This window comes from Cavia porcellus, unplaced genomic scaffold (assembly GCF_034190915.1).
Source record: "Cavia porcellus strain 051 isolate PalLab524CR breed Dunkin Hartley unplaced genomic scaffold, mCavPor4.1 scaffold_2, whole genome shotgun sequence".
Lineage (NCBI taxonomy): Eukaryota > Metazoa > Chordata > Mammalia > Rodentia > Caviidae > Cavia > Cavia porcellus.
Window position 1 is genome coordinate 109626427 of NW_026947485.1, and position 234518 is coordinate 109860944.

At 44.3% G+C, this 234518-nt stretch overlaps 11 protein-coding genes, 1 non-coding gene and 1 pseudogene across 35 annotated transcripts; 5 read left to right on the forward strand and 8 right to left on the reverse strand.

Moving 5' to 3' along the window:
• Positions 1-7883: 7883 nt before the first annotated feature.
• On the forward strand, positions 7884-16818 carry Avpi1 (arginine vasopressin induced 1). 2 transcript variants are annotated; one of them, XM_005008054.4, is made up of 3 exons: positions 7884-8221; positions 15055-15350; positions 16244-16818. In XM_005008054.4, the coding sequence occupies exons 2-3, from the start codon at positions 15064-15066 to the stop codon at positions 16401-16403; spliced, it is 447 nt and encodes a 148-aa protein (XP_005008111.1). In that variant the 5' UTR covers positions 7884-8221; positions 15055-15063; the 3' UTR covers positions 16404-16818. The 2 variants fall into 2 exon arrangements, with proteins under 2 accessions (XP_005008111.1, XP_003479825.1); XM_003479777.5 differs by having other exon boundaries at positions 7905-8221; positions 16247-16818.
• A 987-nt stretch (positions 16819-17805) lies between these two features.
• On the reverse strand, positions 17806-58571 carry Pi4k2a (phosphatidylinositol 4-kinase type 2 alpha). Of its 3 annotated transcripts, XR_010046309.1 has the most exons (10): positions 58041-58570; positions 48958-49158; positions 43703-43834; positions 43349-43502; positions 35167-35228; positions 30181-30280; positions 29018-29151; positions 28343-28402; positions 24116-26039; positions 20185-20410 (listed from the first exon to the last, which is right to left on the reverse strand). XR_010046309.1 is itself a non-coding variant. In XM_003479776.5 (9 exons), exons 1-9 carry the CDS (start codon positions 58473-58475, stop codon positions 20249-20251), a joined length of 1440 nt encoding a protein of 479 aa, XP_003479824.1. In that variant the 5' UTR covers positions 58476-58568; the 3' UTR covers positions 17806-20248. The 3 variants fall into 3 exon arrangements, 2 of the variants coding, with proteins under 2 accessions (XP_003479824.1, XP_063101172.1); XM_003479776.5 differs by lacking the exon at positions 24116-26039 and having other exon boundaries at positions 17806-20410; positions 58041-58568; XM_063245102.1 differs by lacking the exon at positions 24116-26039 and having other exon boundaries at positions 28282-28402; positions 58041-58571.
• A 4779-nt stretch (positions 58572-63350) lies between these two features.
• Positions 63351-75787, forward strand: Morn4 (MORN repeat containing 4). 4 transcript variants are annotated; one of them, XM_005008052.4, is made up of 6 exons: positions 63351-63512; positions 65069-65231; positions 71560-71657; positions 73487-73601; positions 74141-74250; positions 74485-75787. In XM_005008052.4, exons 3-6 carry the CDS (start codon positions 71591-71593, stop codon positions 74631-74633), a joined length of 441 nt encoding a protein of 146 aa, XP_005008109.1. In that variant the 5' UTR covers positions 63351-63512; positions 65069-65231; positions 71560-71590; the 3' UTR covers positions 74634-75787. The 4 variants fall into 4 exon arrangements, with proteins under 4 accessions (XP_005008109.1, XP_003479823.1, XP_005008108.1 ...); XM_005008051.4 differs by having other exon boundaries at positions 63356-63562; XM_003479775.5 differs by lacking the exon at positions 65069-65231 and having other exon boundaries at positions 63353-63512.
• Positions 75788-77352: 1565 nt separating this feature from the next.
• On the reverse strand, positions 77353-101880 carry Hoga1 (4-hydroxy-2-oxoglutarate aldolase 1). Of its 2 annotated transcripts, XM_013143601.3 has the most exons (8): positions 101355-101880; positions 96474-96552; positions 90458-90586; positions 90156-90283; positions 89630-89764; positions 89276-89372; positions 86833-86966; positions 77353-78215 (listed from the first exon to the last, which is right to left on the reverse strand). In XM_013143601.3, the coding sequence occupies exons 1-8, from the start codon at positions 101403-101405 to the stop codon at positions 78066-78068; spliced, it is 903 nt and encodes a 300-aa protein (XP_012999055.1). In that variant the 5' UTR covers positions 101406-101880; the 3' UTR covers positions 77353-78065. The 2 variants fall into 2 exon arrangements, with proteins under 2 accessions (XP_012999055.1, XP_003479822.1); XM_003479774.5 differs by lacking the exon at positions 96474-96552 and having other exon boundaries at positions 101355-101875.
• Positions 83899-84023, forward strand: LOC111754508 (small nucleolar RNA SNORA2/SNORA34 family; annotated as a pseudogene).
• Positions 96044-96146, reverse strand: LOC111754542 (U6 spliceosomal RNA). The gene has a single exon (XR_002789219.1). It is a non-coding gene; the product is annotated as a U6 spliceosomal RNA (small nuclear RNA).
• Positions 96567-101335, reverse strand: CUNH10orf62 (chromosome unknown C10orf62 homolog). The gene has a single exon (XM_023561534.2). It carries the CDS (start codon positions 97834-97836, stop codon positions 97069-97071), a length of 768 nt encoding a protein of 255 aa, XP_023417302.1. The 5' UTR covers positions 97837-101335; the 3' UTR covers positions 96567-97068.
• Positions 101881-102353: 473 nt separating the features above from the next.
• Ankrd2 (ankyrin repeat domain 2) lies at positions 102354-111427 on the reverse strand. 2 transcript variants are annotated; one of them, XM_005008049.4, is made up of 9 exons: positions 111275-111427; positions 107861-107962; positions 107426-107584; positions 107230-107337; positions 105532-105630; positions 105106-105204; positions 103787-103885; positions 103484-103582; positions 102354-102648 (listed from the first exon to the last, which is right to left on the reverse strand). In XM_005008049.4, exons 1-9 carry the CDS (start codon positions 111425-111427, stop codon positions 102502-102504), a joined length of 1065 nt encoding a protein of 354 aa, XP_005008106.3. In that variant the 3' UTR covers positions 102354-102501. The 2 variants fall into 2 exon arrangements, with proteins under 2 accessions (XP_005008106.3, XP_012999053.2); XM_013143599.3 differs by lacking the exon at positions 103484-103582.
• A 1390-nt stretch (positions 111428-112817) lies between these two features.
• Positions 112818-165300, reverse strand: Ubtd1 (ubiquitin domain containing 1). Of its 3 annotated transcripts, XM_063245112.1 has the most exons (4): positions 164567-165111; positions 118261-118316; positions 115166-115393; positions 112818-113876 (listed from the first exon to the last, which is right to left on the reverse strand). In XM_063245112.1, the coding sequence occupies exons 3-4, from the start codon at positions 115338-115340 to the stop codon at positions 113491-113493; spliced, it is 561 nt and encodes a 186-aa protein (XP_063101182.1). In that variant the 5' UTR covers positions 115341-115393; positions 118261-118316; positions 164567-165111; the 3' UTR covers positions 112818-113490. The 3 variants fall into 3 exon arrangements, with proteins under 3 accessions (XP_063101182.1, XP_063101183.1, XP_003479821.1); XM_063245113.1 differs by lacking the exons at positions 118261-118316; positions 164567-165111 and adding an exon at positions 165186-165300; XM_003479773.5 differs by lacking the exon at positions 118261-118316 and having other exon boundaries at positions 164567-165110.
• A 95-nt stretch (positions 165301-165395) lies between these two features.
• On the forward strand, positions 165396-193755 carry Mms19 (MMS19 homolog, cytosolic iron-sulfur assembly component). Of its 4 annotated transcripts, none has more exons than XM_003479772.5 (31): positions 165398-165560; positions 173904-173952; positions 176120-176220; positions 177252-177337; positions 177685-177759; positions 178168-178237; positions 178594-178722; positions 178853-178914; positions 182627-182713; positions 183152-183226; positions 183605-183682; positions 184404-184542; positions 184762-184916; positions 185177-185252; positions 185647-185772; positions 185925-186006; positions 186328-186428; positions 186536-186685; positions 187412-187567; positions 188754-188853; positions 189330-189432; positions 189571-189639; positions 189826-189952; positions 190383-190483; positions 190634-190690; positions 190810-190996; positions 191444-191526; positions 191632-191796; positions 191876-191935; positions 192354-192454; positions 192534-192912. In XM_003479772.5, the coding sequence occupies exons 1-31, from the start codon at positions 165452-165454 to the stop codon at positions 192559-192561; spliced, it is 3087 nt and encodes a 1028-aa protein (XP_003479820.1). In that variant the 5' UTR covers positions 165398-165451; the 3' UTR covers positions 192562-192912. The 4 variants fall into 4 exon arrangements, with proteins under 4 accessions (XP_005008103.1, XP_003479820.1, XP_005008102.1 ...); XM_005008045.3 differs by having other exon boundaries at positions 186331-186428; XM_005008046.4 differs by lacking the exon at positions 192534-192912 and having other exon boundaries at positions 165396-165560; positions 192277-192396.
• On the reverse strand, positions 193100-203767 carry Zdhhc16 (zinc finger DHHC-type palmitoyltransferase 16). Of its 11 annotated transcripts, XM_063245107.1 has the most exons (13): positions 203535-203725; positions 203330-203418; positions 198576-198823; positions 198219-198413; positions 197983-198071; positions 197369-197397; positions 196961-196976; positions 196653-196698; positions 196469-196516; positions 195574-195659; positions 194786-194909; positions 194520-194590; positions 193100-193606 (listed from the first exon to the last, which is right to left on the reverse strand). In XM_063245107.1, the coding sequence occupies exons 3-13, from the start codon at positions 198816-198818 to the stop codon at positions 193492-193494; spliced, it is 1062 nt and encodes a 353-aa protein (XP_063101177.1). In that variant the 5' UTR covers positions 198819-198823; positions 203330-203418; positions 203535-203725; the 3' UTR covers positions 193100-193491. The 11 variants fall into 11 exon arrangements, with proteins under 11 accessions (XP_063101177.1, XP_012998846.1, XP_063101178.1 ...); XM_013143392.2 differs by lacking the exon at positions 196961-196976 and having other exon boundaries at positions 196653-196786; positions 203330-203488; positions 203642-203767; XM_063245108.1 differs by lacking the exon at positions 196961-196976 and having other exon boundaries at positions 196653-196786; positions 198219-198251; positions 203535-203726.
• Positions 203768-203816: 49 nt separating this feature from the next.
• Positions 203817-211371, forward strand: Exosc1 (exosome component 1). The gene is made up of 8 exons (XM_003479767.4): positions 203817-203951; positions 204060-204175; positions 206059-206133; positions 207768-207856; positions 209172-209205; positions 209789-209839; positions 209971-210055; positions 210492-211371. The coding sequence occupies exons 1-8, from the start codon at positions 203873-203875 to the stop codon at positions 210596-210598; spliced, it is 636 nt and encodes a 211-aa protein (XP_003479815.2). The 5' UTR covers positions 203817-203872; the 3' UTR covers positions 210599-211371.
• Positions 211372-213433: 2062 nt separating this feature from the next.
• Positions 213434-221897, reverse strand: Pgam1 (phosphoglycerate mutase 1). The gene is made up of 4 exons (XM_003479766.5): positions 221651-221897; positions 217122-217396; positions 215711-215891; positions 213434-214539 (listed from the first exon to the last, which is right to left on the reverse strand). The coding sequence occupies exons 1-4, from the start codon at positions 221787-221789 to the stop codon at positions 214370-214372; spliced, it is 765 nt and encodes a 254-aa protein (XP_003479814.1). The 5' UTR covers positions 221790-221897; the 3' UTR covers positions 213434-214369.
• Positions 221898-234518: the final 12621 nt, after the last annotated feature.

Here is a 234518-nt window from a genome sequence, read left to right on the forward strand (position 1 = left end):
CCACTACCCTTTCTAGCCAAAACAATTTGTTTGATACTCATCACACTTTCCAGAACCAATTAAGGGTGATAGCACTGAGGTGCCTGCCACCGGACAATGAATAACTTGGCCACAGATGGCTGGCTGGTTCCCTTAGGAAATGGGGAAGCCATATGAGGGGGAAGAATCTTTCAGCGGGTGAAAACAAAGCTGAGAGCGCCTTCAGCTAGCAAAAAATACCCTAGCCACTGGTAGCATAGGCACTCAACAGTAGTGGTGACCAGGTCAGTTTTGGTAAGAGAAGGACAGGTGGTAAAACCCATGTGCACCTTTCATCCCTGTCGCCATAGCACTTTGCTCATGGGTCCACTGAGCAAGAACTCGAGAGACTCAAGAAAGAGACTGACTTTCTTTTTTTGTTTGTTTGTTTTTTGTCTTTTTCCTTTTTTATCGGTACCGGGGATCGAACTCATGACTGCCTGCTTGCAAGGCAGGTGCTTATGCCACTGAGCTAAATCCCCAGCCCCCAAGACTGGGGCTATGTTGTCTATTCTTTAGTCCTCGGTTACAGACAGAGCGAGATCATCTTGACAGTCCATAAAACAGGTTGATCAATTACGTTACTAGTATTATTCTCAGTTGCTCTGATAATCAGAAAATAACAAATACTTTAGATGCCTTCATAAAACTTATGTGGTATAAAAGATAGGAGAAAACCACACAAAAACAGAGGCCAGTTTGGTGAAGTATCTGCAGCATTCACTAGCTTGAACAAACTCAGAACAGGCCTCCCGTAATGCAAGATAGCTTATAGTTCACACCCTGCTGAGACTGCCAGTGTTGAAACAGGACCAGAGAAATAAAAGACTGCAGAGTGTTCAGACCGACACTCTACCACTCAGATTATAACCCTGCAGGTTCGGTGATACTCAGTTGCCATGGAAAATAGCAATTGTATATCTATCAGCCATATCCTCTTGACCCTATTATAAACAAGTTTGTTCAGGTATCAGATGGCAGTAGGCTCCGAAAGAAATGAACCATGATTAATTTCAGGAAATCAGTGATCTAATTTCACTTCCTCAATATTTGGTTTAAGATTGAATATCTGACTCAGTTCCATCCAATAAAATGCAAGGATAAATTTAATAGAAAAGGAAAAGAAAATGTCACCGGCACATGATTATAATCCCAGCACTTTGAGAAGCTAAGACAAGGTCAAGCCCAGTTTGAGCAATTTAGTGACTTAACAACACCTTGTCTTAAAATGAAAAATAAGTGGTTTCAATCGACAGTACTAAAAAATAAACGAACAAACAAAAAAACCTCTTGTTCTCACTGATTAAAAGGACTCATGGAAACTGGGTGTGGTGGCACATGTTTGTAATCCCAGCATTTGGGAGGCTGAGGCAGGAGGATTGCTGCAAATTCAGTGAGTTCAAGACCAGCCTGAACTACATAGCAAGACCTTGTCTCAAAAAACAAAGAAACAAAAACAAAAAAATCTGACTCATGGACACTTTCAATAGAAAAGCCACAGACTAGGAAAAATATTTGAAAAAGATATAGCCAACAAAGGACTGGGATCCAATATACACAAATAACTCTTCAAAAACTTAACAGTAAGAAAACAAGCAATCCATTTTTTTTTATTTTAAAGCGATTAGGACAAAAGAGGACAGAACAAAGCAGATTAGAACAGAACAATGTAAGCAATACAGCACTTTCAGATATTAACAGTAGCTGCCATAATGTTCTCTTTCTTTGAAATAGTTGAGCATACCTTCACATACAATAGTATCAAACATAACAAAATAGTATAAAACCATTCAAGAGAATGAAAATATTACAGGGCATTCAGAACCAAATAACAGAAATTGAACATGGCTATTATATTATCTCATTTTCCATAAAAATTTTGTTTCTACTATCACACATATTAACATCCAATAAGATACAACATAATAGAACCAGTGGAAACAGAAGAACAAAAGCATGGTAGGACTTCAAAGCAAGATGATATTAAATCAGCAATGGCTGCCATAAAAGCAATCCAATTTTAAAATGGGTGGAAGATCTAAAAAGTCACTTCGCCAAAGATACATGTATAACAAGCGTATAAAGGGATGGTCAATATTATACATTCTTAGGGAATTAAAAACTAAAACAACAGTGTGATACCACTATGCACCTAATAGGATTAGTGCGATCCAGAGTGCTGATAGCACTAAATGTTAGCAATGATACGGAGTGACAGGAACTCTCCTTCATTGCTGGTGGGAACGCAAAATGTTGCGGCCACTAGGGAAGACAGTTTGGCAGTTTCTTATAACATTAAGCATGATTTTACTATACAGTGAACCAGCAATTGTCCTTAGTATTTACCTAAATAATTTGAAAACTTAACATACAAAAACCTACACAACGTTGTTTATAATGACTATTTGTAGTTATCAAATGACAGAAATCAAGATGTTATTAAGTAGGTGAATGGATAAAGTGGGACACACACAGACAATGGAATATTATTCAGTGCTAACAATAAATTAACTAGTAAGTCAAAACAAGACAGGGAGGAAACCTAAGGATCTGTTACTCAGTGAAAAATGTCAGCGTATGGTTTCAAATACATGACACTCTGGACAGGTGAAATGAGGGTATGGTAAAATTATAGCATCAGAGTTGAGGAGGAAGAAAGGGATGAATAGGGACAGCAAAAGATTTGGGGAACAATGAAACTGTTTTCTATAAAACGACAATGGTGGACTCATGCCACCACACATTCGTTACAGGTTATGTGGCCCAAGGGTGATGTGTCACTGTAGGCTCACTGATTGGAACAAATACACGCACCTGCTATAGGTTGAATCTAGACTGTCTCTCAAAGGCCCAGGTTTTAATGATTTTTGTACCCAACCGTGGTGCCCCGGGAAATGGTAGACCCTTTAGGTAGGTGGAGCTCAATGGAAATAAGTTAGTTCACTGGAGACGTGTCTTTGAAGGGACCTAGACCCTTCCTGTATTTGCTTCCCAGCTGCTATAAAGTGAACAGATTTCCTCCACCGTGTGCTCCTGCCATGATGGGCCACAACAAGCCCAAAGCCAAGTGACCATAGACCGAAACTTGTGCAACTATGACCCAAAATAAACCTTTCCTACTTTAAGTTGATTTGTCTCAGGTATTTTGTCACAGCAGCATAAAGCTTCTTAAAATACTACCATTCTGGTGGATGATATTAGTAATGGGGGCAAGCCATGCAGGTGTGGGGCGTGAGGTATATGGGAATTCATTATACTTTCAGTTCAACTTTGTTCTGAGCCTAAAATGGGTCTAAAAAAAGAGTCTATTTTAAAAACTTGATGCACAGGAAGGAATATGATCCTTGTTATATTTTACTCAGAGAACTGCTGCACCAGCTCTGGCTTGTGGGCAGAGATACTGCCAATGTGCTGAGGGTGACAGAACACAATACTGAGTGACATCATTGCTCTGCTGGGTAAGTCATTCCGGGAGCAGCCCTGCCTCTGAAGTTGTCGTGATGTGAGAAAACAGGCTTCTCCTTGTTAGTTTAGTTGACATGATACAAGTCTTCTTCACCATTTCTTGCTCTGCGCTTCCCCTAGTCTGCTTTAACTACCTCTGGAGTTTCTCTTTTATGCTAGCTCTTAACTATATTCAGGAAATATATTCGTTAGAAAAAGAAAGGCAACCAAAAAGTTAAGAAATGTGTCCTCCAGAACCTTAACTGAGGATCCTGGGTCTTCTGTTTCTAAAGTCAAAAAGCATTTTAATGATGTGTGCTCTCTATCTTCAAGGAGCTGATTCACTTATTTACTTTCCCAGCTTTATTGAGGGCTGATTGACAAATAAAAATTATACTTATTTAAGGCATATACAAACAGGGCTTTCTGATAATCTTGTAAGTTATGTATTCCCTAAAGTTTACATGTTGGAAACTTCATTCCCAAAGCAACAGGGTAAACAGGTGGTGTCTAATAAGAGGTGATTTAAGTCATGAGGGTTAAGTCCTCACAATGCATAAATGTATCATTGGAGTAGACTATTGTCTTGTTATCAGGATGGTGAGTTCCGCTCCCTCTTGAGCACTTGCAATTGCTTCCTCTCCTCTCCTCTTTTTTCTCTCCCCTCCTTTCCCTTTCCTTCCCCTCCTCTTCTCTTCTCCTTTTCTGCTCTCTCTCTCTCTCTCTCTCTCTCTCTCTCTCTCTCTCTCTCTCTCTCAATACTCATACACATTAGAAGTAATCAAGACAGGAAGAGATATATATCCCTCACCAGAATGGAATTGGCTGGCATCTTAATCTTAGATTCTCAGCCTCCAGAATTATGAGAAAATAAATTTCTCAAGTGGAAGTCACTCAATGTTTGAGACATTTTTTTTAGTAGCAGCTTAAGCATATGATGTTTTAAATGTAATCTGCATGAATGGTGGGTTTGTGAGGGATTTTTTTTTAGTGTTTTTATAAGATAGTATTTGTCTGTGAGACTTTGATATTTTCTGCCTGTCCAGACTGTAAATTCCAAAAAGAGGGCTGCCATCTAAATTGCTTTGTGTAATGTCATAAGGAGGCTTTTTAAAAAGAGTTTAGAATGATCATTATCATTTCTCAAAAAAAGCCAGAGTTCACTCCCATATCATAATGTGCCTTGTCAGTAGAGTATGAAAGTCCTTTCCTCTCTCTCTACAACAGGACACATGCCAATTAGAAATTCACATGAACAAGTCTCAGTATCACTGGGTGACCGGAACTGTCCAGCAGCCTGAACAACTGCAGGATGTGAAGCAAGAGGAGTCAAGGCGTCTAGGACCTCTGTGGATGCTCAAGTCTCTGACACAAAACGAAGTAGTATTTGTATAGAACCTAAACACATCCTCAGATATTTTGAAGCATCTCTAAATTACTTATAAAACCTGATACATCGTAAATGCTACATAGATTGCTCTTTATATTGCATAGTGTAGGGAAAGAAAAAGTCTGTACCTGTTCAGTACAGTTGCATTATTTTTCAAATACTTCTTTGTTTGGTCTCCCTTTTTATTATATTTATTTTCAAATATTTTCAATCCAGGGTTAGCTGAAGCAGTCATGCATATTAAGCACTCTTCCTATAGTATCTCACTTCATCCTCACAGCAACACTGTTATTTATCAAGATAAATAACATCTTAATGACATATTTTTATTTTATTTTATTTTATTTTATTTTAAAGATAGGAAAGTCCAACAAAACAAAACAAAGCCAATCAAAACAAAGCAACAAAATTGGTGCAGAACATCAAAGCAGGATACTAGGAAAACAATAGCTACCATAGTATATCTTATCGTCACAATAGTTGTCCATTCCATCAAGTATAGCAGAATCAAACCAAAAACAAAACAGAATAAAATAAATCAAAACAGAACATTGAATAAAGCAAAACAATTAGATCAAAGCAAAACAGTGAGCACAATATTGGATTTCAAAGACAGACAGAAGGAAATCCCTCATATTTGCTACACTGCACACTGTCATCCTCCCAAGAAATGCTCAGACCGCTGGCCCCAGGCTTGCAAATCAACCAGACAATACAAGCATTTAGATGCTTTATATACCTTAGTTGCTATCAATTCATCCGTCCTCCTAACCCTAACTGGTTGCCCATGGGGAGGGGCGGTGTTTATTCTCAGCCTCTGCTCATGGGAGGTGCTATCAGACTTTTCTCTTCCTGGAACCTGCGCAGCTTGTGCAGCTTACCAGAAAGCCTGGCTAGGTGGCTTTTGAATGAAGTATTTTTAAAAATTAAAATTATGAGCAACTATTTTGCAGATAACAATATGCAATATAACAACTATTGTTAAATTCCTATCACTTTGTTTTGAAATCTAATGTTGCTATTGTTTTTTGTAATTGCTATTGTCATTTTGCTTTTGTTGGTTTTGTTTCCTTTTTTACTTTTCTGGGTTTTTTTCCCCTTTAAAGTAAAATTTAACAAATTAATGCAGAGGTAGGTATGATTAGTCTGACTTCATTCATTCATTTCTTCATTCATTCTTCGGACCTGGGAATTGAACGCAGGGACTCACACATGCTAAGTATACAGTCTACTGAGTGCTGCTCTATAGCTCCAGTTCTGAGCATTCCCACTTTAAAAATAAGAGAGTTGAAAGACAGGAAGGTTAAATCACTTGCTTAAGGCTGAACGTTTTTCCTAGACTTTATTTCCTCTAAGGGTAAAAACAGCACTGAGTTTAAACATATTGGAGTCTGAGACAAAAGGTAAAATATACCCCCTAATAGGTATGCACTTATCCAACACCCTTCCATGACCGGCGCAGCCCCCCAATGAGACAGGAGACGCTTCAGGTGGTAACAGGAACTGCCCCTTTATTTACGCGGGCTCTGGTTTATATATTCCGCCGTGACCAATCACAGGCTGCCACGAGGAAGCAGGGCAGGAATGGGACGCAGGCTCTGGCTAATATATCCAGCTGTGGCCAATCAGGGGTTGCCACAGAGTCCGCACGCGAATATGGAGTGAGCACGAGGTGCGCACGGGGGTGGCTAGTTTAGAGAGGGACGTAACACATCGCGGAAGCTGACGTGGTCTTATCGTCCAGGGCGGGGTGTGTTGAGCGCCTGCGCCCGACACTCCCATATTCAAACTCAAATGGAAAAGGTAGGTAAAAGTACTACAAACAAATAAACACACATGGCTACATTCAAATCCCCACATTCACATGCCATTGTCATCTTCATAAAACCACTGCAATGGCCTCTGCCTGAGAACTGTTAGTTCATTAGGGAAACTTAAAGGGGAGCTTGGAACCCAGACCCTTCCTTTCTTTGCTCCCAGCCGCTATGTGTGTAAGCAGGTTTTTCCCACCATGTGCTCCCACCATGATGTGCCACTACAGATTCAAAGTTATAGAGCCAAGAAACCACGGACTGAAACCTGCAACACCATGACCCAAAACCAGTTGATTGGAAATGGCTTGTTTCATTTTTTTTAAAATGTAGAGTCATAAACAAAAAATAGCCTGTCATTTTCAAACTTTTTGGTATTTTTTCATTATGGACATTTGCATTAATTTTAATTTTAAAAAATATTGCAGTAAAGAAATAAAAATAAATTTTAAAAATATTGCAGTAAGATGGTATTAATCTTAATTATTCAGTTTCTGGAGCCCTTTCAAATTCTATGCTTGAAAAGAATGGTTACTCTAATCCACTCTAGCCTTCTACAAGCTGCAGTTTCAAGCTGCAGTAGGAGTGACCTGCTAAAACACCAATTTGTCACTAGAATAAAATGAGCTAGTATTCTTAAAGTGCTGACTGGCATTACTGGCACATATTAAGTGCTGTAGAATGCTGTTCAGTAAGTACGTATCATGCTATTCCTTGTTAAAACCCCTGTTAGGATCAAACGAAAACCAAGAGAAAGGGCCCTCTGGTTACCTACTGTTAAGGAACCTTGACAGGGTAGGACCCTAATGAATGGTTTTGAATAAGTAGGAAACTTAAATACTGTCTCGCCTAAGTTACCGGCCCGAGTTCGCACGGGTGAACAAGGTTAGAATTTATATGACATTTTGGCTTTGAATCCATTTCATCGCACTGACTGCCCCTCCTCTCCCTGAGGCCAGTCACTGAAGGGCTGGGAGGTGAGAAGAGCGTTTCAGGAGCTGGAGAGCAGAGTCACACAGAGACACGCAAAGCAAAGAACCCGTGTCGCACGCGCTGGCCTCGGCCCAGAAGGGGCATTTGTCACGTGTATCCTGTCTGGCCAACCGCAGCCGCACCCGGTGGCAGGAATGCGGCCCCGCCCGACTCCCGCGCCGGCAAAACCGCCCTGGCCCTGGGTACTGACGTCAAAGATTGAGGCGCCTCGGGGCCAGACGCTAGGGTGGCTGGGCCCAGGCACTGGCCTGCAAGGACACGCCCCCTTGCCGCTGCCCTGCGCTGATTGGGCCCGGGGAGTCTCTGCACTGGTTTTCGGAGGCCGGCGGAGGGCGGTCTCGACACGCCTCCTTCCCTCTGCCGCAGCTGATTGGTCCGCGGAGTCTCCGCGTTTGACTTTTTGGAGGCTCACCGGCGCTCTCGGTACGGCTGGGGCCAAGGATTGGCTGGCTGTTCCGGGTCTCCGAGCGCTTTCTCTGGGGAACCGCGGCTACTGTCGAAGCGGCTGCGATCGACGTGGTTTAGGCTGGCTCGCGGCTGCGTGTGGCCCGCCTTGGGCAACCAGGTAAGCAGGTCTGCTGCGGAAGCTGGCCAGTGAACAGCTAGAGTCCGGGTATCCCTGGAGTACACAGGACAGATCTACTTAGGGGCAGTCGTTCTGCAGAACGGCCTCATCTGAGCCCAGAAGACCGACCAGTACTGGCCATGCCCATGTTTCCTCAGCCGAGGTATCCTCTCGCAATCCTGGCACCTTTTCGGTCGGATACCTGAGCTGCGTCTGCCCTCTCAAAGGCCCTGGAAAGGTTGAGGTGGCAGCATTTTAGCTTGATCCATCCCGATTTGAGGTCTGTCAGAGCTGCCCGTTAGCCTGGTGCGTTACCACTGTAACTACCTCCGGTGGAGTGTAGAGAATCCTGAGGCAGTATTGTGACGCCTGACTTTGGATCCCCGAGACTTCCAAAATCTGCAGAAGACGACAGAGGGTTCTGAGAGGTTTCAGGACCTTCTGGGACCCTCTTTTCCCTGAAGACCTCCTTAGCTATCTGATAGTAACAAAAACAGTAGTGACTGAGAGCATGGACATTGGGGTCAGATCACCTGGATTCATATCTCAGTATTCATCATCTACTTTCCTATGACTTTGGGCAAGTTACTTAAACTTTCTGGGCTCAGCTTTCTGGTCTCTAAAGTGGGCTTACTAGCGTCCTCTCACACCAGAGGTGCAATGATCCTGCTACCTTGTATGAGGACTAAAATACCCTTTTGAAAGTGCTCTTGTACTTTCTGCGCTTGACATGCCAAACCGCCTCAGACTAATCCTAAAGCTTTGATTTAAATGTATGCTGATGAATTTGTCTCCCTTTGCCTTTTCCCAAGACCGAAAGCCCCTCTTGGAGTTTGCTGATGACAGTGATAATGAAAATGATCATAATTTTATAGTCCCCTTAGCTAACAGCCTTCCCCTTATATCATTCATTCATTCAACCAATATTCAATATATAAAATGTCTGTTCTATGACAGGTAGTAGGATGAATGCTCCTATTATATACTTCAGCTTCCTTATTCCATGAAGTATTTTTCTTCCACTCAATTTTGATGATGAGCAAATAGAGGCAGGAGAAAACAAGACTTGTTTAAAATCATCCAGTTAGCAGAGGCACTGCCAGAATTCAAGGTTCTTGAACTACTGATAAAAGTTATTCCTATAGCCGGGTGTGGTGGCTCACGCCTGTTATCCTGGCACTGGGGAGGCTGAGGCAGGAGGATCATTGTGAGTTTGAGACCAGCCTAGGCTACAAAGTGAACTCAAGGCCAGCCTAAACTGCATAGTGAGACCCTGTCTCAAAAAAAAAAATTATTCTTAGATCTTCTAATTTATTTCCTGATCATGTCTGAGAATTGGTCTGAGGAAAAGACCCAGTTTATTTATTTGTTGTTTTTTTTTTTTCACCTCCTGGAGCATGGATTTTGAGATCCAGTGGCATCTGGAGCCCACCTGCTCATTTGAACTGGGCTCTCAGTTGAGAAGCAACAGATTTTGGCTGCTGTCCAGTGGCAAGTCTGTGCAGAGTAGAAGGCCAGGCCACAACTGTTGATTTGGGCCTTGGGCCAGAGCCTCCAGTTATTTTTCTAAGAGGCCCTTGGCCTCTGATTACAGAGATTGTTGCCATCACTGAGGTTACTCAAAGGGATACACTGAGTGGAAACAGGAGTTGTCTAGCTGATCCAAGTACTCTGCTTCTTATGGTGGTTGCATTTCTGAGACTCCAGTGATATATTACCTAGAATGGCTGTTCAAACTCACTTCGTATGTTGCAAAGAATGGTTAATTGTACCATATTTATATATTGAAAATTCATTGCTGCTTGAGTCACTTTTTAAATATATTTTATGCGTATTATACGTTTCTTCACTTGCCTAATTCAAAGCAAGTTGAACTTTGTCATTTTTAACATTTGATGCTTACTTCAAGTGTTCATTTTTAACCTAGCCAGTCTCATATTGAAGAATTTTGCAATTAGTCTTTATTCATTTGTGTACAGACCCATACTTACTTTGTTATACGTCAGCACTAAAATGAAAGACCCACTTGTAATGGTTCCTGTGTTATACTTTCCATTGTTCAAGTATACACTGACCTTCCTGGATTAAGGTCTTGACCAGGAAAGTTGAAGGGGAAGTAACTATTGAACATACTAAATGAGACAGGAGATGTTTCTTTTGATAATAAAAATGTTTGATTCATTACTTCAGTTTTCTAAAAATTTACCATCTACTCCTACATATAATCCACCTATTTTTATTCCCAGCTTCACTCTACTGCCTGGATTTCAGGGTAGGATACAGAGCCAAGAGTGAGGGGCACTGAAATTGGGAAGTGCCGAGCCCTAGGGACTGTTTGCAGAGGCTGGGTATGATTCTTCTGGATTTTCTCTCCCTCACCCCCTACCCCAGTACTGGGAATTAAACCCAGATCCCTCATGCATGCCTGGCAAGCACACTACCAACGAGCTATTTCCCCATTCCGTTTTATTATGAGATAAAGTGTCACTGGGCTGGCCTTGAACTTGTGAGCCTCCTCAGACTCAGGACTAACTGGGAGACTGTACCCAGCCCACAGAGGTTTGTTGGTACTTTGTACTGCGGTTATCTGTAAACTGTCCAGTTAAGGACTTGTGGCCCTGGCAGAGGTTGCTAGGACTTTTCTATCTGGAAAGACAGCCCTAAGCTAAACTATTTGTTCCTTCAGGACAGCTGCTGCTATATCTTTGTTGACATTCTTTCTCTGGGTGAGAGGGTTTACTTGAGTCTAAGAGGAGGTACATCATCCCTTCTCCTGCTACCTGGCCAGCCTAGAAGTCTACTCTGGGCTTGATCAATAGGATACTTTAGAGAAGAGTTTCCTGACCTAGTTTCCAGGGAAGATAGAGGAGAAAGGAGAATGGGCGCTACCTTTTGGGAGTTTCCTAGTACCTAACTAGCCAGACCTGGACCCACTTACTGTTCCTAGGGCCAGATAGACAAGTGACATCACCCTCCCTCTGTACAAACCTAGCCTCATCATGGAATCACTGGCTCTCAGCACCACTGCAAGCCCTCGGAAACTGTCAGCATTCACCTGTTCTGGAGCAGTAAGAGGAAAACCAGCCACCACGGTGCCTGAGGCCTGTCCTCAGGGAAGTGGCAGAACCAGGACAGGACCCAGCTTCTGACTTAGAGAGCATTGCTTTGTGCTGGGTTGGGGTGCAGTTCTAGATTTCCTTTGGGGAAGCTGGCGATTTTTCTCCAGAGTGCTACTAGTTCCTGACGGGCACAGTCACTCAGTCAGCAGCCTTGATACTGGTGAATGGACATATTCCCTTACTCCTCCCTCACCATCATTTCTACTGGCAGAGTACGAGGTAGGAAGAGTGAAGCATTCTTCATGGAAACATGAAGAAATGTGCTCGAGCTTCTTGGCTGTAAAGACAGCTCAGCACATTAGCTATTGGGCACAGTCACAGAACAGCCTGTGCTCAGCTGCTAGTCCTCATATCTGCATCTCAGCTTCCTTTTGTACCTTCGTTCAGGGAACCCAGGACCTTAGCACTGAGCGATACTTTTTTTCCAAATCCATTTTATTTCAAAGAGAATAAAATAAAATTTCACTGAGCAATATTTTGACACAAGGTCTTACTAAGTATCCCAGATCGGGCTCAAATTTGTTGATCTTTCTAACTCAGCTTCCCATAATGCTGGGGTTACAGGCATATTCCACATATCTGACAAGAAAACAGTGGGGCTCCTATGCTACAAACTGGGGCAGGATGAGTGCAGAAATTACTGGAATTAAAGGGTGGTTTTTGAAGTGAGATACAGGGACAATGGAAGGAGTAATAGTTCTGGGAGTTGGAATAGGGTGGAGAGATGATTCACTCTCCAGAAAACAACAAACTACAGCAAGGGTAAGGGTTGCTTTTGCAAGTGGATTGTGGAAAGGAAACTGGAAATACTTTTATCTGTGCTGATCGCCTCTTTTACAGCAAGTGTGTAAAACATGCTTATTTGAATATATTTTGACTCTCCTTGGCCCCCTTTTGCATCCATCTCTGGCTGGAAGGAGGGCTGGCTGAGGCTCCAGGGAAGAGCAGAACCTGCCTCTTCCTGTTGTTTGGGTGGGATGGGAGGAAAGGAAGGCAGGAGCACAGGCTGTTTTCAGCTGGCCATGGCCCACTGCTTGCAGGAAATGGAGAGTCTACATCACATCCCTGACCAAAGTACAAGGGTCAGGAAGGCCAAAAAAGACAGGCATGTGGCTGGGGATTTAGCTCAGTGGCATAAGCACCTGCCTTGCAAGCAGGCGGTCGTGAGTTCGATCCCTGGTACCGATAAAAAAAAAAAGTCATGTGCATTTGTTTAGCTCTTATTGGGTGCCCAACACCACACTAGGCTCTTTGAATTGCTCCTACATTACAGAATCCCCATTTTACATTTAAGGAACCAGATTCAGAGAGGTGGGTAACTTGCCTAGGATCACAAAGCCAGGAAAGTGGCAGAACTGGGATTCAACCCCAGCTTTGTACTAATACCAAAGTCCTTGGTCTTCCCAGTCTTTGGGCTCTTTTTCCAAACTGTAGCTTCTGGAGATAATGATAAGGTGGGAGCTTCTTATGCCTTTAGCATTCAACAGAAAAATATCCAGAATTAAAGGAGATAATTTCCATCTGTTGGAATGACAAGAGACATTGACCCAGGGGCCTAACTGCTCCTGAATTTCCTTACATCAGCCTTTGTCCGTGATAAGATATTCTGACCTTTGTAGCCTTCCTTTCTGCCCATCAATGGGATCTAGACCTCCTGCCCCAGTCCCTTGGACTGTGGTTAGATAGGATTGCTCTGTTTCACAGCTTGCTATGGATTTGATTTATCCTTGAGGTCTTAAAGATAGGAGGTAGGAGACCCTTCAATTGAGAAACAGAACACAGCTTGAACATCCCTAATCTGAAAACCTAAAATGCTCCAGAACTGAAACTTTTTGAGTGCTGACATAAATCAAGTAAAAATTTTTCCACCATGAAACTTTGTTTAAATAAGAGACTGAAATGAAAATATAGCATAAAGTTACCATTGGGCTGTATGTATAATGCATATATAATACAGCAATCCATGTTGTGTTCAGACATGGGTCCCATCTCCAAGATATCTCATTATGTGTATATAAAATTCCCAAATCTGAAAAATTCAGAATCCCAAACATTTTGGATGACAAATTACTGAAACAGCATATGGTTAAATGCTGAACATTATGTCTTATTACTTTTCTTGCTGAGACAAAATGCCCTGTACTTACACATTCCAGGAGGGAAGGTGTATTTAGCTCACAGTTTGTAGAGGTTTCAGTCCATAGGCCCTGGCTCTGAGGCAGGGCGGTGTGGCAGAGGGCATTACAGAGGAGAAATAGTTCATGGTGTGGCAGGCCAAAGGCAGCAAAGCACCAAGCCACAGAAGTGACACTGCCTTCTTTGTCTCTTTATATTCTATCCAGACTACAAGTCTACTGATTGGCGCTGCTCGCACTCAGGGTGGGCTTCTGTTACCTATACGTGGAACTATGCTAAACCAAGGTAGTCATCACACACCCATAACTTTAGCGTCACACACAGTGGATCCAGCCACTTCCAAAAAGCCCCACTATGAGCACATGAGGCTTTGGAGGGAAAAACATCTAGATACAAGGAGTAACGCTTCTAAACACTGTCTTCCCAGCACCCCTATGAAGTGAGTGCTAGCACTCAGCACGCAGCAGAAGTGGGTTTCCAACCCAAGGCAGCCCACGCCATACCCCAACTCTTACCTCTGTGTGAAGAACCTATGTCTTCACATCAGAAGTGTCTGATTCTAGTTCAGTTGCACAACCATGTGTGGCAGATTGGAAAGTAAAAATACCACCTCAAAGAGCTGTTGTGCTGATGACACTTCATTGATGGAATCTGAATAAAGCTCTTGCCCTCACCAAATCTGAGCTGTTACTGTGCTTCCTGGTATAGTATCTGCTTGAACTGTAGAGCACTTTGTTGGTACTCCTGGTTCTGTGCTTACACCTGGGTTGGTAACCATGAAGTCATTTAACCTTTCCAAGTTGGACTTCATCTGTAAAATGGGGTAAAATGATGATTTTTACAGTTGTTGTGAATCAAATAATACTGATGTCCAACACATAAGCATTGTATTATCAGCTTTCCTGATGCTGTGACACAGTACCCAATACTCAAAGGAAGAGAAGTTTATTTGGACTCAGTTTTTAGTGGATTCAGTTCATGGCAGAGTGGAGGAAAGGTGTCATTTAGGGGAGGAGAAGGGAGGAGGGAGATGCTGTACGCCCTCTAAAGGTCCCCATCAGCCTGCCCACTCCAACCAAGCCCCACCTCCTGACAGCACATTCAGCAGCAGAGCTCATCAGTGGATGAGTAGAGTGCCATGTCTAGCTCCTTCCAAACAAAACTTTTAGGGGATATGTTACTGACTTAATTAACTTGAGGGGGACAAGGTTTCACTGTGCAGTTCAGGCTGGCCTTAAACTCACTCTTTAGCCCAGGCTAGCCTCAAGTTCATAGTGATCTTCCTGCCTTAGCCTCTCCAGTGCTGGGATTAAAGGCACATGCCACTATTCTTGGTTTAAGGTACATTTTAGAGCTAAACAATTTTTTTTTAAACTAAAAATTTTTTTTAGAACTAAACAGTTTTAAAAAGCACTTAATGAAGATTTGTGGTAATAATTTAATTTCTCCAAGGTGTCCTGGGAAATTAGTCATTTTAAAAATGAGACACCCCAGTTTGAACACCAGAGGCCCTGTTAGCCAGAAACCCCAGCTTTTGGAGGGCCTGTTCAGCACTGACATCTCTGTTTCTGTCCTCAGAGCACTACAATGGGCACCCCAGCCTCTGTGGTGAGTGAACCACCCCTCTGGCAGGCTCCTGCTGAGGCCCGGGGCCGCAAGCAAGCCTCAGCCAACATCTTCCAGGACGCTGAGCTGTTGCAGATCCAGGGCCTGTTTCAGCGTAGTGGTGACCAGCTGGCCGAGGAGCGGGCCCAGATCATTTGGGAGTGTGCAGGGGACCCTCACGTGGCAGAGGCCCTGAGGAGGCTGCGCAGGAAAAGGCCCCCAAGGCAGAGGCCCCCGGCACCATCACTGCATCACCGCAGTCCACTCAGGTGGGTGCCTGGGGCGTGGGGGCTAAGTGCTGGGACACAAGCGTGCCTGCTCTGCCACTTCCTGGCTGTGTGACCTGGGGCCGCATCCTGGTCTTATTGTAAAGTGCCACCTGTTGAGGTGCTATGACATCCACAGTGCCACCACGCGTTTGGCACCTAGGACTGCTCTTACTATTGGGATAGTACAATCCTGTGAACTCCCTGGGAAGAGATGCCACAGTCTTAGCAGCATCTTCTTATTTTGCAGTGATTCTTGATCAGATGGGAGTACTGTTTGGGAGAAGAAAAATTCTGTTTATTTGTAGAATAGGTAACATTCAAAAGTAAGCCTAGTCTTGGCTGCGGAAGCAGAGAATAGGACACAGGAATGTGCCTACTACAGAGGTCTCATGAGTTACAACTGTACCTTTACAGAGCATCTCTGCCTGCTCTCTCTCATCATCCAGCGTTGCTTAGGTCACTGCCAGACCAGGCCAGGAACCCAGCTAACTATGAAATCCATCTCCACAGGTTACTCTCGGGCCTCCATTCCTCCACTGTCTTCTCTGGGCTTCAGAGTCAGAACATCAACCTGAATAGGTCATCAGGTCTGGGGTGGCAAATCTGCTCAACTGCTTGTATTAACTCCAAGCTGATTAGAAAGAAGTCTGCTTAAAACACTGGTTTCATACATGACCAGTGGTATCTGCCATGAGTACAAGAAGGTGAAGACATGCTGAGTGTCACATGCCCTCATTTAGTGCAGCCCGTCTTAGTCAAGATACCAGAAAGTTTTGCCTCATCACACAGAGACAAGCCCTGGTCTCATTTCACCCCAATAGCATGTTTTATAGTTCACCATAAGAAGCTGTCCTGGTCCCCTTGACGTCAGCTTGTCGTATTCTTGTTTCCAGCAGAATCCCGGTGCCTTGCTCTCCACCTGCCAGCCCACAGAGCAGTGCCACAGAGACAGCCTCCAGTGAGGAACTGCAGAACTCCAGGACAGGTGTCAGGACCCGGCGAAGCTGGAGAAAGCCCAGCCCCACAGCCTACCTTCACCAGATCAGACACTGACCCAGGGAAGGGGCCAGGAGTGGCAGAATCTTCCCTCAGAATCGTGGGACTTTTGCTGAAGGGTCTGGGGAGGGGAAGAAGGGAACTCGGAAGCAGCGGCCCTACCCAGGTAAAGGAAGAGGCCAGCTCAGGACTGTACTTTCCACTGAGCCATGCACTACATGGGACTCTGTCACCAGAGTAAGGAGACACCGTTGACTGCTCCTGGCTTAGACTCTCTTGACCCAATACTATATGAGCTGCATATTTCCCTGGGAGTCACGGACACTCAGTATCTCACCACTTCAGTCACTCACTAATCCACTGGCTACTGTTGTCACGCACAATCCAGCAGCCTGTCCCACATGCCCATGCCATCAGGCCAGCATGGAGAAACCACAGTTTAAGTGGAAAATAAAAGTATTTGATTCAAGAACCCTGTAAATCTGTCACAGAAGGGAAAAATGCAAACAAAGGCTGGAGGCAGAAGCGGATAGTTCCCTGGGAAGGGGAAATGGGACTCGTCACCCTGTGGCCTGTGCACAGCCTCCTCCTGCAGATTGCTGGCTCAGGAAGGGAGAAAAGGGAAGCAGCTGTGTCCAACCTGTCTTTATGGGCCAAACATCCCAAGGTAGGGCAAGAATGGACCAATCATTCTTAAATACCAATACTAGCCTAGATTCTCCATAGCCTGGAAACCTTGAGGGGAAGGTTTTTTTCCTACAATTTTGGCTACACCTCAAAAGCTAGTTAGCATTCCTTTTCCCCACCCCTGCCCCAGCCCTCCTACCTGCTTGATTATCCCAGTACATTTCAAAACAAGCCAAGGTTCTGTGGGCCTGTGCAGCACTGGCCATAGCTGCCCTCTGGCGGCCAAGAAGAAAAGTCACTCCTACCCAAGAAAAGTCACTCCTACCACATCTAACCCTGAACTCCTGGACCCCTAAACCCATGGAGTCAGGGCAAATACGAGTACCTAGTAGGGAAACATTTCATAAAAAGAAATTAGTATTTCTTCCATAAATATTCATACTAAGAGGATACATATGAGTAAAAAATAATACCATGTCAGTACAGGCTCAGTTCAGATTTTGAAGTTAACTGTAAAAACACTGAAGTTTTCAGAGGACTGGCTCTTGGGAAAGAGGACCTGAGTGTTTTTATACATGGTAAGTGACCTCAGGAGCCATGTCTCTGCAACTTTATGGGAACAGATTTCTTTGTACTTAAAACTGCATTCTAAGCTGAGCATGCTGAGGCAGGAGAATTACAAGTTCGAGACAAGCCTGGGCTACCAAATGAGTAAAGGCCAGCATGAACTGCACAGCAAGACCCTGTCTCAAAAAGACAAACGACAAAACCAACAAACGAAAAAACCTGCATAGTACTCTCTTTGTATTCCCCCAAAAAGAACTGGACAGAATGTCAGAATTCGATTTATTATTCATACATTTGCATTGATTTAAATACATTACATACAGTTTCTACAGTGCATTAGAAGAACGATAAGGGGCAGCAGCACTCAGCCCAGCCTCCACTCCCTGATGAGGGGGACAGGCCTATGGCTGGCACAATGACGGCAGTTCTGGGAATGCTACCAGAAGCCTGTCCCGGCACATAGGGTCCTTGGGTCCTCCAATATCCAGATTCAAGGCAACCTGAGTACAGGTTTCAAGGGAGAGAGGAGACGGGCCGGGAAAGGATCCCCAGGCTCTGGATGGGCTCCCTCTTACATTGGACCCCATGTCCTCCGGATCACAGAGCTGATCTGGAGCAGGACAGGACAGACACAGCTGGTGAGACACCAAGGGTCTCTTCAGGCAGGGAGGTTTGCCCACAGGTCTCACAAGCCTGTCTTAGGGAGATACACACGCCCGGCAACCTACTGACTCCTGCATTCAGAAGGCAAGATTCCCTTACACACGGTGCCCCAGGCCAGAGCCTAGGGAGGCTGGATGGGATTGTCAGGGCAGGGCACAGGGGAAACAGTGACTGTCCACAGCTACACACATCCAGTGCTCAGGAACTTCATGTCAGCTGGGGGAAGCCCAGGCCAAGCCAGCTCCTGGTAGCTGGAATGATGGGAAGAGCCCTGGCCCAGGGGTTGGGAAGGCTGTAAGTCTCTGCTCTTGTCTCCTGGATAGAGGAAGCCAGGAAATTAGGGGACTCAGCCACAGTCCTCATTCCCTTTCTTTGGTTGTTTTTTAAACCTTCAAAATACTTTCTTTTCAAGGCTGATTGACCAGTCACAGGGTAACAAAAATGCCAAGTGTCCGTAGCATATGAATGCCTCAGCTACAGGGGCACCCCTTTCACTCCCTCCTGAGGCCGCTCTTTGCTTTGGTGTCGAAAGGACTCAAACACCTGGCAAGAGGGGCAGGTGAGGGAAAAGACACATGGAAGCAAGATGTACACTGAGCTGGACAGGCACTATGGGACAGAAGGCCTCTCTCCTTTGGGCCCTGAAATTCTCAAGAAGCCATGAAAAAACCAGCCCTGGGCAAGAAGCCGGGGAACAGAGGAACAGGAGGCAGAATACAAGTTCTGTTGCTTCCAGGCAGCAGTGATAGCACATAAAGAAGTGCAAGGGTCGGATATCCAGGCCCCTCATAGAGACCTACTCCAGAGCGCACACATACCTAACTCAAAAAAAGCTGGGGAAAGCCAGGCATGGTGGCACATGCCTGTAATCCCAGCACTTGGAAGGCTCAGGCAGGGGGATCACTCGAAGTTCGAGACCAGCCTGGGCTATAAAGTGAGCTCAAGGCCAGCCTGAACTGCATAGTGAGACCTTGTCTTAAAAAAAAAAAGGTTGGGGAAAAAGTACTTAGAATAGAAACAAATTAGAGAACTATAGCTAAGGACTCAAGAAGCAAGCCTGGGATAAAATCTTCTATAGATTACTTATAGCTCCCAGCATACACTAGGCCATGTGATTCTCCTTCACATCCTGGATTTTGACCACCTATTAAAACAGAACAGTGGAGCATCCCTGTAATCCTAGCACTAAGGGAAGCTGAGGAAGGAGCATCACAAGTTCAACTTGCAACTCAGCGAGACGGTATCTTAAAAAATAAAAAGGGCTGAGGATATAGTTCAGTGTAGAGTGCCCCTGGTTTCGAGAGTTTTGAGCCTCAGTACCAGAGGGAAAAAAACCAAAAACAGAACCGGTAAGATTAGCCCCTCCCACCTATGCTTGAGTGGCAGGTAAACTTCAACAGCGAGGAGGTCCTGCAGATGTAGGCTCTGGGGACTGCAGTGCAAAAGCTGCCTGCCTTGGGAAGCCCACCACCACACCAATGGGAAGAGTAGGGGAAGATGTGGCAAAAGCCCAAAGGAAGTGTGGTTTCTGTCTGCCCCAGCACGGTGAGCCACCAAGTAGTCCTCTGACACATCTGTTCCTGGCAGTGTGCAACTCCTCTGTACCCAAATGTGTGGTCTAAGAAAATTTAGGTCTGGATTAAAGGTTTCTGATACAAGAGGCTCTGGCTTCTGCTACAAGCATTTAAATCTGTGGCTTTTTTTTTCCTGATGCAGAACGTAACAGGGAATTGCAATGGATAGGGTGTCAGGGATGGAGGGACTTTCCCAGCCTGCCATTGAGAGGTACCAGAAGGGAGTTGCTCCTCCTTAGCCACCAAGCCTCCTTATCTGTAACTGCTGCATCCCCAGCACCTGGCAGGGCTCAGGAGCTCACCCAGCCGCTGGCTGTGCTTCTCCCTGTAGGTGGGAAAGCCCTGAAGGAGATGGCGAGCAGAGAGGGAGGGCTCCAGGACTGGCACAGGCGCTGCCCGCCAGCTCCTTTGGCTTCCCGCACCTAGGTGCCTGTGCACACCTCACAGAGGCTCGCTTAGCTGCCTCCAGGGCTACCACCACGAAAAGAAGGGCTTCCGACTCTGAAAGCTCTGGGTGTAGGACTCGCTGGCAGCCCGCTGGTGGGAACGGGCCGTCTCGACGATCACAGGCGGCATTTGGACAAGGTGCAGGGGACTCTTGTTGTCTTTCAGCGCTTGTGTCAGATTTAGAATCTGCAGTAGAAAGAAGATGGATGAGAGAAAGGCAAAACCAACAAAAATAAACACATCAATGGAAAATCAAGAGAAAAATCAAACAAGTAGGTATTTACAACAGTAGAAATATAAACGGGCATGAAGCAGAGGAAACCTGTCTAGTTATTTTAAAAATACAAATAAAGCTGGGCACATGGCACATGCCCGCAGTCTCGGCTACTCAGGAGGCTGAGGAAAGACGGTCACTTGAGCCCAGATGTTTCAGACCAGACCAGTCTGGCCAACATGGCAAGTCCCCATCTCAAAAAAAAAGAAAAAAGAAAAGCAGGGCATGGTATACACATGTATAATTCTATCACTCTGGGAGGCTGAGGCAGAAAGATCACAAGTTCAAGCCCAGTCTGGGCAACAGCAAGAGCCTGTCTCAAAAGCAAAAAGAAAAAAGGGCTGTGGATGTAATTTACCATGATGGTCCTGGGTTCAGACCCCAGTATCACCAAAAAAACTCCAACCAAAAAAACAGGAAGAAAAGGAGGAGGTGAGGAAGAAGAGAAGATGGAGCAGGGGTAGGCAGGCCTCCTAGTTATTTGCCTTTCCAGTGAGTAAAGATAAAGACTGCAACCACTCAGAGGTCAAGAGAACTCAAAGAAACAGGCATTCATTCTCCTTGGCTATGGAGCTGGAATACGGCACAATCTTTCAGATAGGGAAGCTCACAATAAAGCTTAAAAATGAGCAGACTCTGACTCCGCAATTCATCTTGGAGAAGTAGGAAAGTAATCACAGATATGCATAAAATATTTAACTTTTAAAAATACAGTATTATTTGTAACAGTGAAAATGATTTGTTAAGGGATCAGAAACAAAAAGAAAGAAAAAATCAAAATATATAGAAATAAATGTACTGGCATAGAAAGCTGATCACAATGTTGTCAGCTGGAGAGGAAAAAAGGAACCAGTATTAGATTGTGCCCTTACCTTTTTATCTTATCTGCTTAGACAAAAAAAAATCTGCACATTGGCAGTGGTCAAACATAAGACTTTAGGAATTATAAATGAGTTTAAGTGTTTATAGTTAGCTAGATTTATTTTCTGATTTTTCCATAAAGATGGATTTCCTGGGTTTTGCTGGTTTTGGGGAGCTGCGATCAAACCCAGGGCCTCACACATGTAGGCAAATACTGTACTGCTGAGCTATAGCTTCAGCCCAAGATGATGTATTTTTTTAAAATTTTATTTAAGGAGAAAAAGAAAAAAAAACAGAAAAAAGGTACAAGTTATACAGAATTTCAAAAAAAAAAATAAACAGTAGGAAACCACCAGTTAATTGATTACTTATTGTCATCTTAGAAATAGTTGTTCAAGTTACAAAATTAAAGTATATAAAGTAAACATTCAAACAGTGAGACTGAAAACAGTTCTGTTCAATGATCCAACAAAAACTCAGTAATATGGTATCTATCTTATACGCTTAAATATACATGCAGTTATATCCTTTAGAGCACTTTTTTTTCCTCTTTTTTACAATGACAATTATACATTTTGGGTTTTATTACTCCCACAGTTCTTATTACTTTTTTTTTGAAGAGAATAAAACCAAATGTGACATAACAGAGTGAGTCAAATCAAAAGGATGGACATAGTACATGATGTAAAAACAGAATATAAGATGAACAACAATGGTTACCATAATGCCTCTTGCTATCTTAAAAAGAATTGCCTAGGTGCTGGGAATTTAGCTCAGCTGCATAAACACCTGCCTTGCAAGCAGGTGGTCGTGAGTTCGATCCCCAGTACCGATAAAAAAGAAAAAGGAAAAAAAAAAAAAAAGAATTGCCTATATCATCAGTTATAATAAAATTGAACTTCGTGTACTGTAGCATCAATCATATCAAGACAATGTAAAACCATTCAAGAGAATGACGTACTACAGGGTATTTAGAACAAACAGAAAATGAACAATGGTTTCTATCTTATCTCCTAAAGTTTTTGTTAATATTACCACATATAATAAAATCCAGTAGATACATCATGTTAAGACCGATGGAGACAGAAGAACAAAAGCTTGTTGGGACTTCAAAACAAGATGACATTAAATCAGCACTAGCTATTATGATGTCTTGTTTTCTCCAAAATAGCTGTTCCTACCACCCAACTGTCTCTGCCTCATTTCTGTTAAGCTCTTTTTCTGTCATTAGTTGTCAGTTTGTCTTCATTTCGGTTTCTGCTTCATTCATTGTGGCCTCTCTGCCACTATTTCTGGAATCTTGGTATTTTTCTCTTTTAGAATGTTCTGCAGTATTCTCTGTAGAGTTGAATTGGTGGTTGTAAATTCCCCTAGTTCCTCTTTATCCTGGAAGCACCCTGTTTCTCCATTAATTTCTAGGGACAGTTGTGCAGGATATATCAATCTTGGCTGGAGGTTATTGTCTTTCAAAGCTTGAATTATTTCACCCCACGCTCTTCATGATTTAATGGTTTGTGCGAGAAGTCTGCTGTAATTCTAATGAGTGTTCCCTTGTAAGTGATCTGTTTCTTGTCTCTGACAGCTTTTAATATTCTGTTCTTATATTGGATTTCTGGAATTTTATTATATGCCTGGGTGTAGTTCTGTTTGGGTTGTAGGTGGCTGGGGTCCTGTATGCCTCATAGATCTGAGTATCTTTACCTTTTCCCATATTATGGAAGTTCTCCTTGATTATTTCTGTGAATAGCCTTTGCAGTTCATTTGTTTGTATCCCTGCTTCTTCCTTTACCTTTTTTTAATTTTTATTATTTTTTCCTTTACATTCTTAATTCTTAAGTTAGAGATCCTCTTATCATCTTCTAGCCTTTGTGTTGTTACTGCTTGTTTCCTTGTTATTTTTAAGTTTTTCCTTTCATGCTCCCACATTACAAATCTGTCCTCCAGTTCAGATAATCTATCTCTAGTTTCTTTCAAGCTGTTATGCCAGCTTTCAATAGAGTTTTTAGTTTCCTGGTAATCTCTTTGAACTTGCTTCATGTATTCTACATTTTCTCTATTTTCTCCATCAAACAATTGTCTTTTTTTCTGTTCTTCCATTCCACCATTTGTTTTTTCTTGGGAGGTGCTTAGCATTTCTTTAACTATTCTCCTTATATCTTGCTTTACTTGGTTAAATACTTCACTTTTGAACTCGTCTATGAGGTCCCAGAGATATCACTTTATGTCTATTGGTGCCATGCCTGATATTGCAGGTTTTCTGTCCTCATTCTCCTTTGCACTGATCTTTCTGGATCAGTGTTCTCAAGATTGGGGACTGAGGACCCTTTCTTGTTGCTCGCTTTTCCCATACTTTTTGTTCCTTCCATGCAAGTGTGTATATGAGGTCCAGTTTCTTTCTTTGTTGGTTACCGTTTGTTTGAATTGTGCCGGCTAGGTGTTCCCACCCACTGCAGTGTACTAGGGAGACACAGACCTGGGCAGCCAATGCTGGGCCCGCCCCTCCAGCTCAGTCAACCTGCTGAAGGCTTCACTGCGTTAGGGTGCACTGCCAGGCACAAGGACCTGCTTTGGGCTTGCCTACTGGGTCTTTGTCCACAGCGTCACCCAGGTCAAGCGCTCCCCACCAATCCTGCTTGAGAGAGGAATATGTGACTGAAGTCACTGCAGTATCCTGTTCCGGCTAGTCTGCCCGGTCCCAGAATGTCCTCTGTTGGAGCTTCCTAGTCTATAGAAGGGTCCCCGTTCCTCTCACTCACCGCAGGTTGATGCAGCTCTGCTCCCTGCCAGCTCTGCTCTCAATTTGGCTTGCCGATTCCTGCTCTCAGAGCTTTCTCGTCTCTATCCCTGCTGTGCTGATTCAGATGCAGCAGCGACAGCAGGAAATTCAAGCTGTGGTTTCCAGCTTCGGCACTGAGACTAGCTGTTTCAGTCGTAGCACCGAGATTGCATTTCCAGTTGGTTTCTCTCAGCTTAGTTCATTCCTGGGTCGGCAGGGTATATCTCCCCCTGCTTAAGACTCCCCACACCACACCATTCCTGGAATCTAAGCTGGCTATCTTAGAGAGCCTCCATAGCTGCTGTTATCTATCCACCATGTTCTCCCGGAAGTCTCAAGATGATGTATTTTTTAAAAAGCCAACATTTCAGTTGAATTCTCTCTCAGAGGTTATCTATCAATTTTTCTATCAATAAAAATTTTTTAGCATGTGCTACCCCTGGGGATTGAATCTAGGGCATACTAGGTGAGTACTCTACCACTAGTCTATACCCAAGCCCAAGAATTTTTTGTTTTTGTTGTTTTTGCATACAAAGTCCTACACAAAGCTGCCCAGGCTGGTCTCCAATTTCTCATTTTCAGCCTCTTAAGTAGCCGTTAGGAATATAGGTATGTGCCATTGTGCCTGGCTTCAGTAAAATTTTTAATTTGGGTTTTTTTCTTCCTGTACTGGGGTTTGAACTCAGGATCTTAGCACAGAGCTATATTCCCAGCCCTAAATAGGAAGGAAGGAAGGATGGAAGGAAGGATGGAAGGAAGGAAGGAAGGAAGGAAGGAAGGAAGGAAGGAAGGAAAAGAAAGAAAAGGAAAAGAAAGAAAGAAAAGAAGGAGAAAAAAGGAAAGGGAGAGAGAATGAAAGGGAGAAAGGAAGAAAAATATTAGGGGGTGGGGCACAAGTTCTAGGTCTCTAAGTTGTCCAGGCTGGGCTCCAAATTGGGAGCTCTCTTGTGTCATCCTCCCAGAATGCTGAGACTACAGGTGTGTACCACCATGCTTGGTTTAAATTAGATAATTTTACAGAAAAGTTGCAAAGATAGGCTACTGGCTCAGCTAAGCAAATAGGATCATGATTTTTTTTCTGTTTCATGTCAGGTTTTTTTTCAGGACAATGTGTCATTTTGCTCTGGGGTATGAAAGCAGTAGACAAGGCAAATATGTGAATGGTAAATTACACACTGGGAAGAAATGGATGTTATGGAACAGTAAAATATAGGCAGCAGACTCTCTGAGGTATGTGAAACTTGCTTCAAACTAAACAGGTTCAGGCCAGGCATGGTGGCGCATGCCTGTCATCCCAGCACACGGGAGGCAGAGGCAGGAGGATCACTGTGGGTTTGAGGTCAGCCGGGATACATAGTGAATTCAAGCCCAGCCTGTGCTACATAGTGAGATCCTGTCTCAAAAAACAAAAACAAAATAAAACAACAGCAACCAAAACTATACAGGTTCCACCCCGTGTGTTTGTCATTTTTTTTAAGTGTGGCAGTAGGGAGTGAACCCATAACTTTGGGCGTGCCCAGCACAAGCTTCACCACTGAGTCACACACACGGCCCTGGATGTTTTGAAAGATGAACAGCTAAACGTGCATGATTAAGCAAACTTACTGATTCTCTGAGAAGCCACCTGCCTGGCTGTGCAACCCCACCTGCAATCTGCCACCTGCACTCCCTAGCACCAGTTAAATAGGTTTTCAAACAGGTGATGTCTCCCCACAATGAAGTAACATCAGATTATCTTTTGGGTTGATTCCTTAGAAGTTCTCCTTCCCTTACTCCTGGCCAGAACACACATTAGGTCTGCCCTTGGTTGTGTTCTCAAACTGCAAGTTCGATTTCAAGTGTTTCCTTTGCTTCTGTTACAGGCTGATGTATCCTTGGCTGAAAATTGAAGATGCCTAAAGCCCCTGTGAAGACAGTAAGAGGAAGGGTAGAGAAAAAGGTGAAAATGCACTACTCTCAACCTCCCCTACACCTTTTGCCACAGTGGATTTCCACTCTAACAGAGTATAAAAGCAGGGCTGTTGGGGCTGGAGATTTAGCTCAGCGGCATAAGCGCCTGCCTTACAAGCAGGCAGTCGTGAGTTCGATCCCGGGTACCGATAAAAAGGAAAAAGACAAAAAAAAAAAAAAAAAAAAAAAAAAAAGCAGGGCTGTTAAGGTGTTGGCCAGGGACTGAGTTGAGACTGGAAAAGATGGTTCAATGTGGGTATGTAAAGCTGGGGTGCAAGTTTATTCTTTTATACTGAATTCTATAATATCAGATAATGCCAAGCACCTTGTAAGGTTTTCAAAAATCCTGCCAACCTAATGGGGTCCATACTTTACTTGGGAAAGGTAGGAAGATCATGTTATGGGCATCCAGGCAGCTGCAGTTACAGCAGCTCTTAGAACCTCTGACGGCTAGATGTAGTGCACATGCCTGCAACCCCAGCCCTTGAGACTCTGAGGCAGGAGGACTGTCATGAGTGAGGCCCATGTAGCCTGCTTAGTGAGTTCAAGGCCAGCCTCAAACTTAGAGATCTTGCTTGAAAACAAAACAATAAACTTCTAACCACCTTATTTCCAAGAAACATGACCTCTGCAAGCCCAAGAGGTGCTCTCACCATTTATTTAAATGGTAACTATGGCTAGGAAGACTCATTTTTTAAAGATTTGAGAAGCTGACTTTTCTGCATGTAAAATCAGCAGCTTAATAACTGACACATACTGATTCAGTACACTGATAGTAAATGCTAATCTAACTGCTTTGAATAATTTATCTTATAATAACCCTATGAAGCTGGTACTATTATTAATCCCATGATACAAATGGAGAAAGAGTTTAAGTAATTTACCTAAGACCTTTTAAGGCAGAGCCAGATTTCAAATTCAGGGACTCTGACCAGTTTGTGCCCTGATCTGCTGAGCCATGCAGCTCTCTTTAGGAAGACTTCAAAATGATAAGCATGATGCCAGTACCCTACATTCTCCAAACATATTCTTCACTATTCTTTGAAAGACAGAAAATACCCTGAGTTTCTGCGGCTCCCTTTGAAAGTGAGATAGAGAAAGAATATATATATAATTTATAACTCGAACAACAAAATTATAACCACAATCAATATCTGAGTATCTACCATGTGCCGGGCATTCTTTTTACTTAATACTAGGCATACATTATTCCATGCAATCCTCCCATCAATTGTGCAAAGTATTATTGAAAGTCTCTCCCCCACTGAAACTCAGTTCTCAGAAGTTTCTCTTTGATTCTGCCCACTCTACCTACCTCTTAAGTAAGTTGCCCACTGAAGCCTATTAATTATAGATTAACTGCACACTAAAGGTAGCTAGGAATGCACAAACCCTCCTTCCAAAGCACTCCCCAGTTCCAAGTTATAGGAAGTCATCCTTGGAGTGGGTACTTTGGTCAGACACACTGACCAAAGTAAAAAACAGACATAATCACTTCAGTCAATACAGAAACCATGATCATTTAGGTTTTCTTTAGATCTCTGGACTGCAACTGTTGCTGACCTGTGTGAAGGAATTAAGATATACACAGCCCACACTGCAGCAGAGGCTACTTTCTGAAACACTGGACAACTGAAGTACCCACTTATTTCAGACACACATACCTCCCTTAAGAACCATATAAAATTCTCCCTTAGAGCAAGAGGTGAGATGGTCGTAAGAGGAAAGAGCGTACCATGTTCCAATATGCCAGCTGGTTTTTAAGAAAGTTCTTTCTTTCTCCATCACTCAGCCTCTCCATTCAACTCCATCACACAGTAACTAACTGAAGTTTACGTGGCAACGTCATTATTATCCTATCTCTATCCTAAGCCAGAAAACAGGCTCTTCCCCAAAGCCACAGAGTTTCTAAGTGGTACAGTGGTCTGATGCCAGAGCCCAGTTCTTAACTACCAACAATATACGGCCTGCCTTGAGCAACTTAAGGACAGAGTATTTACCTACAACTTACCCAGCACCTGGCACAGTAAGTGTTTCACCAAGCACTGGATCCCATGGAAGAGGTAGGGATTAAGAAGGGCTACCTTTCCTCTCCCATGTGTTAGGGTAGAGTTAAAACATGTATGGTACAGACTATACATATTTGAACAGACTATACATGGTATGAACAGGATTTAAAACTCAAGCTTTACACACCAGCAACATGAGCATCTCAGCGATATTCCCAAAAGACACTGGAAGACGTCCCAGACTTTACCTGTCCCCGCATGACCGCAATCTGCTTATGGAACTGGCCCCTGTCAAAACCAGGATCTTTCTGCAAAACAAGGGCAAAAGATCAGACCTGTGTGAATACCTCATAGAAATCCATTTTCTCCTCTAGTCAGAAATCTTGTAACAAAGAAAACCTACATAAGGCTTACGGGACTTGTTGAAGTCAACTAGCATCCTAAGAAAGCCCACTTTTACAGATGAGAAAACAGAGACCAAGAAGGCATCTTGTTTTCCAACTCAAACTCAGAGCTCTGTGAACACTGCAGTCAGGTGATGCACCCTCAGTATGATCATCACAGCTGCCCACGTTCTTCAAAGGCATTCATATCAATGCTGCTGTCCATGTGTGAGAACCCTGCCCTATACTCAGGTCAGACGGGTCAGCCACTTCCTCTTGGTTTGTGTCAGCAACTAGAACCATTAGGAGCCAGGTATGGGGATGTAAGCCTATGATCCCAGCACTCTGGGAGGTTGATGCAGGATGACTGCAAGTTTGAGCCCAATCTGGGCAACTTATTTAGTGAGACCCCGCCCTAACATAAAACAGGCTGAGGATGTAGTCCAGTGCAAAGGCTCTAGGTTCAATCTCTAGTACTGAGGGGAGAGTTAGGGATGATTTCTTCCATACAGTAATCAGTTGAAGGTTCCCAGGCCTAACCTTAAATAGTTCATACAGGTCCTCCTCCAAGTCCTTCACAAAGTTAGGGTCCGATATCTTCGGAAGAATCAGATCTTTGATCTCCTGGGAGAATGGCACTTTGGCCTGGGGCAACCAGGCCCAGTAGAAAGGATCTGAAAAGAGGAAAGGGCAAAAACAAAATGTGTTGGAAAAGTCCCTCCTCGTTTTTGTCTTCCGTCTACCAGGAATTTTCAAAGGGAGAATCTCCCTCATAGACATACACAAAAAACTAACAAGTGTTGTTAACCATAAAAGTTACATGACTAGTCAGTACAAGCACCAGGATTCAACCCGTGTTTACCTAATCCTGCAGCTGTTTCCTAGATGTTATGTGACCTTCTGAGATACAAGCTTACCCCAAAGCAACTGCTTGCCACTGAGACACTGAGAAGACCCATCTGAAAACAAGGACCAGTGTTGTAAAGGGGGCTAGTGACTTCTACTTACATCTTTCTCCCTTTCCGAAAGCTGCTCATTGTAGGGGTAGGGGATATCAACAAGGAAGACAGGGCACTGACAGCAGCTTATCTCAGGTAAGAGACTGAGATACAATGAATCATGAAAAGACAGGTTTCAAAACAAGTAAGACTAAAAAGTAGAGATGACAAAAACTCATGTTTGCATCTCTCTCTCTCTCTCTTTTTTTTCCCCCCTTGGGTTTTTGAGACTTGGTCTCATACGTAGTTCAGACTGGCCTTGAACTCACTATGTAGCCCAGGCTGGCCTTAAACGTGCAGCATTCCTCCTGCCTCAAGTCTCCTTGAGTGCTGAGGTTACATGTGAGCACCAAAACCCAGCTTCTTTATGCTTCTGATTTCATTTTGTTTGGTTTTTATAGTGCTGGAGTTGAACCTTGCACATGCTGGCCCTGAGATATACCTCTAGCCTCCTATGCTCCTAATTTCTTTTCTTTTTTTTAAATGCTCCTAATTTCTAATAACTCATATGCCTCTAGTGACAATACAAGGAAAAAATTATGACAATAGTTTACATTACAGAATAACTGCCATGTATTAACCATTGTGTTAAAGGTCTGAGCTGCACTATTTCACTGATTTTTAGAATAATGCTATGTTGAAGATATTTCAATGACAAGACAGAGACTGCAAGAGCACAGCCAAACCAGTGGTCTTGAAACTTACAAGCCCTCCAGGAGTCCGGATGCTTCAGTGGGAATGCCAGCCCATTGTCAATGGCAGCCACCTTGATGACAGGCTCCTTCACCACCACCCAGTCTGTATCCTGCAGAGCAAGGAGAGACTGATTACTGAAGGAGCCCCTCGGCCTCAGGCAAAGCAATACATCCCTTCCTCTTCAGATACCTGTCCCCTGCAACTTATCACCAGGAGCTACCCTCCAAACTGGTTTCTGTGTTAGCAAAACCCGGCACACTGATGGCACCTCTAACCTAGCTTATTCAAGGTTCTCAGGGTCCCCTTCTTATTTGTGGGAAAGAAGCAGTACCCTAGAACTGGTCACAGCCATTGGTAAGGATAATGACAAACAAAGACAATTATAAGCCATTCCTCCTGCTGAAAGGCTATGAGACTCCCAGAGCAGAAAAAAAGAAAGAAAAATCTGTATTAGTTGGCCAAGGTCCTTTGGTGTGGACCTTGTCTCAGACATCATTTCATCGGTAATGACATTTTCCAGGGAGAAAACAAACAACAGTTGGCTATTCTTGCACAAGGCAGTTTTGTTTTCCTGCATCAGTGATTCATGAAAGAGGAAAAGACACAAGCTGAACAAAATGAGTGGGCAAGCCACCTAGGACAGGGACACCCATGGATACTACAAGGCTTTAGGTTTTAGGTTCACTGATGTCATCATGGAACAGGGATTGTAGTTCTAGCACATGTATATTGGAATCTCCCTGAACTACTTTTAAATAATGTGGGATCCTGGCCCCCATGATGCCACATACCTATAATCCCAGCATTTAGGAGGCTGAGGCAGGAAGATCCCCATGAGTTTGGATTACAAGGCCAGACTTAACTACTAGTGAAATTCTGTCCCCAAAACAAACCCTAATTAATTAATTAATTAATTAAAATAAAATAATGCCAGTCATGATGGGACATGCTTGTATTCCCAGGAATCAGGGGGCTGAGGCAGGAAGATTGCTACAAGTTCAAGGCCAGCCTGGATTCCATAGTGAATTCAAGACAAGTCTGGGCTACATAGCAAGACCCTGGCTCACATTTAAAAAAAAAAAAAAAAACAAAACACCTCTAGATGATGATGACTCTCTTTCCATGGGAAAGATCTAAAGAATCTGTACATGTAGATGGTACTAAAGACTGAACTCAGGGTCTCACCTTGTTGGGTAAACACTCTGCTGGTAAGCATAGCTCTTCCACTGAAGAATGCAACATCTAATAGCCAGTATTATAGAAGAAAGCAAACTCCTCTAAATACTTAACCCTGGGCCACAGGCGTAGCTCTGTAGGGAGTGGTGGAGCCTAACATGTGCAAAGGGCTGGATCCCATCCCCAGCACTACAAAACAAAAATAAAATCCAACCTCACTCTCCTCCAGGTAGCCTTCCTGCTACTTTTAAAAGACATGCCGATAGGGGCTGGGGATTTAGCTCAGCAGCAAAAGCACCTGCCTTGCAAGTAGGCGGTCGTGAGCTCCATCCCAGGTACCGATAAAAAGAAAAAAAAAAAAAAAAAAAAAGACATGCAGATGGAGCAGCAATGGAAAAAGGTGGTAGAAGATGAGAGAAACCAACGCAAGCAAGTTGCAGGAGAAGCATTCTCTAAATCTATATTCCATGAAATTGTGGTCTATTGCGAAGAAAGTACCCCACTGTTTAAAATCACTAGGCCAAAAGAAACTAGATAGGCTCATCTCATATAGTATTTCTCAAACTTTTCTATACTTCTGTGCCATGTGACGCTCAAAGGAACACAGTACATAAAATGTTCCAATTTTACTAGACCTTTTCCTCATGCTATTCCTATCAACCTCCGTCACTAGGATGTTCTTTAAAAATACAAACTAAGGAAAACTATATCAATTAATTTTCAACACTGTGCTTCCCTGATTCTTCTGAACTTATGTCACCTAACTATAAACTTACAGGGCCATTTATCTGTCTGGTTTGCTCTTTTTTTTCCCCTTATTTTTGGCAGTACTGGGAGTTGAACCCAGGGGCTTCTATGTCCCCAGACCTTTTTATTTTTTATTTTGAGACAGAGACTCACTAAGTTACTAAATGGCCCGAGACGGGCTCTGTTGGGAGCCGCCGACACCGGTCGCCTTACTTGGCGGACGTAGGGCCTGTGGGTGGGAGCGGAGCCTGAGCTAGATTGCCCCTCCCATCGAGTGAGTCAAGTTGGCGCCTGCTTCCTGCCCCCTGATTGCGCTGGCGACTTAAACAACCCGCTCTGTAAGATAGTCTGCCTAGCAACAACTGATGTTAGCCAATCAGCCCGCATCGCGCGCTTTGAACTGATTGGCCACTGTCACCCTATAAAAGTGAATGCCTCTCCCGCCACGAGACAGGAAGCACAGAGAAAGCACAGAGAGAGATAGAGAAAGTCCACCGGCGAGAAAGGGCTGGTGGCAGAGTGGAGGCCTCGCGGGGCCCACGCGGAGATAAATAAAGGCAAGGTTGCACACCGCCAGACTTTGTCGTGTGTCTTTCCTGCCGGCCGGGAGCGACCCCGACATTTGGTGACCCGCACGGGGACTGATCAACCCCGAGACACGGCGGTGGTGTGCAACGCTCCAGCGTGGTGCTGCCGGACAGGTGAGTTGGGGATAAGCCTGGGCTCTGGGTGGCGCGCACCTACAGGGCTTTTAGACTCCCCTCAGGCTCACGCGTAGGTGACGGGTTCTTTAAGTCACACGCGGTGAGTAACAGCCCTTAGAGGTTGAGAATGGGTAATTTACCGAGCGCAGAGGCGCGGCCCTTGGTAAAGGCCCTTAGGAAGCTTTTAAAAGCTAGAGACCTCAGGGTAGGTCAAAAAACACTGGAACTATTCATAGTAGAGATAGATAGGGTGGCTCCCTGGTTTTTACCCATGGGGCATTTAAACCTGCCGTCATGGGAGAAGTTAGGCGGGGACCTCGCCTCGGCGGAATTGGGAGGCGATATTTCGCCGGCTATTCGCCCCCTGTGGGAAATGATACATGCGTGCCTTGACTCCTATGCCGAGTTGCGCCGTGAATTGTGTGCGTGCGCCGCTCGAAAAAAGCAGAGAGAGGAGAAAGGGCCCCCGAGCGCTCTCTGGCGGGGAGGAGATAGAGAGCCATCCGCTCCGCCCTGGAGCTCTTCTCCAGAAGCGGCTCCCCGCCGAGAGGCCGCTACAGGGAACCCTCCCTTCTCTCAGCCGGCACAGGAAGTGACGCCCCGTTCCACTCTGTCGCGACCGCAGTCCTATGACGTTGCGCTGCGGGGCGGACGGTATTTTTATGGGCGGCTACTCTGCCGAGCAGGCTGAGAAAAACGCCGGTCGAGGAAACGGGGGCTGGGGATTTAGCTCAGCGGCATAAGCGCCTGCCTTGTAAGCAGGCAATCGCGAGTTCGATCCCTGGCACCGATAAAAAAAAAAAAAAAAAAAAAAAACGAAAAAGACCAAAAATAAAAAAAAAATAAAAAATAAAAAATAAAAAACAAAAAGGGGGAGTAAGCCAAGGCCTGCCTCCAAAGGCGCGGTTATCTATGGCATGACAATGGATGGGCCCGGATCCAGTGGTTAGCTGGAACCGAGGCGCGGTTTGTGTTTTTCTGCAGGAATTGGGACGAAAACCACTGTGGGTCCCAGAGAGGTTGACGCGACAAGTCCCTCGACTGAAGATCAGGCCTGTTCCACCAGAGGCCAACCGCAGACCCAACAACAAGATGAGCCCTAAAAGAACTGCAGGACAATCCCTTTTTGGGGAGCCTGGAATGGCTTGCTCCCCTATGTTTTACCATTGTTAGGTCCCCTGTGCTCCTTGCTTCTGTTCTTACTTGTAGGACCATTCTTGCTCCGATGGGTTACATCATTTATTAATGGGCGCCTTGCGGCGGCCTGGCGTCAAGTACGCCTGGTTGCCCATGCGGCCCTGGCAGGAGCCCGTGATGGGCACAATGACCCCCAGGCTTACGCATGGCTCGCTCGACTGGCCTACGACTGGGTCTAGGTGTGGCGGGTCTTCCGCATTCCTTCCCTAATGACACCACACAGCAGGGTAGGTGAGTCAATGACGGGTAAGAGCGTGCCTCCCCAGCATGACTCGACCTAAGCCAGGCCCTACCCCATGGCGCACAAAAGCCGCTGGATTACTAGAATCTGCCCAGATCTAGATGCCTCTCCGAGGGGATCACACGGAGGGGCATGAGTGCATGCCTATGTGCATCCAGGTTCCGTCCAGTTCACTCCTGGCCCTGGAAAAAGGACGAGGGTCTCAAGGCCTTGGCAGACCCGGGGGCGGCCGACCAGGGTCCAAGCCAAGGGCCTACGGTGGGCCTCAACACAGGGCATAAGCCTCTGCACTCGATCCAGGGCGGGCTGCGATGCATACATTCATTCAAAGTAAATAAAATAGGGGGAGATGTTGGGAGCCGCCGACACCGGTCGCCTTACTTGGCGGATGTAGGGCCTGTGGGTGGGAGCGGAGCCTGAGCTAGATTGCCCCTCCCATCGAGTGAGTCAAGTTGGCGCCTGCTTCCTGCCCCCTGATTGCGCTGGCGACTTAAACAACCCGCTCTGTAAGATAGTCTGCCTAGCAACAACTGATGTTAGCCAATCAGCCCGCATCGCGCGCTTTGAACTGATTGGCCACTGTCACCCTATAAAAGTGAATGCCTCTCCCGCCACGAGACAGGAAGCACAGAGAAAGCACAGAGAGAGATAGAGAAAGTCCACCGGCGAGAAAGGGCTGGTGGCAGAGTGGAGGCCTCGCGGGGCCCACGCGGAGATAAATAAAGGCAAGGTTGCACACCGCCAGACTTTGTCGTGTGTCTTTCCTGCCGGCCGGGAGCGACCCCGACAGGGCTCAAACTTGCAATCCTCCTGCCTCAGCCTCAGAGAGGTGGTGGGATGAAAGGCACACACCCCTATTCTTGGCTTGTGTGTTTCCATAATAAGTATATTCTTCTCTATCCTCTTATCTGAAACACAGAAATCTCTTACCCGAGAGCTAGAACTATCCATTGGACAGTCATATTTAATCAGCCAATTGTCGTTGCCTCGATCTGTGAACAGAAATACAAAGTTAGAAAAACGTAAAAGTGACCTTTAATTTTAGTAATGATAGACTAGGCACCGTGGACAAATGAACCAATCTTCTACTGAGAACAACTATAAAAACTGTATAAAATATTTTTAAATATTTGAAAGACACTGTTGATTTTAATAAAACCATAAGAATTTACGAGTCAAGAACTGGTAATTACGCATAATGAAACGAACAACTACTTTGAAGAAAAAGAGACACTACAGTACCCAGTGCTGATTCCGTAGCGTCATGATGTGAAATCCAGTAATACTATTATTCTTTGTTCAGAGTGACGTTAGTCTGTTTTGTTTTGTTTAATTTCAACATATGTGAAGGTATGGACAGCTATTTTGAAGAGAATGAGAGACACGAAGACACACTGTGACTTCCTTATTGTCTGGTCTTGAAGACCTAAAATGCCTTCATCATCCTGTTTGGATCAGTTGAAAACAAGAGACAATATGATAGTGAAGATCTTTGGTTGTCTTGCTTTGAAATCTATGTCTCTTACGTTGTTTTCTTATGTTCTGATTTGTTCTGTTTTGTGGTGATTAATTTTACCCTTTTTTATTTTTTTTTTTTTTGTCTTTTTCTTTTTTAATCAGTACCGGGGATCAAACTCACGACCACACACTTGCAAGGCAAGCTAAATCCCCAGCCCCAATTTTACCCTCTTTAAGTAAAATTTAAAAAACAAAAGAAGAACTGGGAAAGAAACTCCAGAAAGATGGTCCAAGAGTTTGGGGTTTCTTTTTTTTTCCCTTTCTTTTTTCTCTTTAAATTAAAAAAAAAAAAAGAGTTTCTGATTTCTTCTCCTCTAAAGTATCTGCTGATTCGGGAAGATGTAGCTAGAAACTGAGAAAAACACTGTAGAGTTAGAAAGACAAAAATTCTACTCCAATCACTGATTAGGGGTGGGAAGACTGCTAAATCATTCATGCTTTGAGATGAGATCTAAATGGATATACCTTGACTCCCCTTTAAAACCTGAAATTAAATTGACCCTGTGCTGCTAGTACCCTAGCTGCTTGCCAAAAGCAAACTTCATCCTTTTGGCATAATTTATACCCTAGACTGTCAAATATTTCTACAATTTCTGATAGAAATTATTTGACAATCAAAACTAACCAGGTATAGAAAGGTACAAGATGACATAAGCAAAAACAGAGACAAGAGAAAATTAAAACAGTCACTATAATTTCCCATACAAGGAAATCTCTTACTTAGACTTTAAAATGTTCAAGATAAAAATAATTACATTTAAGAAGATAAAAGGCAGAGAAGAGGAAAACGCCAGAGTGGTCATTGGTAGTGAAATTAAGCCTCTGCAAGATTCAGAATCCAGACACAGCCACCATAACAACTTGGTGAAGTGAGAAAAGTACTGGGAATCAGGAAGAAACAGATAGAAATATTAGAAGCTACAGAAAAATTGGAGAGATGGTCCACAATGCTGAGGGGCAAAAATGGAACAATGTGGACTCTGATTCATGGCTTGTGGGGAGGTGAATCTGTTTCCCCAGAAGCTAGGTAAGCTCCCACGGCTCGGAGATGCAGGGAGACCCAGTGGCAGAGCACACAGTTGTTGTGAGCTGCAAACTTAGCAAAGGTTTTACTCCAAAGGGATTCCTTGCCATGAAAGGTAAGAGCCGGAGAGGAATTTCAGGGTGGGCACCCCCATATCACCAGGAAATAATTAATCAGGTGCTATTTCAGGAAGGGGCTAATTATTTAAATCTGGAACTCAGAACAACAACAAAACTTTATTTCAGGGCTCCCAGAACGGCTCTCCCACAGTGACTGGATGAAAGAAAGCCGTAAGAGACAGCCTTGGACAGAGACTGAGCAGTGATATAGAAAGAAAGAGATTCATGGAAAAATTGAACACAGGAAATCATAGGCCCCCCCACTCCAGTTGTGCTCCAAAACAGCTGGATTTGAAAGTGCCAGCACAATATGTCTTCAAACCCTTTCCTGATCCCTACATGCAGCACAGATCTGAGGTCTGACTGCCTTCTGTGTCTACAAATCAGCAAGAACATGTCTCAGGTGGGCACTACCACAGCCTGGGGTAGAGAGAGAGGCCTCTGAAATAGTGGGGCACCTCATGCAGGTTGTTAGGCTAAGCCAAAAAAAGCTGTGTCTTGCTGGACTCCAAAACTGTGGCTCCCAGAAGGAAAACACTCATTCAAAACTACAGAGATATTTTTTCTGTTTTTAGACTTTTTATTTTTTCTCTCTCATACTTCTTTCTTCTTCACCAGTTTACAGGCATTTGGGGATTTTCCTTTGTTCTTTCTTTCTTTCCCTTACTCCTATTTTTTTCTTTCTCCTTTTAATTTTTTTCTATTTTTATTCTCTATATCATTTTTCTTTTTTCTCTTACCTTCTTTTCTCATTTTTTCTTGTTACCACTGTCTAACTCTACAGTTACTCTTTTACTCCACTGTAGGATTCTTTGACTCATTCTTCTCTCCTCCTTCTGTTTAATTTCTCTTCTTGCATTCTCCCAGTCCCAATCCTCTGTATTTTTAATAGTACAGACATTAAGCTTTATTTATCTGCATTAGTTAATTCTGTTACTACTATTAGATTCTTCGCTATCACTAGTGGAGGTATAGTTATCAAGCTTAGTAGACATCTGCTGTCTGTAATACCTGGTTTATATTAGTGTGTGTACTATAACTACAGATTTCTGTTATAAGGTTAAGGGTGGCACCTTACTGGTTCTAACAGTATGTAAATATACAGTTTGCCTTGGACAGTATTAATGTTTCTGACTTAGTACTGCCAGAGTTGCACAGTTATTGCTATTAATAATTTTCTCTATATGCCAAAACCTGGATTGCTTTTGTGGGATTAACAATGCTAAAGTCCATTCTTGGAGAACACACTGCATCTACCCTACCAAAGGAACAGAAGTGGTCAGACGCTGGGACACAAGCACAGGGTTACAGTTAGGCATTCCCTTCCTGAGTGCATCACTGAAAAGCAGACTAATTAAACAGATCTCCTTCCTAATAACAAAACCTTTCCATTACACACCAATGCAAACCTAGGTACAAAACAAAAGCCAATAGAAATATGAGAAGTCAACAAAATGTCTCTTAACAAAATGTCTCTTAAAACTCTCAGTTCTTCCAAAGTTGACCCAAAGGGTATTGAGAGACAAAAAGCAGAGCAAAAGGTATAAATTATTTGAGAGGATAATAGAACACCTTAAAAATCAAGTCAATAAGGTACTCTCTGGGCTCACAGAAGATACAACTGATCAGTTAATGGAGATATATTAAACAAAACAACCAACAAGCTTACAACAGACATGAATAAAAAGCTAACTGGGCTAAACAAAATGATACAAGACATGAATGATTCGTTTAGCAAAGAGCAGAGTCCATGAAAAGGTTCTAAACAGAAACCCAGGGAATTAGGTTATAATGAAAGTAAGCACAGCAGTAGTGACCACGGTGAGGTCGAAATATCAGAATTAGAAGAAGAATACTTTCAAAGACCGGTTACAGTACTCACTTTTCTCTCTCCCTTCTCATCTCCCATTATTTAATTTTTCTATCTGCATTCCCTCACTCACAACCTTCTATAATCTTTTTTAAAATTTTTTATTTAAAGAGAAAAAAAAAACAGAAAAAGGGTACAATACAGAATTTCAAAAAAATAAACAGTAAGAAATCACTAGCTAATAGATTGCATATTGTCATCTTGGAAATAGTTGTTCAAGTTACAAAATTAAAGCATGCAAAGTGAACATTCAAACAGTGAGACTGCAAACAGTTGTGTTCAATGATCCAACAAAAACTTAGTAATATGGTTATCTATCTTACACACTTAAATATATATGCATTTATTTCCTTTAGAGCACTTTCTTTTCCTCTCTTTTTTACAATAACAATTAGACATTTTGGGTTTTATTACGCCCACAGTTCTTATTACTTTTTTTTGAAGAGAATAAAACCAAATGTGACAAAACAAAACAGAGTCAGTCAAAACAAAGGACGGACATAGTACATGATATAAAAACAGAATACAAGGTGTTCAACAATGGTTACCATAATGTCTCTTGCTATCTTAAAAAGAACTGTCTGTATCATCAGGTATAATAAAATTGAACAAAACAGTACAGAACAAAACCAATAAAACTGAAACATTGGAGACATTACAAGACTTCAAAAGAAGATAATAGTCAAACCAGAATGAGCATCATAGTGAATCTTATTGTCTTCAAAGTAGTTGCCTATACCCTCAAACTTGATACTATCAAACAAAACAGAATAGAGTAAAATCAGTCAAAACAAGATGGTGAGAGCAATTTAGGGCTTCAAATCAAGTTAACAGGAAATCAAAATGGTTACTATAATATATCCTATATTTTATTTATTTTTCCCTTAATTAAAAAATAAAACAAACAAACAAACAAATAAATAAGTAAATAAAAAGGAGATTGAGATAAAAGAGGACATAACAACACAACAGCACAGGTCAGGACAGAACAATTTAAGCAACATAGTGTTTCACCACAAGATAACCTGACATAACAGTAGTTACCACAGTGTCTCTTTCCTTGAAATTTAGATTTTATAAAATGATTTATGTCAAATATGGTGATCATGTGGTATTTAAAATTGATTTTTGTATGCTTAATTTTTTGCATTACATGAATAAATCAATTTTTTTGGTAAAATGTAGCTTTTGTTGACGATTTTAACATCATTGTTCATGGGGATATTAGTCTATAATTTTCTTGTAGTGTTTCTGTCTGGCTTTATTTTTAGGGTACTCTGGCCTCATAGAATGCTTTTTTCCAGGTTCCTATGGCATGGAATATTGTTTTCTGTCAGCTGATTTCTAATGTGTATACTTTTTTTTGGATAAAATGTGTTTCTTTAATATTACATATTGTTGGGTTTGTTTCTTGCATCATTCTGCTAATTTGTGTCCTTTGGGGAATTGAGACCTTTCACATTGAGGGGGCTGGGGATGTAACTCAGTGGTATACTGCTTGCCTAACACCATACCCAAGGCCTTGGGTTCAGTCACAACAAAACAATAACAATAAAAAGCCATTATCAAAAAAGTAAAAAGGCAACAGAATGGAGGGAGATATTTGCAGATCATGCATCTGATAAGTGATTAATATCCATAACATATAAGGGTCTTAAAAATCTCAACAACAACAACAACAAAATAGGCTGGACATAGTGGCACACATCTGTAATCCCAGCACTAGGGGATTAAGCTCAGAGGATCAGCTGAAGCCAGAAAATCACAAGTTCAAGGCCAGCATACATTATGAACCGAGTGTCTCAAAAATAAAATAAAATCAAACACCAGAATAAACAAATAAATTTAAAAAACTGACTCAGAAATCACTAAAGGCTGTGTGTGGTGATGCATGCCTGTAATCCTAGCACTTTGGGAGGCTGAGGCAAGAGGATCACTATGAGTTCAAGTCCAGTTTGATGGGCAAAGTAAGTTCAAGGTCAGCTTGAACTGCATAGTGAAACTATGTTTCAAAAAAAAAAAAAAAAAGAAGAAGAAGAAAAGAAAGAAAGAAAAAAGAGAAAGAAATGAGCAAAAGACTTTAAGAGACATTTTTCGGGGGTTGGGGGTTTAGCTCAGCGGCATAAGCGCCTGCCTTGAAAGCAGGCAGTCATGAGTTCGATCTCCGGTACTGATAAAAAGGAAAAAGACGAGAAAAAAAAAAGACACATTTTTCCAAGGAAGATACACAACTGGCCCAATAAACATGGAAAGACCTTTAATAGTACTATTCATTAAGGAACTGAAAGTCAAAACTATAATAAAATATATCAACTGATACTGATCAGAAAGGCTCCTATCTAAAAACAAAGCAAAACAAAAAACTGGGGCCACAGGGTTGCTTTGTGGTTAGGAGTACATGTTTAACATGTGCAAGGTCCTACACCATCACCAACACCTCTTCCAAAAAACCCAGGGAACAGAGTTTGGGCAAGGAAGTGGATTATGCACCACTGGTAGGACCATAAAATAGAAGAGCCACTGAGGAAAACAATATAGTTGTTCCTCAAAAAATCACAAATAGATGGCTGGAGTTTTGTTTTGGTTTTTTTTTTTTTTGTCTTTTTTCCTTTTTATCGGTACCGGGGATCGAACTCACAACTGCCTGCTTTCAAGGCAGGCGCTTCTGCCGCTGAGCTAAATCCCCAGCCCCAATGGCTGGAGTTTTAGCTCACTGGTATAAGTACCTGCTTGGCAAGCATGAGGTCATGAGTTCCATCCCCAGCACAAATAACAAAAAAATTACAAATAGAATTACCACATGGTTCAGCAAATCCACTCTGGATATGTATTCAAAAGAACTGCAAGACAAATCCTGAAGAGATATTTGTCCTATCCATAGCAGCATAGCAGCATATTATTCACAACTAAAACGATAAACAACCCAAATGTCTACTGATGGATGAATGAACACTCAAAAAATGGTACACACATAAAATGGAACATTTCTTAAACAGGAAGGAAATTCTGATATACACTACAACAGGTGACTGTTGGAAACACTATACTAGGTGAAATGAGAAAGGCTATACAATTTCATTGAAGTACTTGAGAGTAATAAAAAATCAGAGACAAAAAATAGAATTAGCTAGTTTCCAGAGTCTAAGGGAAGAGAAAAATGAAGAGTTATTATTCAGTAAGTATTGAATTTCGGCTTTTTAAGATCAAGAGAGTTCTGGAGTTGGATGGTGGTGACAGTTACACAATAATATGAATGCACATAAGACTTATGAACTGTACCATTTAAGAATGTTTAAGACAGTAAACTTAATGTAAGGTATATTATACTACAAAATATTAGAAAAATATAGCTCCAATAAAGCATGAATTTGTTCCTGATATATGTAGATTCAGTCAGGTTAGATAAATTAATGTTTTTCCTAACTTATAGAAACTGCTGACAGAAACAGACTGGTGATAAAAACAGACTTTAATCAAATTAATAAAAATTAATAAAAGGTCTATAATAAATGGACTAAATCAAGTTAGTTGTTTAAATTTGAATAATTACTGCTCAAATTAAATATTATTACTATTCTACCAATTAATAAATATAATAATCAACAAACATAGCTGAGCATGATGGTATATATCTATAATCCCAGCACTTGAGAGGCTAAGGCAGGACAATCACCCCAAATTCAAGGCCAACCTAGGCTACACAGTGAGCCAAGGCCACTATGAGAGTGAGACTGTCTCAAAAAATAAAAAGGAAAAACAAAAATCAATGAATTTATTTATTTCATTAAATTAAAAGAAATTTTATTTGTGAATATTTTATCAATAATAAATTCCCTAAATTTTAACATGGAAATCTTACAGATGCCCCATTGCCTGTATATATAATATAGTATGCATTTATAACTGATATACCACAAATTAGTTATATTACAATTTTTTAATATTATTTTATTGTTTTCCTTAAGGAATTGTAATACGATGACATTTGGACTGCTAAATCAGTGCCTTTCTTTGTACTATTTTAATCAAAGGCCCCCGAGAAGGGACATAAGCTGCCCAATGAGACAATCATGATGTGCCACTGGTAGTTTAAGCTGCAGGAATAATCAAATTCAAGCCAGAGCTGCCCACCAACAAAACACACAAGTTATGTTGTGAACAGATTAAAATTGTACCAGAGAATTTTTTTAATCAATGATCTACATATCTACCTCAAGAAGTTAAAAATAGACAAAATGATCTGTGATAGACCATGATGCTGTACAAATGACTAGCAAGTAAGGTAAGCAAGTTCTTCGTGATGTTTTGGAAGAGCCAGGTGTCTCCCATCTGTGACCAGCAAAGAGACGAAAATAAAATGTCAGAGCTGCTCTAGGCCTCACTACCACTGCTAACTATCCCTGAGTATCTGGACAGAGCTTATCCTGGAGCTTTGTGCTCTCTGACACTCTCCCTAAATGTGACTAACAGTCCAATATAAGAAAACATTCTTCCTGACGACAGTGCATCTGACTCCCAATTCCTGTATGCCTGCCTCAGCACAGTGCGGCGCAGCACACAGAACCATCCACAGCTACTCACCAGTGTTGCGGATAATGTAATCCAGCACTACCAATCGCTCAAACTGCAGCAGTAGCTGTCTGTTGGTGTTCTCAGGGAGAGGCTCTGCTTCAAAACGCCGCAGCCAATAGTCTGCATCTTTATAGCCCTCCACAAAGAGCTGGAATGAACCGACCTGCAACCAAGAAGGAATAAAAGCATTTCCCTACAGTCCAAGTCCAAAGACCATATGGGTTAGGAAGGGACCCAGTGAAAGGACCACACGACAGACTGTGCATGTGCCTATCTTCAAGTCTGTGCGCAGCTTGTTTTCCTACTTAAATGACTGTCATTGTCTATCAGCATCTTGATAAACGACCCATGCACAGTAAATACCTTTGGAGGTAGTCCAATGCGGTTAAAGCGCTGCCCAACTTTTGGCACCTTCTCCAGTGCAAGCCGCTTGCCCCTGGACTTCACTCGGTCAATGGCACTATAATTGAAGGTTTCACTGGCCAGGTATACTACCTACAGTGAAAGAGAAGAGATACTCAGGTTAAAGTTTAAGGAAACAGATCACTATGGGACAGAACAGACAGAAATTCACCAACACTGTTCCTTTTCCAGGACACAGAGAAAGAATATACTCAGTTTTCCTAGCAACTAGATTAGGGACTGTGGATAGTTGGACCAATGGAATGCTGATACAGTGAGGTATGTACATCCCTTCCAGACCTGGGCCCTAAGATCTCCATGATCTTTAGTTCATATTTCTAAAAATACACTGCTAGAAATGAAGAGCTTTGAGACAAAAAAAAGTCATACCATGAAACAATTTCAGATCCCTTGTCAATGCGTGAGCTGCTACACAGACATAAGCAAAAAAAAAAAAAAAAAAATCCTACTAAATATACTAAGCCACTGAGATTCAGAGATCACAGCAGCTAGTGTGAACTACCTAGACTAACAGTCACCTCCTGCGTTAGAAAAAGAGGTCAAGGGCCTATTTTCTTTCCAGATAGAAAAAAATTGCAATTTACTCTATAATATTTTGTTTCTTTTAAATTTTGTACTTAGTAAAATTATTCATACTAAAAATACTGTAAAACAACCACACATCGTGGTTCACATCTGTAATCCCAGCACTTGGGAGGCTGAGGCAGGAGGACTGCTTCAAGTTCCAGGCTGACCTGGGCTACAGAGTGAGTTTAAGGCCAGCCTGAACTGCAGAGTGAGATCCAGTCTTAAAAAGACAAAAGAAAACAAAACTGTTAACATTAAAATTGTTTTTTGAAAAAAAAAATTGTTTTTTGTTCTTCAGGGACTTCTATATTCATGCAAAAACTAAACCCGAATATTACACAAGAAACTAATAATGCCAATAGCATATAGGAGTGAACAGAGCCTGAATGACTTTTTTCTGTTGACTGCTTTGTGCCTTCTGATTTTTATACTAAATATATGCACTGTCCATTTTTTAAAAATGTAGTGGCCATCAACGTTACTTCAGTGTCAAACTGTGGTGACATCAGGTAAACCGTATGGGCATTCTTTTTTTTTTTTTTTTTTTTAATTTCAAAGCAAGTCAATCAGAGGCAACAATGGTGTACACATTGTGCACTGCCAACCCCAAATCCTTCACCCAGAGCACAGAACAGCTGCATTCAACTGTCCCAACAATACCGGCACAGATTTTTCTTTTCAGCCAACTCAAAGAAATCAGTAGTACAACTATCTTAATTATTTTTATATACATATACAGACACATGTACATGTTTTTTCTTTCAGCTTGTCACTCTAATGAAACAATACGATGTTTATACACATGTCTCTTTTTATTTCACTAATGAGTATGGTCTCAAGGTGCATCTACTTACCTATAAAAATGTCCAGCTTGTCATTCTTTGTTGCTAAATAGTACTCCACTATATAAAAATACCACATCTTTTTTTTGGGGGGGGGGGGTACCCAGGATCAAACTCACAACTTTGCGCTTACCAGGCAGGCACTTATGCCTCTGAGCTAAATCCCCAGCCCACTGAAAATACCACATCTTTTTTTATCTATTCCTCAGTTAATGAGCAGGTTAGGTTGTTTATAATAAAATCTGGTTATTATAAACTGTGCTGCTATAAACATGGGTGCACCATATGTGCATTCAAATCATACTTACCACTTTGTCTTCCAATGATCCATCCCTATATCTGTATTCTCTCTTAAAACTAATGAGATTTGGGAGATAGAGAATATCTTAATCACATTAGCATCCCCAGCACCTAACAAATACCTGGCACATACCCACTAAATATTAAGTGAATAAATGAGAGAATAAATGAACGAGTTATGAGCATTTCTTGGAGTTGACAGCAAGTGGGTTTTAGCATGTAACTCCCTTACATTAAATTTATAAGAAAATTATTTTCCTAAGCCTTGCAAAATTCATTAGAAATAACTACTTATTTCATGGACCTTAGAGGTGAAATAATTCCCTTCCATCTCTCCTTTCCTTCTTCTATTTATCCAGTGTTTCTGGGTTTCTAAAGTAAATGTGCAAGGTTCCATGGGAAGCACTCCTAACTTACAAATCAGGACACTCAGGCCTAGGAATTAAGGGACAGGGTCTTTCCTAAGGTCATTCCGTCAATTCTAACATGAAAACTCAAGCCATAAACCATCCTTTTCCTCCTGTTGGATTAATCTGTGATCGCTCTTCCCAACCGCCCACTTTTTCCCTACATCTAATGAAACTATCGCAACCTGAAGCCTCACAGGAACAGAGGGAAGCAAACATCAGTGAATGAGAATTAGAAGCTTACTATGTGAAACTCCACTGAAAAGTGAGCCTTGTTTCCATAGTGGCAGATGGTCAGAGCAACTGGATAGAATCCTGTATAAGGAAGGGCTGGAGACAGACAGAAGGAGAGACTTCCCTTACTATTCTCCAACAGCAAAGTTCTGCCTCATCTCAGTCTCATGGAAGACAGTGTTTTTGCTGTTGCTGATTTTCTGATGCAAAAGATCTCCTAGCCTCATTAAGATTCTCTAACAGGGAAAGAAGACCAGAGATGAGGAAGACAGGGACATGGGGGTGACACTCAGACCAGAACAGCCCAGAATACCACGTGTTAACATGTGTGCCGCGTTTACAATGAGCCAGGCACAAAGCTACATGCTTTACAAGGATTGCCCTGTATCATCTTAGCAATCACCCAACGAAGTAGTAGCTATTCAGATCCCAACTTTTACAGGGAGGAAACTGAGTGAGGAGGGGTTAACTGACTTGCCCAAGAGTCACACAAATAAAAAGCTGCAAGCTGGGTGTGGGTCACATGCCTATAATCCCAGCATTCTGGAAGGCTGATGCAAGAAGATCACAAGTTTGAACCTAGCCTAAGACACTAGCAAGATCTTGTTTCAAAATTAAAAATAAAAAGTAGCTCAGTGCAAAGGCCTTGGGTTCAATCCCTAGAACAGCCCCCCACACACACACACAAAAAAAAAAAAAAAAAAAAAAAGAAAGAAAGAAAGAAAGAAAGAAAAGAAAAAAGAAAACTACAGGCTGGCCATGGTGGTGCACAACTGTAATCACAGCACTCAGGAGGCAGAGGCAGGAGGACTGCTGCAAGTTTGAGGCCTATCAGAGTTACATAGTGAGTTCAAGAACAGCCAAGGCTACATCATGAGACCTTGTCTCAGAAAATCAAAAAGAAGATGGCAGAAACAGAATTTAAACTTACTTTTTGATTTTTAGTCATTAAACTCCAAAAACACCCATAGCAAGCAAAGCGCCAGGGGCAGTCTGCTATGTGCCTTGTAAAGGAAGGAAATTACAGAAGGATGAGTAAGGAACATTTAAAAGAGCTTCTAGGAAAGGCCCAGTGGGAGAACTTCAGGTTAGACAGGAGACTTGGGATCAGTAAGTATAGCATAAGAGAGTGAAAGTATGCTGTTTATCTACACACACAGATAAAAAGTGTAAAAGAAAGGAAAAAGCTGAACAAAGTCACACAGTGACTTAAGTGTCAGATGGGAACCATAAACTTGGTCAAACATTTTCTCCACAGACCTAAAGTTGGAGGATCTTTGGTACCATTTCTCCTAACATGGCATGCATCCACTAAGTCATCTGGTACTTAATGAGTTAAGTGATTATAAATAGAGTACTTCACTAGGTACTGAATCTCAGGAAGCAGTCTCTCTGACTTGTAGAAACTTACCAACTATTGTTTACAGCTGAGTGACGACCACACAAACAAAGTCAAACAATAGTCACATTTTCTTCTAAAATACTCTAAGAAAATCAAATCAAGTTTGAAGGGACATCCCTGTCTGCTGATCAGCCTCTGTCTTCAGAGTCCACCAAATGAACCTGTGAGGTAGAAAACCTCAAATGGAGGGTTTCATTGAGAGGAAACTATCAATAGATGGGACTTCAGTTGGTCTAAGAACACTGCTCCAGAAACTGTATGCAAAATACTGATTACAAATATGGCTATTTTCCTGAGAACAACACCTAAAGCTTTTACTGGACTCTCAAAGAGGGTTAAGACTTACACACTTCTGCAGTCCTAGGAAATCAGATCAAAGTTCTCTGTAAGCTGTCTCTAAACTTCAGGTAGTTGGACACTCAATGTCTGATGATATGTCCCCAAGTATTTATGTGCTGATTGGCATGGTCTTCCCTTCATAACTCTTGGAGAGTTTCATGAAGCATCCTGTTGCACAAGGATTCTTAAATTGGTATCAGTAAACTTGAAATTATATGCAATCAATTTTGTATATTCAAGTATGTTTTGTATACGAGTGGTCCACATCTTTCATCAGACCTTAACTAAAGCTGCAGCATATATAAGATATGTACAAATCCATTCTATGTGTGAATTTGCCTGGATTTGGGACCTGTGTGTGTATATTGCTTGGGATTAAACCCCAGGTCTTGCACATCTGAGGCAAGCACATTACTACATCTATATCCCCAGCCCAGACCTCTATTCTGGTATGTTCAATTTACAAGTTCCAGGATTCCACAGAATAAAGACAGGTGATGAAAATTTCATTTTATTCTACCACTCAACCCATCCTAAAGTCTTCCTCATCAGACTTTGTATAAGCACTTAGAAGATGTTAACTAATCCATTCAAGCTTATATTGAAGGCCAGGCATGGGGCACACTCCCATAGTCCTTGCTACTCTACCACTTAAAAAGGTTTCAGCATAATTCATATCTACTCTAGGCAACATAGTAAGCTCTTGTCTCTTTAAAAAAAAGTAACAATCATTTTTTTTAAGGCTATATTTAAATTCTGGAATGGCTCAGAAGTCTAAGAGAATGAACTGCAGAACTAGTTAAGTTTCTAACTAGTTTGGGGTTACCATAAATAAAGACCAAGAAAACTCATAAATGTACACTGGACATCTGTGAAACTTCTGAATTTTTGTGTAAAATCTGTATGTGTGTCTTTCTCAGGATAAATTTCATCAGATGACCAAATTATAAGTCTAATCCTATGACCACTACCACCACCACCACCCCGCAAAGGACTGAGAACTTTAACTATCCCCCACTTAACCCAAAAAGTCCCAGTAATAGGTCTTAGGCCTCAGGAAAACTTGGGTGAGGCATTAAGGGTCCCTGGAAAAGGGTCACTGACCTTTGTACGGGGTACAATGTTGAGTTCTAGTTTTTGGTCCACCAGGCTGGCTCCTGCCTCTGAGAGATAGCCCTGGTTGAGGACAAGGCAGTCACGGCCAAAACAGCAGGGACAGCACAACTTCTGCAGCCACTTGGTCCACTTCGGATTAAGTTGCCCATATGGCTCTTCATTCTTGGGTTTGAAGACAGCAATGATCCTCTAAACACATGAAAAAGAAAATATTAGAGGTGAGTTGAGGGATCAAAAATGTAGCTTTGTGATAGACCATATGCATAGACGATGCAAGGCCCTTGGTTCAATCCCCAGTACCAAAAGCTTTTAAGAAGGTGAGTTGATTAAAGTGGTCACAGACCAAGTCAGCAGAAATCTAGAAGGAAATGAGAGTACAGGTCAACAACTTCTACATACAGTCAGACAAAGACTTTTCCTTAGCATATAAATACCAGCTCTGGCAAGCAACTAAAACCCAAAGGGCTGTGGCCTGACAAGATTCTATGCCTCATCATTCTTTCCTGGTGCTATGTTCTTCTTCCTTATCTCTCATCCTCAAGTAAGTATCTACTTCTAACTCTGTGCTTCAGACAAACAAGGCATACAGATTTGTGCATTTCTAAGAGCAAGATCCAAAAGTCAACTCAGTGGTACACCTTGAGGCCTGGGCAGCAATCTTAGGCCAACACAGTATTGCTTCTTGACCTCTCAAAAAGGTTATAAACATCATACTGTGTATCCAGGGCTCCAAAGTCATCTTTACCCTACAAAGTGAGAAATTAACTTATCACAGATTTTTACATGTATTCCTGTCCATTTAGTCTGTCTTTAAATGGTCTGCCAAAAAGTTGAATCACTAAATTCTAACTTCCAAGATTTACATATACATGCTGTTGCTCTAAAAAACATATGTAAATTTAGCACACCTATAATCCCAGCACTCTCAGAAGCTAAATCAGGAAAAGCATTGAGTCACGCCTGACTTAGCAAGTCCCCGTCTCAAAATAAAAAATAAAAGATGGGAGATGCTGCTCCTCAGTGTAAAGACCCTTTGGTTAATGCCCAGTACAGGGAGAGGAAAGCTTAAAAAAAGTATCACTTGAAAAGAAACAAACATAATAGTATGGAATGACAGAATAAAGTTAAGAACTTTATTCAAAAATAAATCATCAATGGGTGATAGCCTTTATTATTCTTCACTCCTATTTCCTGGTATTAACAAGGCATTGAAATAAAAAGTTTAGGAATGAACTGGGAAACAACCAGAAAAAAAAAAAAAATAACAAAAGGAAAAAGAATCTACTTTTGACTAAAATAGGGTTAAGTAATTCCGATAGGCAGAAAGCAGGACATGAGAGACCATAAAGATTAAATCCTTCTTTTCTTGCTGATGGTGACAATCTCCAGTGGTTCTTGAAAATATGGAATGACTAGAAATTACACTCTCCTTTCCTAAATGTTTTCTTCCACAATCCAGTCAGCCCACTAAGGCTGTTTTACATACATCTCATTTCCTCCAGTCCTCACACTGATATTTCAAAGGAAGCAAAACAAATATGCTATCTGAATGATTCATCTTCGTACCATATGATCATCCTTCTCCCTTCACTCTATTGCCAACTCAAGCTCATCTGAGTCATAAGATGTTTCCCTGAGGGTATCACTTCTTAAGCGGCAGGGTCACAACAGATAATATGTACCCACCTGCCTCCATTAGGCATATACTTATAGAAAGAATTGGCTAGGTCCAGTCTCAATTGGTCAATCTTCAGGCCCATTCCTTTAAAAAGTCCTACAAAGATTTGAGAGGGCAAGAAAAATACAGAACTTTCCTCCATGCTACGCAAAGAAGCAATTTATTCTTAAAGACAAACTTGTTTATTGGCAAAAGAACATATTCATATCCTAAGTCTTCATAATTACTTTCTTATCCAAAGTGGTTAGTAAGAGGCCTCAGTTGGTAGTCTCCTTTTTTAATTTTGCTTTGTTTTGATTTGGTTTTTGGGTTTTTGAGACAGGCTCTCACCATATAATTTAGACTGGTGTTGAACTCACGATGTAGCCCAGGCAGGCCTCAAACTTACAGAAATTTTCCTGCCTTAACCTCCCTAGCACTGTAATTACAGGTATATGCCACCAAGCTCAGCAGTTTTCTTTTTCTGTGTCCACTCATCCGAAACTCCAGCCTCTGAACAACAAAGCAGCAGCACCAGCAACAGGCTCATGACTCACAGGATAACTGGAGAGTCCACTGCAATTCTCGGGGTCCCCTATCAGGAAGCCACAGGACAGCCAGAAGCATGTCTCAGAACTCAACAGTTCAACTGGTGCATATTATGGAATTCAGCAAGCTGGTATGCCAAAAAGGGAGACCAAGACATTTCTGCTACAGTAAGCAGGGGCTAAAAAATATCAGGGCCGTGGCTCAAATAGTTCCACTTCAGGAAAGCAGATCTTGAAGGCCAAGATTGCAGTCAAACATCATTTATAGACTGACCTCCTGTACTTCTCAATTTCTTTACATTACAAGGAGAATCATCATTTCATCGACTCCCTAAAGGCATTAGAAATGATGGTTATCTCAGTCACATTAAAGAATACTGCATGAACTAGATAAATGAACTAGATAAATGAATAGGAATGTCGGAAGGATGGAGAAACAGAAGGACATTCAGAGAAACAGGCAGACCCATCAATGCCTTTTATGACTAAGTGTAGGACTCAGCTCAACCCAGTTCTGTTAATATTTGCTCAGGACGAAGTTTGCACAAGACAGTGTGCACGCATGCAGTGGGTTTCCCCACCAGAGACATAAAACAGCCTCTGGCCAAATTTTAGAAGTTAATATTCACTTTATGTAAACAACTATGTTATTGAATAATCAAGAATATTCTCCTTATTCATAAAAACCAAACTCAAAACCACTCAAGTTAGAAAGACACCTACCAGTATCCAGCTGAGAAAGAAAATGATGACCTAATTTTTCTCATTCTCTCTTTAAATTGACTGGCAATTCTTTTATTAAATCTAGGAGAACATTTTGGTTTGGTGCCAATATTTTAAAAACATTTCCCTTAACACCCACTTGCTAATCTTCCTGTTTCAAAAAAAGGGCCAAAGATGCCATGTGTGGTGGCACGTGCCTGTTAATCTCAGCATTAGGGAGGCTGAGGTAGGAGGACTGTTGCAAATTCCAGACCAATCTGGGCTACAAAATGAGCTCAAGGTCATCCTAAACTGCACAGCCTTGTCTCAAAAAGACAAAAAAAAAAAAAAGGCTAAAGCATAACAACTTTAGTAGTAGCAGTCCACAGTGTTGGAGATGAAAACAACAGCACAAGGCTACCCACTGGCTGGTGTCAGGATTTACAATCAATTACTGATTCTTAAGCATTTCTCCTGTCTAGTACTGATAAGGAGGAGGGGATTATGCTATGAAAAAAGGGTCCTCAAACTGGGGCGCAGTGGCATACTTGTAACCTCAGCTACCAGTTCAGGTCAGCTCTGAAGTTCGAGGCCAGCCTGGACAACACAGCAAGACCCTATTTTAAAGAAGAGAGGTGGTTTCTCCAGGAATCTATAATTTAAGAGACTGCAAGTATATCACTCATATTGCAAAGTGAAATATACAGAAGTGACCTTTAATAAATCTTTTTAAAGTTTCATAAAAGAAGTGGATGGTTCTCACACTTTTGATCTCAAGATTCCCTTAAAGTCTTAAAAATTATTAAGATTCCAAAAGAACTTTTGTTTCTGTGGGTAAAACCTATATTTGCTATATTCAAAATTAAAAGTGAAATGTTAAAACTACGTAATTCACTTAACAATACAAATAAATCTACTATATGTTAATATAAATCAAATATTCTAATCAAATTCTTTTATGAAAACTTTTCAGGAACATTTTATAAAAATTCACATTTTTATAAGTTGCTTTGATATCAGATTTCCTAAAGGACAAGAGAATTCTAGGTAGGCTCTTCGGCAGCTGAGCTAAACCCCCGGCCCCAGAACAAGAAAATTCTCACATCTTCCTTAGTATTCAGTCTGTTTCAAAATCACGTATCTATCATGTGATCTCTGGAAACCTCCACTCTATTAATAAGGAAATGAAAGTGAAATAAGCAAACAGACTCTTAAAGTTATCATGAAAATAATGTTTACTCGTAGACCCCCCAAAAGGAACTCCTAGAGGTCCCTGGGTCACCCTACAAGAAATGCTGCATCCTATGTTAGAGAATGGTGGGAAACAGCAGTCTCTGGTTAGCTACATGGATAGAGAACCCTTATTTACATGTTAACGCTTACAAAAAGGAATGTACTACCCCACATACATTAAACTCTGAGAGAAGATGGGGCCCGAATACTCAGAATACAGTGAAAGAGATTTTGACACTATTTATTTCCCCATCCCACTGCCACCCATCCAATCTCCTTACCCTTTATAACACGCAGCTCAACTGTTGGTGGATAAAGTATATTTAAAAGATTAAAAAATCACTGAGAAGAGGACAAGTTCATAGAATATGCGGGCCTTCTCCCCTCTAGTCCTGGAATTACAGAGCCTGGACACTCAGTTACACTCTTCAACTCCCCACCATCACGGCCTTTTTTTTTTTTTTTACAATTTGAGACAGAGTCTGGCTAAATCACTAAGTCACCCGGCTGGGCTCAAACTTGTAATTTTCCCTTCTCCCAAAGTTCTAGGATCACAGAACTATGTATAACCATGCCAGCCATGGGCAGTGTCCTTATAAACACTGCAATTGATATTATGATCCAAACAATTAGCGCTACTGAATGAAGTGCTGTTCTCCAAGATTATGAAAGAATCTTCTGAAAACTATACTACTTTTGCCTTGTTCAATGTCATATATCCAGGAAAGCCTAATCTAGAGGTCAACAGGAACATAATTTAAAAACAGAGCTAAACAAAAAACTGCAATTGAACTTTCACTAAGTGCCAGAACAATACCAGAGGCTTTCATATATGATTGATCCTATGGAAAATAGTTTATATAATTAGCTTATGAGTAAGGCTGCTAGCTAGGGAAAGGACTTGAGACAGAGTTAAGTGACTAGCCATATGGATAAGAATTAAAATAAAAATGGACAGTGAAGCAGGACTTATCCTCAAACAGTACAGAATACAGCCCCCACTCTCTTCTAGAGGGAGTTGCAGCCTCTCTCTGCTAAGCTCCTGAGTTATGAGAAAATTAAAACGCAAAAACCAGTATTTCTTTCAAAATCTGTTTCTGCAGTTAAAGGAAGTATTCAAATTGGTCATTTTAAATCTACAGAGCTACCAGTCATAGGTGGTCCCTAAACAATTCAGCAATTCCTATTCCTATGCTTCTCTATACAATATTTAGCTTTGGATTGGAGGCTATGTCGCCACCAATTCAAAACTCTTCCTGGAAACCAAGGAGCTATTCTTCTTATTTCCAATACCCCTAACCTATTTCCAAAATCCCCTAACCTCCTCTCTTGGTTCATGATTTCATTCCTCAAGTTTATGGAACCATGAGCTTGGTTCATACAGAAACATCATCTCATTTAATCCTCTTAAAACTAGTAGGTCACATGCTGTTGTATGATTCCTGCCAATATGAACAAGTGGTATTATTGACCACTTGACAGAGAAAATCCTAAAAAGAAAGAGAGAGACAGACAGAGAGAGAGAGAGAGAGAGAGAGAGAGAGAGAGAGAGAATCTGTAATCTGAACACAAAACGAATACAAAGATGGACATGAACAGGGGAAATGTGAGTGCATTTCACCATGACTTTTTTTTAAAGGTACTGAGGGACCTGGGCCAAGGGCTTCTGCACTGAACCACACATCCCGCCCTTTTTAATTTTATATTGTAAGACAACCTCACTAACCAGGCTGGTCTCGAACTATACACTTTTCTGCCTCAACCTCCCCAATAGTTGTGATTACAGTGTTGCACCACCATGCCTGGATTCTGCCATGACTTCTAATCTGACATTTTCCAGTTCCAGGTCTTCACTTGCTCATCCTGTGGCAGACACCATCATAAACTGGAAAATGGAATCAAGAATCTTTTGAACTAAGTTTCAGAAGTAGCTATCCCAGAGGGTGCCAGTTCTCCCAATCTGTTTCCCCCTCTTCTTTGGACACCAGATGTCTGACTTTTAGCAGGGCCAAATAACAGTTACGGTTCCCAAACTCTACTGCAGCTAACTTTTGGACATTGTGATACAGGTGGAAAAGTCTGGTGCAACATCTAGGAAAGGTCGTAAGGATGTAAACATAGTCTTCCTCTCCTTTCCTTCTTCTAACTGACTGAAAAACAGACAAGATGTCTATAGTTTGAGCAGCCATGTTGGAGAGCATGAAGTAGAAGCCACATATTAATGATGGCCAATAGTGGGTGAAAAGAGCTTGCATCCAAGAAAAACAAAAACACCACACCAGTCCTAAACAGACTTTTGACTTCCTTTACACGAAAGACAAACAAACCGTTTTCCAAGTCATTATTGTTTAAAAATATCTGATACATACAGTCAATTTTATTTCATTTTTATTTATTTATTTTTGTGCCAGGGATCGAACTCACGACCACAGGCTTGCCAGGCAGGCATTTATGCCATGCAGCTAAATTCCCAGCCTCCCGTTTTATTTTATTTTTGAGACAGGGCCTCACTATGTATAGTTCAGGCTGACCTCGAACTCTCTATACAAGACAGGTTGTCCTCCAACTCATGGTAGTATTCCTGCCTCAGTCTCCCAAGTGCTGAGATTACAGGCATCCACCACCACAACCAATATAGTAGCTAAAAACAGAACCCAGAAATTCAGATGACTGACAAACTCTGAAACAGCATAGTGCTGTGGTTAGGACCATAACCTCCAGAACCAATACACCTGGTTCTGTCACTGACTACCTGAAAGAGCCTGGACAAATGAGTCATATTGTGTGCATCAGTGTTGTCATCTATGAAGACAGTAGTAGTACCCACTTCTGAAAGTGGTTAAAAGGATTGAGTTACTATATGTAAAGCACTTGGCATATAGGAAGTGCTATGTAAGTATCTATTAAACAAACACATTTAAAACGCGTCAAAAAGAACAATACCAACTACAGAGTAAGTGTGTGGGCCATACTAATCCACACAGTTAGGACTGTGCTCGGTGGAAACAGAAATAAGTTTTGTTGCATTATCCATGTTTCAACTTCCCTCCTAACAAACAATGGGGAAAGTAAAATTTAGAGACCCGAATATTGAATATTACCAAAAACTGACATTCTCTGGGCATGTATTGAAGTGGTAGCACTTTAACCACCAGGGAGACTGAGAGATCTTGTTACTCTCACCCATGAGAGCACTGGCTCACTTCTCAACTGACCTGACACACTTCTAAGGCAGCCATAACAAAGTCATGAAAAACAAAGACAAAACCTCCCTCCTCCTCCTAAACCTATCAAAGATAATCTTAGTCCATTCTTATACTGGCCAACAAGCTAACTCACATCTTGATTAAATCTCATTCTGTTCTCAAAAAATATGAAAGCATCTGACTGACACTTAAGGTATAATACCTTTCACTACTTCTAGAAGTAAAGGTTCCCATTTGCACTTTAACTCCCTTAACAGTCTTGAAAAGAATAATTACCCTCGAACCTTTCTCTAACCCAAACTTAAACTCAAACTTCTCCAACTCAAACAGAGTTGACAGCAGAAATGCCCTCTGAGGCAAGAGTGGTGGTGCACACCTGTGATCCCAGCACTTGGAGGCTGAGGCAGGAGAATTAGTTCAACGCCAGCCTGGGTTACATGGTGAGTTCAATGACTGCCTAAAGTACATGGCAAGACACTGTTTCAAAAAACTAAAAAAAAAAAAAAAAAAAAAAAAAAAAAAAAAAAGAAAGAAAGAAAATGCTCTCTGGTTGTGTTTGGTTGATTTTTGCAGTACTGGGGCGTAAGCACTGGACCTTCTCACTGTGGTACATCTCCAGCCACACTTTGGTGACACCCATCGTTATAGTCTGCCGATAATACATTTTTCCTATGAATCTTTTCCACCACATCGGAAAACTCAATGAAGACTTCACCTTTAACTTGTTTTTGTTTTTTGAGTTAGGGTCTCGCAGTTCAGGCTGGCTTTGAACTCACTATGTAGCCTAAGAGTTGCCTCGAACTTGCTGCAATCCTCCTGCTTCAGCTTCCTGAGTGCTGGGACTTCAGGCAGGTGCCACCATGGCCGGCCAAGACCTCCTATTTGTATGAGCATTTGACCCACTGCTCTTACAATCATATCTCTAGTCTAACCTGGGTCAAATATCTTAAATCTGCATTTCTCAAAATCGGTCACTTCTCAGTTGCTTTTGTCATTCCATATCCCATCTTATCTTTATCTCCCTATATACACATTCAAGGGACAAAATAAATGTCCGCAAAACTCCACTTTAAGTGAAAAACAAAATGCTGATAGTGGGGGAGGTGGGTAAATGTAAGACAACGACAGCCTGAGCTTCCAAAATTCTGCGTTCTAGAGAACCACTGAAAATGCTTTGAACCTTTTCCCAGAAGCGAGCAATAAGCAGGACAGATGAAACTGTGAGCCCAACCTAAGCTATCACCAGGGTCTGTCAATAAAAGGCCAACACCTTGGCAGGAGACACCCCCCACAGGGGGCTGTAAATGAATCCACAGATGGGTCACCCACCCTCCTGAACAGTGATGCATGGCTTGGGTCTAAAAAGAGAAAACAGGCCAAAAGCCCCAAATCTGTAGGCCAATGACCAAAGGGTAATTCCAGTAGTTTAAAACTGAGATCTACCAGAAAGAAAGCAGCATGTGCCCGCGCCTCTCTGTCCGGAGGCAGACAGCCTTACCACACTGCTGGCCCCTGGCCTGTATCTAGTGAATTTCCTCTTTTCATTTTCCGTTTAAGACTACCCCACCAAAAAGGTTCTGATTTATTTCTTCACTTCGCAGAGCTTCCCCATCCCCAAATCCTGCTAGAGACCAGCCCTGTGAAGTTTCTCTCTTCTGCACCATGCAGTCCCTCTTCTCCCCATCCCGCGCCGGCTAGGCGCCCTGATCCCGTGCCCGCGCTCACCCCCTGAGGGTCCTTGACGAAGTAGCTTCCGCTGGAGCCTTGGTAGATGCGCTCCGGGAAGATGGAGCGCTCGATGGCCAGCTCTGCTTGCCGCACCATCGACTCGAACTCCGGATCCTCTGGAAACTCGTTCCGCTCGCGAGAGGCCTGTGCGGCGTGCACTGCTGCCGCGGCCTGGGCGGCCAGCGCTTGGGCCTGCGCCGCCACAGTGTGAGTCTGGCCCTGGGCCGCCGCGCCCCTGGCCCGGTCCAGCAGGGGCTGCCGCTCGCGGTCGTGGCCTGGAGAGCCCGGCGGAGAGGGGCCGCAGCCGGCCGCCACCGCCACGCGGACCGCGCCCCCCGGAACCTGCGGGAAGTGAGCGCCGGAACCCGACGGGAAGGTGTACTCCGGGGGTTGGGCCCGCTCGGGGGACACTAGTGGGCTAGTCTCGTCCATCCCTCAGGCCGCCGGCTCGCGGACCCGGCGAGCCACACAGCTGAGCTGGTGGCCGGAACCAATCCGCGGCTCCCCCCTCATCTTCTGCCCGGCCAATCAGGCCGCACGTCTCCTTGTCTCCGCCCCTAACCTGTCCTGTTTACTTGGCGACGAGTAGGCTCGGCCCCTCGCGAGCGAACAGTAGCCAATCAGAACCCTCTCTACACCTCCGCGTTTTTCTCCCGTCACCTTCTTTGAAGACTGCGCGTGCTCTAGAACTAACCCCGGGTCAGGCACGCCCTCTGCCTCTGACCGTCTCCGCTCCGCTCCGCCCCTAACTTCCAATTGGCTGACAGGGTTTGGGACTTCTGCAAAAGAGCATCATAACGATTAGTCTGTTAATTGAGCGCCTAATATGAGCTGGCTATGAAGCTGGAACAAAGCGCATCATTGTATCATTAACCTACTATGTTCTAAGTGTTGGAAAGACTGCAGTGAAGCAAAGAAACAACCTTCTGGATTGAAAAAAAAAAAAGCCCTCATGCAACATACATAGTAGCTGGCCCAACTGTTTAATGTTTGTTAATTGAGGAAACAGTCCCATGAGATGCAAAGTATCACCCAAGACTTTCATTCACCACTGTAAAAATTCAATATCTAAACACAGTAGGTGCTTAGTATATTTTCAATAATGGAGAAGAGTACAAAGATATAACTCTTCTCTCAAGCCGAGGACACAGCTTGCTGAGGCAGAATGGGAGAAAGTCAACAATGCTAGCTAAAAACTCCCTTATAGGGGCTCACCACTTTGGGGTAGGCAGGAGTGTCAACGAAGGCAGTGGGTGATACCTGTGCAATGAGTTGAGGTGTAAGTGAAACGTGTAAAGCATTGAGGAAAGGGGATGAAGAAATGTACATGAAGCAGAAGAGGATGCCAGGAAAAAGGAAGGTTAGAACTTGAGAATACTGACAACAACCTGCTTGACTGAGAAGCCAGGCACCTTAAAGAAATACTGGAATAAATAAGAATGGGTGGCATCTGAAGGAGGGTGCATAACTAGTCCAGATAATGAAAATGTGTGAAAATTTCTTTCTTTCTTTCTTTTTTGTTTTTTTGTAGATCTGAAGATGATTTCAGGGCCTCATACATGTGCTCCAACTAACACGACCTTCTAAAATGTAGGGCATAATAGTTAGAAACATGGGCTTGGAAATCAGAAACATTTGAGTTTGAATTTCAGCTCTACAATTGTTAAGAGTTACTTAATCTCTGTGAGCTATAAAATAGGAAGAACCCCTAACTCACTTGATTAAATAAAAATCTATATATAAAGCAACGTAAAGCAGGTAGCATAACACTTAATGCATAAAAAAATTCAACAAATGTTAGCATTTTATCATTGTCAAGGATTTTGTTTTGTTTTGTGAGACAGGCTCTCCCTATGTAGTCCAGGCTGGGCCTTGAAATCACTATGTAGTCTAGCCTAGCCTTAAACTTTTGGAGATCCTCCTGCCTCAGCCTCCTGAGTGCTGGGATTACAGGAATGCACCACCACTTCCAGCTAGGTTATTGTTAATTTTGTTGGTTTTGTGCGTAAAGTAACAAGAAGACTAGACGTGTGGGTTTTCACAAAAGATGACCAGCCACATGGTCAACAGTATTTCACAGTCACTTTTTCTGAAATCAAAATTATTGCCACAAATGGGAATATAAAACTGAAAGAAATGTTGTTTAGTTGCTTGTCTGGGGATGTCAAACTTTCTAACCAAATAAAGAATTTTAGGAAGAAGTCCACACTGCCTTTGTCTGAGATAGGGTCTCGCCGCTTAACCAGGTCAGTCTTCTGAGTGCTGGGATCACAGGTGTGCAGCACAATGCTGCTTTAGTTGTCCCTTTCAGTTACAATTCATGTATTCCTTTTTCCTATCTAATCATCAAGTAACTAAGTGGTGCCTTGCCTCTTCTGCCCTACAGGTCACAGCCACAGAGATGATATCTTTGATATCCTTCATAGTATGTATATTTAGCCTGTGAATTTCAAATTATGATCAATGAAAGATCCTAGATTTGGAATTCACCCTGAAATTCAGGGTTTTTTCTCTATTGGGAATTCTCTCAGAATTTAAGTCTGTATCTACACCTTAGAACTTTTATTTTCCTTTTACTGGAAAGAGCATCAATACATTGCCTATTACATGTGAAGAGGCAGAAACTACTAAATACTAAACGTGGCAGGTATAGTTTTCAGTGGATTAACTCATGTAACTGGCAGTATAATGGAAATTAAGGCCAAGAGATGTAAAATAACTTAACCAATAGTCATTCAACTGGTAACTGGTGGCGGTGTACTCAAGGCTTGGCAGATTGGTTTCAGGCTTTCAAAACTATAGTACAACTAGGCGTGGTAGTGCACACCTGTAATCTCAACACTCGGGAGACTGAGGCAGGAAGATCATTGTGAGTTAGAGGTTGACTTGGGCTACAAAGTAAGCTCAAGGCCAGCCTGAACTGAATAGCCAGATCCGGTCTCTAAAAGACAAAAAAAAACACTATAGTATATTTCTTCTTGTTAAATATTCCTATGAATGGGTCTCACAATCACCCCATTTCCCCAACCCCACTGATGACGTACTAAGTTTTTCTATTTCCAGACTCTCTAAACATCTGTCAGTATCAGTGCCAGATTAATGTTCCAAAATATTGTTTTCATAATAGCATTCCTTCAGCCACGCAACTATGTGTAGGTGCGTACACATGTATGGTGCTGGGGATTGAACCCCAGGGCCTTGCACATGCTAGGCAAGCTCTACCACTGATCTATATCTCCAGCCTTATTTATTTATTTAAAGATAGTCTTACTAAGTTACCTAGGCTCATCTCATACTTATCACCCTCCTACCTCAGCCTCCTGAATAGCTGGGATTATCCATATGCACAGCAAGGATTATATTTTATTGTTGTAAAACATACATAATTTGTCATTTTAGCTATTCATAAGTGTACAATTCACTAAGTATATCTATAATGTTGTAGAGCCACTCTATTCAAAACATTTTCATTATTCCCAAGCAATTTGTATCCATTAAGCATTAATTTCTTCCTCTTCTCTGTCCTCAGCCTCTGGTAGCCTCTCTTCCACTTTCTATCATGATCAATTTACCTATCCAAGAACTGCTTTTTTTTTTTGTCTTTTTAAGACAAGATTTCACTATGCAGTTGAGGTTGGCCAAGAACTCACTTTGTAAACCAGGCTGGCCTCAAACTCACAGTGATCCTTCTACTCCAGCTTCCTGGGTGCAGGGATACACCAGGAGTGCTGGTGCACGCCTGACTAGAAATTACATTTTGTATACCATATCATCTCCCTAATTTTCAGATCTCTCCAAAATTTGGCCTCATCAAATCTATTTGACCTATTTTTTCCATTCTAATATGATCTATTTCCTTGTCTGGCAAGCATGAGGTCCTGAGTTCAATTTTTTTTTTTTTTGTCTTTTTCGTTTTCCGTTTTTATCGGTACCAGGGATCGAACTCACGACTGCCTGCTTGCAAGGCAGGCGCTTATGCCGCTGAGCTAAATCCCCAGCCCCCTGAGTTCAATTTTTAAAAATCTATTTCCTTGACACCCCATTCTCTCAATGACTGCAATTATATCTGTGGTCAATACCAGACTGTTTAACATATCATCCCCACTGAGCACCAGATTTAATCTTACAGGTCTTCTGGTCCAATCTTATTTCACAGGCTAGAAAACTCAATAACTTGCTTTAAATCACACACAACTAGTGGCAAAGATGGGATTTGAGAACAGAATTCCTGTGTTTTAAAATAATTTGAGGGATGGAAATTTAGCTCAGTGGTATAGTGCCTGCCTGGCAAGTGTGAGGTCTTGAGTTTGATTCCTGGTACCCAAAAATAAATAAGATAAAGTAAAATTAAATTAAATAATTTGAGCCAGATGTGATGGCACATGCTTGTAATCTCAGCACTTGGGAGGCTGAGGTAAGAGGACTGTACTGAATTCAAGGCCGATGTGGAGAAATCCTAACTCAAAAAAAGACAAACAAACAAACAAACAAACAAAACCCTTTAAACTATCATTTATTTTACACTGAATTCTTAGACAAGAGAGCCTTAATCTCATCATCATCATCACTTCTACTTTTCAGATGAAGAAATCTAAATTCAGAAAAGCAATTTGCTTTGCTCGACACACTTATCTTAATAATAGAGCCTTAGATTATTCCACGTATATGGAGTAAGACAGTAAATCGCAGAAAATCAGCGAGCATGGGTTGTCAAACCTGACAGAACTAGCATCATGCTGCACCTATATAGTTCAGTAAACAAGCACGGATACATGGACCGGAAAACACAGCATCTGGAAAGATTTGTTTTAATTTTGGGACTGTATTTTAAACACAGATTATCTGGCTGGTGACAACACAAATCCCTATAATGAATACAAAAGTGTCTATCACCACAGTGCTTGGCCCAAGATTATGAAAGAGCAACTGCCCTTTATGTTGCCCATTATATATAACAAAACTGCACATTTAAAGCAGGATTTAAATTCTGTCGTAAAACTCAGCGGCGGGGCCAACTAACAACGGTAAGCCTCTTGAGCAAATAGGCACGGAGGCTTAAGAAGCAAGTTTGGTTTCGTTTGGGGTTAACTTTGCTGCTACGCAGCCTCTAGGTAGGTAAGACCTGCGTGGCCCCCTCTTTGGGGTTTGCACAGGTGGGGCCTCAGACTCAGACCCACCCGGCGCTCAGCTATTCAGCCAGGGCTCTGGAAACACTTAGCCCCGCGCAAAGATGGCGCATAGGCGGACTGACCCAATGGGGAATGGCGTTGCTCCCGGTTGCCTAGGTAACAGCCAATGAGAAGCGAGAACTGTGCCCTGTGAGGCCGTCCGAGATGGCTGCTTCCAGTGGGGCAAGTACTACTGGAGGTAGCCGAAGGAAGGTGGCAGGGAGAGCCGGGCGGAATAAAGGTCTCAGCCACTGGAGCTGCGAGTCTGGGCGTGACGACCGTCCCAAAAGGCGGAGCCCAGGTTGGCTAGCGGCGCGGATGGGAGGGGGCCGCGAGAGTTTGGTCAGCCAGGTAGGAACCGAGGAGCGGAGCAGATTACTTGGGAGATTGCGCCGACCCTGGGGCGGCCGGCCGTGGAGTCCTAAATCCTGGCCTTGAGCTCCCACCTGCGGGGTCAAGACCCAGGAGAGCCCAAGGCACCTGGGAATGGCAGTCGTATATGAGCCCAGAGTCTTTGGGGGCTGAAGAGCAGACACAGCAAAGAGAAGGAAATAGAGCTGGAATGCAAGAATCCCGTGAGATCGTGTTGTTTAGCAGAGGTCTAGGGCTTTGTCTGCTCTAAGGCCCGTCTGTACCACACTCGTGGTGGAGAGATGAGCCATGTACCGAGACTTGGGACTGGGATGCTTCAATTATTTGATGGGTGGCAGACCAGCAGTTTAGCATCTCTGAGCTGCTTAGGTACCAATAAGAATAACTCACTGTCTTAGAAGCCAGCTCAAGCATACTGCTTTTCTTGAACTAGAATTGTATTTGGACACTGTTACGCCCTACTTCCCATCCCTCCCAAGTCATTGTTTGTTTGTTTTTTTTTTAACCCGAGTTTCTGGTACCAGTGTTTTCTTCCCATTTTCTTCAATTTGACCTTTTCACTCTTATGAAACATGACCTTTATGTATTAACTATACATTTCTTTATTTTTCACATGAGAGAAAGGGTGAGGGTTAGATTTATAATTTTGTTTATTTATTTTGGTTTTTTGAGATTAGAGTATTGCAATGTAGCTCAGACTGGACTTGAACTTACTGTATACATTTATAATGTTTACTTTTTTTTTTTTTTTGGACCAGAGATCAAACTCGCAACTTCACACTTGCCAGGCAAGCACTTGCACCGCTGAGCTAAATCCTCAGCCCCTACATTTATAATTTTAAAGCCAGTTATATCCAGTTTGTTTGAACTCACTTTTATTTTTGTTTTGTTTTGTTTTTGAGATAGGGTCCCTCTGTTTAGCTCAGACTGGCCTTGAACTCGCAGCAATTCTCCTGCCACAGCCTCCAGGTGTTGGGACTACAGGCACGTGCTACCACGCCCTGCAAAACTGCTTTCTTTCTAATTGAAAGAACTTTAGCAAGAGAGTCATACCCTGGGAAGGGTACTTTAGGTAACAGTTTGAAGGCATATGTGAGGATTTAGGTGGCTACTTCTAAACAATAGTCTCTAACTGAAAATCTGTTACCCTTTATGTTTTTTTTTAATCCCCCTAATTTGGACATGTTACTGTGAATAAATAATAATTATAATAATAATTTTGATTTGTCAAAATTTTAAAAAGAGAAATGGAGTGAAAAAAATTCTCATTACTAGGCCAGAGATGTAGCTCAGTGGCACAAGCACCTGCCTGGCAAGTGCAAGGTCTGAGTTCAATTCACAATGTCAAAAAAGAAAAAGAAAAAAAATTCTCATTACTTTCCTGGAGTTCTATCTGGAACAGTCTGAGGCAGGGAAAGGGTCTGGTGTGCTGTGAAATAGTACATTGGCTTATATATAGACTAAATATTAGTTTTCCTTTTGCAGCTTATCTATCAAAAGTGCTGCAAGGGTGAATGTTTATTGAGAAGAATGAATCATCCTGGCTTGTGACTAGAATCCTTATGTATCTGTGTAACCTTAACAAGGCTACAGTTGCAGCTGCTTAATTGAGAAGTCTGGGTTTGCAATAAAAGCATCTAACACCAAGGTAAAAATAATCAAAGTTTAATAAACTGTTGATTTGCACACATACATATACACACATGATTACACAGAAAAAAGCAGAAGTACGAAAAAAATGTTACATCACCAAATTGGAAGAAGCACAAACTCCTGAAATCCAGTGCTGCGGAGTCCTGGGCATACGTTTCGGGGTCCCAGTGATTCTAGGCGGAGTGTCCACTCCACAGATGAAACTCCAAAATCCCCCTGCTAGTGAGACTCCTAAATAGCAGCAGAAACAAAAGTGACAGGGTCCCAACTGTGTGTGACCAGGGGCAGAATCTGCAGCCTCTAGCTGGCCAAGTACGTAAAGGCTGCAGACATTTTACCAATTAGGTAAGTAGAGAGAGAATGTCCTTGAGAGAGGGCCAGACTGTGAAGGGGTTCTGCTCATCTCAATATGTGCTGCCAGATATCCTGACAGTTAATCTTTAGAACAAAATCGTGGCACTGCTGTGAACAAGGCAGATCTTTTATACTTAACTTTAACCCTTGGGTCTGGAGCCTAACCTGTAGGCCATCTATTCTCTTTAAGATTATTTAAATACCTAGCACACACACCTGTCTGCATCCCCCTGTTAAACTGTTGAGATTGTCAGTGTTCCTCAGCACTGGCTATTCTTTATTAAAGTGGGTTTGTCTCAGTGACCATGGTTACAGATGGAATTCTATTTTGCACAGTGGATGTGTAGCAATTAACTACACATTCCTGTAATCCCAGCACTCTGGGAAGCTGAGGCAGGAGAATGGAAAATTAAAGAGTCCAGCCCCAGCTACTTAGTAAGACCCTGTCCCAAAGTAAATTTTAGAAGAGGGCTGATTATGCAGCTCAGTAGTAGAACACTTGCCTGTCATGAATGAGGACTTCAATCCCCAGTTCAATCTCCAGCACCACTAAAAAAGAAAGAAAGAAAGAAAGATAAAAAGGAATGGAAATTTGTATTATGACCTTTGAAAACAAATAGGAAAGAGTGGTGGCAGCGTTAGATTGAGAAATGGTGTTCCAATTAACTGTTGCTGTATAACAAGTTATCCCAAACTTTACATTTGTTCATTCGTTGTTCTGTTTTGTTTGTTGTTGGTTTTTTCTCAGTATTGGGAATTGAACCCAGGGCCTTCAGCTGAGTTATATCATCTGCTCCTTTTGTTTATTTTTTTGAGAGAGAGAATACTGCATAATTGTCCAGGCTGGACTTCAATTTATGACCCTGCTGTCTCAGCTTCACAAAGCATTGCAGTTACAGGCATACACCACCAGGCCAAGCTTTTATCACCTTTTATCATCTGACCTCAGAACACACACCATTTCTATCATGTTCTGTGGTGGAAGCAACCACAAGCCTGCTCACATTCAAGGGACAGGAATTAGGCAGTGGCATGGTCAGATAGTAGGACATGTATAGCCAGAGATACTGTTGCAAACATTTTTGGAAATATAATACTCTACATTTGATCATAGGAGGATAACTCTTCAAGTTTCATTAGCTTCTTTAAAACTTTTAGAGTACAGACCCCATAAGCTGATGATATACCAAAAAGATGACTAAGTCCACAGCTTGACGGCCTGGTTAGCACTTTGCCCATAGATAATCCTCAAATTAGAAAAACACTGTCTTATCTATGGTGATGCCACCCTGAATGTGCCTGATCTCGTCTGATCTTGGAAGCTAAGCAGGGTTGGTCATGGTTAGTACTTGGATGGTAGAAACATTGTCTTTTATGTACCTCCTACTGATGTTTCCAGCGTGAGATGAGATGCCACTCTCAAAGTTTTATGTAGTCTTCAGAAAAATTTGTAATCTTCCTGTGTAAAGAATAACTTTGTGTTTTGGAATGATTGTCAATCTAAGATTGGTAGAAGATACAGGCTTTTCAGTTCCAACAGACATATGTCAAAGGGATGAAATATTTTCGATTTTTACCTCTTTGTGCTGTCACTGGTTTCTAAGAGCTAAAGATGATCTATAGGTATCAAAATGCTTAGCTGGACTGGAAAGAGTTTTCTTCTGCAGCTCTGATGGAAAACTTTCTCTCCTCTCATTAATGTTGTATTGGCACTGGAGTCGTGTTGACCTCTACCCCAGCACATTCTACTGCTGAGCCTATGATAAGAGGGTTGTAAACCTGAAACTGAAAGCTGACTTTCTGGGACACTGATGGAACATAGAGGGTGTAGCAGGTACCTACATCATCTCTCTGAGAAAATATTCCCCAGAAGTTAGAGGGGCTTATCGTACAACAAGCATATGGTTTCTATCTAGGAATATCGTATATGATATGAAGGGTCCTAGACATGGAGCTGCTGACTAATAATTAGAAAAACGAAAAAGTCCCATAGGAATGACCCCTAAAGGTGTCTCAAAGAGCCTCCCTACAGTTGACCTTTATTATAAGACTAGAAGTTAATGTTTATCTATGTTGGAATGAGAATGCAAGAATTCTCCAGATTCAGCTGTCCTCACGTCTGAAATGAGAGCTTTTAGAGTCAGGACCAGGGCTGAGGGGACGTGACTGACCCTGCTTCAGGTCAGGCTGTTTCACATCAGGTCATTTGCAGGCATCATGTCAAAAATGGCCAATGTTAGAACTTTCTGTAGGGTATTGGTAAACAACAGAAATGTGGTGACTAAACTTTGTTTTTCCTCTACTACTTAGTATGTACCTCATTAGTCAAAATTGCTGAATAGTTGTTTCAAAATGTTATTGGAATTGTGGTGATATCATTTTTACACTGAGCAAAGACTTGAGAAGTTTCCAGTGAAGTAAGTAATATATGAGTTTAGGTGTCTCTTTTTGAAAAAAGGAAACATTTTTCTTCTGTCTTTTTGAGACAGGGTTCATTATGCAGTTCAGACTGGCCTTGAACTCACTTTGTAGCCCAGGGCATCTTCAAACTTGCAGCAATCCTCTTGCCTCAGCCTATCAAGTGCTAGGATTATAGCCATGTGCCACCAATCTCGGCAAGAAACCCACATTTAGTGGACAGAGCGTGGTGACATTCTTGATACATTCCTGTATGTTATTTAGCCCACCTGCTGTCTCTGAAATAGGTTATTACTTCTGCTTTACAGACGTGGAGACAGTGCTCACTTCAGCAGCACATATGCTATAGATGAAGAAATGGCTTTAGGGACATTAGGTGACTTGCCCATGGTTACACCATGAACCAGGATTTGAACTGGAGTTTTTCAGCTGTCAGGCTCCACAACTCCACTCTGTTGTATGAGGAGTCAGCAGAGGATAAGATAAGCTAGAGTTTAAAGAGCTTGGGCTATGGAGGCTGGCTGCCGGCCTTCTGATAAGAGCAGAGTTAGCAAGTTTGTTTATCCTCTTTGTACTTCAGTGTCCTCACCTATAAAGAAATGACAGTGCCCACTTCATCACGAGATGAAATTAGATAGATGTACACAATCAGAGCCTGTACCTGTTAATAGTGGTATTTGGGATCACTTCTCTGAGTAGGCTCAGTTGATTGTAGAGGATTGTGTCATCTGAATTGGGGTATAAACACTCGGCGCTGTCTGCAACCACAGGTGTTTGGTTTGGTTTGGTTTGGTTTGGTTTGGTTTGGTTTGGTTTGGTTTGGTTTGGTTTGAGACAGGGTCTCACTATGCAGTTCAGGCTGGCCTTGAACTCACTGTGTAGCTCAGGCTGACCTCGAACTCATTCATGGCAGTCCTGCCTCAACCTCCCAGGTGCTGAGATTACAGGTGTGTGCCACCATGTCCGGCCCAGCACCACAGTTTAGAGAAAACAAATATAATGCATGTGTTGTTTTAGCTGAACACTTGTTTTAGAGCATCATGTTTGTATGAGATATGCCAGATCCTCCTTGTCCTATGAGGCCAGGAAGCTTGGTATTTAGGTCTTTGTCTCGTGCACCAGCTCTGGCCCCTGGGCCCTGAAGAAAAGGTGCATTTGTTACATTGGACTTGGTCAGGGGCCTGCAGCTCTAGGGTAATTATTAATCATGAGGAAACTTTCAATGGTGATTTGTCACACAGAGTTTTCACACAGTATTTCTATTTAGCAAAACTGTAGTTCATAGACATTCAGATGGGAATCTAATAGTGTCATATAAACTGCAGATTCCCTGGCTCCAACTGTACAAGAGCCGATGGAGTAACTGTGAATTCAGCCCCAGGAATCTGCATAATCATCTTTCAAGAAAATGGTGTATTACTTAGATCTGGAAAAAGATGAAGGGGTGAATGAAAAGATATTTGTAGATTTGTTTTTAAATGGGATTATATTTTTTAGCCTGTCAAGTGATTATCTCTGTTAATATTTGATTACATTTTAATTATCTTTGCTCCTTTCTTATACGGTTTTGTTTTATTGGTTTGGTTTGGTTTGATTGCGATCAGGTCTCACTATGTAATTCGGACTGGCCTTCAAGCAACTATGTAGACCAGGTTGCCCTCGAACTCACAGAGCAATCCTCCTGCCTCAGCCTCCCCAAGTGCTAGGATTACAGGAGTGCACCACCATGCCCTCCCTTCCTATAGGATATTCTCAAATATATTCTTTTACCATCTAGCCAGTTCCCAAATGTTATTGCTATGTTTTTCCTATGATACATTTGTCATAAGCATTCCTTCTGCTCCTATTGCACAGTCCCGAGATTGCCTCCTCATATGCGCATATCTCAGTTAGCTTTTGTTAGGTAGTGACACACCACTTTAACACATAGTGGCTTTAAACAAACACCATTTATTTATCCTGCAAGGCTGTGAGGTGTTAGTTTGGTACCAGGGATCAAAACTCATGACTTCGCACTTGTCAGGCATGCGCTTGGACTGTTGAGCTGAATCCCCAGCTCTTGTGAGGTATTGGTTTGGCACTGGGCACGGAAGGACAGTTCTCCTGCCTGAGTTCATTTCATCTGCAGCCAGCTGGGTAGCTGCTCCATCTGGCCTCTCATCATCCCGCAAGCGAGGCTGGGCTCATTCACGTGGGGCACAGGAAGCCCAAGTGTAGCAAACCTCTCTTCTTATCACCTTTGCTAACAGTGACTTCCATGGCCAGCCCTGATCCAGTGGGTAAAGGAATAAACTGCCTTTCAGGGAGAGGATCTACCATGTCACATTGCAAGGGTGTGACCAGAGGGAGAATAACTACCTCTATTACAGAATTATCACATCTCCTCCTGTGAGCTTCGCTGACCAGGTTCCTACTGCTCCAGCCACTTCTGCTTCCTGTTGCCCCCTTTATTTTCCTTAAACAATATTCCCTAAACATCATGTTGTTCCCTTTTCACAACACCCAAAGGCTTCCTTCCCCTAGCCCATCCCTTAGCCAAAAGAAACTCCTAGGTGTCAGAGACTTCTGTGGCTGGCTGGACCTAACAGTAGAGGCTATAGTACAGGAGAACAGAAGTAGCCATAGATGAGGAGGCTTGTTTGCTAACCCCAGCTTGGTCACCAACAGAATGGGGGGGGGTTGTAGTACTAGGGATTGAACCCACAGCCTTCACACTGAGCCTTATATATCCCCAGCTCTGTCCCCTGCCCCCGACACACACACACCTCTTTTTTTATGAAACAAGGGTTTGCTAAATTGCTCATGCTGGGCTTAAACTTGTGATCCTCTTGCTTCAGCCTCCCAGAGGGCTGGGAATATAGACATGCACTGCCATGCCCACCACCGTCATACATTTAACCATTGTGCATTTCTGTTTATTCATCTGCACAAATATGTGGGGTTGTTTTCAGATTTATGGTGTTGCCTGAGTATACCTATTACTCCGTAGATAAGCTCTCACTGTGGTCATACCAGACTTCTGGTTTTGCCACTGGACATCCCTTGTTTACAATGCTCTTTGTGCTTTCACTCCCGTGTGTTTTCAATCTAGCATTACTTTTTGCTTTTTTTCACTCCTTGTTTTAAATACTGCCCATCCTTTATCCTTGTTCATTTCTGCCATCCCAGTGATTTATACTCACTTTATCTGTGGTATAAATCAGTGTTTCAATTGCTGATTTTATCAGATTTAACCTCTTTGGGGAAAGAGATTGTATTTTATATATCAGCTAAACTCATAGTTGGTTAAGCCTTCATTTCCATCCCGGGTTATAGAAAATAGCATCACACTGAAAACTTTTAAGATGAATAGAAGGATAAGAGTGCGTGGGCAGAGGTGGTGGTGGTTGTTGGAAAGGAAGGTGTTTTATCACACGTACTCAAAGCAGGCTGGTGGCCTTTTGGGTGAATCTACAAATCGTTTTGCAGTTATCTACAATCGTTTGTGTTTTTTGCAGTCCATTCCTCCAACCATCCTGTGACCCTGGTTCTCTTCTGTTTATTTCTTACAGTTTTCATCCTTTTCTTCTGTAAGCTGTCACCATGACCTTAACAAAAGGGTCCTTCACCTACTCCAGTGGGGAGGAATATCGTGGCGAGTGGAAGGAGGGTGAGAAGGCTCTTTGGGGTACCCAGCAATGAACGCCTCATTTTACTAAAGGAAATATGTTAGGAGAGGTAGCCAGCTTTGTGAAGCTTCATTTCCCACTCCAGGACTCTACATAGTGCCTTTCCTCTTATTCTGTTATTAAATAAAGTAACGGGAAAATGCTGTTGTTAATCCAGCCTCCAAAAATGAGCTAAATCTTTCCAGCTCTAGACTTGTACTCTTTTAACATTATTTCATCCTTTAGTAATGTTTGAGAATTTCTTTTTTTGTTTTGTTTTTTGCTTTTTTTTTTTTTTTTGTCTTTTTCGTTTTTATCGGTACCAGGGATCGAACTCACGACTGCCTGCTTGCAAGGCAGGTGCTTATGCCACTGAGCTAAATTCCCAGCCCCTGAGAATTTCTTAAATAAATGCTAAGGTACCCAGTAGAGCAAAATGAATTCTTTTATTAGAGTGCAGAATTCCTTGTAATACCTTGGTCACAGTGAATCTTAAGAAGTTAAGAATGACTGGGAAGTAAAGGCAAACCCTCAAGAGCAAATGACATTCATGACATTTGGTTTCCTGTGACAGCTCATTCTATTTGGAAGTATTCAGAGGAATAATAAAATTTTTCCTGAAACTGTGCAAGAAGAAATTTAATGGTACTCACTTTAGAAAAATAGTCTGACCACTTTAAAGTGACCTGGGGCCAGTGGTATTAATCCAGGAGCTGCCCCAAGGACACTGGACTTCTCTGCACTGGCACAGGTGCCCCCTTCATATTAGGTCCCTGCAGCTGGTAAACTCTTGAGCTGTGACAAGTTGTACATTTGTGACTTTTCTTCCTTTCGTCCTAAGCTTTTTCTCCTACCTACAAACACCTACCATCCCCTCAATATGGTTTTCTAGAAGAAAGACATCCTGTTGTCCTGCCAGCCAGTCTCTGTCCACCAAGGAACTTTCTCACTCTGTGGAAAGGACATGATTGCTCCCCGAGCTTATTGCTCATGTTTCTGGTCAGCTTAGTGAGTAAACACAGCCGTGCTGATGGAACAGAGCTCAAGGCAGTGTTGCCACTCGGGCTGTTTGGTTTGCCACATAGCCTCATGATGCTTAGGGGTACTGTTATTTTTTTCTCAGAGCCCTGGGATCTTAAGAAAGTTAGTTAGTTTTACCTTTCATCAATTTCCCAAATCTTTTTTTTTTTTTTTTTTTTGAGACATGGTCTTGTTTTGTAGTTCAGATTGGCCTTGAACTTACTGTGCATCTCAGGCTGACATTGAACTTGCAGCGATCTTCCTGCCTCAGCCTCCCAAGTGCCCACTTCCCCTTTTGTTTAATGGAAATGATAATAGTGCTGTTCTAACCTCATATGGTTGTCATAAAGATTAAATAAAATGACAAAAAGTACTCAAAAGAGTGGCTGAAAGGGCACTATAAACTAGCTAGTGTCATTTTACTTTATTTATTTATCTGGTGAACCAGAAATCAAACTAAGGACCCAGTGCTTGCCAGGTAGGCAGTGTGCCACTGAGCTGTATCCCTGGCCTTACTTTATTTTTAAATTTTATTGATTGACTGATTGATTGTGTGGTACTGGTGATTGAGCCCAGGAGCCCACTACACCTCCAGCCCCTAACGTGTTATGTTATCATTCATACTTGGAGAGACCTGTTCCAAATCTGATGAATGTGACTTACAATGGGAGGTGCCAGGATTCAAATTTTATTAGTGCCTGGCTGCCCTACTAATGCCATCGCTTCTCTTTTTTGGTCAGAGTGATAGAAAATGTGGGTTGATAGGCAAGTGTAAAAGGACCTTGAAGCAACTGTCCTTCTCTTTGCTCAGGCCGCAGACACGGTTTTGGTCAACTGATGTTTGCAGATGGTGGCACCTACCTGGGTCATTTTGAGAATGGACTTTTTAATGGCTTTGGGGTACTAACCTTCTCAGATGGCTCAAGGTAAGTATTAATTTATTCCTTTCTCTATCCTTAAAGTAGGGAAGCTTTGATATAAAGATGGGACATTGGTGAATATCTGGTCAACCCTGAGCTTCTCTGGGCCGTGCAGAAAGCAGACAAGGAGTAAGAAGTTTATTAATTACCTTTTAAACAGATGTAAATTTTTTTTTTTTGTCTTTTTCTTTTTTATCGGCACCAGGGATCCAACTCACGACTGCCTGCTTGCAAGGCAGGCGCTTATGCCGCTGAGCTAAATCCCCAGCCCCAGATGTAAAATTTGAAATGTAAGCAAGTAAATGAACTTCCACCAACTTCCATTCACTTAAATTCTTTTCTTGAGACAAGGGCCTTGAATACTCCATATTCTGATTTTGTTCTGCTGGTTGGGAATGAAGTGGATAGGTTGGGAAGCTCTGAGCTAAGCAGAGTCAGCTTTGCTCCATGGCATTATTAACCAACACATGCTGTCAGCTGCTCGACTCAGTCGACTAGGACAGCTTACTTGCCCAGAAGAGGCTAACATTTTGGTGTTTCTGCAGGTATGAAGGGGAGTTTGCCCAGGGCAAATTTAATGGCGTTGGAGTCTTCATTCGACATGACAACATGACCTTTGAGGGTGAATTTAAAAATGGCAGAGTAGATGGTTTTGGTAAGTTGCAGCCTAAAAGGATGGGTGATAGTTGAACATAATATGGGTGGGAAAATGTCATTTAGCTTTAATTCTTCAATAGATGTCCACCAGTCTACAGTGATCATGCCTGAATCCACTGAACTCACTAAGTACTCCTGAGTAAAACAATGTGTTTTTCCCTTTAGCCTCTACACATTTAGTTCATCTCTGAGACACTGATCCTTTGTCATGTTTTACGTGTCTTCCTGAAAGGCCTGCTCACTTTCCCGGACGGTTCTCATGGGATACCCCGTAACGAAGGCCTCTTTGAGAACAACAAGCTACTGCGGCGTGAGAAGTGCTCTGCAGTGGTCCAGCGGGCCCAAAGTGCTTCCAAGTCAGCCAGAGATCTGACGGCCTGATAGGGCCCTGGGATCATTGGGAACAGTGTCCTGTAAATCTAGCACTCCTAGTGTTCACTGGAAGGGAACAAATGAACCAGACCTGAGGTGAAATGAGAAGACAATCACATTGGAGCAGAGCCTAAGATGTGCTCCTTCACCTGCCAGTCAAGAATTCCATCACAGAAAGGTGCTGAGGAGTTTGACCCAAAGACCATGCAGCAGTTGGTAACAGCTCTGTCGTTCCTAGACCCCAACATGTGGAGGACGGAGGAGCCACCTTTTCTGATTTGTTTTTCCTTGTTCCTAAAAATTCAGCTTCTTCAGTATAGACCTGCTTCAGCCTTCACTCTGTTTGCTGCCACGTAATTCAGAATCTCTTCATTTTGCCTCCATTTGGGGCAGCTGATCCTCACTGCAACTTAGAGCTAATGCCCTGTGCTCTCCTGGAGAAGTAAAAAGATGGGGTGGCTTAGACAGTGCAGGAGTCCTGTGAGAGACAAGGCTTTCTTTACACTACCCGCTTGTTCACCAGTGGATCCTGGCTCCAGGCTCCCACTTCATGTGCTCAGACTGCTCTTCACCTCTGTGGGCCCGTACAGGACTGGGTAATAGTGCTATTTTCTTCCCCCTTGACTTCACAAGCCATTGCCCCTAACCTGAGTTATGGCAGAGAATCCAATCTTCCTGTCATGTTTGTGCCTCTCTTCTTTCTTAAACATCAGACAGGATCCCTCTATGGGATAGTCAAGGGGGAAGGGGCCCATATCCAAACCACTTCACCTCCTGTAGACACCTGAATCCCACAGAAGGCTATACCAATAGTCGTTTCCCAGAGGCTCCGTAGATGAGACTTACCCAACCCCTTGGTTGTAGGTGCACATGGACTCATCCTACAGCTATGTGAACTAAAAGTATTGGCTCCTCACAATTGGGCACGGTGACTCTTTCACTACAGTCGCGGCCCTCGGGGCTGGGTCAGATCCCGGCAGGCAGAATCCCAGCACAGTTCATCATGAGGTGTCTGGAACTCGAACACGCCCCTCAGCACACATCCTCACACCAAATCTCCCTCAGCAGCAGACCGTGTGGAAATTATAGCCATGTGCCTCTATCTAGTCTTTGATGTGTACTGTAGAAACAGTTATAAGAATAAACAAGTCACTATAGCTGCCTCTTCATGGTTTTCATGACTTTTTTGCCCAGTATCCTGATTGTCAGCCCATTTGATGTTACAAGTGTTCATCAAAGTGGGGCTCGGAGCTGACACTGACGCAGACACCTTCCTACTGCATAATGTCCTCTGATTCCTAGAACCACTGCAGAATAGAAAGCATAATTTCTCTTTTAAATCACACAGGCCCAGGAAACTCAGACTAGTGAATGGCAGAGCCCAGTGGGGTCTGTATCCTAGTCTTTCCACCGGACCCCTCTCACCCTGAGTGTCACTGAAATTGTTTTTGCCAGTCCTGCTGATGACGTGAGGAAGTCAGCGCCTGTCTTGGGTTTTTCTTTTCTGTAGTAGTAGAACATCACCCCCATGCAGCCCATTTGCAGCGTGATACTACTCAGTCTTCGTTCTGGCCTCAGGAGGAAGATGTGTTATATCTATATTATAGATGATGCTCAGAGAAATTAGATTGCTTCTCCAGTGTTCCAAAGATAAGAAGGGGCAGATCCTAAACTTTAAACCCAGGTTTTGAAGCCTAGAGGTCAAGCTCTTAACCAGTGCACTAACCAGTACACTGACCAGGCTCCCTGGCCTTAACTTTCCCTCGGACTTAGCTTTGGTTCTCCACAGAGCCCAACTTCTCTGGAAGGTGCTTGTGAGAGGCCAGTGGCCAGGTCCCAGCCTTTCGTGCCATCAGATTCCCAGTTTCAGTTGCAGATTACCTTTTATAGTCTCCTCTATCCTAAACAAGGATTTTTTTCACCCCTTTTTACACCCCCACCCCCACCCACCCCAAGTAATGGGGATTTAACCAGAGGCTTTGTGGTGAGCTATACCCCGGGCCTTTTTTTTTTTTAAAATAAGGCCTTGCTGAACTGTCTACCCTGAGGTTGAATTTGCCTCAGCTCCCAGAGTGCTGGGATTACAGGTGTGCACCACATGCCCAATTTGTACTTTTTTATTGTTTTTTGTTTTACTATTCCAAGCTGAACTTAAATTTGCTATGTAGGCCAGGTTGTCCTTAAATTCATAGCTGTCCTCTTCAGCCTCCCTAGTGCTGGGATTACCAACAAGTCCAGTTTACCTGTTATTAAATTTGTATTTTTTAAACTTTTTTGTTTGTTGTTTTTTTTTTGGAGACAGGGTGTTACTATATAGTTCCAATTGGCTTTGAATTCACGTGTAATCCAAACTGGCCTTGAATTTATGGTAATCCTCCTGCCTCAGTCTCCCAAGTGCTGGGATAACTTTTCTTTTAATGAATAACATTTTTAAAAATTATCTGTTTTTCAGCCACTGGCCACATATTATCACTGAAAAGAGTTAAACATTTTGGAGAAAGCAGCCTCTAACTCATGTGCTAAGTATGGCATGGTTTCACCTCTTTATAGTTTCCGATTTGAAACTGTGAACCTTTTGCCAGGCCCCCACTAATCTGGCCATTTGTTCAGTATTGTTAGGGCCTCTCTCAGCCCCTCAGAGCTGGAAAGAGGCAAACCACGAGGGCTCCATTACCTATAAGAGTATTCTCAGTATCTGGCCAGGAAACCTGGTACAAAGCCACACTAGTTTTATTTGTTAAACTTTATTATAGTGACAACATGGTTATTTTTAATAATAAGCAGAGTGCTTACAGATATGAAGATGGCTCTGTCTCGTGCCAAGACCCCTTCCTTAGTGTTGCAGAGTGGGCCAGTCCAATTAGTCTTCCAGAATGTGTGTTTATCCAGCAGGTGTCATTATTTACCAGTTTAACAGCCATGAAGCTGTCTGTGCACTTGATGGTGAGTAAACAAGACGGAATGAAAACAGATTTAGGAGGGGCATAGTGACTGGAATGCAGTTTGGGGTCTTCCAAAGCCCAGCGACATTCTCCCAATCAGGTTTCCTAGCCCGCTGCATCCTCTGGAAACAGTCAGAACCTGCATTTTTAGTAATAACCCTGACTCAGAAGGCTAATAATCATCCCTTCAGTGTACAGTTCCCTGTGACCCCACCGTTCTCTCCTCTTCCCCTCTGCTCTCCGTTTTCTGGGCCCGGGATAGAGAATAGCATACACAGTACAGAGGCAGGTCAGGGATTCCTCCTGCCCAGTCCGCTGGTCTTTAGAGACTCGGCATATCTAGGAGAGAAATAGGGGGAGACGGGGAGGTTGCACGGGGGTGCCTAGTAGGGGTGAAGCGGGAAAGGAGCTCCTGGCCCATCCCCCACTCTTCTTCACTCTGCAGGATGCAGGGGCAAGGAGAGACAGAGGGCTCCAGCCCGGCGTTCCCAGGGCGCCTTCAGATCCAGCCATTGCTGCTGAAGTCCAAGCGCAGTGCCTCCTCTTCAGCGGGGCTCAGCCCCTGCAGTGGGGCACGGCAGGGTCCCCCATAGTAGCCGAACCAGTCCATGGCTTTCTTCAGCCCTGGGATTCCGAAGCGCCGGGTCACCTAAAAAGCAAGGCCTGTGATAAGAGACGGCAGAAACCCCTGCTTATACCTACCCAGGTCCCAGACATCTGTCACTTACAGAAATCTGGGGTTTCTACTTCCACACCCCGTGAAAGAACTCTACCAAATCTGTAGCGCCCAGGATAGAATGAAATCCAGATTTACGGACCAGCAAGCAGGTCAGTAACGGTAAAGAACAAAATGTGAACTGAGGAAGGAACATGCGTGCGTCCTTGTTTTCAGGAGGAAAAATCCACTCCAACAGGAAATAGAGCGATTTTGCCATCAGGCCAGGGTGAAAGGGAGAAAGTTGTGGGTACTACAGCACCAAGTCTTTAGCCGGGCTCCCCGGAGCCTCTGCAGGACACTGCAAACTGGGAGACAGGAGCAGAGGTCTCTGGTGACCTCAGGCACGGCCCTTACCTCCCTGGCATCAGGGTCCCTCCCTGACCTGTTTAAACACTCTCCTTGGAAGAGCTGCATCACTGTCCAAATAAGTCTGGCTGTTTAACTGTGTGTTGTGTCATTACTTAAGCTAGTTTTCTTGCCAAAAAAGTGAGGGGATCAGACAACATGACATGTAAAATCTCGGCAAGTACAATGGAAGACCTAAAGCCACTAAAATTACATGTAGGATTTTACAGAATAAATGAAGGACCAGGTTCCTTTGTTTTTGGTACAGCAGCTGGTTATTTCATAGTGATCCAAAGTGTTGACGAGTATTTGGCTCTAAAAACTAGGAAAAAATCATTACTTAGTAAAGTGTAATTTTGAGAGAAGGCTAAACCTTAGAAATAGGACTTTATGAAGGGTAGAAATAATGAGGTAGCTTGGAGTAGGAAGTAGACTGAAAATCAGTAATGAACGACTAGAAACTATTCACTACTAGAGGCCATTAGGCTTTTTAAAACACTGATTGTTAAAATGTTTGGTTTTATTAGTATATGTTTACAGTACATAGTAATTGCATTCACATGGGAGGGAGTGAGCACATTACACAACTCATCTGAATTCTGTTTACTCCCCTTCCCCTTCCCTTGTCCCTTTCCTCCATCTCTTGTTCCCCTTCCACCAGTAAGCTCCAGCTTCATTCCTGGACTGGGTGTAAGTCATTACTTCTGAATCTCCTCCCTCACACGATATTCTAACACTTCGGCCTTTTTACCCCAGATCTCTAAGTTGGAAAGACCCATGGACGGGAAGGAAACCAAGTGGTACCTAGAGAAAAGCTGTGCCCACTGCAGGTTTCTGAACATCACTGGTACACCTCTCCCAGACCCTGAATGTTTTGGTGGTAAAGCCCAGAAAGTCCTAAATATAGCTGGAGGCTGGCTGGGTGGGAATCTGGAGGAAGAACATTGTGTTCAACAGGGCAGGGCATCAGAGTGACATCAAGTGGCTCTCGGGGTGTCTGAGCCTGAGCCCGGGCAGCAGCAAGGTGTTCCAGGCATTCCTGAGCGTGTGCCCACCCGGAGCTGGCACAGGAGGGCAAGCAAGGCATGCAGAGAGAGGCAGCATGGGGTAAAGCACAAGAGAGCTAAGACAGCAGGGAGGTTTCCTGTCCTCCCAGAAACAGCCCAAGCTGCTTGCCTATAAAATAGGGTTATAAAAGGCCAGGCATGGTGGCACACGTCTGTAATTCCAGCACTCAAGAGGCTGAGGCAGGAGGATTGCTGTGAGTTCAGGGTCTGGGAGAGGTGTACCAGTGATGTTTAGAAACCTGCAGTGGGCACAGCTTTTCTCTAGGTACCACTTGGTTTCCTTCCCTTCCATGGGTCTTTCCAACTTAGAGATCTGGGGTAAAAAGGCCGAAGTGTTAGAATATCGTGTGAGGGAGTAGATTCAGAAGTAATGACTTACACCCTGTGAGTTCAAGGCAAGCAGGGGCTACAAAGTGAGTTTAAGGCCAGCCTGAACTGCATAGAGAACCCTGCCTCAAAAAGACAGAGAGAGAGAGGCAAAAGTACACCAACCCATAGAGACCTCAAAAGAATCAGGTGAGGAAAACACCTCTAGCATTACACCAGTCCCTAGGGCTCTAAAAGCACCACCTCCTCTTGTCCTGCTGGGATATAGGTCCTGGGACCTTCTCCTTCACAGGTGGATGGAAACGGGGGAGCCAAGGCCCTGCCCTGTTAAATGGCCAGTGTTCAAAACCTCTTGTGCCCGTGGACTTAGCTGAAAGGCCCTCAATTCAGCAAGTTCTTACACGCTATTTATAGTGTCTAATCCCAGAAGATTCATGCTTCCCCTGCAGCTGTCCTTTCTCTAAAGCTGAGCTAATCTGCCCCTTTGAGATAGGATACAAGCTGTGAGGGGGCCCTAGTGCCCACCCCACCACTTTATCCAGACAAAGCACCATAGAAGAGCATCTGCATTGTTTATCCTGGGTCTGTGATGAAGCTAGCAGGTACTTGTCTTAGATCCACAATTTAAGGAGATTTTTTTAAAAACCGTTAATAATCAAGATAAAGAATGTCAATGCAATGTTTTTAAAATCAAAATTAATGTGAACAAACTGGACATAGTGGCTGTAATCCCATCACTTGGGAGGCTGAGGTGGGAGAATTGCCATAAATTCAAAACCAGCCTGGGATACGTTGTGAGTTCTAGGACATCCTGAACTATATAATGAGACCCTCTCTCTCTCTCTCTCACACACACACACACACACACACACACACACACACACAAACACACACACACAAAGATTAATGCAAGCAAATCCACGATGAACAATTTTTAAAACATCATTCAACAGAGTCCCACCCTACCTTATTACAGCCTGAGTCAACAGTTAACATGTGTATCCCTACATATGTGGCTTTTTGCATTTTTAAAAAATTCTTCCTAGATGTATATTTGTATATTTTGGGGAAAAAATATTTTAAATGAGTTTGCTACCATTAAAGCCAAGAAAGTAAATTAATATAGATAATGTTTTGAGTATATATAAAAGCCTTAAACCTAAAATAATACTGAAGTTTTTTGTTGTTGTGAGTGTTTTGTTTTTGTAGGACTGGGGATTGAGCATAGAGCCTTCACACTGAGCCATATCCCCAACCCTTTTAAAAACTTTCGTTTTGGGGGCCGGGGATTTAGCTCAGTGGCATAAGCACTTGCCTGACAAGCACAGTTTGATCCCCATGAGAGAGAGAGAGAAAGAGCCGGACATGGTATCATACACCTGTACTCCAAGCACTTGGGAGGCTGAGTCATAGCAAGACCCTGTCTCAAAAAAACAACAAAAAAAAAAAAAAGGAAGAGACCAATATTCCTCATGAATGCAAAGCACAAAAATCATTAATAAAACATTAGCAAATAAAATTCAGCAACCCATCAAAAGAATGACATGCCATGACTAATGAAATTTTTCCAGGAAAGCAAATATGTGTCAAATACTTGAAAATTAATATAATCCACCATATTAACAAGGTAAAGAAGAAAGCCACATGATCATATCTATCAATACAGAAAAACATTTGACAAAATTCAACACCAATTTGTAACTTTTAAAACTTCAGAATCTAAGAACAGATTGCTCAACTTGATAAAAAGCATTTACAAAACTAAAAGCTAGAAATAGACGTATGATATGATTGCCTATATAGGAACCCCAAGAAATATATAAAAAAGAACTACAATGAGTAAGTCAGTTCAGTAAAGACAGGATGTAAGACAGACATGCAAAAAAAAAAAAAATCAGTTGTGATCCAGGTATGGTAGGCAGAAGCAGGTGGATCTTAAATTCAAATCCAACCTGGACTAAACAGCAACACTGTCTCAAAAAAGAATCAATTGAGTGTTAAATACTAGCAATGGTAGTTAGGGGATTTCATATGGATAATGAAATTAAAAGTATAATCAATCACCCAAAAAACATGAACTCTTTAGGTATACATTTCTCAAACAGATATTTACCAAAAACTACAAAATACTGAAGAAATTTTTCTAAAAAGTGATCTAAATAAATAGACCTTCCCTGAGCAAGGGTTGGAAGAGGACATAGCAAAGATGTCAATCAACTCTATACCAGTTGAACACAGTTCCTATTAAAGTCCAGCAAAATATTTGTGTACAGAAAGATTATTCTGAAATGTATATGGAAGGCAAGAAATTAGATCAACTAACAATTTTGAGGGAAAAGAAATTTTTCTTTTAAGACTTTTATGTTACTAAAACAATCAAGTCTGTGGCATTGTGGAGGAATATATATACAGATCAATGAAAAGAAAAGTGAATTCAGAAATAGGTCCACAAAACTATGTCCCACACATTTTTGACAAAGGTGCAAAAGAAAGACAGCTTTTTCAACAAATGTTGATAGGCACACATCTAAAAAATGACAAAAGTATTACACTTTATATAAAAATTAACTCAAGATGGATAACAAGTGTGCAGAATACAAAACTATAAAACTTTAAGGAAAAATGTAAATTTTCATAATCTAGTGCTAAGCAAAGAATTGTTAGATTTGATACTAAAAGCATCATTCATAAAGAAAATAATGATAACCCAGGTGTTGTGGCTAATGTTGTAATCTTAGCACTGTCAGCTGAGACAGGAGGATCATTGCAAGTTCAAGATCAGCCTGGGCTACAATGAGCTCAATGCCAGCCTGAACTGTATAACGAGACCTGATCTCAAAAAGATAAACACATAAATAAATTAATTAATAATAATGATGGGGCCAGAGGGATTAGTTCAGCAGCGTAAGCACCTGCCCTGCAAGTGCAAGGTCATGAGTTCAATTTCCAATACTAAAAACAATAATAATAATAATAATAAACTGAACTTCATCAAAGCTTGAAACTTTTGCTTGGTAAAGAGAATAAAAAGATAAATGTGGACCAGGAAAAAATATAAATCACATATCCTACAAAGTACTAGTATTGAGAAGATATGAAGAACTTTATTTTTTTTAGATTTTTTCGACAGGGTCTTGCTCTAATTCAGGCTGGTCTTGAACTCACTATGTAGCCCAGGCTGGCTTCACACTCATACTGATCTTCTTGCCTAGCTTCCCAAGTGCTAGGCATTTGCCACCATGCCTGGTTGAAGAACTTTCAAAATTCAGCATTAAAAAAGCAACCCAATTAGAAAATGGTCAAGGGAAAGAGTAGCCCATTGAAGCTGTTCCTCACAGTGTAGCTCAGTTGTAAAATACAAGTTTAACTTGTGCAAGGTCATGGGGTGGATCCCCCAACACCAAAAGAAAGAAAACAGAGAAAGAAAGAAGAATCACCCAATGTGGTGGCACATTCCTGTAAACATAGCACTCAAGAGGCTGAGGCAGGAGGATCACTGAGTTTGGGGCCAGCCTGAGCTACCGAGTGAGTTCAAGGCCAGCCTGAACTGCAGAGTGAAACCCTGTCTCCAAAAAAATAAGAAGAATCAGGAGGAGGAGGAGGAGGAGGAGAAGGAGGAGAAAGAAGGGAGGGAGGGAGGGAGGGGGGGAGAGAGAGAGAGAGAGAGAGAGAGAGAGAGGAAGAAGAGGAAGAAGGAGGAGGAGGAGGAGGAGGAGGAGGAGGAGGAGGAGGAGGAGGAGGAGGAGGAGAAGGAGAAGGAGAAGGAGAAGGAGAAGGAGAAGGAGAAGGAGAAGGAGAAGGAGAAGGAGAAGGAGAAGGAGAAGGAGAAGGAGAAGGAGAAGGAGAAGGAGAAGGAGAAGGAGAAGGAGAAGAGAATGGTCCTGAATTAGAGGCCAGAAGTTTTCTGAAGCTGTTGGTTTCAAGGTGTTATCTTTCTGTCGTCTGTTGGCCATTTAAGAACTTTAAAATGCAATGGTCAATTCATTAGAAAGAAACAACCTCCCCACCGCCCCGGCTTCATGAGCTCCCCACCGCAGCCCAGAGGAGAGAAATCCACAGGCCAGGGTCCCACCACCACCAGGGAATATCAATAAGCAGCTACTCAGCACCTCTCCGCCACTGGGGAAAGCTTGGATCAGAGTAACCCAATTACCTAGCCCAATTCTCTGCACTGGGGACGGGCAGCCAATGCAGGAAACGCCTTGGACTCAGCAACCCAGGAAAATGTGAGAGGAAGGAGCAGAGTGCAATCTCAGATCCCCAGCCCATGCAGAACAAGTCCAGAGACACAGACACAAAAGCAATTAGGAGTAACAGGCCTGAAATTTCTGAAACAATAGCAACTGAAGTAAGGAGATGTTGCTTACACTGTTTAATGTATCATCTGACTATGTCTGTATTCTGAGCATCTGTTTAGAGGACAACAATGTGTATTACAGTCACTGTGGTTGATTTCCTACTGTCCTGTTTTTGAAATTCAATATCATTCCCATTGTTTTATTTTATTGTTTTGTTTTATTCTCTTTAAAATAGAAATAAAAGAAAGAAAAAATGGGCAGGAGACTTAGAAAGATATTTGAGAGAAGAGGATGTGACAAATTAACACATTAAAAATCTGTTCAATATTAGCCATCAGGGAAATGCAAATTTAAATCACAATGAATTATTACTATATACCTGTCAAAATGGCTACAATTTTTTAAAAAAGGAATAGCACAAAATGCTGGTAGGGATATAGACACTGAATCATATATATGTTTACATCGGTGTAAATATAGAATGGTACATCCACTCTGGAAAAGAAATTCAGCAGTTTCTTAAAAAGTTAAACATCCTGGGTGTGGTGCAGCCTGCCTGTAATCCCAGTACCTGGGAGGCAGGGGCAGGAGCTGGAGGTCAGTCTGGGCTACATAGTGAGTTCAAGACCAGCCTGAACTACACAGGAAGACCTCTCTCAAAAAGCTAAACATGCAGCACCATACTACCCATAATTACACTGCTAGTATTCATCCCAGGAAAAGCATAGTCACACAAAAACTGTACATAAATATTCATGGCAGGGGTTTCTTATTGTTGTTCTTTGTATTTGTTTTTTGTTTTTTCATACCAGGGATCCAACTTAGGACCTTGCTCTTGCCAGGCAGGTGCTGTGTTGCTAAGCTATATCCCTGGCCATGGCAGCTTTCAATAGCCAAAGATGGGAAGGAACCCAGCTCCACTTCAATGGGTAAGTGGTAAACAGGTGTGTAGCAGTCCGTGGACTATTACTGAGTAACTGAAAGGAATCAATTATTTTTGGTACTGGGAATTGCACTCACAACCTCACACTTGTCAGCCAGGCACTGTGCCACTGAGCTGTATCCCTGGCAAGAGTTACAATTGGTCATACAACCTATATCAATTTCTGGAGGATTATGCCGAGTGAAAACAAGCAAATCCCCAAAAGTTACATATGTTTCCAGATAGTATAGTCTTGAACTGACCAAATTATAAAAATGGTGAACACATTTGGATTACCAGGAGTTCAGGTGGTGGAAATAGGGCTGAGTAGGTGTGGTTAGAGGAGGATAACATGAAGGATCTTATGGTGATGACAGTAACATATATTTTGACTATATTGTAGGATATAGTTATCCTATATCCTATCCAATATAGTAAAAATATTCCATAGATGTACTGTATTAAATGCTACCACTGGGGGAAATTAATAAATTAATCACAACTACATATGAATCTACAATTTATTTCCAGACAACAAATATAATATATATTTTTTGGTCTGTTTGCCTCAGACTTCAAAATGGCTTTTTAGTTTGTTTGTTTGGTACTGGGGATCAAACTCAGGACCTCGGGCTTGCAAGGCAGGAGCTTAAGCCACTGAGCTAAATCCCCAGCCCTAAAATGGCTTTAACTCAGGTATGGTGGTACATACTTGCCATCTGGCACTCAGGAGTGTGAGACAGGATGATTGTTGCGAATTTGAGGCCAGCCTGGGCTGCATAGTGAACTCTGTCTCAAAAAGACAAAAAAAAAAAAAAAAAAAGAAGGAAAGAAAAGGAAGGAAAGCAGGAAGGGAGGGAGGGATGTAGGGAGGGAGGGGCTCTGCTTTGAAAAGGATTCCAGTTGCTTTTGCTCTCTTTTGTCTTCCCTGTTCCAGATTGGGGATGAGACCCAGGCCTCACACCCGACCACAGGCACGGTACTACTGAGTTGTATCCCCAGTCAGCATTCTGTCTTCTTGTCCTTGACTTGCCCAACACAGAACTGAAGTCATGGTTTGACTGCAGCATAGATTATCTGAAGAAACAGCTGTGCTGGAAAAGCGGGCCCTGAGTATCTTCAGCCTCCAATGTCTCCTAATTGTTGTGATTTTCAGAATCTGGCTCCTGGAGAGCTGATTTAAAAGGCCCACGGTTCCCTCTCACTAGGCAGTCATCTCTGAGTCCTGTTTTAGGATTGCTGCCTATGTCACCATCACTTGTTTCAGTGCAAAAAGGCCAGTGCTTTATTCCCCCAAGGATTCTAATTCATACCTAAACTGGAGGAACAAACAACTGAGCTACACTTTATTTGCAGCCAGGGTTTTCCCGGGGAGGTACAAAGAGCTCCTCTTTGAACTGTCTCAAAAAGACAAAAAAAAAAAAAAAAAAAGAAAGAAAGAAAGAAAGAAAAGGAAGGAAGCAGGTGCGCTGAGATGCACTCTAAGAGAACTTTGTGAAAGGGGAGAAGGCACAGTGCAGGCCCACCAGCCCAGGCTCCCACTCCTGCGCAGGCACAGAGCCCCTCCCCAGATGCCCGGGGGAGCTCACCGCAGTGTTAGGCTCGATGAGGCGGAGCTGCAGCTTGCGGGCTTCCTCCCACTGCCCAGTGAGGCAGAGTCGCTCTAGCTGGCACACCTGGGCTCCCAGCACGTTGGCCAGGCCACACACGCCCCCCACAGCTCCTGCCCAAAATAAAATACAGAGAATTAGCCAGAGCCACTTCCCACAGACAATCCCAAACCCTGGTACCTGAACCTCTTCATCCTGGGACATAGGATGTGAATTTCTGTACCACTGTTGGCCACGGCAAAGCCATGCTCTGTGAACCCACGCCCACACTTCCAGAGAGAAAAACATGCTTACTTGTTCAAAATAGAATCTCCTGGGCCACATGGTCTGTGAAGAGCAGGGACATGAGGCCAAACGGCCTCCTCTACCCTTCCAGACAAAGGTCCTGCCTGCCCGACATCTCCATGTTTTTCCAGCAGCCCCCTGACTTATTAGTTCTGGAAGGGTCTGGAGTAACTGTGAGCTTGTGCTCTCCTGAAACCTTTTCCCCTAGGGGAATTCACCCCGAGACAGTGATAGGGGTAGCAGTGAGGAAGAGGAGTGGAGAGAGCTCTGGGCACCAGATCAGAGACTGGGCTATTCCTCCTACTGGCTGCATCACATTGGACAAGTCCCAGGCTTGCATGTCCCCTGTTCCCCATCTGAGTAGTGAAAATGTGTTGGTTGTAAACTTGGAAACCTCAGGTGTCTCTGCCAGCCTTTGAGTGTGACTCCAAGAGTAGTTGGAGTGACCGTAAGTACAGTGGCCTTGGGGCTGGAAAGAGAGTGGACAATTTGGGATGAGCAAACAGGGCTCGGTTTATAGAACACCTACCATGCAGCAGGCACTGTGGCACACACAGGACTGGTGCACTCTGATCCTCATAGTGCCTCTTCAGGCTCAGAGAGGCCGTGTGCATTGCCCCATGTGACTCAGCGGGTAAATGGGGAAACAGATTCCAATTCAGATAGCCCCATCTCCAGAGCCTGTGCTCTTCCCATCCACCCCACTCTAAAAGAGGGGGAAAGGGGTCCCAGTGTTTTTTTCCTGCACTTTAGAGACTGCAACATGGCAAAAAGGGTATGCACAAAGAACTATGTACAAGGCAAAGTCTACAGGGAACACATGAACTAGTGTTGTCCTCTGAGATATAGTAAGTTGCCAACTTTCAAATGAGTTCTGCTCAGGGAGAATGTTCGTAAATCAGATCCATGAATAATCTGATGAAGGGAGGTTTACACAGCACACCTGTGACTCTTACACAGTGTGCCTGTGAGCCTCACACAGTACCCCTGTGAGCCTCACCCAGCACCCTTGTGAGCCTGACGCAGTGTGCCTGTGAGCCTCACGAAGTACCCCTGTGAGCCTCACCCAGTACCCCTGTGAGCCTCACCCAGTACCCCTCTGATCCTTACACAGTACACCTGTGAGCCTCACACAGTGCCCCTGTGAGCCTCATGCAGTGTCCCTGTGAGCCTCACACAGTGTGCCTGTGAGTCTTACACAGTATCTGGGAAAGTTTACCACTTGACTATTTTAAGTCAGAGACTTACTATAAAAGTCACTGGAAGCTAAAGTCCCTGAGGTTTTGGCTGAAGGGAGCAGATGCTGCCCTCCATTTTCCTCCCCCAGGGTTCAAATACCACTTGCACCCACGGACCTTGACCCAAAATAGGTGAGAGCAGCTGGTATAAGTGACATTCCTAGGATCCCTGGAGTGGAATAGAATTTGATCAAGGCAACTGAAGGTCCCAGGCCCAGACCTGCAGGTCTAACAGTGCATTCTAGATTGGGATTCGAGGTAAAGTAGGGTACAATTCTGACCTTGAGGGGAGGCCTCAAGATCTTTTTCCCTCGAGACCAAGTCTCACCATGTATCTCAGATTGCCCTTAAATTCTCTGTGTAGCCCAGACTATATAACAATCTTCGTGCTTAGCCTTCCATGTGTTGAGATTACAGACATGTGCCATCCACCTGGCCTAGAGGAGCTACACTTTTTCGCCCATAGTACTGGGAATTTAGCTCAGGGCCTTCACACTGTACTACATCCCCATCTACTTTTTGAAACAAAGTTTCATTAAGTCATTAAGTCTCCCAGGTAGGATCAAATTTGCAATATTTCTGCCTCAGTCAGAGGCATGTGCTGGATCACAGGTATGCACTCCCACCTCAGCTTGGAGGAGCTAAATTTTCATCTAACATGAACTTGGGGCTTAGAATAACCTGAAAACATTCCTACTACAGTTCATGAATTGTACATGGCCACACTCCTGACAACAAGGTTATTCACGAGTACCCAGTGTCAGGCAAGAAAGCAGGTGGGCAATTTTCTAGCTGTTCACATTCTGCAGACCTGGCCTTTCCAATCTCTCCCAATAAACCCAGCTGGCAGGGTGTATCTTGGCCACCCATGACAGTGGGAAGGGAGTTAGGTAACCTACCCAAGGCATAGCTGGCCAGCAAGAAGCCAGCAGATCCAGCCAGTACCCCAAAATCCTGATGCCTCGTCTTGTGAACAATCAGCGCGATTCTCGTCACCTGAAACAGCAAACATGCTGTGAGAGCCTGGCCCAGAGTCAGCCATTGGCCTGAACCGACAGCCCAGTTCCCAGGGACAGGGTCTCAAGTTCAGACAAAGCCCCAGAGAGCCTGCTCCACAGAGAGAAGCCAGGACCAACCCTGGTCCCAGAGCTACTCTGAAGCAGGTAACTAACACACTGGGGTCCAGAGGAGGAGGAGGAGGAGGAGGAGGAGGAGGAGGAAGGCATCCCAGCCTGGGAGCAGCTGCCACTCACATCGCCACCACTGTCCTTCATGCCCACAATATTTGGGTGTTGAGCAAGTGTGACCACTGCATCCACAGGCAGGTCCAGTCCTGTGTTGGCTGGGACGCTGTACAGCACCACAGGAATTGGAGAGAGATCAGCAACCTGAGGGGCACAGAGAGAAAGGAGGAGATGGCAGTCACCCCAGACCCTCAGAGCTGCAGGCATGGCCCCAGCAGGTCACGCGCCGCTGTCTGAACAGTTCTGAACCTGACCTGCCAGTGCTGTAGAAACTGACTGCAGCTACTGTAGAATGGTGGAGAATATCTACTGAGTACTCTCTACAAAATCCGTTGTGCTCCAGATCTCATTTAAACCTCAAGAACCATCATCCTCCCATTTTAGAAGGGAAGGAAACAGTGACACAGTGGTCCAGTTTTATACCACTAGTGTACGGTAGCTGCTCTTCACTGGAAGTGGGCTCACCACTCCACCCCTAGCTTCTCTCATCTCCTCTCGCTCCCAGGCCTCTGACTGCGCCCCACCCCGTATCCACCTTGCTGTAGTGGTGAATGAGAGCAGCGCTGTTCATGCGGCCGCGGTAGTAGAAAGGAGTCACCACCATGGCAGCATCAGCCCCGGCCTGCGCCATGCTGACAGTCATCTCCACGGTGGCTTGAGTGGCTTCAGGAGGAAGAGCAGGGGGAAGTGTCATTGTGAGCCAAATCTTTGGGGTGAGCAAAGGGAGCCTCAGAGAGTCCCAAGAAAGGCAGAACAAGCAGACAGAACCCAACCCCAGAGCTGAGGAGCCTGGACCCACAGCCCAGCCGATCCCGAGCCCAGGCATTCAGGCCTCACACTCGCAGCCGGAGCCTGCTAACAGGAGCTTGTCCTTGGGCACGACCTGGCGCACTCGGCTCACCACCTCCAGTCGCTCGCCGCTGGTCAGGAAGGGGAACTCTCCAGTGGAGCCTTGGACCACGAAGCCTGCAACAGAGGGCCCATCTCAGAGACTGATGCCCTCCTACCAGGACATGGGTTTACACTCACCGCATTTCTACCTCCCCATCACAGCTTTCCACAGCTTTCTTCCTCAGCCCTGTCTTCATACAGGCAGAACGTTTTTACCAGGTGTATGACAGTCTCCTTAATAGTTTTTCTTTGTGAAAAAATTTCCCCCCAGTACTGGGAGTTAAACTCAAGGCCTCACCCATGCTAGGCAAATGCTCTACCACTGAGCTACATCCCCAGCCTTTTTATTTTATAAGGCAGGATTGGCTAGGTTGCCCAGGCTAGCCTTGAACTTGCCATCCTCCTGCCTCAACCTCCCCAGTCATGGAGACTACAGCCACGTGCCACCATGGTGAGCTGTTTTTGTGTGATGAAACATTTTAACCATATCAAAAAGAATAGTCGGTGAAATCATCCACAACTGGGTACCCAGTACTTATGGCAAGCCTAATCCTGATCACCTGTCTCTTTCCTCTCCTTATCCTGAGTCAGGGATTTATGGTTTCCATTCCTGTCTTCATATGCTTACGGGTCCATGAACATACACAAACTTTGGTAATTTTAAACTTTGTAGAAGTAGAACAAGCCTCACATAACTTTCTGCAGTTCTATGTTTTCATTTCATGTCATGTTTTGAGCTTTGTCCACACAGCACATGTAGCTATGACTCATTCATTTTAATCACTGTATATCGTTTGATTATATGGTTAGACCACAATTCATTTTTCATTCTATTGTGGAGAGCGCTTGGAATATTTGCTTCTTTTGGCTGCTGAAAACAGTGCAAAAACAATTTTTGCATACATCCAAGAATTTCTCTAGTATTTGCCAGGTGTGTAGTTGCTGTGCCGTGTCTTTGTGAATTCTCACAGGCACCACGCTTCCAAGCCAGCGTATACAGTAGCAGCAGCAGAGGCCATCTGATAGGGTTTATCCATGCCAACTCTTCGGACTGTCAGAACTATTTTTTGCCAGTTTTCTGCATAAAAATAGATATCTCATTGTTTTATTTTGAATTATTTGTGGAACTTCCAACATTTTATTTCTGAGACCCAAAGAATTTATATTCTTTTTTTTTTTTTTTTTTTTTTGTCGTTTTCATTTTTATTGGTACCGGGGATCGAACTCACGACCGCCTGCTTGCAAGGCAGGTGCTTATGCTGCTGAGCTAAATGCCCAGCCCTAGAATTTATATTCTTCAGCTGAGCCCAAAAGAATGTTAGAATTACTTCCTGAGTTGTTCTATTTAACTTCTTTTTCTGCTCTCTGCTCTATTCCAATTTTTATAAAACTGAAGTAGTGGGGCTGGGGATTTAGCTCAGCGGCATAAGCACCTGCCTTGCAAGCAGGCAGTCGTGAGTTCGATCCCTGGTACCGATAAAAAGGAAAAAGACAAAAAAAAAAAAAAACAACACTGAAGTAGTTTGCAAATACTCGCACAATCAGATTAATTAAATATAAAGATGTTTGGGAGAAGAAAAAGAGAAAAGAAAACTGGGCATACAAAATCCCTGCCACATGGTTATGAGAGATGAGCCAGGAATATGATGTGGAGTTTCCCAGAATTTGAAGCTAAAATGGAAATGTGGTCAGCTAACAGATATGTAGAACCTAAAAGATAAAAGGAAAGCAGCTGCCCTGGCACAGACCAAGAGAAATTGTTCCTGTGAGTCACTCCTAAGGGGACACAGTGTGATATAGACTCAGCTACATACCACGAGCCATGCTGTTACCACATCAAGTAGATTCTGCTGAGTGGGTTGCCAGGTTATCACTCATAGCTAGCCATTTTCCCCCTCTCTTTCTTTCAAGTGTTTTGCCTTAATAATATAGCAAGCAGCGTCGTGAGGCAAAGAGCTTCTGGGTTCCACTGGATCACGTCCTGAGGATTAGCTCCTTCATGTCAGGCTGGAAGCTGAAGGGGAAGAGGCTTCTGTGTGTTTCTACAGCAGACCTCAGAGCCTTCCCAGAAAAGGTTGAGGGCAATGATCTGGCCAGGATCAGACCAGTACCCTTGACCAAGGAGTTAGAGGTCAAACTCTTGCTAATTCTCTATACCAAAGCCAAAGCCATCTGCCACCCTGGAGTAGGGTGGACTTATGCCACAGTCCCTGACCCAGCTGCAGACATTCCCAAGTCACCTTGCATCCAGTGGTCAGTTCCAGAGGCTCCTGAGTCCCACAGATGGACCTGACCTCAAAGCAGGACCGAAGGATACGGCATTTGGGAGGTAGCAGCAGGCCCTGTACTCAAGGCTCCCATAGCAAGGCCCTCTCTCCTGTCCCTGGAAGGTCTGACCCCCAGGCTGAGGCAGAGAGGGGGGTACTCTAGGCTAGAACCTGGTACTTAATAATGTCAACTGTCATGAAGTCAGGAGAAGGTTCCAAGCCTTAAATGGGGAATAGCTGGTGCTGAAGGGGACCCTGGGGGAGGCCCTAACTCCTCCAGCCCCAGCTGAAAGATGATGCACTCTCATTTTGGAAGCTACTCTCATGCTGGCTACTCCAGAAAGCCAGGGTGGCTTGAGCAGGTCAGTGGGTGATGTACAAACATGATTCTACTATAATCAAAAGGAATCAGTTGTCCTTCATAACGAGTATCCCTCAGCTACAGTTCATCATCATTATTGCCTCTTCCAAGAAGTCTTCCAAGGATTTATCTACTAGACCTCTCTACTCTGACTTCCATTTCCTGTTCCCTGTACTTCTTGTTACCTCCTCGCATACTCAGAGGTCCTCAGAACCCTTCCATCCCATCCCCAACCCACTCCTCTGTAAGATTAGGCAAAATTTCTCCACCTGGCCTTTCTGTAAAATGACAAATTAGATCACATGGTCTCCAAAGTTGTCCCTGGCTCTAGATTCCACAATCACTTTTCTTCTGGCTTTTCCCTCTTCCCTTGGTCTGTCTCTTAATATTTTCTTTCCATCAGAACTGTCAGGGCTGGGAATAGAGCTCAGTGACAGTGTGCTAGCATAAAGGAGGCCTTGGGTCCCATCCCTGGGGCCACATGAAGAACAAACTTGTCAGTGTCCGCCCCCCCCCACGCCCACACACAGGGCCACTGACCTGAATCTGCATATTTGTCTATGCTGTCCCTTTCTGCCTGGCCTCCAGTGGAAGCTTTCGACAGGTATGAGAACACAGCCCTGCTCCTCTGGGCTCCACAGCATTTTCATCCAGTGTAGACCAGGCTAGGTATATGTTGACAATGTGTTGTATGAAAGAAATACTGTTGTACTTGAGAGGCTGAGACAAGAGAGTCACCAGAGTTCAAGATCCCCCTAAAATACATAGTTAGTTCAAGACCAGCCTGGACTACATAGCAAGACTCTATCTCAAAAAAAAAAAGACAACAAAAACATTGTCACAAATCTGGCCTGGAGCAGAACACTTTTTGCATAATGTAATTCCTAACCTCCCTCAGGGAAGAAATTTGCATTCCCAATAAAATGCTTAAGCAATTTTCTATTTTTTTCTTTTATTTATTTGTGTGTGTGTGTGTTTAACTTTAATAATAAAAAGGGTACAGGATAGAAAATTGATGTTTTACTTACATTGCATAACAAGCTTACCAAACATGGAAAATAAATTATAAAACAAACCACTTTACTTATTGTTTCTATAACTTTTTAAGTTCTCTTTCTGTCTCTTGAATTAGGCTGAGGTATAGTATACCGACAAATATAGTAAGGGGCAAACAAGAATAGTACCAAAGTAATAGATATCCAAAACCAAATACCATGGAAGGAAAAAAAACCAAACCATACAGTAGCCATTTCTCAGGTTACAACAGCAGGAGAGATGACTTCTAAATCATCGTCATTTTAGTGGTCTTTGTCAGCTTTGCCATGTTAACTTCTTAACACCATTCTTCATTTGTAAAATTCATGTCAAAAAAAGGAAAGGGGCTGGAGAAAGTCAGTTCATTCCAGTAAATTACCTCTCCAGTTCTCATGCACATGCCCATCAGCACAAAACTGGGAAGTAACACCTAAGACTAGGAGATTTGGTTTGAAGTTATAAAGCAAATTAAAATGGAAAAACACAAGAAAATAGAAGCAGTGGGGCTGATATGATGAATATTAATAGCTTGGAGCCTTGCTCTAGAAAGTCAGCCACCTTCCCCTTTGACTCAGGCCAGAATCTAGGGGCTCTTAACTGCTCTTAGCATTCAGTGTAACAGTGATCCAATTGTCTACTTTCTGATTAAAAAAAAAAAAATGTAGAGTGTATACTTGAGTTGCCTGCCTGGAGACCATTTTACTTACAGCCTAACTGTAATAAAACTTTAACATGTGCTCATAGTCTGAAAATGTTTTAGCTTTAACTTTGGAACTACTTTTAGACCTAAAGAAAAGTTGCAAAAATAAAATTTCTGTACATTCCTCATCAACATTTAACCTATTGTAAATGATCAAAACCAAAGAATTACCATGGATGTAATCAGATGCCAAGCTTTACCACTGTCTTTTTTGTCTAATGTAACATTCTTCCTGTGTAATTGATCCTATTTTTCCCAAATTTTTTATGAAGTATTTTAAATGTATAAATATATAAATTGAAATTTATATAGTCACTATAGTCACACCAGTAATGTTCCAAAAATTCAAATACCCCAAACCATGCTCAAAATCAATTTGTTTGGGTTTTTTATGGATTTATTCACACTTTGCAATGATTTGGGGGATCTGGGGTTTGAAAGACCAAGACTGGAAACTACCAGCAATTCTATAATAGATGCAAATGTTTAGGAATGTCTGTCTGCTGGGGATTTAGCTCAGTGGCACAGCGCCTGCTTGGCAAACATAAGGTCGTGGGTTTAATTCCTAGTACCAAAGAAATGTCTATGTCAGAGTCACTTTGAGTTAGGGCCTTGTAGTAGCTGTAACTAGTGATTCATAGTAGAGGTGGCAGTCTGGGGATGGGTCACCACTTGCCGCCAAAACACCTTCTTAGGATCCAGGAAAAGGAAATAGTGAAGAATCCTAGGCAGAAGAATTGTCGGAATGTGTGCAAAAAGGGCAAAGATAAACACGAGAGGCGGAGTGACCTGGTGTAAGCAATGGGAGGGAATTGGGGAACTCCATGGGCTTTGGAGTCAGGCGAAGCTATGATCTGCTCCCAGAAATAGCCTATCTTGGGCAAATTATGCCCCTGACCTCAGTAGCCTCATTTGTGAAATGGATATCACTTAACACTTAACACAGGACAGGGTATTATATAGTTTTAAAAACATTTTTTCTTTTTTTTTTTCTTTTAAAAGTCAAAACAGAAAAAGGATAGAAATAATACGTAATTTCCAAAAAAAAAAAAACCCAGTAAGAAACCAACACTAGATAATATATTGCATATTGCTATCTTAGAAGTAGTTGTTCAGGTAACAAAACCTAGGCATAAAAAGTGATCAATCAATCAAACAATGACAGCACAAAATATATGGAACACTTCACAGATTTGGATGTCATCCCTGCTCAGGAGCCATGCTAATCTGCTTTGTATGGTTCCAATTTTAGTATATGTGCTGCCAAAGCAAGACTTAAAAACATTTTTTAGAGTGTATCTTTTTAAAAAGCTCTCAAAAAAAAAAAAAAAAAAAAAAAGGAAGCTTCCAGTAACACTAGTAACACATAGCAGCAGCAGTGGCTGCAATCCCAACCTCAACAGCTGTGGATGCAGAGAACGGAGGCTCCGCCATGGATCCCAGGGATCCCAGGGGCCCCTGGGAAGCAGGCAGGGCAGGGAGAGAGATACAGCATGGGACATCATGGATTTGAGATGGCCTCAAGAGAACAGGTCCAAGTCCCCCCTGACTTCCTTATTCTACTCTGAAAACCTGTTCCTTAACCCTCTCCCCCAGTACCTGGCTGCTTCTTGCTTCCCTGGCAGCAGCAGGTGGTGGGTTGAGGGCTCCTGCAGGTGTCTCTCCCCAGCACCTGAGACTAAGTAGGGTGGGGAGAAGAGAAATGCGAGGTCAGAAGGGGCCATTTCATGGAGCCTGCAGATCAAGCACAGTGAAAAGACCCTGAGCCAAGACCCACATGCACTCAACTACTAGAGCAGTAACACTCTCCCTTCTCCCCTCCCAGGCCCAGGCTAGCCACAGAGCCCCTGGACTCAGAGTGAGGGAATACAAGGCTTTATTGGCCCATTCCAGACGTTGGGCATCAGTTTGGGGCGCTTGGCTGCTCCAGGGTCTGCCTCGTCTGTCTCCTCTCAGTGGGTCTCCAGGGCCTCAGGATTTGTCACAGCTGGTGCCTTCCCTCCAGCTCTTCCTCCAGCAGGGTCCATCCTCTGTGGAAGAGTCTACTCATGACCCCTGGGAAAGGGCCTGAGGAAGGAAGGATTCTGGCAACAGAGTCTCACCCTGGGCCGCACGAGTTTCCCCACAGAAGAGAAAACAGGCCTGCTTGTGTGGGCCAGCCCTGCTAGGGGGAGGGAGGTATGCTTCAGCAGCTTCAAGAATTAAACATCTGGCTGCTGCGGCTGGGCAGACTATGGCCCTGATGGCTCAGGTGCCCTGGGTGATTCTGCTGGCTCTGGTGGCCTGGATGAGTCTGGTGGCTTGGGTGGCTCATCTGACTCTGGTGGCTTTGGTGGCCTGTCTGGCTGGGATGACTCTGATGGCTCTGCTGGCCATAGAAAGTGCGTGTGTGGTTGGCACCAGCCACGATGTTTTCCCGCTGGGTGATAAAACTCCTTTTCAGCTTCATCTCCACCTCTTCTAGGGCCTTCAGCTCCTCTGGGCTGATGTCCCTGGAATCCAGGTGGCCTGAGCGCTGGTAAGCAGTGGCTCTCTGTAGCATGGAGTTAGCTACATGCTGCCCTTTGGTGTCAATGTCCTTGACGCAAGCAGTCACATCAGCCCATGTGGCCTCATGCATGGATGAGGGCTTTTCAGACTCCTTTTGGGTCTCTTTGGTCACGCTGGACCCAGACGTCTTCTGCCTGCTGGTGACAGATTCCTGGTGCAGACCTGTGCCCCACTGCCCATGCCTGGAGGTGACGGTCTCCACTTGGACTGTGGTGCTGGCTTTCCCATTTCCTCTCTCAGGCTGGTTGGCACTGCTGCTGGTGTAGGCATGGTTGTCAGAAGCCAGTTTCTCCTTCGACAGGCAGCTAAAGTGAGATTTGATCCAGTTTCCCTTTGCTTTGTGGGATTCTGGTGACTCAACTTGTGCAGACCCAGAGGTTATCTTATTTCTCTTCCTCTGAGCCCACAGCATGAGACCTCCACCTCCTAGCAAGAGGATGGTTCCCAGCACCACCTTGCATGGCGGTTGCTGGATGAACTCTAAGAAAGTCTCCAGGACCCTACGCTAGGCAGGCAGAGCGCACTGAGAGTCAGGGAGCCAGATGTTATGGCTCATGCTTGAAAGGGCAAGCTGTCCAAGTATGTCTGACCCCCAGGCCATTGCTGCATCTTCCCTGGCTTCCTCTGTTGCCTCAGCAATGAGCCCTATTGTGAGGAAGACAGTTGGGGGTGGGGTGAGGGGAGGCCACGCAGCCCTCAGCTCTAGCCTGGCAGTCACTGCCTCAGGCCTACATCTTGCCTCCCTGGCAGAGCACTGTCCTCAAGGTCAGTGGAAAACAGTTTCTCCCATCCTGATTTCCCTTTGGCTTTTGCTACTCGTCCTTATCTTCCAGTCTTTGGTTTTTCTTCCTCCCCCTTTGGCAACCCCAAGGGCAAGAGGATGCTGGGCCAGGCCGGCCCTGGCTGGGATGGCTTCCACTCTTGGCCTCCTGAGACTGGTATCTTCCTCCATCCAGGCACATGTCTGCCACCAGTTCAGCATATTCTACCCCACTTGTAACCTTCAGCCCATTACAGGACAGAGCCCAGAAGGAAAAGGGCTCAGGAAGGAGTCAGGTCTGGAGAAGCATGAAGTTATGGGAAGCATGGAAAGAGGCAAGCAGTGGACTGAAAAGCAGAGCAGATACAACAGAAGATTTCACGAGGTCCACGGTCTCTAGTGCCATTCCAGAGTGGTGTCTGCTGCCTCTTGCCTTGGTGGTGCATCTGCAAATTCAAAATGCACCTCATGGCAATGAGCACACAGTGCAGGGTGTGAGAAGGTAGCCGTACAGCTGGGCTTTCTCTGGGGGCTTGCATAAGCCTGAGTAATTCCCATGCATCTCAGCGAAAATATATGCCTGGCCTGCTCTACTTTTACCCTGAAGTCATCTAATATATTTTAAAAATGAAGCCAGGCATGGTAGTACATGCCTGTAATCCTAACACTTGGCAGGCTGAGGCAGGAGGATCACTACAAGTTCAAGGCCAGCCTGGGCTACATAGTGAGTTCAAGGCCAGCCTGGACTGCATAGTGAGACCCTGTCTCAAATAAATAAATAAATGCCAAAATAGGCTTTAAAAGTTGTGACATTTGAAACAAAACATCTCCTGTAACAGTAATGATTTTATTACCAGTAGATACAAAAACATTTGATCTTTAAAAAGAAATCATGGTCTATTCTTCATAGAAGTTGAACACTAGTTTAAATTTTTATGGACAACATCTCCTCTGTCTTGCTTGACTAGCTCTGTGGTTGTCTGCTACCTTCAGTAGGAAACAACAATTCAAAGTCCACCTCTGAGGTTATTTACAGGTCAGCTCAGGGCTGTTTATAGTTATAACCTTTTTTGGTTTGTTTTCTGAGCCAGGGTCTCACTAGGGATTCCAGGGTAGCCTCGAACTGGCCATGCAGCCCATGATACCTCAAACACACAATCCTCTTGCTTCAGCCTCAAAAGTGGTGGGATTAAGGTTTCTGGTTTCTGGTTATAACTTTTATTCAAGTACAAATTAACAGTGATTTTTTAAAAAGATTAAAAAGAGAGCTACACAGTTCCAGGCAGAAGCTTCCATAAGGCTCTGTGTTCACTCGTTTAGGTTCCCACCACTTCTTTAGAGGATTTTTTAAAATTTTTACTTCAATTACACATGCTTGCAGTACATAACAATTACATCCCTAAGAGAGCTAATATACATGCATAGCACATCTGAATTCCCTTTACTTCTCCTTCCCTCCCTCTTTCCAAGACATGTTCTTGTAGACACTTCTCAATACAAAATGTGACCACTGGACCTGTGGCCCCTGAGTATAGGCTGTAAGGTCCACTCTAGAACTGGATGAGAGGAATAGACTACAGAGCTGACATAGTTTGTGTCCACAGAGGGCCCATGGCAGGATGCCTGGCTCTGTGTCGTCTGTGGCTAGTACCCTGAAGACTCAGCTTGCTATTCAAAAATGAGGGAACCAGACAGGCAGGTTACATAATTTTTCAAGTCACTCTACCTGGCCAGCCAGGAGCCTTATCCAGATCCATGTCCAGGTCCTGGGCTATGTGTCCCACAAGACTACTTCCCTGATGTGTGGCTGAGAGAGGGATCAGACAAGTCAGAGACTCTGTGCCGAATCCCCAAAGCTGTACTCTGGAGCCCACCATGCCCACAGCGGAGAGGACTCACAGGATGGAAAGGAGAGAATCTAGAGAAGAGTCTCAGGGTTTCTAGGAATGCTCTGGGTGGCAGGCAGGTGCCAGAGACAAAATTTTCACACACAGTTCCTGACCCAGTGTATCCTGGGAGCTCAAACCTGAATCAGTCTTCTTTTTCTTTGCTTCAGGGAACCAGCCTCATCTAAACTGTAGGCCCTGTGAATAATCCATGGCAGACGTTACTCAGAGGGGACTTCCCTGCTCACTCTGAGTCTGCACAGGGACCTCACTGTCCCTGGGCAAGGGTCACATCATTTTTAGATTGAGGCTCAGTTGCACCACTGGTCACTGTCATGAAGTTGCTATGCCACATCACCAATCGCTCTGCTGTTTTAATTCTTATCACTATGGGAACCAATGCCGTCTCATGTACAGCACTCTATAACTCAGTGTGCTCTCGCTTGCAGCCTCTGATTTATCTCCCAGCCATTTCACAGTGTAACCCTTATTACTCCCATGCCTCAGATGAAGAAATTGAGGTTTAGAGAGATGATTCCACCCTAAGTCAGTGAAAGAGCTGTGATCAGACACCAGAGTCCACCATCTTAACTGCTACCCTGTACCATTAAAGTCACAGCCACATCATCCCAGAACTGGAAACACCAAATAATATTGTTGAGGTAGCTGGGTCCAGTGACTCAGCGGGGTGAGAGTCAGCAAGCAGAAAGAAACAATGTGAGCCATACCACCAGAGCCAGCTCAGATCTCAGCCCAGCGTGCTGGTCAGTCAGTGGTCTTGGACAGTGGCCCAGGCTCCCCTCCATGAGGTGGTACTATCAAGCACTGCTCATGGACTGCCTGGATTGCCATTTCCTGCTACCTTCATGCATTGCACCTGTGGCTGTGTGGCACGTCGGTGTCCCTGGCCTCAGCAAGGGAGAGGCCCATGTATAAAGAAGGAAATGAATCAGAGGAGCCAGTACGAGGACAAATTCTGCCAAGAAAAACCTTGTCCCAGAAGAAAGCATGCAAATGAGGCTTGGAGGATAGGGAGCCGAATGCTGGCTGCACAGCCACACGTGACTTCCTCTGATGCAGTCACACCAGCAGGAAGCCCTGCACACAAGGCTACAGCACCATTTTCCAGTGTGATCCCATAATAACTTTGGGAGCTCAGAAGGCACATTAGCCCATTGCAGCTGGTTAAACAAACAGAGACAGAAGAGTCTGGTCTGAGGTGCCAGCACCTGCGTGTCTTGCCTAGCCTCTGGTTCCCCTCCCACAGGGGACAGGCCTGCTTACCTCGAAAGGGAAAGGTACCCAGTTTGTGCAGGTTCTCCTCCAGTTTCCCATAATCCACCTCTGCGTTGGCAGTGAAGGGGGTGGTCACCGGGGGGTAGATGCCTGTGATGTTCACCTTCTTCCTCTCTCCCGAGGCCCAGCCCCTCGTGTTCCTAGACAAGCTCTTTCTCAGCCCCTGTCTCACAGAGGCCAACATTCGGGGACCCAGCATATCTCAGGCAGCCTGGGGCCTAGCTGGCTTATGTCCCCAGGTGAGGCTGAGTTTGAATTCCTTTCTATCCCGTTAATGATCAACGCATCTAGTTAAAAATTTGTAGTCTCCCAGACTTGTAAGCACTGGGGAGGCCTCAGCTGGGTGCTCCCAGGGTCACAAGCAAGACATACAGGCTCCAAAGAGCCCTTTTTCCTCTGGCATGCAGTTGAAGAAATGCCACAAGCCCATGTCCCTCTTGCTAGACCCAGGGATAGTTTCTGGGTGCCAACACTAAAGCACTTCTCTAGTCCAGCCTGGGCCCTCCTCCCACAATTCCCAGCCACAAACAAAGCTAGAGCCCTATCAGTTTCTAGGCTGCCCGGCGGCTGGGCGCGCAGCTGGCCTGGCCCTGTCCTGCAGGAAGGAGGGACTGCACAGGGAACAAGAAGCTACTTGTGAGACATGGCTGCTTCACATCCCTGCCAGGCTCCTCCTGCCAGAGCGGCCAAGAGTGAGGCTTGGGTTGGCTATACACAGCTCCACAGGACAGCAGTCATGGTGTGTGTGTGTGTGTGTGTGTGTGAATGTTACCAGGCTGACATGTGCAATGACCATACCTGGAACCTAGGATTTGGGAAGGTATAACAACACGGGGTGGCAGAGAAGAGACAAGGCCACAGTAGAGAAAGCAGCAGGGGTGGCTCAGAGAGGCCAAAGGGCTCCAAGCTGCTTTGTCCCCAAACCCACCTTTGCCCAGTCTTTGTTCCTATAAATTTTCAAACACAAATAGAAACAGACACCACACATAGCAAAAACAACTTTTATTTTGCTCTTCTGTGGGTATTTGGGATTGTACAGTGGAGTAGCTAGGTCCTCAGCTCAGGGGGGCATTCTAGGACCCTCCCTGGTTGCACACAGGAGGGAATGGGTGTCTGGTTGGGCAGAAGCAGGCATTTACTGGGCTAGAACTTGCTGGGGGGTCTCACATCCACTCTCAGTCCCCTCTAGCCCGTTCTGCTCTGTCCCTGGATCAGGATGCTCCAGGGCATGCCGAGTGTCAGCCTGCCACAGCTGGACCAGGTCTATGGGGGTCTTTCCCTCCTGGAGGAACCACAAGGAGATCTGGTCACAGTTCTGAAGCCTGCTAGACTAGAAGGTGCCCTCAGCCACACCAGTGGATCTCAGCTGGCCATGGGTGAAGACGTTCTGGTGGTCACAACTAGGATGCAGGTGCTACTGGTATCTGGTGAGTAGTAGCTTAGACGTTCTACAAGGCTCAGGACATTGTCCCCACGAGAACTGTCCACTCCTAAATGTCCACAGTGCTGAGGCTGAGAGACACTTTCTCCATATCTTTCTGCTTTTCCCAGTATTCCTTTAGCTCACACCCCTCCTTTTTTTTTTTTTTTTTTTTTTTTTTTTTTTTTTTTTTTTGTATCTGGAATCAAACTCAGGATCTCATATTTGCCAGGTAGGTGCTGTGTCACTGAACTAAATCCCTGGCCCCATCCTTAGCCCTTCTTGAGTTGGGAGTGGGAGGGTTTTCCGTGCCCCTTTCTTTTGTGACTTCTCTGCACCTCACAAAAGAACCTGAATAAGGGAACCTCAGAAACCCTGAGCATGCAAACCAAGTGTGCTAGGAACAGTCATGCAAACCAAGTGCTTAGATGACTCCTCAGTTCTGTCCCTCTCTGATCTCTGCCACCCATGGGCCTACCAGTGAGGATCCCCAACCTAGTCAAGTGTGCTAGAAAGGCACTGCACTTAGCTGTTTCTCTGGATTTTACTCTGGACACACACACACACACACACACACACACACACACACGCACACACACACACATGCACACGCGTGGGTGTGGCAGGAACAGTGTTAATGGAAGAGGACAACTTGTGTAATATGCTGATGGGCAGACACAGTGACACATGTGCTTACCAGGTTCTTGGCCATCATGTCAGCCCCATGAAGGAGCAGCAGTTTGATGATTTTGTAGCGGTTGAGCCTCACGGCATCATGCAAGGCACTGTCTCCTTCCTAGAGCCAGAGTAGCACTCAACACAGCCTCTGGGGACAGTAGGTGGGGCGCAGGGTGACAGGAGGTGGGCTAGTGACCCTGCTCAGGAACCACTGTCCTGAGGGTTCCAAAGGAAAGTGCCACTTGCCTGTGGCAGCCGGCAATCTGCCCACACAACCACGGTGTGGCTGGGCAGGGAGCAGGGGGGTGAGAGGAGCACTCACTCTGTCTCTGGCATTGATATCCAAGCCCAGGGATAGAAAGTGTTCCACAATTTCCACGTGCCCTGTGCGGACTGCCACGTGCAGAGGGGTGCTCAGCAGCTGTGGGACACAGGCAGAAATGACTGACTAAGGGCTCTGGACCATGGTGCCTCTGGGATGGGGGACTCTTGTAATATTTTTTGTTTTTGTTTTTGGCTTTTTTGAGACAAGGTCTCACTATGTAGTACAGGCTGGCCTTGAACTCACTATATAGTCCAAGCTGGCCTCAACCTACAAGCAATCTTCCTGCCTCAGCCTCCCAAGTGCTGGGGTTATGGGCATGCAGCACTATGTCTGGGCTTTTTTTTTTTGGACAGGGTTTCACCATGTATTCCAGGCTGGCCTTGAACTCATCATATAGGCCAGGCTGACTTGGAATGCACAACAACCCTCCTACCTCCATTTCTCAAGCCCTGGGATCACAGGTGTACGCCACCATGGCCTGGCCTGTTCTAACTCCATCTTAATCTCTCCCCTAAACCCTGTTTCCAAGACCTGAGCGCCAGAGGGGTTGGCCATTGTACAACTTTCCACTGTCCTATCCAATGGTCTAACTCTAAAGCTTTAACTGTCACCTCCTCTGGCAGCTTTCTCATTCTCCTCTCACTCTGCTGTAGGCAACAGTTCACTCTTCATTTATTTATTTACTTATTATTTTGTGGTGCTGGGGATTGAAGCCAGGGCCTTGCACATGCTAGGGTAGTACTCTGCCACAAGTCCAATTCTAGTCCACTCTTGTTTGAATCTATTATAGTAGATTCTGCTTATTGCAAGATGACATGTGATGACCTGACAGAATGTACAAGCATTAGCTTTATATTGACTATATACATTGTTCCATATCGCTTTACCAAGAATCCTGCAAGACATTTACAGAAAAAAAACAGACGCAGAGGCTAAATGACTTCATCAGGATTATATATGCAGGAACAGAAGAATAATGGATTAATAAATGAACAGATGGATACACGATAAATAGCTGGATGGATGATTGGTGAGGGGGTAAATAGACAATGAAGGTTTTCATGGATGAACAAATCCCGCATCAAAAGTGGTCCCCAAACCCACAAGAGAGTCGGTCTTTTGTTGTCCTTTCTCCTCCGCACTTTCTGCTCCCACTCCCAGATGTTAGTTGCTTCAGGGTTTATGCTGCTCTACAAATACTCTAGAACCCTAACCAGCTTGCTGCCTTCTACCACTTGAGCCCAGCTGCCCTTTGTCCCCTGCCCTTCTCCCTGCAGTAACCCCAGTATCTACTATATTTGAGCGCTGCTGCCTACCTTGTCTCTCACATTGGTATCTGCTCCTCGGCTTTGCAGGAGTTTGACCACCTCTAGGTGGCCTCCGCGACAGGCCCAGTGCATGGCTGTGCAGTCCAGCTGGAAGGGAAGCACGGGGCCTAACGTAGAGTTGTAGGAAAGCAAGTGCCCTGGGGAAAAGGACTCAGCCAAGAGGACACAGGGACATTCAGGGAAAAGTCCTGGGAACAGGCAGAGGCACTCCTGGGCCCAGGCAGTAGAACAGAACAGGCAGCAACACTAGTGGTCCATGCCAGTGATGGGGGAGGCTCAGGAGGCAGATGGAGCTTGCCCAGGGTCACACAGCCCAGTAGAACTGGGTCCTGGCCCTGAGGCCCAGATTGGCAGGGAGAGGGAGTCTAACAGCCCACCTCCTCCTCCCCACTCAATACCTGTCCACTTGCTCACCCGATCCTGGAAGTCCACGGTGGCCCCACTTCCCAGAAGCTTCTCCAGGATCTCCACGTGGCCCTCCAGGGAAGCCCGGTGCAGTGCTGTCCGATGGAACTGTCCCAAGTGAGGCTGTCAGAATCTGGCCTCTGACCCCAGGCCTGAGCCCATCTTCACACCAAGTTGAAGCACAGGCTTTGCCCCAACTTCATTCTGATCCCTGTGCAGCTTCCCCACCAGCACGTCACCCTGGCTGCACAGGCTAGTCCCTCTACTGGGCATGTCTGCTTTGCCTTCATTTCTATGAGTACTTAATAGCTGCTACTCTTTCAAGATGCAACTCATGTCCACCATTTCCTTGGAATCTCTAGGCCAGAATTGGCCTGGGGACCCAGATGACCCTAGACTCTAACAGCATTTGAAGGCAAAGTGAGACTCTTGGACACTATTTCCCGTGAGTGCTGAGCACCAAGCCAGGATGAGGTGGTCACACTGATCACTGGTTCAATGAGGGACTGAACCTCTCCCCTTTTCAGGGCAGCACTTTCTGCTTAGAACTCGGGACTGAATCGCTGAATTGCTCCGTTAGGGTTGTGGGGTGTGTTTTTCTACTTGCTAATCACCTGGTTATGGCTGATCTCCACTTACTCTCAACCTTTTCTTTTTCTTTTCTTTTCTTTTTCTTTTTTTTTTTTTTAGCTCCCCGTACTAAATAGGTAGAAGGCAAAGAGGTTAAGACCCTGAAGGCTAAAGAACAGAAAGGCCAGTAGTCAAAGTCCACAATAATGCAGGCTGGGAGCAGGTGACCATTGCTGTATTTAATTTCAGGACAAGAAAGCAAGAGAGCAAACAGGCAGCTTAGGGAAAACAGAAAGGACAATGGGTGACGGAAACATTTTAAAAATAGATGGTAAAAAAGAGGTGATGGGGCCGGGGACTTAGCTCAGTGGCATAAGCACCTGCCTGGTGAGTGTGTGGTCGGGAGTTCAATACCCAGTACAAAGAAAAGAAAAAAAGTGGGGTGGTGCAGATGGTTGCACACTGTAAATGTAGTTACAGCCACAGAGTTCTACACTTGCGATGGTTAAAATGACATATTTCACGTCACATTTTACCACAACAGAACAAAAATGAGTTGAGGGTGCAGCTTGGTGGTTGGGTGGTTGCCTAATAAGCTTGAGGCCTTGTGTTCAGTCACCAGCACAAACACAAAAGAGACTTAAAGACAGCATAATATTATATCATGAGAAACAAAAATATATCCCAGGGTTTGCTTTATAGGTTTTGCATTCATTTAACAAATATTTATTGAGAGGTTAACATTCCATTAATTATAGCACATTGTGGGAAATGTTGGTCATATAACAATGGAGGAAACTGAATGACCTGCCTATCCAAAGGTCCCACATTTAGAGAGTGGTGGACATTGGATTTGAGTCCAAATAGGCTGGTCCTGAGATCTTTTTTATTCATCCCTCCATTTTCCCCAAGGAAATATATGACATTCCTTACTCTAGAGATGATTTGAGCAGAGGAAAGGTCTCAGAAAGTTTTAGGTAAATTCCTGGATAAGGAAGGAAGTACCTCATTTTGAGGATCCCTGAAAATCCCAAGAAACACCCTGTTCTCAGCTGTTCTCAGGCCCATAAATAGGCTAAACCAGGGTGGGGGCTGGCAGCTCTGAGAGGGAAATAGGTGCAGGGCCGGGGTAGTCACCTCATCACAGGTGTCAGCTGAGCCTCCGTCTGCCAGGAACTTCTCAATGACCTTCATTTTCCCCTCCACTGCCGCTTTCAGGAACATCTCCTTATCAACAGGGCCGTTCTGCAGGGTGCAAGTCCAGTAGAGTCCCTATATCTAGGATGTACCCCCCACCTTCCCTGCCCACAGAGGTATCTCCCAGGTCCCTTACGATCTCCTCAGGCTCCGGAGGTGGCTCCTGAGCAGCAGCCAGGGCTTCCCGCTTCTTCTGCTTGCGTTTTTTCCGCAGCTTGATGAGATTCTGGATCCCACCCACATCGATGATCTCCCGCCTCAGATCCAGGGATGTCTTGCGCACACGCTCTTGACCCTGTGGGTGCGGCCCATCAACCAGACACAGAAAGTGGAGTTTGAGTGGCTCAAAGGAGCCTTAAACTAAGCAGGAGATCCGGATGGAGAGAGAAAGAACCAAGGTCTAAGTCTCTTCTAGGACAAGATGGTGTAGATGGAGAGGGTGGATTCTGACACAGCAGATTGGTGGTCTGCATTTGCATTGCTCATAAGGGCACAGGGGTGCTGAGCTGCTGGCCCAAGGACTTCAGAAAGCCAGAGGATTTGAGAAACCTCTGGGTGTGCTTGTGCTTACCTTAACCTTTTGTAAAGCTTGGCTCTGGGCCCCAGGGTGCTTCTCATCCTCCAGCACCAGCATGTCCATAGGCAGCTTCCTGTGAAGGGTTCCTCGAAGTTTCTGTTGAGTCAAAGAGAGCCCCTGTCCAGGACCGTGGGGACTAGTACCCTCTCTGCCCAATCATCCCAAGGACATCCCGATGAGGATTCCTCCTGGAAGGTCAGAGCCTGGGCAAGAGCAGGGCTCCTAAGAGTTCCCCAAAAGGCAGTAAATTCCACACTTCCGCATCTCAGCCTCAGTCCCAGGCTCAGCTCAATCTCATGCTTTCTGACTGCCTGGGTTCCTAAACAAGACTGGAGTAAATCTTTTTATAACATGAAGAAAAAACAAAACAAAACTATATATATATATATATATATATATATATATATATATATATATATATAAAACGAATGCTCAAGATTCTTGCACACCATGGCAGGGTATTTGCATGTAACCTATACACACCTTGTCATATACTTTAAGTCATCTGCATATTACTTACATTGCCTAATACAATGCAAATACTATGTAAATCCTTGTTAGACTTTATTGTTTAGGAAAAACAAGAAAAAATTGTACATATTTAGTACAGTTGCATTTTTCTGAGTATTTTCCATCTACAGTTGCTGAATCCACCAAAGCAGAATCTAAGGAGATAGACTTCTAACTATATTTACTTTTTCAAACACCAAGATGATTTTTTTTAAGGTTTAGCTTTTTAGTGTCATAAATTCACTGTGGTGAATTCAGTGTGATCAGAGATCATTTTTTGGTTTTGTTTTCAGTGCTGGGAATTGAACCCAGGGCACCAAATATGCTAGGTGAATTATCACTGGAGCCACCCCACTGCTGGCAAAAAACAAAAACAAAACAAAACAAAAACCCTTACCTTTTTCCTTTTACTCAATAATTTTCTGGAAAAAAATTTCTGATTTGTAAAACCTAGATTTTGGAAACTGTTACCTATGGGAAAATTAAGGGTGACAGCAGCTGCTCAGCTTTCAGGCTGAGAAGGTCCCTAAGTGTCCACCTTCTTTTCTTTTTAATACTTTGAAGAAACTCCCTTCCAAGGCTCCTCATCCTCTGGAGCTGGTTCCCAAGCCGCTTCACTTTTCGTGAAGTGCTGCTGCCCCATCCCTGGAGCTCCCCCGACTTGTGTAAATGTAAACTCAGGAACAGCTGCCTAGATGGAAGGGCTGGGTCAGAAAGGACTGGCTTTTCGCTGCGCTTAGCTTCTCCTCTCATTTCTCAGTGAACCCTGACCTAAGCCTCCTCCAGGGTGAGTTAGAGGACTGGTCACACAGGTCTCTATCTTGAAGGTCTTGTTCTCTCATTTTTGCCAGGCTCATTTTGTCTCATTTATGCACCTCACATATTGCATATCTTTTCAGAGACAAGATGACCTGGAGTTGCAGCTACCACTGCGCGTGGGGCTCTGGCTGGGCTCCTCATGGAGCATCTAAAGACCAGGCATCTGGCTTGATTGACTTGGTCTCCCTGGCACCTGTGACAGGACCTGGCACACTGTAGGTCCTCAGCGAAATCTGGTGAACAGGTAATGGCCAGTGGGTTGAACACTTCTGTCCATTCTAAGCTCTCCGTGATGACCTAACCCAAAAAACTCAATACAGAGCTCCTGCCTGCCCCTTAGCCAGCCCTACACCCTTGTGCCCTCCCACCAGGGAGGAGGCTAACCAGAGGGTCAGTGTGAAACCCTATAGAAACAACTGTGAATTCTTATGCCACTGTGCCTTGCCTAGACTCTACAGCCCCACTTCTGATTTGCCTATGGGTTGGCACACAGTAGGTCCTCAGTAAATGTTTGTTGAATTGGGAATCAGCTTACGGAACAAAATGTCTGCCCAATCTCACAGGTTGCTTACAGATTGAGAAAATTTCTTCAAAGTGCTTAGCACAGTGCCTGGCACATGTAAGCACAGGGTACCGAGGCTGGCTCTGCAGGCGCTCAGTGTCCTGCTGCCCCTGTAGCTATATTTATTGGATGAATGAATGGAAGAAGACTGGCCTGTGCTCCCTTGCTGAAGGTTTCTATGTCTAGTGGCAGCACTCCAGGAATGACACAGCAGCATGCCTCCCCTCCGTGGCATCAACTGGCCACGTGCACAAGGCCTTGGAACATGAGAAATAGGATTCCTAGAGATCCAGGGCTGCCCTGGCCAGAACTCAGCAGCCTCAGTCCCAGCTCTTCCCTGACAAAGCTGAGCTCACTCTTCTTGTCTTGGAGCCTTGGATCCTTCCCTCTACCCTCATTTCCTCCTTTCCCACGTCTGTCAGCATTAGCCTTTCCCCCTCCAATAAGTCCTTCTCAGGACCATCGGAGCAGTCTTCCTAAAATAGATTAGATGGAATCACTCTCCCTCAGCCAACAGTGTGTCGTAGTAGCTCCCTCTGTTCACAAAATAAGCATCTTTTCCATGCTACCTTCTGATTTGTCTTCTGCCTCCCTTTCTGGCCTTGTTCCCCACTACCAGACTTCCTCATTATGGCCATACTTTCATTAATACTTGCAGCTCCTGTCATTTCCTTAGGTTGGAAAACTCTTACCCCTTCATCATCCACACTTCTCACTCCTGAAGGCCCAATTCAAATACCACCCCGTGTACTGAGCAATCCTCAAAAGCCACAGGTAGAATGATTCACCCATCCTTAGGCTCTTTCACTGCTGACGCACATCTTTAACTGTTTCTTCTTTAGGTCTTTTTAGTTGAGTATGCAGCTTAGAAGTGTTGACTCAAATGAATGTTGGGCTGGTGAAAAGATGGCAGGGTCTGGGTCTTACAGTCTTCCCACTCCTCTCTGCACCAGGCTCTTGGCATAGCAGACACTAATTCAAGTGTTACTTTAAACAACATTGAGAGCCAGCACTCCCACCCCATTCCCTGATCCTGGAGAAAATGCAACTGCCATGGCCTCCCCAGAAGCAGCTGCAGTCCTGACAGAAACCCAAGCTTCTCTTCCCAGCACCCCTTCCCTGCTCAGTACCAGTCTTATTTTTTTACAGTGACCAAAGCCTAGAGTTGCTCCTGTCCAGCCTCCCACCAACAGGTGATGGGTCTCAGGGCTGTACATTCTCGGTGTTTCTAGGCCCCGGGCCACTATCTGCCCTGCACAGCCTGATCCAGCTCCTGAAGCCCCTATCAGAGACTGGTCTTGAGAAGACTGGTTCAGCTTCCCGATACCATTGGTTCTGGTTTAGAGGCTGAAGCCTCATTCTCTTAGTATCAACAACCCTCTCTGCCAGGAGCACACTGGGGTGGGAATGGGCCAGGCAAGGCCTTCAGGACCATAACTGTGAGACCCAGGCTCTCCCTTCCCACTACAGACAGGATCTCCTCAGATCCCGCTCAGGCCCCCACACTGCTGTCCCACCTCATTCTCCTCCTCCTCTGCCAGCCGTTGCTCAATAAGTGCCGTGGCCCTCTGCACCACCTCAGAGCCCTCCATGGTGGCTTCCATGGTGCCGTCTGTAACGCCTCTGCAGCCACAGGGCACTGGGGGCTTTATAAACCAGAGCACCCACATCCGCCTGCTGGGAGCCTTTACCATGAGCTCACTGGCCCAATTCTCCATCTGCCTCCCCAACCTGTCACCTTCACCTTGGGCAGCCCTGGGGAACAGAGGGAAGCCAAGCAGCAGGAAAGGCACCCTCCCCCAAACCCTGGCCTTTTGCGGCCAGAGGGCACAATGGGCCGGGCAGTGAGAAGGCGGCTGGCCAGCCTGTCCTGAGTGGTTGGAACTGGCTGGGCCTTTCCTTGGGCTGCTGGGACACACAAAAAACATGCTGACTAGCAGTGCCACCTGCTGGATGCCTGGAAACTTTGCCCAGCTAGTACCAATCAGGGGGCCTGCAAACCAACCACAGGGACAAGTGTGTGCCCCCACACTGTGCTGTAAACAGACCCTCTGGGCTGTGGGGAGGCAGACTCTGCCTTATGCAGGCTAGAGTACCAAGGCGCTGGGTTTGTATGTGTGAGCAGCTAGCTCCGTTCGAGCTGGGTCCTTCCTGGCCTCTGCTGGGGAGGCAAAGCACCCTCTAGCGGAGAAGCACTGTACTGGGCCATGTGTCCATTAGTCATGTACAGACCTTATCTATCTCTCTGAGCAGGGTCCCAGAAAGCCATAGTGCAATAGCATGGCCAGGTGACAAGCCACACAAGACAGGCTGTCTTCATCAAGGGCTGGTCAAGCCCAATGTGAAGGAAAAATACTCCCCAAAAACTAGTGGGAAAGCAGGTCAGTCCCTGAACCTGTGAGCCTCAAGCCTGGGGCCTCACAACTTAGTTTGAGCATGCCTTAAATGGTGGACACCCCCCAGCTCTGTGAGTCAGTTGTGCTCAGGTGCCCTGCCCTTAGCTAAACAGATTCAACTAAGATTCCCTGTCCATGTGTTCATTTCCCCAGGGAAACACAAGGACTCCATTGTTCTCCCTCTCTGGTTCACAAATCTCTAACACATGCTCATAATCTAAACATGTCAGAGAATTTGCTTGGAGGCTCACATGGGCACAGTGCCTCTAGGATTTCTACACAGACCTCAACTGTGAGGACACAGCTGTGGGCCTGCACCTTCCAAGGCAAGAGAGTAGACCGCTGGCAATGGCACCACCTTCCTGAGGTGCTGCTCTGCTTTCAAGGCACCTGTGCATGTATTTCCCCTTTAACCCTCCTAACAATGCTGCCGAAGGCACAGAAGCAGCATCACCTCCACTTGAAGAAGTCCTGTGGGTTCGGAAGTGAAGCAGTTTTTCTTGGGACCTACTCCAAAAACATGAGAGGAGCTGGGATTAGGGCCCAGAAGACAGGATCTCAGGTCAGCATATTCTCCTGTGCCCAGAGCAGCCAGGGACACCATCAGAACTCCAGGCTCCCCTGGGCTGTAGAACTCAGTTAAATATTAGAGAGAAGGAGCAGAGAAGGAGCAAAGGCTTTATTGATAAATACGCAGATATGTCTGTACACAGAGACCTGCTGCGGGACCATGACCAGGCTGCAGACACCACCACTTGGGTTACAGCCAGAAGATGGCCCTGTGCAGACTCTGGACACAAAGCCCAGCTGCCTGGCCACCCACCTCTTCTCTGCTGATTGTGCTAGTGGGAAGGAGATGCGGAGCCCCGCCTTAGGCTCCCTGAGTCCTGGGGCTCACTGGTTGTTCCCTCCCCTCCAGGGGACTGTCACTGTGCCCAGGGCAGAGTCAAGGTGGGGGCAGATGAGGGAGATAGCAGCTGCTTCCAACCCTGAGCAGAAAACTGGAGTGAGCGCAGCGGCAACACGAGATGGCAGATCTGGTCTCCAGGGCCTCCAGGCCGGCTTGTGGCTTGAACCTGCTTCTGGACAGAGGCAGGGTAGAGGGTCCCGGGGTGCTGTCCTCTGACAAGGTCGGCAAGGCCTGTGTGTGGCAGCATTGCTCCTTAATGCTGGGCGCTCCCTGGGAGGCAAGGTCCCTTCACGGCTCACCAGAGCCACGCAGTGGGGAAGTGCACCTGAAGGGAACAACGGACTTGAAGGCAGCAGCAGGGTGGGGGCCCAGGGCTCCAGCCCCACGGAGGCCTTCGTGACCCCTCTTTACAGAATCCGTGGGCCTGTCAGTCCTGGGGTTGGGGGGGCTGGTTGATGATGACCTGAATGACAAAATCTTTCTGGATCTTGGTTTCCTGGAGCCGCGTGCGGTCTGTGAGCAGTTTCCCAGAGAAGAACCATCGTTGCCAGGATGGCTCTATACCCTCCTGCGCATGTAGCTGCCTCTTGAGCTGGCCCACCGTGTCGGGCAAGCTGGCACCAAGCCGCACGTCCTTGCCTGTGGACAGGCGCACTTTCAGCGGGAACTCACGGCGCACGCTTGGTGGGGGTTCGGGGGGCTCCAGGCTCTCCTCCTCAGTGTGCTCCAGCAGCAGGTTCACCGGTGGGGACAGGCAGTAGATGGGCAGCTGGTAGCGATTGCCCAGTTCATCATAGCATTCGCAGAGTGTGCCTGTGGAAAGGCGGAGCAGGGCAGTCAGTGTGTTGGCTTAGGGACCTGCGGTCAAGCCCTAAAAGTCCTATGATAAAAGCCTAAGCCCTCATGTGACTGTATGTGGAGAGGAGACCTAAACGGAATTAAGATTGAGTGAGGCTGTAAGAGTGATGCCCTAATTGGACAGGATTACTGTCCTTGTAAGAAGAGATGCCAGAGAGCTCTCTGTCCTCTTTCTCTCTCCTCCTGCCATGTGAGAACAAAGTAAGAAGTGCATCTGCAAGGCACGAGGTCCACCCTTACAGGAATCTGTATCAGCTGGCACCTGGCGTTGGATCTTCCAGGCTCCAGCACTGTGAGAAACACATCTCTATTGTTTAAGGAACCTAGTCCATGATACTTTGGTATAGCAGCCTAAGCTGCTGAGTGCATCCCCCCATGGCCACCCCATAATCCCCAGGCTCACTCCACAGCTGGGTTTCCCTAGGATGCCTTACAGCACAGGAGCACAAGGCTGCAGCTGAGAAGACCTGGACTGGTGTCCTGGTCCTACTGAGTGCTGTCTCAGTCAGCCCCTACACATTAACTTCTTTTTTGTTCACTGAACATCTCCACCAAGCATGTATGATGGGTGCTTGGGTTGGGCCTCAGTTTCCTTACTAGTGTAATGGAGTATACACTGAGATGTTCACTGAATCTTGAGCCCCTCCCAAGTGCTGGGACTAGACTAGGGGATGTTGTGTGTGTCTTGCTGCATAAACAATCATCTCCCTTTCTGGCTGCAAAGTGCTCAGGCTCTAATGTGAGAAGCCCTGTGCTCAACATCACACATCTGGGAAAGGTCACAAGCTTAAAAATGGAAACAGCTGCATTAAGACCCAGGCCTGTGACTCTGGAATTCCTCCCTTATTTCTGCTCTCCACAGCCTAGAGACTTCTGTAAACTTAAATGAGATGATGCAGAAGTTCCAAGTTCAGTGCCTGGCACACATAACCTAAAAGAAGATGGATGTCTCAGCTCTTCCGGGACCCCAGAGTGCCATAAGCAAGCCTTTAGCTTGCAGGTTTGCTACTGCCTTTTTATCCCTTCCTCAGGCGAGCAGGGACTGTCTCTCATGTTTCTTTAGATCTCCCCTCCTGGCCCATGCTTACTCCAAGCTTTCTGAGCAAGTGAAAAGCCACACCTACTTATACCTTCACCTCTACCAATCTGGACAGAAGCTCCTGGCATACGACTGGTTGCCATTTCTAAACTGTGCTGATGACCCCCATCTCTAGCAAGGATAAAAGCTAGTTGTGCCTGCTCACCATGAGGCAGGGTAATGCTAGCTCCATCCAAGATGGCCTGAGCCAGTTCGTGATCATTGGCCTCCGCTGCATAGGCAGCTGCCTTGAGTGCATCCCAGATCTCTTTGCGGCCCTCGAAGGCGGGTGCTGTGTCCCAGAACTCATCTCGCTTGCTCCGCAGCTGCCCGTCTGTCATGGGGTAGTCACTCTTCCACTTGAGCCGCTCCTTCTTCAGAGGCTCATTGCGTCCTGGGCAGGACAGATGGAGAGAATCAGCATCTCTAAACACCCTTGGCTGTGATCCACCCTTTCCTCAGGCCTCCTCCCCAGGGCTAGGGCTTGACCTGTCCAGCACCCCACTGCACAGGTTCCCAGGTACAGTGAGCCCCCGACTTAGGAGTGAGCTCCATTTCGGGAGAACAGTCCTAAGTTGGGTTTGTTCCCAAGTCCAACAAAGTGAGTCTTGCATACCTTTGACACAAATATACAATGTGCAACGTCTCCTCTTGCTTCTGGACATCCTGGGCTGACTAAGCATTATACTACTGTCCACCACAGCAGCACAACTGTGACAGTGTCCAACAGACATGTGAACTACTTTTGAGATTTGTTCACATCTATGAATGTTCATAATGTGGGGCCCATTCATATCTGTGAAAGTTCACAACTCCAAGGTTCCTAAGTCAGGGGCTTACAATATTTAGTCCTAAGATCCTCCCTCAACAGCAGGAATGTCTAGAAACCCCACTTAGGAATACAAAATAATCTTGTCAGCAAAGTATATACAGATGTTCCTGAACTTAAAGTGGGATTATGTAATGATAAGCCAATTTTAAATTGAAAATATCCTAAATCAAAAATATACCTAGTACACCTAACCCACTGGATATCACAATTTAGCAACATCCCACTGCAGAGCTCCAGATGCTTTCCCCTATGGTCATACAGCCAACTGGGACCTGGCCCTGCACAACATCAAGACAGAATGTCAGGAGGAAGACCCAAATTCAAAACTCAAGCTCTGGTTTCCATTGAATATGATTGCTTTTTGGTTGTTTTCTGTTTTGTTTTGAGACTGAGTCTCACTAGTGCCAGCCTTGAACTCTCAATCCTGACCCAGCCTCCCAAGTGCTGCAATTATAGGCATGTGCCACCACGCCTGGCTTGTGTATTACCTCTGCATTTTCAGAAAGATGAACAGACCTTAAATCGGGTACTACCTGTACCACGTTTACTGCTGAAGGGTTTGTCTGACTTGGTTTTTGATATAGGGTCTTGTTATATAGCTCAGGCAGGACTAGAACACACTATGGAGCCCAGGGTGGTCTTAAACTCATCCCAGTCCTCTGAGTGCTGGAGTTATAGGCGTGCACCAGCACATCAGACTTGAAGTTTTAATTTTACTCTTTTCTGTGAAGATTATAAAGTAGTACATGGACAGCATAAAAAAATCTGGAAAGAATGTAGATGAATAAAAATAATTCTGTCACCACTGATAGAGCCAACATGTGCCAGATGACAGGCTAGGCGCTTCAGACTCATTCATTTGTTTTTTCCAGTGCTGCAGACTGAATTCAGGGCCTCACACATGCTGGGCAAGCACTCTACCACTGAGCTATCGCCTGGGTCTTCGTTATTCATTTGATCCTCAAGACAGTGCAACAGACTGTGAAATGAAATTCCTGAGTGTTTGTCCTTCAAGGCCACACAGGTACCAACTTAATGCAAGTTTTCACCTCCCCCCCCCCTTCTTCTTCTTCTTTTTTTTTTTTTTTTGCACAAAGGTTGCTATGTAGCCCAGGCTGTCCTCAAACTCTTGATCCCTTGCCTCAGCCTCCCAAGTGCTGGGACTGCAGGTGTGCGTTATTATGCCTGACTTTATGGCAAGACTTTCTGACTACAAACCCCACCTCTGAATGCAGTGTATATCATGATGCTGCTGGGGTATGAACCACTCACAAATAATAATGGTTGACACTTAAACATATTCCTTCCAGGTTTTCTCTCCCCATTTTCTCTATACCGCTAAATTTATATTATTAAATTTACTTCTTTAGGCAGCCTAGTGTAGTGACACATGACTGTAATCTCAATTCAAAAAGCTGAGGCAGGAGGATTACCATGAGTTCTAGGCCAGCCTGGGCTGTGCAGTGAGTTCAAGGCCAGCTTGAGCTATATAGTGAGACTCTGTCTCAAAAAAATATTTCTGGGCCAGGAGTTTAGCTCAGTGGTGTAAGTGTCTGCTTGGCAGACACAAAGTCGGGAGTTCAATCCCCAGTAGTTCCCCCCCCCCCAATATATATATATATATATATATATATATATATAAATATTTTACTTCTTTATGTCCACTGTTCCAGAAATGACTTAAGATATTTGCATGCTAATATTAAATACTTTATTTCATATTTATATTACTGTCAATTTCCATATGATTAAAAAATATGAATGTGGGGCTGGGGATTTAGCTCAGTGGCATAAGCACCTGCCTTGCAAGCAGGCAGTCGTGAGTTCGATCCCCGGTACCGATAAAAATGAAAAAGACAAAAAAAAAAAAGAATGTTTGAATGCCTTGGCACTAACTTGCCACCATATACAAACAGTTACAAAGAATTTTTTTCGACAGTGTTGGGGATCAAACTCAGGTCTGCATGCTAAGCATGTGCTCTATCACTAAGCTACAACCCCAGCCTAAGTTTTGTGTGTATGTGTGTGTTACTGGAGACTGAACACAGGACTTTCACACAGAGCTAACTCTCTTCCCACTTTTTGAGACAGGGTCTCATTAAATTGTTCAATTGTCCAGGCTGGACTCAAATTTATAATCCTCCTGCTCCAGAAAGCCAGAGGGCTGAGATTACAGCAGTGTCTTTCCACACCCAAGTTCCAAGACTTTTCGGCCTCAAACTTGGGATTCTCCTTGCCTCAGTCCTCTGTGCAGCTAAAATTATGCGTGGATGTCACCATGCCTAGCTAAGAAATCTAGCAGGGGGCTAGAGGCAGTAATACGGATTGAACCCAAGACCTATGCACTGAGGTACAACCCCACCCCACCCCCAGCCCTTTTAAATTGTGAGACTAAATGGTTAAATTGTCCAAGCTGGTTTCAAACTCACCATCCTTCTCCCTCAGCCTCCTAGAGAGCTGGAATTACAGGTATGTGCCATCACACCTGGCAAAAAATTTTTAAAGTCACAACCAACCAATAAAAAAATGTCAGCAATATCTGGAACACTTATAACAAATATTTTTCTTGTTACCCAGCTCCAGGTAACTCCTACGACAAGTCAAGACCATGGTCAAGACAAGAGGGTAGAAGCATCTATCAAAAGCATTTCAGAGGCTGTCATCCCAGGGCTGAAGGTGCAGCACTCAGCTTTCACACAGCTCCCTACGGCTGGGCTGCCGCAGGGCCAGCGGAGGGCTACTCAGCTAGGCGGAGTGGCCCCTAGTGACCACCGGAACATGAGCACTTTATCTTCATTACCTCTTTTCAACCCTGTAGTAGCCTCAGGCAATAGGCAATATTATCACTATTTCACAGCCCACAGGGTCCAGATCTAGCGAATAAATGACTTGCCTGAGGTCAGAGTAAGGAGTGAAACCAGCTGGTTCCAACTTAGTCTGACTAAATCCTGTGATTTGGCCTTTTAATACACAGCTACCTGTGTGAGCAGAAAACTCTGTGGCCAAACATTCAATTTAAAGTATTTTGGGGCTGGCAGGAAGAAAAGGTAAATCCTCTTTGGAGGAAAACAACTTTGAGCCAGGCCTCAAAAAATTCTCCAAGTAGCCAATCATGATGGTGCAGGCCTGTAATTCCAGTACTTGGAGGCTAAGGAAGAAAGGACTCGACTCCACACTGAGTTCCAGGCCAGCCTGAACTACATAGTGAGACCGTGGGGACTGAACACAGGGCCTTCACACTGAGCTACGACGACGACGACGACGACAACAACGACAACAACAGCCCAAAGTAGTTTCACAGGAAATAAGCAATAAGGTCATAATTGTTATGTTAAAAATTCTGCAAGGAAATGCCAGAGCCAGCTAACACAACAGGCAGAAGGATCAGACTTTTAAAATTTCAGATTGAAATCTATCAGAAACATTATGAAGTACCACCTTTAAGAGATGAGAGAGCTGGGGATTGTGATACACACCTGTTCCCCTCTCCTTTGATGGTCCTAGGAATGGAACTCAGGGCCTTCCCACTGAGCTACGTCCTGACCCTTTTTTGTACTTTTTGAAACAGGGTCTCACTAAGTCACTAAACTGTCCAGGCTGGGCTTAAACTTGCTATCCTCCTGTCTCAGTGCTTAGTGCTGGGACTATAGGCATGCACCGCCACTCCTGGTTTGGGAGACAACTTAAATGTTCACCTTTAGCTCTGTTCCTTGCAACTGAACCTGCTGAACTATGATCCCCTGGGATACCTGTACCTGTGTGCATGTCTCTCCCCCACAAGCTGAAGGGCTGATCTTTAAACACAGGCTGTGAGCTCTTTTTCATAGCTGTCACCCCAAGGGGCCACCCACTTACCTGGGGGATAGTATGCACCTTTGCTCAAAAATCTTAAATTTCCCTTCATGGGGACAGCAGCTGGCTTTCCCAAACTGTTCTTTATGCACTTCTCACCAACAGAAAAACAGTGCAAGCCATCCAGGGCACAACAGTTTAAAAACTCACCCTGGGCTAGAGATTTAGCACAGTGGCACAGTTTGCCTGGCAAGTGTGAGGCTGTGAGTTTGATCCCTGGTACCAAAAACCAACCAACAAAAACAAAACAAACAAACTTCCCACCCTCCATGTAGGGCCTTTTTGGTGGAAAAAAGGATGGTGGTGGTGGGCAAGGGCAAACGGTTAAGAAACCAGGACTCTAGTCTATATCACTGCACCTCTGTGCCAGCAGAGGGCACCTCTGGCACTTCTGGGTCTGCTTGGCTCGCTATCAGCAAATCAAAACCCACATAAAACATGAAGAGTTCTCCAGGCCCAAAGGCCAGCAGGGACAAGGGCTCTTTCACATCACCCAGGGTCTGAGCCCTACACACCAGTGCATGCAACCTTAGACAAGAGACACAAAAACAGAAAACAAGGGTTTTCAACTAAGCAAATCAACAGCAATGTTTTAATTTCAGTTACTTAAAATATTTTATGGTTAAAGTAGCCATAAAATGGGCAGTGAAAAGCATGTGAACACTCGCATGCTGCACAAATTGCTACACACCTTGTAGCATTTGAGGGCATTTGAGATGGTATCAAAAACTTAAAACTGGAGCTGGGGATTTAGCTCAGTAGCATAAGCACCTGTCTTGCAAGTATGCGGTCGTGAGTTCAATCCCTGGTACCAATAAAAATGAAAAAGACCAAAAAAAAAAAAAAAAAAACCTTAAAACCATGCATTTCTTTGGTTCAACTATTTGGTTTCCAAGAATTTACTGTAAGAAAATAATCACAAGCAGGTGGGTAAAGCTTGCTCTACAGTCAAAAAGCTAGGTACCATCCAACAGCACACCCCAGTGGCAGCTCCTTGCGGCAGTGAGGAAGGACAAGGGGTAATGTGTGCAAATGTCCACAACGCAGTACGAAAAAGGGCAGAGCAGCAAGTGCTTTGTGTTCCAGTTTCTGCTTCAAAAAAGCATGCATAATGCATAATTATTAACATATTTTAGAGGATGAGAGAAATTTATACCAAAATGCTAACAGTGGTTATATTTGTTTTTGTTTTTTGTTTTTTGGGGGTTTTTTGGTCTTTTTCATTTTTATCGGTACCAGGGATCAAACTCATGACTGCCTGCTTGCAAGGCAGGCGCTTATGCCGCTGAGCTAAATCCCCAGCCTTTTTCTAAAAAATTTTTTTTCAGTGGTTATATTTGATTTGCAGTTACCAATGATTTTATAAAACTTTTTGTCTTTTATTTTCCAAGTTCTGTGCAATGAGAATTTGTTGCTTTAATAATAATAATACAATAAAAACTTATTAACAAAATTAGGAAGAGCTAGCCAGCTGTGGTGGCACACGTCTGAAATCTGGCAGGAGGGTCACCAAGAGCTCAAGGCCAGCCTGGACTACACAGTGAGTTCAAGGCCAGCCCAAGCTACATAGTGAGACTCCATCTCAAAAAATAAGCAAAACAAAGAAAAGTAAGAAGTTCTGAGAAAGGTGGTGAGCCATCCTCTAAACTCTGCTGCTCTAGGATTCAAGCGACTGGCAGCTCTAGGTAGCTTTGACCAGGAGCAAGGCAGGCTCTGCTGGATCAGCAGCAGAAGCCTTTATGATCTCTGCTTAGGACTCCACCCATTGTAAGTACAAATACTGGGAATTCTTTTTGAGGTAGGGTCTCACTATGTAGTCCAGGCTGGCCCCAAACTCACTATGTAGCCAAGACTGGCTTTGACCCAGAGCAGTCCCACCTCAGCCTCCCAAGTGCTGGGATTTCGGGTGTGTGCCACCATGCCCGGCGCTCTTTCTTTTAATGAATGAAGCTTTTAAAAGGGATTTTTAAAACAATAAAAGATTATTCTGTCATCAAGGTATATAACCTTCATGGAGAGGCAGCGGCGCAAAATACCGATAAAAATCATGAGTTTCTATGATTGTGGTGGGTAGGGAACAGCAAAAGATTATTTGTGAGTGAGCAGAGAAAGAGTCTGCATACAGAGGAAAAGCATCAAAGAGCTGTCCACAATACCCTCCCACATCAGAACTGTCATGGTTTGAAAACTGGTGGTCAACTTAACGCCAGCTGGATTATATCAGCATGCATTGAGAGAAGATGCTCCACCTGAGGAGGTTTGCCAGGATAAATAGGTGGAGAAGAAGAGAGGTGTTGAGAGGGATTGAGGCGTTAAGGAGGCATTGTGGGTTCTCCTACGAGTTGCTGTCTGAGCTATTGGTTCTCCTGGAGAAGCTTTGATCCTCACATGGAGCATTGCTTCCTGGCTCCAGAGGGGAAGACATGTGCTGCTTGGTCTCCAGGATAAACTCGTCACGCTGCTTCCTGGCACGTACCCAACTGTGCTTGTCGTGGGAGGATCTCGGGACCTCCGTGTCGCTGAGGACAGCTGTGATGCCTTTCAGGATAGCCCTGGTCTTTGTTGTGAGTGTGACTTCTGGGCTCCAGGGTAGAACCCTCATCCCACTAACACAGCTCCTTCATCCTGCTGGCATAGACTTTCTTGCTTCCACCGCTGACCCTTGGGTCTTCCCAGCACAGATCCGTAAAAGAGACTGGTGTGAGTTCTTCTTATGGGCTCTGGACGTCCAGGTGGAATCCTGGGAGGCATTGTCCTGAGCTCTGGATTTTTATCTGGACTCATGTGGGACATATGCTGTGGGGTTTAGACCCTTGACTAAATAATCTATGTCTTTGGTGTTGTGGATAAATTTCCTGCATTTTCCGGTGTTAACTCCCAGTGACCATTATAAAAATATTATAAACTCCATGTCCTGATCTGAATTGTTCTCTGTGTACAACCCCTGACTACAACAAGAACCTTCTGGTATTCTGGTTAAAAAGGTAGATTCGGGGCTGGGGATTTAGCTCAGCGGCATAAGTGCCTGCCTTGCAAGCAGGCAGTCGTGAGTTCGATCCCCGGTACCGATAAAAAGGAAAAAGACAAAAAAAAAAAAAAAAAAAAAAAGGTAGATTCATGGGCTGTACATGTAGCTCAGTGGCAGAATGTGTGTTTAGCATGAGCAAGACCCTGGCTTCTTCAATCCCCAGCACCATGTGAGGAGAAAAGACAGACATGGGTCTCAGGTGAGACCTGCAGGCTGGGTTGGGTATGAACTTGTTTCTGATTTAGGAACGTGTCTGCAGACACAGCAAGACAAACCCAGTAACGGCATATTCGAACACACCTTACATAGAATAGCTTAGTGTATGGGCCCAATGTTATTCTGAGCTAATGAGGGGAGGAAAGAGAGGGCAAAGGGCACCGTGTCGTGGTTGGAGGAGGATGATGACGGTGGACACCATGGTGAGCCCTTTCGATAATAAATCGTGTCTGGCAATGCCACCCCTAAAGGAAGCACTGAAAGGAAAGTGGGAAAGAGGTCATTACAGGTCCTTTCCAACCTGCCCAGAGCTACAATGTGTGTGCATATGTACTCCCACCAATCTGACTCACACTGCCAAATTCAGAGTAACTACACAGAAGGGAAGCGTTTCAGAAACGAGAAGGCCAGTAGACGTTGGGGCTTGCAATATACCTCGCTGGATGCAGGTCCTCAGCATATATCTGATGAATTGAGAATGGGACAAAGAGATGAGCAGTGAATGGAGTGGGGAGCAAGAAGTGAGTCAGCAGCAGTGGAGGGGATGGAGGCAGGGCAGAGGTTAGCAGGCAGTCCCTTCACTTTTTTGTTTGGTATTTGTTCCTGGAAGTACGGGATTGAACCCAGGGATCACAGCTACATCCCCAGCCCTTTTTCTTTATCTGAGATAGGGTCTCACTACATTTCCCAAGTGACCTCCAACTTGGGAGGAGGTCCCTTGCATGCTCTGCCACTGAGCTACATGTTCAGCCCATTCTTCTGCCTCAGCTTCCCAAGTAGCTGGGATTACAGGTGTATACATACCACTGTGCCCACAGTCTCTTCATCTTGGCCTCAAATCCCAAGAGATCTTTCTTGCGGCTTTGGGGACTGGGATAACTGAGCTCCTGGGATATGACACCAAGCCTGAGACCAGCCAAAGGGAGCAGAGATGCCCCAAGACAGCCAATTCATCCAAAGACAAAGCCAGCCCTATTTATACTTACAGCAATCCCCCAGCTATTTCCCACACCTAGTTGCCAAGCTCTGTCCCCAGGTCCTGGCTCCAGGGATGGCTCCAACACAGTCCTCTCCAGAAGTGCTGACTATGGTTAGGGACAAGTCCAGGCTTGCTCTGAGCTTTCTCTGGTGTGACAGATGAAGCTCCAGGCCAAAGGACAAAGCAGGAGCCAGAGCCTCCCTCCCTCAGCACCCTGGGCCACAATAGTTCTTGGGCCAATATTCTCCTCCTACCCACCCCAGCAGGCACAGCTGCAGTGCAGGTGGGTAGCAGTGTCCTACCTGGCAAAGGGGTAAGAGGTCAGAAAGAGCATCAGGCTGCAGAAGAATCAGCCCAGCCAGGGAAAGCGAACTCAGGTAATCCCTTCAGGAAGCTCAGTATTTATACAGCCAAATTTAGCCCCATGACCCTCAGAGCCTGGATAACCTTCCAAGAGAAAGTGCTTGCCCAGCTCTGCTCAGCTGGGGCCTCTCTCAGGGCCTGTGAGCCCTGTCTCCTCATTCATTCCCCAGGGCCCCAGTTCCAGGACCTAGAGAGGGAAAGAGGTGGAGCCAGTTGCTAAGCAAGGCCTGATTTCTTAAACTGCATCCTATAGGTGGTCCCAGGCAGGGCTGGAAGCCCAAGGTCTAGCAGCCCTCTATCCTCCAGGTGGCCCTGTCTCAGCTCCAGGATGGCACTGGCCCAGGACAACTGCAGTTCTCTGCCTCATCTTGTGTGGCTCCTGCAGCTGGGACCACTTCCAGCGCATAGTTGGGTCCCAGGGGCAGGCTCAGAGTCTGGCACCCTTGTGAGTGAATGGAGTGACCAGGTCACTTAGAAAAAGGAGGCGGAGCTGCTGGGAAGAAACCACTGCAGATGGGAAATAGAGAACTCTATTTTATGAACAAACCTCACCGGACAGGAAAATAGGGATGAGAAAAGGGTATGGACAGAGTGGGAATGAGACCAGTCACTGAGGCAGTGCCGTGAGGAGACCTGCTATACGGCGATGATGAGGAGCTGGATGTTGAAACTCAAGTCCAGCAAGGGCTGGGACCTCCATGCCAGTGAAGGGAGTGGGAGGTGCAGCCAGGAGAAACAGCCTAGTCAGGGCTCTGGGCCACTTCAGTAGGAGCTGACACACAGGAACACAGAGACCAGCTGCGCTCTCACTGAGGTACACACAGCATGCACATTCACCCAGGCGCTGGGGATGGGGTCTTCATCTGCTCACTGGCACCTGGAAGGTCAGGCAGGAGACTGGCTGCTATCCCAGCAGTGGGCACTCACTGCTCCCTGACCTGTACCTATCCATTCTCCATGACTAACAGAGCCCCCACATCCAAATCTCACCTGCCTCAGAACCTGGGTAACCGACAGTGCCTTCTCTGGGCTGCCTTCTAGAGAGTATTACACAAGTGGCTACTGGGCAGCTATTGGGCAGCTATCGGACAAATCACCACACTTGTCCTTGTTTTAAGTCTTTATGACATTTAACAAAATAGCAGTCCATTCTTTTCTTGTAGCAAACACACACTGTCATCTGGTACTGATGTGTTTGTTACCTAGTACAGGGTCCTGGCCTGAGCATAAGCAGCCCAGTGAGAGCAGCTTTAGAGGGAAACTGATTACACACTTTTTGGGAACTGTAATTACAGATAATTGAGTAAAAAACCACTGTAGCCTCTGTATGCTGCCTGGCTACTAACACAAGCTTCAGGGGTAGGTAGTAGGGTGAGGTTAAGTCTCAATGTTTCCATCTTGAAAATGTCCCTGCAAAGATTAACCATTCGCCTGTACTTAAAGGATGGCAGCTATTAGCTGAGTGTGGTGGCACACACCTGTAATCCTGGCACTCTGAGAGGCTAACACAGGAGGATTGAAAGTTTGAGCCCAGCCTGAATGATTTGGCAACTTAGTGAGATCTGATCTCAAAATTAAAAATAAAAAAAGGATGAGGGTATAGTTAGTGTAAAGGCTCCGGGTTCAATCCCCATACTGAAAAAAAATATAGTCACTGATAATCAAACCAAATCAACAGTGCTTAATATCATAATGCCACAAAAGATCACCATCTATTTTCTTTTTCGTGACATTGCTGTGGTTTTGAAAAACCTGAGACTTCTGCTGATATGAACCCTTGGTCTTCACCTCTCAGTGCAGGGAAATGTAGGGGTCAGATGAGGTTAATTTGACAGGGATGACAAGTGGGCTTGATGCAGACAGTTACCCTGTGCTTCCATACGGGCTCAGCACTTCTCCAGGGCACAAATGGGAAGATGGCAGCTAATAAATAAAACAGGCACTCGCTCCCAAGGGGTTGCTCTGAGGGTTTCCTGTATCTGGATAGCTCTCTTTGCAACCTCAGGACTGTGAGGAGGGCCCAAGGAGCAGTGGCTTGACAGTCAGGGGCCCAGAGGCTGAACAGGATGCTCTGGGTGTCAACTGCCACAAGCACTTCTCTCAAACTTGCTGCTCTCTCAGGGCATGTCCCCCAGAGTAGAACAGAATCCCAAAGCTGGGAGTGACCTGAAGGTCATTTGGCTGCATTTTACAGATGAAGAAACCAAAGCTAAAGTGAGATAACTTGCCCCAGACCCCACAGCTGGGGTCTTTCTACCAAACCACTCCACCAAGAGTGAAACTGAGTTTTTGTTAGGATATGAAAATGTCAGAAGCTGAGCACACAGAAATGACCATGAGAAAACCAAGTAAAATGTGCAGCTGGATCACAAGGGGAAGCATTACACACATAGCTGAGCCCTCCTAGAAAACCACGGTAGACTGTGTGCCCAGGTCTTTGGTACTTGAACAAACACAGACCCCAATTCCGATGGCCGGTTCTGGGCCCATGCCCCCCGGCTGGGAACACTGAGCCCGAGCACATCCTCAGCTGGGTGCTTGCTATGCCTCAAGGAATTCTGTCCCATTGGTTGGTAAGTCTGGGGTTAAAAGGCAAAGAGTAACTATATAGTTACCCCTCCCTGGGCTACACTGCAGGCCCAGCACAGAGACATGTGGAAGCTAGAAGTACAGATGCTCCTCAACCATGATGAGGTTTCATCCCGATGAACCCAACTGCAAGCTGAAAATATTCTAAGTCAAAATGCATTTAATATACCTAACCTACCAAATAACACAGCTTACCCTTGTGTACTTTCTTAATCTGTTTTCTATCAGTATACCGGAACACGTAAGAATGGGTGATTTATAAGGAGGTTTATTTTGGCTTATGGCTCTGGAAATCTAAGAGCAGGGCACCAGCAGCTGCTTGGCTTCCATGGAGAGACATGTGCTGCTGCACACAGAGCAGAAAAGGAGAGAGCAAGAGGGCAGGTGCAAAGAGAGGAAAAGGGAGCCAAACTCCTGGGTGAAAAACATTCATCCATTCATGAAGGGAGATCTTTCATGACCCCAGATACCTCATAAAGGACCTACCGCCTCTTAATACAAAGCCTCAGCATGAATTTTGGCAGAGACAAACCTCACTCAAGCCATAATATCTACTTTAAGTACTCTTAGAAAAGTTACATTAGCTACAATTTGATAGTCATTTAACACAAAGCCTATTTACAGTAGTGTTAATTTCTCATGTAAGGTACTTAATACTGAAAGTGAAAAACAGAATGGCTTTAGATTATGCTTTGGCACTGTTGTAAACTCAAAAAATGGCAAATCAAGCCACTGTGAGTTAGGAGTTGTCTACATAGGTTTTGGAGTCAGCCAGACCTGGGCTTGAACATCAGCTCCATCATTAATTAGCTGAGTGACTGAAGCAAATGTTTTTAGTCTCACTTCTGGTGTTGTGTTTTGGTTTTGTTTTGTTTTATTTTGTTTTGTTTTGTTTTGTTTTGTTTTGAGACACGGTCCCCCTGTGTAACCCAGACTGACTTCAAACTCAAGGCAATCCTTCTGCCTCAGCCTCCTGAGTGCTGGGATTACAGATGTGCCACCATACCTGGCTAGTCTCACTTCTGGGAGGCAGAGAATAGTCACAGCTCCATTTCTTAGGGAGACTGAGAAGCCCAAAAATACATGCATGTGAGTGTGTGCACACACACATAACCAAGAAGACTAGTATAATAAATAAATCAGCCAACCTAACACCCCTGCGAGGCCTGCATAGCACCTAGATCCAGCAGGCTCCTGCTCCCTCAGCCTGATGGTACACAGGCAGCAGAGCAGCACCCCTGTTTCAGAAAGACTCAGATCACTGTCAATGTGGTTGCTGCTGTCACTGTCATTAACAGTATTTTGGCCTTAAGTCCAGCAGCTCCACTATCTGGAGTTCCTCCTTTTCAACCTGATATTTTCTATTCTGTAAACTGACAATAGCTACTTCTTCTACTGTTTCACCAGAATCCTCAAATCTGGAATGAGATGCTGAAACAAATTCCTAGAAACGATCTACTAAGACTTAATCATGAAGAAATGAAAATTCTGCACAAAAATTCTGGTTCTGGCATACCAACAGAAAACAGATTAAGAAAGTACACAAGGGTAAGCTGTGTTATTTGGTAGGTTAGGTATATTAAATGCATTTTGACTTAGAATATTTTCAGCTTGCAGTTGGGTTCATCGGGATGAAACCTCATCATGGTTGAGGAGCATCTGTACTTCTAGCTTCCACATGTCTCTGTGCTGGGCCTGCAGTGTAGCCCAGGGAGGGGTAACTATATAGTTACTCTTTGCCTTTTAACCCCAGACTTACCAACCAATGGGACAGAATTCCCTGAGGCATAACAAGCACCCAGCTGAGGATGTGCTCAGGAGCTCACTGTTCCCGTAACAAATATGGAGTTGAATCGCTAGTTAACTTTTCTACAAAGCAAAGCCCAGGACCAAATCCTGGGCTATGAGCTTAGTGAGATGATAGCTAAGAGAACCTATTAGTCCAGGTGAAGTCTTCCCAGCATCAGGTCCTACCAGGATCTTGGACACCACAGAAACCACTGGGGCTGGACCTAAAAAAGACTGTGGATGTGGTTACAGTCTTTCATTTAGTCCACTGCTCATCAGTGGAGTGTAAGTTACTATCTTTTAGGTCTGGGTCCTCAGGGAGGTGAACTTGGTAAGACCAGAGTCCATTTCCAACGTGATGCTGCATGACCTTCCAAGCACACTTGCAAAATGAACACTACTCTTCTCGCTATTTTACAGAAATGGCCAGTGTTCTCCTTAAGCTTCTGTGTGCCCTGCAAAGCAGTGCAAACCCTGTCTTTTCAAGAGTCATTACCTGCTTCTTCATGCAGCAAGCTCAGGGCGCATAACACTAGGTTTGTAGAGCCACCAAGTACGCCTCACTTGAGCGTGTTCAGGCTCCAAAGCCAGGCTCAAGCCTTGTTAGCAGCTGTGCCTGACTCATCCTTTCCCCTTCCTCCCCTACAGCCCATGATTCACCAGCCCTGGCAAGCCTGGGCCCTCTCTAGTTTCCTTCCCTAGCACTTCAGGATCCAGACCGCTCGCAGGAGGCAGGCCTGAAGCTTTTCCTGCTTGCTTCTATCTCTCTCTCTCTCTCTCTCTCTCTCTTTCCTTCTTTCTGGTCTTTATGAGACAGGTCTCACTGTGGAGTTCAGGCTGGCCTTGAGTTCACTTTGTAGACCAGGCTGGTCTCAAACTCACCATGATCCTCCTGTCTCAGCTGAATTACAGGCATGCACCACCACACCTGGCCTGAAGCCCTTTTCCACCAAACCTACAGACCCTGCACCAGCCCTGTGTCACATGCTGCCTTGTGTGCATCTCCTCCACGTGTTGTGTTGTCCTTGTGACTTGACTGTCAACTCTGTAAGATCAGGCTCTTCAGAGGCAATACAGTGTGGTCTTTCAAAAACAGTTGCCTAGTGCCCACCCCTAGCAATTCTAGAGTCTGGTCTGAACATGAGGTTTGAAAACTCTCTAGGTGGTTCCAATAGATGGCCAGGGCTGAAATGCACTGCTTCAGAACTACACAGCCCAGCCAGGCTGCTCTGATAGTATGCAATAGGTCTGTAGAGGGCCTAGTTGGGAATGCTCAGGGAGAATCCATTCCTGCCTGAGGAGGACTATCTGCAGAGCCAGGCTACTCAAACAGCAAGAGGATAGCACAGGGAAACCCAGATGAATGCCCCGAGGATAGACAAGCGAGGGCAAGCCAAACCCAATGGCTAAAGGCACGGGTTCAGGAGTCAGATAGCCCTTGACTAGCTATCTTCTCTCCTTACTAACAAGGCAGGTGGCCCTTCCACCCTTCCACCTCTGACTGGACTCAGGTAGGAAGCCTCATCTCTTTTTCCCAGTGCTGCCCTCACCTGGACACTTTTTTCTTCAGGGACACAATGGTCTGTTTCTCCAGGGCCAAGCCACTGCTGTCTGGATAGAAAATAAGCAGCTCTTAGGCAAGGGAAATGAGTGGAAGAACAGAGGCAGGGAGGTCTGTTTCCTAAGAACCCCCACCCCAGCTGTTCTGGGCACAGGGAAGGGAAAAACCTGACTCATCGGTGCTGGTGTGACTCAGAGGCCGACAAGTCACTTGCCAGACTGGTGAAGAGAGCCCACTGAGGCTTACAACTAGGAGCCTGTGGGGTGTACCACCCATCCTACTGGCTGCCTGGTGACACATTCTGCTACCACAGCTCCCAGGCCTGGATGGGTGGCCTGGCAAGAGAACCTAGCTCAACCTGGCCTCCCGGGAGCTATGGCTGGTCCAGTGGGCTTCGGAGGGATGAAATTCAGAGGATTTGAAACATTAAGAGGTGCCTCTGGAATGAGAGAGGACCTGGTTCTGACTCTCACAGATGTGGCTTGGGCAGCTGAATTCTGGACCTCAGTTTCATAACCATAAAGTGGAGCAACAATATCCAATTGGAAGGACTACAGTGAGGATAAAACAAGACACTCAGAACTGTGGACCACAGTGTTGGAATGCAAAAAGAGTAGCAATTATTACTAGCCATGGAAGTTCTAAGACCATAAAGTTTTTTAGGTAGTGTAGCTCAGTAGTAAAGTGCTTATTTAGCATGTTTGAGAGTCTTGGTTCAATTCCCAGCCCTGTAAATTAAGAGGAAAAAAATCTATATGCTCCATTTTACTTACCTTTTATTGTTTGTTTGTTTTTCTGGTACCAGAGATGGAACTGACAACTGCACACTTGCAAGACAGGTGCTTATGCAGCTGAGCTAAATCCCCTGCCCTTCAACTTACTTTTTGCAACAATGTGTGAGAAGTATCACTATTCCCATTTTAAAGATAAGGACCCTAGGGTTCAGGACCCAAGGCAGAGGCAGGCATCCAGCCTGTCCCAGACACTGTCCTGTCTGCTAACTCCTGGGACACTGAGAAGCAACCCTGGTGGGACCCCGCCACTCAGATGACAGGCACAGACCAGCTCTGTGTCCCACCCAGCCTGGCTCAGCTCGAACACACTGCTGCCTTGGGCACTTCACTCACCCAGGGTCAGCCTCCTCCCCAGGCTGGGAGTTCCTCAAGGGAGTGCCACATTCCTACCTCCTGCTCTTAGGAGTAGATAAGCCTCTCAGTTTTGGACCTGAGATAGCATCCTGTCTGTCACTTCCATGATGTGGGGAAATTATTTAACTTAAGAGCTTCATTTTCCTTATCTTGAAAGTGGGGATAATAGTAGTAACTACCTGAGGGATTAAAATGACACATAATCCCAGTTACCCAGGAGGCTGAGGCAAAAGGATCACAAATTCAGGCCAGCCTGGGCTATTCAGCAAGGCTCTGTCTCAAAATAAAAAATAAAAAAGGGTGATACAGCTCAGCGGTAGAGTATTTGCCTAACATGCACAAGGCTCTAGGTTCAATCCCCAGTATAAACTCCTCCAAAGAGGCTAACACTGATCAAGTGCTTACTGTATGTTTGGCACTCCTCTAAGCACTTGACATCTATTAAATAATTTAATTCCCAAGTTAGGCAGCTAGGGAATGGGATGGCTCTGAGCTCTCCTGGGTGTTAAGGGCCTGGTAGGTAGTAAGCACTTAGTACATGCAGGAGTCATTTCTAAGATAAATCAATGAACCTCTTCCTGACTAATTTCATTTCTATCCACAAGTATTATTATCAAATCTGTTCTGTGCATAGCCTTGCAGTTCTTTGAAGTTCCTATAAAATACAAATTTTTTAAAATTTTTGTTTAAAAAAAGGCCTCAGGTGAAAAGAACTCCCACTCCCTCCACAGTAGGGTAACAGGATATAGACTCTCAGGGGAGAGGCTATGGCTCCTGCACTGGGGTTCCAAGCCCCTCTTCCACCTCAGAAAAGGTTCCAGCAGCCCCTCAGGAGGGGGCAGCGATGGCCTGAGTTCTGGCTATGTCCAGCCGCTGGCGGTAGTTGTGGAAGGACCTCAGGGGCCACCAAGCATCCTGAGTTGTCTGTTTGGTCAACTCCTAAGGAAGTGGACCTGGGAGACAGGGAGAAAGCAAGCAGTGCTCAGCAGCCTCCAGGAGGCCCTAGCAGGAGTAAGGCCCCTAAACTGAATAAGGGGAGGGTCTCCACGTCCCTCTGCTAGCCCTCCTCCCCTGCCTCCAGAAACCTCTGAGCAGGAGTGGGCATTTGAGGACAGGTATAAAAACCAGCTTCAACATTTTTGTTAATGGAAAAACTTTTTTGAGGGTTGTGGAGGAGTGATAATATGGGTTGAACCCAGTGCCTTCATGTTTAAGCTACATCCCATTTTTTAATATTTTTTGAGACAGGGTCTGAGTCGCTAACCTACCCGTGCTAGGCTTGAATTTGTGCTCCCCTTGCCTCAGTCCCACAGAGTGCCAGGATTATAGACACCACAATGTCTAGCATCAAAACTCTTTTTTCAAAGAAAGTAGTGAAAGGCTTTCAAAGAAGCCTATTAGCTGAAGAAGGTAAAATGAAGCTATTCTGGTGGGACGAGGGCTGTACATGTACGAGCTCATCTTTCCCAACTCAGACTCCAAAGACATGCCAGCTTCAGTTCTCATTTGGCACTGCCCACCAGGGCCTCTTAGCCACTTGTACAGTCAGCCAGTCTTCAGCTGGGCAGTGCCCAACTCAGCTCTAGGCAAACTGGAACACCTCAGTCCAGGACAGCAGAAACACTGGCTGGTAGGGCATCTAATGCACCAGATGAACTGGGGCAAGTCTTCTCCTGGGCCAGTGGGTGGTATCTGCCATGTACCACTTGTTCTTATTGGTCCTAAACGTTAAGACGTAATTCCAACCCTTTTAGTGGAAGGTTTATTCAGGCTCCCTAAGGGCAGAGAGATAGCCAAAGCAAGATCCTGGCCTCCAAATACCCAACAGCTTCTACCCAAACCAGAAGACAAAGCATATCCAATATGTGCAATAGTGTGTACACACACACACACACACACACACACACACACCTGTGCCAAAAAGACCCCTGTAAGACTCAGAGGAAAGATACTCCTAAACCCACAGGAATCCTGATAAAGTGAAAACTTCTCAGATCACTCACAGACTTACTCATAAACTGTTCACTGACCAGGCCAGGCATGGTGGATGCCCAGATTAGCACAAGTTCCTGAGCAGACATGCTCTCTTAGGTCTGGGCCAACACTGAATCATACAACTGATGCATGACAATCCTTTTGGGCTGTGTGATACATTATATTCATGCTCACTATTTAGAAAACATTTGAATAATTTAGGAAGTCCTTGGAATGTGTTATTTTATGCAGTTTTTTTAAAACTATAAGCATATAATAAATACGTAAATTCAAAACCAAAACAAGCAGGCACACAGCGCATGCAGAATGGAAGTACATGTCAGATCTTCAGGCCTCACTTTGTACACCCAGAAAGGAGTGGGTAGGTGCTGAGCTAGATGATCTCTAAGGCCTCCAGCTCCGATTCTGGGCTCCAGAAATAAACAGGCTATGGCAGGCTGGGAAGGAAATGTGGAAGCAAACCTCACCCACATCCCCACATTTCAGACCTATCACCTCACCCTTCCTACACAATGACCTGCCCTACTTTGGCTTCTGCTGTTGATGGAGGAAGAGGCAAGCATACATAGCTTGGGCCTCAGTTTCCCTTCATAATGATAGTGATAGAAGGGAAGCATTCTCGATAAAGGATCTGATGCAAAAGGATGAGTCCCAGGCAGAGCCTCAGGCTGCCCCTGCTCAGTAGCTATCCTACTCTTAGTGTTGATGGATTGGCTTGGCACCTCAGATTTGGTCACATTCAAATTCACAGGATCCTGTCACCCCACCCCCAAGGTAACCCAATTCTTCATGGTCAAATGACAGCTGGAGGTGGGGCTCAGGAGCTCTAGGCCTGGAGTGGGTGGTGATAACTAGCTGTCAGGGTGCTTAGACCCAGACAAAAGGGTCATAGCCCAGATTCATTACAATATCTGATGCCTAAAACCCACTGTGGTAAGACCCTGCCAGGCCCTCAAGGACCTGAGAAAAAAGAATGAAGTTTTAATTACCTAAGAGTGCCCAAGGGCTAAAGAATGCCCCCCAGAACGGCCGTGTTGATCTAACTACAGTGGACTCCCCACTACCCATCTCAGCCCCCCCCTTTTTTTTTTTTTTTTGGTCTATTTCCTTTTTATTGGTACCGGGGATCAAACTCACGACTGCCTGCTTGCAAGGCAGGTCTTATGCCGCTGAGCTAAATCCCTAGCCCCAGCCCCTTCTAATTCAGCCACTGTTAACTCACTTTGCTGCCCCAACCTCCCTGATGGACCACTGAGATGCTGGACCTGCCAAGGCAGGGCCCTGATCTCTCTTACAGCTGCCTCCGCTCCTGACAGAGTGGGTCTTCAGTATTCAGTGGGAGGATGGATGGATAGATGGATGACCATAGCACCAGACAAACACGCAGTGGCATGAAGGAGGCTCAGAAGACTGGGAAAGCAGAGGAGGGAAGGGGTGACTTCCCTGGAGGAGGTATGTTCTTATGAGCTCAGTCTTGAAAGAGGCTGTGTGAAAAGAAGCTTTTCAGAAGCTGTCCAAGCATAGCAAGCAGGACAGGCCAGGGTCTGACAAGTCAGCCTGGATCTGATGGTTGCCCTGGCCCCTGGCCCATCTCTTAAACACTAGTCTTCCTCCTTTGTTGGCTAATCAGGATTCTATAAATATCCCTAGCACAACAAGTCTGTGATGTGGATGGGGTCACCCAAGCTAAAACCTACTTGTGGTAACTGCAGGATCACCCTGTTTTTCTAGTCTCTGTGCCTCTGGCTGACTGACTCCAGGCCTAATCTAAGCCACAATGGGAGGGAGAACTCCCAAGCTTGTCTTGATGAAAATCTTTTGCCTTTAATACCTCTCCTATGGGTCTCAAAAGAAGTTTCTTCCAACTACATCTAGGTGACAAATTTTGTTCTTTTCTTTCCCATCCCTGTTAAGCACTGGGGATTAAACCCAGGGCATCCTGCACGCTAGGCAAGCACTCTACCAGTGAGCTATACCCCAGCCCTTTTTAAATATCCTGAAACAAGGTTTTACTAAGTTGCAAGCAAACAGCATCATGGCTTGCAACTTAGTGAGACCCAGGTTGGCAATGAACTTGTGAACCTCCTGTCCCAGTCTCCCAAGTAGTTAAGAGTTATAGGGGACAGATTAATTTTTTAACAATGGAAATGCTGGGCCGGGGATTTAGCTCAGTGGAGTAGGTGTCTACCTGGCAAGCACGAGGTCATGAGTTTGATGCCCAGTACCAAAAAAAAAAAAAAAAAAAAAAAAAAAAACCCAAGAGGAAATGCTAAAATGTACCTGTCAATTAAAACTTCAGACCAGTATATGAAACATAGCTCACACTGAACTGACAGGATGCCAGTCTAGAAAAGTTATTTGGGTCAACCTGGTATCTCCCTGACTTAAGTGTCTGAAGCCCATTGGCAGCCCAGGAGTACAAGAGGAAAGACAAAGCCAGAGGGAAGAAAAAAGGACAGAAGAGCCCATAAGCCCCTCTCCTCCAGCATCCAGAGGGGAGTCTGGGGCTCAAGGACACAAAGGTCACTCCTTTCCCAACCCAGGATTTAGATACTGGCTTGGAGAAACATGGCAGGGAAGTGGGCAAAGAGGAATGTAAGCCTATTACACTGCTGGAAGAGGGCAGATAAGGAGTCACTGTCAGGAACAGACAGTGGTCTTTGAAGCTGTGTGCTTCCCAACAAAAGTGGTGCTCCAAATGAGCTAAGTTTACAAAGGCTGTTTATTTATTTATTTTTTGTCTTTTTCATTTTTATTGGTACCAAGGATCGAACTCACGAACGCCTGCTTGCAAGGCAGGTGCTTACGCCGCTGAGCTAAATCCCCAGCCCCACAAAGGCTGTTGATAGCAGCTGTAAGTAACAAGACCCACATGAATGCACAGCAGTCTTCCCACCAAGGACAGGGAAAGGCCTCTGACCCTCAGATACATGTCTGTATATATGTGGACCTTGTGTGAAGAGTGATAACTGTGCACACACATGTGTGTCCCTTAAGGCTCTGTTCAAATGTGGTTTGGTAAAATCTTGAGTCTTACAGGGTAAAGTAGTAAAATACCCTTGTCATGACAAGGCTGAGACAATTCAACTTGGACTTTGGATGCCTCCAACAACAGGGTACCTCTAAGACTGTTTCTAGTGGTCACAGATCAAATAAAATTCCTATTCAAGTCCTTTTGTATGTTTTGTATCTCAATTATAAGGAGGTTGGGTTGGGGCTACATGGTTGTAGTCTCAACTACTTAGGAAGTTGAGGCAAGAAAATCTTTTTCCTTTATTTTCCTTCTTCTCTCTCTTTTTTTTTTTTTTTTTTTTTTTTTTTTTTTTTTTTTTGGTGGGTACTGGGAATCAAAATTAGGACATCACCCTTGCCAGGCAGGCGATGTAACATCACATCCCTGGCTCACGAGAGGATTTTGACTACAGGAGTTCACCACCAATATAGCAAGACCCTGTCTCAAAAACAAAGCCCCCAAAAAAACTCTAAGGGCAGGACTGGATCTTACCCACTGCATGAGCCACAGTGCTCAAGGTCTGTCCTTCGCTCATAGTAACTACTCAATAAAAACTAAGACAATGAACCAGGGAGTGGATCAGGTCTCTTGGAAAAAAGGTGATATAGTGGCACAAGGGACAAGAGAGAGAACTTGCAAAAGGTAGAGCCCTAGTCCTCTGTCTCAGGAGAAGGCAGGCAGATACCTGAGTGGTCAGAAAAGTCCTGTCTGCAATGTTTAAGTGAAGCAGCAGGCTGTGGGGCTTTGTTGGCCTGGGGTAGCTGGACCATGGCCTATATCATTTGCCCTTCCTGAGACCAGTCTGACAAGAATTTGTATCAAGCAAAGGTGAGTCAGACTTGGGGGTAGGTTCCCGCAAAGGGGTAGGGCTGACGGGTCAGGCTTCATTCTCGAAAAACTGCCCTACCCACCAGAGCCCAGCCAGAGCTGCCTGCCCATCCCTACCGATCTCTCAGGGCTTAGAAGGTGTCTTAGTTACTCTTTCTTCATTGCTGAGACAAAATACCTGACACTCAAAGTTAGAGAAGGAAAGGGTTAGTTCTTACAGGTTAGACGTTTCAGTCCATACTCAGCTGCTCCAAGCAACAGGGTGCCATGGGGCCGCCATTCACAGCAGGCTGCAAACAGCAAGGCGAAAGCAAAAAGAGCAAGATGTACTTTCTTTCCGCCTTACATCATATCATCACTCTACCCCTCGGCAGGTGGAACACTCACACAGCCAATCCCAGCGCTAGCCAACTAACCAATCACAAACACTGGATTTAGCTGCATCCGTATTACATGAGGCCAGGGTGGGGCAAAGGAATATATAATCTATAACAGAAGGCAAGCTTGGTGCCAAACCTAGGAGAAAGTCAGGCCCCAGGAGAAAGCCAGGCCCTGAGGGTTCCCCTGCAGACAGGTTGCAACTGATAGCTATGTGAGAGAAGACCACCTGTTTTGCCCGCAGCCCTTCTTCACCTACAGATGCCAGATAGGCTCTGTCACTGGGCCGGAGAGGAGGAGGAGGCATATGCTGGCCAACAGGAGGTATCTGTTTTCAGCCCAGCCACCAAAGGGCTGGGGAGAGAGTCCTCGGGGTGCAGCTCCCGCTGGTGGAAAACATCCTCTCAGTTTCAGCTCAGTTGGAGGTCAAGAACTGCTGAGGCTAGCAGTCACAGCCAGGATGCTATTGGCTTACAAGTGAGCATCTTGTCACTGTGGTGACCCAGGGAAGCACCAGGCAGGATCCAGCCCCAAGGCCACAGCACAACCCTTTCTATGCTAACACTGGGCCTTGACCTTTCCAGCTCGGAGAGTGGATGCAAAACACTCTTCCCTCCCTGGGCTCAGAAAGTGCATGGTCCTATGTGACTGCAAAGATGCCAGAAGCTTCATCCCGCTTTCTGAGAATCCAAAATATACCCAGAAACAGAAGTACAAAAGAAGAAAGTAGAGTAGACTGTAAGAAGCATGAACAAAGACACACAAGGTTTTAAAGAAGGAAACATAGTAGAGGAAAAGACATGGAAAAGGCTCTGGAAGGAAGATGACATTAAATAACAAACAAGTCAGCACATTCTTGTGAACAGACAACTTCAGCTGCTTGGTTTGCTCCAGAGGCAAGAGACTGTGGACTGAGAGCACCCTGGTTCAGGGCTCTCTCTGGCAGGCTGCTTTCTTCAACTCAGATCACTGCCCACCATCTGCTGCTCACCTGTCTCACCTTCAACCCTCAGTGTCCCATAGGGCTAACCCTTCCTGCTTCAAACTGCTTGTCAAGGTGACTACCCATCCCCAGTGACATAATATTGTGTTGTCCCAGCCCTCCGGTCCACAGTCCTATCCCCATCACAATTCTGTTTTAGGACACATTTGGAGACTACCTTAGGTGGCAGATTCTTCACAAAACCCTACCATATGAAGGTCTATCATTCTCCTCATATTTCTCTCTTCCGTGAGGACCAGGAAACCACAAGGCAGCCTGCTCTGGGCCTAAGGACTCTGTGTCATATTTCCATGATCACCAGGCATTTTCTTAGAGCTTTAGAAGGTCATCATAGATTTATGCTCAGAATCAAGCCTCACAGCTGGCAGAAGGCCAGTCCCTATGACCTGATGATGCCAAGCGTAACTGGGAGCTCCTTTGCCAACCTCCCCCACTCCCCCCCCCTTTTTTGGTATTAGGAATCAAACTCAGGACCTTGTGCTTGCCAGACAGGCATTTATGCCACTAAGCTAAATCCCTAGCGCCTCCCTTCTTATTTTTTACATTGTTCAAAAGAGGACATATGCTGAATAGAGAGAAATTACACAACAGAAACATAAAAATATATATATAAGTCACTCACATCTTGTCACCCAAAAATAACCAGAATAATAAATACATGGAGGTATTTTCTTTCCTTTCTTCTCAACTCACATGCACATTGCTGGGATTGTATGGTACGTACAACTGAAAATTCTACCATTATGACTCTTATTTTCTTATTTTCTTTTAATCCAATGCCAGTTATTGGTGCAGTGCTTCTTAACCCCTTGCATACAAATTTAGATGCCCGGGATCTACCTAGATATTAACTCAGAAATTGGAGGAAATTCAGAACAAACACGGTATTTTTTGCATCAGATATGGTAGTGCACAACTGTAATCCCAGGAGAATGTGACAGGAGGATTGCTGCAAGTTTGATGTCAGCCTGGGCTACATAGTAAGTAAGTACATAGTAAGGCTAGCCTGAACTAGTAAAAGCCAAATAAACAAACAAAAAATAAAATATTTGTTAAAAATCCTGCTGTTTTTTATTTCATACAGAAACATCCCATGTATATTTAATGAAGCACTTAGTATGTGCTGGGCACTGTAGAGGATACAATTCTTTATAATAAGTTTCTATCATTTTCTATTCATATATTTTCTTTCATTCACTCATTCATTAAAAAAAAATCATATTGAGCTTTTCCTATGCACCAGTTCCAAGCTAGGGAGTAGGGACAGAAATCAATAAGATAAGCCTTCAAGGTCAGAGCTAATAACAGAGACAGGCAACAAAGAACAGTCAGAAACCAAGGTCCAAGTGCCAGGATAGCAATATAAGCCCGGCCTGCATATCCACAGATTCAATCCACCAACAATAAAAAAAAATCTGCAAAGAAATTGTATCTGTACTAAACATGCAGATATCCTGCCCCAACTACACAGTATACAGCTAGTTATGGAGCTTTACGTTGTACTGTGTATTATAGTTAGTCTACAGATAATTTAAAGCATACAAGAGAAGGCAGGTAGGTTATATCCAAATACTATGACATTCTATTAAGGAGTTTGAGCATCTACTGCTCTGTATCCACAGGGGCCCTGGCACCAAGCCCGTACAGATACTAAGGGGCAACCACACAAGAAATGATGCACCATGTAGCCTGTGTAGGTCTTGAAAGTCTGCTCAGAGCCTTTACCTTCTTAGAGTTCTGTCTCTTAGAGGCAGTGTCCAGCCATAACTGGTCTTCTCTGCCCCAGCCTGGCTGCTTCATGGGCCTCCTCCTCAGACTCTTTTTTCCTTGGCACTCAGAGTAGGACTCTGCTGTTCCTGTCGCTTCAGAGCCACTTGCCCCTTGCTGGTTCATCCAGGGCCCCTAAGACAGGAGCAGGCCCAGGGGGAGCAGGGACATAGCTTCATCACTGCTAGCTCCCTAGTATCCAAGATCTAAGATACTGATCCTCATCCACCCCAGGAGACAATCAGGGTGTACTACACCTAGCATCATCTTGCCTTCTCTTCACTCCTAGATATTCTCAACTCTGAATTTTAGTGTCTAACAAGCACAAAGACTAAGAACAGTTTCTTCACTCCCCATCCCCACAAGCCTGACCATATGACATCTTCAACTGATGCTCAATAACTCTAATCTACTTCCTAAAACCATCACTTTGGTTTATGCCTAATGCTGGGTTAGGCAACATCAAGGAAAATGATGGAGATTGATATCTTGCAGAGAAGCAACACAGACTGGAGAAAGCCAAGTAGAAAAGGATTCTGGCCTTACCCATTACCTGGCTCTGTGATCCTAAGCAAGCTTCAGCTCTTGACCTGTAAAATGAGGATGAAAACACAACCTCCCAAGGTATTAGGAGAAAACACAGTTATGTGCCTGGTGCATGGACGTACTCTATAAATGTTAATTTCCTTCAATTGCTCCCAAATGTCATTCTGCCACTATCTATGAAACTCCTACCCTGTCCTTCAGGGTTAAGGTGTCTATAAAATGTCCCTGTGGAGTAAGATGTCACCTCCTGCAAAAACAATGAAGTATCTAAGAGGCTGCAGACCCACACCTACAGCACCTGACTGAGGTTCTGATGTTAAAGCTCCCAGCTGCAAACAGGATGCTCTCAAGTGGTAAGCTGCTGCAGAGACAGAGACTGGAAGGAGATGTTACAGAGAAATATCAGCTGCCAAAGACACTAAACCCTAAGATCTGGGGATCTCAGTGTGGACAGAGGAGAGGATGCTAACACGGTTGGGATGCAAACTAGCTCAGGGATTCCTTGCCAAAAGAGAAAAAGGACAGAAGCACACAAGTATAAGAAGGTGAAAAGTCTCTAAAAGAGACCAAGGAAGGACCTTCCAAGGAGGCCTTACTCTGAGGCACTCAACCATCACATTCTGATCCCTCTGGATCCTCTCTTAAAGCTGTGATGTCCTGTTCCTAGCACTACATGGCTCCTACATGCCTATCCCCACCAGCCAGGTACATCCTAAACAGGAAGGAAGCAAAAAAGCTTTGGCCTTCCTGTTTAGAAAGAGCACTCAAAATCATGCCTATAAAACATGCTGGAGGTCCGGAAAGAGGCAGAATGTATTTGGGCAGCAAAAGAACAAGACTGAGCATCTCCCATGGTTGTGCTTCTGGCCTGGCCACACATTAAGGACAATCAGGGCTTGTCATATGGTCTCTCTGTGACCCCCCACCCCCATGCTGAAAGACAGGTTACTAGCATTCACTCCAACATAAATCCCAGAAACAATAATAGGAAAATACCTAAGGGAACATACCTGCTCATGCAAAACCATCAGGTGGAAGACATAAGGAAGGCACACACAGGTGCTTGTAGGCATGCACTGAACACCAGGAAGTATTTTCACAAGGCCAAAGCCTGGGGCATTGAGGCAGGCCAGGAACACACTCCACAGGTTAGACGATGCAAGGAAGGGCCCTGTTCACCAGCTCCTTTAAGAGTTAGTCAGCCTCACACCAGGAAAGTCTGGCTGACTGCCTGTTGAGGGTACTAAGTAGAGTAGCTCTGCTCTAGGTGGGCAGGTGGACAGTATGATCTTTAGGGGTTTTTGAACTCTAATGTCCTACCATAATGCTGTGGCATCGAAAAGACATGCTAATTCATGTTTTGCAAGGGCTCAATTCCAACTATTGGCAGACCTGCTCCTGCAGTTTCTGCGGCTTACAGAAGGGCTCTTCACCCTTATCACCTGTCCTGATGTTGCAGCAAGGGCTCTGGAACCATATCACACCCTTGGGATCCCAGCATCAACCATGTGGCCACAGAAAGTCACCAGCAGAGCAAAAGGTAAAGGATAGCCAGTCCAACCCTGAAAATGCCTATAGTTCCAAAAAGCCCAAGGCCAGCTGGCTAATCGCAACACAGAAGGGCAATATGATGTTCGTGAGGCTATCCTAATTCCAGCTTCCATGCCAGTACTGGGACATCTGACCATGTGACCCACTCCAAAAGGGGACAGGTCACAATGCTTCCGAGATCTGTTGGAGGAAATCTAGACCAAGGCCAGTCAGTAGCTGGGGCTGTCACAAGGAAGAAGGAAGCAGAACACAGAAATCCAGGATGGGCGACATGGGAAGTCTGGAGACTGCTGCTCCTTTCTGCGTCAGGGTGGCCCTCCCAGCTCAATTCAGAAGAAGCCTCTCCCAGGCCATGGAAGAAGAGCTACATTTTTGCAGAACCAGATTCTGCTAGCGCTAGAGAGGTACTAGGAGGGCCCAGAGCACAGGTCTCAGCTGATGCAAGGATCCCCTTTGAGCCAACTCTGACCTCCCAGGAGGCAGGGCTCCCAGAGGCAACTTGTTCCAACTTTAGACTGCTCTCCTTTAGAAAGGGAGCTCTCCCTTATAGGGAACAGAAAACTAACTTCCTGGCATTTCCACACCTGAGTACCCACTTTGTTTACTGAAGTCAAATCTCCAGGCAGCATTCAACAACTGTAGGGTGTGAAGTCAGAGAGCCATTCAAATCCCAGGTAGATCATCCCAGGTGAATTATTTCATCTAAGCACCCACTGCTTATCTTATTAAACAAAGAAAATAATATTCTCCTGTTAGACTGCTGTGAAGATTAAGTGTAACAGATTGTGTCTGTAGCTCCAGCATATTGCTACTTCCAGGTAAGAAATAGTAAGAATACCATAATGACTGTTCTTTCAGGATATCAAGTCTTCCTGATCTATGCCTGTGTTTTGTTGCTAAGCATTCCCAGTTCCTTATGACATGATTTCAAGTTCCCCATTCTTTCATTGTTTTGTCACTAAGTAGCTGGATCTCAGCGGCAGACCTGGGTTAGAATTTGTCCATCACATCCTGAAGGGGGCCTAGTCTACTTTCAAATTGTATTGAGCACCCATAATGAGCCAGGTTCACGCTAAGCCATGCAGATTCACTGCTAAAAATGACAGGATCCTTCCCTCCATTAGCTTAGAGTTTAGGCCTCCCCATACCTTAAGGGTTCCACGTTCATGCAAGCACCTAGAAATTAACCCAAGGACCACGTCCTCTTACTAGCCCTGTTACACTTCTTCAGGTAGAGGGCCTTTGATTTCTCTTTATCAACCCTCACCCGCACTTTAGAGTATTATTTCTATCAGTGGAATGAAAGGTGTGAGTCTCACAGCAGGGTGTGGGGGTACACGTCTGTAATCCCAGCATTCGGGACCAGCCTGGGTTACAAAGTGAGCTTAAAGCCAACCTGAACTGCACAGTGAGACCCTGTCTCAAATGCGTGCAAGCGCGCACACACACACACACACACACACACACAAAAGTGTGTGTCTCAAGTGAAAAGGCAAACAAAAAAGTGCAAAGGTCCATGACATACCCAAATAAATATCAAGATTAACACAGAACTCAGCACAAGGTAGGCACTTGTCCTGGCACAGGGATCTATGTTGGAGCTAGCAGGCCACTTGCTTGATTTAGCCCAGCCTTCCCAGCACAACTCTCTCCCAGCTCCTTCCACAGTCCTTGCCCACTGTCATGGGGATCAGAGGAATTAAGTCACCAGCTCTAGCCCCCATAGAAACCAGACACTGGGTGCCTACTGGTTAGCCTGACAGCTCCAGACACTGCTCTAGACATAGCCTTCCTCTCTTAACACCTTGAAAATACATCCTCACCAGGACAGCAAAAACTGCCATGGCCACTTGCTTCATCCAGTGGTTTTTATCCCTTTAGAAGGCATTAAGTTTTGCTGTCCATGGGCATTCCCTATCTAGTCCCCTCCCTAGGAGCCCTTGGGGCTGTGCTTAGTACATGAGAGCCAGAGTCAGAAGACATTGGAAATGAAAATCTCTCAGAGTTTAACTTACCAGTCATGGGCCCTGGCTGGTGTTAGACTTACACGAGTTACATGGACAGCAGTCAGTCTTGATCAGGGTAAGGCCAAAGTGGCAAACACAGCTACCTTATTCTCAGCCTTCAGGGACCCATTAGGTGTCTCTTCTTTAGGGAAATCTTCCTGATCATCTTCCAAAACAAGTCATTTCTCTGACCCATAGTTCTCTACCCTGCAGCATATGTTAGATTTGGTTACTAAGCATAATCTGTGAATCTTTTTTTTTTAAATTGGTACCAGGGATCGAACTCACGACCATGCACTTGTAAGGCAGGCACTTATGCTGCTGTGCTAAATCCCCAGTCCCGCTGTGAGTCTTCTGAGGACAAAGCCGTATCTATTTTGTCCAGCTAGACAAGCAGGACCAAGCACGGGGTTTGATACATAGAAACTCAGGCATGGTTGAGTTTTACAGAGGTATAGCTCATCTCTGATTTATGATGATTCAACTTAACAATTTTTCAACTTTAGTGCAAAGGTGTCCCCACAGAATCATTTTTTTTACTTATAATGCAGTAGATAATATATTACACAGGCTATTCAACACTTTATTATTATTATGAAGCAGGCTTTACGACAGATAATTTTGCCCAGCTGCAAGTTAATATAAGCATCCTGAGCATGCTTACAGTTAATATAAGTGTCCTGAGAAAGCTATGATATTCAAAAGTTACATGAGTTAAAAGCACTTTTAAATAACAGTATTTTCAGTTTATGATAGGTTTAGGTTTATCAGGATGTAATCCCATCACGAGTTGATGGCCATTTCTATTTGCTTCAGACTAGCCTCAAACTCTTCAGGATTAGATAATGCCTTCATCTGGGCCTACAGCACGAAGTGAGTAGCAAAGCCATCAGATAGGTGCCCAGTACCCCAAGAGTGTGGGATCCAATTTAAATAAGCAGGTAAGATGGGTAAGAGCAGCACCCACCCTAGATGGCTGAGCAAGCACCAGCTAATGCCAAGGTCTGTGTATTTTTCTATTTAATCGTCACAGTTATGTTATAAGTTAAGTACTACTACCATCCTCTTTGACAGATGAAGCAACTCAAGCATTAAGAGGTCGGAGAATACAACCTCTAATTAGTAGAACTGAGATTTGATTCCCTCCCTCTGTCTGATCCAAACCTGGGCTCTTCATGCTGTATGCCCAGATAAAGGCTTATCACAGTTAGCAAATCAGTGTTTACTGCATCTGCACAAGTCTCTAGACCTTTTCTAGTACCTCTTATGGTGGGCACCATCCTCAGAGATCTCTAGTAAACCCCATAGGGCCACAGAAGATAGAAAAACAGGACATACTGTCTGGTTTTTGTTTGTTTGTTTGATACACAGTCTGTTATGGCTTGGGTATAGATGTTCTCCCAAATCCTCATGCAGTCATGAAGGGGAAGGTTTTTCAGAGGTGGCTGAATCTAGAGTTTGTGACTGGTTCATGTTCCAGTGCTGGGATTGGGGTGTAAGTGCTATACCTGCCCTAGGGTTGGTAGCCTGCATACAACTTAAGGGGTTGAAAAGGCTTGTTCTCCCCTCCTCTCTTGTTGCTTTTGCTGTCTTTCTCAGCCACGAACAGTTATCTTTCTGTCATGACACTCTGCCTAGGAGCCAGCAAGTTATGGACTGAAACCTCTGCAAACTGTGAGCTAAACAAACCTTTCCTCCTTTAAACTTTGAATGTCGGGTATTTTATCCCTGCAACAAGAGAAAAGTAACTAAGATACAGTCTCTTGCAGAAAGATGATGTTTCAAAGCACACAGCCCATTCAAACGAATATACACACTTCCCATATACACCCCCATTTAAAACTGTGCTGTGCCTCACTTGAAAATTACTGTAATATCTGCTGAAATTTTGTTGAACTTCACTCCCAACAGTTTCTGTTTAAAAAATAGTATCTCTGTCCAAATGTAAAATGTGATTATGATACTGACTATGCTTTTCAAATGTCACACATACTCTAATCACCAGAGCCTGCAGTTCATTCTCTCTCCTTCATTGAAAGTCACCACTCATGGACAATAACAGACACAAAAAGCCTACCACTAACAGTAGAAATGTCCCCAAGTCAGTACAGACTACACCATCTGGAGGCATTTCAAGCACACTCAGAATACAATGGCACTATGATCTACATGGGAAGATCAGTAAAAGAAACTCAAGGGATTCGACTATTTATTTCTCCTTTAGATACGCCTTTATAAAGATAATGCCAAAAGAAATTTTTAAGTCTTCAGGAAAATGTTTTCCCAATTGCAAAATGGAACACTGATATCAAGGAGTCTATAGAAAAGAAAGTACTCTACTTCCTCTATTCAAAGTTTCACCATATTGTTTGGGATACTGGAGAAGAGACATAAAACACAGTTCCAAGAATAATACTCTAAGGTTTCTTTAGGCTACTATTTCCAACAGGCTCTTTCAACTTTCCTCCTCCACTTGAGGGCAAGGACACTGTCAAAGCTAGCAGAATGGCTATGGGAGTCAGGTGGGCACAGGTTCTACTGACAACAGTGGCCAAATTGCATAATATTTTTGAGCTTCAGATCCCTCAACTGCGAGAGGGTAAGTACAAAGCTTACTTCATTGGGTTATTATGAAGATAAAATGAGGTAATACATGAACAATGTTTAGCACGTGTCTGGAAAATAAGCAAACACATAAGTATTTATAAGAATTAACTTTACTACACATGTTACTATGATTCTTTTCCTGTAGGAATTAAGGCAGCTAGAAGGGCAGGCAAGAGGCCTGGATCCTTCTGATTTCCTATTTATTGTCACAAATGACAAACTGTGGTGGTGGACAAGAACAGCTGGGCAGGCCAGGGAAACACACAGCTGTTGGATTTTAGGAAAGTAATATTCCAAAGGGCTGAGTTTGGGAGCAAGCTGGCAACAGAATACAAAGTCTGGCCTGGGGTGAGACACAGCAGGCAGCTCCAACAGAGGCTCTATAAGCCGGTGGGAAAATGGACAGAAAAAGCCAAAAGGGATGCAGGGTAAGAAAAATGCATACTGTCTTTGAGGTAAAGGATGCCAGGCCTTCCCAAATAAAGGAAGCCATAGGTAAGCTACAAGGAAGCATCAGGACCTGAAGGCTGTATAAGAGCCAGATGTGGGCAGCAGAAGACAGCTGAGATCCACCTTCAGGGAGAAGCAGAGGGATAGAGAAAGGCTGGGACAAGACAGTTCTCCCCTCTTGACCTCAGTTCCCCTCCTAAGCCTTCTACATCTCCCCAGACTCAGTGGGCTCCAGAATTTAGCCAATATTGGTAGTCACTGCCTACCACCTACTGTTCCCATCTGGGTCTTTCTCCCTAAGTTGGCAGCAAAACCAGATGCAGGTTTCATAATTTCCTCTTTTCTTGGTATCTTTAAAAGAAGAGCATTATGGTCTTCTATAGAGAACTCAGGAAGCCAACACAGGTGGGAATAGGAGCCTTGATTAAACATCTCAAGATATTTCCACACCAGAATGTCAATGTTAAGCTTACCCACACTCAGGCCCCTCCCTAGATGCCTTGTTTCTTTCCTGGAAGGCAAGCTCTACCATCTCCCCCTTGTCTCTCTACCACACACCTAGCAGCTGTTAAGGCTAATCTTAGAAGTTGCTTGCAGTGAAGTGATTCTAGACTTAACCAGTCTAGGTTCAATGCCCCCAAATTCAAGTTTCAGACATGTGCAGTGCAGCACACTATCCCCAAGTAACATACAGTGGCAATGTCACCTGCCTGGGAATATGATGTCCAGTGTCCAGTCACATCCCCTGGGCAAGAAGTCTCCTTTGATCCCATGATGATCACCAAAGGCCACGGGAACAGGGCTGCTGCATCTGTATGACTCCCCATACATAAACATGCATACACAACCTTTGACTTTCATCACATTTCTGTGGGTGAACCAGGAAGATATTGTTCCCATCTAGAAGAGGAAGCTGAGGCCATTTGCCCAAGGTCATAGTTTCTAAGAAGCAGAGGTGCTGGCCCCAAAACCCACTCTCCAGCAGCCTCCTCCTTCCCCAGGACTTCCCTTTCTGCTTTGAAAACACTTAACTTCTCCCCAGTCAAAACCAGCAACCACAAGCTGTCTTCAGCAGCCCTACTGCTCCAACTCTGCCAGTCCTTCCCAAGGCTCCTCTTCCTGCCTCTGCATCTCTTGCATCTCCAGCCTGCCCTCTGCTTCAGCCAGCTTGTCACCAAATCCAGCAGCCTCTTTTTCCAAGGAATTTCTGTGCCCCTTGCACTTCCACTACTCAGTCATGGAACACGCTGACGAGTAAGAAGAGGCTTGGCATCCATTCTTGGGAAGCCAGACAGAAACAGCGAGACCACAGCACCCCAAAGAAGAGCTGCTGGTTTTCAGCCCCAGCTCCCATAAGGCAATTGCTTCACCACGATCCCTCCCTGAGCTAATCTGGATAGACTCCTGCTCCCCCTATGTGCAACATTCTCAACATTTGGCTCAGGTGACCTGTCCCTTCCCTCTAACAGGCCTAATTAGAGAAGCCATGTGTTAAACGCTCAGGGTCCTTCTTTCACAGTCTCTTCATGTGGCTATTACATGTTCTATCCATACCTAGCTTCTTCCCTGGGGCCAGAGCTCCTCATTAAAGGCTGCAGAAGGACATAGCTTTAGGGTTACTGGGGAACTCAAAATTCTTCTCTTCTGGAGCTGCCTCTCCATCTGTCTAGTGCCTACGATGGCTCACAGATGCAGATGTCACACAAGTGCTTCTTCCCAAACCACATCAATCATCTGCACCTCTTGCATAAGAACCAACAGGGACTCCTGTTTACCCAAATGTCCCAATCTTGTACAACTGATTTGACTCTACCATTAATGGAAAAGAGGGAGGGAGAGAGGCCAAATACAAGAGTAACTTAAAAGGATAAACATCAGAGAAGAACAGGGACTCTCTGCGCGGTGGGAAATATTTTCTATTTCAGGTTTTGTGGAGTTGTTCATTTTTTTTTTACATGAACACATATTACTTTTACAATAAGAAGAAATCTTGTTGCCTGCTTCCCTCCAATCTGCACCACTTACTCAAATCATTAACCCTTCTACAAACAGTACTTATTTGCCACTCAGCCCTGCTCTATCCCAATCCTCCAAGGTGTAACTTGAGTCCCCCACCCCTTTTTACAGAACTTCCCTTAATACCTAGAGTCCATAGGCCCTCTTCTTCCCCAATTCTTTGTGAAGTGTCTACCCAGTGCCTTTGTATCAATTGTCTAAATGACAGGATTTAGCACTTCTCTACACATTGCCTTGTTTGAAATGGTAATGTATCTTTGTTTTTGCTTCCTCTCCCAGGCACCCAGGAGCCATCACAGATGATATGATATGCACATATTGGCAAAAATGAGATAGGATGGACAATTAGAAAGGGCATAGGAAATGGAGTGTGCCATGTCTGCACTTGCACTGATGAGCTGTGTGATTTCACCTCTCTGCCCCAGACCCCACATTCTTCCCAGTGAATTCCCCAGTAATTCAATCCCTTCTCTTAAAAATGATAGATTCTAAACAAGTTTATCAACCTCACAAGTTTTGAACATGGATCATTACCTCTAGAACTCAGACCAAAGATTCACCTCACAAAAGGGATCTCCATACGAGGTTTGATGGTGCATACCTATAATCCCAGCACTCAAAAGCCTGGGGCAGGAAAACTGTAGATTTAAGGCCAATCTGGGCTACACAGCAGGACCCTGTCTCAAAATATAAAAATAAAAAATAAATTACAAAGGGGGTCCCCATCCCTCCACACTCAAACTAGCATGAGATGGTAAGTACAGTCCAATGTGGTGGATAGAGACCAAAGTCTTCCTTGGACACTTCTTCTGGGCCATGGTCCCAGCACAGATAAATACTCAAGACATAGCGCTGTCAACCAAAGCAGGCCGAGTACTTCTGACCAGGAATTCAGCAAAGTGCCTGATGTCCAACACTGGGCCAGCCATCAAGCCCTGCATCTTCCAGAGAACACACAGCTCATCAAGACAGAGCTATGCTGAGCAATAAACAGGTGAGCCTGACCTCAGATTACAGGTAATCCCCAGTAAATGTAGCTACATTGCCTACTAACCCCAAAGATTAGCCTATCTAGAGAGAAAACCCAAACAACAGAGCCTATAGCAAGTGGATATTTTAAAAGATTTAGTTGGGCCTCTAAAAGCCATACTAGCAGTGAATTTATTGCCAAATAGGGCCCCCAGTCTCCAGACCTGTACCAGGCCATGGCAGGAATATCACATGGAGCTAGACCCAGGTAAGCTATATGTTCTATGAACTGGAGAGTAAAGGGGAAAAGGCAAGGGACAAACAGAGAAGTCAGCCCGGGGCACAGATACCGCTGCAAAGCACTGCAGACTCCCTTAGGAGTCACCTGATAGGCTCCTCTAGACCCTTGTCACTGTTATAGAACTGCCTGGAGGGGGCGGGCACAAGAAATGGGTTTGGAAAAACAAATCACAGAAACTGCCTGTCCCTCATACTTTTTGAGGTCCCTTCACACTGTGCCCCACTCATCCAAGGAAGAGGCAGTTAATCCCAAGAGGCACTTGACGACAGTGGTTAGGTACAGGCGTCCAGGATGCAAATGCCAGGACTATACTAAACATTAGTTCTCATTAGTACATAGTGGCACAAGTCTGTAATCCCAGCACTCATCCGGCTGAGGTAGGAGTATTGCTGCAAGTTTGAGGCCAGTCTGGGGAGTTCAAGGGCACCCTGAACTACATAGTGAGACCTGGTCTCAAAAACCAACAAACATCAGCTTCTCTACTTTCAAACATTTACCCAAGTCTTGGTTTCCTCATATGCACAATGGAGGTAGTGAGGCCTTTATTAAAATGGAGTTCATAATCACACCTACGTTGCAAGTCTCATGTGAAATTTTAAGACAGTGATGTCAGATACCTAGCAGAGTGCTTACTGCACACAAAGTTGAGGGCTAATAAATAGCACCAACTTTAGTGCTGATGGTTCATGTAGCTGCTGTGAGGGCTTGGGAAATGAAATGCTTGTGATACGCAACAGTCGATTTGAGAGGAAGAAAGGTTTTTTTTGTTTGTTTGTTTGGTTGGTTGGTTGGTACCAGGGACTGAACTCATGACCTCACACTTGCCAGGCAAGCACTTGTGCCACTGAGCTAAATCCCCAGACTGAAGAAGAGTAGTTTTGCTTAAAAAAAAAATGTGATATGTAATATCTCTTATTACAGAGGACAGTGTGGTCTGCTTCTCAGATAGCTAGTAGGGTGTTGGGAGTCAGGAGAGGCAGATCCACAAAAGTCACAAGTGCACTTCTACCATGTTTAGGATTTGCAGTGCAAGAACTGGCAAAAGTAGAGTACTATTAGTCACGGGTGGCAACGACATCAGTAAACCAGCCATACCTGTTTAGGCCCCAGTGAGCTCCTTGTGGAAACTGATAGTGAGGCAGGTATAGAAAGGAAGAAACTCAAGGCTAAGATTCAAAACTAGTGGCCTAGCAGGGCACAGCAGTGCATCTCTGTAATCCCAGCATTCTAGGAGACTGAGACAGGAGAATTTCAAGTTTGAGCTCAGCTTGGGCAACTTAAAGACTCAATGTGAAGATTCTAGATTCAGTCCCATTACTGGGATAAAACAAAAACAAAAGCAATAAACCAACAGCCTGAAAACCCAAAATCTTCCATTTCTCACAGTGTGACCATCCTCCATACACTAGTTCATATTGACTAAACCTCCCCTAAAGTGAGGAAAAGCTCCACTGTGATGGATTGAGGGGAGGATGTGATAAGGTGTGTAAAAAGCGCCTACCACTGCCACTATTCAATCAGTGACAGTACACTGACCCACTGGGCAAGAAATACTTGAATCTATCCAGACATAGCCAAGAAAAGTACCACCCGCTGCTGCTTAACAGTCTGCAGCAAGTTACAGGGTGTGAAGTGAGTGATTTGTTTCTAATGAGAGTTCTCAAGTGTTTGTGAATGATTGACATTTTAAAAAATAAAGTTGGAGCTGGGCATGGTTGTGTCCATGTCCGTAATCCAAGCTACTTAGGAGAGTAAAGCAGGAGAATTGTAAATTTAAGGCGAGCCTAGACAACTTTGCAATACCTGCCTCAAAATAAAATTTAAAAGGGGATAGTACTCTTGCCTAGTGGGCATGAGGCCCACCACATTTCCCACACACACATACCCATGAGGAAACTGGGTTATCACTGAATCACAACTTGCTTCCAATTTGCCTTCCTGAATGAATGAGATTATAAGAAAGGTGAGTAACCCAGGGCACACTGAGGAAGTGAGGTACTGCATAGTAATCTCATCGATATGCACCTCACATGGGAGATGGAAAACGAGGACAGCTAACTTAACTACAGTGCTACACATGGCGATAATGGTAAAAATAACAGAATTTATTGCTTATGTAGTATGTTTCAGGTACCACTCTTCATGTGCAGTAATTTGATCTTCATGCTAACCCTTTAACTGAGATCACCAAAATTCAAAACAGCTTGCCCAAGATTAAATATTTAATGACCTGGAGGAGCAGGGATAATAACATGCAAACAAACAGTAAATAAAATCTCACAAAGACCTGAGATTTTTGACCCTTGCTATACCCTATGACTCCAGTGTCTGAGAGTGACCAGAATCAGGTTGAAGAATCTGTGGCTATATTCCATTGCCCCCAGTACTGAGATTGAAGAACAGCCACTGGAATATAAGACATGAAGTTGGTTTTTGCTATTAACAACTCACCACCATGTTCCTAAGCATCTGCTGTTTGTGGGCACTGAGTTGATCACTTCACAGTCACATTTAATCTTTGACTACTCTAACCCAATTTACAGATGCAGAAACAGGCTCACTGCTGAGCTTCTTCACCATAGTAAAAAAAGCAATGGAGTCACCGATGCCCTATGGCTCCTGCTTCCCACCCTACCTCTGTGTGTGTGTGTGTGTGTGTGTGTGTGTGTGTGTGTGTGTGTGTGTGACTAAGCATAGAACCCAGGGCCTTTATGCTGAATTCACTGTGAACTTCTTACCAGCCATCTTTATTTTTCACTTTGAGAAAAAGACTCACCAAGACACTAAATTGCCCAGGCTGGGCTTAAATTAGCAATCTTTCTGCCTCAGCTTCCCACAGTGCTGGGTTACAGCCATGCAGCCATAGCTGGCTTCTGCTTCTTATTAGTAAATAAATGTGGACATTTTAAGGTCCTCACCAAGTCTCAGTATCTTTATCTGTGAAAGGGGAAAAGTGATCCCTGCTCTACCTACCTTGCAGGATGGCTGTGAGGATCAAATGATATATAATACTTTCACCCTCTGAAAACTACAAAATGCTGAGCAAACAAAAGGATGGTTCAGTTTATTAATTACAAAGAAGACACCTGATCTACACGTGCTCTGCCTCTTTTCCCTGGGAAATCTGGGAATAATTCAAAGTCTGTAAAGTGTGAGCTCTCCTTTCTTCAGTCCCTGGCATCTGAAAGTTGAAAAGTGGCGGTTCACTCTGGGAGGAGGAAGAGGAAATGACAGTATTTGCATTCTACTGGCGTCTCTCTTTAGGAACACAGTGTTGGCTGGGATTCTACTGCCTCCAGTACACTCAGCCCTCAAACAGCAGGCAACACAGATTTATCAAGCACCTGCCATGTGTCAAGCACTTTTACCCAAGATGACGGTTTCCTAGGGCTTCTACCTGAGGTTGTGGTCTGGGGACCAGGATATTGGAGAAGGGACAGCACTAGAGACAGTGGAGTGGCTGCAGTCCTTGGAGCTGAGCAGAATGCACAGCTGATCTTCTAATGCTATCCATGGGTTGGGCAGTGCTGCAGTACAACCAAAGGGGCTGTGAGCACTGGAGTTTTGTACTAAAGTTGGCATCTTGGGTTCCAGCTCAGCCTCTGCACAGCATAAGCACTCACTTTCCTGACCACCAGCTTTCCCCGAGATAAAACAAGGATAACTGCTCCCAGTAGTAAAATGGGGAAACTCAAGTGTAATAATGCTTGCCAACAGGCTTAACAAGGTGACTGAAGTGCTCAATAATAAACTTAAATTGGAAGTCAAAATACAAGAAAGGGTTGGAGCTCAGCGGCTCAAGTACTTGCCTGGTAAGCATGAGATTGTGAGTTCGATCCCCAGCACCAAAAAACAAAGCACAAGAAAAAAAAGATTCTGGCAATAATGCTTGCCAACAGGCTTAACAAGGTGACTGAAGTGCTCAATAATAAACTTAAATTGGAAAAGTCAAAATACAAGAAAGGGTTGGAGCTCAGCGGCTCAAGTACTTGCCTGGTAAGCATGAGGTTGTGAGTTCGATCCCCAGCACCAAAAAACAAAGCACAAGAAAAAAAAAGATTCTGAAAAAAAAGAAAAAAGTTCTTTTTCTCCCATTTCGACAGCTATGATGGGCAAACCCTTGGGCTCTGAGATCTGTAGCCTATGTGGCGTTGGACACTGCTATAGGGTGGCAGCAAGTATTTACCCAGATGCTGTATCTGATTCTCCTGGCACTTGGTTCTGCTGGGCAAAGAAGAGCTGCTGTTAACTGCCACTCTCTGAGCCCTTAAAAAAACAAACCCCCAAGGGCTCAGGCTTACCTGTGAGACACAGGCTGCTTGCTAACTCACTGATGCCCAAGCCTGGTCCCTGAAAAGAGTACACCATTCATCTGTGGCTCCTGAATCTGCCTTCCAGAGCAACCAGGAATTATTGTGGAGCCCTCATGGTTCCTGATATCTTACAATACCACATGGACTTCGGCCCTTTTCTGACAGGCTCCCTTTGCTGCAGGGAGTAAGAAACAGAGAAGGTGGTTCGAGGCATGGATGTATGGTGAGCTCAGTCTCCTTCCTCATGGGCTCAGAAGGCAGAAAGAGATGTGAAGAACAAGCACATGGTCTTGGGTAGCTGACCAGCTCACCAAGTAGCCGAGTCACCCTCATACTCCCTACCCACTCTCATGGGAACTACAGGCTTACATCTCGCACACGCAAAAGGTGAAAAACAGTGGCACTCTGAGCCTGAATAAGACGGCATTAACATCTCTGGGAGCCAAATCAGTTAACAGAATACAGTAATGCTCTGCTTAATTAAAAACTCTCTCTCCATTCGTCCCAGCTACTGACCACGAAAAGCCCAGAAGCAAGTCAAATTCCAATTGACTAAAAAGATGTCAGTCTACCCACCCAAGCTCATGTACTTCATCACTTTCTGGAGGATTCCTCTAGCTTCTGCTTGAGTTTTATTTGCTCTTTCTCTAAGCAAAAGCCTAATAAACTTAGCTGTCTGTTTCCCTAGGAAATGGAGAGGCTGCTATTTGAGCACATCAGAAATAACCACCACATTGGAGAAAAGAGTCATACCTACCATGATGGCACTATAAGAACAAAACAGACTAGAAAAAGAAACAGAAAAAAGCTTCAGTGAGAATGTAGAAACACTGGAACCCTTTGCACTGCTGGTGGGAATGTAAAATAGAATAGCCACTGCGAAAAACAGTTGTGATGGTTACCCAAAAGTTAAAAGTGGAATTCCAATTCACCTAACAATTCCACTTCTGGAAATATGCATCAAACAATTGAAAGCAGAGATTTAACAGTTACTTGTACATTCATATTCATAGCAGCACTTCTCATAATAACCAAAAGATGAAAGCAACCCAAACATTCACGGAGAGATAAACAAATAAGATATATGTAATTTCAATGGGATTTTTACTCAGGTTTTCTTATTTTTTGGGGGGAGGTGCTAAGAATTGAACCCATATTAGGCAAGTACTCTACCATTCAGCTACACTCAGTCTTTTTTAAAAATTTTTCTTTTGAGGGGCTGGGGATTTAGCTCAGCAGCAAGGGCCTGCCTGGCAAGTGCTAGTTAGATCTTGAGTTCAATTCCTGGTACCAAACAAAAAGGAAAAAAAATTTTTTTCTTTGAAGTAGGGTCTTACAAAGTTGCCACGGCAGACCTCAAATATGTAATCCTCCTACTTCAGCCTCCCAATAGCTGGCTGGCTCAGGCATGCATCACTAGATGCTCAGTTTATAAACTTTTTTATTTTTAAAGAACATTCTCCCTGCACTCAGGAGGCTGAGGCAGGAGGATCATCATGAGTTTGAGGACCGCCTGGGCTACATACTGAGTTCAAAGCCAGCCTGGACTACCAAAGCAAGACCTTGTCTCAAGAAACCAAAACCAAACAAACAAAAAAGAACGTGATATATGATAAGTATAAATGAATACTGAAGATATGCTAAGAGAAATAAGCCAATTAGACAAAAATAAATATCATATGATTCCACTCATATGCAATATCCAGAGTAGTCAAATTCATAGGAACAAAATGCAGGGCTGGGGACATAACTCAGCAGTAAAGCATATGTGAAGCCCTGAGTTTGATCACTAGTTTAAAAAAAAAAAAAAAGGTACATGTGATTGCTTTGTGATCCTAGCACTCAGGAGGCTGAGGTAGGAAAATCCTAAGTTTGAGCACAGTTTAGACTGCCTAAAAAACAAGCAAACAAACAACGATAACAGAAATAGGCTTTTAAATTGCCAGCAACTTGGGGAGTAGGAAATAGGCTATTACTGTTTAATGGGCACAGAATGTCAGCTGGGGAAAATGAAAAAGTTCCGTAGTCAGATCATGGTAATAGCTGTACACAATGTGAACATATTTATGCTACAAAACTGTACACTTAAAGTAGTTAAGATGCTCGGTGCAGTGGCCCTCAGGAGGCTGAGGCAGAAAGACCAACACAAATCAAGGCCAGCCTGAAGTATATAGCAAAATCCTGTCATAAAACAAAACAAAACAGTTAAGATAGTAAACTTTATATTATATATGTATATTTAACCCCAATTTTTTCCCAAATCCATTTTATTTCAAGGATAAAAAGAATAAAAAAGACAAAGGGAGAAAAACCAAACTACAACAAAATTTCAGAATTAACCACAATTTTTAAAAAATCGTCAAGGAAAAAAAATCCCCAAAAGTGATCACCAACTTCCAAGGAGAAGACACAAAGCATAATAGATGGAAATATTAACCTGAAAAACAGCCAACAGGAACCATTTGTTAGCGCAGTCAGCCCTAGGGCCTCACACAATTGGAAACATAGTAACTAACCAAACAGGCCAGGCTCTTCCAATGCAGGAGACCCTCAGATGGGCACAGCTCCAGTAGTTTTTGACTGCTCACTAGCAGTTTGCCCTCCACACTCACGCTCTTCTTTCAAGAGCTAACACTTTTGAGAGGAAAACCTTTTGTAGTTCTTACTCCCACTAAGCAGGTGCTTTGTACATATATAGGTGCAAACTCACAGAAGCCCTCCAGGTTGCAAACAGCAGGTTATTTATGCTGTATGTATGTTGCTCAAAAGTGTATCAATCATTTCAGAGAGATTCCTATCCAAAAATAGTTTTTATAGTTTTGTATCTTAAAAAAGAATAAGCTTCAAAAAAAAATAAACTTCAACGATCTGGTAGGACAAATCACTAGACACAGTTGTTTGGTATAAAAATCCTGTAGCTTTGAATAGAAACCTTTTAAGTTCACGGAGTGTCTTTTCATTCAGGGTCTCACTTCATTCTTATAGTCTGAGAGGGGAGCAGGGAGACAGTTACAATGGGGAAATTGAGGCCAAAGAGATTGAGAGGCTCGTCCAAAGCCAAATGAGGAGCAGGGCACCAAAGGCCTCATTTCCTACCAATGCCAAACAAAAACCTGGGTTGAAATCTCACACTCAAGCAGAACATGCAGTCATATCAATAATTTTAAAATCAGTGTTAGTTTATTTTGCAAAAAATTAACTGGAAATGTTATCTCTTTTCTGTGTGTGTGTGTGTGTGTGTGTGTGTGTGTGTGTGTGTGTGTCTGTCTGTCTGTCTGTCTGTCTGTCTGTGCATGTGCGCACATATTCCCCACAGTACTAGAGATTCAACCCAGGGCTTCTGCACTAATAAGCTACCCTTCCAGTCCTTTGTTTATTTTAATTTTCTTCTTGCTAAGGTGCTAAGTTTCCCAGGCTGGGCTGGAACTTTCATCTTCTTGCCTCCATCTCCCAGATTGCTTCCAGCATACCTAGTTTATTGTTTGCCTGCCTACCTGCCTGCTAGTTTGTATTTGTTTTCTTTCTTTCTTTCTTTCACCTAGAGGACCAACTGAGCACAAAACGAACTACCTACCCAAGATCACCAACTCAAAAAAGTGACTAGATCCCCCACTCAAGTGAGCTTGACCACTTTTCTACAATGTCTTGACCTCAGCACAATCAAATTTAAAGGAACCTATACAGTTTTATACAGGCTGTACCATCTTTCTGTGAACTAGGCAGGAAGCAGGTACATCTTTGTTCTCTTTTTTAATAGTTGGATTTAAAAAAAAAGAGGTTAAAGAAATCTTTTTAGGTTCCTTTTCAGCTCTAAAATTCTATGATTCTAAAAATTCTCCAGCAAGTCAATGGGTAGAGAGAGGCCTAGAATCTTGATTTCCTGCCTCGTTTTAGGCCACTCTGCATCTGCCTTGCCTAGGAGAGAAGTGCACTCTTACATAGACACACATACGAAATGATAAAAAAAAAAAAAAAAGGTACTGCCTGATTAGAACCCTAATATGAGGCTTCATTCCAAGTTCTCCCAAATCACATAAAAATCGCATCACAGGCACTAGAGACCTTGCCCAAACCTGAAGTGAGGCCTCAGCTCCAGTGCCTTCACTGGTTTAGACCTGCTGTAATACAGGCAGGCAGGCTGACAGCCTAAGTCCGAGACCAGTCATGTGTGTCTCTGTTCTACCAATCTCACTGACTGTTTACATAGGCTAAATTCACCCCCAAAATATTAGGCACCTAATATATGTCAGGCATTGATCTTGGGCCCAAAGACCAAATATTAGGGCACACGGAGTAAGAAGAGACAATCTGTGTCCAGTGATGATATGAATTATGGACAGAAATAAAACAGAAGGAAAAAAAAACAGGGAAGAAAGGCAGATAATGTTAACAGCAGGCTGGAGAAGCAAGAGGATTTTATTTATTTATTTATTTCATACCAGGACTAGAATTCATGGCCTTGTTGGGGATCAATTTTAAATGGGACAGCCTGGGAGGATCTGAAATAGGAGATTGGGCCAAGCACAGGAAGACAGCTATTCAGATACCAGGGAGTTGAGCAAGGGGATGAAGAACAAAACATAGCTTAAGAAAAGTAAATGGACAAAACTCTTATCATTCCTTATAGGCCAAAGCAAGGACTTTGGGTAAGATGCAGTCACAGGAACAGCTGACAAAAAGCAACAAAATGTAACAACTCTACAGCTCCTGGCATCACCCTGGCTGCTGTGATGAAAACAATCTTTCAGGAGATGGGAGGAAAGTAGGAAGGTCAGGTAAGCGGCCAGTGGTAGCTTAAGCAGGATAAATGTGGTGGTATGGGAAAGTCAGGTTCAGGATATCCTGAAGACAAAGCCAATAGGATTTATTGATTAAATGCATATAAGACTTAAAAGAAAGGGAGAAGTCAGGGATGACTCCAGAGTTTTGGGGTGTTAGGCAACTGAAAAAATGAAATCACTTCTAAATGAGATGGAAATGAGTTGGGAGGAAAAACGTTGGGGGTAGGGGTTCATTCTGGTATGGACATGTAAAACAGAAGTCTTTTGGATATCAGGTACGCTTAGGAGGTAGCAAAATTTACAAGGCTGGAGCTGGAAAGGAGGGACTGAGATTACAAATGTGGTTATCAGCATATATAATGCATAATTGTATACCTATACAAGAGTCTCATGCTGGGTGTGGTGCTGCATGCCTGTAATCCCAACACTGGGGAGGCTGAGACAGGAGGATTACTTTGAGTTCAAGAGCAGCCTGGACTACACAGTAAGTTCAAGGCCAGTCTTAACATAGCATGACATATCCAAAAAAAAAAATTCACATGATGGTCATTTGTAATTTGTTTATGTGTCTATTATCTGTGCCCACAAGACTGTAAGCTCCATGTGGCCACAGACCATGTCTGTTCACAGCCAGCAAGGAGCCTGGCACTCAGTAAATATTGACTGAACAAAGAAAGGCGTTATTCAATTACTCCCTCAAGAATAGCTACACAAACCATACAACCAGAAGCATACTCCTTGCAACCACAATGCCAAGACCAACCAGTCCCAAACATGGCCCTGAGTCTGTCTGGTGAGCGCCTGAGATTCTAAAATGTAAGTGAATATACCTGGCACATCACAGAGTCAGATATTTGGGTTTCTGCCCTGCCACATTTTCAAGGGGTGGGGCTAGGCAAGAGACTTGCCTGTTCTACCATCTCTCTTTCTCTCTACAGCAGTTAGAAGCTGCTTTACCCAGTTTGTGAGCAGATATTGATCTACTCTGTAAATGCTTATGGGTGGCAGTAGCCCCTCCAAAGAAGTAAAGCCTCAAGTATTCTTAAAAGCATGCAAGGACACCCAGCACCTTGAGAGAGGAACCTGAGTCTACTGCAGAAGCATTACGCTAACAATGAAAAGTAAAAATAAAAAAGCAGCAATCACAAAACTTGGTAAGATAAGAAGGTAGCTAATAAACCTACTCAATCCAAGAATCCCTGACCACTGGCCCGAGCCCCTGCTTCACCTGCCACATAACTGAAAAGACATAACTAAGCACAAAGGGTAGCATTATAAAGGCATAAGATTTCATCTCAGCAACTTCAGTTTTCTTTTTGTTTTTATTTTCTTTGGTACCCAGAGTTGAACCCATGACCTCATGCTTGCTAGGCAGGCACTGTACCATTGAGCTATAGCCCCAGCCCCAGTAACTTTAGTCTTGAATTTTTATGAAGACAATAAAACAGCCCTAATGACCTTGTACAACTCCCTTTCTTTCTGAAGTACTGGATGTGTGGTTCAGAGAGGCTTGGTGATCTGCCTAAGGTCACTGAGCAGAGGCCCAGGATTAAAACTCAGGTTTTAGCTTTCTGTTAACATCAGTACCAAAATAAAGGTAAGATTTACAGTGGGAGCTGGGGAGTTAAGTTTCAGACATTAGTCCTTTATTTATTTATTTGTGCATAGGCTGAGGCTTGAATACATTAGGCAAGCGCTCTAGCACTGAGCTATACTCCCAGCTCCAGGCATTAGTCTTACAACATGAAACTATGTCCCTGTCAAAGGGTAATAAGCTACAGATGTTACAGGAATGCCAAGAGCATGCTGTGAAGAAGGATTCCTTTCCTTTTACCAAATCTTATCATCCTACAGAATTCCCCTTGGCTTTTAACTTTATGAAAAAGCTATTCAGAAATAGGGTGAACAGAATTAAAATAACAATTGACTAACATTTTAAAAATGCAGATATATACTTCCGTAAAATATTTACACAAAAAAGTCTGGTGGCAAAATGAAGTTGGATTAGCTTTCTAAAATCAAACATCAAGAGCTTCCTCTGTACAAGTCACTGTGGCTATTATGTGTGTACACGATTATGTGAGTGAGTGACAAGGGCCGACCAACACAAAGAGAAAAAGACAACCCTGGTATCCAGGTTTGCAATATGATTGCTGATATAAGATCATGAACATCAAAGACAGGGCTAATTACAGGGAGTAGATAATTGTTAACTAAGTGGCATAGTTAATATGCCTACAGAAATTCTTACAAGAGGTTGTCAGGCAGGGGAGGGTGCTTCAAAAAAGATATGAAATTTGAAGTGGACCTTTAAGGAAAGAAAGGCTCTCAGAAAGAAGAGAAATTTTTAAAAAAGGAATTGCACAAGCAAATGCTGGTATTCTTAATGTCAAGGAAAAGAAAGAATTAAAAGGAGGAGGCCAATCCCAAGGCAATGGTACATAACCCTTCTGGAAGATACTCAGACAGTAAGATAAGAAGGCAGGAAGATCACAAGTTTGAGGTCAGCCTGGAAAATTTTGCAAGTTGTCTCAAAATAAAATTAAAAAGGCTAAGGATGCAACTCAGTGGTAGAGCACTTAACTTACCATGTATGAGGTCCTAGGTTCAATCCTTCATACCATCCAAAAAAGATAAAAGAACTGGCCATATTTACTAGCCTTGAAAGTCAAAGATCCTATAGGAATGATAAGGCGTAGAAAAGGTTTACCCATAAAACTACAGGATTCGGAAAAAGTTATTCTGAAAAGCATCTTGGAGGGGACACCGTATGCAGGTTTTGGATGAATGACTGAAGGCAAACTTGCCCTTCTTGAGGAACTCACTTCAGCATGGAATTAGAGTTGGACTTGAGGTGACAAGGCCATGAGACTGAATGGGAAGACAGACAGGTGAAAGAAGAACCAGCAGGCCCCAGTGACTGGCTGGAAGGCAGCAGAGAAAGTATAACGCTAGGCAGCTGGGAAAACACAAGAGCAGAAGGCTAAGGTGAGGTGCAGAGCTTGGTTTTAAGAGGCATTTTCTGTCAGGGACCAGTGGTCATCTAGAGATGGGTTCAAATTGAAGATTAAAATGTAGGAGTCTTTCCAGTGGACAGAATAGTTTAACTGAGTAAGATTTATTTGGAAGAGAGTACAAGAGGGTGTCAGAATCTAGAATGTCAAACCAAGCCATGGGTATCCCCACACTTGAGTCCGTAGCAGGCAAAGAGATAAGCAAAGAACCAAAACAATATGATGCCAGGAAAAGAAGAGTTGTTTTAGGTAAGAGAGGGTTATCAATGGCAAAAGTATGCTATAAAAATAAAGACTGAGTATACAAATAAAAACTAATCATTAATTAGGCACAGTGGCACATGTGTATATGCCCAACTACCCAATAAGTGGAGGCAGTAGGACTGCAAGTTTGAGGGCCAGCCTAGGCAACTCAGTGAGACACTATTTCAAGATTTCAAGGCCTGGGGAGGTAGCTCAGTAGTTCAGTGGTAAGAGCGCTTGTCTCCTATGCATGAAGCCCTGGTACCACAAAAATAAATAAAATCTGTTGAAAAAAATACATAGAAGGAAGAAAGCCCTGGGGGTGAAGAAGCAACTTCCCTCAGAGGAATGATCACCGTGGCCCTCAGATCAGGGGACTTTAATCTTCATTCTTTCTATAAAAACATGTCTCTTCCTGCACAAGTCATCCTGTCCACCACACAGACATCCTTCCTTGCTTGTTTCCCCCATCCTACCTCCCAGTTTCTGCAACTAAGCAACACACCTTCAATGTCAAAGCAGACAAAAAGCTCCAACTAGAGCTTCCACTTCATTAACAACTGTGTCTGTGGTTCCTCTTACAAAAAAAGATATGTGGCAATAGGGTAGAATAGGAGGCTGGTGTCTAGCTCTAGTTGCACTAACTAGCTATGTGACTTTGAAAAAGTTGCTCAACCTTTCTGGATCTACACAGAGGAGACAGATAGATCTATCTGGAATCCAGAGAAGTTTCGAAGGTCCTTTGAGCTCTAAAGGCTATTTTAACATGCACAGAAAGTTCTTGCAACATCCTCAAAGATGGAAAGGAGTTACAAGACCCAGGAAAACGACCGCCAGATCTCTTCCCGGGGCGAAATGCCAGGACAGAAGGGGTGTAGCAAGACAGTGAGACTGCGCTGACGAGGCCTGTCGGATCATCCCCCCAGAGAGCAGATCCCATTCCTAGGGCTGGGAAGGATCTCAGCAAGCCCAAGGATGCCGGCGAGGAGGCTCAAAAAGCAGTGCGGGAAGAGAGAAATAAAAATTTCTTTCCCAGAGTTCTGCACTGCTTTTGTCAAGTCGGATTCTGGCAGACACGGTCTGCAGCCGAATAATAACACAGTCTCTGGAAGGAACGGCTACTGTTAGCTCGCTCGCTGCGAGTTCGGGGGCGTCCGACCCTGGTCAGCGGCACCCCGGCCCCCACCCTGTCCTGGGCCGGCCCTGCTGCAGTCTGCAAACATTTCCTGCCCCCACCCCCACCGGAGCTTCCCAGTTGGAGCGAGTTGCCCCAACTCGGCTCCGCGGCCACCCGCGCTGGGCGGGGGGGCCCCGTCCAAGTCGGAGCAGCCTGGGCACCAGAAGCCGCAGGAGGTCGCTCGGGAACGCCAGGGGGCCTGCACGGCGGGGACAACTGCCAGGCGTGTGTTCCGCTGCCTTCTTCGGCGTACCTGCTCGCTTGCGGGGGTGTCCTGGGGCGGCCGGCCTCTCCTGACGCTGTCTCCCCACGCAGTTGCCCATGCTGGTTCCTCAGCCGGTCCCCATGCACCAGAGACAGCGGCCGCCGGCTGCTCCACACTCCTGCCTGGACCGCGGCGTCCCAGGTCCACGGCGCCAGCCGCCCGGCCGGGGTGGGGGAGACTTCTAGACCTCCCCCGGGACGCGCTCCGCCCGGCGCCCGCTTCGCCACAAACTTTACCGGCCAGCGGAGAGAAAGGTGGCCAGCTCCCAGAACAGTCCCAGGTGGCCTGGCCAGGGGGGCCCGCGACGGTGCCCAGCTGGAGACCAGCCCCGCCGGAGGGGCGGAGAGAGGGGGCGGGCACCGCTGCAGCTACACGGGGCGCGCCCCGGGCTCCCAGCTGGGGCCGGCCCCCAGGACCCTGCCACTCACCAGCCTAGCCCCGCCCCAGCCCGGCCCAGCTCCGGGCCGCCAGCTCGCGGTGCCTGCGCCGCCGCCCTCCCCAGGTGCGCATGTGACCCACCGGTGCCGCCCCTCGGGCCGGGTCTGGTTTTCTCATTGGCTGCCCTAAGGTGCGCACCGCCCCCAGCCCCACCCAGCCAGGTACCCACCCAGCAGCTAGTCTCCCGAGGAGCCCAGCCGGTAACTAGGCGCTCTCAACGGCCCCCGGCTGCGTGCCCAGCGGCCGCCACTGCCCCCACAGGCTCCACCCCCCGGGGAGGAGCCGTCGTTCCTCCTTGGAACGCCTGGCCCGGAGCCGGCAGGCACGTGATCCAGAGACGCCCCGCCCCCAGGCCTGGCCCCGGCGATTGGTTCTAGGGGCGCGTGCGCTGAGAGGCGCTTAGCCTGCCATCTCCCACGGTCCTAGGCTATCGTCATGGCCGCCGCCGCTCCAGAGGCGGGCGTGCCTACAGGCGCCCTGTGGGGGCTCGTGCAAGACTTCGTCATGGGTCAGCAGGACGGCCCTGCTGAACAGGTGGTTGCAGGTATGATAATGTTCAAAGACTTCCGCAGTGGTGAGGCTCAGAGGCCTTAGCACTGGTGCAGGGTTGGAAGTAAGTGAGGGGCAGAGGTGACTTGGAGAGATTGGTCTCTGGCTGTTTGGTGAACGCCACAAGGTTAACAACCATAAGTTGGGATGTAACTTGTGCCTTCTCCGGAATGCCTTGACGCTCATCTCACAGCGTCACTACACTGCACAAATGAGGAAACTGAAGCCCAGAGCGGGCTAGAGGCTTGCACAGAGATTCGGACCCACCAGCGGAAGGGTGGGGTGGGTGGGAATGGGCGCCGGGCTCGGGTGTTAAAGTCAGCGCCAGTTGCTCACGCCAAGAACTCGCGTGGTTTGTGGTTGTTGACGTGGGAGATGAAATGTTTGGGCCACATGCTCCTGCCGCTTAGCATTCTGGGAGGGCCAGCGGCCCTATTCGCTGATTGGCTGTAATTGAAGGATGGAGGGAAGAGGAGGCAGACTTGGGGAATTGGAGATGTTCTAGTGTCCTCCTTAAGACTGTCGCCTTATCTCAGTGCAGTTTTTGATTGATTTGCTTCATGATTTTCTCATGGTGTCGTTTGTGGGTGTGTTTTCTCCACGTCTTCGGTTTCTTGTTTTTGACCAGTTCATCAGTCTCTTAGTTCTGACGATTTATCCAACAACTAAAAACATTCCAGACTTCTTTGAACTCTGACTTCGCTCTTTTAGAGAAAAATATCTTTAAGAATTATTGAATGTTAGGAGGCCTTCAGGCTAAGGTTTGAAGTAAGCATACATACAGGTACAGGTGAGTTTTGTTTGTTTGTTTGTTTGTTTGTTTGTAAGTTTATTTGCTTAGGGAGACATAGAGGACATGTTTCTCCTTAAAAGTGAACAGGTTAACTTTTAAGATAGGTGAAAAATGAATAGCAAGTCTGCTAAAAAAAATAACACTGCAATCCTTAACAACATTGCACTTTACTTCAGTTGTCCACTATTATTAAAACACAAATATGATGCAAAGCAATAGGAATTTAAATATAAATTTGGTTAAGCAGTGACCATCAAGAATTTACAGTGTGCTGGGAGAGAAAACCATGCTATAAGAAGTATTTGCAAGGTGGTACGAAGACATAAAAGAGAAATGCTTGTTCCTACCACAAAGCTTAACATCATACAACTTTACAAAGTAGAGTGTTATCAAGGCTTTACAGTTAGTATATTGTGTTGTCGTTTTTCCCAATGTTTTATTATGAAAAATTTCAAACATTCAACAGTATCTATGAAGAATTTAATAAGGAACCACCTAGATCCTACCATTAACATTTTTCTGTGACTATTACATACCTACCCATTCATTTAAATTACAGTGTGTTTATCTCTAAATACTTCAGGATCTGTATCATCAATTAGAGTTTGTTTACAGTTTATTTTGTTGTGAAGTTTACATCCACTACACTATACAGTCTAAAGTGTACATTCACAGTTGTTTTTTACAGATGCAGGTGTCTAACAATCCTTCCTCCTACCAAGATAAAGAATATGAGCAGTATTCTAATAGTGTTTCACATTCATACAACTTGGGAACAAAAATTTTAATTTTTTTATTCAAAACATCTTTGAGAAGACAGTTTGAATAAGACCTGTCGGGGCTGGGGATTTAGCTCAGCGGCAAAAGTGCCTGCCTTGCAAGCAGGCAGTCGTGGGTTCGATCCTTGGTACCAATAAAAAGGAAAAAGACAAAAAAAAAAGACCTGTCAAAGTCTGATAAAAATATTATAGCTGGATTATACATAATCTTGGATTCCTTGGCAAAAAAGGATTTGAATGACTTACCTGGGTATTGTAGATCCTTGAACTATAAAGTAAAATAAAAGCAAATTTGGGAAGGGTTAAGTTAGATCATACCACAGGTGTGGTGATATGTACCTGAAATCCCAGCTCTTGGGAGGCTAAAGCAGGAGGATCACTGAATTCAAGGCTGGCTGGGGCTGTAGTGAGACCTTATCTCAAAGAATCACTGCCTGAAAAAAAGTTAGACCACAGCCATATTTAAGATATTAGAACTTGACAGTTTTGAAGCATCTCTGTGATAAAGATGTGCATTCTGTACCTCCAGCCCATGTCAGTCTTTGTTAGTGATAACAGAACCTGCTAGCATCCTGAACTCAGTGGCAGCATCCACTCCTACAAATTATAAATGTGGAAGGGACACACGATAATTACAAAGCAACTGCCACCAACTTTTGCACTTGGAGTGCCTGGTGACAAAGTTCTTGGTGTCCGCTATAAAGATGATACAAGGAATTAAAGAAAACTACCTGTAGTACCAAGGCTTCTGCTGCCTGCTCTACCCTTTATTCTTACCACTGCCTTCTTAGATCATTAGTTCCAGACAGCCACCTTTATTCCTTGTTCATTGAGTGCTTCCCTTCCCAGTTCTCTTCATTAGTTCTGTCTAATCCAGGCTAGGCCCCAATGGGAAGGCCCAGTTTGAATGCTGTCCCTCCAGTGTTTCCCAGTTACCCCAGCCAGACAATATCTCATCTTTGAATACTGTGTTTCTCAACTGTTCATGAACTTGTTAGCAACTTGGTTAGTAGCTACATCCTTACACGTGTTTGTATCCTATCCTCCCATTTCTACCACCAGGGTCTTCTGGAACTAACATTAAGCAGGTACACAATAAAAAGTGCTTATGTTAATAAAGATGTTGAAGGAAGACTCTGAGATAAAACTAGCTAAGTGCTTGGATTCCCCAACCTGATGCCAAGGTCTTGATCCTAAGGAAAAGGGAAAAAAGAAGAGCTTTGTCTAGGAATCAGGGTTGGAAAGAGACTTGTATTTTGATGTTTTGTTTTGTTTTGTTCTGTTTTGTTTCGGTGGTGATACCTGTAATTGAACTCAGGGCCTTTTCCACCCCCTTTTTTGTTTTTGGTTTTGAAGCAGGGTCTCAGTTGCTAAGTTGTCCAGTTTGGTCTTGAATTTGACCCTCCCATCTCAGTCTTTCAGAGTGCTGGGATTAGAGGCATGCACTACCACATGCAACTGGAAGCTGATTTTTGAAGTAGGTGATTTTTGGACAATGTTGAATTTGCAGGTGATGAATATGATTCTTTTCACAGATTTTTTTTGTTTCATTTCAGTCATTGTACTTTCACATATTTGTGGTGCCTGGGGACCACTATTCCTGAAATGAAAAAAAATTGTTACATGAAACATAGTTTGGAAAAGTATCAATAGTATCATTGACAGAAAGGACACTTGAGACCTGATTGGAACCTAGTCCTGAGGCATTTCTCTCTCAACTCCTGCACATCCTCCGACATCACCCCAGCCTCACTGCATTGGGCAGCCACTCCATATCCTCAACAGGCTCCTCCATCAAACAGAGATATGATTGTGTTTTTTAGGTCAGGGAGCACATAAACTCCTTTGACTCCTCCTCTGTGCCCCACTAATGTCCTGCTAAGGAAAGGTGGGGAGATAGGGTGCTAAGTCTATTTCTAAAGAGCAGTTTTTAGCATACTGGGAAAACATAGGCCTATCCATAAAGGGAAAGGAACTTACTTTTTCCTTAATGCCAGAGGTCTCCTTAGGAAAATTCACTATTCACTTCTTTCATTCCTGGAGTTCAAGTGCATAATTAATAGTATTTGTAGGTATTCTGGTTATTTTCATTTGGGAAGAATTTAAACTGTTCATCCCTTAAAGTTAGTAACCCAGGGTTTATAAACCTGGGGATTTTATTTCTTTCTTATGTTAACCCAGTTTCTGGATCACTAAAGTCTTTCTGCCCCAGCAGACTGTGGACTGCTTAAAAGTAGCCTATCTATATTTCAATCTTAAGCTCTAACACAGTATTTGACTTATAATATTCAATAAATGTTACATGAATATAACAGGTAACTTTTTTTAAAAGAAGTATAGAGGGACACAAAAAAGGAAGGAAAATCAAGGAATGTTTACAAGCTTTGACACTTGAGCAAGGTCTAAAGGAAGCATGGAAGTTTCTCAGAGATTGGAAAGGGTCGCTCCAAGCCAAATGACTGTTAGCAGGCTTATGGACATGGAAGAGTTTGGCGTACTTACTAGATTTCATGTAACTGAATGGTATGAGTTGTGGTGAAAAGGGAGACTGGAATATATTTAGAGGCAAAATTGTGAAGGACTCCAGGCCTGGGAGTAAAGTTTTAGGCAACACAGAAAAGTGAAGACAGTAAACAAGATACACTGTGCAGTTTAGGGAGCTGTTCTGGGATGGAGTATGAGTGGGTTGGAAGGCTTTTTTTAAAATAGAAAAAGATAAAATTTACAATTTTAAGCATTTTAAGTGAACCAGTTCAGTGGTTTTTCATATATTGACAATGTTCCACAACCATCTATGCAATCAAAAAATTCAAGAACCTCTGGGCATAGTGACATATGCCTGTAATCCTCATGCCCAGGAGGCTGAGGCAGGAGGATTACTACAAGGTCAAAACCAGCCTAATGCTGCCTCAAAGGAAAAAGTCACATTTTGTCACTTTCATGAAAATATTCCCAAAATACTGATTCTAGTGTTTTGCTACCTTACTCCACCATTTTTCAAAACTATTTCTTACTGTCATTTGATAGCTTTATTATGTCATTTTTAACCCCTCGTTTTGTATAGCTTTTATACGCCTCCCCATGTTTGTGCTATATTAATTTAAGATGGAATCCTTATAAGCTGGATGCGGTGGCACATGCCTATAATCCCAGCATTCAGGAGACTGAGGCAGGAGGATTGCCTCATTCATTGTCAGCTTGGCTACATAGTAAGTTCAAGGCCAGCATAAACCACATAGTGAGACCCTATTCAGGGGAAGGGATGGGATGGGATCCTTGTGAAGGCTGTGATCACTGAAGAGCTCCATCAGGAAAGTTACCCACATTCTGGGATGCAAGGAATCGCATGCAAATAAATGCTGCAGCAGCCAGTTACACACTGAGATATACTGAATGCTGTAAAGAATTTTCAGTGACAAAGTTTGAGGCAACCCTGGGATTAGAAATTGATTGGTTAGGGGTGTGAAGGGTTTTTCTTGCTGGTGCAGATATTCTGATTAAGACGTTGGTTACTCAGATGTAAACTTGATAAAACCCACCCAACTGTACACATACTATCTGTACATTTTTCTGTATGTAAATTGTATTCCCTTTTTTTGTTTTTGTTTTTGGTGCTAGGAATTAGACTGAGGCCCCCACATGTGATAAGCTCTACTATTAAGCTACACCCCAACCCCCTATGTCTTTTTTTTTTTTAATCAAAAAAAATAGAGGCAACTAAGTGGGACCTATCAGGCAGGTCTTTAATTTATAGCACATGAGGTGTTTCCAAAGATAAACTGTACAAAGATAACATCTACAGAGGATTTTGATGGTGTTGCTGAAGAAAAACAATGCAGTTCAGGGATGTCCTTTGCTAATAAACAGTTACAAACTCCCTATAGCTTCCTGTGTCTATTGCTAACTCTTGCAGTGGTCTTGAATGCAATTGATTGTTAGATGGGTTTATTCAGCAGAGTTTCCTAGACTGTAGCCGTATTTGTTCCAGGAAAGTATGGTTTTCTGAACTTCCAAATGCTACAAAATTCTTTTATGGTTCATAATCCAGAAATAGGTATTTGTCTTCGTGTTGTTCTTAAGAAGTTGAACATGGAACCCAACTATCAGTCCCGTGGCTTCTTGATCCTGTGTGCCCAACTACTGCCCCTTCCCCCAGCCCAGAGCCTTGGTGCTTTCTCAGGAGCTGGGCAGCAGCTGGGCCTTCCACATCCTGGCACGAGTAGGGCTAAGAGTGCCTGATGTCTAAATGGTGCCAGTCACAAGCTGTGCATCCTGACCAGACCTCTCCGTTTCTCCTTCTGATTAAACTTACTCTAGTACCAGAGTGAGTCTCTGCCCGGCTCACTATGAGACCAGAGACTTAGGGGGAACTGGAAGTTTCAAAATTTGTTCTCAAGCCTCTTATTTTTCCTGAGTTAGTGAGGTGTGACTAAGTAAGGTTTGTATTTAGAAGTAGGTGGATTAGGAACCCAGAATATGCTACTGAAAATATTCCTTGATTACCATACATACCATCATTAGCTCGATATTATCCATGTTAAAGGAATCCTTATGAAATAAGGATTTTAATCTTTGTTTCTCCCTTGCAAGTATAAACTAAAAACCTTCTGTTAAATCTGTGTGTTACCCTTGTGCTGCTAGAACTGCTAAGTAATGTATTTGTCTGGCACAACATTCAAAAGGTGCTAAATGACAGTGTAAAAAGTTTTCCTTCCTTCCCAAGATTGAATATAGAATGACAAAGGAATTTAATTTTTTTGCTAGTGTGTAACATACATGAAAGGGAGAATTTTGTCTGAACACTGTAAGAGTAAAAATAAAGTAATAAATAGTAGATAATGGTAGCATTTTTTTCACTGTCAGAAAATGAAATTACAGGTAAGCAAAAGGGAAGGCTAGAATAAACCCTGTATTTCTAGATTAAAGTTGCAAATTTAATATGATCTTGTTTAGTTAAATATATGTGGATAGGTATGCAAAAAGTGATGGACTTTTGTGTAGTATTAAGTTACAGAACATAAGGTTTGGGGATTTAGCTCAGCGGCATAGCACCTGCCTGGCAAACAGTAAGGTCATGGGTTCAATTCCCAAGACAAAAGAGTTACAAAACAAATATATTTCCAGCTCTCTGTTGAAGGAGTCCAGATACAGCGTCATCTGAATTACAACAGCACATCCAGCCAGGCATGGTGATACTCTGGGAGGCAGAGACAGGAGGACTCAAAGTTCAAGCCCAGCCTGGGCAATTTGATGGCTTAGCATGACCCTGTCTCAAAATTTTAAAAGAGGTGGGCATGTAGTTTAGTGCAAAACCCCTGGGTTCAATTCCCAGTATTGGAAAGAAAAGTTAACCTCATCAGTCCAAACCTGAGGAAAGTGTTGAACTCTGGTGGCAAACTAATGGCTTCTATGCCTCAGTGAGCACACAGAGCCTTCTCTGTCAGTACAGGAGCCAAACACATGAGTCGTTTTTCTAAACTAAAACCTCAGCATTCAGGTTTACAGTGGCGGCAGTTCACAGTAAGTGGATTTTAGGCTACAGCTTGGGCACTTGGTCTCTAAAAGGTTTGTCGTCACTGCCTTAAGGGAAAATGGGTGAAGATTATATAGGACCTCTCTACTGTGTTTACAAATTTTCTGTAACTAAACTCTTTCCAGATAGTCTCATTTCAATCCTTAGCCATTCCTTGTCTCCCTGGAGACAACCAAGGTCTCCTGCTGTGTCTTCCAGAGATATAAATAAAGACAGTCTCTCTTCTGCTTCAAAACAGTGCTGTGCACATACTATGCACACTACATACACCATTCTGCTTTTAGATCTTGCCCTGTTAGCACTATGCATGCAGCTTCTTTGGTCCTATTCTCAGATTTTCCCTATGATAAATAATGCTCCAGTGGAGATGGGTGTGCAAACGTCTCTTCAGATACAGGTTTCATTTCCTTTGGATATATATCCATTTCTAAATATAGAGGATTGCTAGGACTTATGGTAGTTGTATTTTAAATTTTTGAGGAATGTCCATACTATTTTCATGGTAGCTGTATCAATTTATATTCCTATCAGTAGTGTACTCAAAAGTTTCCTTTTGTGTAACAGAGTTCAAGGACAGCCTGAACTACATAGCAAGGCCCTATCTCCAACGTAATTTTTTTTTTAAATAAAGTTTTGGGTGTTTTGTTTTGTTTTGTTTTGTTTCTGAGACAGAGTCTTGCATATAGACCAGGCTGGTTGCAAACTCATGGCAATCCTTCTGCCTCAGCCTACTGAGTCCTGGGATTATGGGCCACCATAATCCTGTGCCACCATACCTGGCTCAAAGTAAAGCTTTAATGATTAGGATTTTGTACTTCTTTAAAACAAAGTTTTTAGTGTTTTCTCCCCTTCCCTTTTGCTATCATAAATAGAATCTTTTTTCCTTGATAATCATTTTACAGGTTGTTGCATATGTATGGAAGTTTAAATTTCATAATACTAATTTTTTAGCTAGCCACATTAACTAATTATTTTTCTTATATTTTTATTGCTCTTGCTTTTTCCAAATATATAACCATATCATCTGTAAATGATGTACTTACTTTTCAACTTTTATACTTGAAGCTATATACGGAAGTGTTACAGTAATGCTTTTATCTTGATAAGCACAGTGGGCCAGTGGTACAGAGCTACCATAGAGGGAAAACACTGGTAATCAGAGCCACTGAATGGTGTAACAAGTTAGGTTTTGTGTTTTTGCTTTTTCATGTGTCTTTCTTTTGTTTCCTCTAGATGTGAAATCCGGCAGCTATACAGTGTTACAAGTGGTGGAAGCCCTTGGGTAAGACACTCTGTTCTAGAATGTACTTCCTGCCTGACCAGAGAATCTGAAAAAGTTACTTTTGTGTCTTAATGCTTTCTTGAAACCTATCTCAGGCTAGGTCTCTTTTGAATTGTTCTAAAAAAAAGGGAGTTAATACTGCCTGACAAGCTTCTTTTAGGTAATATTTGGGAGGCACTGTTACCTCTAATTCAATCTGCAGGTTAGGGCTGAGGTAGGTGGTTGAAGGCCATCGACTTGATAAAGTAGAGCTAGGATTCCACTTGTGCTTCATTAGACCACCCAACCCATACAGGATTCTAATTGGCCCAAACCTGACTCAAAAGAGGTGTGGGCCCCAAGGTAGGAAGTAGCAAGGAGGCTAATCTTACTCCAGATCCCACTAAAAGAAGAGGCTTGGGGAAAGGGCTGAAAAGCAGCAATGTTAAAACTTTGGGGTCTAAGCATTAGTGAAAATATGTGCTTAGATTCTGAAGTCTGCTTTTCTCATAAATCATACTTAGCACCCCATTTAAATTGACAAGTCTTATTAGCAAAAGTTAACTGTCACAGCCAACATGCCTTCTAAAATTGAAAACTAGAAATTACATAAACTGAAATCACTGCTTTGTGTTTCTCCCACGTAACAGAACATTTGGCCTTTGTGTACATTTTCATAAGAGTTTATTAGAATAAAATTCATGTCCTCTAAAGCCCACTGTTTTAAAGTGTATATGGGCTGGGGATTTAGCTCAGTGGTGCGGCCCAGCACCTGCCTGGCAAGGGCAGCATCCTGAGTTCGATTCTCAGAACCAAATAAGTAAGCAGTATACTGCTGTAACTTCCTTTTTATTTTAAATACACAGTCTCACTGTGTAGTAGCTGGCCTTAAACTTGCGCCCAGGATGGCCTTGAACTTGGGATCATCCTGCCTCAGTGCTAGGATTCTAAGCTCATGCGTTAGCAGCTCATGGCTTCCAGTTGTGTCTTCACAGATTTGTACTTCCTCCTCATGATCAATTTTAGAACATCTTCTTTACTCCAAAAAAAACCTCATACTCCTTCACATGCATTCCCAGCCCCTGGAAATCTCTCTGGATTTGCCCATTTTAGAAATTTCATGTTCATAGAATCATACAATATCTGATCTTTGTGACTTTTCATTTATTAAGGATGTTGTCAAGGTTCATCCCTGTTATAGTGTGTATCGGTTCATTTCTTTGCTGTGTAGGATCCATTATACAGATGTGCAACATTCTGTTTAATTTTTCATCAGTTGTTGGACATCTGAGTTGTTCTATTATTTGGCTATTCTGAATGATAATATAATGAACGCTCATATACCAGGTTTATTTATAATGTGAATACATAGTGTCCTTCCTGAGCATAGTATTCTTCCATAGATTCCCTAGAGATGTGTCAGAAGTGGTCTTGTTTTTCCTCATTGCTCCTCATTATACATATACTTACCCTTGAGGTTTAAGGTAACTGGTGGCTAGAATACTCCAGAATTATTCTACTTCCTTCTTGTTCTGCTTATTTTACTTCTAGTACATTTAGATTACCTTTAGTATTAAGTATAATCTTTGTAGAAGTATTTTAAAGAAAAGTCATCTTATTTCTTCATTCTAGCTTTTCCCATATCAACAGTATTAAATGATTAAAACCTTTATTCTGGCCATCTCTGTAACCTAGTTTTAAAATTTTGGGTGTTTTGTGTTGTGCCACCCTATACACACCTTGGTGGTTGCACTCAGCATTTTTTTCCTTAGCAGTAATTTACAAAAATATATCTATTCTCATGTTTTGGTATGATCTGCAGTTACCAACCATCCATCAAGCCCTCTCATGGCTGCTAAGTTCTATTTCAGAGGAATGTCAGTCACAGTCATACCCCTGGAGAGAAAGTGCACAGTACCCGTCAGTTGCCAAGCTGGGGGTGTCTGGAGACAGGTGGCTGGGGAATCACAGGTGCCTCTAATGAAACCAGATCAGATTGAGTTAGTTTTTCTGGTGTTGGTCCTTACCTGTGTCTGTAATACACCTCAGGAACACCTTCTCTGGTGCTGTTTTTAACAGAGCTTGACTCTCAGGTACGCAGTGGGTGAGTGTGACTGATCACAAAGTATTTACTCCTCAGAGGTTTGAGCTGGTTAATGGCAAATTCCTCCCTCCTGCTGTCTTCTAGGTCCTCTCTGGAGAATCCAGAGCCCCAAACTCGGGCACGAGGTATCCAGCTTTTGTCACAGGTGTTACTCCAGTGTCACTCCTTGCTTCTGGAGAAAGAAGGTACTGGCATCGTAGTGGGAATGTCTTCCTAGATTGCTGAGCTAAGACATTCTGTGTCTATTCAAGCCAACTTTATCAAGAGAGGGGTCATAATGTATGAGCTAATTCAAGGTCTTTCTTCATTGGTGTGTGGGCAGACATGTTTAAAATTGAGATATAAGAAACATGGATTTTAAGTATAACCTTAGATAAGTTTTCAGTGTATTTTCCCTGCTTTATAAAATGGACAAAGTAACATTTCTAGATGAGAGAATTTTTGCCAGAATAAAGCTACATTTTTATTTATGTATAGTCTATGCTGCTTTTAGATTATAGTGGCAGATTTTGAGTAATCACCACAGAAATTATCCTATAAACCTATAATACTATCTGATTCTCTGAAAACATTTGCAGGCCCTGGGTTCAATCCCTAACATCACCAAAAAGGGAGGGAGCAAATATGATCAAAATATATTATATGTATTAAAACAGTTATTAAAAAAATATAAAAGAGCTGGGGCTGGGAATTTAGCTCAGTGATATAAGCGCCTGCCTTGCAAGTATGCGGTTGTGAGTTCAATCCCAAAGAGCTGAGGAGTACATGAAGCCTTAGGCTTAGGCCCCAACACCAAAAAATGAAATGTTTATAAACCCTCTGTTCATTTGTTTTGTTGGTTTTTTGTTTTTTTGTTTGTTTGTTTGTTTGTTTTCCTTTAAGAGTCTCACATGTAGTCCAGGCTCACCTTGAACTTGCTGTGTAGCCAGGCTGGCCTCAAACTCACAATCCTCCTGTCTCGGCCTCCCACTCATAGACCCTAGCTATATAGAACACAGTTAGGAGATAGAGAATGTGTTTTATTGTGGATCTGTGTAAGGATGGATAATCAAGAGGTTACCCCATTTTCCTGATTCACTTAGTCAAAACACCACCCATGGGAGGGCATGGGACACATTACTTGGTGAAAGAAGAGCCTTTAGACTTAGGGAAGGGGCAAAGCTAGGGGACCTTCCTTCTGCCTGCACAAACTGATGGCTGAATCTGATTTATACAGTGGTTCATCTGATCCTGTTCTATGAGAACCGGTTGAAGGACCATCATCTTGTGATCCCATCTGTCCTTCAGGGCTTGAGAGCACTTGTGAGTACTCCACTTCATTTCATAACCATGTTCGTGGGAGCCCTTGTTAGTTCCTTCCTTGCCCTTCGGGGGTGAGGCTTCACATGCTGAGGGACCGCAAGTGGGCCTAAATTAGTGTCAGCCAGGTATACTTCTTATTCTAGAGAATGAAAGAGTAGAACACAGCTGAGTTGGAAGGAACTACAGAGAACTACTGAGCTAGAGGAAGGTCTCACTGTTAGCCTTCTTCTAGAACCAAAATGTTATCATATTCACTGTAGCTAACTAGGCCTATTGTAGGGTTATTTCTTGGAAACTGAACTATAATTTCCTCAGTTTTCACATATTTTATTTTCCCTTTCCTCCAGAGCCTGTGTGTGACTATGCCACCAGGGCTGGCTGTCTCTGTGCTTAAAGCCATCTTCCAAGAAGTACATGTACAGGTAAGTGATAACAGTCATGTTAGTAGTCTCATCTATCTTCAACCCCTTGACATAACTAAAATTAGATGCCAAACATATGCCATCCTAAATTCTGAACTCCAGGTCTTATGACCATATTTATTAGTCCTTTCTATTAAATAAGGAAAGACAGGACTGCATGAAATTATATCTGACCTGGGTCCTCCTATATCTGAAGAGGCATGTATCAGATAGATTTAGGCAACTGATATCACTGCTGTGCTGCTAGGTCGGTAGCCATAGCCTTTTCTGAAGTTCCTCTCAGTTGATTTTATACTGGCATAAAGAGAATTTTCCACTTGCGAGATTATAAAATAGGAGGTTGTTGTATCAACTAAAATATCTCTGAACAGTTTCTTCCCTTATTTCCTTTTCTTCCTCATTCCCAAGTCTCTGCTGCAGGTAGACCGACATACAGTCTACAATATCATCATCAACTTCATGAGAACTCGAGAAGAAGGTAAACCATAGAGCTCTCTGGGAAATCTGCAAAGAAAATTAGTACGTGCTACTTTTCTTCCCCATTAGCAGGACCCATTGTAGCCTGGGAGTTATACAGAAGAGCTAATACTCTGAGACTGATAAAAGGAAGCTGGGGAGCTAGCCTTAAGTAATTAATGCTTACCACTATAATAATATATGTATATTGTTACACATCTCTTCTCTGAATACTTCACTGAGAGTAGGAAAACAAAAATAATATGCTCTGTGAGGCAAGAAAGGGGTGCCACATGAGTAGAACAACACCAGTCTCTTAGGAGAAAGCCCAGGCTTCTTTTCCCAAGGGACAGTAGTGACATTTTCTCTCCTTCCCAGAGCTAAAAGGTCTAGGAGCTGACTTCACATTTGGCTTCATCCAGGTGATGGATGGGGAAAAAGATCCCCGCAACCTCCTGGTGGCTTTCCGCATTGTTCATGACCTCATCTCCAGGGAGTATAGCCTGGGTATGTCCTTTTTTTTTGGTACTGGGGATCGAACAGCCTAGGTATGTCTTGATAGCTATGAATTAGCTACTTGAGGATTATTGGGTAAATGAAGCTGGTAAGTCAATCTCTTTTTTCTCTCTTGCGCCAGGACCTTTTGTGGAAGAGTTGTTTGAAGTGACATCCTGTTATTTCCCCATTGATTTTACTCCTGTAAGTAGCACCTTTCTTCTTTCATTTTTATTCATTAAGTACTTGTGGTATGCATACCCCTGTTTTAGGTATGAGGTTATAGGTAAGCAAGGTAGACAGTTCTCAGACTTACCTTTAACAGTCTCATAGATGGAGTGGGGCTGGGGATGTGGCTTTTTGGTAGAGTGGCTACTTAGCATGCACAAGGCCCAGGGTTCAATCCCAAGGGACACATACACACACACACACACACACACACACACACACACACACACACACATATACACATACAAAAGTAATAAAATTCTCAGAATTAAATTTTAGTGCATTAGGAAATAGAAAAGCATTTATTAGAAGAAGGATTCAACGGGGCTGGGGATTTAGCTCAGCGGCATAAGTGCCTGCCTTGCAAGCAGGCAGTCGTGAGTTCAATCCCTGGTACCGATAAAAAGGAAAAAGACAAAAAAAGAAGAAGAAGGATTCAAATGAACAGATATTTCAGGGGGCTCCTTAAATTCCTTAATAGTATACTTAGTGCTGAGACCTATAGGGTTATAAAATATGGTCCCTACCCTTGAAAGCTGAAACATTTAAGTAGTAGTAAGAGATTAGGTACCAAAATGAGTGGTGTTATAGTCCTGAGAAGACAGTTCAGTACAAGCTAGAGTAGCAGTAGCTAACCTCACAGATAAGCTAGTATTTTGGTTGGTTTCAGAGCCAATGCATGGGATATGTTTCTGGAGTTGGAAAGGACAACTCAGGCAATAGAAACAAACTGACAGAACAGGAGAAGGCATTGTTAAGCAGTTATGTTCAGGGCCTGTTTGCTTTGGCTCTCCTAGACCTTTCTCCTACTCTGCATTTGATTTCTTTCCTACTTCCAAATAGGATCTCATCACTGTGGCTGTGGGTATTGTGAGCATCAGTAATGTGAAGAAAATGAAAGTTCTCCTGCAGCACACCAAACATTTTAAAGTGCCACAGCTGTCTTTGCTATATAAATTATAGTATTTCAGTTCACAAACTTTCCATAATTCTGGGCAAACTGAACTGGACAAAAACTGAATCATATTTCCTCATAGTTCAGCATTGAACCTAACTATAGAATTTGATTCACTTCTCGTCTAACTTGGTTTGTGACCAGAATCTTGGAAAGAACCAAGTTTGTGAAGCCAGGCATGGTGGTAAATATCTGTGATCCCAGCACTCCAGAGGCTGAAGCAGGAGGATCACTGCTAGTTTGAGGCCAACATGGGCTATATAGTAAGTTCAAGAGCAGCCTGAATTACACGATGAGACCCTATCTCAAAAAAAAAAAAAAAAAACAAATTCATGAACCAAGTTACCACTGTATTTACCAGTTTATTGCATTTGGTATCACATTGCTTGGAAATACCTATCTCTTGAAATTCTTTTTTATTTTCATAATCACTAACCTTTATAACCCAGAACTTGTGCCTTTGAAATGCTGAAAGATTCTGGGTTGGCTACCAGGTTTTTCTATTTTGGGTTTGGTTTGTTTTTCTAAAAAATGATAATGTTCACATAATTCAGAGTTAAGCCTGGCAAGCATGAGGCCCTCAGTTTGATTCCTGTACCAAAATAACTAATCATAATAATAACAAAAACAATTCAAGTACAGGAGGTTGAAATTTTTTCCTACTGTCACATTTCTCTTCATAGTAAACCAATTGTATTAGTTTTGTCTATATCTTTACAGAACTTTTTCTTATGTAAGCAGATTTTACCCCCCTTTCCATGGTAGCATATACAAATAAACACATTTCTTATGATTTGCTTTTTTTCACTTATCAGTATATGTGTATCTTGCAGAGTTCCTTATCAGTATGTAAATTAACTTTCTTGTTCTTTATGGCTGCATAGTATCCCTTTTGTAGAAGTATCTAATTTTCTTGTTCTCTATTGGGTAAAGGTTGTTGTTAATCTTGTGCTGTTACAAGCAATACTGCAATTTATGTATACATGGGTGTAACAAGATTCCTAGAGGTGAAATTGCTAAGACAAAGAATATGTTTATTTATAATTTGAAGAAAGAATATCTTATACATTTTCTTGAAAGGTAATAAAATGAGAGGAATTCAGCATTTAAAGGCAGGAAATTAAGCTTTTTTCATATCCCTTTGCTACCACATTTATTTTCATTTAGAAATAATCTCTAGGGGCTGAGGATTTAGCTCAGCGGCATAAGCGCCTGCCTTGCAAGCAGGCAGTCGTGAGTTCGATCCCTGGTACCGATAAAAAGGAAAAAGCCAAAAAAAAAAAAAGAAAAGAAAAGAAATAATCTCTAGGGCCTGGGGATTTAGCTCAGTGGCATAAGCACCTGCCTTGCAAGCAGGCAGTCGTGAGTTCGATCCCCAGTACCGATAAAAAGGAAAAAGACAAAAAAAAAAATCTCTATTCCCAGCTGTTTTATGTGTTTTCCCAAGGATATTCTAGGTAAAATAAACATACCGATAATTGTGAAGTTTTCTTAATCAAGACAAGACTGTTTTTTCTGTACTCATGCTTTGAATTTTTAAGAGCTAATCAGCTGTGGTGGTACCTATCCGGTATACCGATAGTACCAGCACTTGGGAGGCTGAGGCAGGGGGACTTCTACGAGTTCTCGGCAGCCTGGGCTATATAGTGAGTTCAAGGCCAACCTCAACTACACAGAGAGACTCTGTCTTAAAAACAATAATTAAAAAATTAAAACCAAAAAGTTTCCAAGAGCTTTTCATTGTTACTAATCTCTGAACTTTTTAATAGCATTCTATTCTTACTTAATTCATGGGTAGATTTCTTTTTCCTCTTCGGTCTCTCTGTCTGTCTGTCTCTCCCTCTCTTGTTTGTTTTTTGGGAGAGAGTCTCCTTATGTAACTCAGGCTGGCCTTGAATTTACTGTGCAGCCCAGGCTGGCCTCGAACTCGTGGTGAGCCAAGGATTACAGGTGTGCACCAGCACAGCTGACTCCAAAGCATTTTGAGGACTGCAGTATATGTATATGATATGTATCCAGCCTTCCCCAAGTCTGCCTAAAATTCTTTCATGTTGGGTCTGTTGAGTCATTTTCTTCTTAGCAAGCTGCTTTGCTTTTCAGCTTCTAAAATTTTGTCACTAGTACTCTTACTCTGTTCTTCGACTTGTAATTTTATCATTAAAAAAAGAAAATCCCTACATTAAATTCAGTTGTCAAGAAAGAAAAGGAAAATCTGATTCATGTTTTTAATTTTTACAAATTAACTATCAATCCCTTTCATGTCATTTACACCTTTTTACATGTGTTAAAAAAAATAGAAATATCTAGCAAAGAATTATTTAAATAATCTGGCTGAAACAATAAAAACTAAAACTGGCGTTATAGAAGAATAATACATTTTTAAATCTTCTTAATATATAAAGTATAAAAATAAATTACGGATCATACATACAAAGCAAACATACACACAGAGAAGAAAGCAGTACACCAGAAAGTTAGGGTGCTTAACTCTAAGTAGTAAAACAATAAATCAAATAGGAAGTGTGTGATGAGATTGAAAACTAATGGCCTAAGAGACAAAATTTTCACAGAACACAGAAGAGCAAGCTTGTCTCCTTCCTTGGGTCTCATATCATACTATTGTACTAGATTGGGTACATATGTCACCCCATTCTACAGAATTGCCAGGTTCAAGCCTGGGCCCAAGGGTGGTCTGAAAAGTTACATAAATCCGTGGCCCTTCTTCCTTTCCAGCCTCCAAATGATCCCCATGGTATCCAGAGAGACGATCTTATCCTGAGTCTACGAGTGGTGCTGGCTTCTACACCACAGTTTGCTGAGGTAGGTGTATCCAGTGTTAGGGTAAATAGTGTCTTCGCAGAGAAAGCTCTGAAGAAAGAACAGTAAAGCTTTGGAAGAAAGAAAATCAAGTGTACATTTTAGAGTTATGACACCCCTAAGTCATCTTGTATGGCAAGTTTCTTAGATTTTTGATATAGAAAACTCTTACCACTTCATCTTAAAGTAAGTCCCATCCTAGATGGCGCTATCTTTTGAAATCTAGCCTTGCCAACTTGCCCATTTTTAAATAATGAGGGCTGTGGTCAGAGGTAAGGAGGAAAGTTAGCTTATAATCACAATTCTTAACAAGTATGGTTCCTTTATATATATATATATAGCACCTATTCTTTGAGACTGGTGGCAGTAAGGGCTGAGTGATGATGGCATAGCTCAGACCCTACCTTATCTCAGGTTTAAGTTTCTTCTTCTTTCCCACAGTTCCTACTGCCCCTATTGATTGAGAAAGTAGATTCTGAGATTTTGAGTGCCAAGCTGGATTCTCTGCAGACTCTGGTGAGTGATATTTTTTCTCCTTGCAGGATGAAACTACCTTTAGACAAGTTAGAAGTACTAAAAGATACAGTCTTGCACAGCAGAAAGCTGTCTGTGAGTCTCAAGAGGAACCAAAATTTGGACCTGTGTGTTGACCTAAAGCCCCAGCTGCAGGTGGTCTTGTCCCATAGTAACAGTGGTAACTGAGGAAAGGCTGGCTAGCTCTCCTCTTTATACTTCTTTATCATGAGAGTGAGGTCTTATTTTTCTGTGCCCCAGGTAAGACTGTGTGACATCCTGCTGGCTTTTCTGCTGAGAGCCAGGCAACTTTAGGTATCTTTATGCTGCGGTACCTCCCTATAGGGTATAGCTAGCTGATGTTTGCTGTCATCTTGGCAGAATGCTTGCTGTGCTATATATGGGCAAAAGGAACTGAAGGACTTCCTTCCCAGCCTTTGGGCTTCTATCCGCAGAGAGGTGAGTATTACTGAGATAAACTCACTCCTGTTAACTCCCGTTAGTCTGGCATAAGGGGAAATGATGCACCCTGTTTTCTTCCCTGTTGTTCCTAGGATCGGGGTGCTGTGCTTCATTATTCAGTTGGCACATAAGAGGACATATTTCCAATTTAATGACAAGTGATACAGTTTCAGGGTGTGGGCCAGCTGCTTGGTGAGACCATAGTGATCACCTTTGCCTGGTGTCCACTTCCTGTACTTCCATGGCAAGGAACATGGCTCATGGTGTGGGCACCATACTAAATAGAGAAGAAAGCAATTTAGGGTAGGAGATAACAGCAGCTGCTGCTCAGAGTTGACATACTGTTTCTCAGAAATTATGTCTTACTTGAGAGCTGAGGAATTGGTGTGGATAACCAGTGGAGAAGACCCTGGGTCAGGAATTGATTTCTATTGTTGTTCCCTAAAAGTTATGAACTGCTGAGTATAGTGGCAATCCCGGCACTGTGGGAGGTTAGGCAGGAGGATCACAAATTCAAGCTTAGCTTTGGCAACTTAATGGCTCAATGAGATCCTATCTCAAAATAAGAAGAAAAAAAAGAACAGGATATACTTCAGTGCAGAGGCCATGAGTTTAGTTCCAAGTACCACAAGCACTCCTCCCTGAGGAAACAGGCACTGGACGGGTGGGACTTCTCTGGTGCAGGCTCACCTCAGTAGCCATGGGATCCCTCTGACAGGTGTTCCAGACGGCCAGCGAGCAGGTGGAGGCAGAAGGCCTGGCAGCCCTGCACTCCCTGACTGCGTGTTTGTCCCGATCTGTGCTGAGCGCTGATGCCGAGGACCTTCTTGACCCCTTCCTTAGCAACATTCTACAAGGTAATGGAACTGTGGCAGCCACAAAGGGGAATGAGCACAAGAGAGATGATACTCCTCAGGGGGATGGCCCTTCATATGTTCAGCGACTGGGGGCTGCAGCTCTGCTTTGCAGACAGTTTGAGTAGTAACTGCTGCTCAGCTGTTCTAACCTTTGTGGACTGTCAGGGAGTCAGGCAACATTTGGCCTGCTCCCCAGGTCTGTGATTGCTGCCTTTCTAGACTGCAGGCACCATCTGTGTGAGCCGGACATGAAACTGGTGTGGCCTAGTGCCAAGCTGTTGCAGGCAGCTGCAGGTGCATCTGCCCGGGCCTGTGACCACATTACCAGCCACGTTCTGCCTTTACTGCTGGAGCAGTTTCACAAGCATAGTCAGGTAAAGAAGCACAGTCTTGGTGGACAACAGTGGGCCCTGAATGCTGGGATCCATTTCTTAGGATAGAGGCTAAAGCTTTAGCTTGGGCCCAGGTGGATCTGGAGTTCCACTGTCATTCACTGCTGCTTGTTTCCATATTCACTCTTCCCTGGACTGAGGGGAATTATCCCATAAGAGGATAATTCTCACCAGCTCCAGAGTAGCAGAGTTGAAATCCTTTAAAATAGTCTTTGACTTTAGTACCCCTTGAAACATTACAGAGCAACCAGCGGCGGACAATCCTTGAAATGATCCTGGGTTTCTTGAAACTGCAGAAGTGGAGCTATGATGATAAAGGTGAGGTCACCTTCCCATTTAGACATCCTGAACGCGGTTGAGTCCTGTGGACCTTAAAAGATAGCAAGACAAGAACAGTAGCCTAAAATAGTGGTCCTCTTGTCCCAGAGGTATAGCAAAAGAGCACTAAATGGATGAGACCTCTTCCATATTTGTAGTGTTTCTGGATACCCAGTGGACCAAGCTCTTAAAATCTACCCTAGTCATCTCTGCAGCACTGCTAAGTCAGGGATATGAAACATAAAGGTGCTGGGGATGGTGGTGCACACCTATAATCCCAGCACTTGAGAGGCTGAGGCAGGAAGATTACTGTGAATTCGAAGCCAGGAATAGACCATGTCTTAAAAAAAATTAAAAAAGGCTTCCTTATAATCTGGCTTCTGTCTCTCCCTAGATGAAAGGCCTCTGTGTGGCTTCAAGGACCAGCTGTGTTTATTGGTCTTCATGGCTCTAGCAGACTCCAGTGCCCAGCTTCAGCTTGTTGGCATCCGAGCACTCACAGTCTTGGGTGCCCAGCCAGGTACATCTTAAGGGAAAGAGAAAAGATTTGTTCCTTCCTTACAGTTTTCTATATTAAGAAAACTATAATGCTGGGATTTCTGTTAGTAGTTTTGGCAAGGTTGTAATGGCTGCAGAAGAAGAAAAATGACATTTGTGTTCCCTTCTTCCCAGATTTCCTATCTTCTGAGGACTTGGAGCAGACAGTGGATCACCTGTATAGACTGAGCTTCTTGGAGGAGGATTCCCAGCGTTGGTGAGACTCTAAGTCAGGGAGGTAGTACCAGCTATTCCCTGTCTCTGTGTTGACAGCAACAGATGCAGCAAGGACCAAAGGCTCTGTGGTACTGACCCTGCGTCTGTTGTGGGAGCTAACCAATGGGTAGATGTGGGACTGCTTTCTCTTCTTGGGTGTTAAGAAGCCCTGTCCAACTTAGTAGTGTGGGTATTTGAGTCCTGTTCTTTAGCAAAGTGACCTTGAGTGCCCCTACTCCTGGATCTGCCTGATGGCAGTCCTCAGCAAGAAAATGGTGGGCCCATTCAACTGATGCTGATGTTCATCTGCTCTGTGCCCCAGCAGGGTAGCAGCACTGGAAGCATCAGGAGCCCTGGCCACCCTCTACCCTGGGGCCTTCAGCAACCATCTAATACCCAAGCTTGCTGAGGAGCTGCACAGAGGTATATGTGACTAATAATCTTATGTATCCCAGGCCACTCCAGCAAGGCTTGGGGCCCTTCATGCTTGCTATCCCAAAGTGAAACAGTGTCTCTCTGGTTGCTCTCAGGGGAGTCTGACTTTGCTAGAGGGGATGGGTCACCCAAGTGCTCACCGCATTTGCGCTGTCTGCAAGCTTTGTCAGCTGTTTCAACAAATCCCAGCATCGTCAAGGAGACGCTGCCTCTGCTGCTGGAGCATCTTGGGAGGATAAATAAAGGTAACTACGTGGAAGAATCATCACATAGCTTGGCTGAACAAGGAACTACAGCCAGCTTGGAGTTGACACCTCTAAGAAGTGGTTTTTTTGCAGCTGTACATCATCTATCACCTCAGATGCTTATTTCTTTTGGGGGGAACTTTCAAAGTCCTGTCTACTACCTGTTTTGAAAGACTCATTTAGTGAGGGCCTGAATTTGATCCCTAGCAGGAAAAAGGAAAAAAAGACATCTGGCCGAGGATTTAGCTCAGTGGTGTAAGCGCCTGCCTGGCAAGCACAAGTTCGATCCCCAGTACCAAAAAAAAAAAGAAGAAGAAAGAAAAAAGAAAAGAAAACCATTCAGTTCATTGTTATCAACCACAGTTACCCTACTGTGATATTAACACTAGAAGTTAGTCCTCCTACCCAGAAGCCCCCTGTACTTGTTAGTAATCCTGTCTCCATTCCCTACTCCATACCCCTTTCAGTCTCTGGTAAGCATTATATCAATAACACAGTATTTGCCTTTCTGTGAACATTGTAAACACGGAAGAAAAAGAAATGTACGGATGCCTAGGGCTTAGTTCTGTTGTATTAATCTGTGAAGAGGGTGGGGATTTACACAGTAATTATGGAGAGTACCCTGCTGGTTTTTACATAGCATCAAAATTAAGATGCACTGCTATAAAATATGGTACTCAAAATACAGTCCATCTTAAAGAGAACACTGACTTTCTTACCACACAGGCAATGTGGTTACAGGACCCAGTGACATTATTGCCGTCTGTCAGAGTCTCCAGCAGGTGGCAGAAAAATGCCAGCAGGACCCTGAGAGCTACTGGTATTTCCATCAGACAGCTGTACCTTGCTTGTTTGCCTTGGCTGTACAGGCTTCCATGCCAGGTAACTTTCTAGACTTCATTCATCCTCTCAGAATTCTGCCTTCTGCTGTTATTGGACAGCACTGCCACCCCTGGGTACTGGTGGTACTAACATTTTGTACCATCAGTGTTTGTGTCCTTTGTCCCTACAAACGTGATTCTACTTCAGGACCAAAAGTGCCAACATGAACAATGACAAGAACCAAAATCCAGTAGCTAGCAACATTCAAAAAATATGCAAACCTTTTTTCCCTTTGATTGCTATGTTACAACTGGGCTTTGCAGCCAAGCAGTCTTGGTTGGGTTTCATTGTAAGTTTGCTATCTTGGGTGAAGATACCCAGTCTTTCTCAGCCTTAGTTCCCTCACTTATAAAATGAAGATAAAGAGTGATATCTAGGGGCTGGGGATTTAACTCAGTGGCATAAGCACCTGCCTTGTAAGCAGGCAGTTGTGAGTTCGATCCCTGGTACCGGTAAAAATGAAAAAGACAAAAAAAAAAAAAAAAAAAGAGTGATATCTACAGCAAACATGATGGCACATATCTGTAATCCCAGCACTCTGCAGAACTGAGGCAAGAGGATCAATAGTTTGAGCCAGCCTAGGTACCTCTGTAAGAGCCAAAATAAGAGCTGGGGTGTAGCTCCATGAAGGCCCTAGGTTCAGTTTCCACAAGGGGGCGGGGGGCAAGTGGCAACATAGTCATGTCTGTATCATAGAATAGTTGGTAGGAATTAAGGTAATTGGTTGTATCCGGCCACACCATGCCAAGTATATGACAGTCACTATAAAGAAGGGCCCAAAAGCCAGGGGATATAGCTCAATGACACAAGCACCTGCCTGGCAAGCATGAGGTGGTAAGTTCAATCCCTGGTACCAAAAAAAAAAAAAAAAAAAAAAAAAGACCCATAGAGGTAAATCTGAGCTTTCTTAAAATTCTCCAAAGGTCAGAATTTCAAATTCCAATCATGGAACATTTGTATCAGCCTACCTTAAGGATTTTGCAGTGTTTCCAGAGCTTCCATGGTCCCACTTTGTTCAGATCACTGCTGTTTCTTAAGACCACAGAACTGCTAAGGACATATTTAAGAGCTGTTTTAGCTAGAGGCAAACCCATCATGATGAGAGGAACTGACTGTTTGAATCTGAACCATCGTCTTGGCCTTATGGTTATAGGTGAGGATGTGTGTTGGTGTTTTGTTTCCACAGAGAAGGAGCCCTCAGTTTTGAGAGAAGTGCTATTGGAAGATGAGGTCTTGGCTGCCATGGTGTCTGTCATTGGTACTGCCACTACTCACTTGAGCCCTGAGTGAGTGTAACTGTGGGTGTGGCTTACAGCTAGGGAGGACTCTGCAATCTCCAGAAGCAACAGATAGTTGTCTCATCAGCTCTCCTTGTACCTGAGCATAAGTATGGAGGTAGTCATTCAAGTTTGACTATCAAGCCAAAAAGAGGGGATTTTAACACCATGGGGTGGTTGGACCATTGGCCAGTATTTTTTAGCTGCAGAATTACCTATGGAGCATTAAAAAAATATATGCAGCCCTCACTAGGTTCCTCACTAGGTTGTAAAAAGCTCTAAGAGAGTACCAATTTGATCTGTCTGTTCACTGTGCTATACAAAAGTCTAGAATGAGGGAGGTTCCAGGCACATAATACTTGTTGAATGTGTGAATAAATGATCATGGCCTGTACTATTGGCCCAGTAGCCCTAATGAGAACCTTGGATGAAAGGGCGGGTTGCCATACAATCCTCTCTGATAACACCGAATTCTCTGTCCCCAGGTTAGCAGCCCAGAGTGTCACCCACATAGTGTCCCTCTTCTTAGATGGCAACACCTCCTTTCTGCCTGAAAACAGCTTCCCAAGCAGATTCCAGCCATTCCAGGTGACAGACTGGTGAATGAGATTGAAAAGAATCTTGGAATTTATTCTTCAAACATTTTTCAAGCCCTAGTTTAGGAGTTATGGAGACAGACAAATCTACTACAGGTTCTGCTTAATGGGAACTCTTACTCCTTTACAGGATGGCTCCTCAGGCCAGAGGCGGCTGGTTGCATTGCTTATGGCTTTTGTGTGTTCCCTGCCTCAGAATGTAAGTCAGCACATTTAGGGAGTTGGATCTCGGGTGATCTCTAGGCTGAAATTTGCCCAGCCAAACTAATACTTAATCTTAGTGGAGTAGTTCTCATCTACTCTCACCCCTGCTGCCACTTTCTACTGGGATTCTCTCGGAATTCAAGTATTTTCTGAGTCCATTACATGGCCAGGTTTTCTGTAGGTGGAAATCCCTCGGCTGAACCAGCTCATGCGAGAGCTTCTGGAGTTAAGCTGCTGCCGTAGCTGTCCCTTCTCCTCCAACGCTGCTGCGAAGTGTTTTGCAGGACTCCTCAACAAGCATCCTGCAGGTACTGGGAAAACTTGGGTTGGTCTCTTCACATCACCTGCCAGAAGAATCTTCAAGTTCATTCCTCATTCTTTTTTAAAAAGGAGGATTTCTACTAACATAGTAGGACTTCACCTGCTCAGACCCTGTCTTTGGACAGTCTTTGGAACAAGAATCAAAACTAGAATTGGGCAAAACATTATAGGGGCTTAAAACGAAAAAAAGCTTTTCAAGGCCTAAACAGTAGCCAGGTCACAGGTGAGTCTTCAGTGAGATTAGCAACCCAGTCTACTTACTAGGCTTTCACACTGGTGTTGAGTCATTTTATCCAGACAAAATGATACTGCCTTTTTCTAATAGTCTCTAGGGTACTCTGCACGTAAAGGGTTTCCATCATAGGTCATTAAAAGAAAAAATGAGTTGCTACTGCATCAGCATGTCCCCTTTCTCAGGGCAGCAGCTGGATGAATTCCTGCAGTTGGCTGTGGATACGGTGGAAGCTGGACTGGGCTCTGGGCCCACTCGTCATCAGGCCTTCACACTGCTGCTCTGGGTAAGGAGGGGAAGTAGATTCTGACTAGAACCAACAATTGTGACTAAGTAAAATATCCCAATTTGACCCTGAGCCATAAGCAGCTGTATCTCAGGGTTCTGGGGTTTAAATATGGGGCCCCAGCTTCTCTTTCTGTCTCTCTCACTGTAGGTAACAAAGGCTCTAGTACTCAGATACCATCCTCACAGCTCCTCCCTTACAACTCAGGTAAGTGCTTTCTAGGAGACAGAACTTTATGTTGACTCCCCTGCTCCCAGAAATGACTTCCATCCTCATTTTTAAGATTGTTCTCTAGTGATGTACATGACAGGCTTTCTTCTTTGCAGCTCATGGGCCTCCTGAGTGACCCAGAGTTAGGTCCAGCAGCAGCTGATGGCTTTTCTCTGCTCATGTCTGACTGCACTGATGTGCTGACTCGCGCTGGCCACGCTGAAGTGCGGATCATGTTTCGCCAGCGGTTCTTCACAGACAATGTGCCTGCTCTGGTCCAGGGCTTCCATGCTGCTCCCCAAGGTAGGAGAGTCTGAAAGAAGGGTTCCAGATACATAGACCTCTCCTTCTCTTGGCCAGTCCCTAAAGTAATTTGGGATCCCACTGATACTTTAGAACTGTATTGTGGTGCAGGCTATGTGTGGTAGTGTACACTTGTAATCCCAGCACTTGGGAGGCTCAGGCAGGATTTACTGTGATGAGTTTGAGGCCAACATGGGCTACAAAGTGAGGTGAAAACCAGCCTGTCAGAAAAAGATTACCAATAGAGGGGAACAAAACCCCAGAGCTGTAACTGTAGAGTGTACCTAGAAAGTTAATAGGGATATAACTTGCCTATTCTTAATTCCAGGAACTTTTTTTTCTCACTACTTTTTATAGGCTAATAATCCCAGCAGACAGATACTGAACTCTCAAGCAGAATGTCAGTAGAAACTCGATTTCTCCACTAAGCTTCTCCCTTTTTTACAGATGTGAAGCCAAACTACCTGAAGGGTCTGTCTCATGTACTTCACAGGCTGCCCAAGCCTGTGCTCTTGCCAGAGCTGCCCACAGTAAGTTGTGTAGTCAGCCTCCAGGCTAGGGATAAAATTATTCCTCTAGCAGAAGGACAGTAGCATCTCAGTATAATCATCCTTCCCTTTCCTGTTGCCACTTAGCTTCTTTCCCTGCTGCTAGAGGCCCTGTCCTGCTCTGACTCTGTGGTTCAGCTCTGTACCCTCAGCTGCCTTCAGCCTCTTCTACTGGAAGCACCTCAAGTCATGAGTCTTCATGTTGACACGCTGGTCACCAAGTTTCTGAACCTCAGCTCCAGCCCTTCCATGGTGCGTTGAACATCAGCACATCTTTGGCCCCTCATTTCTCTCTCTCAGTTCTTCCCTCACCTCCTTCTGGTTGTTGTAGGCTGTCCGGATCGGTGCACTGCAGTGTATGCATGCTCTCACTCGCCTGCCCACTCCTGTGGTGAGTACCTGGGCCATCCTCCCTGGACAGGGAACCTCTTAGAAAAGCCAAAGAAGTACTTACTGTTTTCATCAAGTGGGATTAGCCTCCCTGCACTGTAACTGAGAAACCAACTACAAGCTATAGTAGGCACGGGGTTCTCCCCACTCTTGGGGTTAGAATGAACCTAGTAAATCCTGGCCATCCTCTAATAGAATAGCCATCCTACCACTTGGTTTCCTCTGGAAGCTCTAAAGTATAAGAGACATTGCATGTGCTTACCATGCTCTAGGCTCTGATTCAATTTGCAGCGCACACACACAAAAAAAATAGAACACATTTTGCTTTGTTCCAAATATTAGTTGTACAGAGCCAAAGAAGCAGCAGTCCTGGTTGCCATGGTTGAACAAGGTTAAGACTTTCTCCTCTGACTCCATAGTTGCTGCCATATAAACCACAGGTGATCCGGGCATTAGCCAAGCCACTGGATGACAAGAAGAGACTGGTGCGTAAGGAAGCAGTGTCAGCCAGGGGAGAGTGGTAAGTTTTCGGGCATGGGAAGGGATGGGACAGGGTCAAGCCTCGCCGATAATGCTGCCAAAATCTTTTCCGCCTGCAGGTTTTTGCTAGGGAGCCCCGGCAGCTGAGCCCTTGATCTTGACGTGTCTCGTCTGACAGACAATCTAACCTGAAGAAACTCCTGACTTTGAGCCATCTTGCCCATAGCTGGGAGACCATTGGCTTCTGCCTGCCTTTCCCACAGCGACAGTCCAAGTACTGGGCTTACGTTGCATGGCTGTAGAAAAACATCAGAGTCCTGATTTCTAAAGGATTTATGAAGTAATTAAGCAAGACTATTTGTGTTTGAAGAAAGATCTTGGATCTTTTATCGGGTGAAGGGAGCTCTGCTACTGAGGGATGAATGCAGATAAGTGTGGCCCTGAGGACCAGGAATGATAACTGTCTACCTAATGGAGAATAAAGACTTCTTTGGGTAACAGGACTGACTGTCAAATAACAGCCTCAGAAGTACACAGCTGAGGCATCACTGCCCTGAACTTGAGGACTGGCAATGTTAGGGATGAGGAGGACTCAGGACAAGGAGATACTACCAGGACCTCACTAGGCTTTGACCCCGGCTTCTTTTTCCTTCCCCTACAGTAGGGCAAAGAGTGAGACACTACATATCTTTACAAATTGGTTGCCTTTATTTTTGCTCCCTTCAGTAGTATGTGAGAAACGGCAGTGACCTCAGGTGTTCTCCCAGACAGCAAATGGAAAAAGATGACTAGCCCCAGTGCTGTATCTGGAGGGTGGGGTAGCTTAGCTGCCTGGCCCCTAGTCTGGGGCTGGAACTTCTGTTTGCCTGAGTAAAGGACATCTGTCCTAGGATTTGTCCACACTGTGTCTTGCTTCTGCAGTGAGCAGAAGGTTGGTCCTTGAGTTGTCCATACATAGTACCCCAGGGCAGGCCCACTGGCTCTGATCAAGAGTTGATAGAAAAGCTGCCTTTGGGGGCCCTTGAGACACTGTAGACAACAGAACAAATACTTAAGCTGTCACTGACACAGTCCAGTTCACACTGCCATCACAGAGGCCGAGTGCGCAGTCACCCAGGGAGGGGGCTCCCAGCTCATTCCATTCCCATGGGGCAGGTGACTAGAAGGTAACAGCACCCGAGTAAGCCAGTGCCTACAAAAGAAGACAGATAGTTCTCTGAGTTCAAAGTCCTTAGCTGTCCTTTGTGTTTATTCTATAGCAAACATATATCAAGCACCAAAGTAGCAAGAGTTCTATCTTTTCTCCAGCTGTGTCTAATAAATGCCCTCTGAAACCTTAAAGTCCTTTTGGAAATTTTGTGCTACAAGCACAGTGGTAGGCAGGAGGAGCATAATGAGAGTAGGGCAGGAAGAAGGAAAGAAAGTACTTACATTCATCTGGTGTTAACTGCCTCAGTCATTGCAACTTGAGAAATGACTTTCCCTTATCTCTCGGGCTCAAAGAGCTAGCCTCATTTGCTGCCTTTAAAGACCTCTATCACAAGTAGACCTCAGCCTCATCTATTACTGGCTTGAACTCCAGACACTGCCATGCAAGTGAGAGGCAATTGATGACCACAGCATCCTACCAAAATGGCCCTTCTGAGAACAGTTATCTCAGGATTCCACTATAGTCAGCTTCAAGCTTTAAGCCTCTTTGGTTCAAGTGAAAGCAATGATTTCTATTCCTAGACTCCAGAACTGCACAGACAAGAGCCACTAACTACATGTGACTTTAACCTGGTAGAAATGAAACTCCCTTAAGACCTCATCAGTAAGCTGGTATGGTGGTGGGAGTGCTGTACTCCAGCACTCCAGGAGGCTTAGGCAGAAGGGCCACAAGCTCAAGCCCAGCCTGGGCAACTTAGCAAAACCCTGTCTCTAAATAAAAAGCAGCTGAGGATATAGCTCTGCACAGAGGTCGAGGGTTCAGTCCCCAGTGTGGGCAGAAGGGGCAGGGGCACCTATCAGTGCACCAGCCACATTCCAAGTACATGGTTCTCCCAGGTACAGACTTTTCCTCATCACCGAGTTCTGTTGGACAGTAGTAGTCTGTCTTACTTTACCTTCCTGTGTCCACACCCAGGAATACCTTCCAGTTGTCCAAGCAGCCATAGTTGTAAGGATTTCTAAATACCTAGGGCCAAGAAAAACACACAGTTCTACAAACGTCTACTTAATCCCCTTCTCATTTTTGAAACTGATGGGTACGCTACAGCTCAGGTAGGCAGTTCTGGTCTTTGGGTACCTATCTAGACAACCCCAACCATGGCCTGTGTTTACAGGACTCAAGTTCAGCTACCCATCTGCCCACCTGAGCCCGACTACTCACTCTGCCCTTCTCCTGCAGTCGACGTCGCTCCTTCTTGTTAATGTGTCTTTCAATGCTAGTCTCACCCCGACTGATGAGAACAGCATGCCATGCTGTTAGGGCACCCAAGGCCAGTGCCACAGAACTAAGAAGAGAGAGACGGGGACCAGTGGGAGTAAGAAGGCTGGACACTGAGCAGTAACAGCTGGCTGGCAATCTCTGCCTCATTGTCACATCTGGCATACATCCTAGACAGAAGTCATGCTTCAGCTGCATTTGAAAATGCATCAGTGGAAACAAAGTGGACTGAAAATGAGGTATGTGGAAAGGACAGTAGGGAAATAAAGATATTACTGAGAAAAAATGTGCACTATTTCCTAAAATATCAGTGCTACAAGGCAGTGGAAGGCAGTAAAAGCACTGGGGGTCAAATTGGGATGATAACGTCACGTCCCATCCTTAGCAGTGCTAGCTATGCATCATGGGATAACTTACTTTATTCCACTGGTTTTCAATTTTCCTCATCTATAAATGTACTCACTACCCTTTAGGAAGGTCCTATGAACAGTTAGTGTTTAAGTTACCTTGGTACATAAAGCATGTCTGCATCCTTAGTGCTTAGTAACCAGAAATAATGCTAGTATCCTTCTTGTTCCCTGCCCCAAAATGCCAAAGTGGTGACTGCCACCTCAGTGAGGGCAGCAGAATAGTGGCAAGTCACTTGGATGGATTTCTGCCTGCATATGGGTATCTAAAAGGTATTCCTGAAAGTGCCTCTCCCTCAAAACTACCAAAACCAAAGTTCATACCTGCACAGGAACCAGAGGTAGACAAGACTCTTGTGAGTTACCCTTTCACGAAAGGAGAAGGTAGGCGGTGGGGTCTGATGATAAGTCTAGAAAGAAATGAAAAACAAAGCCTGGCTCCTTTGCTCTGTAGTCTCCAGTAACTGCAGTACAATCCCCAGTGCCTGCACACAGAAAATAATCCAAACCCAGGCAGAGAGAATGGGGATTAAAGCCACCACAGAAGAGTCAGGGCAGCAGCCAGATAGGTGGACCAAGCCTGGTGACACCATCACATGGACAACACTATGCAGAGCAATTCTGAACAAGATGATGAAGCACAGGAGGAACTGACCCTGGGCCATTAAACCAACAACATGAACAGGGCTCCAGGGGAAGCCACCCCTAATCTCCAGCCAGAACTCCATGAAGTGGCCACATCCCAGAGAGGAGTCCAGATCCACAGCCAACACATATCAGTGAAGGGGTAGTACCAAAAGTTCCTTAAGGACTGTGGAAAGGCAGCTTGAGTATAATTGGAGCCCAAGATGTGCCTGAAATAAAGTCCTAAGAGACACGAAGGATAATCAGATGCCTATGAAGCAGTCTGATCTCTGTCCCCTGGAACCCCATTACACAGACTAACACAGACTCCCTGCTGCTCAGGCCATCACCAAGATACTCCAGGTTCTGCCCAAAGAGAAGGTGATGGGATAGCCAAAAACTCACACCAAGGACTTCAGCTTGCTCCAGGCCACTCAGTCTATCCCCACACCACTGCAGCCTCCCCACACACTCTTGATGGAGACGACCTGGGCCTCTCAGCCTGCCCCTACCACTAATGGAGCACACCCAGCTGCCTGAGCTACTCTACACCCAGGCCTGAGCAGCAAGAGGCAGAGGGGTGGGGACAGCCCACCTGGTTGGCAAGCGTCTGTGGTTTGTTCTTGTCGAGCTGTTTCATTCTCTAAGGGATGGAAAACAGTGCTGGTTACACTTGCAGCCCCTAGAAGAGGGGTGCCACCAGCCCCATTCCTTAGGGACAAGCTCTGTACCCCATATTCTAGACCCCTGAAATGCCCTGCTCCTCACCACAGGCTCACCTCAATGGCAGCATAAGCCTCCCGGAAAAGGTCCCAGCTTCCATAGCTGCAGTAGACACACCCCAGAGTCATGAAAAAGCAGAAAGAAAAGAAGTACCGGTGGTTATAGTGACCCACACAGTTGTTTAGCCAGGCTGGTGGGGAACCGATTAAGGATAAGTTCAAACACAATCTCAGATGACCAGGCCTTCCTGGGTTCATCCTTGGTTCAAGACAACAGCACTCAAAGAAGAACTGTTCCAAAGGCAGGAAGATGCAATGGTTTCCCAAGTTTGAGATGATTTTATTAGAAGTTTTTTAAGCCCTACCAGGGAATCGTGAAAACTGAAAATGTTGAGTAAAGTAAAATGAATCTGCCAATACTTGGCCTAGCTAGGGTTAGCCAAACATCTGAACAGGATAGAAGGGGACAGATGTTTTCATCCGGCACCCCTAACAGACCCACAGAAGCCCACATCTCTTTCCACTCATGTCTGTTAGTATGGCAAACTACAAAAGAAAGACCTATTTGAAGATTTCTTGCTTCCGGAAGATCCATCCCACACAGCCCAGGGCTCTCCCCAGAAGATGGCCAGCTCCCATAGCTCCTCTTTTACTAACTTCTTACAAACCCAGTGTTCTCTGCAGCATGATGCTAGAAGCTGTGGGTTTTGGGCCATTAACCCTATGTAGTGCTCTGGGGCTAAGAACTGCAAAACAGAAGACAAAAAGGATACGGCAATGATGATCCATCTTCAGCACACACCTGTGAGGGAGGGACACAGGCTCTGTTACGGTTACCAAGGCTCTTGGGATGTCAGTGCCAATCCTTTCCTACAAGGACCAGCATCCTGGTGAGGTGGAAAGGGCAGAGACTTTGAATCCTTGCTTCAAACCCAGCTTTTGCAGCTACATGATAATTGTCAGAGTCATCTCTCTGCACCTCAATTTCTACCCTATTCACAGGATTAGCCTGAGTATTATGATACATCAAAAATACACTGCATGGAACGTGTACTTTTTTTTTTTTTTTTCTTTTTCCTTTTTATCGGTACCGGGGATCGAATTCACGACTGCCTGTTTGCAAAGCAGGCGCTTATGCCGCTGAGCTAAATCCCCAGCCCCCCCCTTTTTTTGTCTTTTTCCTTTTTATCGGTACCGGGGATTGAACTCACAACTGCCTGCTTGCAAGAGCCGCTTATGCTGCTGAGCTAAATCCCCAGCCCCTTGGACTGTGTACTTTAACAAGTACTTGATCCGTGTCTTAGCAAACTCCAGTTCCAGGTTTTGTCCTAGGACTATGGCAAAAGGGTCCTCGCTGGGGTTTACAGAGAGCAGAGCTAAGACCCACCTATTGCAGATGCTGCAGTGGTGTGTCCGGGCTGGTTTGGGGTAAATGCACTTCTTACAGATGGAGACTGTGGCAATATCATTCCTGCCCTGTGCAAAAGGAGAAGAGCACCATGAGTGCTGTAGCAGCACTAGTTTTGTACATCCAAGATTCCAAAGCATTCTCTATCCCATTTCTGAGATGAGCTCTCACAGCCTACAGCTCTGTCTCTTTCCACTGCCCCAACAGAGACTCACCTGGGGTGGGTACCCAGGTGGAGTGGTGATGGCCTGGTAATAATGGAAGACGATGAGGATTAGATTCCAGTGACTGTAGAAGAAATGCCAGCAGAGTCGTGGCACTGAGTAGGTTCGGAGGATGAGCGGCAGGACACATAGATAGGCAATGGCCACAATGGAGCTGGTCAGCACGATCACCAGTACCACAAACACCTGCCAATACCAGTGAGGTCAGGTAGACACAGCAAGAAGCTTCACTCATAGGAGATGCAGAAATTTCTCTGTGGGTAGGAAGCTTGCCTCCAGAACCTAATATGGGTCCATCCCTCTGTTCCCCTAAAACATCCCTCTTCCTGCTGCCTGAGCATCACTTACCACCCCAAACCAGCGAATCACATTGTCCACCAGCCAGTAGATAGGTTCAAAGGCAGCATCCACAGCAGTCTCACCACCCCCAAAGGAGTTGTAGAGCATGGAGCGCAGGCAGACCTTGCCATAGCGCCAGCGCTGCACCAGGCTCCGGAGCAGAGGTGGGCAGCGGCGCCTGTAGCCCAGAAGCAGAAGCAGGCGCAGGCAGAGACGGGCTGGACCCAACAACAGGCTTCGCTGGCCACGCATGGCTCCTAAAAGGGCACACTATTGTGAAGATCTAGCCTGAATCCCACTGCTCCCTACCTCCCCAATGGGAAGGCCCAGGGCACCAGCTTGCAGCACAAACACCCAGGTTCAGGCCAGTTAGGACTGTGGGAAGCAGAAAGGTCACTTTACTTTTCTGCAGAATGTTCAGTGCCAGTGCTGCAATGAGATTTCAGGAGGTAAGGACTGGAAATTCTGATCCTGCAGATACCGTATCTATATTATGCTATATAGATAAACAGCAATCCCAACATACATACCTACATACCTAGAATAAAGGGCCTTGGTAAAGGAGATGGGAGAGCTAGATGACTCCAAATCAAAGGAGTCTTCCAAGAGCTTCTGTGTAGACAGAGCAGTGGGTGGAGCATAACCAACACAGACAAAGCTGCCCTCTGTGTCGCAGCATGGCCACTGTGGCAGTTTTCTAGGGATTCCTGCCTGCCCTTCCCCACCAAGTGAATGTGGTTTCTGCACCTAGATCTTCCTTGGTGCCATCTGAGTTTTGGCAAAAGATACTGTTCCTTCCTATCCTACTCCCTCTGGGCTGATGTTACAGGCCAGCAGATTCAACCCAATAGTAAGAGAGTCCATCTTGCCTGAGGACAGGTCAGCCACCCCTTGCATGACATTGGATGCCTTGTCTCTCATTCCAGTCCCAGCTCCCTCCCAAGGATGAAGCAGGCAAGACAACTTCAGATATTCAGACCAAGAGAACACTAACACCGGAGATAGAAGCTGGAGGGATTTCCATGTCAGTAGTAGTGAGGCCCTCCCAGTATAAGCCTTCCCAGCTCTACCCTAGTTATTTACACTCCAGAACATTTTCTGCAGCTGCTGCCCTTAGCCCCAGGCTTCTCAATCAACCTTCCCAGCTCACCAGCCCTCTCTATGGCTCCTCTGCAAGTGTTCCATTTCTGCACACTACCTTACGCAGTGTGGGAGATCACTGCCCAGGCAATGACCAGAAGCAAAGACACATATCCTCTAACAGACTCTTTCTGTGACTATCTCAATTCTGCAGATTGTCTTTTACCAGAAAAGAAATTATCTGATTTTCCACTAGCAGTTAGGGAGGGCTGCTCTGTCCTTAGCAACTCCATTGACTTATTTAACAGGCAGCTCAAAACCCAGTGGAAACTGGAGAAGGCTGTTAGGCTGTAGGGATGGTTTCAATTCAGTAACTGGAGTAAAGTACTCTCCTTGCACTTTGGCGCTTCCCCACAAGAGCTTCTCAAAGAAAACACTTAATTACCTCTTTCTACAGGCTCATAAGCCCTAAGCAAAACGAAATCCAGCAGACAAAGGCTACAAAAAAAAGAAAAGGCTGGAGATTTAGCTTAGCAGCATAAGCACCTGCCTTGCAAGCCTGAGATTGTGAGTTTGATCTCCGGTACCAAAAACAAAACAAAAAAAAGAGAGAGAAAAGACTGACACTTTGGGAGGGGCTGGCTGATCACAACTCCAGGATAAAGAAACTGGTCCTTCCCAATACCTCCTAGGAAGCTGAGAAAATTAAAGTGGAGTACAGAAAAGAGACAAGGCTGAAAACCTCAGACTTATGTTCTCTGAGTTGGACTCCTACTATTTGGAACTATGATTTGGCTGAGGCATGAATTCACAAAATAATAGCCACAATCAAATATAAGAGTAAGACAAAACAGATTACCGCACAACAAATCTAGGTGACTTTTGGACTGTCTGCACCACTGCACATTCCTTTACTATGGATGAGTTCTCTATTTACTAAAATAGGAACAGTATACCCATCAGATACATTCCTCACCTGTGATAAATGTAAATTATATTCTACATCAGAACCCTCTTTAAAAGAAAAGATTCTCAGATTCTCTACTTTTCTGATGTTCTCAACCACCTCCTGAATTTCTGAGCTCTTCATTAAATGCCCACCTCATAGAGCATATGTACCAACTCTCATACCCTGACTAATTTTGGTTAAATTCTGCCCCTAAGTAGTTCTGTGAGCTTGGGTAAATCACTGAATTCTAGTAGAATTCAATATCCTTGTATTCTCATTCAATAAGGGGATAAGATTACATGCGAAGGTTTGTTCCAACATCAACCATTTATGAATATATAAAGCACTTAACATAATACAAGTGTCCTAGAAGTACTCAATAACACTTGTCTGAGTTGTGATGCTGGGAACTGAACTTAGGACCTCATGCATAATACACGAGCACTGTATTGCCCAGTTATATCCCCAGCCCTTCGTTTTCATTATTTAAAGAAAGAAGAGAAAATTTTTTAAAAAATAGAAAAAAGTGAGAAAAAAATATAGAATTCAAAAAAAATTAATATAAAATTACTAGTTGATACATTACATATTATCATCTTAACAACAGTTGTTAAAGTTACAAAATCAAAGCATAAAAAGTGGTTAGGCACCCAAACATTGACAGTGCAATCTCTTCTGTTCAATGATCTAATAGAAATTTAGTAATATGCTCATCTATCTTATACAATATACATACCGTTATATCCTTTGGAACACTTTCCTTCCCTTTCACTTTTACAATATCTATTATACTTTTTGGATCCCATTATTCTGTCAGTTATTATTTTTTATACTAGAGAGACAATGTGATATTTACTAATGTGAGTCTTACTTCAGTAATGAGGATATTCTCAAGTTGCTTCCATTTACCTATAAAGACCTCAAGATCATCATTTTTATAGCTGAATAATATTCCATTGTATAAAAATACATCATCCACTCTGCAGTTGATGGACAAGATTTTGGTTGGTTCCAAGATTTAGCTATCACAAATTGTGCTGCTATGAACATGGGTGCACATATATCACTGTGACATATATCACTGCACCACTGCACATTCCCTTACTATGGATGAGTTTTCTATTTGCTAAAATCTTTTCAGTTTTTCTGGGAAAATACCCAGAAGGGGAATAGATGGATTGAATGGAACTTCCAATCCCAGTTTTTTGAGGAATCTCCATACTGATTTCCACAGTGGTTGCACCTGTGTTTTCATTATTTGAGACAGGATTTTGCTTGTTAAAATGCCCAGGCTAGCCTCAAACCTGGGATCCTCTTGCTTTGGCCTCTCAAGTAGTAGGGATTACAGGTATGCACTACCACACTCTGCCTCAATAGACACTTGTTGCAGGAGCAAAAAGACTGGTCAGATGTCTCTTAATCCCACATATATCATCAGAGCCACTCCTGCCAATGTGATAATACTGAAACATCTGCTTCTATCATTTTTCCTGATTAAAATAGAAACAGACACCAGGCAGGGTGGTGCACAACTGTAATACCAGCACTCAGGAAGTTGAGACAGGAATACTACCAGAGTTCAAGGCCAGCGTAAGCTACAGAGACCCCGTTTCAAAGAAGGAGAGAAAGAGAAACCATTACTAGAATTATAGTGCTAAACATCAGGCACTTGAGAAAACAGAAATCACCTAAACACATAAATGGAAGTTTCCCACTACTTATCACTTATCATAAATGGAGTTCAAGTAAGATTTGAGTGAACAAGCCACACTGCCCCTCACTTTAGCTGGTGGGATATGGGGAACAGGTTAGGGTTAGGGAAAAGATATGCCGTCCATGGCCATAACAGAAACTGAAATTTCAATTCCGGAAATTGAAGTAAAGCGAAATTCAGAATATTGTGTGTGCAGGAAGGAGTGATCCCAGAGCGCATACAGGAGGAAATAACAAAGCACAGTTCTATCGCATCCAGCAGACAGTGACTAGTCTCATTCCTCAGTAGTACTCCTAGGTCATAATGGCCATCTGCCACCAAATTAGGATTTGCAGCAGCACTCCTGTCTCCCCAGGGCTCTAAGTCACCACCTGTTTCCAGAGGGTGGGGAAGGAGATATGCGGAGGAACAGATTCCAAAGCCATCAAAAGGCAGATTAAACAGAGCCAAGTCGTGGCAAATTTCATCTGGAGAAAGACTGCTCTCACAATGTTTGCAATCTCAATCAGGAGATGTCAAACATTAGTTAAAAAGCAGTATTTTATTCATGTGCAGACTTCCCTTCTGAGTTAACATATTTTTAAAAGAGAGAAAAAATAAGTAGTAACTGTATCATAAAGTTGCTCATCCTGCTGGGTGTGGTGGCATAGGCTATTAATGAAAGCACTGGGGAGGCTGAGGCAGGAGGATCACTGAATTCGAGGCCAGCCTGGACTACCAAGTGAGTTCAAGACCAGCCTAAACTGCATAGTAAAACCCTGTCTCAAAAAGACAAGAAATAAAGCAAAAGAGAAGAACTGCTCAACCAAAGTTAAGACGGGGCCAACACAACCACATGATCTGATCTCTAGACTTAAGACTGCAGCTTTAAGGACCAGGAAAACTCTTTCAGCAAGGACGGCATGGACAAACTGTGATGGACTGAAGGCCAGAAAACTTTGGTTCTGCTTTGGACTATGTTGAATTACCTTCGCGACTTTGATCAAGTCAAACCCTGTCTCTGAATGTGAGTTTGCAAACCTGTGAAACGGGCAAGATGGGCTGGTTGACCGTCTTTCCCACTCTGCGTCTTAGTCTCCGGGAGAGTGCACTCTGTCAGAGGCAAGGTCCTGCAGGGCAGACGAGGAGAGAGCAAGAACCCAGGCTTGCGACAAGGCCCCGGACGCGCGCGGCTAGACTCTAGAAAAAAGGAGGATGCCGAGCAAGAGCCTTGACTTCCCCTTACCTGCCGCCTCCCGTATCCTCAAACAAGCAAATCAAGCCCCGCAGCTTCTACTGCCGTCCACCACCAGCCCTCCCGCTCCGCGGTGAGGGCAGCTCAATCCTACCCACCATGGCCTGCAGCCCGCACCGCCAGCCAGGGGACCCGGACCCGCTGCTAGCCCACCCCCGGTCACCAGCGCAGGCGCAACTACTGGATTTCCCCGAAGTCCCGCCCCGATCTGGTCCCGCGAGGAGCCTGGGAAATGGAGTTCACACTAGACAAAGAGCCTACTGTGATCACGTGACACAACTCACCAATGAAGGTATGTAATACTGCGGAACCTCTCCCAGATATGACCAATGAGAAGTTCGCTTTGTTTTCATACGGGTTTGGAGACAGGAGCCGTCATGGTGCCACCGGTGAGATACTGCATCCCTGGTAAGTGTGTGGTCCCCGTACGGAGTCATAGATGGGGACAAAGACTAGAATCCTGGATGGCTATCAGTTTCTGGGAGCCGGTGGCCGATGCAGTGTTCTTTCTTGCAGGCGAACGTCTGTGTAACTTGGAAGAGGGTAGCCCTGGCAGCGGCACCTACACCCGGCATGGCTACATCTTTTCGTCGCTGGCCGGCTGCCTGACAAAGAGGAGCGAGAATGGCGCGGTAAAGGAGGCCACTTCCCATCTGCTCTTTATTTTTCTCTTAGATCGACCGTCAGTTCTGGTCCTTAGACACCAGCACTGTAGATGCATCTTTCGTGCCTCCCCGTAGAACGTTTTGGTCTCTTCAATTTCTCCTGTGATCTCCAGTACTGTGCACGATCCACCACACACCACTTAGGTTGCTGGCTCTTGGTTGTGTTCCTGACTCCAAGAGGGATGTCAGGCAAGAGAATACGCAAACTCAGAGTAGCCTGCTTAGCAGAATTTTGTCTGACGCCCACCTGTCCGTCTTCCTCTGGCTCCACTATCTCCACCTCACTGACTGCAGAGCTATGTACACATGCCATCTATCTAGAACACACTTTTCCGTAGTCTCTGTAACTCCCACCTCTTTCAGAAAGCCTCTTAAGTATCATGTTCTCAAAGATGTGCTTCTAGGGCTGGAATTTAGCTCAGCGGCACAAGTGCCTGCTTGGCAAGCGCGAGGTCGTGAGTTTGATCACCGGTACCAAAAAAAAGATGTACTTCTAAACCATACTTCTTTTTTTTTTTTTTGCCCAACTCAAGTTTTCAAATAGACCATAGTTCTTGAAGAAAGAGCTTGTGGGTTGGGGTATTAAGCATTCACAAAGAGCTCTATTCCTGTCCTTCAGCACGTAAATAAACAGTATATGTTTCCCGATGGACTCTTCCTTAGGTAGAGTTAAGTTGCACAAAAGCACTTCCCTCTATACCTTCAGTCCTTCAGTATTTAGCATAAGGTAGATGCTCAATAAATGCCTGTTGGATCCATGAATCTGACCTCCCTAGTTGCAGAAGTTGGCCCAGGATATGCGCAGAATCAGGTAAATAGTCTGGGTTTGTTTGTTTGTTTTGTGGATGCTAGAAATCACACTCAGGACCTTGTGCTTTGCCAGACAGGCACTGCACTGGCCCAGGTAAATAGTCTTTGAAGGAGCAGCCTAAAGCACAATAGAAGATTTAAAAGTAAAATGGCTATGTAGTCCTTTTGACTCTGCTTGGGATACCAAATATAAACTTTCTGGCTTTAGATTTTTCTGCATCTATAAAAAGAAGAGCTTCCTATTCAATCAATTTTGGGAATGCCCTTTATATTCCTGAGTTTCTTCTTTCATAGTTATCACATTTTCATGGATCAGGCACCATGCTGACCTCTGGAGATATAATAATGAACCCAACACACTTAGTTTGTGTTACCATAGGGAACAAGACACAGCATATAAATAAGTGCTCAGAGGAGCATATGGTTACAAATGTGATGACTATGTGGAAAGAAAATGATACAGCACCATGAGAATATGCAACAGGTGAACCTTGCTTAGTGACATTTAGGCTGAATTGTCTAAGGATGGCTGGGGAGAACACAGTTCTGGCAGAAAGAACAAGTTGAACAGAGACCTTGAAATGAAAGAAACTTAGTAAATTGAGGAAACTAAAAAACTTAAGCACAGTGAACAAAGGAGACTCTGGTAAAATATGAGTCTAGAAAGATCCGTCTTGCACCAATAATCAAAGAGAAAACTACAAATATTCCCTTAAGCCAGAAGAAAACAACTATTGCCATTATTAAAGGACACCTACTTGATAATTCTGTTCTGCATCGTTAGAGGAATCATCTTTGATTAGAGGCAATACAGTTGTGTGCCAATAAAATCACTGGAAAACTGAGTATACCTAATCCAGAATGGCTAGGTTGCATTTTCCAGCAGCATTCTCCCGTGGCTTCTGCTTCTTGTCCTCTTACTAAACTTAACTCACAGTCCATCTGGCCTAGTGTTCTCACCACACCAAGTTGTTCCTGTGCTATTCTCAGGCCACAAATACTTTCACCCAAGGCTTAGCCACATTTGTTTTTCTCTGTAGCTTCCTGTGGTATCTGTGATGAGAGAAACAGAGTCCCAGTTACTGCCAGATGTGGGAGCTATTGTCACCTGTAAGGTAAGTGGGTCCTAGATCTATGCTTTTCACACAAACCCAGTGCTAAAGTCATGACCACTCTAGAACTGCAGTGCCTGATGTGATCATCACTAGCTGCACAGAGCTATTTAAATTTAAATTAAACCTGGCATGATGAAACACTTCTGTAATACCAGTTACTTGGGAGGTTGAAGCAGAAAGATCACAAATTTGAGGCCACCCTGGGCAACTTAGTGAGACCTTATTTCAAAATAAAAAAGGCTCGAGCTGGGGATTTAGCTCAGCGGCATAAGTGTCTGCCTTGCAAGCAGGTAGTCATGAGTTCGATCCCTGGTACCAATGAAAAGGAAAAAGACAAATAAATAAATAAATAAATAATAAAAAAGGCGGGGCTGGGGGTTTAGCTCAGCGGCATAAGCACCTGCCTTGCAAGCAGGCAGTCATGAGTTTGATCCCCGGTACCCATAAAAAGGAAAAACTCCAAAATAAATAAATAAATAAATAAATAAATAAAAATAAAAAAGGCTAGGGTGTCCCTCAGGAATAGAGGGCTTTTCTAGCATGTACAAGGCCCTCACTTCAATCTCCAACTCTACAAAAAAGGGAAAACAGTACTTAATTAAAAAATTTTACTGATAATCATTTTATATCTCTAAAATATACCGCAAAAAAATTTTTTTAAAAATATTTTTGAGGGGCTGGGGATTTAGCTCAGCAGCATAAGCCCCTGCCTTGCAAGCAGGCAGTCGTGAGTTCGATCCCCAGTACCAATAAAAAGGAAAAAGACCAAAAAAAAAAAAAAATATATATATATATATATATATATTTGGATACAGACATATTGGCTCATGCCTATAATCCCAGCACTGAGGAGGCTGAAGCAGGAAGATCATCAAAAGTTCAAGGCCATCCTAGGTTATATAGTGAGTTCAAGTGTAGCCACCAGCTATAGCTCCAGATGTTCCCTGGGGGAAGGACAGTGAGAGGATGAGAAAATGAAAACAGACCAAAGCTGAGGTCAAGTGGAACCCTCTCTCCTGATGGGAGAGAAAGGATGGCTCAACCACTGTAGCACCTTTATTTATATGCTCAGAGGGATGGTGTCGATTTCAACCCCTCTACCTAGCAATCCATTGATTGGATTGTCTAAGGGCTTGGTGGTTTTCTGGGCTGAAGCAACTGCTTCCGGTAGCTTGTCCCGATGCTCTTTATTGTTGGGATGGCCATGCCCCCAAGCCCTGTGGTCAATTTCCAGCCTCATTGGCTTCCAACATTCAAGCTCAGCCAGGGGACTACATAATGAGACCTTGCCTCAAAAAAAAAAGTATTGCTGGGTGTGATGGTGTATGCTTGAAATTCCAGCACTCAGGGGGCCAAGGCAGGAGGATCTGATCCTCCTGACTCAGCCAGCCACCACACCTATACCAGGCCCAGCCGTGGTATCTCATTTGATTTCTGAAGTAACTGTATTAGGTAGCTACTGTGGCTTTTATTCCACAGGTATCACTTAGGCAAAGATGAATAGATGTTACCTCATCTTAAACTCTGTTTGGTGGAGTTGCTGAGCTAAAATCTGAGTAGTTCCCAGATTACTGCTGCTTCCTTGCACTGACAACTGTTGATGTTCTGATAGTGATCCTTGCTCTGTCCCATAGGTCTCTAGCATCAATTCACGTTTTGCTAAAGTGCACATCTTATATGTAGGCTCTACACCACTGAAGAACTCTTTTCGAGGAACTATCCGGTGAGAAATATTCTTGTCTTCACATTTGCCCTAGCACCTCGAATGAGACTAGAATAGTTGGGAGAATTGGGGGGGTTTTTGGTTTTGGTTTTGGTTTTGTTTTGTTTTTTGTTTTTTGTTTTTTGTTTTTGACACAGGGTCTCATGGTTGGCTAAGAATTGAATTTTTATAAACAATTACTATTCCTACTCCTGCCTACTTTTGTCTTTCCTTTATGCTTTGGTTCTTCCCTGTAGTAGCCAAAGAAAATGTTCCATGAACTAAGACAAAAGGAAAAAGTTAATAAGAGAGAGTTTAAAAATAAGACAAATTGAGCTAAGGCAAAAATAAGCAACACAAGAGTGATTCAAACCAAACAAGGTATAAGGCATTTTAGGAAGTAACTTAAAAAAAAAACACACATTTAATATAGATTAAACCCAAATGTTATTAGACAATAAGAAGTGATGGGGTGGGTGTGGTGGCACATACTTGTAGTCCCAGCACTCAGGAAGCTGAAACAGAAGGATCGCCATGCGTTTGAAGCCAGCCTGGACTACACAGTGAATTCAAAGGCAGCTTGAGCTATGTAGTGAGAGCCTGTCTCAAAAAAGCCACACAAAAAAAAGAAATAAATCAGGGCAGGGGCAGTGCCTGCCTGGCAAGCAGTGTCCTAAGTTCACTTCCCAGTACCCAAAAACTCTGAAGAAGTCAAGTTTGTAGGAAAACAGCAGGGTTTTTTGTTTGTTTGTTTGTTTTCCTGTGGATTGTTTGAGGAAGAATAAATACTCACCGAAGGCCAGGTAGTTTGGCTTTCAAGGCCCTTCTCAGCCTCAGTTCCATGTGAGTCTTAGTGCTTCCAGGCAAGGGCTCACTATTTCTTGCCAAACTCTTCCACTTTTCTCTAGTCGGAGGATACACGTTGGTGCTCTGTGTGGCACAAGAACGGGGAAGTGCTTTTCCTTCTTACTGTGGACTAAGTCTGCCTGTCCTTCCTGCCTCCCTGAATGGCAGCTGGGTCTCCATTATCACTTGCAATACGCTCTTACGCTGCAGTTCTCTGGCTGTTAGAACCTACAAGGTAATTCTTTCTCACAGGTAATCTGTACTTTTGTTTGTTTTTCGGTACCAGGGATTGAACTCATGACTTTGCACTTGCCAGGCAGGCACTTATGCAGGCAGGGGCTGAGCTAAATCCCTGGCCCCTGTTTTTGTTTTTTTGATACTGGGAATCAAACTCAGGACCTCGTACCTGCCAGGCAGGCACTGTGCCACTGAGCTATATCCCCAGCCCTCTCACAGATAATTAATATTTCTGTTAATTCTTTTTTTATAGGAAAGAAGATGTTCGAGCGACTGAAAAAGACAAGGTTGTTGGTTGATTTGGGCTTTTTTTACGTGGCTTTAGGAATCTCTGTAATGAATTTCTCCCTAATGAATTTCAAAGATCAATAGAAATGTAGAATCTGAAAATTTGAGGCCAGCCTGGGCTACATAGTGACCTCACGGCCAACTCAAACTGCACAGCAAAACCCTGTCTCAAAAAAGAATAAATAATTGACTACTAGGTGTGTTGGCACACACCTTTAATCTTAGCACTCAGAAGCTGAGGCAGGAGGATTGCCATGAGTTTGAGGCCAGCCATGACTACATAGTAAGTTCAAGGCCCGCCTGAACCACATATCAAGACCCTATCTCCAAAAAAAAAAATTGTTGAGGGACTAGGATAATAATAACATCTATACCCTGGGATTAGGAAGTAGACTGGCTCAGGCTGGGGATATGGCTCAGGAGAGATTGCTTACCATCCTTAAGGCCTTGGGTTCAAACCCAATTGCCTCAACAACAAAAACAGACAAAACGGAAAAAATAAACTGGCTTACCAGGGGTTTAATAGTTTTATATAGACCTAATCTAAAGTTTTCACTTAACAGTCCTGTTCTTTATGTGCAGGTTGAAATTTATAAGAGTTTCCGCCCAGGTGACATTGTCTTGGCCAAAGTGGTATCCTTTATTCTCAGCAAACTTCTGAAGGTCCTTTGTCAATAAAAGAAATTAAAGTAGAGAAACAATTGAGTAGCTGTGCAGAGAAGACTTCAAGCTGCCCATTTTCCTTACCAGTGTTATATGACTAGATATCCCTAGGTGATGCACAGTCCAATTACTTGCTGACCACTGCTGAAAATGAGCTTGGGGTGGTGGTGGCCCACAGTGAATCAGGTGAGTCCATCCATTCTTCCACATCTGAACTTATCCTTGGTTTAAGATTATATTACCCAGTGATGCTGTAGCTCTCTTAGTTTGTACAAATACATTGTATGATGTTCATGCAATGACAAAACAGTTTTCAAAACATGGCCCCATCATTGTGCAATTCATGACTGTCTACTGCCGAAATTAGAATGGTTTTCCTACATCTAAGTAAATAGGGAGCTCATGCAATAACCCAGTTCAATAAACAAGATTTCTTCTAGGTGAGGTGAGTTGCACCAGGTGACACTTTTTTTTTGAAGGTGATATTGTGGGTTAAACCCAGAGCTTTGGCCATGCTAAGCAAATGGTCTGCCCCTGAGCTACAACCCCAACCCAAAACTTGATTTTATACCCAGCTGAAAAGAGACGAGTCTCAAGAAAATATCTGGCTTTTTCCTTGCAGGTGTCCAGATGGTTCCCATCAGCTGGTGTGAGATGCAGTGCCCGAAGACCCACACCAAAGAATTCCGGAAAGTGGCCCGAGTACAGCCGGAATTCTTACAGACCTAGGAAGCTACATTTTACCCCCCTCCCCCAAGGGAGGGAAGTAAGCTATTTCCAAGGGTATATGTATAAAAATGGCTTCACAATCTCATGGTTTTTACTCACGTACATAGGGCCAGCCAACAATCACTGCTACAAAAACCTGCAAGTGATTTTTCTCTACATAGACCATTATTCTTATGAACCTTTCAGTGAATTGCATCCTCCTGAATAATGTAACTTCTCTTTTAGAGATACCAGCAAACAAAACTGTATAATGTTAAAATAGCTTATTTTTCCTGACAGTTACTAGAAATATATATATTTTTGCTATGACAAAACATTTTTATATATAGGTATGTAGCACACATCTGTAATCTTAGCTCTCAGGAGGCTGAGGTAGGAGGATTGTTATAAGTTCAAGACCAGCCTGAACTACATAGCAAGACCTGTCTCAAAAAGCAAACAAGTCAGGCATGGTATCACGGTCCCAGTATTCAAGAGACAGACAAGAGAATCTGCAAGTTCGAGGCCAGCTTGGGCTACATAGTGAGTTTGGGGCCAGCCTGTATTACAGACCCTGTCTCAAAAAAAAGAAAAGAAAAGGAACCAGTGTCAATATGGAGACCCTCAAACTACATGCCCGAGGCTGTGTTCAGTACTGTGTAAAGGAAGCACCTTGGCACCGGTGAATACATTACCTTGTAAGCTTTACAGTAAGACAGATCTGTTTGAATGCTTCACTGCCATGTGATGACTGTGTGACAAATAAATTAGTTCATTCCTAAATAAAACAGAAATGATTGCTTCTTTCCAGAAGTTTAGAGGTAGCATGTGAAAAATAGCTACTACTACTACTTTTAGAACATTTGATTGTGAACATCTTTCAGGGAGGCACTCAGTAACACAGAGGAGGACCGGGAGAGAGGGACTGCTCAGCCTGCCTGTCTGGGAACTTAGGGGTGGGAGGGAAGCGGTGAACAGGATGGAACCCATGTCCTACAGGGGTATTTTTTTTTTCTTTTTTTTTTTTTTTTTGGTACCGGGGATCGAACTCACAACCGCCTGCTTGCAAGGCAGGTACTTATGCCGCTGAGCTAAATCCCCAGCCCCTTCCAGGGGTATTTCTGACATTGTATGTCACATTGTGACATTCAGTGTCACAAAAAGGTAAGCTTTCTTCCTGACAGCCCACCCTGTGTTCCGTGTGATTTTATTTACATTTCCTCTTACTCTTCCCAAATTACTCTGCAGAGCCAGTTTCTCACTTAGCCTTCACTTTTAATTTTTTCTGCCTCAACATTGGCACCATAAAAAGAGTAGAGCAAGGGGGAGAGGGACAGGGGCTGAGAACACAGCTGAGTAGTACAACTTTCCTAGCATGATTAAAGCCTTCAGTCCAGTCCTCTAGGCCAGTAGCGGCCATCCTGCAGCATGTGTGCCACAGCTGGCTGTTTATCACTGGAAGTTCTGCAAGATTTGCTATCACTGCCTTACCAAAAATAAAATAGAACGTGGCTAGGCCTTTTTGTTCACCCAAGCATGTCTAACCTGGGGTATTAGGTATATAAAGCTTAATTTAAATCAGGATATACTGTGTTTGTGTCTTTCTCCTGTCCACAAGCTCTAGCTAACTGCAGACAAGGCAGGTTTTCACTCAGGACAAACCAGACCCAGCTGGATTTATTTCCCATCACAGTAGTTTCTAGTGAGAGGACGTTTCAATAGTATGTTTGTACTATATACTCAGGATGAAGAAATAAGAGACTGGATGATGTCAGTTTACTGTTCCCTAAGAACAAGTGAAACAACAGCTGATGAACACTTTTGATCTGCTGCACACTAAGTTAGATTCCCTTACCTGTAAACAAGTGTGTGTACCCATCCCCCCAAGTGGCTGGAACTCCTTTCGGGACAGGACTGTCTTTCACCTTTCAACCTCAGAGTACATATTGACTCAGTACAGCTCAAGAATTCAGTAAATTTTTGATGGAGCCCAGCCTGATAGTACATACCTGTAATCTCAGCTGTGGGAGAGGATGAGGCAGGAAGATCAATTCAGGACCAGCCTGGGGAACTTAGCTGGGGAAACATCTCCATTCAGTGTCGTAACCTTGCCCAAGCCAGCAGTTTTATTGAAGACATTCTGCTTTTCAAGAATGTCATGTAATAAGCCCATTTCCTCCCAATGTAAGGGTGGCTTTCGAATGGGGAATGAACAAACTAAGCAAGACCTTGTCTCAAAAAGGGCTATAACATCCCGAGTTTCATCACCAGCACTGCAAAAATACCGAGAGGGGCTGGGGATTTAGCTTAGTAGCATAAGCACCTGCCTGGCAAGCGTGGGGTCAGTTGTTCGATCCCCTGGTACTGCAAAAAAAAATACAAAGGGCTGGGGATATAGCTCAGTGGTAGGGCACTTGCCTGGCATGTGGAAGTCAACTATTCAGTCCCAGCATCACTAACACACTTTTATTATCTTAAGTATTCTTATAACTGACTGAGCATGCCCGAAGAGAGAACTTTGAAAGGACAGATTGCTAATCCTAAATTTGCTTGGTCTGGTGCACACCTGTAATTCCAGAACTTGAGAGGCTGAGAAGATTGCTGTGAATGTGAGGCCAGCCTGGGTTACAAAGTAAGTTCAAAGATTAAGTCTGAACTGCATAGTGAGACTCTCTCAAAAATCTAAACAAAAACTGTATTGTAAGGAACAGAAAATCCTAGAAACTCAAGTGCTTTCAGGATATAATGATTATAAAACTATAAATCTCTCCTGCGGAGCTTGAGTATGTCATAAACATTTCAAGTTGAATGCTAAGAGTTCTTTGGATGGCAAATATAACACACTACACAGGAAAATATTGCACATCACTCCTTTATTATACTGATCTGGAAAAAAGACTTAATTACTTACAGTTATGCTCAAAATGTGTACTAGCCCCATGTAGCAGGGCCAAGCCAACTGGAACATGATTCAGAAACTGAACATACTGAGACACATTTAGACATTGTCAAGAGGCATTTTCACTGCCACCAAAACAAGGCAGGGACCCTAAGATACACAGCAGGATGCACTCCTACCCAGAGAGGCAGAATTTATCCTGTACTGGTGTGAGGGATGGCTTATTTTCTGGTGTCTACATGTGGACCTATTCAACCACAACTAAAAGCCACAGAAGGGTTTTTGTTTAGATGTATAATTTTTCTTTTGGAGAAAAACAACACATAAACGTAATTCAGGACTAATCCCAACCTTCTGGAGCCAGCTCCTCTGGGGTGAGAAAGGAAATTACTTTTTAATCACCATGCAGGTTTCATTCTCTCCCACTGGAAAAAAACCATGCAGGTTTCATTCTCTCCCACTGGAATGAGGAGAGCTTGCTGACGGTGACCTGACTGTCAAAGAGTACAGGACTGGCCCCTGGGAGCACAGTGTGCTCTCTAGCCTCTCCTCATCATCACACCTTGGCATGGTCCATCCCTGTCCCCTGCTCAAGGAGGTCCTTAGTAAACAAAGCAGAAACACTAGGGAAAAACAGTAACTACCTCTCAACTCTCCTGGATAAGAAGAGCCTTCCCTGGGCTTGGACTGAGAGCTTGTGTCCTAGAGGTACTATTCTGACTAGATTCTATCAAGTAAGGGGGTGCGGGAGCCAAAATGCTAAAGTGAAAATGGGAGCCATTGGTCCTCATCCGTAACTACAACACGGGATGCCTACAGGTGTGGTCAGAGTGACAGGTGCAGGGGAGAGGTGGAGGAATAGCTGGGCGGGGTAGTAGGCTGCCTGGTAATCCTCACTTCTTGGCCTTGCCCTGGGCAGCCACAGCTTCCATTGCTTTACGCACGGTCTCTTCATCCCCTAGGAACTGCATGGGCTTGATGGGCTTTAAGTTCTTATCCAATTCGTAGACAATGGGAATACCAGTGGGCAGGTTCAGCTCCATGATCGCTTCTTCAGAAAGACCTAGAAATAAACACCACAATCAGCCACACAGGTGTGAATCCACATTGCCCTTCTGGGTTTACTCTTTATCCCTTATGCATCAAAGGAATTAAAACCAGACACCCTTACAAATATAATAGTTACAATCTGTGTACGCAGACCCACCCCACAAAGAATGACCCCTAGACCTAATTTCTCTAGCCACCAAACTGCAAAGTAACAAAGGAAGCTGGCCATGGTAGCACTTGCCTGAAATCCTAGCACTCAGAGACCAGCCTGGGCTACAAAGTGAACTCAAGACCAGCCTGAACTGCATAATGAGACCCTGTCTCAAAAAAAAAAAAGAAGGAAATATCCAAGATTCTAAGATGGGCCACCAACAAACTACACAAAGGGTTAGAGCACAGCTATCCCTACCAAAGTGGGACCCAGAGGCCACACAGAGGTCCCAGAAGGTCTGCACACATCCTGCAATATGAGGGACTATACAATCTCTACATGATACAATCATCTGCCACTTCTGGACCCCTAAATCTTCAGGAATGAAGTAACTTAAGATGTAAAGCAAAACTTATGTGGGAATTTAAACCAGACTGTAACTGAGGAATTTATCAGCAGTTTCAGCTGGCAGTCCCAGTGTAGAGGAAGGCATCCCAATTCTTGGGAAACATACGCCAATTTTGGAAAAGAACCTCAGGTCCTGAATACTTACAAGCTTTCAGGAGGGCCAGCTGTCACTTCTGCAGACTACCACATTTTTGGGGGGTGGGAGGTGGCCACTGAGACAGGATCTCACTATGTAGTTCAGGCTGGCCCAGAAATTGTGTTGGCAATCCTCCTGCCTCAGCCTCCCAAATGCTGGGATTGCAGACATGTACCACCACACCCAGATTTGCAGACTACACTTTAAGAATATGGTGTTTTAGGGGCTGGGGATTTAGCTCAGCGGCATAAGCGCCTGCCTTGCAAGCAGGCAGTCGTAAGTTCGATCCCTGGTACCAATAAAAAAGAAAAAGACAAAAAAAAAAATAAAGAATATGGTGTTTTTTGACTAGGTGCCAATCCCAGAATGTCTCAGGCTATCAGTGTGTCAGCCCTTTGCTGGACATCACCTTCATACTAAATAAACCCTTTATCAGTGGCAGATCTGTTTTATCCATCCTTGAAGGCCTCCCTGGAAAACAGCACGTACCTTCCAGATGCTTGACTATACCCCGGAGGCTGTTGCCGTGAGCTGCAATCAGCACTCTCTTCCCCTCCTTGATCTGGGGAACAATCTCTTCATTCCAGAAAGGCAGAGCTCTGGCGATGGTGTCTTTCAGACTCTCACAGGAAGGCAGCTGATCTTCAGTAAGGTCTGCATACCTACGATCCTAAAAGCAAATTTCAAGTTCACCAGTTATGAGTGATTGCATTTGTTTTAGTTTTTTGGTTGCATACTTTTTCTTTGGTTTTGTTGACACAAGGTCTTGCCATATAATCCAGGCTGGCTCTGAATTCTCTAGGCAGCCCAGAATGACCCTAAATTCATGATCCTCTTGCCTCAGCCTCAGAAGCATGCACCACCATCCCTGACTTCTGTCTGTTAAATGGTTTCAGAGTCTTTCAGTTCTGTGGTTCCTCATCTCTGTAAGAGACTGGGTTAATGGTACAGGCTTCTCACAAGGACCCAGAACGTAGCTGAGGGCTTGGGAAAATCCTGCCTCTTCCTCCCTCATTACCCAATTCAAAAGAATTATAAGCCAGGTGTGGTGGGTGCACACCTGTAATCCCAGCACTTGTAAGGCTGAGTGAATCAGGACTGCCATAAATTCAAGGCCACTCTGGTCTACAAAATGACACTGGGTCTCAGAAAAAAAAAAGAGAACAAGAGGCAGAGTCAGGAGATCACTATAGTTTGAGGCCAGCCTGTACTAAGGCCCTGTTTCAAAAGAAACGTAATTTAAGAGCCGGGCATGGTGGCTCATGCCTATAATCCCAGCACTCGGGAGGCTGAGGCAGGAGGATTGTTGCGAGTTCCAGACCAGCCTGGGCTACAAAGTGAGCTCAAGTCCAATCTGAACTGCATAGCAAGACCCTGTCTCAAAAAGAAAAAAAAAAAAAAAATAGAAAGAAAGAAAGAAATGTAATTTAGAAAAGGCAGAAATCATGTGACATAGTTCCTTCCAATCCACTTTAACTTGCAGAGGCTATGGGTGGATTTTACAAAAGACAACAATGGAGATAGAAGCCAGTCACAGTGGTACATCTCTCTAATTCCAGCTACTTCAGAGGCTGGCTAGGCCACTGGCTCATGGTTATAATCCCAGCTGAGGCAGGAAGACTGCTGTTGAGTTCAAGGCTAGCTTGAGCTACACAGTGAGTTCAGCCTGGATTACATATGAAGAGCCTGCCACAAGTTCACAGCCAGTCTGAGCTACCTCACTCCAGACCAGCCTGAACAGACCCTGTCTCAAAAATAAATACATAAATGGATAAAATAAGGCACACTAACTTTTTTATCATAAATTACAAGAGCAGTGGGAATACATGAAAAGTTAGAGTAAAGCTCGGATTCTAAGCCCTGATCCTGGAAGAGTGACTGGGCCCAGTTTTGCTCACACCTTGCTGATGTTGCTGTAGAAGGGATGATCAGGTTCCATCGGAGGTGGCGGGACATCATAGGAGCGCCTCCAGATCTTCACCTGAGCCTCACCATGCTTGGCAGCAGTTTCGGCTTTATTAAGGCCAGTCAGACCCCCATAGTGCCGCTCGTTGAGACGCCAGGTTCTCACCACCGGCACCCACATCTGGTCAATGGCATCCAGCACTGTCCAGAGGGTTCGGATCGCTCTTTTCTGCACTGAGGTGAAGCAGATGTCAAACTCATAGCCAGCATCTGTAAATTGAAGGTTAAAAGTGATAAGCTAACGAAGTCCATTCTCAGCCAGATATTTTTACAAGTCTTACCCAGGTTCTCTGCTTCCCGGCAGCCATGACTTGAGCTGCTCTCCTCTGCATATCTTTCTGCCATGCTGCCAACATACAAGGACTGAAATTTCTGAAACATGAGTCAAGCTAAACCTCTTCTTAAAAAAAAAAAATCTTCCACAGATAGTCCAAATGGAGATTATTTGGCCAAATGTTTTCTTATGTGTATTCTTATTCTTTTTCTTTCTTTTTTGCAATGGGGTTTCGCTATGCAGTTCAGGCTGGCCTTAAGCTCACTTTATAGCCCCGGCTGGAGTCAACGATTGTCCCTCCTCAGCCTCCCGAATGCTGGGATTACAGGCATGAGCCACCATGCCCAGCTCACTTTAGTATATTCTTTAAGTAATTATAATGTTCTGCCTTCAAGAAGATAAAATTTGTTGAATTATGTTACAGTAATAGTGGTTCCCCAATAATTCACCCATCCCAAGGCCTAAATGCACCAGTTGACCTGAGACTTGTGCTGCTTATACCAATTCACAGAATGTTTTTTGAGACAGGGTCTCACTAGGCAGTTCAGGCTGGCCTTGAGCTGCTTTGTAGCCTATACTGGTCTCACTCAAACTCACAATTCTCCTGCCTCAGCCTCCTGAGTGCTGGGATTATAGGCATGAGCCACCATGCCCAGCGGCTTAAACAAACATTTTAAGAATTTCTTTTTCACTTATGTAGAAAAAAGAACCCTAAAAACTCAGTTTTCTTCTTAAATAACTGACATTCCTAGAGGACTTACCATTGGTCAAGCATTGAACTAAGTACTTTCTTTGTACATGTTACTTAAGTCTTCACAGCAATTCCGTGAAGTTACATTCCTTACAACCCATTTTACCAAATGAGGAAAATAAAGATGTGAGAGTTCAACAGATTATCCAAAATCATACCCCAGACTGTGATTTCAAAATCCAACTCTTTACCACCATCTCCAGCTACTTTCCCCTCTTTTTGTGGTACTGGTGATTGACACAGGACCTTTTCACTGAGCTACATCCCCAACCCTTTTAAATGACAGGGTCTCCCTAAACTGCTAAATTGCCCATGCTGGGCTAGAACTTGTAATCCTGTCTCAACCTCCCAGGGTACTGGAACTATAGGTGTATGTCCCACACTTGGCACACAATTAAAGCTGTCACTTTTGATAGCTATTTTCTTTCTGTTTTTTGGTCTTTTTTGAGACGGGGTCTCGCTGTGCAGTTCAGGCTGGCCTTCAGCTCATTTTGTAGCCCAGGCTGGTCTCGAACTGGCAAGGATCCTCCCACCTCAGCCTTTTGAGTGCTGGGATTACAGGTGTGAGCCACCACGCCCGGCTTGATAGCTATTTTCTAGACTTCCAGTCTGAGAAAAATGGAACTTTTTGTTGGGCATGGTGGCACACACCTGCAACCCAGCACTTCAGAGGCTGAGGCAAGAGGATCACTGCTGAGTTTGAAGTCATTCCGGGATCCATAGGGAGTTCAGGGCCACAACAAGACCAAAAAAAAAAAACCAAAAAGTTATTTTAAAATCCCAACAATCAGGACACACCAAGAGCTCTTGGAGGATGCCAATAAACTTCAGAAATTGTATTTTCATTAAGGAGCGTTAAAGTTCCTAATCCATGACCCATCTTTATCATAGCCAAAGTGCCAGTCTATTCCTTCAGGGAAACATACCACCTTTAACTCAAGTGTTAAATCAAATTTAGAAGCCATTCATTGAAAAAAGCAAATGCTGGCAATCTGATTCCTTTATCAAATTTCTCATCAATGCCTCCTTCATACATGGCAGTTGTGGAGAGAGGTAATGAGGAGTTATGCTGGCCCAACCAATAGATTACAGTGAATCAGTCTTTTTCATGAAAGATTATTCTCCCTCCCTCCTAAACTAGGATATGGACCATTCCTGTGCAGTGAGCCAGGCAAAAACTCAAGGCCCTCTTCAAAATTCAGCACAAACTCTGCTGGGTACTGCTTCATTCTGAGGTTTGCAATAATAAGTGAAATGTGAATTCCCTGTCAGTCATTCAGTGAGAATGAAGCTACTATAAACCAACCAAAGCGGGGAGAGGGATTTACCACAAAAGTAAAGACAGGTTCCATTACTGAGCCTCATGACAATCCATCTATACTTGGTTAGAGTCACCTCCCTAACCACAGAGGAGGAATGGCTCCTCAGCAAAGGGCTGAGTCACTGGAGAATACCCATAGTGCAAGCCTCAACTCCCATGATGAAAAACTACGTATTTCCACTTGCGATGCAATGTCTCACTTTGGATGCACACATAGTCCCCAAGGAGAAAAACCATTCTCCACAGGACTCTTGATACAGAACCCTGAAAGACAGGAGCAGAAAGCTTCTTTCTTTAGCTTGCTCATCAAATGGCTGGGCATGTAGCTCAGTGGTGCAGCACCTGCCTGGCAACTTTGAGGTCCTGATTTCAATTCCCGGTAACCCCCTGAAAAAGTAATAGCTGGGATGGGGTGGACACAGGTGTGGAACCCACTTTCCCTCCTGGGAAATCCTCCCTTTCTCAGCCTTAAGGTCACAGGGCAAAACTGTTTTCACATCTTCCTAAAATCAGATTCAATACTGTACAAATCCTTATCAGTTGAAGCACTGATTACTATACATCTGAGATTTTTTAGCTTCATAAAGGTCTTCAGTCAGCTTTTGCTTTTAGTCTTCCTTTAAGCATCAGTGATACCCATAATATATATGTATATGAAAAATTTACGTTTGATTTTCTAAAACTTAATGCTACCAATATTTATTTTAAAATTGAAATGAGGTCTGTTGTTTTACAGAGGCCACCTGTTTAACCAACCACTTGATCATCTTAGAGAACTGTATGTACTGGGCTAGGCACCAGGGTCCACGACAGACCCATACAGTTCTTCCTGGCAGAGCTAAAGAAAATGGCCTCCTTTACCAGTGTGTTTCTAGATCTCTCCTAGATGGTATGAGGTTACAAATGGCCATCCCAAAGCATATACATTCACCCCCGCCAACAGGAGTACATCCCCAGGGTTTCTAAGACAATCTGGGTCCAAATATTAGTGCCACACCAACCAAGCACCAACCTTTTTATGAGGCTCCTCCTGTTTCCAGAGGTTAAGAGGGAGCAGAACAGGATCTACCCTAATAATCAGTGGAAGCAGCTTTTCAACCTAGGAACTACTGAATTGCCAGCAGCAAAGAATGCGTCCTTATTAGCATTCCAAAATCACAGAACAGTCAGTCTCCGGGGCAAGACTGGATAAGCAAACAGACTAGCATTATCTCAGCCACTTCCACCTTTTGCCCAGCTTCTGTCCCCGGCCAACAGCCCACCACCATGCTCACACCTACATGGCACTCCACCCAGAAATAGAGCAAGAACACTGGACGAGAAATGAGTAGATATGATTTTGAGCAAATCAAGTTTCCAAGTCTCACTATTCCCAGTCATAAAAGGTGGCCTGGGAGGAATGGGAAGATATGTCCATTGTACGGGGTTGTAAAAAGAACAAACTCGGGGCTGGGGATTTAGTTCAGCGGCATAAGCGCCTGCCTTGCAAGTGTGTGGTCCTGAGTTTGATCCCTGGTACCGGTAAACATACAAAAAAAAAAAAAAAAGCACGAACTCTAATCTTTCATTGATTTACTCCGTTACACCTGTGGATGCATTCTGGACGCAGTATTTGCAGCATGCTGCAGATCTGCAAAGTCCTACACACAAACATAAGTATTTCTAGATGTTCTGAAGTGTCGCTGCCCCCACCGCAGGGTACGAGCATGTGCACGTGGCCTGCGCCTTCGCTGGGATCCGCAGCAACCTGAGAAGGCTTGGATACTACCGCTCTTAGGTACTACGGGAGGGACCCTAAAAAGGTCTGGCCACCACAGGTGGCTCCTTGCGTGTCGGAGTTGGTGAACGCTCACACTAACTGGGGAAAATTTCGCTAGGCGGCGTCTTGAACCGTTCAATGGGCTGCGCCGGCCCAGTCCTCTTGCCGGCCTCCCACACCAGTACGTGACCTTGAGCAAGTCGAGTCCCCCGCTTGCGCCCACCTCCGCCAACAGTGAACTAAGATGATGGAAAGCCACCTCCCAGACCGCCCTCCCGAAGGCGCGGATGCCAGCCGGGGGGCCTAGAGGCCGCAAGCCAGGCCCTCCACACTGCCGCTCGCGGCCGGCTCGCCCGTACCTCGCAGCGCCTGCCCGCCGCGCTTCGCCTCCTCGTGGCCCGCCGGGCTCAGGTCCGCATCGTACCAACCGCTGAAGCGGTTCTCCAGGTTCCAGGCGCTCTCGCCGTGCCGGATCAGCACCAGCTTATAGGCGGCCATGGCGACGAGTTAGGGATGCAGTGCAGACTGCAGCGGGCTGAGATTCTGGTGGCAATCCGCCCGCCCCACACCCGGTCGCGCATGCGCGCTACCACCCCCTGCCCGGCTCCCGCGCGCTTTCTCCCACCAAATCTTTCCACTCTCTAGGACTTCCCTTTGCCCGCCCAATGTGCGCATGCGCTCCGTGCTGGCGCTGCGACTGCCAGGGGTGGGGAGGAAGCGCCCAGGGACGCCAAGGCGCATGTGCTCGCCACTGGCAGCCCCGCGTCCGGTGCGGCGGTCACGGAGCGCACGTAAGCGCGCGGCAAAGTGGAGCTCCCAAGCTTCACGTTAAAAGAGCGCCCAGCTGTGCCCTGCTGCGAAGTTCAGGATCCCTTAATCCCTGACTTTTAACCTATAGAGCTCTTAGCCGCGCCAGGACTCACCGCTACGCAATTTAATGCACCTTCCATCGAATGTTAGTCTTTCCATTTTTATTTGTTATTTTTTTTTTTCGTCTTTCTCATTTTTATCGGTACCAGGGATCGAACTCACAACTGCTTGCTTGCAGGGCAGGCGCTTATGCCGCTGAGCTAAATCCCCAGCCCCCATTTTTATTTGTTTTTTGGAATAGAGTCTTGCTATCTAGCCCAGAATGGCCTTGAATTCACAATGTAGCTCATGCTGGCCTTGAATTGACTATGTAGCTCAGGCTCCCCAGCGCTGGGATTACAGGCGTTTGCCACGCCCGGCTCATTTTGTTTGTTGTGTCTCGGGTAGGTCGAGAAACATTTCTCAGCCTCATCTGTAAAATGGAATGAGTTTTCCTGGTACTGTGTGGAAATGCTCACGGATTATTCCTCTTGCTATTTCATTTCAGTAAGACCCTGCTGTGTACTCCTGTTTTAGCAAATGCCGATCCTGTCTGGTGATTCCAAAGCCCTGCTCTGTATCTGACACCGGACTGTTGACTCCCAGTTTCCCAAGCTTTTATACACCTCAACTTCAAACTTCCTCCTCCAAGGACTAGGCAAAACCCAAGGCCCTGCAGACATTATGGGAAGGAGCAAATTTGAGTCAGTGCTTGTATCTCTTGCCCAATCAGCAGTTTAAATATCTGCCTTCATGGATGGCTTTCTCTTTCCAGTTCTCCGACCCCTGGTTAATTTTAATCTAGCTGCTCTAATGAGCAGGAAACATGGACCAAATCAAGGGCTAAAGCCAAAGATGGGTTAACTGTGGCCATCCCTGCCTTTTATGGAGAGCAGAGGGCAAATAACAGCCACCTTTAACAGTTCATTTTCCTGCTGTGTGCTATGTCTTTTTTTTTTTTTTTTTTTTTTTTTTGTCCTTTTCATTTTTATCGGTACCGGGGATCGAACTCACGACCGCCTGCTTGCAAGGCAGGTGCTTATGCCGCTGAGCTAAATCCCTAGCCCTTGTGTGCTATGTCTTAACAGAACCTAGTTTTTAACACTACCATGCACTGAAATAGCACCAGCTCCATTCCAAATATCCTTGTAAGTGCTCCTAAACTTTCACACCTTCAATCCTCCTGTCTTCATGACCTTCTGAAGCAAGTGATTATGATATAAATGAAATAACTCCCAACCTGCTAATGTCAGATAGGCCAAATTTGTGTTCCCAAAAATCAAGGAATGAATTGTTATGGTTTGTGTCTGGATTCGCCCCTCCCAAACCTTCATGCAGTAATAGAGGCAGGCTTCTAGAATTTGTGATTGATTCATGGTCCAATGCTGAGATTATGGGTGTGAGTGCTACACCCTCTGTAGGATGGATGTGACCTATACAATATAAAGGACTGAATCTTCTGTTTTCCTCCCTTTTGCTCCTGTTGCTCATAACTCTTACCACCTCTCCCACCCCATGAACTGATGGTCTTCTGCCACATCACCCTTCCTTGGAGCCAGCTAATTATGAACTGAAACCCCCACAAACTGTGAGCTAAGTAACCTTTCCCCTTTGAGTGTCAGATATTTTTCTAGAGCAAAATCACAAGACGGATACAATGTTGGTCAAAATTATTATCAACCAATAAGATTACAAGTGTAGCCACTTAGATAATATTGATCCAATGAAGAAATAAGTCACATAGCAAGTGTACATAAAAAGAGCAAGGCCCATTTTAGGAAGAGATGGATCAGGAGGTCCTGGTCACCCACCTAGATGACTGATATCTATCTAGGTTTTATTGGACTAGGTAATGCCAGTTATAGTACAATCTTCAATTTATTTCTTATCTTTCAGAGAGGCATGTAGACCTAGTCATTCAGTCTTTATCTTTTTTTTTAATGTTTTTGAGACAGTGTTTCACTATGCAGTTCAGGCTGGTCTTGAAATTACTATGTAGCAGAGGCTGGGGATTTAGCTCAGCAGCATAAGGGCCTGCCTTGCAAGCAGACAGTCCTGAGTTCGATCCCCGGTACTGATAAAAATGAAAAAAGACCAAAAAAAAACCAAACAAACAAAAAGAAATTACTATGTAGCCAGGCTGGCCTTGAATTTACAGTGATCCTCCTGCCTCAGCCTCTGAAATGTGGGGATTACATGTCTGTGCCACCACACCCAGCCTATTCTGTGTTTATCTTGAGGTCTGTCTTTTATCATATGCACCTCCAGCCATAGTTGTAATATGCTCTCATCTTCTGTGCTGAGTCCTTGTCCCTGCCAGACTGCCTATAGTATTTCTACCTAACTTAGCTGTCTATAATAGTTGAGAAAATTTACAGATGAGAAAACTGAGAATGAAGTAATTTGCCCAGCATTACCAAGAACCAAGATTTAAGCCTAAGCTCGCCAACTCCCAAGTTTTTGCTCTTAAACTATACTCTGTACAGCCTCCATACTTTTATTGCATGTTAGCCTTTTATTGTATTTTAAGCCTTTGTTGATCTTGAAAAGTGGGAAGGATTTGAGAAGCAAAGAAAAGGCACTTTGGGAACAATATGAATCAAAATACTTAACACTGATATGTATATAAATGAACAGCTATTTGTGAGAGTCTAGCGTGTCAAGTATATTTAATGGATTATCTCAACCCTTCAGCCGGTCATATCATGTAGCTATTATGATAGCTCCATTCCACAGGTAAGGAAATCAACAGCCCCTAAAAATAATGTGTGCAGCTAGGGATTTAGCCGGGGATTAGTCTGGCAAGCTCGAGGTTGTGAGTTTGATCCACAAATAATTAATTAATTAATTTAAAACATTATGTGTGCAAAGGTAGGAATTAGAGGAGAAAATAGGACTCAGAACCGGGCTGTCTGTGCCTTATCTGCACTGTAAATTCGGTAACCCCAGGCCTCCCTCTGCAGCTCGTAGAAGGTAAGAGTTCAGTGCTGGAGAGGTGACTGGAAGATTCCCAGGGCTGCTCAGCAGGAATTATCTTCAAAAGGCTCCTGGATATGATCCCTTCTGAGGAACCTCCTCCCCCTGCTCTTCCTGTTGTGTGGTCTTCCCAGTTTGACATCTAGGCCCTCTCAGGGAGAGCCCTCCAGCAAAGCGTTGGCTTTTTTTGGTACCAGGGATCAAACTCATGATCTCATGCTTGCCAGGCCACTGCTTGTGCCACTAACTGAATCCCCAGGCACTTAGAGTTGGCTTTTCACTGGGCTTTTTGGCCCTCTGCCTTGGCCCTAATCTATGTTCCTCTCCTTTCTCTTATCGTGTCCCTTTCTTTTTTCTCCATGCTTAGGAAATTTAAGATCTCTGTGCCAGGCATGGTAACTCACACCTGGAGGCTGAGACAGGATGATCATAGAAAATTCAAAGCCAGGCTGAACCACATAATAAAACCATCTCAAAAAACAAAACAAAAGGGGGCTGGAGATTTAGCTCAGCGGCATAAGCACCTGCCTTGCAAGCAGACAGTCGTGAGTTCGATCCCCGGTACTGATAAAAAGGAAAAAGACAAAAAAAAGAAAGAAAGAAAGAAAAAAAATAGAAAAAGAAATTCCTTGAGTTCCAGGGAACTTCTGTGACTGTAACAGCTTTAAAAAGTACATTCATGCTGGTATTGTTGAGACAATTGAATGCAGATATCTTGTGCTCTGGGTGAATGATTTGGGAATGACAATGTGCAATATATCTACATTGTTGCCCCCTAACTGATGTTTTGAAATTTTATTTATTTATTTTGGTACTGGGAATTGAATTCATGATCTTGCGCTTACCAGGTAGATGCTGAGCCATATCCCTGGCTCATGTTTTGAAATTTTGTTGTAGTTTTTCTTTTTATTCTTCTTCTTCTTCCTCCTCTTCTTTTTTTTTTTATTCTTGAAATAAAATGGATTGGAAAAAAAATCAATGGAAAATCTCAAATGGGTGGTACCAATAATCCCAGGACCCCTAAAAATGTACGTAAACACACACACACACACTCCTGCGCGCACGCGCACACACACACACACACACACACACACACACACACACACACACACACCAAACCTTGGATTACAAAAACTTGGAGAATACTTGGAAGTCACAGCCCATTACCCATGCACCCCTGTCTCCCTGTCCTCCAGAACAGTAAAAGCTTCCCTTAACTTTCCTTCTCTATTTATTTTTTTCCACAGAAGAATAATGAGCTTATCAAGCACTGAACAGTCGGCAAAGGCCCAACACGAGTGGTGTGAACTAAGGTTTCTGAAGGATTGAAGAAACCGAGGCTGTCATCGCCCTGGAATCCCATGAGGACACCAGCATGTCGCCACTTGTGGAGCCCTCTGGTGAAATTCTTGCTAGGTGTTCAGCTCTCTCGGGCCCAGCAGTGTGTGGAAAGAAGATGTACGCCACAGAGAAGGAGTAAGCTCAGCTGGTTCAGTGTCCCTGAACTTCTGGGAGAAGGAACTGTATTTACTTGCTTGGCTCATGCTGCAGCCCCCAAACAGTCACCATTCAAGAGGAACAGAGCCAGAGCTGCTGCTACCAGAAAAGCAGGAAGAGTTCTGCAGCAGCTTTGTGGCTTCCCTGAGAACTCACCTGACAACACACCCAGCTTTGGTACTGTTATTGAGATTTGGGTGCTGGGGTCCTGGTCTCCAGGTTCTGTCTGTCCCAAAGAATTGAGTGAAACCTGCAAAAGTGGTGACAAAGTTTATTTGGAATTTATTTATTTATATTTTTGGTGCCAGGAATTGAATTCAGGACCTTGCACTTGTCAGGCAGGTGCTGTGCCACTGAGCTATAGCTCTAGCCCTATTTGAAAATTTAAAAAGGGTAAGAGAGAAACTGGCTCGGCAGAGTGAACTTGGGGCAGTGTAAAAGAGAGGAATAAATAAAAACCAAAGTAAAACTACACGCATGGGACTGACTTTCAGCCCACACTTTCAATGGCATCTAGTCTATTTATTTAGTCCACACATTGTGGGAACACATGAGAACCTTCACATACAGCCTCTAGAGAATTATTTGGCACTTGGCACATGTGTCCCGGAGTCTGGTCGTGCTCACCTCCCCATTCAGCCTTCCCATGCTCTGCCTTCCTGCCTCAGTACTAGTCCTCTCTTCTGCCTTTTGGGAGCTCATTCAAGTTGTTTGTTTGTTTGTGGTACTGGAGATTGAAGTCAGGATCTTCACACTGAGGTATATCTTTGGTCCTTATTTATTTATTTACTTACTTATTTACTTATTTTTGAGACAAGATCTTTGTAAGTTGCTACATTGCTCAAGCAGGGCTCAAACTTGTGATCCTTCTGCTTCAGTCTCCCAGAGTGTTAAGATTATGGGCATATATCACCATGCCTGACTTACCTTATATTTCAGACTGCAGTGGAAAAAAATGTCCTGCCTCTCAGCGGGCTCACTGCTGGGGATTTAGCTCAGCAGCATAAGTGCCTGCCTTGCAAGCCCGTGGTCATGAGTTCGATCCCAGGTACCGATAAAAAAAAAAAAGACGAAGAAGAAGTGGGCTCAGGATTGTCATACCTCAGCAATATGGTAGCGGGGCTGGGGGTTTAGCTCAGTGGCATAAGCGCCTGCCTTGCAAGCAGGCAGTCGTGAGTTCGATCCCTGGTACCAATAAAAAGGAAAAAGACAAAAAAAAAAAAAAAAAAAAAAGAAGAAAAGAAAAGAAATATGGTAGCATACACCTATAATTCCATTGCTTGGGAGTCTGAGCCAGGAAGATCACCGAGAATTTAAAACCAGCCTGGAATACACAGCAACACCCTAAAAAATAATAATAATAAGATAAAAGAATCATTGAAAAGAATAGCCAACAGAAGCCGGGCGTGGTGGCTCATGCCTGTAATCCCAGCACTTGGGAGGCTGAGGCAGGAGGATCGTTGCGAGTTCAAGATCAGCCTGGGCTACAAAGTGAGCTCAAGGCCAGCCTGAACTGCATAGCGAGATCCTGTCTCAAAAAGACAAAAAAAAAAAAAAGAAAGAAAGAAAGAAAAAAAGAATAACCAACAGAAACACACAAATTCCTCGAGTGATTACAGAGTTACTGTAAGACTGTGTCCTATTACTAGCAATGTATTCAAAATATATGAAAATATACATTCACACAAAAACTATACCAAGCTAGGTATAGTGTAATCTCTGCACTCAGGAGGTTAAGCTAGGAGGATCATCATTATTGTAATCCAAATATTGAATATTGTAATTCCTTATAATACTGTAATCCCTTTCCCTTTAGTCTCACAAGGCAGAAAATATTTGTAATCCCATAGATACATTCTTGGAATTTCAGATAGTTAATTCCAATCTACCACTGCTAGTACAACCCATGGTGAGAATAAAGACACTAAGACATATTCAAAGTTATGAGCAGTCAAGGGGTCCTAAGTGTGATCCAAGTGAGGATGCATGAACAAGGCCCTAATCCAAGGCCTCCCCCAGAATTTATTATCTCACAAAGAAGGGAATGGCTCGGGAATGAGTGATGGTTTATGATGGGAACTATCTGAGTAACATGAGCTGAGCTAGCCAGGTAGAGAGGAGGTATCTCTGCAGTGTACAAGGAGAAGAGTACGCAGAAAGGCCAATCTGCATAACTCAATTCAGAGAGCATTTGAATGAATTAGGCTGTTGCTTCAGTTTCTGATATGTAAATTTTTGTGCCCAGGGAAGTCACAGCCTCTTATTTTGTGGTCCAATCCAGTTAACATTCCTGGAGCTATTTGGCTCTGCCATCCCACTATGCTCAACTATTTTATAAGGAACATGGTTGAGGAAACAGGAAGCTGTCTGCTAGCTTCAGGGATTACCTATCACTATGTTAGCTGGCCTTATTTCCATTGCTTAGAGCCAATTGAAAGGAAAACAGTAGCACAGCCAGCTCTGTTCATATCAGTACATAGAGACAGGGTCCGGTTTAACCAATGCTGAAGCAATTGTTCTGCATTCAAGAGGAGCTGACCAGGTCATCTCCTACAGTCATAAGTTCCAGGCCAGCTAGGGCTACATAATGAGTTCAAGGCCACCTACATAGCAAGACCCTGTCTCAAAATGCCTTCCCCCAAAAAACTCATACAAAAGTAATACCATTATTCATAACTGTATCATTTATAATAGCTGAAAGATGGAAGCAATACAAATATTCATCAACTAATGAATGAATAAACAAAATGTGATATTGCATACACTAGAATGTTACTTTGCCATAAGAAGGAATGATACACTTATATATTCTATACCATGGTTGAACCTTTGAAACATGCTAATGACAGAAGCTGGTCCCCAAAAGCCACTTGTTAAAATGATTCCACTTACATGAAATAACCAGATTATCCAGGCAAATATATAGAGACACAAGAAAGATTAGTGCTTGCCTAAGGTTGGGAGGTTAGGGGTATAAATAAGAAATTCAGGGTTTCTTTCTGACATTGTTAGACTATTCTCAAATTTACTGTTTTGGACACTAAAAACCACTGAATTGTGCACTGTAAATTAGTGAATTGTATGGTATGTGAATTATATTTCATTACAGCAGCTTTTCTTTTTTTTTTTTTTAATTTTTTTTAATTGGTACCTGGGATCGAACTCAGGACCGCCTGCTTGCAAGGCAGGTGCTTATGCCGCTGAGCTAAATCCCCAGCCCCAACAGCAGTTTTTCAAAACATTGTAAACAATTATTGAGGGAAAAGCCACCCACAAGAGCCTCACTGTGTGGCAGGAAGTGGGCATTGGCTTTGGGAGCCTCACAGGGCTGTGAAGTGCAGGAGGACAGAAGCCTATGGCCGCTCCAGCCCTGAGCAGTGCAGGAATCAGCCTCAGGACTGTGGCTGGGCCAGAGTGCAAAGTTCTCAAGGAGCTAGAGGCAGAAGGAGGCACAGAGGGAGGCCTTGGTGGAGGCAGGTGGAGTTCTGGCCGGCCAGGGTGCCATGCTGTGCCCGCTGGCACTGCAGGCTCCCTTACAGGACGGTGACTGGGAGTCAGGCTCCTTGCTTCTGTGTCTGACTCCATCTGCCCCTCTGCCCTGCAGTGCGTCTCCCTGTGTTGGGAACTTCCTAGACCCAGGCTATTAGAGGAAAATGACAAAAACTGGACCTCAGAGCCACAGCTGGGTGGGGCAGAAGTTCTTATTCCTTTTGGCCCATATATCTCCCTCTTCCAAGCAAATGGGCCTTTTGTCAAAGTGGAAGGGCTCTTGGGAAGGTGAATGTTTTGAAGTTCTAGTTACCTGAGGGAAATAAAATGCTCCTACCAGTAGGAAAGGCGATTCTTTTGCCATGACAAATCATGCCACACCCAGTTTTAAGTGAATCAGGGACAATACATCTTCACATAGCTGAGAAAGCACAATTTATCTCCTGGCTTCACTCCTTAAAACCAGCTCTGGGCAGCAGTCACACTCCACTTGACCAGCCAGTCCCACAGCTCCCCTCCTGAGGAGCCCCGCATGTTCCACCCCCAGATCACTTCCCTTCTTCACTCACAGTGCATGAACCTCACAGCTATAGTTCCACCTTCTCCAAGCAAGCAATCTATTCAGCTTTTTGTTTCTTTTCTTTTTTCTTTGCTTTGTTTCTGTTTTTGAGACAGGGTCTCACTAAACTGCCCAACCTGGTCTTAAATTTGAAATCCTCCTGCCTCAGCCACTGAGTGCTGTGCCTACAGAAGTTCACCACCCGGGGCTAGGGATTTAGCTCAGCAGCATAAGCACCTGCCTAGCCAGCAGGTGGTCATAAGTAATAAAAAAATTAAAAAAAAAAAAAAAAAGGAAGTTCACTATCATGCCCAGCCCCATGCAGCCTTTTGTTTCAAATACTGCATGACCTTCTGAAGCAGTGGTGTTCCAGGCACTGTGCTAAGCATTTCATGTGTACTCTCATTTTAACCTCACAACAGTGACCCCATTTTCAGATAGGAAAACTGGCTCAGACTGTTCAGGTGCCTGATCTAGATCCCTAATTAGGTTGTGGCTCCAAACCCAAGCTTCCTAAATCCAAAGTCTGTACTTTAACACAGGAAGCAGCTAAATCTGCAGTGTACCATGTGGAGGCTAATGGACTACCAGGCAACTGAGATCTGTCTACTCCCTGAGAGCTCCAGCACTCAGGGAAACGCCCAGGCCATCTGCTTCCTCTTCGTTTTAGGCAAGAGGCTTCTGTCAATTTCCTTTCCTCCTGCCCAGTGTGTAGTAGATGACAGCCCCACTGCCCTAAGAAAGACTTCCGAGTTCTTTCCAGCCTTGGCCTTTGGAGTGGCAGCTCTGCTCCCTCCCCAGGAGGCTGTAGATGGTGTTAGAGCACTGGTTGCAGAAGGGGCTCCTGCCTAGTAGCTGGGTCTCTTGGCTACTGCCCATCAGCCAACTTTGTACCCTTGAGAGGTCACGGAACACCTTGGAATCATGTTTCTGGTCCTGTGAAATAAGGATGCCTGTTGTGTCTTCACTTTTTTCCTAACCCACATTTATTGTCCACTTTTTTTTTATCAAGCAGTGTGTGTTCAGCACCTAACCTGTCTTATTTAGTTCTCATAAATCTTAGGGGTTAGGTTTTGTCTTTCTTTTTTTTTTTTTTTTTTTTTTTTTGTCTTTTGTCTTTTTCCTTTTTATCGGTACCAGGGATCGAACTCACGACTGCCTGCTTGCAAGGCAGGCGTTTATGCCGCTGAGCTAAATCCCCAGCCCCCTTTCTTTCTTTCTTTTCGCTCTCTCGCTCTCACTCTCTTTTTCTTTAGACAGGGTCTTGCTATATAGCTCATATTGATTTTAAACTCTGCTTTTGTGCTTCAGTCTTCCAAATGTTGGGATTATGGATGTGTGACACCACACCCAGCTGAATCCAGTATTCTTATCATCTCCATTTTGCTGATGTTGAAAACTAAAGATCAGAGACTAATGTAACTTGGTCAAGGTCAACTCAGTGAAGAATGTTATTTGAGTCCTAACTCAGAAAGTCCAAGTGCAGGGTTTGTTCATTTGTTTGTTTTGAGGCAGGATCCTGCTATGTAGTTCAAGCTGGCTTTGGACTCACCATGTAGCCCAGGCTGGCCTCAAATTTGCAGTGATCCTCCTGCTTCAGCCTCCTGAAAGATGGGATTACAGGTCACCATTCCTGGATCAAAGTAATTTATCCTACAGATATAGTGGTTCTTCTTAGCCACATGTACTGTGGCTAATTAAGGACAGAGATAAACTCCTAGGATGAAATCATTGCTGGAATTCAGGGATGGGGAAGTTGGTCCTTCACCAGCAATGTGAGTCCTGACATGCAGAATGGGAGAGCATATACTCAGGACATCTGGATACCTCTTGTCTTCTTTTCTGGCACCATCTGCTTCCAGAGGAGGCTCTGAGCAAATACCCCAGGATTAGAGGGCCAGCAAGTGGCTGATGGCCCCTCAGTGCCCATCCCACACTGAAGGTTCATCCAAGGGCTGTATCCAGCTGCACACTCAGATTGGAAGCAAGCAGGCTTCCGTTGCCCGGGAAAAGAATGGGAAGGCTGGACCTCTGAATCTGCTCCCCTGTTTGCAGTGCCCGCCTTTTTTTTTTTTTTTTAGGCTTTTCATTCCAGCCTTGTAGCCAGCTGCCTTACGGGGTTTAGCCTGCTAGGTTGTTTTTAGTGCTCCCCCTGGTGGTAAAGATTCATCCCTGTACCTTTTGCAAGGAAACGCCTATGTTTTAGGAATTGTTCACGTTTTAATATGACACACATTTTCATACCTACTCTTCACAATAGCCCAGTGAGCTTAGTATTTAATATCCTTTGATGAATACGAAATGTAGCCTTAGGTTAAGATAAACCAAAACTTTCTCTGCCTCCTTTCACCAACTGTCAGCTGTTATAAGGTCAAAAAAACAAAATGTGCTGTTCTTATAACTTGTTCTCTTCCTGGATGGATAGAAGGATACCTGATGAAGACCGAATTGGCCTCGATTGTTGTCAAAAAGCTTTTATATGAAATAATTCCTAGATTTGGCCTTCCTTTATCTAGGAGGTCCAACAATGGCCCAGCTTTCATAGCTTCCATCACTAATAAAGTTGCTCAGTTAGTAAAGGTTGATTGGAAATTTCACTGTGCCTACCATCCCCAAAGTTCAGGTCAGGATAAAAGGGATAAATTAAACCCTAAAAAAGACAATTAGCAAATTGATTTTAGAGTGTGGCGAAAACTGCTTTAGTTTCCTTCCTTTTGCCCTCCTGCGTGTGCATTGTACTCCACATATAAATAAACTAACCCCTTTTGAGGCAGTCTTGGGGAGACTGCCATCCCTCATTCCCTGCCTTGATACTACTCATCTGGCAGAGATTGCTAACCACAGTTTAATTAAGTCCTTGCAGGCTCTTCACCCTGTGCTGACTTCCATCCACCAACTCTCCTGAGACCACCAAGCTAAGCTACATGCATCAGAGACCCCTGTGGCTGCAACCCAGGAGATCAAGTGCTATGTAAACCCTGTTCTTGCAACTCCTCCCTTGAACTATGTTGGACTGGACCATACATCATCATCCTCAGCACTGCCATGGCTGTCAAAGTGACCAGAAAACCCACTGCACATCAAGGTCCTCGCTCGGGATACCCAGGATACAGATAATGGACTGTTACTCAGACTGAGCACCCCCTGAAATTCAAACTGTCAAAATGTTCCTGATACTGTTAATTTCTCTTACTTGTTGGACAAGGATTAGGATGTCCCTTGAACATGACCAGAATTGGTTTCAAAACTTGTCCTCACTGTCCCCCTGGCTGACCAACCTATTTTCAGTTCTGATAGGACCAATTGTTCTCTTCCTACTTGCCTTAACCCTTGGGCCATGTATTATAAAGTGCCTCTTGAATCACATCCAGGACCGATTTCAAGCTGTGAAAATGTTATACTTAGACAAAAAGAATATAACCATTTACCTACATTTTTTTTTTTTTGTCTTTTTCATCGGTACCAGGATCGGACTCACGACTGCCTGCTTTCAAGGCAGGTGCTTATGCCTCTGAGCTAAACCCCCAGCCCCTATTTACCTACATTTGATTATTCAACAAAGTCAAAGATTTGACTCAATGACCAAAAGCAGTGGGGAATGTTATAAGCTCAAAAATCCAAAATGTGTTGTACTTATATAACTTGTTCTCTTCCTGAAAAAACTTGTGTAATTGCCAGTTAAGTAGCAACCTTGTAACACCCACCAGGGAACCCCTCCCTGCCTCTCTGGTTTCTGTAACTGCTTGTTCCCCCTCCCTGGTTCCTTTCATGGGGACAAACTGATCCTAAGACCCTGCCCCTTGGGGTTGGGGATTTAGCTCAGTGGCCTAAGTCCCTGCCCTGCAAGCAGGCAGTCG

Excerpts from the sequence above, each read along its gene's own strand:
- Pgam1 (XM_003479766.5), bottom strand. The coding sequence starts at position 221,789 with ATGGCCGCCTATAAGCTGGTGCTGATCCGGCACGGCGAGAGCGCCTGG. Across the intron at positions 217,397-221,650 it reads CGGCGGGCAGGCGCTGCGAG|ATGCTGGCTATGAGTTTGAC; the intron begins GTACGGGCGAGC and ends TTCAATTTACAG. Across the intron at positions 215,892-217,121 it reads TCTACAGCAACATCAGCAAG|GATCGTAGGTATGCAGACCT; the intron begins GTGTGAGCAAAA and ends ATTTGCTTTTAG.
- Hoga1 (XM_003479774.5), bottom strand. The coding sequence starts at position 101,565 with ATGCTGGGTCCCCGAATGTTGGCCTCTGTGAGACAGGGGCTGAGAAAG. Across the intron at positions 90,284-90,457 it reads AGCAGGCTCCGGCTGCGAGT|CCACTCAAGCCACCGTGGAG; the intron begins GTGAGGCCTGAA and ends TTCCTCCTGAAG. Across the intron at positions 86,967-89,275 it reads GCTGGCCAGCTATGCCTTGG|GAGCTGTGGGGGGCGTGTGT; the intron begins GTAGGTTACCTA and ends TATTTTGGGCAG.
- Ubtd1 (XM_003479773.5), bottom strand. The coding sequence starts at position 164,636 with ATGGGCAACTGCGTGGGGAGACAGCGTCAGGAGAGGCCGGCCGCCCCA. Across the intron at positions 115,394-164,566 it reads ACACCCCCGCAAGCGAGCAG|GACGCAATGAGCCTCTGAAG; the intron begins GTACGCCGAAGA and ends TGTCCTGCCCAG. Across the intron at positions 113,877-115,165 it reads TAGCATTACCCTGCCTCATG|GCACACTCTGCGAATGCTAT; the intron begins GTGAGCAGGCAC and ends GCCTTTCCACAG.
- Pi4k2a (XM_003479776.5), bottom strand. The coding sequence starts at position 58,475 with ATGGACGAGACTAGCCCACTAGTGTCCCCCGAGCGGGCCCAACCCCCG. Across the intron at positions 29,152-30,180 it reads TCCGGACTCCTGGAGGGCTT|ATCCTTTCTACTGGGCCTGG; the intron begins GTAAGTTTCAAG and ends TCCTCTTTTCAG. Across the intron at positions 20,411-28,342 it reads TTGCGGTCATGCGGGGACAG|ATTCTAAATCTGACACAAGC; the intron begins GTAAAGTCTGGG and ends TTTCTACTGCAG.
- Exosc1 (XM_003479767.4), top strand. The coding sequence starts at position 203,873 with ATGAGAAGTTCGCTTTGTTTTCATACGGGTTTGGAGACAGGAGCCGTC. Across the intron at positions 204,176-206,058 it reads AGAGGAGCGAGAATGGCGCG|CTTCCTGTGGTATCTGTGAT; the intron begins GTAAAGGAGGCC and ends TTTTCTCTGTAG. Across the intron at positions 206,134-207,767 it reads GAGCTATTGTCACCTGTAAG|GTCTCTAGCATCAATTCACG; the intron begins GTAAGTGGGTCC and ends TCTGTCCCATAG.
- Ankrd2 (XM_005008049.4), bottom strand. The coding sequence starts at position 111,427 with ATGTGGGTGCTCTGGTTTATAAAGCCCCCAGTGCCCTGTGGCTGCAGA. Across the intron at positions 105,631-107,229 it reads CAGCTGACACCTGTGATGAG|TTCCATCGGACAGCACTGCA; the intron begins GTGACTACCCCG and ends CACTTGGGACAG. Across the intron at positions 105,205-105,531 it reads CCGTGGACTTCCAGGATCGG|CTGGACTGCACAGCCATGCA; the intron begins GTGAGCAAGTGG and ends CTTCCCTTCCAG.
- CUNH10orf62 (XM_023561534.2), bottom strand. The coding sequence starts at position 97,836 with ATGCTGTGGGCTCAGAGGAAGAGAAATAAGATAACCTCTGGGTCTGCA.
- Avpi1 (XM_005008054.4), top strand. The coding sequence starts at position 15,064 with ATGGGCACCCCAGCCTCTGTGGTGAGTGAACCACCCCTCTGGCAGGCT. Across the intron at positions 15,351-16,243 it reads CATCACCGCAGTCCACTCAG|CAGAATCCCGGTGCCTTGCT; the intron begins GTGGGTGCCTGG and ends TCTTGTTTCCAG.
- Zdhhc16 (XM_013143392.2), bottom strand. The coding sequence starts at position 198,818 with ATGCGTGGCCAGCGAAGCCTGTTGTTGGGTCCAGCCCGTCTCTGCCTG. Across the intron at positions 197,398-197,982 it reads CACTGCAGCATCTGCAATAG|GTGTGTGCTGAAGATGGATC; the intron begins GTGGGTCTTAGC and ends CCTCCCTCACAG. Across the intron at positions 196,787-197,368 it reads GAAGATGGATCATCATTGCC|CCTGGCTAAACAACTGTGTG; the intron begins GTATCCTTTTTG and ends GTTCCCCACCAG.
- Mms19 (XM_003479772.5), top strand. The coding sequence starts at position 165,452 with ATGGCCGCCGCCGCTCCAGAGGCGGGCGTGCCTACAGGCGCCCTGTGG. Across the intron at positions 178,238-178,593 it reads CATGAGAACTCGAGAAGAAG|AGCTAAAAGGTCTAGGAGCT; the intron begins GTAAACCATAGA and ends TCTCCTTCCCAG. Across the intron at positions 191,936-192,353 it reads CTCGCCTGCCCACTCCTGTG|TTGCTGCCATATAAACCACA; the intron begins GTGAGTACCTGG and ends CTGACTCCATAG.
- Morn4 (XM_005008052.4), top strand. The coding sequence starts at position 71,591 with ATGACCTTAACAAAAGGGTCCTTCACCTACTCCAGTGGGGAGGAATAT. Across the intron at positions 71,658-73,486 it reads TCGTGGCGAGTGGAAGGAGG|GCCGCAGACACGGTTTTGGT; the intron begins GTGAGAAGGCTC and ends CTCTTTGCTCAG. Across the intron at positions 74,251-74,484 it reads TGGCAGAGTAGATGGTTTTG|GCCTGCTCACTTTCCCGGAC; the intron begins GTAAGTTGCAGC and ends TCTTCCTGAAAG.